This window comes from Stenella coeruleoalba (genome assembly GCF_951394435.1).
Source record: "Stenella coeruleoalba genome assembly, chromosome: 15".
Lineage (NCBI taxonomy): Eukaryota > Metazoa > Chordata > Mammalia > Artiodactyla > Delphinidae > Stenella > Stenella coeruleoalba.
Window position 1 is genome coordinate 25,189,504 of NC_137161.1, and position 213,052 is coordinate 25,402,555.

The 213,052-nt window shown below is 42.0% G+C and overlaps 5 protein-coding genes and 1 pseudogene across 11 annotated transcripts in view; 1 reads left to right on the forward strand and 5 right to left on the reverse strand.

The window, feature by feature from the left end:
• The window catches only part of NECAB3 (N-terminal EF-hand calcium binding protein 3), a 16,388-nt gene extending 5,420 nt beyond the window's left edge, over window positions 1–10,968 (forward strand). The window contains exons 6-13 of one of the 3 annotated variants that reach the window (XM_079944913.1): window positions 7,660–7,796; window positions 8,080–8,198; window positions 8,325–8,404; window positions 8,509–8,562; window positions 9,092–9,204; window positions 9,373–9,450; window positions 9,966–10,057; window positions 10,154–10,968. In XM_079944913.1, coding sequence (XP_079801039.1) covers window positions 7,660–7,796; window positions 8,080–8,198; window positions 8,325–8,404; window positions 8,509–8,562; window positions 9,092–9,204; window positions 9,373–9,450; window positions 9,966–10,057; window positions 10,154–10,182 — 702 coding nt within the window. In that variant the 3' untranslated portion in view covers window positions 10,183–10,968. Of the gene's footprint in view, window positions 1–7,659; window positions 7,797–8,079; window positions 8,199–8,324; window positions 8,405–8,508; window positions 8,563–9,091; window positions 9,205–9,372; window positions 9,451–9,815; window positions 9,874–9,965; window positions 10,058–10,153 lie in introns of those variants that run through there. The other 2 variants (XM_079944914.1, XM_079944915.1) reach the window with 2 other exon arrangements.
• Window positions 725–4,037, reverse strand: ACTL10 (actin like 10; the record flags this gene model as incomplete). Its single annotated transcript, XM_079944585.1, has 2 exons — window positions 725–2,232; window positions 4,030–4,037. The coding sequence occupies 2 exons, from the start codon at window positions 4,035–4,037 to the stop codon at window positions 978–980; spliced, it is 1,263 nt and encodes a 420-aa protein (XP_079800711.1). The 3' UTR covers window positions 725–977.
• On the reverse strand, window positions 4,773–6,157 carry LOC307197991 (uncharacterized protein C20orf144; the record flags this gene model as incomplete). The annotated part of the gene is made up of 2 exons (XM_079944586.1): window positions 5,780–6,157; window positions 4,773–5,159 (listed from the first exon to the last, which is right to left on the reverse strand). Exons 1-2 carry the CDS (start codon window positions 6,110–6,112, stop codon window positions 4,773–4,775), a joined length of 720 nt encoding a protein of 239 aa, XP_079800712.1. The 5' UTR covers window positions 6,113–6,157.
• A 4,705-nt stretch (window positions 10,969–15,673) lies between the features above and the next one.
• On the reverse strand, window positions 15,674–16,524 carry LOC307198036 (ATP synthase subunit O, mitochondrial-like; annotated as a pseudogene). The gene is made up of 2 exons: window positions 16,138–16,524; window positions 15,674–16,005 (listed from the first exon to the last, which is right to left on the reverse strand). The product of its transcript is annotated as an ATP synthase subunit O, mitochondrial-like (transcript).
• A 1,592-nt stretch (window positions 16,525–18,116) lies between these two features.
• On the reverse strand, window positions 18,117–188,381 carry CBFA2T2 (CBFA2/RUNX1 partner transcriptional co-repressor 2). Of its 4 annotated transcripts, none has more exons than XM_079945911.1 (11): window positions 188,199–188,381; window positions 66,778–66,921; window positions 63,119–63,333; window positions 43,212–43,301; window positions 39,092–39,273; window positions 37,937–38,190; window positions 34,989–35,074; window positions 33,874–34,069; window positions 30,941–31,009; window positions 27,867–28,057; window positions 18,117–23,319 (listed from the first exon to the last, which is right to left on the reverse strand). In XM_079945911.1, exons 1-11 carry the CDS (start codon window positions 188,230–188,232, stop codon window positions 23,020–23,022), a joined length of 1,761 nt encoding a protein of 586 aa, XP_079802037.1. In that variant the 5' UTR covers window positions 188,233–188,381; the 3' UTR covers window positions 18,117–23,019. The 4 variants fall into 4 exon arrangements, with proteins under 4 accessions (XP_079802037.1, XP_079802036.1, XP_079802035.1 ...); XM_079945910.1 differs by having other exon boundaries at window positions 27,867–28,054; window positions 63,092–63,333; XM_079945909.1 differs by having other exon boundaries at window positions 63,092–63,333.
• On the reverse strand, window positions 46,130–47,135 carry LOC307198175 (beta-2-microglobulin-like). The gene has a single exon (XM_079944916.1). It carries the CDS (start codon window positions 46,777–46,779, stop codon window positions 46,429–46,431), a length of 351 nt encoding a protein of 116 aa, XP_079801042.1. The 5' UTR covers window positions 46,780–47,135; the 3' UTR covers window positions 46,130–46,428.
• Window positions 188,382–213,052: the final 24,671 nt, after the last annotated feature.

Genomic DNA, 213,052 nt, shown 5'->3' on the forward strand with positions numbered 1-213,052 from the left:
TGTGACAATTAAACGAGAATGAAGGCAGGGATTTTTGTCTGTCTTGTTCTCTACTCTATTCCCAGCACCGAGACCTCTGCCTGGCACGCAGTAGCCACGTCACACCTGGAGCTGCTGCTGCTACTGCTTTTATTATTGACCAGACCTAACTGTTGTGGGGTATGAAGGCCAGCTCCCAGCAGGGATGGGCTGTGGGGGAGGGCACGCTCACACACATCCAGACGCTCGTACTGGTGTGTGGAGCTTGGTTGGGGGGCAGCCTAAGGACATGCGTGAGTAGGCAGGTGTGTGTGCACCCATGTGTTGGTGTCTGTGTATGGACACGTGCGCACAAGCATAAACAGTGCTCATGGCCCGGGCTCCAGGCCCTTGGATGGTATTTTAAAAACACCAAAAGGCACCCCTCCCTCTGTGTTCTTTTTAAGAAATGTCTCCACCTAAGGGGGTGAGGAAGGAACAGTGAGCAGGCCTGGGATTGTGCCTGACCTCACTTTGAGGCTCTCAGCAAGTTGATGATCATCTGAGGACAGGGCTTCCCCTTCTGGTTGCTTTCACATGGGATTTAGTAGTTTTTCAAACAGTTATCCCTTGGGGCCTGGCATGGGATGGGAATCCAAATGGTATATGATGAGGGGTTGGTATGTTATGATGACTTCCATATCTGTGGCCTGGACACAGGTGGGGGCATCGCCTTCCTTGTTGCCATGGAAACAGGGCCCTGGGGGTGGGCCCCTAGACTGGCATTCTCTGAACTGGCACTGGTTAGTGGGGATTCAAACTGCAGGTCAAAGTAAGGGCCCCAGGGGTCCTGACCACCTCCTCCTGGCCCAGAAAGGGGTAGAGGGTGACCCATCACCACACGACTCTGCCAGCTCCAATCACTGAGCCTTTTATCTGGCACTCAATGCCTCTGATAGAGCTGCAGCTCAGCCTGCCAGGTGTCTGCCTCTGCACCCCACCCCCCAGTCCAACATGAGTCAGTTGAACACTTCATGCACCAGCCTGGAGCCACATTCCTGGTACATGGCCCGGGTCATCCAGTGGCATTGGAAGGAACGCAATGAGGCCACCATGGAGCCACCTGTCCACACTGCTGTGCCACGCCCGGGTTTGGCCACCAGGCGAGGCTGCAGTGCCCCATAACCATGCCGCCGGCACTGGGCTTCCAGCTCCATCTCCAGGCGCTCAGTGAAGCCAGGGAAAAGCGTGGAGCCACCGGCCACCACCACGGTGTTGGCCAGCCGTGTCCGTAGTGTTGTGGGCATCCTCTGCAGTGCCCGGAAGGCCAGGGTGGGCAGTCCCGGCTCAGCCTGGCCTAGCAGACCCGGCTGGAAGATAGGTTCCGGGCAGCGGAAGCGCTCACTGCTGAGGCAGACAGAGCTCCCATTGCCTAAGTAGAAACTGACAGGACGGTGGCGGGCAGGGTTACGGAGGTCACCCTCGAAGTCCAGCGACACATAGCAGCAGCGCTTCTTGAGCTGTGTGATGACCTTGCGGGGCAGGGCATGCAGTCGTTGATCGGGGCAGGCTGCCACCAGCAGGTCCCGCAGGTAACGCGACAGAGTACTGCCTGCCACGTCCAGCCGGAAGGTGGCCTCGTGCCACGAGTGACCCGCATAGATGGGTGTGGCGTGGCACACGCCAGCGCCCGCCTCCAAGGCCAGCCCGCTGAACGCGCCGACAGAGCAGAGCGCCAGCAACGCGGTGCTGGCTATGTGGCACGCGGGCACTGCCAGGGCCTCGAACAGCAGCTCGGCCACCCTCTCGCGGCCCGCGGGCGGAGCCGACGGCGAGTCGCTCACCAGCACCGGCCACTGCTCTGGGCACACCCGCAGGCCGCCCACCAGCAGGCGCTCCCACAGCCCCTCCAGCGCCTCCCAGTCCACCACCACGCCGTGCTTGATGGGGTGCGCCCGCGCCACGCCGCCCGCCAGCTCACAGCCGGGCAGCACGGGCCAGTCCCAGCTGGGCACCAGGCTGGAGCTCTTCAGTACCAGGCGCGGCTGCTCCTCGCCCGCGAAGCCCGCCTTGGTGAAGCCCGAGCCCTGGTCCACCACCACCGCGACGCAGCCCAGCGAGGGCAGCCGGCGGACCCGGCGGCTCCCGGACAGCGACGCCACCTTCGGGCCGGCCACGCCCTTCAGCCCAAAGCTCCGCCCCCGGCGTGAAAACCCCGCCTCAGCTGGACTTGATGGTGGCCCGCCTTTCAGCTCTTGGCTCTGCTTCGTGGGCCTACGGCCCCGCCTTTCTGCGCTAGAGAACTATCGCTCTCATTACTTGGGCTCCGCCCTCTGGTCCTGAAGTCCCACTCTTCTGGCCGGAGTGGAGGTCTCTTTTCAGCTCTTGGCTCCGCCCCTGGGCCTGAGGCCCGACCTTTGGTTCGTCAGTCTCCGCCCTAACTGGGCTCTGGCTCAGTCCCTCTTGGTCCTCCTCTGGCTCAAGGCCCCACCCCCTCTCTGAGGACTCGCCTGGGTGGTGCGGCTCCGCCCCCTAAGTAAGCGCTTGCTGAGGTGCACGATGAGAGGGCCGCTTTAAGAGATTGAGAAGCCTCCAGGAGCAGCTCTGAGAATGAAGGGGTCTTGCGGCAATGTTTTCCAGACATATATCCCCCTTGGGGACCCAGGAGTCCACTTCTCAACTGGGCTTGACCCAAGTATTGTAGCTCCTGGTCGTGGAGTTTGGAGGGGGTGGTCAGAGAAGGAAGGAAAAGAACTTGGACTCATTGTGACCTCAGTTCTCAGCACCTGCCGCGCTTTCGCAGCCTCTACCCTGATGAAAACATCTCAGACCCATCCTCTCTCCTGGGACAGGGTCAAGGGCAGTGATTTTGACATCCAGGGGTCTGGCCTCAGCCGCTCAGCCCAACCAATTTGATTCCTTCCCCAAACCACTTCGGATTATCTGATGTGCTCTGGCCAAATGTGCGGCCCCTTCCCTCTCAACGCTGAAGAGAAAGCTCTTAATCATGGATCTCCAGCCACCCTGAAGATCTGTGTGCTTAGCCTTCAAGGGCCCAGGTAGCCCACAAAGGGATCCTACCTTCAGGGGCTTACAAACATGGACTTGAGTTTGAGACTCAGTTCTGAGGCTGACTCACTGTGCACTGAGCAAGTCCTAATCTCTCTCTGGGCTCAGTTACTTCCTCCGAAAGGCGGTCGTCCTCACACACAGGAAATAGTCCACGTCTTGTCTCTGCAGAGTCTCTTTATTCTCTTTAGGACCATTCTGGATGCAAGTTGAAGACCCATTCCGGTGAGCTTAAGCTAAAATACGGACTTTTATCACAAGGGTCTTGTATGTCTTATGGATACCAAGGCAAGGGTGAAATCAGGTTTTAGGAAAAGACTGGAATCAGGGCCTGTCGGCCTGTGGGGGACCCAAGATGTGTACTGGCTCTGCGTTCTGGTTATATTCTTCTCAAGACTGGCTTCAGCCTGTGCACATTCCTGTAGAAAACATAGTCTCCTACAGCTCCTAAATTACAGACCTAGGGAAGGGGCTGAGAGGACCAGCTTGGGCCAATTGCTTATGCCAGGAGGTGTGGCCACATTGAGGAACGTGGTTACCCTGATTGTAACCATGTGGATGGTAGGAAAGGGTCAGTTCTCACAAAGCAGCAGGGGAGATGCTATGGGTAGTACAGCCTCCAGCCTGATGCAGGTGATGTGGTGGTGACACTGACAAAAGTGTATCTTCAGCAGAAGCTGTGCCTGTGGTTTTAGTGAACTGGGACCTTCACCCCTGATGCATCTGCCCCCAAAGGGGGCATTCTGATGTTGGTCTCCAGTGGAATGCAGGCTGCAGGTTTGGCAGGGCTGGAGGGGATAGGGTCCGGAGCTGGGTTTGGGACCCAGGAGAGAGAGAAGCAGCTGGGTCCCGCCCACAGAAAGCATGCAGGGCCTCTTGTGGGTGAATTAGGGAGGTGAACCTCGAATTGAAGACCACAAGTGGCAATATGGCCAGAGCAGGGGTGAGGGTGGAAGTCACTAAGAAGCCCTAGAGGCGAAGACCAAGGCTGGGGGTCTGGACCTGTACATCCCAGTAATAAGTTTGGGCGTTTCCCTGTGCACAGCGGAGAACCAGTGTGAGCTTATGAGCGGGAGCGTGAACTGCCCTACAGACCAGTGGTTTGGAAGAAGCCTTTGGTTGCAGTGTGGGGAAGAGGATGGGACAGGGTAATTTGGGAGACAAGTCACTGAGGTGCCTTGAGGGTTACCAAGCAGAGTGGGTTAGGAGTGAGGGGTCAGAGGACCAGGGACCCCAGCCTCTCCTCCTGGGTGCTCTCACAGGCAGAACGTTGAGTCTATGGCCTCTGCTGGAAGCAGGCCCCTCCTCCTAGCGTGGCCAAGCCTGGGTTTGCCCAAGCTCTCTTCCATTGGGCCTGCAGAGCCGTCAGGATCTGACCCGGGCCTGGAGCTGGAGGGGAGAGGAGCAGCCTCCCTCCACTGTGGCACGGTGACACCCCCCCCCCCCCGCCCCGCCAGCCCGGAATAGGGGTTCTGACTCTTGGGTCACAAGAAAGGAGGAAGCAAAAACCGCCTTGGCTCCAGGCCATGGCTGTGGCTCTGCCTTCAATACGCCTGTTCTCCCCTGTCCCGCTCAGGGCCTCAGTTTCCCCCACCCCAACTCTACGCCCCGATGCCTCAGACAGGGAGGGCTACAGGCGCCAGGGTTGCTATGCGCTCTTTATTGGTATGGACTGGGGTCCGGAGGTCCGGGCCAGGCACTCAGTGCCGCGGGCGAGGGCAGCGGCGCCGCTTGCTCGGCTGCTCCTAGGCAGGGTAGGCGTAGCGGCCAGCCTTGCTCTCCGTCAGGAGACCGGCGACAAGCCGCCGCCAGCCCTGCGCGGCCTTGGCCCCGCCCCCCACGCCGGGCCCGCCCGCGGGCCCGCCCGCCACGCGGCGCTCCTCCTGCTGCAGCCGTGCGTCCAGCAGCCGCAGCAGCAGCTTGACTAGGATCGTCTTCGTTTCGCGCCCACGCGCGCTCTCGCGCCGCTCAGCGCCGTCGCCCGCACCTTGCAACGTGGGCGCCGCCGCCTGGGAGCCCAAGGGGGCGCCCGCCGCGTCCTCACCCGGCCGCCCGGGCCGCGCGCCGGGGCCCGCCGTCGCCTCGGCTAGCTGCTGCCGCTTATCCAGGCGGAAAAGCAGCACGATCTTGGTCTGGGGGTGGGGCAGGGGCGTGAGGGGAAAGAGCACCCCCCCCACCTTCCTATCGGGGACCCTCACCCACCCGGGTTCTATCTCCCAGGACCCTGCCCCCTCTACGTTTCCGGGACTCCTGCCATCCTCCCAGCCCGGGCAGGGGGAGGTGGGGGAGGCAGGCACCCTGCCCCCCTCGCCCGGGATCCTGCCTCGCCCCTGGAAACCCTCACCCCCGCCCCTCCCAGGCTGACCTCCTGAGACCTCACTCCGGTCACGTTTATGAAATACGCTGCCTGCCCTCCCAGCCTCGATGCTGAGACCCTCACCCACCCCGGCCCCGGTCCAGGGCCTCTGCCCACTTGAGGAGGGGGAATGGAAAGGGGGCATAAGGGAACTCCCTGTGCCCATAGCCCCAGTGGCACCAGCTAGGGCTGATTCGCCATGCCAGGACCTCCACCCATCTGTCCACCGTTGGGAGAATCCCCTCCTGCTCCCCCTCCTAGGCTCTCAAGTCTCATCCACCTGGTTTCTGGAATACCTGCTCTCCCTTCCGGGTTATTAGGACGCCATCCACACCCACGAGGGTTCCTGGGATCCTCATCCTCAGAAGGGGTTCTCTAACCCCTTCCATGCCCCACAAGGCCTAGAGTCTCAGCATCCCCTCCTGTCCACCTGTCCAGGTCCCCTGAACTCCATCTGCCCCTTGCCCCCCTGGGACTCACACTCGGCTTCTTCCACTTGAGGTGGTTGAAGAACTGCTGTTTCCGCCAGGCCTTGTCCATGTCAGGTGGCCTCTCCTTGCGGGCCTGCTTGGGCACTTTGGTCCTCTTCTGGGACCTGTTGTTTCCCATGGCAGGGCTGGTCACCACTGGGGGGGCCCGGCCCATGCTGCCTCTGCCCTGCCCTGCCCTCTCTCTGGCTGGGGGTCCCTGCCCAGGCTCTGTCCCAGAGAGGCCACATTGTGACCTCATGGGTCAACCTTACCAGCTCCGGGCTCCGAGCTGCTCCTCCCAGAACACACGGGCCAAGCTCGGCTCCATTTACTCTGTCTGTGACTTCTGGCCTTGGTTTCTCAGCTGTAAAACTGGGCTAATGACCATAAGTGAGGCGATGCTTGTAAGGTGCTTAGTGGTGAGGAGAGGAATTTCTGTGACCTGGGTTTGAATTCTGACTCTGCCGCTAACTAGTTGTGTGACCTTGGCCAAGGTAATCAACTTCTGTAGGCTTCAGTCTTTTCATATGCAAAATGGGGTCAATTATGTTTCCTGTAAATTATTACGAGGATTAAATGAAACTCTGCTTAGAAACAGGGCCTGACGCAGAATGGGTGCTTGTGTCAGCCAGGTTCTTTGGTTGTAAACAACAGAAACTGATCAGTCATCTTAAGCACCAGCAAGGGAATTTATTGGAAGGATTTCGGGAAGCTCAAAGAACGGCCAGGAAGTCTAGAGATCAGACTTGGAGAAACCCTGGCCTGTCTGAGAATGAGAGGTCCCAGCCCCACCTCTGTCCCTGCCCATCTGATGGCTGAATTGAGGCAGGTTATGGGCAGAAGACGAAGCCCTTGATGTAGGGTGCCTCTGGAGCCCCTTGTGGAGGGGCCACCACAGCTCCCCAGGACTCCCACCCTGTACTGTGTGTGTAGGTGGAGTGGGCACGTTTCTTGTTAGAATTATGTTTGACAATGAAAACAATGGCAGTTCTTTATTGAGAACTTATGTGCCAGGTACTAGGCTGAGCCCTAGGTAGGCGATAACTCACTGGAGCCTCTCAACAGCTCAGCGAGATGGCTATTACCATCCCTGTTTTATAGGTGAGGAAACTGAGGCACAAGGAGATGAAGGTAGCTGGGGAGTCTCTGAGCGTTCCAGGTGGGCAGCACAGGGCCTGGCACATGGTGGTCCTCCCTGTCTCTGCCTGCCTTGGCAAGGGCTGGGGGGAAATGGCAGTGTAGACGGGGATCAGTGCTGGTGTGTGTGTGTGAGGCCAGCGACCTGCTGTCTTGTATCTGCAGCTCCTAGTAAGAGGTGCTCAGTAAATGTTTGTTGCATGGATGAGTGAATGAATGAATGGATGAATGAATGAATACTAAGCCTGTGAGTTTGGGGCCAGCTGGTGAGTATGGCACCATATCACACTGTCATTTTGCCTCGTGGGTCAAAATTGCCCTGCCCCACCCGACCCAGCCCAGTCTAGCTGTGCCTGCGGCCTCACTGGCTGAAGGTGGGAGCCCCACCAGGGAGAGGGCCTTGAGGGCCAGACAATGGCAGATGCTCCTCTGTGAGCTGGCCTCATACCTCCCAGTAAGACAGGCCAGGCCCAGACAAGGAGGGGGTCCGGGGTCTGCTCCCCACCGAGTCCCAGTGCCTTTCTGCTTATGCCAGGTCTGCATGTCCTCTGCTCTTTAGGCTGCCACTGTTGCTCTGGTGAGCAGGGGGTGGGGCGCAGGGGGCAGCTCCCCATTCAGAAGTACATGCTTGGAGCCAGGAGATGCTGACCACGCCCCCTCTGCCCCCAGGAGTATGAGCGGGCCTCCAAGGTGGACCAGTTTGTGACACGCTTCCTATTGCGGGAGACGGTGAGCCAGCTCCAAGCCCTGCAGAGCTCGCTGGAGGGGGCGTCAGATACCCTGGAGGCCCAGGCCCACGGCCCACGGTGTGTGAGGAGCTCCGCCCACCTGCGGGTCCGGTTCATGAATGCCCCTTATCTCCATGTGTCAAGGCCCTCAGCTTTTATCATGTTCCATGTTCTAGCATCCTGGAGCCCAAATTCTTGTTCTTAGGCAGGGAGGCCAAGAGGGGTGAGCAGGGGTGGCTGGCTTTGAGGCTGGGCCTCAGTGTCCCGGGAAGCCTGTCTTACCCATCCAGGCCCGTGCTGGGGCCCCAGAGCTTGGCCCCGTGAGTCTGGGAGCAGTGGGCTGACCCTCCACTCCCCTCAGGTCAGATGAAGAGAGGGTGGAGGTGCAGAGCAGGCCCCGAGGCAGCCGGCGGGCAGGGCGCAGGGCCCTGCGGAGTGTCAGTCGGTCACCCACCTGGTCTCCTGGCTCCTCTGACACAGGTGGGTGTGCCTGCGGTGGGATGGGAGGGCACGGCATCCCCCAGGGCCCCAGTGTTTGCTCCTCCACTTTCCCTCAATTCATCCCAAGAAGCCCCCAGCCTGAGGGGGCCCGTGCCTGACCCCCAGGGCAGAGCTCAGAGGCTGAGATGCACTGGCGGCTCCAGATCAACCGTCTCCAGGAGCTCATCGACCAGCTGGAATGCAAGGTGAGTGGCCGTGTGGCCAGTGCCCCGTGCCTGTGGACCTTTTGGGAATCCACCCAAGCCAGGCACACGCCAGGGACCTGGCCCACGCTCTGCGTCCCTCACAGGCCCCCCGGCTGGAACCCCTGCACGAAGAGGAGTTTACCAAGGGGCCCAACTCGGTGAGTGTGTGAGAGGGGCAGGCAGCTGGGTGTGGGAGTTCGGGAGGAGATCATGAAGTGAGGAGGTTCACGGCCAGCTGCCCCCAGCCTCTGTCTTGTACATATGCCCCCTTCTCCAGGCTTGACCCAGCCCTTGTCCCCTGGGCCTGGCAGGCAGGTGCTGGGTTCTGGCCCTTTGCTCTGTGACCCTGCAGAACTCTGTCCTTCCATGGGCGTCAGTGTCCCTTGTCTACAGTTCTGAAAGCTGGGTCTGGAGCAGTGTGGGCAGAGGCTAACGCGGGCAGGAGGAAGGGGTGCCACACAGCAGGAGAGTGGGGCAGTGGCTGGATCGAGGCAGCAACCTTGGTGATGGGAAGAGGGGATGGAGTCAGGGAAGCTGGGGGCCAGGCTGGGGCAGGAGCCCGACCTCAGGGCTGGCTGGGTCTGGTGCAGGACAAGAAGGGTGGGGTCGTCCTGGAGGCCACAGCAGTCCCTCACCCCATGCCCTGCCCTACCGCACCCCAGCTGACCAGGCTGCCTCTCTTGCCAGCACATCCTCGTGGCCCAAAGGCAGGTGCAGGTGGCAGAGGAAGCCCTGCAGGACTTCCACCATGCCCTGTGCTGCTACGTGGACTTCACAGGGGCCCAGAGCCATTGCCTGCAGTGAGTCCTCAGCCGGGTGGTGGGCCGGCCAAGGTCGGGGTGGGGGGTGAGCACGAGGAATGCTGGGACTGAGCGTCCCGGGCCAGGGCTCTCGTTAGACACCCCTGGCTAGGTGGGCAGAGGTGGTGGCAGCCCAGGCCTGGCCTGGCCGTCTCTTTGGCCCTGCAGTGTGTCTGCCCAGAAGATGCTGGACAGTGCCTCCTTCACCCTGTACGAGTTCTGGCAGGATGAGGCCTCCTGGAGAAGGTATGAGTGGTGGTCTAACAGCTAATGTTTATTGAGTATGTGCCCTGGAGTGAGTCAAGCCTGGGTTCAAATCATCCTCTCCTATTCACTGGCTGTGTGACCTCAGGAGAGTTACCCCTCTGAGCCCCAGTGGCCTCCTTTTCAAAATGGGAGTGATCATAGTTCCATCCTCTTATCACCTAAATGAGATGACATGTAAAGAACTGAACACAGTGCCAGGTACAAGGTAGGTGCACAATGAATACACACCTTTACCACTGTGCCACACCCTATGGCATAGGGCCTATGCCACACGCCTTGTGTGTTATTTCATGTAATCCTCCCAGTATCCCAGTGAAGTGGACACTATTGTCCCCATTTCACAGAGGAGAAAACTGAGGCTCAGAGCCACTACGAGGAAGGATTCAGATCTGAAACCAGGCAGCAGGACTGGGTGGGAGTGGGGAGCTTTTAACCATGTGGTCCTGATCCTTGGGGACCAGCTCCAGCCTTGGTCCACCTGCGGCCCTCCCCAGGCACCAGCAGTCCGCCTGCAGTAAGGCCTTCCAGCGCATCCTCATTGACCACCTGCAGGCTCCAGACACCCTCACCACTGTGTTCTTCCCAGGTGGGCTTCAGCTCCAACCCTCTCCACAGCCTTGGGAACTGGGGGGAAGGGCAGTGGGCACCTGATGGCCTCTGACTCCCCACCTCTGACCCTCAGCATCCTGGTGGATTATGAATAATAACTGAGCCTGACCTGCATAAGCCAAGGACCCTGGAGCCCTGCCTGCCTCCTTCTGGAGCTTCTGGACTGGTCAGCTCAGCTCAAGACCAAGGACGCTGCCACCTCCTATACCTGGGGCCTGGCTCTCAGAGGCCTCCCCTCCCAGAGCCAGCTGGCGGAGAATCTCTCAGCCCGGGGATCAGAGACTGGGCTGCTTGCTGTGTATTTCTTTCTTTAACAGTGTATTTTATTGCTCATAGCTTTGGCCTCTGAGGCACTCTGGCATCTGTCTAGCTCAGGAGCCTGGATTCTGGTCCCCTCTGCCCCTGCCTTGCTGTGTGACCCAGGGCAGGTCCCTTCCCTCTCTGAGTGGGCCTTGGGCTGTCTGGCTACCTAGTGGGTGACTGCTTTCTTCTTGCTATCTCGGGGCCAGGCTTCTGCTCTTCCCCAACCAGCAGCAGAACCAGGGCTGATGCTCAGGGACTGTCCATACCCCCGAACCTCGACCCCCGAGGCTGGGCTGGACCAGTCTGCAGTCTGCAAGGACCTGGGTGTCCCCATCACCCTCCTGGGCTGGCAGGCTCCTGACTCTTTCAGCACCTGCGGCTGCACCAGAGCCCTCTGCAGGATCCTGGGTTGGTTTGCATGTCATTTGCATATCATTTGCATGCTCATGCCCACCCATACTAAGGGCACTATGGGAAGCCCCAAGGTGACCTTGCTAAGTAGCAATAATTTGGCTCCAGAGTCACCTGCTGCCCCCAGATACCTCTGAACCCCAGCCCAGGACCCCAGCCCAGAGGCAATAAAGGCAGTAGTCACCTCTGGCATCGTGTCCTCTCTCTCCCTTGGCAAGAAGGCCAGGCCCCCATTCCTGCTGATAGTGGGAACTTAATCACGGCCAATCCAGGTTTCCTCAATTCAGGACCCTCTCACCCCACAAACCCTGGTTCTAGGGTCGTTCCTGGGAAAGGAGAATGGACATGGGCTCTGCCTTAATCCATCCCAAATCCTGGGGGTTCTAGCTTCACCCCCCCTTCGTTTGGCAACAGGGTGTGGCATGGAGCTGGGGACAGGCCACAGAGCCCTCTCAGGGTCCCAAATAGCATGGCCGATCCCTGTGAGAAGACCTGTCCCCAGACAGAACCTCCCCCGCCCTTCCAGGCTGGATTTGTCACCACCCCTACCACCTGACAGAGCCATAGGGCAGTTCCAGGAGAACAATGGCTGAGTCGGTGCTGCCAGCTACTGGTGGAGCCTCCTGTGAGCCATCCTGGCGGAAGGGACTTGGGGCATGGAGGGAGGTGACCAACACGGAGGGAGGCGAGAGGTGGCTACACAGGATGCGGGCTCTAAAGGGGAGGCACGTGGCACAAGAGCAGAGGCTGGCCTCTGACCTCGTCTGGAGGGTGTTGGGGTCAGGAGTTTTTAGGCAGAAGAAATGCACAGGTTCAGGCTCTGAGCGGGAGGAGAGCTTGCCTCAGAACTGAAGGAAGCCCAGAGGCGGGCTGAGGCCAAGGCGGGGAGGCAGCAGGGCCTCAAAGGCACTTGGTCTTGAGGAAGCTGTGGTAGGTTTTAAGGGGTGACTGGCCCGTGGGCTGAGTGACATTTCCCCAATGTGCTTGACTGCCCTGGTGGCGCCAGGTCGTGGCTGGGCCCTGAGGCTTGGCCAGGAAGGCAGCTCAGGGTAGATGTCCTAGTTTGGGAGGTTTCTCCCCAGTGACCCCTGTAGGAGTTCAGACTTGGCAGGGACAGACAGGGCTGCTCCCACTGGCCTAGCCACCCAGGCCAGAGAACCAGCACGGGGGTCCCTGGGGGCTCCTCGGCCAGCATTGCACCAGGCTGCACCCCACTTCCTAGACTCCCGGCAGTTCCTAGAAAGTGCTGCCGGCACCTGAGTTTCTCAGGTCTGGGCAGCTGGAGGAGGTGTCAGTATGTCTTTGCTAGAGAAGAAGGCCATCCAGGAGGAAATAATCCTGCTTTCTGTCCTGTGTTCTAATTCCTTCCGTTCTGTTTCCTTTATGAAAACAGTACCAACAGCAAACCCTCAAAACTAAAAAACTTCCCGTTGCCTTCTTTGAACAAAGATGCTGAAATTCTTAAGCTCAAGCTGACACATCTTTGTTTTTTTTGCGGTACGCGGGCCTCTCACTGTTGTGGCCTCTCCCGTTGTGGAGCACAGGCTCCGGACGCGCGGGCTCAGCGGCCATGGCTCACGGGCCCAGCCGCTCCACGGCATGTGGGATCTTCCCAGACCGGGGCACGAACCCATGTCCCCTGCATCGGCAGGTGGACTCTCAACCACTGCCGCCACCAGGGAAGCCCAAGCTGACACCTCTTAAGTGGGTGCCACCCTTTGCCTGTCTCATCTCACCCTGCAAGGGTGTTCTGAAAGTTAACAGTTTTTTGTTTTTTGTTTTTTTTTAAGATGGGCTGCATCTTCCCTTCCTTGCTGAAAGCTTGGAGGTGCCAGGGAGGGTCCTGCATGTGGAGGGGAGAGTGTCAGTCCTACAGGGTTGGGGAAGGCCTCTTGGAGATGGTGATGTTGGGTTTGAGCTGTGAAAGAATAGTGTAGCAGTCTCCAGACAGATGTGAGGGGCAGACAAGCAGGGAGAATGTTGCAGACAAAGGGAGCAGAAGGAGGAACTGCAGAGTCTAAGGGATTGGAGGTGAGTGGGGAGGCCAGGCCAGAGGGAGTTCGAATGATGTCTTGCAGGTAATGGGGAGGCGGGGGGTTGCCAGACAGGGGAGTGCTGTGGGCAGGTGTGGAGCTGGACTGCAGACAGGAGCCTGGAGTTACAGCTACAGGGAGAACAAAGTTCTGAGCTGGGGCTATGGGGGTACTGAGGGCCCCAGGTCTTTAGGTGTGTCTACCTATCTCTCGCAAGCCCACATTCATTTCCATGCTGATATCCCCCCAGGCTCCCAGGTCTTGGTCACCATCATCTCTGGCCTGAAAGACTATGGCAGCCTCTTCACTGGGCTTCCCTTCTGTACTCCACCCCGCGACAGTCCATTCCCCATAAAGGAACAGAAAGAAGGGGTTTTCAAAACATCACGTGGTGACCATACTCCTCTGGCTAAGACCCTTCAATGGCACCCCCCTACCTTTAGCACCAAGGTCAAGTTTGATTTCTTGACTTGGCATTCAAGGCCCTTAGCAATCAATACCCACTCACATTATGTGCAGCCTCATCCCCCTAAAACAATCCAGCTGAGCTGGGCTATTTGCAACCTCAGTCCCTAGGTTTGCAACACCCCTTTAGAACTTTGTTCCCTCGCATCCCCTACCCCATCCACTCTAGAATTGCCTCCTTAGGACTTCCCTGGTGGCACAGTGGTTAAGAATCTGCCTGCCAATGCTGGGGACATGGGTTCGAGCCCTGGTCAGGGAAGATCCCACGTGCCGCGGGGCAACTAAGCCCGTGTGCCGTAACTACTGAGCCTGCACTCTAGAACCTGCGAGCCACAACTACTGACCATGTGCCTAGAGCCCATGCTCCTCAACAAGAGAAGCCACCGCAGTGAGAAGCCTGCGCACTGCAACTAAGAGTAGCCCCTGCTCGCCACAACTAGAGGAAGCCCGCATGCAGCAATGAAGATCCGACGCAGCCAAAAATAAATAAATCCAAAAAAAAAAAAAAAACAAGAAAACAACCACTGGGCACCTGCTTTGTGGCAGGTGCCGGGGATGGCAAAATGTCCAGGGCTGGTGACAGCACCCAGGTCAAGGACAGGCAGAGTACTGAAGCTGGGAGATCCTGACTCCTTCTGCCAGCTGCCACCTCTACCCCTTCACCCATTCCCTGCACCTGCCTCCTCGCCTTCCTCCCACCTGTGCTGGTGACTCACCTGCATACATCAAAACCTGTCCTAGGGACTGGGTCAGTGCCAGGCCAGGCGCTGGAGAGACAGCAACAGTCTAGGTGGCTGCCACTGCCCTCCAGCTCTCAGAGAGAAATATGCACACCAAATCCCCTTAACACAGACCCTGATGGGTCGAAACAAAAGGCCTTCAAGAAGTTATTCTCAGGAATTCCCTGGCGGTCTGGTGGTTAGGACTCTGCGCTCCCACTGCAGGGGGCATGGGTTCGGTCCCTGGTCGGGGAGCTAAGGTCCCTCATACCACGCCGTGTGGCCAAAAAAAAAAAAAAGTTAAAACAAATACTACTTGAGGAAGGCATCAGGTTCCCAGCGGGATGCTGGGACAAAGGTGAGTCCTCAAGGACATCACATATTGGCAGAGAGAAAGAAAAGCAGGTTGTGACAGCAGCCTCTGTTTACAGGGGCTTCCTGGGTGCTAAGCCCTATGCTAAGGGTGACTCCCAGATGATCACATTTCACCTCAGAACAGCCCAGTGGTGTAGGCACCATTAGCACCCCCAATTTACACATGAAGAACCAGAAGCTCAGCAAGCAAGTGCTTGCTCTGAATCACACAACTGGATCTACTGCTGTCTGGTACCAAGAGCTACTTGCCGTCAAACGTGAACATCGCTGAGTAAAATTTCAGGCATCCTCTGGTAATGGAAACGCTGGAGGACGGTGGCAGCTTTAACAAAGGAGGGAGTGAGGCCAAGCCCTGGGGCTGCAGGATGGCAGACAGGGCAGCAAGAAGAGCCATGGAAGCACAGCACGAGGTGGAGGGTGGATCTGATGTGGGCTTTTCAGAGCTCAGCCCTTGGAAGGTAGGTGGTGCGGGTGCTGAGTACTCATCATTTCTGCAACTCCCTAGGAGGCACCCAGAGAAAGTCAGTTGAATTCATGGGGCAGATAGGCAGCCTCAGAAAAGGCTGGTGCAAAGGGGAAGGCAAAAGGTGCTGGGGTGTGCACTCTGGATGGGAATCTGGCTTGTGGATGGAGGCAGCAGAGGTAGCAGGTCTGATTCTGTCCACAAGAGGGCGCCTGGCACCAGGCAATGAAGCCGCCCTGGAGAATGGGGGGTGGTTTGTTGCTGGTTCCCCGATGGTCTTGGGAGAGTGGATGTGGAGGACGGGATACATCCAACTCACTACCTTGAAATTCCAGCAGCAGAAACAAGCACAGACGGGCAGGATGAGTTCAGATCGATGCATGTATCATTCTGAGACTGTATCATCTCAGGCCAATTATTTCCCTTTATACTGAGTCAGTAAGTTTTTTGACTGCCTTCTTGGTAAAATTTGAAAGGGCTCTTCCCTCGAAAACTGCCTTCCAAAAGGAACAACTCTTTTTTTTTTCCATCTCCTTCTCATACAGTAATGCTTCACTCATTTTGATTCATCTAATCTGCCATTCAATAGTGCACTATTTCAATGATTGTAATTTCCAGAATTCTATCTTCAAATCTGCCTTAGTCTCTTACTTTTTGCTAATTTTTTTCCAGCACTTTTAGAGGTTTCATAGTTATTTTATATTCTGTGTCTGATAATAACAGTATTGAAGTCCCAGGGGTCTAAATCAAATTTTTTTTCCTGTTCGGGAAGCATTTTATTATTGCTCCAAGTTTAAGAATTTTCACTGACAGAAAAGCAACACTTAGAAAATCTGCATTGCTTTGCTCAGCTTCTGAACCTTGGTTTTTGAAGACGTATTTCTCTCCAGTACGGACAATCATTCCACCCATGATTAATGGCTCAATCTTAACTTCCAGTTTCAACACTTGGCCTTTACTTAGAAAGCTCTTCAGGGCCGTTTTTAATTCAGCAAGAGTGGCTTCATCTAAAGGAAGTACAGTGGTGACTGCAAGGTATTTCTCCACTCTGGACACTCATCATAGTAGAAAAGTCAGAACTATGGCTCCAGGGGTATTGTTCAAGCGACCATTTTCAGCAAGCAAATTGATCCAACCGGATGTGAGGGGAGAAAACCTTTTTTTTTTTTGGCTGTGCCGTGTACGGCTTTGGAGATCTGAGTTCCCCGACCAGGGATCGAACCCAGTTCCTTGGCAGTGAAAGCGTGGAGTTCTAACCACTGAACCGCCAGGGAAGTCCTGAGAAAACCTCTCTTTTGCTGTCATGTCATTTAGGCTTTTCACCTCAATGTAACACTTTACATAGGGATTCATAATGGAAGCAGCCATTTCAGGTTCCTTCAAGATTTGCGCTACTCTCAACAATTCTTTTGCTACTTGCTCCAGTTTATTCTGTTTAGATGCAACAGAATAAAGAGCTGTGGCATAGCGACCTTTGATACCATATATCTGAACACAGGTTTGATGGTGGCCTCACAGGCTTGATGAATGGCCTGAGCACAGATCTGCTGAAGCATCGCACCTGCCGGGAGAGCCTGGGCACTGCTGGGGCAGCCTCTTCTCCTGGGCGGCTGTGGGTCAAACCTGAGTTGATGAGAGCTGTGTTAATTTTTTGTTCCTGCTGACTGTTGCTCATAGTGGCTCATTTGCTTGGACATGAACTTTAGCAACTATCTTGGACAATTTATACTTGGTTGATATGTAATAATATGATTATAATATTTTTCTCTGGAGGATTTGCATTTTTGCTTCTGCCAGATACCAGGAGATACGAGCCTGGAATCATCTTAATTTCTCAGTCCAGGGATTCTTTGACCTCTGGAGTAATGAGAATCTGAACCTCAGCTCCAGGAGACAGCAGACATAAAGTACTCTCTGGTCAGGTTTTCTCTTTCTTCCAGCAGGGCCAGAGAGATGTTCTCTGCTCAGTTCCCTTTGCAGACAGGTCAATTTTCCCTGCTTGCCTTTTCACTGAGGCCAAAAAGCCAGTGCCCTGGCTTTATGGAGAGGTCCCCGTTTTGTTTCTCTATTTTGTACAGGCTCAAAGCTTAGTGCCACAGGTCCCCCTAGAGGCAGTTAATCCCTCCAGCTCTTGACTTCTTGGAATTTCTTTTGCCCCCAAACAGCAGTTTTCCTCTACTGTACCCAACTACCTTTGTGGTTTCAGCTTACTCTTTTTTTTGTCCCTTGGGGATTTCCTAAACTTTCTCATCTGTGACCTCAGCAAAAAAAGTCAATTCATTAGAATTTATCTGGCATCCAGGTGTTTTATGATAATGGCAAAATTTTCAGCCTATTTATATAGCAAATTTAACATGGTATTTTACTATATTATCCCAAGTCCCTGGGATCATTTTTCCAGGGCTAAGGCAGACTGTGGATTGTTGACTTGTCTACCAAATGTGCTTTTGTGCTAGACTGACAGTCACGAGGCTTGAGATCCTGTAATTGCTGAGTGGTGGACTGCAGCACTGGGCAGCTGTTGAGAAAAACTGGCAGTCGGCACCATCTGCACGAAACAGCTAAACCCACACCTTGCCTTCTAGGGCCAAGGCCAAGGTCATCCTCCTCCCTACCCTAAGATCTAGTAACCAACCCTTCCCTTTGCATTTTGGGGGCCTGTGAAGCAGATGGTGCCAACAAGCCTCTGACGCAAGGCTGCTCAGAAGTAGTTCTAGGGCCAGAGATGGGCATTCGGGTGACAGGAGTGAGGCTGGGGCCAGGTCCTTGGGAAGTGAGGCCTCAGGTCACTGGTTAGGAAACTGGACTGATAACCCAAGACTTCATATGTACAGGTACACACAGGTGTGCCTGCAGCAACCTGTGTTACGTCACAGCCGGTCAGACCACCTCAGAGCCATGCAAGTACTACTTAGGTCCTGTCGGAGGAACAGCAAGCTGGGGGGCTTTCAGGGAAAGCAGTTTGAACACAGGTTTCAAGGATCCAAGAAATGTTCAGTTCTAGAAATCCCACTTTGGAAAATTATCCCAAAGAAATAAATCATGCTAAGGAAGATGTTCACTTCAGTATGTTAGGGAAAATTTGAAAGCAATCCAACTGCCCAACAGGAGGTGAACAGTTAAATTATGGCCTTGAGAGAATTCCCTGGCCGTCCAGTGGTTAGGACTCCGGGATTTCACTGCTGAGGGCCCGGGTTCAATCCCTGGTTGGGGAACTAAGATCCCACAAGCTGCATGGCACAGCAAAACAAACAACAGAAAATTATGGCCTTGATTAAATCACACAATCATTAAGCAAATAAATGAGAAGGCAACAGTGAGCTTATGATTTAGCCTCAGTATAAAAAGGAAATGAATGAATATTCCCAAGTCCAGGTATGTTAAAAACGTTTAAGGAAATAACATAAGAGTTATTAGAAAAAAGTACCTACAGATCCACTACTCTGTTTTTCAAACTTTCTGTGGTTGTATTTTCCTCATTAAAAGATCACTTAATGGTGAAGAGCTAACAAGGATTTGGGAGTTATCTGTAGCTGTTGTTGGCACTTGGCTTCCCAGAGGTCCAGAAGCTGGAACCGCCTTCTTAGCAGTACCTCCTGCGTTCATTCCGCTGGGTGCTCTCAAGCCATAGCAAGAACCAGTGGAGCCCCACCCCATCTCTGAAGATCGAGGAACAAGGCAGAGGGGACGCAGAAGCCTGCCGGCAGGACGTCTTACAGAACTACACGCACCACCTTCCCTCCTAGTCCCATTCCAGCTTGAGTCAGAAAAGGAATATAGCCTTTTTATTGACTACTTTAAGTAGAACAAACTAAATACATATTTAACAGTTTTGGTTCATTTATACAGTACATTAAATAAGTTATGCACAGAGTTAAGTAACAAAAGTTCCTATCAGAGTAGAATGACAAAGCACAGAAAAACCGAATCTACCGCATCCCGTGGGTGGTTTCACATTCATCATCCCCCTTAGAAAACCACGCTTGGAAGCTTAGTTTTTGATTTATTTACATTATTGGCTTTCTTTTATGGACGGAGCTTTTGTAGCCTCATCAGGAACTTCGAAAGCCTCTTAGCCAAACGGCACTTTCAGCCATTCGCCTAATGCTTATTGCTGCTTCTCTCTTGCCAACTCCAATGCCGGGACGGCGCTGTCCCTGCCAGCTGCCAGCTGCGCATGTCCTATTTGGTATAAGGATCAATGAGTGTACACTGGGCAGCTGTGGGTCTAACCAGATGGGGTAGCAGGGGAAGCTCCACCTCTGGGGCTGTGGAGGCAAAGGGTGGATGCAAGGTCCGCCCTCAGGCCTCAACCTTCTCCTGGCTCACGATGGAAAAGGTCGCCTGCACCATCATCTTTGGAATTGAGCATGTCAATGCACGTGGGCAAAGAGGCAGGTAGTCAACATTTTGGTTTCACAATAACTACAGAGTTGGAAGGGCCCTATTCAACAGCTCACCCTGTACAACACCCCACTCCACCCCAGGCAGGACTCCTTCCTGACAGCTGGCCAGCTGGCCCATGCTGGAACAGTCCAGGTCTCTCTAGCTTTTCTTACATTTGGTTCAAACCTGCCACCACCTAGTTCTTTGTAAATAGCTTAAAAAAAAAAAAAAAAACTAAGAAACTTGGCTTGGTCTATTGACCTGGGAGCCTGGAAACCAGTGCTGAAGAAAGCCTCCAAGATGAGTTCTATTTTAAATGATTTACTCAATCCATAATCCCATCTACAATTTCCAAGACAAACAGCCACCTGGTCATCATTTATGCTTTCATCCCGAAGAACTCACGACCACACAATTCCAATTGTGTTGTTGAAACTTCAAGCCCACTTGCTATCTTCTGGAACTACCCATAACAAGGTCTACCCTTTGCAAGCAGGTGACAGCACTGGGGATCAATCTGACTTTGGGACAAGGCTGTACAAAGTAAAGTGTAGATTTGCTGTCTAGAAGCTGAAGATGCTCATGTTGACACCAAGAAGTGAGGAGCTCCTGGTGGACCAACTGGCCCAGATGTACAAAGGTCATCCACACTGCAGAGGGCCCAGTGCAGCCGATGCCAGGCATGGACCCATGCTGCGGAGATGGGTCTTGTTTCCAGTCTTAGATCCACTGAGAGACATACCTGACTCGGCACTGTCTAAGAGAAGATGCACTTGCTGTGACCTCAGGGTCGCATGGCTGTGCCTGAGCAGATCTGCTTGAGCCCCATCGCGGGGGCTGCAAGGATGCTCCCAAGTGGGGTGCTCACAGCTCAGGAGGAGGGCTGCCTATTCCTGAGCAGGTAGAACTAACCTGAGTCTGTTCTCACCACTGGATGGAGTCAGGCCTGGTGCAGGCAGTGTGGGCCCAAAGGATGATTGAAATTCTGGGGATCCAGCCCTCAAGCTTCCCTCAGAACATTTAAAGACAGCTCCCATGTTGGCCACTTCTGGTCTTCTCTGGCTCCTGCAACCTCTCCTCACCGGGGAGAGGACAATGATGTCCCATCACGTGTCACATCTGCTTTTGGTTTCCAGGATAATATTGAAGAGCCTATGACTACCCTGACAATACCTTCAGTACCACCACTATGTCTTTTTTTGTCCCCTCAAACTATAAAGGTTGATCCTCTAAGCAGTCTATTATTTTAAATCTAATTAAATGAAAGGGGGAAGCCTGAATCTGCACCCTCAACCTGGCAGCTGGAGTGGTTATCAGCAGACACAGGAAACCAAGTGGGGAACCTGGACTCACCCCTGCCCTCCAGTCCCCTCACCCCATCCCAAAATAGTGTCCCTTCTCCTCCTAACCAGAGAGCTGGAGAATTTCAGAAGAGCGGGAGGTGGAGAAAGGGACTGTTTACATTTAAATAGGAAGTCTTGGACAGATGCCCTAGCAACCTATGTGTGAAACTGACCAAAATTAATACAGCAAAAGGCCTGAGATCTGAACTGTAGTGTGGAACACTGCCTTTCAGCTTGGCCTCTGGGTAGCACATGAGCAAAGCCGTTTAGAATAGCATTACAAAACTTCTGAAAATTAAGCTGTCACTGGAACCACACTCCACAAAAGTCAGCTAGGACCTACCTGCACACGAATCCTACACCTTACCTGTAGAGCTTGACATCGAGCCCTGACGAACAGTATTCGGTTGGTTTTGGCTCTTTATTCCAACCCGAAAAAACCTGAGCTACCCTGGCTAGTCCTGTGGCCACTGAAGGCTTAAAGAACATGCCTAGGTGTTCATCCAACTTGCCAATGAAAAAGGGAGCTGAGGACAGACCCAGCGGACACCACGAGACACCCTCTTGCTGCAACAGGTTTACAGGCTCAGCAACCTCCTCTCAGGGGACATCCTATGTCTCAGGGAAATGTAGGCAACTCCTGTCTGGGGTTCTGATTTCATCTCTGTTAGTCAGGACACCCCAACTGCTACAGCTTAAGGAGTTCCACAATAAAGTAACTATTCTGTTATTCTTTCTCTGGGGATGTCTTACTTTATGTAGCAGAAATCCAGGTATTCTAAAGGTGCCTTGTTCTGAGTTTCTTTTAAGACAGAAAATCCTTGGGTAAGGTAAATTAGGGACTTAAAGTTCTTAAAGTAAGATACACCTATATGTAAGGACAACGTTACCTATGCTGATACCTTACTGAGAGCTTTCAATTCACTCTGGCCAATGCACAGAAATTGGCCATCTAAAGCTGAGCTTTCCAGGGCCAGCGGGACCTTGCCGCAAGAGGGCGCTGAAGGCTTGGAGGTGGAGTGGGGGAGGGTCAAAGTCCTTGGGCTCCCAATAAAACTTGAATGACAGGGAAGAACGTGTGTGGCAGTTCCTAACGTTTTAAAGGGACTATAGGTGATGTCATGTTCGGAGAGCTAGGTAAGCAGCTGGAAAACTCCCTGAAGACAGGAAGAAAAATTGGTCAGGCTCTCTCAAATGGTTGTCACAATTCACAGAACTTTTCTTAGCTCAAAGAGAGCAGGTACCAACAAAACAAGAGAAGGGAAACAGATTGTATGCCCAATAATAAATTGATATAGGACATAATGACAAGGTTTGAAGAATTCCTTCAGGTCCAAAAGGGTTGCTCAGAAGTGACCAGGCCTTGATTGGTGAGGCAAGTCGTAGCCACACCACATCGCATCCTGTGGGTCAACTACGGCTTCAGAGGTGCCAAATAGAGACCACGGGAAGAGAAGATCCACGCAGGGACCTGGACATGCGTGGTCTGAGATAAAAGGACACAGAACAAGACAACTGTGCAAAGAGCCAAGTGGTGACAAAACGTTCTGCATTTCCAATAGATGATCCATTCAATAATGTGATATTAGTTTGGCAAACATGCTCAGAGGGAACAGACTATCCACAATTGAGTCTCATTCTCCCTCAGACCAATCCATGCGCTGAAAACTATTTTCTGCATAAGCAAAATCAAATAAGAGAAAAAAAAAAATGGGTCCCAAACTAAAATAGCCAGCCAGGTTAGAAAATCTTGTCCAAAATGATCTGTGATGCTTGGTGAAGTTTTATTTTTTATTATGGGTGCTTTTTACTGAAATGGTGACTTCTTTCCTGTGGTTTCTGAGAATCTTAAGTCTGAACAGCAGGGTCGAGGAGGGAGTCCTGAGTGCTGCTTTTGGCCTGCCCAAGTCCCCACGGGACCAATCAGTGGCACCTGCTGAGGGTGGGCTCAAGGAGCTGTTAGGGGCAAGGGGAACTCCCTTTGGGAGAGAGGCCTCCTCCCGGCTTGCTATCAGTCTCCAGGCCTCTGCCATGGGAGGACGATGGAGTAGGGGACAGCACATGGGGTGAGCTGCCTCCAGCCTGGCAGGGTTCATTCGACAGTCTGCTGCCTCACGAGGCAGGGAGGGGAGCTGGCGGGCTACACAGAAAAGTGGCCGGCCATCCCAGCTTCAGCTGGGAGAGGAACAAACCAGGAAGCCATGGAGGAGGCAGCTCCAGCCAGCTGCCTGTGTGCACATGACTTCCCCCAAGGACACAGACGGGGAACTGGGGCAAGTGTGTGGAGAGGCTGGGGAGCAGTGTTTGCCGGGGCTTGAAGTCTTCCTGCCTCCACTTCTCTTGATGATGACCCGACAGCTACTTGCACTGGTTCAAGCAGCCAACCTCCTGTGCAGAGTCTGTCGTGCTGTGAGGTCATCAGGGGGAAGCGAGTCTGGGGCTCAGAGTCCGCTGGTGTCGATGGCTGTCACAGAGGCAGGTGTTGAGGAGCGCGAGGTGGTTGCCGAGGTCTTGTCCAGGGCTGGACTTGGCACACTGCAGTCGGCGGACCGGGCTGAGGAGCCCCTCCCTCCAGGAAGCAGTGGCCGGCTCTGGCTGTGAGGACTCTGGCCGTGCAGGTTCTGGCCACAGAGGCGGTGGTGGCGCTCCCAATCCTTATGCTGGCAGAAAGAGCCGCAGTATCGTGCGATATTGCAGCCACTGCAGGTCTCACTGGCTTTGCGGCCACAGTTCCAGCAGTTCTGCAAGACACAGGCATCCGTTAGCTGCTAGGGTCCTGGGGGGCAGGCTTGTCATAACTTGTCACCTGCACTGTAAAACAGCAGGTGGGGCTGTATGGGGAGAGAGTGGACTTTGGAGCCACGCGCACCTGTGCTTGCCCTGCCTCTACTGTTATCTGTGTTCTGAGTTTCCTTCATCTGTACGACAGGAAAACTACCTATCCTGGGCTGATGGGACAGTGAGATGAGGGGTATGTGAAGACATTGTAGGGCAGCTGGAAGTCCTGCTAAAGGCATCAATTCATTGTTTTGACTCACATTTTAATCCTCAACGGCCAAACCAAATTCTGTCCCAGGGTTCCCCCATTATAGCTATCTATTCCAAGACCACACAGGTGCTTAGACAGTTTTCTTCCTTGCCCTTCCCAATGAAGAAATGACCTTTGTTGTGTTCACTGACAACACCTGATCTTTAAAAAAGTCACCTGCCAGAGGACCTGGGTGAGTGACCAGGAGGGTGGGAAGCTGTGCTACTCTCTCTGTGCTCATTCTCCTTTCAGTGATGCATCTCCATCAGAGGTGGGCTGAGGATCATGGGAATCTTTCTGGCTTGTCTGTAGGAGCCCCCTGCAATACCTTAGAACCTAAGGCCCTGAGGTCTACATCAGGGAGTTTTCCTACTATTCTTTGCACTTTCCTAGAGGAAAGCTCCCAGCACCTGCCCCTTGGTACTTTCCTCCCTGTAGGCTCCTGTGAGGACTTCACTAGTGACACATGAGTGTTCTGCACTTGAGGTCTCCATGACCCACTTATAAGAGAAAAGCCTTATGGCATTGGTCAGGTGAAGCTATCAGGAAAACAAGGCTTTCTTCTTAGGTGTCAGGAAGGACTTGATCAGTCAGCCAGCTGCCCTCTCCCCTGCAAGTTCTCCAGAATGGCAGAAGCCAATCACGAGGCCTGGCCTGACACTCAGAGAAGACAGATACTGTTCCCAATGAAATCAGAACACTTGCGCAAGTGCAAAACAACTGATAAGGGCCAAGAAGGACCTGAGGCCACCTTGCCCACCTCTTGCATTGTACAGGTGGGACACTGAGGGCCAGCAGGCAGGGACTTGTCTGAGGTTATAAAATGATCACGTGGTTATGCAAAGCCTGGAACCCAGACCGCCTGGCTCCACTATACCCAATGTACAAGTTTAGTTTCAAAAAGCCTTAGAAAGGGACTGCAGATTCCCTTCTAACACAACAGGCTTCTCAGGAAATACACTCTAAGGACTGCCCCAACCTTGCCAACACCAACACTGGAGGACCAAGACGGGACAGAAGTAATTCTGAGGATCATTAAAGATCCCCAAGCAAACTGCATTCCAGAGAATTTCATACTTTGGAGCCTAATAGGCTGACTCCAAACAATGCTTTGGTAGAACATTATTGCTTGTGGGGAAGAACTCAGTTGCCTTCATGGGGCTGCTGTGGAAACATTGGCCTCTACTCCCTCTGTCCAAGTCTGCAAGAACATCTCAAACTGGGGCACAGTATTAAACCAATGGTGCTTTCACCTTGGCCACCGTTACATTTAAAATATTTATTACATGATTGATGGGATACAATAAAACAAGATTAACAGCCTCCCACAGAGGTGGGATCATAGAAATGCAGGAACAATGTGGTTAGGGTCAGAGAAGCCAGGGTGAAAAGGACACTTTACATTCCCTGTCTCTGTGGCTTTTCCCTGATTTCACCAAAAGCCTTTTTGCCAAGAAACATGACAAAACATTATTGTGGTAGTCACCCTTCAAAACATTATTGTGGTAGTCACCCTTCAAATCAGCATTTGTCAAAGCTGGAGCAATGCATGTGGCCAAAAAGGGCTTTGTAATTAATGGGTAAGGTTATGAACCTTCTGAGTTACTGGCCAAGGAAGTCGAGAGATGGGATTCCAGAATTTCCTTTGTCAAGCATGGGCCATCAGTCTATGCCAGTTATTACTCAAAGTGGCCCAGGGAACACCTGTATCAGAATGACCCGGGGCTTGTCAAAATCCTTGGGACCCATCCCAGAGCTCCCTGACCTTATTTCAAACCTGGCCTAAAGGAGAAATGATTCCTATCTTATGGTCAACTGCTAGCCCATTATGTTCGCCAGGAAATCCAGGTTGGGGACAGAAGGGGACCTCTCACTTCATCCCTCTACCTGAGGCATTCCAGGGGAGATGCTTCAGTCTGGCCTCAAAGGAGGCAGCTGTTCTGCAAGAGCAAGAGCTGCCACAGCTTACACACCTATGTCGTAAACAACATAACAAAATCCCTTCTGTCTAAACAGCGCATTGCAGTTTAAAAACACTTCCACAGGGGCTTCCCTGGTGGCGCAGTGGTTGAGAATCCGCCTGCCAGTGCAGGGGACACAGGTTCGATCCCTGGACCAGGAAGATCCCACATGTCGCAGAGCAACTGGGCCCGTGCACCACAACTACTGAGCCTGTGCTCTGGAGCCCATGAGCCACAACTACTGAGCCCGCGTGCCGCAACTACTATAGCCTGCGTGCCTACAGCCTGTGCTCCGCAACGAGAGAAGCCACCGCAATGAGAAGCCCATGCACTGCAACAAAGAGTAGCCCCCGCTCGCCGCAACTAGAGAAAGCGCACGCAGCAACGAAGACCCAACACAGCCAAAAATAAATAAATAAAATAAATAAATTGATTAAAAAAAAAAACAAAACCACTTCCACAACCATGATCTAATTATATCTTCCTAAAAAGTGTAAGACCAGCAGGACAGGGGCTGCTACACACCCACTATACAGAGAAGGAGACTGACTCCTGAAGGGTATGCTGCCAGTGTGAGGGGAACTGGGTGGGACTAGCACTTAGGGCTCCTGGGCTCCTTCCGCTATACCAAACCACCTCTCACAGGATGGATGAAAAACTCCAGGGATACCTCTAGATGTCAAGTAGAACTTTCTGAATGAAATGGAAGGAAATCAGCTCTCCTGGTCCAACACAAAATTACTCAGAGCTTAGGTCCTGCTATCCTGCCCCTGTTTTGGAAGGAAGTTTGCTGGGATGGATGCTGGTGTGTGCCTCACCTGTAAGCCTCTTTGTGCACTGCTTAAAATTCTAGCTCCTTTAAAGCACAATGCTATAAATGGAGAGCTGGGATTCAAACCATGCAATCCAGATCCAGAACTCATACTCTTAGCCAAAATGTTACATTCTTTCTTCGGAGAAACACATAGTTAAAGATAAACATAGATATAAAAGTAGATAAATATGGACAAATATAGGTATTGATACGGATGGCTATAGATAAGGAATTAAATACACAACAGAAAAAAGTAGGAGGGGAGAAGGAAAAGGGGAGAGTTAAAGGAAATATTTTCTCACAATTCAGTTGCGAGTGCTACAATAAGGACTTTTTCCACATCCTCTGTGAATGGCAACATGATATTTAGGCATTTTCATCTTCACATTGCCATGCTTAACACTGTAACACTGAAAAAGATCATTTAAAGAGGATGAGAAAATAAAATTTCTGTCATTTAAAAAACAAACCGGGCTTCCCTGGTGGCGCAGTGGTTGAGAGTCCGCCTGCCGATGCAGGGGACATGGGTTCGTGCCCCGGTCCGGGAAGATCCCATATGCCGCGGAGCAGCTGCACCCGTGAGCCACGGCCGCTGAGCCTGCGCGTCAGGAGCCTGTGCTCCACAACGGGAGAGGCCACAACAGTGAGAGGCCCACGTACCGCAAAAAAAACAAAACAAAACAAAAAAAACAAACCAACAAAAAAATCTCAGTTCTTTATAACTTCAAGAGAATATCCCAAAGACTAGATGGGCTCTATCTACTTACAGAAACAGGCTTGTTTCAGGACTTAAAGTTTGTCTTAAAGCTGAAAAGTGACTAAAATGAAAGTTACAGAAAAAGCTCATTACATTCGAAAGGACTGTTATGTTTTTGTCACATGCCTTTTCTTTTCAGTTTGCTGTCCTCATTATGGTACAAGAGTGTCCTGTATAGAAGCATCACCACATCCTGGGGCCGTAGGCAGTCAGGCAGGCCTGCCCGATCTGTCACTTCAATCCATGAAAGGACTATCCTTTCTGTAAACAGATCTGATGCTACAGGACCCTGCATCTCCTTTCTACTCTGGCTTCAGCGATGTGGGATTACGTCAAATTCCCTGAGCCCCAGTCTCCTCATTTGTAAAACTGGACTCCAACAACACCCACACCTCACAGGGTCACTGTGAGGACCACAAAGATCACATACACACTTCGCTCTGTACCTGGCACACAGCAGGCCCACTCAGGCAGTGGTGGTCCTCGTGGTCACGCAAGTCCGCAAACTGTCTTTAGGGTGAGTTTTCAAAACTTAAACCAATATAATGAGCCAATATACAAGAATATAATAATTGAGAAACAAACCTCTCTGGTACTGAATAAAAATCATAATCATCTAGCTCAAGAGCGGACTGTTGGCCCTTACTACCCAGCACTTGAGAGGGAAGCAGTGGGCTTGGTCACTCCAGCCGCCCCAGCCCCAGCCCGCAGCCCAATAGTGCTCTGACCTCCGTCGACTCTTCTTGCTCATTTATGACGAGAAAGGCGTCCTCTGCGGCCTGCCGTTTGACATCCGCTATTGTCTGCTCCATCCGAGCTCTCTCGGTAGCAATCACTTCAAAGGCTTTTTGCTCTGCCTCAGCAACGGCTTTCTGTACTTCTGACATGGCCTGAATTTTCACCTTATTCACAGCTTCTTCTAGAAGAAAGTGACAGTAAAATCAACTGGCCGAGAAATCTTTCCCCTCCCACTCCACATCATTTCTAAGAAGGGACAGAGGTGAAATCTGACGACTTTTCTAAAAATACACAGGGTTGAACTTATGACAGCATTCACTTTTATTCTTATCCTCACTTGTCCATTCATGCTAGGGGCTGGGGAGACCTCGGTGACTAGGATGTATCTATATTCTCACAACTGTGATCAAGTATAAAGGTGGCTGAGGTGCCAAGATACATATCAGTATAAGAGACAACAGTTTCAAGGGGAAAAGTGGTCAGCTCTATAAGTGGCAGAGGAGGATCAGGAATATGTGTCTTGGTTGAGATGGTAGGTGGAAATGAATTTTTAGAAAGTCTTGCATTCCCCGCTAAGGAATTTGCCCTTTCTTCTAAAGCAAATGTGAAACCCTAAAGGGTTCTATGCACGGAGAAAAGACTGAAGACAGAGATACCAACTGAGAGGTTGGGGCAATAATCTGGCTGATAAAAAGAGACTCTGAATTTAGGCAGAAGCAAGTGGCACAGAAAAGGCGATGAGATAGAATGAGCTGGTACATCTAAGGGTCTGGAGGTGGAGGTAAAGGCGAAGAATGGAACTGCTATGCAATGAAACAGACAGTAAGCAAAATGCTGATGTGAAGGCAAGTGAGAATGTTGAGGTGCATCCAGGTACAAATGACCAGGAGGCAGTTAGGTATGTGAGACTGAACTCAGTAGAGAAATGTTGCCTGAAGATACAGTTCTGGGCTGCTAGGTGCCCTGGGCCTCCAAAGCCCTGTCCAGTTGCCATCACCCCACTTGATTCCTGATCAGTTCCTCCCAGCACCACTGCCCTGCTTGGTTTCATAGGATGTACACTCCAAATGACATATGCTATGCATTTGAGCTTCAGTCCTAAGTCCCAGTGTGAATGACCTCCCTTCTGAGTCCACAAAACTGGACAACTCAGAAGCCTCAGGAAACTCCCTTACTGCTTGGCTCTTGCACATGGCCTAGGCTCAAAAGAGGTCTAGACACAGTGTTGCCATCCTAGAACTTTCCATCATATCGCTCCAGCCAAGAAAAGCAAGTTTTCACCCTAAAGGTCAAGGATGATGCTGAGCTGATCAGACACTGACTCCACTACTTTACTCTTGGTGTCCACGCAGGTCCACTGTGGCCCACCACAGCTACCTTTCATAGACCTCTTTTAATTTCCCAGGTAGCTGTTGAGTGTCTCTTATTGAGCCAACATAAAAATGCTCCTAAGTGTATTTTACCTTCTCAGTTTAAAGATGAATCAGTAAGAATCATAGTTTGGAAATCTACCTTGCTGAAGGTCATCTAAGGTCACAGATGGCACTGTCACAGAACAAGCACTCAAATTTAGCTGGCCCACGCCAAAGGTAGGCTCTTAACCATAGTTAACCAAAGGTTACCTCTCAAGTAGAAAATCACTAGTTATCCAAGAGATCTTGCGCATGGTAATTTTTCACTCTACCTTTACAATTACTAACTTCGTTTCCCACAATTCTACTTCTTGGTAGTATAATATACACATCCCCATTTCCAACTGCAGAGATTTTTCCGAGGCGCTATGCAGTTTTCCAAATTATTTTTAATGGTAAGATAATATTCTGTTGTGGTGCCACACTCTAAAATTCATATAACCATTCATGGATACGTGGGCATTTCCCGGGCTGCCTCTCCCTTGCTCCAAGAATACACTAAAAACAGTGTCTTTTTACATACTGCTGCTTTTTTAACAATTTGCATGCCTAAATCTGGATCATTCCCTTTTATTATTATTTTTTAAATTTATTTTTATTTGTTTGGCCGTGCCGTGTGGCATGCAGGATCTTAGTTCCCCAACCCAGGATCAAACCCGTGCCCCCGCTGCAGCAGAAGCTTAATTTAACCACTGGACCACGAAGGAAGTCCCTGGATCATTCCCTTTTAAGATTCAAAAGCATGCCAGTGAAAAATGATTTCAAAATTTCCATGTGTTCATGGTTGGTAACACTTAATAATTTCATATATAAATCTCTGATGAATTATTTAGTGTCATTAACAGGGTCCTCTAAAATTTTGTCAGTAATTAGGTGTTAAAGACTTTGGGGGATAATTGGTCAGGGTTGCATTACCTTGTACTTTCCTGATTGTCAGTGAGAATAAACATTTTGCAATATGGTTAATTTGTTTTTCTCATGAGGTGTGTGTTCCTATCTTTTGTCCATCTGTTTATATTATGGTCTTGATATCAACTGGTATTAACTTTTTTGTAGAAATAAATTTTATCTTAGGAAGAAAACCAAAAACTGTATATTGGACTACAAAAATTTCACTGAGAAAGGGAGGCAAGAAGGAAAAGAAGGCTAGTATTGGATAAGGTAATATCAGGGATATGAGGTTAGTGTAATCCCCTGTCTTAACAAGCAGTTCCTACCCTCCCTTATTCTTGTAGAAAATGACACCTACCAAGAACAGTCGTGATGCAGCTAAAGACAGTGAAGATGAAAGGAAGAGCAGAATAAATCAAATGTGGGAGCGTGAGAACACAGTGACGGGAACAGGCAGAAACGAATTAAGCTATACACCCAGAAGCAGGGCATATAAATAGGGAAGGAAGAGTCGGTTACTTAACACCTCCCAGTAGAAGGGGGTGATAAGGACTTGGATGGATTGTAGGGAGTCATTCCAAATTCTTAATCAGCAAGTAACATGACAGGCAGTCCAGAAGGTGGGACAAGCTGAAGGGGGAGAGGCAGGAGCCTAGAGCTTTTGAAGAGGAAGTTGTGAGAAAACCACCTTTCCCCCAAATATGTGCTCTACACTCATATAAATTAGTGAGTACATGTGACCTATAAGCAGACAGACATACCAGTTTTTTTCCAAAACTCCACAGGTACATATCCTGTTCCTGGCCTACTGCTGAATTCCCGCTGAGAATCTACAGAAGAGAGAGAAACAATGTAGGGTCAGAAGCTGTCTATAATTGACATGTTTTACTGTTGTGAAAAACTTATCAGATCTCTCATTCACCATGTAGAAAGATTCAAACATATACATTCATTTACTGGAAAAAATGTTCTGACAAGGAATAAAATCAGATTATAAACAGTACACTTAATTTTTAGATGCTCAACATTGCTAATCATCAGAGAAATGCAAACCAAAACCAGAATATCACCTCAAACCTGTCAGAATGGCTGTCATCAAAAAGACTATAAATAACAAACATTGGTGAGGGTGTGGAGAAAAGGAAGCCCTCGTACACTGTTGGAGGGAATGTAAATTGGTGCAAACATTGTAGGAAACAGTATGGCAGTTCCTCGATAAACTAAAAACAGAGCTACCATATGATCCAGCTATTCTACACCTGGGTATATATCTGAAGAAAACGAATACTCTAAATTGAAAAGATACATGCACCCCAATGTTCATAGCAGCAGTATTTACAATAGCCAAGATATGGAAGTAAACTAAGTGTCCATCAACATACAAATGGATAAAGATGTGGTACATACACACACAGGAATACTACTCAACCATAAAAAAGGATGAAATTTTGCCATTTGCAACAATGTGGACGGACCTGGATGGTACTGTGCTTAGTGAAATAAGTCAAAGAAAGACAAATGCTGTATGTTATCACTTATATGTGGAATCTAAAAAATAAAACAAACTAGTCAATATAACCAAAAAGAAACAGACTCACAGATATAAAGAACAAACTAATGGTTACCAGTAGGGATAGGGAAGGCGGGGAGGGGCAAAATAGGAGTAGGGGATTAAAAAGTACAAACTATTATGTATAAAGTAAATAAACTACAAGGATGTATTATCCAACACAGGGAATACAGCCAATATTTTATAATAACTATAAATGGAGGGCTTCCCTGGTGGTGCAGTGGTTGAGAGTCCGCCTGCTGATGCAGGGGACACGGATTCATGCCCCGGTCTGGGAAGATCCCACATGCCGCGGAGCGGCTAGGCCCGTGAGCCATGGCCGCTGAGCCTGCGTGTCCGGAGCCTGTGCTCCGCAACGGGAGAGGCCACAACAGTGAGAGGCCCGTGTAATGCAAGAAAAAACAAACAAAAACACAAGTAGTTTTTGGAGTGGTTTTGGTCCACACTGAGTAGCTCACTTGTTTAGGATATTATGATTTCCTTCTACAATGCATGCAACAAATGTACTAAAAGAGAAATAAACAACGAAATAAAAATACTAAATATGTATAATACGCATAAATAAAGACACTGAAAGATACTGTTTAAGTCAGACAGATTGACAGTGCCCTGAGAAACCGGAGAGGAGGAAACCCTAGGATCCATGAAGAGGTAAACCTGTAGTGACAATATAATTTATCATCCCAATTGTCCTCATTTTCGAGAGTAAGAGAGGTGCTGGTAATAGTTATGACAGGACGATAGTCATAGTCACCCTAGCTAAACCCTCAATGCAAAGCAATGTTTCTAAACAACACCAGCAAGACCTGTAGTCCTGGTTGGAGAAGAGTCGATTCAGGACCACGCTCACGCTGCACTCTACACCCTCTCACTTGCAGAGCTTCGATGCAAGGTTCGTGATTTGGGTGGTGAACTTCGGGTAAGTTTCTGTGAGCTGTGACAGGGAGTATTTGTGAAGGTTCAGATGGTGAGAGATACCTGAGAATTAGCTTGAGATTCCTTTTAAAAGAATTGTACTACAAGTATTTGACGTCCTGCTGTGCTGGATATTCCACACAATGTTGCTAATCTATGGTTGGCTCAAGAGGCACCTCTGTGGGTAGGGTGGGGGAGAGGAATCCCTTAGTTACCAATGTCTCTGCCTCAATTTTTTTGGTAGTCTTTTTGAGACTAATGGCTGTCTTCTGTGGAACATGCTAGGCTTGCCATAAGAGGAGTCATTCTCCCTGGGGAAAACTGGGAGCTTGAAGTGGGTGGGTGGGGAAAGAATCTGATCACAGATGGCCCCTCATTTAGCCATGCCTTTGGATAGGGTGCCTTTTCAGTTACTAGGTCAATGTGAGGGAACATTTTTGGGGGAATAGCTGTGGTGTCCTGGATGTATCCTGGATTGAGAGCTCAACAATTGTTCATATCTCTGCTGCTTCAGGGTGGGAAAAGGCAGGAAGGCACAATCCAGCTTGGTACAGTAAAACTTTTCATTTTTTTGTCCAGGCAGAGGTTAATAAATGGTAATTTTCTAGATAGGGAATGGGGAAAAGGGGATGGAAGCTGAGGTGAAGCTTTTTAGGGCTACTGTGAGGAATGAATGTGATGTACATGAGAGCCCCAAGCACATTCAGCCAGGCTGAATTTAACATCCAAACATTCTTTGATAATCACTCAGCACTTATATACAGTATAGAGTTGAAAACGGAATAAAATGACAAACATTCTCATTCTATGTGGGGAAGACAGTATTTCTTGAACATGCCAAATACTGAGTCCTTGACATATTTTTTATAATTACCAAGGTCTTTCTAATTCCACAATATAGTACCATCTTCCTTTTAAAGTAAAATATTAAAAGTCTCAAAATAAAAAATAACAACAACAAAAAAGATATATAAAAAGCCTCCCTTGGGCTTCCCTGGTGGCGCAGTGGTTGAGTCTGCCTGCCGATGCAGGGGACACAGGTTCGTGCCCCGGTCCGGGAAGATCCCACATGCTGCGGAGCAGCTGGGCCCGTGAGCCAGGGCCGCTGAGCCTGCGCGTCCGGAGCGCTCCGCAACGTGAGAGGCCTGCGTACCGCAAAAAAAAAAAAAAAAAAGCCTCCCTTGTCAACTGAAGTGATTCTCCCCTTACCATTGCTGAGAGAATCTGCGCTCCCAGGACTGTGCTGCCTGGAGACCAACTCACTCCCTGTTTTCCTCATCTCTGTGTTTTCATTGTATCGTCTTTTCCAGTAGTTGAGTTCTTCACGATCTGATTCCTGACAGCGCCTCAGGACTGCCATGGAGCGCCTTGTTTTCTCTACCATTTCCATAATGCAGTTCAGGGCCTGAGCCAGGCAAGAAGTCAGGCAGAGTCATGGGATGAGGACATTCATACAATCAACATTGAAAATCAAGGACAGGTAAACAAAATATAAAGAATAAAGGTTTAAGAAGCTTACAGATTTAGCAATATCAAGTTTATATTTGAAAACCTTTCTTATTATTTCTCTTTAAATATATACACACAATTTTTAAGATTTCAAAATAATACTTTTTGGATTCTTCATGGTTGAAGCAGCCAGTTTCATCACAATATGGTTCTTTAAAGAGTGTGGTGAAAACACATTATATCTCTGCCTAAAGCAGAAGATTTATATAAGAATGCAATCAGAGAATTACATTCAGAGACAACATCACTCAGGAAGGAAAAGCTACTCTATGTATATTTCAAGCAGGTATTACATCTTCTCTTCCTTTTTTAGTGAGAGGGAAAACTCTCTTTTCCAATGGGGCAGAGTTTACATTCTGTGCCAGTATACTAATTCTCATTTGTATTTGGAGAAGCTCCATTTATTTAACACTCCATTTATTATACCAGGCCCTGTGATAAGCACCTTGCATATCATTACAACCCCCCATGAATTCAAATAATATAGCATTATTTTTTTTTTAAGATATAAAATTTAAGGCTAAAAATGGTGAAAGAACCTGCCCATCACAGAGGTAGAAGTGGCAAAGCTGGGACCTAAAACTCATAAGCCTATGTTTCTAACCATTATACTACATGGCTTCACTTGGTTATGACCTCAAGTGGGAGTTACTCTTAGCTCTCTAGCTGGGGCAGTAGTAGATAAATCAGCTTTTATTGCAAAGACACTGTAGCTCTGGTTAGTTCACTTCAAGCATATACACTCTTACTCTCAGTAACATTAAGAATTAAAAGTAACAAGTAGTTAGGAAAACTATACACTGTAAGATTCTTACATGATCAAGATGTTTCCATTCATCCGCCCATTCCCTTTCTGTCAAACGATGGTCTACCAACTCATCTTGATAGCCTCCATTTAGACCTATTAGAAATTAGATTAAATTTGAAGATAGAGGGAAGAATACAGTAAACAGAATTCTACCAAGTAAATACACATACATTCATACCAACTATGAGCACACTATTAAGGCCAATGACTCACAATGATCTAAAGCCACAAAATGACATAAAACCAACAAGAAATCACTACTCATAATGTATTAAAAAACTCCTACAAACCAATTACGAACGACAAATAGCCCAAAAGAAAAACAGGTAAGAGAAATAAATAAATAGGTATGCCCCTGACAAAAAAGTACAGATGATCCATAAACATATAAAAAGACATTCAAACGTATACGTAGTCACACAGGGTAAATAAAATCTTTACTAACGTGGTTCCACATCTATATATTGGAAAATATTAAATTGTCAATCATACTAAATGTTGGCAAGGTTGTGGCACAATGCAAGTGCGTAACCACCACAAACAGAGCTGGTGCTGTACAAGCACTTGGAAACAACTTAGTATTAACCAAAGTATAATTTTTTGCATGTTTTTTGATATACATTACTGAAATTTGCATGAATGCAATGACTGTGTGAATCAAGGATATACTGAATTATCCACTACTTTGAAAATCTTGTCACACATGGCAACACTGCTCATAGTATCTGAACTGTCAATGTAACACACCTGTTATCAGTCTGAATTTATAGCTGTTGTATTCATAGTGATTCTGTATTTGTGCAACCATCTGCTTATTTCATCATATCTTCCTGTGTAGTCATGCCTGAGCACTAATACATTGTAAAATACTTTCTTATGTATTATACTTTAGAATATTGATCCTAAAATTATGGGACTAAGGTAGGCTATAGTATCCATAAATTTCATTTTAGGAGAGTAAATTGGGGGAGTGTTACAGTTTATTTGTTTAAAAGTTGGGGGTGGGAAATGATTTGGTAAGAACTACTGTACTAGGACATACATTTTCAAAAGAGGACTGGGGAGAATTAAGGAATCTATAACCAGCCTGGAAAACAAATGATTGACTGTAAAATAAACCTTCAAGGTAGAGGATTAAACGTCTTTCAAGTAGAACACTTCAAGATGAAAAAACCTTTTTCTAAAATTGTTAGAAATACAAGGAAAATCTGACCAAAATGCAGTTCTAGCTAGTTTTTAGCATACTTCTCTCTTAGAAGGTAACGAATTCAACTGGCAAAAAATGTGTATGAATATAGAAGAAATCAATAGGAAGGTGAATTTTTAACATAAGAACCATACAGAACAGCTGCTAAGGGAGCCATCATAGCATACTGGGAATGTACCCAAGCTCTCAGCATCAGAGAACTGGGGTCAGAATCTTGTCTCTGCCACTTTCTAGCTATGTGATTCTGGCCATAGTTCTGTCATCATGTATAAAAAGGCATAAACTCCATGGAATCCTATGTGTGAGGATTAAAAGAGATAATGTACATATACCACAATCTAAGTACTTAAGACTCAGTAAATGTTGGCAGCTGAGAACACCACTGCTGTCATGGCCCACACCATTCAGCTACTACTGCATGAAGCCAGGGCCCTACTGTGGTCCGAGCCTCTGAAAGATGCTAGTGAGTCTAAGTCAGAAGAGGGGACAGGCAAATGTTTTGCAACTTTCAACTCCACAGGGCAACCCACAAATGGAAATGCAGGGCCAATACTGGAAACTAGCAGCCCTTTGGTTCTCTGCTCGGACATATCTCAGCAGTTAAACTACAAAGAACCTTCTACAGTAAACTTATTTGAGTTTTTTGACAAGGAGCTTTGTTCAAAACTGATCTCGGGTGAGGTCTGCTAGGGGCCTTTTTGTTTTTCCTTAAATTTAATGGTTGCTGAGGATGCATATGCCAGGCAGTCCAAATGTGACAATTACCCAGCACAGGAGGTGGTGTTCTCTCCATTTTATTTTTTTTTATAAATTTTTTGGGTTTTTTTTGGCTGCATTGGGTCTTCATTTCTGTGTGCTGGCTTTCTCTAGTTGTGGTGAGCAGAGACTACTCTTTGTTGTGGCGCACACACTTCTCATCGCAGTGGCTTCTCTTGTTGTGGAGCATGGGCTCTAGGTGCACAGGCTTCAGTACTTGCGGTGCATGGGCTCAGTAGCTGTGGCATGCAGGCTCAGTAGTTGTGGCACATGGCTTAGTTGCTCCGCGGCATGTGGGATCTTCCCAGCCCAGGGATCGAACCCGTGTCCCCTGCATTGGCAGGTGGATTCTCAACCACTGTGCCACCAGGGAAGTCCTTCTCCATTTTAGATATGTGTAATCTGAGGCACAGAGAGCCTAAGCAACTTGCATAAGATCACACAGCTAGTTAGAATGCAGAGCCAAGATTTAAATTTAGGTATGCCTTACCTCTAACCTAAATGTCTCTGCACTTTCACCTCTTAAGACCACATGTTTTACATCTTTCTTACTTAATTTTAAAAACATTTTATTCTGAAATAAACTCAGACTTACAGAAATGTTGCAAGAATAAAGAATTCTCACACAACCTTCACCCAGGTTTCCTAAACGTGAATATTTTTACCTCTTTCGCTTTGTCATTCTCTATTTTTCTTCTGAACCATATCAGAATAAGTAATATCCCTTTATTCTTAAATGCTTCATTGTTTATTTCCAAAAATATGTTTAGCCTACTTCTATCATATAATGATAATAGCAACAAGGTATGAGTTGAGATCAATTTCAAATGAGAATACTATAACTCTAACATTCTTTTTTATGTATAATACTGTTTTAGCTTATCAGTGGAAAAAAGCAATGATGATAGTATTTTGCTTTATCACTGAGTAGGAAAGAAACCCATGGATTCAATCTGAATTTAAATCAGTACCATGCTGCTTATGCCACTTACTAAGATTGTGGTGTCTATCACGAACTTCTCGATGTTCTAGCATCTTGTTGGGTTCACGATATAGGTGGGAAGTTGCAATATCTTCTAAGGTATAGTGCTGAAGAGGTGGAGGAGTAGGATGGAACTGGCCCCCAGGATTCATGAGGGGCACAGTAAGGGCAGGACTGTGCCGGGGAGCAGGGCTAATGGTACACACTCTCTTGGCAGGAGGCTCAGGAGGAACTGTCTCTCTTTCAAAACTGCTCTCTTCCCGCCTGTAGAAGAATGGGAAGTACATGTCTGAGCCTGTCCACAAGTGTTCATGCAAACATTGCCCGAGCACCTACTTTGTGCTATGTATTGTGCTATGCACTTTCACAAACAGGAAGATGATAAGAAAAGGTTTGAGATGAGGCATGAACTGAAATGTCTTCAGGGGGCAGGCAGATAATGGAAATTACTGATTTATCCCAGCATGAAAAGAGAGGTCAAATCTATCCATAACCAAGCAGAAACATCTCAACCTCATGAAGCAAAGGAGAAAGTAAGATGACAGCATTTTCTTATGTGATAGGACTATGGAGGATTATGGGTTCAACTATATTTAGAAATGTTTCAAGGTCAAATTTGCTACTGTGGAAGTCAGTATTGGAAAGAAACAATTCTCTACACGGGAGAAAAAAGGCTCACATAATTAATATGCTTGTGAAGTGGTAGGGTTTTTAGTCATTTGCTTCAATTGTAACAAATTTTCCACTGTTATTAAAATGTTGCTTCCTTCACAAACCATAGAAAATAGCAGTATACTCATACATAAATTTCGAGGATAAATTATATTGATATAATTTCAATCTTCAAAGTAAAGCTGATTCACTAACTGTTATACTTTTACAAGACTTCACGTATCAGAAAAAAATGTCTTGAACAGATTATATTTCTCATGGTTCTGGAGCAGTGGACCCACAGAATGCTCAAAAGTAGAATTTATCAGCGGGGGTATACAGAGTCACCTAAAGAGTTGAGAAGCATATTGCTGCCTGATGCTGGGACAAAGCAAAACTAAGAGTCCGTCCCTACATATCACCACAGTAAGCAAGTTCTTTTTCTTTCACAAGTAAAGGGAAAGCTCAGAGTGGTTCCAGAAAAGCAAGGACGACAAAGCTCTTCTCTGCTCACCTCTCTGGACTGGGCCTCTTTCCATTTCCATGCACCTCCATGAGCAGCTCAGAAGAGTCAGCAGGGGATGCAATACTTGTGTTGAGCAGAAGGTGTTCATGCTGAGCCAGGTACTGGGATGGTGTCTGCTTGGCGGCCCGAGCACAGTGCAGCAGTTCTCGCTGCAGCAGAGGCAGGTTCGCCTTGAAAAGAAGAGGCAGGGGCTGGAAAGCAGTTTTTCCCAGTGTTGGGCCCTATACGCAGGGCTCAGCACCTCAAAAGGCTTTCACAAACAAGATGACACAAAACAAAAGCCCTTCACTCTTTGTCATTCTAATTTTCATATGCCCCCCTCTGAATAAAGTGACATCCATTACACTGAACTTGAATTACTGTTAACTTGTCTCTTGTCCCCACAAGATGTAAATCCCCTTAAGGAAGAAACTGTGCTTTATTACCTTTGAGGCCTAGTACAGAGTCAAAGCTCAATAAAGCTTTGTTGAACATAATTATTTAAAAACTTAAACACTTTTGAAGACTTCAGTTAGTTAGCGAATTAGTAATGCCTACATGGGAGTAGGAGGAATTCAGTCTTTCCTTTATCATTTTAAGTCCAGGTTTCTCTCTTGTGAATCTAAGCCATTTCTGATAGCACTACTCAACCTTGCCTTCCTGTTCTCTATTACAGCTGCCACGGAATTCCGGAAACAGTGACTATTCTGGCTTAGTTGGAACATGGGGTTTTGAAAAAAGTAACAGGAGTGATGGAAATGAAGGCAACAAACCTTAGACTAGTCTAGGATCTGAGTATACACAGGTAACCCATGGGCAGAATCTAATATTTCTTATTGTGGTGCTCCATTGAACATGTTTCCTTATTTTGTAGAAGGATAATTATTTATGTACTGATTATTTTTCTTTCTCCTCAAACTTAAACCTCTAACAGGACAAATCATACAAAAAACCCTGTGCATCTTTAAACTTAACTGTTAAGTCCTTCATATTTAAAATATACTTTCCCCATATTTATTTTATTAAAAAAATTATTATATTTCCCCCCAAATTTAAAAACAACTCAGACTGAGCCCATAGTAAGTCTTTATCCCAAGGGAAAGAGATGAAAAAGTAAAAGGAGAGTTTAATACATGCAAGTAGTTATCCCTTTACCAACAGTTAATTTAGCAGGCACCATAATTAGTGACTGTTTTAAAGCAGAAATAAATTGACAAAAACCCAAATGCTAGCCAAAAGGCTGCCAGAACAACCTACCTCATGCTGTTTTCCAAAATAACAAAAGTTAAGAATAGAGAATTTGATGATATAAAACACTTTTAAGTCTGTTCTATAACCTCAATCTTGTAGCAACTGTAAAAACTTAATTGAAAAAAAAATCATGTCAGATCTTTACATTTGTGACATGTGCCCTCTGATGAATTTTTAAATATGCTAATCATTTCCTATTAACACAAATTTCCCAAATCTCTCTGATTCTGGAGTCTTGGGGGAAATAATTATCTACTGGCTCTGATACACAGAAAAGAGACCAAGATAGAACACACAGCTGTTTCAAGGCTGAAAAAGGCACCACAGACTGCTCTGAGAGGCCAAGGTGTCAATGCCATCAGAACAGAGCCCAACACAGGCTGTGCACTGAGACCTATGCATTTTCCTGCGTGTCTATAACGCTCTAATTTTAAAAGTTTTAAAAAACCAGAATCAGTACTTCAGCTAAGATGACCCACCTTTTTGATGCATTACATTTTCTTAGGAAATAAAGGTAAAGTAAAAGAAGGTAAAAGGGGCATATTTATTTTGTCAAGACAAAACTGAAGATATTACGTGAGTACTCATATAAAAGAGAGAAAACAAATTTCTACAAATACTGTACTGACAAAAGTCAAAATACAGGGACTTCCCTGGTAGCACAGTGGTTAAGAATCCGCCTGCCAACACAGGGGACACGGGTTCAAGCCCTGGGCTGGGAAGATCCCACATGCCGCGGAGCAACTAAGTCCGTGTGCCACAACTACTGAGCCTGTGCTCTAGAGCCCACAAACTACAACTACTGAGCCCGCAAACTACAACTACTGAGCCCGCATGCCACAACTACTGAAGCCCGCGCACCTAGAGCCCGTGCCCCGCAACAAGAGAAGCCACAGCAATGAGAAGCCCCCGCACCACAACGAAGAGTAGCCCCCGCTCGCTGAAACCAGAGAAAGCCCACGAGTGGCAACAAAGACCCAACGCAGCCAAAAATAAATAAATTAATAAATTTTTTTAAAAAGTCAAAATACAAAAAAGTTGAGCTCAGTTTTTTTTGTATAGTCTACTACTAATAAAAAGAATAGAATTCATTTGATAGGGAGGGATTGAGGATAACATTTTTAGCTTATTTGGGGTTCAAAGTTAGTGCTCCATATTACCAAATCGATTACAAATGTTCACCTCCAGGGCTTTGCAAAACAATGTGGTGGGCTGGATACCGGTCCCAAGTTTCCAGACTATGCCTGGTCTAGAATACACTGTTATCTGACTCTAGTCATTCATTGCCTTTGACCTATTTTATAGGACTGCAAGTTACACATAACCGGTTGCAAAGCAAAAAACTTGTTGTCTATGAACATGCATAAAATTACATGCATAGAGGTTCTAGAGACTTCCCTTGCCCACTGCGGAAGAAGCCAATTTTACTTTTGTTTGCATATTCTTATCAATAATCCTGACCTATAATGTCTGTTCTTTGGCTTCTCCCCTGAACAGGTTATAACACCTTACAGATTCCCTCATTAATAATGAATTAAATAAAATCTATGATACAGGTTCACTTTTTAAAATCTGTATGAGTCATAATGTTACATGTTTTTAAAAATTGTTTAATGGGAAAAATAGTAACTTTACAGTGGGAAAGCATGGTGGACACCACCTTTACCAACTGATCAAAGTCCACATCACCAATTTATGAGACAAATTAACATCTATGTCTCCTGATAGCATGCAGTAATACCACCTACCTGCTATTTCTGCCTAAAATGCATAACCTCATTCTCATCATGAAGAAGTATCAGAAAAATCCAAATTGAAACATATGATATAAAATAACTATTCTGTACTCTTCAAAACTGTCCAAATCATAAAAGACTGAGAAGCTGTTCCAGATTAAAATGGACCGAAGAGATATGACAACGTAATCCAACATGTGATCTTGAATTAGATACAGGACCAAAAAAAAAGACATTTTGTTAAAAAGGACATTTGTGGGACATCTGGTGAAATATGAATAAGGTCTATAGATAATAGTGTTATAAATATCAATGTTAATTTCTTGATTTGATAATTATACTAAAGTATCAGTATTTAGATGTATCATGTCTGCAGCTTACCCTGAAACATTTCTGAGGAAAAAATAAATGGAAAGAAAAGAGAATAATAATGCAGATGCGATAAAATATCAACATTTGGAGAATCTGAATTTTATTGTACCATCTTGAAACTTTTTTGTGAGCATGAAATTATTTCAAAATAAAAAGTTTTTTTTTAAAGGAGCATATTATATATAAATTTAACACTGGCTCACCTATCAGGTACGCATAATAATTTTAAACAGTGTCCCCAAAAGTTATGTTCCAGGGGACATTAATTCCAGAGGATGTAATTAGAACTAGACTAACTGGGGGGAGGAAAGAAGTAAACACTGCCTTCCCACATGCTCCTGTCCTAAGGGTTAGTCCTAACTTACAAAGGCCTCTGTTTTGAGAGCCTCCTCCTGTAACACACACTCTTCCCCCCCCGGCCACAACCAAAAGACTGTGTCCAGTTACTTCCTTTGCTAAGAGCCCAACCTCCATGCCATGCGTACCTCCATCCCACTCTACTCCTGTTCCCTGCCTCCCCACCTGCTCCTTCTGTGTGTCACCAACAGTGTCTGCATACAGACCACGACTCAAGGCTTTTGCAACTCTCATCTCATCAAGCATAAAGCTTATTCGCAAACCACTCACACTTCTGTAGCAGCCCCAAATATAATACAGATATAAAATGTGGCAAGCTGCCCTGATGTAGATCATAGAACAGGGATCAGTAACAGATCTTGAGGAAATGTTGAAGATAAATTACATTCCAGTAGTTATCTCGTAAAAATTACCTTGAGGAATGGAATAACAAAAGGACGAAGAGGAAAGTTTGTAGCCTCTTGGAGCTTGCAATGGAATTCTTCAATTGTTACTGTTGAGTTCTGAAAAGATAAATAGCACTGTTCAACTTCTAAAACTGGACAGTGATCTAACATAAATCTGATAGTGCTGAACCCTTTGAAATAATAAGGAAAAGAATAACTCCAAGAGCACTATTATGAACTCAAATCCCTCTCAAAGGTTAACCAAATTCTGTTTCCTTTATGAAAGAAATTCAGCCTCCTTGATTTTCTTCTCTACTACCCCAAATCTAACGAATTCCCTTCTATGCTCAGCAGCCTGGGCAGAATAGGGCATTGCCTTCCTCTCGTGAAGAGAGGCACTCAGGTTCCTTGTATTGCGGGGTTCATCACAAGTCACCTCAGGTACAGGTAACCAAGCTTACAGTGTTTCCAGCTGAACAGTTCCCAAATCAGTCCAGGATATCAACTTAATGACTCAGAGCCTCACGTCTTCAGAAGTTCATTTCTTCATTGGTTCTGCCTACCTCCTAACCATCAGTTCCCTAAATCTTCTAAATCGGAAGTTAACAACAAAAAAAGATGCCTTCCACCTTCCAGTGGTCTGTTTGCAAATCAGAGCACCTCCAAATGCGCAGACTTCCACTGGTTAGATTTTAGTATTCCCATGAAAGTTATCAGCACTTCCCCTGTATTTTTTCAGGTCTTTCTTTAAACTAAGATTCTCAGCTCTTTTGCTAAGAGGAATGTACCAATACAAATATTTTCTTCAAAGTTCACAAAATATTTTTATTTTTACTTCAATTCCCTAAAACACAGCAAAATAGTAAGTTCAAAACAAAACAAAATAAAACATCAATCTGAATTCTTGCTTGCCTGAAAGGACAATGATGACTTCTAGGATTTATTTTTATAAAATCATCAAGTGTTCAAAGATGTAACATGTACCACACAAATTATTCATCAGCAAAATATTGTTTCTTAACAAGAAGAAATGGAAAACATATAGGTCCTCAACACAAAACTGCATTAAAAATTGTAATACCATCATACATCAGAATGCTTAAGGTAGGAGGCAGATTTGTATGCATTGAAGAAAGGTGTCTATAATATACTAAGTGAAAAACCAGGAAACATGGCAGTATATTCCAACAATCTATTTTTGAAAATAACACACATACATTTATATAGTATTTTAAGTATCTGGAAGGACAATTACAACAGTAGTTATTTCTGGATGTGAAATTATGTTGGATTTTCCAAATGTATCATACAATATTGAGAAAAAACTAAAATATTTCCCTTTGGGAAAGAAGAGTGTATCAAATTGAACCATGTTAAATGAAAATGTTTGTACAGTTTACCACATTTCATACCAAAAATGTTCTTTTAAACCTTAGCTGAGTGCTTGTTTTAAGTAAATGACAGGTATACAATGCAACCAACTCTACCAGCAATCGGGAATAAAAATTAAGTGTAAGAGAATGCTATTCACTCCCTACTACAAATAATGCAATCAGGCCTCAAACAGTAAACACAAGCAGATTAAATCTATGGAAAGACTGAAGGAAATGACTAAGTTTTCTTATGGATGGACAAAGGAGGGAAAAGATTAACTTAAGTTAGAGAAACGGACTCAAGGCTATATATACTATAGATGCCAGGCAATCCTCTATCCGAGAGGCAAGATAGGCCATTGTTCTGTTATCCTTCCCTCTCATTCAGTTACTTAATAAATAAGAGCACAGTTGTTTCCTCATAGTCTAGTGGGAAAACTGAAAAGTAAGGCATTCATTACAGTATGATCACAGTACATGTGTGCAGGACACTACTGGCATGCAGACTTAGGGGGACAAGGAAGGCTTTACAGAAGGGCCAACTGAAGAAGTGAAAGTGCAGCCTTGAGAAAGATGCTTCTGAGGAAGACAGAATGTAAGAATGCAAAGTATGAGGGGAATCTAGTCCACTGGATCCTAAGGGCAACACTTATAGAGATCTTACAAGACAATGGGTATAGATAAGCCACCAGACTAAAATTTTTTTTATCTTTTAAGATTTTTTTTAATTTTATGATTTTTAATGTGAAATATAACATTCCTTTAAAATGTGCAGAATATATGTACATTTAACAAAAAATTACAAAGCAAAATCTCTTGTAACCACCATCCATGTCAAGAAATAAAACATCACTAGCACTCCATAAGCTCCTGTGCCCTCTACTAGTTAGATATTAAATATTCAGTTTATGTGCTTATTTAGGTTGATTTCTTTTTACACAGAACTGATACATTTCCTTTGCTCTTCCTTTCTTCTCACATTTTAGGCCTTCTCTCTGCCTGAAGTGCATCATTTAGAATCTCCTTTAGTAAGGATCTAAAAGGAACTGAAATCTGACTTTTTATCTAATGATGTTTACTTTGCTGTAATTTTTTAAAAGATATTTTTGTTGTGTATGGAATTCTAGGTAGGCAGTTGTTTTACTACATTCATGATTACTTGCTGCTATGTTCTGGATCCCACTGACATTGAGAAGTCAGCTGTTGTTCCTTTGAGAAGCTGAACACAATGTTTTACCATTGTTTTAATTAGTGAAACAAACAAAATAGGCACAACCAAGTCTCTCTCTAACAGATGTAAGAGGTAAATATGAATTTTATATGGCAAAATGTTTTATCCACTGTAATAAATTTCCATAATTCTGAAAATTATCTTTCAAAAATTTTCCAAAATTCTAAGAAAAATTACAAATTGGAAGTTTACTCTAAACATGCATACTATCTTATTATCCAGTTTTGTATGCAGAAGAGACTGAAGAATTCAGATTTGACTGAGATGCTGATGTTAAACCTGAAATTCTGTCTTCCCCACCTCTAGGTTGCCAGAACCCCCACTACAGCTACCTGCCAAGACAGGTCAAACGTGGAGACGTAGCGCCCTAGGTAGAATTATAAAGAAGATGATATTTGCGGTAACATCAATACAACTTCTGATTTATATGCATAAAGCATAAAAACATAAGCATTAAAAAGCAAGACAAGAATAATTGAATCACTTTGCTACACAGCAGAAGTTAACACAACATTATAAATCAACTACACTTCAACAAAATAAATTTAAAAAAAAGAAAATTAAAAAATAAAAAACAAGACAACAGAATTTGGAATTAGTCCAATCCAAATGAGGCATCTTCAAACCTCCATGATGCTGGTTAGTGGTCTCGATCCCACTTAACTATCTTGGGCTCTCTGAGAGTAACGTGCTTCATGTGGCAGCTATACTGATCCACTCCGTTGGGAGTGAACGCAGTGTGGACCAGAAGGTAGAAAGACCAGTCCTTGCTGAAAGACAGGTCTGATTGCTCCATTTCCATCTTCTCCCCATTCTTCAGCAAATCAATCTGGGGTGGATGGAACCCAGACATATAGCAGTTCAGGTAATTTGGTTTTCCATTCTCTGCGGGGTGTCGTGAGTAAACCTGAACCTTCGGAGGACGATGGACAGTGTTCAGGCCAGACAGCGAGAGCAGCCCGAGCAGGACCAAGGTCACAAAGGGAGCCATCGCTACAGGAGCAGCCCAGGTGGCGGCTCTTTTAAGATTTGAAATAATGATAATCACAGGAAGTTGCAAAAAACAGCAGATAGGTTCCTCTGTATCCTGCACCAAGGTTCCCCCAATGTTTATATTTTATGTAATTATAGTGCAATATCAAAACTAGGAAACTACTATGGTAATACGTGTGTATAGTTCTATGCCATTTTATGGCATGTGTACATTAACGTTATCACCACTGAAATCAAGACCAAGAAGTATAGAAACCCTACCTACCTTTATCCTCCCCGGTTTATAATAATAATTGTCTTAAATATTTCCTTTATATATACTGACAACCATAACAGACAAGGTTATAATTTTTGCTTCAACCATCAAACATAATTTAGACAACCCAAGAGAAGTAAAGTCCATTGTATTTACCTATATTTTTGCTTCAACCATCAAACATAATTTAGACAACCCAAGAGAAGTAAAGTCTATTGTATTTACCTATATTTTTACTCTTTCCATTTTTCCTTCACCTATCCTGATATTTTAAGATTCCTTCTTTTATCGTTCCTTTCTGTTTCAAGAAGCTCTTTTAGCTTTTTTTTTTTTTTTTTCTGGCCACACCCTGTGGCTTGTGGGATCTTAGTTTCCCAACCGGGGATTGAACCCGGGCCCTTGGCAGTGACAGCGTGGCACTGGACCGCCAGGGAATTCCCTAGCCATTATTTTAGTGTAGGACTGCTGAAGAAAAATTCCCTTAGCTTTACTTCATGTGAAAATATTTTGATCCTTCTACCCTTCATTCAAGAAGGATATGTTTTGATAGATACAAGATTCTGGGTTGACAATCTTTTCTCCCAGCACTTGACAAATATGCCACTTCCTTCTGGCATCCATGGTTACTGGATGCTTTCTCTGTTGCTTTCAAGATTTTTTGGGGATGGGATGGGATGTCTTTTTGTTGTTGTTTTTTTTTTGGCCACACCACAGGGCTTGTGGGATTCCAGTACCCTGACCAGGAATTGAACCTGGGCCCTCAGCAGTGAGAACTCGGAGTCCTAACCACTAGACAACAAGGGAATTCCTGGGATGGGATGTCTTCTTTGAGGTCTGCTCAGCCTTTTTGAATCTGTAGGCTTGGATCTTTTGTTAAATTTGGGAACTTCTCAGGCATTATTTCAGCCCCACATTCTTTCTCTCCTCCTACTGTGACTCAGATCTTTTGTTATACTCTTTTAAATCCCTGAGGTTCTGTTCATGTTTTTTTACTTATTTTCTGTATGTTGTTTAGATTGGGTAGTGGACTTCCCAATAAATAGACTGGGTAGTTTTCTATTGCTCCAGCTTCAAGTTCACTGATTCTTTCCTCTGTTCTCTACAGTCTATTGTTGAGTCCATCACTGAGTTGTTTTTCTGGGTTTTTAAAATTTTTTATTTATTTATTTGGCTGCATTGGGTCTTTGTTGCTGCGCGGGCTTTCTCTAGTCATTGTGAGTGGGGGTCACTCTTTGTTGTGGCACGCGGGCTTCTCCTTGCGGTGGCTTCTCTGCAGAGCATAGGCTTCAGGCACGCAGGCTCAGCAGTTGTGGCATGCGGGCTCAGTGGTTGTGGCACACCGGCTCTAGAGCACAGGCTCAGTAGGTGTGGCTCACAGGCTTCGTTGCTCCGTGGCATGTGGGATCTTCCAGGACCAGGGCTCGAGCCCGTGTCCCCTGCATTCGCAGGCAGATTCTTATCCATTGTGCCACCAGGGAAGTCCCCATCACTGAGTTTTTAATTTCATTATTATAATTGTCAGTTCTCAACTTGCCATTTAGTTCTTCTTTATATCTTCTATTTCCTTGCTGAGGCTTTGTATTTCTTCATTTGTGTTGGTAACTGCTCACTGAAGCATTTTTATGATGGCTGCTTCAAAACTCGTCACATATTTCAAACATCTGGGTCATCTTAACTGATGTTTGTTGGTTACCTTTTCTCATTCCACTTGAGATGGTCAGTTCTTGGCATGACAAGCGATTTTCTGCTGTATCCTGGATGTTTTGGGTTCTATGTTGTAAGACTCCAGATCTTATCTACGTCTTCTATTTTCGAGGCATCCTCTGATAGTGTGCCATTGGGAAGAGAAGAATCTTTGATGCTCTCAGGTGGGGTATAATCCCAGGCTCCCCACTCACCCTCTGTTGATTTGTAGAAGGAAAGAGGGGTTCCCTACTGCTGGGCAGGGGTGGGAGCTCAGGCTCCCCAGTAGGCCTTGTAGGGGAGGGGGAAGGGTGTATATTATTGTGGGTTTTTTCCTGAGGTGTTTGACTGCCACAGAGTGATTTTTGTCCAAAAGTTTTGTATCTTGTTTGGTTGCTCCTTTCCTAGTCCTTTGGCTAGAAGGAGGTGGGGTTTTTTTTGTGGGTTTTGGTTTGTTTGCTTTTGGTCTGTGCTCATTAGTATTTCCATAATACTGGCTTCTCCAGACCACAGTCCAGGATATATGATGACAGCACAAAGCCAAGGGAACTCACTGCTGTGTACTTGAGTCTCAAGGTCACTAGCCAATCTGCCTTCTTCTCTCCATCTTTCAGAGTCTTCTTACTTTTGTTTTATACATAACGTCCATTGTTTTTTTGTTGTATTTGTCAGGAGGAATAGGAAGAAGTATACCTTTCTGTTATGCCTCTGAACCAGACTTGATATGACTACATCATATTCCATTAAACTGAGGTACTGTCATTTACTCAGGCTTTTATAGAACATTTACGTGGTTCAATTTTTTTTTGACATTATAAATAATGTTACTGCACATTGTTTATTATTTTATCTTAAGATGAATGTCAAGGAGAGATACTGGTAGGTCAAAGGAACTGTCTAGTTTAAGGTATAAAACTACCTTCCAGAATGTGTATTCTCCAAATAAGTAGCCAGAGTACAAAACACTTACCTTTACCTTGCAGTGGAAACTGCCACGCTTGCTTCCTGGTACAGTTACAGACCACCAGCACCTTACCTCTTCTCTTACACACCAGAAATACCAAATGCACACAGGTGAACAAAACTCTTGCTACCTGTGTGGCCTTTTCTGACTTTGCTAACGAAGTCTCCTCCACATGGAATTACTGTTCCATTTACATATGCCTACCAAAATCTTAATGATTCCTTTCATAAATACAAGACCAAATAAGGGCTTCCCTGGTGGCACGGTGGTTAAGAATCCGCCTGCCAACACAGGGGACACGGGTTCGAGCCCTGGTCCAGGAAGATCCCACATGCTGCGGAGCAACTAAGCCCATGCACCATGACTACTGAGCCTGCACTCTAGAGCCCGCGAGCCACAACTACTAAAGCCCATATGCCACAAATACTGAAGCCTGAGCACCTATTGCCAGTGCTCCGAACAAGAGAAGCCATCACAATGAGAAGCCCTTGCACCAAAACGAAGAGTAGCCCCCACTAGCCACAACTAGAGAAAGCCCGTGCACAGCAACGAAGACCCAAAGCAGCCAAAATAAATAAATAAAAATAAATCTATAAAACAAAAAAGACCAAATAAGGCTTTCACGGATACAGAAATATAATAATCTAAAGGTGTTAATTCTCCTCCAAATTAGACAATGTTTTCAACATGATGGTAGAAAAAAAGAAAAAGAAAAAGGAAAAAGGAAAGAAAAGAAAAAAGAAAAAGAAAGGAAAGGAAAGAAAAGGAAAAATAACGGATCGGTAAGCTCAAATGCAATACAAATAAGGCAATCATTGTATCTATGAATAATGGCAGTTTTTTTTGCGGTATGCGGGCCTCTCACCTTTGTGGTCTCTCTCGTTGCGGAGCACAGGCTCCGGACACGCAGGCCCAGCAGCCATGGCTCACGGGCCCAGCCACTCCACAGCATGTGGGATCTTCCTGGACCGGGGCACGAACCCGCGTCCCCTGCATCAGCAGGCGGACCCTCAACCACTGCGCCACCAGGGAAGCCCATGGCAGTTTTATTTATGTTTCTCCAATCCTTATATATTTTAAAAAATATTTTATTTATTTATGTATTATTTATTTATTTTGGCTGTGCTGGGTCTTAGCTGGGGCACGTGGGATCTTCGTTGCAGCACGCAGGCTTCTTAGTTGGGCATGCGAGTTCTTAGTTGCAGCATGTGGACTCTTAGTTGCAGAATGTGAATTCTTAGTTGCTGCATGCACGCAGAATCTAGCTCCCTGACGAGGGATTGAACCTGGGCCCCCTGCATTGGAAGCATGGAGTCTTATCCACTGGACCACCAGGGAAGTCCCTCCAATCCTTATATCTTTTTTTTTTTTTTTTTTTTTTTTTTTGCAGTACGCGGGCCTCTCACTGTTGTGGCCTCTCCCGTTGCGGAGCACAGGCTCCGGACACGCAGGCCCAGCGGCCATGGCTCACGGGCCTAGCCGCTCCGCGGCATGTGGGTTCTTCCTGGACCGGGGCACGGACCCGTGTCCCCTGCAGCGGCAGGCAGACTCTCAACCACTGCGCCACCAGGGAAGCCCCAATCCTTATATCTTATTTGCTAGGCTATGATGTTCAGGATTACAGTGAAGAGAAAAGAGATCCTATCTGGTTCCTAATATCAGAGGGAAAGCTTTTGAAATTTCATCACTTAGCACAGGCTTGCTAAAGTGTGTTTTATACATACAACTGTCATCAGATTAAGGAAGTTCCTGCTATAATTGGTTTGCTGTTTGTTTTTTAACAATGAATGGATATCAAATTTAACAAACATTTCTCACCTTGTATTGTCTCCAAATATATTTATAGTTTCAATATCAATTGCTATAGACTATATGTTTTTCTAAGCCCTCAAAATTCCTATCTTGAAATCTCATTTCCAATGTGTTGATATTTGGAAGTGAGGCCTTTTGGAGGTGGCTAGGTCATGAGGACAGAGCCCTAGTGAATGGCATTAGTGCCCTTATAAAAAAGACACCAGGGAGCTCTCTTGCCCATTCTGCCCTGTGAGGAAACAGTGAGAAGATGGCCATCTATGAACCAGGAAGTGGGCTCTCATGAGACACCGAATCTGCTGACACCTTGATCTTGGACTTAGCAACCTTCAAAACTATGAGAGATGAATATTGGTTGTTTATAAACTACCTAGTCTATGGTATTCTATTCTAAGAGCCTAAAAGGACTAAGACGCTGATCTGAATGAAAATCTCAGTATGTGAGATTATAAATTGGTATAAAACTTGGGAAAACCATTTGACCTTATACACTAAATTTATATACATGTATACCCTATGAAATCACAATTCCATTGTTCAGTGCAGTGCTTACACACATGTACCATAAATAAAAATGTTCATTATTTGTAATGGCCCCTGTACAGAAAAGAGTTAATATAGCTGGTCTACAACTGCTAACCTTAGGAAAGCCTGCTTGCAAGGTAAAAAACTGTAACACATGCTACAACACGGATAAACCTTGACAACATTACACTAAGTGAAATGAGCCAGCTACAAAAAGACAAATACTATGTGATTTCACTAATAGGAGGTAACTGGAGTAGTCAAGTAGAATGGTGGCTGACAGAAGCTGGGGAAAGAAGGAAATGGGGAATTATTGTTTAATGGCACAGAGTTACAGTTTTGAAAGATGAAAAGTGTTCTGAAGGTAGATGGTGGTGATAGTTGCACAACAATGAATATACTTAATACCACTGAATTGTACACTTAAAAATGGTTACGATGGTAAATTTTGTGCTATATGTATTTTACCACCTCCTCATGATGACACAATTTCAAAAATTTGGAAAAAAAAAAAGAAACATTAACCCAAGCACAGCCATTTAAGAGAGATGATTGGCTACATCTACATATTCCTTCATAGTTAGAAAAAAATTCACTTTCTCTGTGTGTGTGTGTGCGCGCACGCGTGCGTGTGCGCATGCACGCATGCAAATGAGCTGTCATTTTTTTCTTCTACTCTTGAAATTAAGCAGACTCTACTTAATTTGCTGCTGGAATTGGCATTAACATTCTGATGGCTACTTTGCTTCCAATTATGCTCAAACTCATTTTGACATTTAAGGCCAATTTTATTAGTCTAGAGCCAGAAATACTTTTCCATAATACTCTAAAATTTGACCAATAAAGGGACCCCACTCCCACCCCAAACAAACAAAAAGTTTCCCTAATGGATGTGGGTACTGTTTTAACAAACTCTGATTGATGCTAAACACCACTTTTCCTTCTATGAGTCTGGAGTTTCATAGGTGCTATGCCAAGAGTGCCTATGTGCCCAGACCCCAGGAAAAACCTTGGGCATTGAGGGTTTAATGGGGTTCCTTGGGCAGAAACATCACACATAAGTTGCTGTATTTTCACTGCTGGGGGAAAAGTGAACTCTGTGTGACTGTTCATAGAGGAGAAAAAGGAAGCCTATATATGGATTCCTCCGGATCCCAACTGTGTTTCTCACCTTTTTGATCCAGTTGTGTATCTTTTTTTTTTTTTTCCCCTGCGGTACGCGGGCCTCTCACTGTTGTGGCCTCTCCCACCGCGGAGCACAGGCTCTGGACGCGCAGGCTCAGTGGCCATGGCTCACGGGCCCAGCCGCTCCGCAGCATGTGGGATCTTCCCGGATCGGGGCATGAACCCGTGTCCCCTGCATCGGCAGGTGAACTCCCAACCACTGCGCCACCAGGGAAGCCCCAGCTGTGTACCTTTATTATGCCTCTGTATTAAATCTTAGGGACTTCCCTGGTGGTCCAGTGGTAAAGAATCTGCCTTGCAATACAGGGGACGCAGGTTTGATCTCTCATCAGGAACTAAGATCCCACATGCTGCAGGATAACTAAGCCCGCGTGCCACAACTACTGAGCTCGTGCGCCTCATCTAGAGCCCGTGTGCCACAAACTACAGAGCTCACGTGCTCTGGAAGCTGCACGCCACAACTAGAGAAGAGAAAACCTGCACGCCACAACTAAAGAGAAGCCTGTGCACCACAATGAAGAGCCTGCATGCTGTAACGAAAGATCCTGCATGCCTCAACAAAGATCCTGTGGGCTGCAACTAAGACCTGATGCAGCCCCCCCCCCCCAAAAAAAACTTAGCTGTGAGCACAACTATATGCCAAGTCCGGACAATTCTAGCAAATCTCAAGACATGGGGGTGGTACTGGGGGACCCCTGATGCTGCCTCAAAATATAAACAACTCAAATGTCCATCAAAAAGTATAAACTGTGGTATATTCCTACAATGAAACATTATACAGCAATGACAATGAACCACCTACAGTTATACAAAACAACAGGGATAGAATCTCAAATGAGGAAAAAGTCATTTATTGCATTTTGCCTTGTATGAAAGTGGTTTCCTCTGTACAATACTGAATCATCTTTTAAAGCAGCAGTTCAGAAACATTTTAGTCTCATAATCCCTCTAATTAATATGGGTTACATCTATTGATAATCATTATATCCGAAATTAAAACTGAGAATTTAAACAATATTTATTATTAACTCATTTCAAAATAACTGTACTTATCTCAAAAATGTAGTATACAGATTTGGTGCAGCATGGCGTTGGCTGTGGTATTGAAGTTAAGCAAGATTCCACAAGTGATGCAATTTGTTGCCAGAAGTATGTTTTTCTTCAAAAAGGCAATAACTTCAAGCACTTGTGGTGGATACAGATTTTTGCTGCAACTCTGCAAACGCAGGCGAGACACTACCCTGGGACCAGCTGGCCTGTGGCCCTTGGGTGATGAGAGGGGAGTGCATTGCTGGGACACATAGGACATCTCCTACAGAGGACCACTCCTCTAAGGCTGAGAAACATAACTAACCTATCACATACATAAAAATACAAATAGCAATTTAGACAAAATGAGGCGGGGACTTCCCTGGTGGTCCAGTGGCTAAGACTCTGCGCTCTGGATGCAGGGGGCCAGGGTTCGATCCCTGGTCACAGAACTAGATCCCACATGCTGCAACTGAGAGTTTGCATGCCACAACTAAAGACCCTGCATGCTGCAACTAAAAAAAAAGATCCTGCATGCTTGCTGCAAGTAAAAGATCCTGCACATGGCACTGAAGATCCCATGTGCTGCAACTAAGACCTGGTGCAGACAAATAAATAAACATTAAAAAAATGAGGTGACAGAAGAATGTTTCAGACAAAGGAACAAGATAAAACCCCAGAAGAAGAACCAGTGATGTGGAGATAGGCAATCTACCCAAGAAAGAGTTGAGTAATCATCATAAAGATGATCACAGGACTTGGGAGGAAAATATATGCAGAGAGCAATAAACTAGCAGTTTTTAACAAAGAATTAGAAAATATAAAGAGCAACCAAACAGAAGAATATAATGACAGAAATGAAAAACACACTAGAAGGAATCAACAGTAGACTAAACGAGGCAGAATTATGGATCAGTGAGCTGAAACACAGAGTAGTGGAAATCACTGCCGTCAAAAAGAAAAAAGAATGAAAAGAAATGAAGACGGTGTAAGAGACCTCTGGAACAACATCAAGCGCACTAATGTTTGCATTATAGGGGACCCAGAAGGAGTAGAAAAAGAGAGAAAGGGCCTGAGAAAATGTGTGAAGAGATAATAGCTGAAAACTTCCCTAACCTGGGAAAGGAAATAGTCACCCAAGTCCAGGAGGTACAGAGTCCCATACAGCAGCAGTCTCCAACCTTTTTGGCACCATGGACTGGTTTCATGGAAGACAATTTTTCCACAGGGGGCGGGGTGGGGGATGGGATGGTTCAGGCATTAATGCGAGCGATGGGGAGTGGCAGATGAAGCTTAGCTCACTCTCCTGCCACTCACATCCTGCTGTGCGGTCCAGCTCCTAACAGGCCACGGACTGCTACTGGTCCATGGCCCAGGGGTTGGGGACCCCTGCCATACAAGACTAACCTGCAGAGAAACACACCAAAACACACTGTAATCGAAATGACAAAAATTAAAGATAAAGAGAGAATATTAAAAGCAATAAGGGAAAAGCAACAACACACAAAGGAACTCCTAATAAGGCTATCAGCTGATTTTTTTCAGCAGAAACTCTGCAGACCAGAAGGGAGTGGCACAATACACTTAAAGTGATGAAAGAGAAAAACCTACAACCAAGAATACTCTACCCAGCAAGGCTCTCATTCAGATTTGGTGGAGAAATCAAAAGCTTAACAGACAAGCAAAAGCTAAAAGAATTCAGCACCCTAAACCAGCTTTATGACAAATGCTAAGGGAACTTCCCTAGGCAGAAAAGAAAAGGCCACAATTAGAAACAAGAAAATTATGAAATGGAAAAGCTTACTGGTAAAGGCAAAAATACAAAAAAGGTAGGGAATCATCCATATACAAAGCTACTGGGGAGGTAGTTAAAAGACAAAAGAAGGGGCTTCCCTGGCGGCGCAGTGGTTGAGAGTCCACCTGCCGATGCAGGGGACACAGGTTCATGCCCCGGTCTGGGAAGATCCCACATGCCGCGGAGCAGCTGGGCCCGTGAGCCATGGCCGCTGGGCCTGTGTGTTCGGAGCCTGTGCTTTGCAGCGGGAGAGGCCACAACAGTGAGAGGCACGTGTACCAAAAAAAAAAAAAAGAAAAAAAGAAACACACAAAACTGACTTCCCTGGTGGCACATTAGTTAAGAATCTGCCTGCCAATGCACGGAACATGGGTTCAAGCCCTGGTCCGGAAGATCCCACATGCCGCAGAGCAACTAAACCCACGCGCCACAACTACTGAGCCTGTGCTCTAGAGCCTGCAAGCAACAACTACTGAGCCTGTGTGCCACAACTAATGAAGCCGCACGCCTAGAGCCTGTGCTCCGCAACAAGAGAAGCCACCACAATGAGGAGACCGCGCACTGTAACTAAGAGTAAGCCCTGCTCACCACAACTAGAGAAAGTCCACGCGCAGTAACAAAGACCCAACGCAGTCAAAAATAAATAAATAAAATAAATAAATTTTTAAAAACAAAAGAAACACACAGAACAATTAGATGTAAAATATAATATCAAAAACAATAATCATGAGGGGAGCAGAGTACAAATGCAGGGTATCTAAAACCCATTTGAAAGTAAGAGATCAGCAACTTAAAACAAGCATGTATATATATATATATATAGGCTGCTATACAAAAACCTGCTATACAAAAACATATATACAGGCTGCTATACAAAATCTATAATAAATATACATACGAAAAAGAAACAGGAATGCAAACACAACACTAAAGATAGTCATCAAATCACAGAAGAGGACAAAAGAAGGTGAAAAAAAGACCTACAAAAACAAATCCAAAACAATTAACAAAATGACAATAGGTACACGCATATCAATAATTACTCTAAATATAAATGGACTAAATGCTCCAACCACAAGACAGACTGCTGAATGGATACAAAAACAGGACCCATATATATACTGCCTACAAGAGACTCACTTCAGATTTCGAGACAAATACAGACTGAAAGTGAGGAGATGGGAAGAGGTATTCCATGCAAATGGAAATCAAAAGAAAGTTGGAGTAGCAATACTCATATCAGACAAAAGAGACTTTAAAATAAAGAATGTGGGGACTTCCTTGGTGTTGCAGTGGAAGACTCCGCGCTCACAATGCAGGAGGCCTGGGTTCGATCCCTGGTCAGGGAACTAGATCCCACATGCATGCCACAATGAAGAGTTTGCATGCCATAACTAAGAAGCCACCAAGCCGCAACTAAGGAACATGCCTGCTGCAACTAAGACCCAGTGCAACCAAATAAATAAAATAAACAAATAAATATTTTTTAGAAAAAGAAAGAAAGAAAAAGGCTATGACTGGAAATTCCCTAGTGGTCCAGTAATTAGGACTCCATGCTCTCACTGCCGAGGGCCTGGGTTCAATCCTTGGTCAAGGAACTAAGATCCCACAAGCTAAGGAGTGTGGCCAAAAAAAACCAACCAAACAAACATAATGATCAAAGGATCAATCCAAGAAGAAGATAGAACAATTAATTGTAAATACGTATGCACACAACATAGGAGCACCTCAATTATATGGCAAATGTTAACAGACATAAAAGGAGAAACTGATGGTAACACAATAATAGTGGGGAACTTTAATACCCCACTTACATCAATGGACAGATCATCCAGACAGAAACTCAGTAAGGAAACACAGGTCTTAAATGACACATTAGACCAGATGGACTTAATTGATATTTACAGGGCATTCCATCTGAAAGCAGCAGGATACAAATTTTTTGCACGTGTAAATGGAACATTCTCCAGGACAGATCACATGATGGGCAAGAAAGCAAGACTTGGTAAATTTAAGAAACCTGAAATCATATCAAGCCTCTTTTAAAACACAAACACATGGAGGCTAAACAACATGCTACTGAACAACCAATGGATCACTGAAGAAATCAAAGAGGAAATAAAAAAATACCTAGAGACAAATGAAAATGAAAACACAACAATCCAAAACCCATGGGACGCAGCAAAAGCAGTTCTAAGAGGGAAGTTTATAGTGATACTAGCTTACCTCAGGAAACATGAAAAATCTCAAATGAACAACCTAAACTTACACCTAAAGCAACTAGAGAAGAACAAACAAAACCCAAAGTTAGTAGAAGGAAAGAAATCATAAAGATCACAGCAGAAATAAATGAAGTAGAGACTAAAAGAAAAACAAAACAGAAAACATCAATGAAACTAAAAACTGGTTCTCTGAAAAGATAAACAAAATTGATAAACCTTTAGCCAGCCTCATCAAGAAAAAAAAGGGAGAGGGCCCAAATCAATAAAATCAGAAAAGGAGAAGTTACAACTGACACCACTGAAACACAAAGGATCTTAAGAGACTACTAGGAGCAGCTATATACCAATAAAATGGACAACCTAGAAGAAATGGACAAATTCTTAGAAATGTACAACCTGCCAAGACTGAACCAGGAAGAAACAGAAAATATGAACCAGCCAATTGCCAGTAATGAAATTAAATATGCAACCTGGGGTTTCCCCGGTGGCGCAGTGGTTAAAAATCTGCCTGCCAATGCAGGGGACATGGGCTCGATCCCTGGTCCGGTAAGATCCCACATGCCGCAGAGCAACCAAGCCAGTGAGCCACACCACAGAGTGTGTGCTCTAGAGCCTATGAGCCACAACTACTGAAGCCCGCATGCTCTAGGGATCGTGCTCCGCAACAAGGGAAGCCACCGCAATGAAAAGCCTGTGCACTGCAACAAAGAGTAGCCCCCACTTGCCACAACTAGAGAAAGCCCGCACGCAGCAACAAAGACCCAACACAACCAAAAATAAATAAAATTAAAAAAAAAAGAAATTAAATAAGCAACTTAAAAACTCCCAACAAACAAAAGTCCAAGACCAGATGGCTTCACAGGTGAATTATACCAAACATTTAAAGAAGCATTAATACCTATCCTTCTGAAACTATTCCAAAAAATGGCAGAGGGAGGAACACTTCCAAACTCATTCTATGAGGTCACAATCACCCTGATAAAGATATTACAAAAAAAAAGAAAATTACAGGCCAATACCACTGATGAACACAGATGCAAAAATCCTCAACAAAATACCAGCAAACAGAATCCAACAATACATTAAAAGGATTATACACCATGGTCACCACAAATTAATCAATGTTATACACCCATTAACAAACTGAAGAATAAAAACCATATGATCATCTCAACAGACGCAGAAAAAGCTTCTGATAAAATTCAACACCCATTTATGATAAAAACTCTTCAGAAAGTGGGCACAGAGAGAACATACTTAGCATAATAAAGGCCACATATGACAAACCAACACCTAACAGCATACTCAAGGGTGAAAAGCTGAAAGCATTTCCTCTAAGATCAGGAACAAGAAAAGGATTTCCACTCTTGCCATTTTTATTCAACATAGTTTTGGAAGTCCCAGCCACAGCAATCAGAGAAGAAAAAAAAATAAAAGGAATCCAATCTGGAAAAGTAAAAGTAAAACTGTCACTGTTTGCAGACGACATGATGCTACATACAGAAAATCCTAAGGATGCTACCAGAAAAATACTAGAGCTCATCAATGAATTCAATAAAGTTGCAGGATACAAAATTAATATACAGAAATCTGTTGCATTTCTATACACTAACAACAAAATATCAGAAAGAGAAATTAAGCAAACAATCCCATTTAACACTACATCAAAAAGAATAAAATACCTAGGAATAAATGTACCTAAGGAGGGAAAATACCTGTACCCCAAAACTACAAGACACCGATGATAGAAACTGAAGATGACAAACTGATGCAAAGATATACCTTGTTTTTGGATTAGAAGAATGAATATTGTTAAAATGACCATACTACCCAAGGAAATCTACAGATTCAATGCAATCCCTATCAAATCACCAATGGCATTTTTCACAGAACTGGAACAAAAAAATTTTTAATTTGTGTGGAAACACTAAAGATCCCAAATAGCCAAAACAATCTTGAGAAAAAACACTGCTGGAGGAATCACACTCTCTAACTTGACTATACTACAAAGCTACAGTAATCAAAAAAGTATGGTACTGGCACAAAAACAGACACACAGATCAATGGAAAAGGACAGAAAGCCCAGAAATAAACCCATGCCCTTATGGTCAATTAATCTACAACAAAGGAGGCAAGAATACACAACGCAGAAAAAACAGTCTCTTCAATAACTGGTGCTGGGAAAACTGGACAACTACATGTAAAAGAATGAAATTAGAACATTCTCTAACACCATATAGAAAAATAAACCCAAAATGGATTAAAGACCTAAATATAAGACTGGATACTGTAAAACTCCTAGAGGAAAACATAGGCAGAACACTCTTTGACATAAATCACAGCAATATATTTTTGGATCCATCTCCTAGAGTAAGGAAATAAAAAAATAAATAAACAAATGGGATCTAATTAATCTTAAAAGCTTTTGCTCAGCAAAGGAATCCATATACAAAATGAAAAGACAATCTACAGGCTGGGAGAAAATACTTGCAAACAATGCAACTGACAAGAGATTAATCTCCAAAATATACAAACAGCTCATATAGCTTAATATCAAAAAAACAAACAACCCAATTAAAAAAAAATAGGCAGAAGACCAAAATAGACATTTCTCCAAAGAAGATATACAGATGGCCAACAGGCACATGGAAAAATGCTCAACACTGCTAATTACTAGAGAAATGCAAATCAAAATTACAATGAGGTGCCATCTCATGCTGGTCAGAATGGCCATCATTAAGAAGTCTCCAAATAATAAATGCTGGAGAGGGTATGGAGAAAAAGGAAACCTTTTTCTTTTACATTCCCACTGTTGGTGGGAATAGAGTTGTCATATGCTCCTGAGCATATATCTGGACAAAGCTATATTTTGAAAAGATACGTGCACCCCTATGTTCACAGCAGCAGTATTTACAATAGCCAAGACATGGAAACAACCTAAATGTCTATCGACAGATAAATAGATAAAGAAGATGCAGCATATACACACAATGGAATATTACTAAGTCATAAAAAAGAATGAAATAATGCCATTTGCAACAACATGGATGGATCTAGAAAGAGATTATCATACTAAGTGAAGTAAGTCAGGCAGAGAAAGACAAATAGCATACAATATCACTGAAATTTTTTTCTTTTTTAGCTGTGTGGCGCAGCTTGCAGAATCTTAGTTCCCCAACCAGGGATTGAACCATGGCCCACAGCAGTGAAAGCACAGAGTCCTAACCACTGGACTGCCAGGGAATTCCAATTATCACTTAAATGTTGACTCTAAAAAAATGATATAAATGAGTTTGTTTACAAAACAGAAATAGACTCACGGGCATAGAAAACAAACTATGTTTACCAAAAGGGAAAGTGGGGAAGGAATAAATTAGGAATTTGAGATTAACAGATACACACTACTATGTATAAAATAGATACATAACAAGGACCTGCTGTATAGCACAGGGAACCATATTCAATACCTTGTAATAACCTATAATGGAAAAGAATCTGAAAAAGAATATAACTGAATCACTTTGCTGTACACCTGAAACTAACACAACGTTGTAAATTAACTATCCTTCAATTTTTAAAAATGGTTAAAAAATGTAGTAAGGAGAATGGCACTGTTTGTACAGTTTTACAAATCTCTCTGCTATCTAGCTTAATAAAAGAGAGCTGGATTCTCCTAATTTGCTTCTGCATTTAACCTGTTTCAACATCCTATGTCATGCAGCCTCTAGAAAATTCCACAATACAGTCATGAGAGAATAAGAGTCAAAAGGCAAGTAACATTTTAGTATTATTATGAAAATGTTTTTGACCTCCTGGACTTCCAAAAAGGGTCTCGAGAAATCCTAGGGGTCCCTAATTATACTTTGAGAACTGCCTGGTAAAAGTTTAGTACTGTGATTCATCTTTATCACATACAGAGGGTAATATGCAGGAGCACAGTGTGCTTTTAGTTGAGGTAAATCTTGAGGAATTCAATTTACAAACATTAAGAACTGGAAGCTTGTCCCTTATATACACTAAGAGTCAAACCTCTCCCAGCTGTCAATGTAAGAAGATCACTACCTTATATCATGGATTTGCCACTCAGTATGGAAAAAAAATTTGTTCCTTGAAAATCCTAAAGAAATTGTATTTGCACGAGGAGCTGAAGAATGTAATCCATTTGATACTATTTATTTAGACCACAAAACTTGTAATTTCACAAATTATTATCTTGAAAATTAAACCATTTGTCTTTTTTCTCTGGTTTGGAAACAATGCACCAGGCACTGAATATATTAAGGAACACAACTTAGTTGAACCTCAGTGGGCCTCTTGAAACTCACTTTTAAGAGAAATTTAAAGTTGTTTATCGGAATTAAATTGATACCGTAAGAAACAATACGGTAGAGCTTCCCTGGTGGTGCAGTGGTTGAGAGTCCACCTGCCGATGCAGGGGACACGGGTTCGTGCCCTGGTCCGGGAGGATCCCACATGCCGCAGAGCGGCTGGGCCCCGTGAGCCATGGCCGCTGAGCCTGCACGTCCGGAACCTGTGCTCCACAACGGGAGAGGCCACAACAGTGAGAGGCCCGTGTACCGCAAAAAAAAAAAAAAAAGGAAAAAAAAAGAAAAGAAACAATACGGTAAAACGTTATAGATTTTGCTTTTGTTTCTTTGATAAACATTATCCACAACTGAAATCCATGATTCAACATTATTATACAAGTTAAACTAATCTAGACTGTAGAATCTGCCACACTGCTACAAGTTAGGGAATGAGGAGAAGTATGTACAACCTCTCTGCTGGCTTCAGTTCTGAGCCATATACTCAAGCAGCTGTCAACAGTGATGTACTTACCACCAGTGCTAGAACAAGAGTCCGCACCTTCTCCCCAATCTCAGGTGAGATGTCATTGCCAAACTGTTGCAGAGTGGTGAGGAAACGTTTCAACTTGCTGAGCTGCCGGGCACCACAAGTGGCTGGCAACTGTTGATTTGTTAGTGCAGATGATGTGGAAGAGGCAGGACCATTGCTGAATCTCTGTGGTGGTGATGGGGCACCATTCAGGGTGGGAGGAGAATGGTTGATGCCGTTGCTCACTAAAAGAAAGACTTGGTTTAAGTGCAAAACATAAGGATCTCTGCTAATTTCTTCTTTTTTTGCATTTGCCTTCATTTAAATTTTGTAAATCACATGTTAAAAGAGTACACAAGACATGTTTTCAGCCCTCAGCAATGTTGCTTTATAGTGAGACAGGTTGCCAGGTAAAAAATGGTAACAGAATAACATAAAGTGTTAGAAGAGTATGAGTGCTACAAGAGCAAAGAGAAGGGACATCTAGATTCTACAGGTGCCAAGGGGAGGGATGGGTAGTTTTTAAGACTTCTTGCAATAGGCTGCATGAGAGAAGTCTGGTAGAATATGTATTTCCAATGACTGGACACTCATGCCCATCTTTTATGTGACACCTCCTTCCCAACCTCAGGTTCCCAAAGAATTTAAGCAGTCAATTTAAATATAGCATCTGGAGGCTTCCTTGGTTGCACAGTGGTTAAGAATCCGCCTGCCAATGCGGGGGACATGGGTTTAAGCCCTGGTCTGGGAAGATCCCACATGCCACAGAGCAACTAAGCCTGTGCGCCACAGCTACTGAGCCTGTGCTCTAGAGCCCACGAGCCACAACTACTAAGCCTGCATGCCACAGCTACTGAAGCCCGTGCACCTAGAGCCCATGCTTCACAATAAGAGAAGCCACTGCAATGAGAAGCCCACGCACTGCAATTAAGAGTAGCCCCTGCCCGCCACAACTAGAGAAAGCCCACACGCAGCAACAAAAATCCAATGCGGCCAAAAATAAATTAAATAAATAAATTTATATTAAAAAATATATATATAGCATTTAAACAAGATAATCAGAAAGTAGAGAGTTGTGTTAATGTGAGAAATGTTTTTTTCTAGGCTATAGGTTTAATGACCTGTTCCTGCAATGAGATATATATCTCTTTGACCACTCAGAATATTCATGTCCATTAAAATCAGTTTTTCTCTGCCTTGACAGTGCCAAATTCTTGGTCATTCAATATAGCATTTTCTAGATACCACATGGGACACTTCCATTCTATATTTCGGCTCAAATTATAATACATGTGATAAATTACGGTTTTCCTATTTGCCTGTTCTTTTTCCTTTTTTTAATAAATTTATGTATTTATTTTTATTTTTGTCTGCCTTGGGTCTTTGTTGCTGCATGTGGGGCTTTCTCTAGCTGCGGCAAGCTGGGGCTACTCTTTGTTGTGGTGTGCAGGCTTCTCACTGAGGTGGCTTCTCTTGTTGCAGGGCACGGGCTCTAAGCGCACGGGCTCAGTAGTTGTGGCGCACGGGCTTAGTTGCTCTGTGGCATGTGGGATCTTCCAGGACCAGGGATCGAACCTGTGTCCCCTGCATTGGCAGGTGGATTGTTAACCACTACAGCACCAGGGAAGTCCCTGCCCATTGTTCTTAACAGTCATTTCTTGTAGTTTTAATTTGGAACACAACTCTAGAGCTATGTTCTTGGAGGCAAAGCTCCTTCTTCCCTGATGAATGAAATAAAATTACCTAGTGCCTAAGTGTCAATAGATTTTTCATTTAATCATATCCAGGCTTGAAAATTTAAGAAAGTAAAACTAAGTCTAAAAACATATCACCTGTATTAAGAAGCATTATTTGACAGACTCCACTGCTCCTACTAGATTTAATAACTTTGTTCTGTGCTGCCCATGTACATGCTTCCATTATTTTACTTACCAAATTATACTTATTTCTTTTTGTATTATACTGCCTTGAAAGACTGTCTACTTCTTGATTAAACACACATCTGTGTATATCATAATTAGCTAAGCTGTTATGAACTGTGTATGCTGTATGTGTATGGCTCAATGCATAAAAGGTTAACAGGCTGAGAAAAAGAGGGTGTCTCTACTGTGTCTCCCAGTAAAGGATGCTAGAGCTACTGGAAAGGAAGGCTCAACACTCAACCTCAGCAATACAGAAAGCTGCAATGGTGTACCATTTCTTTGTGTTCACAGAAAGGTCCATTGCCATTGGAGAGCTGCCCTCTTTTGAAGCAACCTGTAAAAATAATACATTGCTATGCTTTTCGCCACCCTGACACTTACACGGGCTGTTTTACAATTTCAGTGAAAGTGTATGATCACATTTTCTGAAATAAAACATATTCATCCCTAAATAGTCAAATACGGGGGTCAAAAGGGTTGACTACACACACACACACACACACACACACACGCACACACACCCCAACTGTCTATATCTTGAAATCTGAATGACAGCCTGGGTTTAAATCTGTTTCACTTCAAGATAGTATCTTTATCTAAGGCTGTTTAACTTTGAGATAAAAAATACAATTTAAGAAAAAAGGGTATCAAACTTCATTTCATAAACTTTGGCTCAAATTGTTACAGCTGCCAGTTCCTCAATTTCAAATGTTTTGGGGCAATAAATAATTAAACCTTCTTTTTTAAATTGAGGTTTTAGGACTAAATTTGCGGAGTTACAGGGTTTGGGGAAATTCAGCTTTAGTAGATACTACCAAAAATTTTTCTCATAAACAATGTACGATTGTTCAAGTTGCTCCACACATACTCACCAAAACTTGATATTCTTTTTTATTCTGAACATTCTTGTGGGTGTATGTAGTACTATATTGGGTTTTAGTTTGCATTTCCTTGGTGACTAGCAAGGTTGAACAACTTTTATTTATTGTCTAATATATTTGTTATGGACTAAATTGTATCCCCCTCCCAAACTCCTATGTTGAAGTTGTGACCCCCAGTACCTCAGAATGTGACTATATTTGGAGATAGGGCCCTTAAAGGTTAAATGAGGCCATCTGCCTAAGTCCTAATCCAATATGACTGTTGTACTTATAAGAAGAGGAGGGAGCACCAAGGATGCACATGCACAAGGAAAGGCTATGAGAGGACAGAGCAAGAAGGCAGCTATCTGCAAGACAAGGAAAGAGGCTTCCAAAGAAACCAAACCTGCTGACATCTTGATCTTGGACTTCTAACCTCCAGAACTGTGAAAAAATTAATTCCTGTTGTTTAAGCCACCTAGTCTTTGGTATTTTGTTACAGCAGCCCTAGTAAACTAATAAAATAATCAATTTTTTTTGTAAAAAGCCTTACCATGACAGTCCTGGAGTATAGTTCATTCATTTTATGAAACTTACTTTGAATCCTATTAATCAATATAATAATTTAAATTCATTATTTTAGAGCCAAGGAAATTAAAATAGATACTTACAAGCCAAAAAGTATGAAAACAAAATATTTAGACTACTAAATTTCCAAATACCTAAATCAGCTATGTACTATTCTCAGAGGGAAAAAGCAACTTAGAAAAGAAACAACCAAGACACATGTGTGTGTGTTAACAGCCATTTAAAAAATGTTAAGTAGTATATATAGAAGGCTTAATGACATTCATTTAGATCCAAATGTCACGGTGAACCACAAACCCAAGTAATTAAGAGGTCTCACATGCTGTAGGAGTGAATGACACTGGCCTAGGTCCTCCGGGATTTATTGGTGGGAGGGGTGGCATGGTGGGAGGTGAGGATCTTGACTGTATCTTCACTTCCACAGGCGATCCAGGCATTGCTGGCACCCTTTTGTCAGCACCAACTGTAGAGAATAAAAGGAATGGAAATCAGAATTTTCTGTAAAAGAAAAGTAGTCACAACAATCTGAAATACCAACATATTTACCTAGAGGACTGAGAAGTGAAGAAGATGCTTTCTTAGTATAATAGGTTGAATGGTGGCCCCCCAAAATATGTCTACCTCTTAATTCCTTGAACTGTGAATGTTTCCTTATTTGGAAAAAATGTCCTTGCAGATATAATTAAGTTAAGGATTTTGAGGGGAGGAGATCACCCTGGATTATCTGGGTAGTTCCTAAATCCAGTATGAATGACGTCCTTATAAGAAGAGGAGAAAAGACAGACACACACACAGAGGGAAGTTTACTACGTGAAGACAGACATAGTCCCACAGAGAGAACGCATGTGACAATGGAGGCAGAGATTGGAATGTTGCCATCTACAAGCCAAGGAATGCCAAGGATTATCAGCAAACACCTGAAGCTAGGAGACAGGTATAGAATAGATTCTTCCTCTGAGGCCAAGAAGGAATCAACCCTGCTGATACCTTGATTTTGGATTTCTGACCTCTTGAACTGTGAGAGAATAGTGTTGTTTTAAGCCACCCAGTGTATAGTACTTTTACAGCAATCCTAGGAATCTAAGACAAGGCAGCAAGGTCAAGGGATGATGTGACATTAGAGTTAACAGTGAGGATAGTGGCTGAGAAAGGAAGAAACCAGGTTATAAATTCAGCTTATCTCAACGGCATTCTTTCTTGACTTCTTACAAATTAACTGAAGTAGTAGTGGTAAAAAAAAGCTAATGTGGGACTGTCCAGACAAGTAAGCATCAACTGCATGCCATGGAAATAGAATCAGTCAGTTGTATATAAATTACTATGAATGATGAAATACATATTTATACATATCAACTATTCTAAGTAAGAAAAATGAAGTGGAGTCAACATCTCTGATACCAGGCATGTGATTTACGATGTATATTGTCCAAAAAAAAAGAAAAGTAGAGCTGACCCTAAGCTAAGTACAGGCTACTTCATCTACGAGGACAATTCATAATAAGCAGCTGTTTGATAACACTTGATGGCAACAAATCCCAGAAAGTCAGATTAGGTAGATTAAACTTGATGTTAGAATTAGGTCTGAGCTAATATGAAGAAGACTTGATAATGAAGAGTAATGTTCTAATATCTTCAAAAACTTATTTTTTCCCATTAAAGGGAACTTGTTACCTACTTCGTTAATAATAGGGCCATGGCTACCATAATCACCTTTAAATTGAGCTATGTTCCTCTCAGTAATTCCAAACTTTTCCTTTAAGTACCCTGTGTTTATTCTCCAATAACTGCTGAATTCAATGTAAAGTACAAGAAATGGAGACCAAAGGTTCAAATGAGAATGTTAAATCAAAGTTTTCCTTCACTGAGATCATAGTTATAAACACAATACATATAAAAGGATTCATGACACTGGCAACAAGGCACATCTTGGCACATTCAAGGGCACTTTCTCAAGAGGAAAACATCCCCAAATATTACTTTTATGCCTTAGTTTGCAGTGGTCACATTTTGGGAAGAGATATAATGAATATATAAAGTCAATCAGGGTAGCAATGCCCCCAAGTTACAAATCCCCTGACAAAAATGTGTAGGTCTTTGAGAGCCATGTGAGCACACTCTGCCAGCCCTTCCCATCTCTGTCCAGGACATTTTCTTTGTAAAATGGACGGTCATCCTGTCTGATTAGTGAACTAATTAGGTATTGCGTTTGCCTTTTTCTTCTTGACAGTGTTTTCTCAATGCCCTTCAGAGAACAGTTGACACGTTTCCAGCTCTTCCATCTGGGGCCCAGCTTTCTGGAGGGCGGGGGGAGAAAAGAAGGAAGGAACTAACAGTTGTCTCGCCCTGTTATGTGTTGTGTATAGTGTGCAACAACCTAGGGGGAGCCTTTCTTCAGACCACCTGCCTTTACAGCAAGGGTGCCAAAGGCCGGAGGAGGGCTTATCAGTGAGATGTGTTTTAGCAGTCAGCACTTGGCAGAATGAAAAAGTCAAGAGCAGCCCAACTGCAGAACACTGAATTATATACCAACTGAAAGCTTAGAAACTGGGGAAAACCCAGACTCCAGAGTACGGTTTATATTAGGTTAAAACTACCTATCTCTTATTCACGTCACTACTCACAAACCTTCAACACTAGTATCATTCCTCACGTTTCAAGCAACAACCCTTGTCTAGTAGGAAAAGTATGGGTACAGAGACTGAGAGGTTTGGTGTGAATCGCCATTCTAATGACGATTTTATCACTGAATGATAAAATCTGTATGAATTTTATCTCATCACTTCACCTTTCCAGGCCTCATTTTGATGTATTAGAGATAATGCCTAGGCTAGTGATAGTTATAAAGAAGGTAATCAATAAAGAATAATGATGATTAGAAAACATGACGACTAGTGTCAAGTCCTGATTTTATCACTTAACTAGCCTTATGACTATGTGCAAGTTAACATTAACATTTGTTCCCCAAAGAAAATGTGTATACTATCAACAATCCATGTGACCTCAGAGATACTGTATGGAATGATCCAAGAATCTACAGTCGCAAAAGTACCAAGTACAATGTAAGATGATATTTTTGTTGGAAGCTGGGTGGCAAGAATGCACTTCATGATGTGAGAGCTCTATCCTGGTTTATAAACTGACAAATCCAGCAGTTGCTCAGACGGTAAATAAGGAGTACACTCCAAAGCAGGCATTTTAACCCTCTGCTTGGTGGCCAATACATTCCTTTATGCCATCACGTTTAAAGTGACTTCATTTCTGAATTTTTATAAAACTTAGGTTTTATAAAACATCTACCTGGATCCCTTGAAAGAACCAATGAAATTTTGAGCTCTTTTCAATTCCAGAGAAGCTTAAAGTTCAAAGAGAAGAAATTTTTTTTTTCTTAAGTGTGACTTCAGCCCATAAACACCACTGCTTGAATCAAAGAGACAAAGTATTCAGTCCTAGAAAATTAACCCTTAGTTTTATCAGAAAGGTTCAACTTGATCCTAAACATAGATTCTAAGGTTCAAAGTAACTGATAATTTAGTCACTCTATAACTGTGCTCTGGTTATTTTAAATATTTGGATATATACGGAAATAGACCGACCACATGATTCAACACCTAACAATGTAAAGCCAAACAACCTGAGCTAAAGAAGAGGGACAAACAGGGAAAAATATGTCTGGATAATTATTTTACCCCTTCATTGTGCAAGATGCTATGGATGTCATAAAAATAGAAAACTGATGAAAGAGAGAACAAAATAATAAAGTTTTCTGTGTGACGGCAGTGTGATTTTTCTTTCCACACAGGAATTTGAAGAATCAAACATGAAGCAAAAGAGAAGAATTATTCTGTAGCTTTAAGAGAAAGTAATACTAAACACAAACAAACATCCTAGGTAAGTGCTACTTGAGAAGAATCTTGTATGATAAACTGCCCACAAATGAGGGCATTTACAAATCATTATGAAATGCTTTTCCACTACAGTTCTTTAAAAATTACTTTGAGGTTGACAAAGGAACAATAAATAGAAGAAGTATAAAAATGAGAGAAGAAAAATGCAATTATGTGAGGGGAAGGGCTACCCACAAACAACTGTAAAGAAGGGGAACTCCCAGGGCTGCAAGTGCAAAGGATGTTTAGGTGAAAGAAGGTGAGCTTGATGTGAAGGATGCTCTATCACTTACTTGTGTGACTATGGTTTTCTTCATCTGTCTCTGAGGGTAATACTTACAACACAGGGTTATTGGGAAGGGAAATGTATGTAATATACGTAATAATGGCTGGTACAACGCAGTAGACACTCTTACATGTTTACTTGAATCAGATGAACAATCTACTAGAAGGAATCATTTTATTTGGCCATTGAGATGTTTATCTATGCTAAACTCTGGGTAGAAGAAGATATGGTCAAGTGCTCCTGATTATCATCTATGAGGAAAATAAGCTGAGTATAGACCTTTCAGATGCACAGTACAGAAATGCTGATCATTCTAAACAGGGTGTCCAAGAAAGCCATTACCATTTCTTTAAAACAAATCATATTCCTAACTAAGAAATAATCGTGATGGTTTAAAGAGAACTATTTTGGGGGGCAGAGGCTAACTAAGTAGATAACTCTCTTTTTTGTATGTATTATAAGTATACATTTATATGGTTCAAAAATCAATATATGAGATAAAAAGAAATACTCCCTGCTTCTATACCTACATACCCCACCTCATATGTAACCATTTTAATCTGTTTCTTGTGTATCCATCCATCCTTTCTCTGTACAAATGAGCAAACGCAAAAATAAATTCTTATCCCACCCCCATTTATACAAAGACAGCATAATTACATTAAACTAAGCATCCCTAAGAATGGCACCATGCCTTTTGCAATGCCTCAGGAAATGGGATCTTATTCCCCTGAATCTGGCCAGGCTCCCTGACTTGCTCTGGCCCATATAATGTGATGGAAGTGTAACAGTGCTGGTTCTACACCTGTCTCAGAATGCTAACCCTGCCATGAAAGCAAATCCAGACTAGTCTGCTGGAGGATGAGACCACATGGAGCAGAGATGAGTTATACCAGCTAAGGCCAGCTGATCCCAAACATGTAAGATCCTAACCTAATGAGTCTGATCTGTAGTTAACTGCTTGCAGACATATGAATCAATGAGCAAAAGCAAGAGCAGGAGAACTTCCCGACTCATAGATTCATAACCCAAAAAACCCCCAAAATTATTGTTTTAGGCCACTAAGTTTTAGCATGGTTTCTTATAGCAACAGACAACTGATCCATACCACACACAAACTATACTACTCCTTGGTTTTTTGTTTCTTTTGTTTTATAATTTTACAGTATGTCCTGAAATTCTTAATTCCACAACCTTTTTTTCTTTTTAACAAATGCATGATGGAGGTAAGGGATAAATTGGGAAACTGGGATTGACATATACACAGTACGATATATAAAATAGAGAACTAATAAGAACTTACTGTACAGCACAGGGAACTCTACTCAGTACTCTGTAATGACCTATATGGGAACAGAATCTAAAAAAGAGTGGATATATGTATAACTGATTCACTTTGCCGTACAGCAGAAACTAACACAACATTGTAAATCAACTATACTCCAATAAAAACTAATAAAAAAAATGCATGATAGTCCATTGTGGGGATGTACCACAGTTTATTTGAACAATACTCTACTGATGAATTGGATTATTTCCAATCATTTGTAGTTGAATTTTGAGGTGCTCTAGATGCCATGCTACTGACTGACCTGTGCCAGACTTTGGCAAAGAGATAAAGAAGACAGGGCCCTGAGTTACAGCAAAGACAGATACATTTAAATGTGTACAAAATACTAAGAAATTAAAGAAGTAGAAGCATGACTTACTCATGAAGGCCAGGGATGTCTCTACAGACCATTAAGTGGTTTACTGGGAAGGCTACATGGGCTTTCCAAGTAGCACATGACAAAAAGCATGAAGGGTATAGTTTGAATGGTGCCCCTAAAGTTGGGATCAGAACCAAGGGAAAAATCAGGAAAAAGATTTTCTTGACCACAATTTCTCTTTAACCACTGCCAAGAATAGGTAAATGTTCTAAATGTGTAACTGTCATATAAGAAGCATTTCCAAAAAAAAAAAAAGAAGCATTTCCAAAAATGACTATTTTAATCTGTTAAAGATAGTGGAAAGCACAGCAAAACTACTGTTGCACTTACAGGCTTATAAGTCTGGTTAAACTGATTATGGACATAGGACATGCTTAAGGATGAGCATTTCCCATCCTTGTAGCTCTGCCACAAACCTGACAATGCATCCAACTTTCTAACAACATCCAGCCTTCATATGCGGAGATGGCCAGGAATAATTGTTTACAATGGCACATAATTTATTATTCAACAAAAACTGAGGCATAAGGACTCAAGAAAAGATATTAACAGAAAATATTTCACAAGGGACCTTGAAGACATAGCCCAACTATAACAAAAATAATGCTTTACCATATACTACAATAGGGATTGAAAAAACAAATTTTCCCATTCCACATTGATAAATACATTGGAATTTTTTTAATATACAGCAGGTTCTTATTAGTCAGCAATTTTATACACACCAGTGTGTACATGTCAATCCCAATCGCCCAGTTGATCACACCACCACCATAACCCCCCCGTGGCATTCTCCCTTTGGTGTCCATACGTTTATTCTCTACATCTGTGTCTCAATTTCTGTCCTGCAAACCAGTTCATCTGTACCATTTTTCTAGGTTCCACATATATGCGATTATATACAATATTTGTTTTTCTCTTTCTGACTTACTTCACTCTGTATGACAGTCTCCAGATCCATCCAGGTTTCAACAAATGACCCAATTTCGTTCCTTTTTATGGCTGAGTAATATTCCATTGTATACATGTACCACAACTTATTTATCCATTCATCTGTCGATGGGCATTTAGGTTGCTTCCATGACCTGGCTATTGTAAATAGTGCTGCAATGAACATTCGGGTGCATGTGTCTTTTTGAATTATGGTTTTCTCTGGGTATATGCCCAGTGCTGGGATTGCTGGATCATATGGTAATTCTATTTTTAGTTTTCTCAGGAACCTCCATACTGTTCTCCATAGTGGCTGTATCAATTTACATTCCCACCAACAGTACAAGAGGGTTCCCTTTTCTCCACACCCTCTCCAGCATTTGCTGTTTGTAGATTTTCTGATGATGCCCATTCTAACTTGTGTGAGGTAATACCTCACTGTAGTTTTGATTTACATTTCTCTACTAATTAGTGATGCTGAGCAGCTTTTCATGTGCTTCTTGGCCATCTGTATGTCTTCTTTGGAGAAATGCCTATTGAGGCTGAGGTCTTCTGCCCTTTTTGGATTGGGTTGTTTGTTTTTTTAATACTGAGCTGCAGGAGCTATTTATATAGTTTGGAGATTAATCCTTTGTCCATTCATTCGTTTGCAAATATTTTCTCCCATTCTGCGGGTTGTCGTTTCACCTTGTTTATGGTTTCCTTTGCTGTGCAAAAGCTTTGAAGTTTCATTAGGTCCCGTTTGTTTAATTTTGTTTTTATTTCCATTACTCTAGGAGGTGGATCAAAAAAGATCTTGCTGTGATTTATGTCAAAGAGTGTTCTTCCTATGTTTTCCTCTAAGACTTTTATAGTGTCCGGTCTTACATTTAGGTCTCTAATCCATTTTGAGTTTATTTTTGGGTATGGTGTTAGGGAGTGTTCTAATTTCACTCTTTTACAGGTAGCTGTCCAGTTATCCCAGCACCACTTATTGAAGAGACTGTCTTTTCTCCATTGTATATCCTTACCTCCTTTATTATAGATTAGTTGACCACAGGTGTGTGGGTTTATCTCTGGGCTTTCTATCTTGTTCCATTGATCTATGTTTCTGTGCCAGTACCATATTGTCTGTATCACTGTAGTATAGTCTGAAACCAGGGAGTCTGATTCCACCACCTGCGTTTTTTTCCCTCAAGACTGCTTTGGCTATTCAGGGACTTTTGTGTCTCCATACAAATTTTAAGATTTTTTGTTCTAGTCCCATAAAAAAAGCCATTGGTAGTTTGATAGGGATTACACTGAATCTGTAGATTGCTTTATGTAGTATAGTCATTTTCACAGTATTGATACTTCTAATCCAAGAACATGGTATATCTCTCCATCTGTTCGTATCATCTTTAATTTCTTTCATCAGTGTCTTATAGTTTTCTGCATACAGGTCTTCTGTCTCCCTAGGTAGGTTTATTCCTAGGTATTTTATTCTTTTTGTTGCAGTAGTAAATGGGAGTGTTTCCTTAATTTCTCTTTCAGATTTTTCATCATTAGTATATAGGAATGCAACAGATTTCTGTGAATTAATTTTCTATCCTGCAACTTCACCAAACTCATTGATTAGCTCTAGTAGTTTTCTGGTGGAATCTTTAGGATTCTCTATGTATAGTATCATGTCATCTGCAAACAGTGACAGTTTTACTTCTTCTTTTCCAATTTGTATTCCTTTTATTTCTTTTCCTTCTCTGATTGCCGTGGCTAGTACTTCCAATACTATGTTGAATAATAGTGGTGAGAGTGGACATTTTTGTCTTGTTCCTGATCTTAGAGGAAATGCTTTCAGTTTTTCACAATTGAGAATGATGTTTGCTGTGGGTTTCCTGTATATGGCCTTTATTATGTTGAGGTAGGTTCCCTCTATGCCCACTTTCTGGAGAGTTTTTATCATAAATGGGTGTTGAATTTTGTCAAAAGCATTTTCTGCATCTATTGAGATGATCATATGGTTTTTATTCTTCAATTTGTTAATATGGTGTATCACATTGATTGATTTGCATATATTGAAGAATCCTGGTATACCTGGGATAAATCCCACTTGATCATGGTGTATGATCCTTTTAATGTGTTGTTGGATTCTGTTTGCTAGTATTTTGTTGAGAATTTTTGCATCTACATTTATCAGTGATATTGGTCTGTAATTTTCTTTTTTTGTAGTATCTTTGTCTGATTTTGGTATCAGGGTGATGGTGGCCTCAATGAGTTTGGGAGTGTTCCTTCCTCTGCAATTTTTTGGAGGAGTTTGAGAAGGATGGGTGTTAGCTCTTCTCTAAATGTTTGATACAATTCACATGTGAAGCCATCTGGTCCTGGACTTTTGTTTCTTGGAAGATTTTTAATCACAGTTTGAATTTCACTACTTGTGATTGGTCTGTTCATATTTTCTGTTTCTTCCTGGTTCAGTCTTGGAAGGTTATACCTTTCTAAGAATTTGTCCATTTCTTCCAGGTTGTCCATTTTATTGGCATAGAGTTGCTTGTAGTAGTCTCTTAGGATGCTTTGTATTCCTGCGGTGTCTGTTTTAACTGCTCCTTTTTCATTTCTAATTTTATTGATTAGAGTCCTCTCCCCCTTTTTCTTGATGAGTCAGGCTAATGGTTGGTCAATGTATCTTCTGAAAGAACCAGCTTTTAGTTTTATTGATCTTTGCTATTGTTTTCTTTGTTTCTATTTCATTTATTTCTGCTCTGATCTTTATGATTTCTTTACTTCTGCTAACTTTGGGTTTTGTTTGTTCTTCTTCCTCTAGTTCCTTTAGGTGTAAGGTTAGATTGTTTATTTGAGATTTTTCTTGTTTCTTGAGGTAGGCTTGTATAGTTATAAACTTCCCTCTTAGAACTGCTTTTGCTGCATCCCATAGGTTTTGGATCATCGTGTTTTCATTGTCATTTGTCTCTAGGTATTTTTTGATTTCCTCTTTGATTTCTTCAGTGATCTCTTGGGTATTTAGAACAGATTGTTTAGCCTCTGTGTGTTTGTGTTTTTTACGTTTTTTTACCTGTACTTCATTTCTAATCTCATAGCATTGTGGTCAGAAAAGATGCTGGATATGATTTCAATTTTCTTAAATTTACTGAGGCTTGATTTGTGACCCAATATGTGATGTATCCTGGGGAACGTTCCGTGTGCACTTGAGAAGAAAGTGTAATCTGCTGTTTTTGGATGGAATGTCCTATAAATATCAATTAAATCTATCTGGTCTATTGTGTCATTTAAAGCTTCTGTTTTCTTATTTATTTTCATTTTGGATGATCTGTCCATTGGTGTAAGTGAAGTGTTAAAATCCCCATTACTGTGTTACTGTCGATTTCCTCTTTTATAGCTGTTAGCAGTTGCCTTATGTATTGAGGTGCTCCTATGTGGGTGCATATATATTTATAATTGTTATATCTTCTTCTTGGATTGGTCCCTTGATCATTATGTAGTGTCCTTCCTTGTCTCTTGTAACATTCTTTATTTTAAAGTCTATTTTATCTGATATGAGTATTGCTACTCCAGCTTTCTTTTGATTTCCATTTGCATGGAATATCTTTTTCCATCCCCTCACTTTCAGTCTGTAAGTGTCCCTAGGTCTGAAAGTGGGTCTCTTGTAGACAGCATATATATGGGTCTTGTTTTTGTGTCCATTCAGCAAGCCTGTGTTTTTTATTTGGAGCATTTAATCCATTCATGTTTAAGGTAATTATCGATATGTATGTACCTATGAACATTTTCTTAATTGTTTTGCGTTTGTTTTTGTAGGTCCTTTTCTTCTCTTGTGTTTCCCACTTAGAGAAGTTCCTTTAGCATTTGTTGTAGAGCTGGTTTGGTGGTGCTGAATTCTCTTAGCTTATGCTTGTCTGTAAAGCTTTTGATTTCTCCATCGAATCTGAATGAGATCCTTGCCAGGTACAGTACTCTTGGTTGTAGGTTCTTCCCTTTCATACTTTAAGTATATCATGCCACTCCCTTCTGGCTTGTAGAGTTTCTGCTGAGAAATCAGCTGTTACCCTTCTGGGAGTTCCCTTGTATTTGTTATTTGTCGTTTTTCCCTTATTTGTCGTTTTTCAGTGATTTTTCTTTGTCTTTAATTTTTGTCAATTTGATTACTATGTGTCTCGGCGTGTTTCTCCTTGGGTTTATCCTGTATGGGACTCTCTGTGCTTCCTGGACTTGGGTGGCTATTTCCTTTCCCATGTTAGGGAAGTTTTCGACTATAATCTCTTCAAACATTTTCTCTGGTCCTTTCTCTCTCTCTTCTCCTTCTGGGACCCCTATAATGTGAATGTTGTTGCGTTTAATGTTGTCCCAGAGGTCTCTTAGGTTGTCTTCATTTCTTTTCATTCTGTTTTCTTTAGTCTGTTCCACAGCAGTGAATTCCCCCATTCTGTCATCCAGGTCACTTATCTGTTCTTCTGCCTCAGTTATTCTGCTATTGATTCCTTCTAGTGTAGTTTTCATTTTAGTTATTGTATTGTTCATCTCTGTTTGTTTGTTCTTTATTTCTTCTAGGACTTTGTTAAACATTTCTTGCATCTTCTCTATCTTTGCCTCCATTCTTTTTCCGAGGTCCTGGATCATCTTCACTATCATTCTTCTGAATTCTTTTTCTGGAACGTTGCCTATCTCCACTTCATTTAGCTGTTTTTCTGGGGTGTTATCTTGTTCCTTCATCTGGTACATAGCCCTCTGCCTTTTCACCTTGTCTATCTCTCTGTGAAAGTGGTTTTTGTTCCACAGGTTGTAGGATTGCAGTTCTTCTTGCTTCTGCTGTCTGCCCTCTGGTGGATGAGGCTATCTAAGAGGCTTGTGCAAGTTTCCTGATGGGAGGGAATGGTGGTGGGTAGAGCTGACTGTTGCTCTGGTGCGCAGAACTCAGTAAAACTTTAATCCTCTTGACTGCTGATGGGTGGGGTTGGGTTACCTTCCTGTTGGTTGTTTGGCCTGAGGCAACTCAACACTGGGGCCTACCTGGGGTCTTTTTTTTTTTTTTTAATTTTATTGTTTATTTATTTATTTAATTTTTGGCTGTGTAGTGTCTTCGTTTCTGTGCGAGGGCTTTCTCTACTTGAGGCAAGCGGGGCCCACTCTTCATCGCGGTGCACAGGTCTCTCACTATCGCGACCTCTCTTGTTGCGGAGCACAGGCTGCAGATGCATAGGCTCAGTAATTGTGGCCCACAGGCCCACCCGCTCCATGGCATGTGGGATCTTCCCAGACCAGGGCTCGAACCCGTGTCCCCTGCATTGGCAGGCAGACCCTCAACCACTGTGCCACCATGGAAGCCCTACCTGGGCTCTTTGGTGAGGTTAATGGCAGACTCTGGGAGGGCTCACACCAAGGAGTACTTCCCAGAACTTCTGCTGCCAGTGTCCTTGTCCCCACGGTTAGCCACAGCCACCCCCTGCCTCTGCAGGAGACCCTCTAACACTAGCAGGTAGGTCTGGTTCAGTCTCCCCAGGGGTCACAGCTCCTTCCCCTGGGTCCCGATGTGCACACTACTTTGTGTGTGCCCTCCAAGAGTGGAGTCTCTGTTTCCCCCAGTCCTGTCAAAGTCCTGCAATCAAATCCCACTAGCCTGCAAAGTCTGATTCTCTAGGAATTCCTCCTCCCGTTGCCAGACCCCCAGGTTGGGAAGCCTGACGTGGGGCTCAGAACCTTCACTCCAGTGGGTGGACTTCTGTGGTATAAGTGTTCTCCAGTCTGTGAGTCACCCACCCAGCAGTTATGGGATTTGATTTTACTGTGATTGTGCCCCTTCTACCGTCTCACTGTGGCTTCTCCTTTGTCTTTGGATGTGGGGTATCTTTCTTGGTGAGTTCCAGTGTCTTCCTGTCGATGATTGTCCAGCAGCTGGTTGTGATTCTGGTGTTCTCGCGAGAGGGAGTGAGACCACATGCTTCTACTCCGCCATCTTGGTTCAGGCCGCTACACTGGAAAATTAATTTAATACATTCCTACAGCTCAGGGATCAGCAAACTTTTTCTGCAAAGGGCAAGACAGTAAATATTTTTGGCATTTTGGGCCATATGGTCTCTGTCACAACTATTTCACTCTGCTGTGGTGGTACAGTAGACAATACACAAAGAACTGGGCTGTGTTCCAATAAAACTTTATATGCAAAAATTGGCAGTGGGCCATAGTTAACCAACCTCTGCTATGGTTGATTAAAAAACTGCAAAAATTCAACCATCTAATTCTTAGTTTACTTTTTTTTCTATGCCTATAAAACTTCTTTTTTTTTAACCCACATCCACTGAAGTGGTTCATCTGAATAATGTTTTTGTTTTCTTAAGACTGGTTATAAAGAGACTTCTACTTATTGACCTTGAAAGAAAATAACATATGGAAATTACTTTAAAACAGAAAAAAATTATTTAAAGACAGAACACTAACAACATAAGTCAGAGCTAAGGAGCTGCAAATAGGAGGCTAGTTACCTGATGTTCTTCCAAAAATCAGACAGACCTAAAAGGAGAACCTCAAAGATGACCAGCATACCTGTGAAGGATCACTGGCTTCATGATTATGCTTATCTCCTCCTTATTCATCTCTTTTCTGTATCTTCTACGGGTGCCATCTGACACCATACACAGAGATAACCCAGAATATATAAGTAACTCTAACAACTTGATAATAACAAACAACCCAATTTTAAGAATGCACAGAAAGATTTAAAGGGACAATTCCCAAAAGATATACAAATGACTGATAAGGACATAAAAAGATGCTCAACATGCTAGTCATCAAAGAAACACAAATTGTAACACATCAACAAAAAGGAACACAATACCAGGACTTCCCTGGTGGTCCAGTGGGTAAGAATCTGCGCTCCCAATGCAGGGGGCCCGGGATCTATCCCGGATCAGAACTAGATCCCACATGCATGCCGCAATTAAGAGTTCCCATGCCACAACTAAGAAGCCTGCATGCTGCACCTAAAAGATCCCACATGCTGCAACTAAGACCCAGGACCGCCAAAATAAATAAATCTTTAAAAAAAAAAAAAAAGAACACACTACCATCCAACAACATGGGTGAATACCAGAAGCATTAGGCTAAGTGAAAGATGCCAGGCACACAACAAAACTACATACTGTATTATCCTATTTACAAGAAACTTTAGATAAGACAAAATTAGTGACAAAAAGCAGATCAGTCCCTGGTACTGATGGGAAGAAACTGACTACAAAGGGGCACATTAGGGGGCATGATAAATCTTTTTATGGTGATGGAAATATTCTATATCTTGATTATAATGGTGCTAACACAACTACATACATTAGCTAAAACTTAAACTGTATATATTACATGCGTGAATTTTATTATATATAAATTATATCACAATAAAGCTGAAAAAATTAGCAAACCAAATCCATCAATGTATTTTTTTTAAAGAAATCACAATCAAGCTGAGTTTATTTAAGAATGTAAGGATAATATACTATTAGAAAATCCAATTATTCACCACATTAACAGATTTTTTAAAAACACCTTGAAAAGAATGAAATAATGCCATTTACAGCAACATGGATGGATCTGGAGATTGTCATACTAAGTGAAGTAAGCCAGACAAAGAAAGACAAATATCATATGATATTGTTTATATGTGGAATCTAAAAAAATGGTACAAATGATCTTATTTAGAAAACAGAAATACAGTCACAGACGTAGAAAACAAACGTAAGGTTATGGGGTCGGGGGAGGGATAAATTGGGAGACTGGGATTGATGTATACACACTACTATATATAAAACAGATAACTAATAAGAACCTACTGTATAGCACAGGGGACTCTACTTAATACTCTGTAATTACCTGTATGGGAAAAGAAGCTAAAAAAGAGTGGATATATATGTGTAACAGATTTACTTTGCTGTACAGCAGAAACTAACATACTATTGTAAATCAACTATACTCCAATAAAAATTAATTTTTAAAAATCCTCCCTCCCAAAACCCACCTTAAAATCACCTCTATAATTACAGAAAAGCATTCACTAAAACCCAATTCCACTCATGAGCATGAATAAAACTAGAAATAGAAGATCAATTCCTTAACTTGATACAGGGTCTCCTCTAAAAACCCATATACTTATTGGTGAAATATTGTAAGCAATGCCTTTCAACTCCAAAAGATAAAGATGTCTAGTATCTATGCTTCTATTCAATATTTACTCAAGGGTCAAGCCATAGCAGCAGGACAGTTAACCAACCATAATGGGTATAAGGATTGGAAAGAAAGAAATAAAATTATCCTTTTGTACACACAAGATGACTTTCTATATAGAGCCAAGAGACTCTACCACCCAATATTAGAATTAACATGCAGGTTCAGCAGGGTTGCTAGATAAAAGTCCAATATTTTAAAAATTAATTACATTCCTATATACCAGCAAATAAACAGTAATTTCAAAAACATACGAATATACAACAAAAAGTATAAACCACCTAGGAATAAACCTAACACAAGATATATAAAACCTTTATAAAGAACATAAGTAGACAGAAAGACATAGAAGGAGACAAATAGTTGGAAAGATCTATTGTGCTTATGGATGGGAAGACTTACTATTACTAATATTTTCTCTTCATTTTAATGTATAAATTCAATGCAATTCTTATTACATGCCAGCAAGACTTTTGGTGTAACCTGATGAGCAATTACTAAAATTTACATATAAGAGAAACATGTTAAATGTCCAGCAATAGAGAATAGACAACTGTGGCTAATTCAGAAATGAAACAGTCAATACTGTTAAAATAAGAGAACCAGAGCTCTATGTATCGAAAAGATAAATCTCAAAACAATGTAAAAATATTTGGTAAAAAGAGTATGTTGCCGGAAAAATATGGATAGTATGACATTTCCATAAAAACCATTTTAAAATTTATATATGATAAGGGATTGATTTACATACGATACATTTACATACATATATGTAGTAAAATATTTTTCAAAAGCAAGGGAATAATAAACATCAAATTCAGGATACTGACTAATGCAAAGGGAAGAAAAGGAATGGAATCAGGCAGAGTCACAAATTGTAGTTCTAACATTTCACTTCATTAAGAGATCTGAAGCAAATTATAAGACAAAACATTAAAATTTGACAAAGCTAAGGGTGGGTACATGAGTGTTTGTTATATTGTGCTTTTTTCTTACTTTGTAAACTTGAAATATTTCCTAAGAAAAGAAAGATCACTAGCTGCGATGGGGAAAATGGTGAGATCATAATGCAGGAAGAGACTACTTACAAGGTTATTATAGTGGGAGATGATTGTGGCCTGGGATAAGAGTAGCAATAGGAATGGAAAAATAGGGATAAATTTCAAAAATAATTAGAGTTACAATAAATAGGACTTGTTGATTGATTAGACAAATATCATATGATAGCACTTATATGTGGAATCTAAAATATGACACAAATGAACTTATTTACAAAACAGAAACAGACTCACAGACATAGAGAACAGACTTGTGGTTGCCAAGGGGGAAGGGATGAAGGGGAGGGATGGATTGGGAGTTTGGGATTAGCAGGTGCAAACTATTATATAGAGAACGGATAAACAACAAGGTCCTACTGTACAACACAGGGAACTATATTCAGTATCCTGTAATAAACCATAATGGAAAAGAATATGAAAAAATATATATGTGTAACTGAATCACTTTTCTGTACACCAGAAACTAACACACTGTATCTCAACTATACTTCAATAAAAAATAAATTTAAAAAAGGATAGTGACAGGACTTCCCTGGTAGTCCACTGGTTAAGAATCTGCCTTCCAATGCAGGGGACACGGGTTCAATCCCTGGTCGGGGAACTATTATCCCACACTCCGCGGGGCAACTTAGCCCACATGCCGCAACTACTGAGCCCGCGCCCACATGCCACAACTAGAGAGAAGCCTGCGTGCCACAACTAGAGAGAAGCCTGCGCGCCACAATGAAGAGCCAGCATGTCACTACTAAGACCTGAGGCAGCCAAATAAATAAATAAATATTTAAATGAAGAAAGAACAACTGAACTCAATACATATTTCTGAACTGAACTCAATACATATTTCTTTTTAAAAAAAAGGATAGTGACTATTTATACACTAAATATTTGTTCATACTTTGATAGTTTATTCAGATCCTCTTCTTCAAGCTACTAATCAGTTTCTTTGGATTAGTCATAAAGTCAAAGATTTATAACATGTTTACAAGCTCCTCACTCTCACTATTTCCCACATTCTGCAATTTGTCCATACTGTTTTCACAGAATATTCTGCTTTGCATTTCTCTGCTGATGTTTTCAGCTCCCAGTTCTGGAGAGCCAGGCTCAGTTACCCATGTCCACCTTCTATCTATCAAAGCCTTTTTAGGACAATACCATTCACAGGGAAAATATGAGTAAGACAACAAAGGAGGAAAGAAAAAAGAACATGGCAATAAAAGGTGTTATTTTCCTACACTGGAATATGAAAAAGAGTATAGCTGATTTTTATGGAACTGTTCTTTTTGGTATACTAGTTTGGCTGTCCTAACGAAGTATCATAGACTAGGTGGCTTAAATAACAGAGATTTATTTTCTCACAATTTTGCAAGCTAGAAGTCTGAGGTGTTGTCAGGGTTGGTTTCTTCTGGAGCCTTTCTTGTTGAATTGTAAGTAGCTTTCTTCTCCCTGTGTCTTCACATGGTCTTCCCCTCTGAAGATATCTGTGTCCGAATTCTCTTTGTATAAGAACATCAGTCATATTGGATTAGGGCCAACCCTAATGACCTCATTTGAACTTGATTACCTCCTTAAAGACCTTACCTCCAAATTCATTCACATTCTGAAGTACTGAGGGGTAGGACTTCAACATATACATTTTTAGGGGACATAATTCAGCCCTATAATAGTGAAGGTGGGAAGGGATGAAAAAAAATACTTAGGTTAAGGAGGTTGAGCAGCTTTTCCTGAACCGAATTTTAGTATTCTCTCATTCATTCATTTGAAAATAGTTGAATATCTACAAGGTATTCTACTGCTGAGGATAGAGCTCAAGGAATAATTTTGAGGTTTTTAGCCTGAGCAACTGGAAGGATGGCGTTGCTATTTACTAAGATGAGGGAAAATGTGAAAGAAAGATGGGGGGTGGGGGGTATAGTTTGAGATCAGAACTAAGTTTGAAATGCATAGTAGATATTCAAATGGGGATGCTGCATAGGCAGCTGGATATAAAAGTCTGAAATGAGGCCTGTGGTAGGAAAGTTGTCAACTGATGATACATAGATGCTATTTAAAGCCTGAAATTGGATATATTAGAGGAAGTGAGTATAGAGTAGAGGTTCAAGGAGTGCCTCTCACTGTTGTGGCCTCTCCCGTTGTGGAGCACAGGCTCCAGACGCGCAGGCTCAGCGGCCATGGCGCACGGGCCCAGCCGCTCCACGGCATGTGGGATCTTCCCGGACCGGGGCACGAACCCGTGTCCCCTGCATCGGCAGGCGGACTCTCAACCACTGCGCCACCAGGGAAGCCCAAGGAGTGATCTTTAAGTACTCTAATTTGGGGGATCACACAAGATAAAAAGAAACTAAAAAAGGAGACTGAAAACCAGCAGCACTACGTCAAGTCATTACATTATGCGTTATACCTTAAACTTATACAGAGCTGTATGTTGACTATATTTCAATAAAAATGAAAGGAATGACTTCCCTGGTGGTGCAGTGGTTAAGAATCTGCCTGCCAATGCAGGGGACACAGGTTCAAGCCCTGGACCGGGAAGATCCCACATGCCACGGAGCAACTAAGCCCGTGCCCCACAACTACTGAGCGTGCACTCTAGAGCCCATGAGCCACAACTACTGAGTCTGAGAGCCACAACTACTGAAGCCCACGCACCTAGAGCCCATGCTCCGCAACAAGAGAAGCCACTGCAATGAGAAGCCCACGCACCGCAATGAAGAATAGTCCCGCTCACCGCAACTAGACAAAGCCGCGTGCAGCAACGAAGACCCAACACAGCTAAAAATAAATAAATAAATAATTTTTTAAAAGAGAAAAAAAGAAAGAAAATGAGCAGCTAGGGAAATTGGAAACAACCAGAATCCAAGTAAAGAGTATAATCTTCCAAACTGTAGGCACTGTGAATTTCAAAATTAAATACAATTATTCATATAGGAATACATTCTAGCTGTTTAGGTTGTTATAGAGATTAGACCTATGATTAAGAAAATACCTCTCAATAAACAAGTGGAACCTTATCAAACTTACAAGCTTTTCCACAGCAAAAGAAACCATAAACAAAACAAAAAGACAACCTACAGAATGGGAAAAATATTTGCAAACAATGTGACTGACAAGGGATTAATTTCCAAAATATACAAACAGCTCATACAACTTGACAACAAAAAAACAAACAACCCAACAGAAAAATGGGCAGAAGACCTAAAGAGACATTCTCCAAAGAAGAAATACAGATGGCCAATAGGCACATGAAAAGATGCTCAACATTGCTAATTATTAGAGAAATGCAAATCAAAACTACGATGAGGTATCACCTCACACCAGTCAGAATGGCCATCATTAAGAAGTCTACAAATAACAAATGCTGGAGAGGGTGTGGAGAAAAGGGAACCCTCGCACACTGTTGGTGGGAATGTAAGTTGGTGCAGTCACTGTGGAGAACAGTATGGAGGTTCCTCAGAAAACTAAAAATAGAATTACCAAATAACCCAGCAATCCCACTCCTGGGCATATATCCAGACAAAACTATAATTCAAAAATACATGCACCCCTATGCCCATAGCAGCACTATTCACAATAGCCAAGACATGGAAACAACCTAAATGTCCACTGACAAATGAATGGATAAAGAAGATGTGGTACATATATACAATGGAATACTACTCAGCCATAAAAAAGAACCAAATAATGCCATTTGCTGCAACATGGATGCAACTACAGATTATCCTACTAAGTGAAGAAAGTCAGAAAGAGAAAGACAAATACCATATGATACCACTTACATGTGGAATCTGAAATATGACACAAATGAACCTATCTATGAAACAGAAACAGAATCAGGGACATAGAGAATAAGACTGGTGGTGCCAAGCGGGAAGGGGTTGGGAGAGGGTTGGATTGGGAATTTGAGATTAGCAGATGCAAACTTGTATAGAATGGATAAACAATAAGGTCCTACTGTATAGCACAGGAAACTACAGTCAGTATCCTGTGATAAACCATAATGGAAAAGAATAAGAAAAAGAATGTATATATATATATGTATAACTGAGTCACTTTGCTGTACAGCAGTAATTACCACAACACTGTAATTCAACTATACTTCAATAACAAAATAAATTTAAAAAAAGAAAATACATTGCAAAACCAAATATTTTAAAACTTTGGCTTTGTCAAAGCATCAACAAGCAAGATATAATTACAAAGAAGGTTAGAACAAATATATTATTTGTGGCAAAGGATACAAAAGCATTTTAGAGACTGCACACAACTCTCGCTCCAGAACTTAATTGGGACAAGTCAAGCACAATGACTAAAGGCTTTAGGACAGATAAAACAGTTAATATATAATCTTGCTTCCTCTCCCAATTTAAGACTATCTCTTAGTTGAAACAGAATATATAGTAAAGATGAAAAGGCTAGTTTGCAGCAAAAGATAAGAAGAAAAGGGCAGTCTGACAAATGGACCAAATTCCAAACCAGCTGGAGATTTAAGTCCTTGAAGAGTCGAAGGCAGACTATTGTAGAAGAAAGAAGTGGGCATGAAACTAGATGATTTGACTTTGAATCTTGATTGTTCTGCCAATTTATCAGCTTTGGGACCTTGCACAAGTCACTTCAGAGTCCTGCTTTCCTCATCTGTAACATGGGAGGAAGGGAGGTGTTGAAAGGCCAATAAAGTAACAGCTAAGAAAGTGCTCTGTTACACTATTCAAGTATCAGATATTATTAGAAATCTATCAGGAATGTATTAACAATCATTATACCACTATATGTTGAAAGTAAGTAAAGGGTCTCTTCCAATGCTAATGATTTTAATATTTAAAGATATGTTGTAATTGCCTGCCAACTTCAAAACTGTGTTGATAACCTTAATGCAAGTTAAAAGCAGCAGCAACACAGCTGACTTGATAATGTAAATAGGGAAAAGTGAAAAATGGATTGTTGCTCCCCAGCTCCAACAAATGTTTATTTGGAATAATATAGTTATCTATTCTAACTGCACACCATCTGTTTCAAGTCTCCACCAAGTTAATATTTCTCACATGAACAGAATGACTTAAAATTACATTTGATTAGGCCTTCCCTGGTGGCGCAGTGGTTGAGAGTCTGCCTGTCAATGCAGGGGACACGGGTTGTGCCCTGGTTCGGGAAGATCCCACATGCCGCGGAGCGGCTGAGCCCATGAGCTATGGCCACTGAGCCTGCGCGTCCGGAGCCTGTGCTCCGCAACGGGAGAGGCCACAACAGTGAGAGGCCCGCATACCGCAAAAAAAAAAAAAAAAAAAAAAAAAAAAAATTACATTTGATTAGCATCTTGCCTTGAGGTGAATGTTACCCCTACTACAATCTAAATCTCAACCTCTTAACATTGTGTGTCAATTACTGCCCTGCCCAAACACATGCAGCCAAAGTCAGGTAACTCGGAGAACTGAGACTGTCAGAGAACAAGCCAACTCCAGTCTTCTCAGTCACATAAAATCCTTCTTACATGTTTTTTTCTGGAGACAGGAAGAAATAATGAATTTCTCACGCAGCTAATTAATGGCTTTTCCAAGATTCAAACCCAGGTGTCTGTGGTTCCACCTGCTGATGCATCTGTGCTACAATTTCTCTGGGACACAGAATATTCTAGAACAATATACCAGTAAATCCTGACAGGTCAACTCTAAAATATATCACAATATATTACTTATCCCATCTCCACTGTTCTACTTTAGCTCAAGCCACGTCATCTCTCACCTCTACTACTGCAACTGCCTCCTAACCTTTTTCCTTCTGCTTTTGTCCCTTCCAATCCATTCTCCATGTAACAGCAAAGTGCTGATTTTTTTAGATCTTGTCACAGATCTATTTAAACTCTTCTAATGGCTTCCCACTGTTCTTACAATAAAATACAAACTCTACCTTGGCTTAAACGCAATGATCTACCCAGAAGTTCTCAAAGCATGTTCTGGAAACCCTTGGAGGTTCTAGAGGGTCAAAGCCATTATCATTATCATCATCATCATCATCATCATCATCATTATCATCATCATCACAGGTTATCTACTTTTTTTTTTTTTGCCTTTTTTATTCTTACTCCTTTATGAGTACACAGTGGCTTTTTCCAGTAACTACTTGATGAACGATACTATAAGAGACTTGATGCAGAAGCAGACATGAGAATCCAGTTATCTTCCATTAAGCCGGTCATTAAAGAGGCTTGCAAAACTATTGAACAGAGCCACTCTTCTATTGCTTTGAAAGATATTTTTCATAAAAATCTTGTTTATATTAACATGTAATGGGATTATTTTAAGGGAATATTTTAAACATCTATTCTAATTTCTGATGGGAGTGTGTATCTTCCATAAAAAAAAAAAATGTTCTTTGGGGATCCTTAACAATTTTTAGAGTGGAAAGAGATCCTGAAACCAAAGAATTCGAGAACTGCTGAGCTACCCCATGCCTGTTTGTCCAATTTCATGTCCTGTCCTGCCCTTGCTATGCATTAGTTAAGGTGACCTTCTTTCTACTTCTCAAGTGTCCTGAGAACTTCCACTTCAGTGCCTTAACTCAGGCTATTCCTTTGGCCTAGAATGGTTTCCCCCAAGTTGTTGAATGGCTTACTCCTTATCATTCAGATGTCAGCACAGATGTCCTAAGAGGGAGCTTCCCTAAGTTACTATTTACTCTCCCTACCAGATCATCCCATGACCATTATTTTCTTCATTGCACTTATTACCATTGCACCAATCAAGCAAGTATTTAGTCTGCTTGATTGATTCCATCTTTGGGGAAATAAAGGCCTTTTCTATTTCTTTACCATATCTCAAGTGCCTAGAGTAGGCAACACCAAATCACAATAATCAAAATTGACACAGCCCCCAAGCTTGGCTGGACTTGAATTATCTTGTCCTCTCACACCTCCCCATTTCCAGCGAGTCAGCCACAACCTTGTGACTTCTACCTCTTCACACCCATCTTCAACCCTCTCTCTACCATCAAGAGCCACTGCCTTAGATTAGTCTCTCATTTCTCTAACTGGACTCTCTCTGGGATTCAACCTATTCTCCACTTTCCTACCAGGTACCCATTTCATTAAGAATCCCCATTCTCTGTTGTATTTTGTTCCTCAGATTGGCCTTCGTGGTTCTCAGTCACTAAACTCTGATACTCACCAGCATTCATTCTCATGAACAGTTCTATATCCCTATCCCAATTAGGAGGTTCTCCTATAAGTCATGGTCATTCTGTCTCCATTTCCTCAAACTCCTTCCTCCTTCTCTAGATACATTAAAATCTTCCCCAATGGGCTTCCCTGGTGGCGCAGTGGTTGAGAGTCCGCCTGCTGAAGCAGGGGACATGGGTTCGTGCCCCGGTCCGGGAAGATCCCACATGCTGCGGAGTGGCTGGGCCCGTGAGCCATGGCCGCTGAGCCTGCACGTCCAGAGCCTGTGCTCCACAACTGGAGAGGCCACAACAGTGAGAGGCCCGCGTACCGCCAAAAAAAAAAAAAAAAAAACTTCCCCAATGCTTTTGTTCCCATTTGTTGGTCCTGTTTTCATCATCTGTCACCATGCCTAGGACACTACCAAGCAAGGAGTGGTTTCATAATAACTGTTAGTTGATGAAGGGTGGGGGACATAAAAGGTAATTATGCTATTTAGTTTTGTTGTATTAGTAGCACAAGTATAAGCAAGTTATGCTTACTCTAATTCTAGGCCAGAGACTGTCCTATTATTCTTGAAAATTCATACCAGTTTACTTGACACGAGGGAGATAAAGCAAGTATGAAGATAGAGCTACATAACCCATCAGTATCACTTTAAAAAAAATCACTCCTCAAAAATACAAGTACTATTAATGTAACATCACATATAGTGAAGACAGTGTAATGTTATATTAAGTCATGAAAACATTAATTGTGTTAACTATAAAGAAGCTGAATGTCTATGTTTTTAATTTGCTGGGAAATATCACAGACTAATGCAGACAACAAATCTTTCATTCATATAACTCTCTTCTCCATAGGCCTTTCCATCCCAAAGATGCTATGTTTCTCCAGATTCATCCTCCCCAAAATATACACAGCTGTTACTCTTTCAGAATGAAAAATATTAAATTTTAAAAGCTGTCAACTTTTGCTACTTTAATTATATTTTATTAAGTAATAATACTTGTCCAATGCAAAGACATATGTGCCCAGTCCCATCTTTCAAATAGTAAGGTAACCACCAAGTTAACTGTAACTTTAAAAGTTTTTTTCTAAATCACATTACCATGCTCAGTTAACTTGGATGTACAAATATTTTTCTTTTCTGTACATATTTATTCTACAAACTTTACAAAGCACTTTCCAATGCTAGGGCTCCACTTGGTTCCATGTCTCTTAATTTTTGAAAAATTGATTCATGTTCCCCCTGTCTAAAGACATCAGTTTCTGCCTTGGGGTAGACAACCACAAAAACTGCAGACCTAGGAGTACCAGGGATCAAAGATCAAGCTCTCTTCCAAGATGAGAAGCCCCTGGACAACCTCCCTGACTGGCTGACACCAAGCTTGTGTGAGGGAACTTTGAGCGCTTTATAAACAAGGAAACAGACTTTTCAGAAGGAACTATTCTATCAAAGAGCTAGAAAAGTAGCAGAGCCTCAGTTTGAATCCTGATCTGTATGAATCCAGAGACCTTGTTTTTTCTATCACTATCATATTCCTACATCAGCAAATATAGCACCTGCCATTGCTGGATAACTAAGAAGTAGTTCTTGGCAATGGTCACTAACTGGTAATAGTTCTGTCTTCTGGAGTCTTACCCACTGTTAAATATTTGAAGAAAACTATCTCATCGTGACTAATCAAAACTAGTGCTCGTGCAAACCCACTAAACCTTATATTCCTGCTGCACACAGAGAAGCCAAGAAAGAATGGAGCTCTATGTGTGTGATTCAATCTGGTTTCTAACAGTTCACTCATTAAACCCCCTTTCTGAGGAAACAAGGACTTTAAAACAATAACAAAAAAAAACTAGCTGAGAGTTTGATGATTTCTTTTAACTACTTTCTGGAAGCTGTCTGTGGGCAAGACAATGGGATTACAGACATTTTTTGAGTTTATGAGCAGATGTGCTCCTGAGTCATGTCAAAATATGCACTAAATTTTAATTATTAGAGAAAGCCTCTGGTGAATCCATGTGTAAGGCAACGATTCCTTCTAAACATTATACAACTTAGCACAAATTCACATGTTTTCTAAGTGTAGATTTTTGCATAGGATTTCATAATATACAGCTGTACTGCCCAATGTGGTGGCCATTAGCCACATGTAGCTAATGAGCGCTAGAAATGTGGCTGATCTAGACTAAGATGGGCTGTAAGTAAAACTATGCTTTGCAAGATTTAGTACTAGAAAAGCGATTGTAGGGAATTCCCTGGCGGTCCAGTGGTTAGACTCCATGCTTTCACCGCCGAGGGCCTCTGTTCAATCCCTGGTTGGGGGACTAAGATCCCACAAGCCATGTGGTGTGGCAAAAATAAATAAATTAAAAATTAAAAGTAAATGTAAAATATCTCAAGAGTTTTTATAATGACTGTATGTTAAAATGATCTTTTAGACATAGTATATTAACTTAAATATATCATTAAAAGTAATTTCATGTTTTTTTTTTTTAATAAAGCCACAAGAAAATTTTACATACATGCCCCCTATTATAGGCCTAGGTGGCTTGCATTATATTTCATTTGGACAGCTCTGATGTAGAAATATGACACAGTAATAGAAAAAACACAGTGTCTGGCTTCAGACAGATCTGTATTCAAACTGAGGCTCTGCTACTTTTCTAACTCTTTAATAATAGTAATAGTTCCTCCTGAAAAGTTTGTTTCCTTGTTTATAAACTGCAGTCAATACTGTCCAACAGCTAGGGTTGCTGTTGACAAGCAAATGAAATAAAAACAGAAAAATCGAGGAGGAACCAAGATGGCGGAGTAGAAGGACATGTGCTCACTCCCTCTTGCAAGAACACCAGAATCACAACTAGCTGCTGGACAATCATCGACAGGAAGACACTAGAACTCACCAAAAAAGATACCCCACATCCAAAGACAAAGGAGAAGCCACAGTGAGACGGTAGAAGGGGTGCAATCACAGTAAAATCAAATCCCATTAACTGCTGGGTGGGTGACTCACAGACTGGAAAACACTTATACCACAGAGGTCCACCCACTGGAGTGAAGGTTCTGAGCCCCACGTCAGGCTTCCCAACCTGGGGGTCCGGCAACGGGAGGAGGAATTCCTAGAGAATCAGACTTTGCAGGCTAGTGGGATTTGATTGCAGGACTTTGACAGGACTGGGGGAAACAGAGACTCCACTCTTGGAGGGCACACACAAAGTAGTGTGCACATCGGGACCCAGGGGAAGGAGCACTGACCCTAGGGGAGACTGAACCAGACCTACCTGCTAGTGTTGGAGGGTCTCCTGCAGAGGCAGGGTGTGGCTCTGTTTCACCCTGGGGACAAGGACACTGGCAGCAGAAGTCCTGGGAAGTACTCCTTGGCGTGAGTCCCCCCCTCCCCGAGTCTGTCATTTGCCCCACCAAAGAGCCCAGGTAGGCTCCAGTGTTGGGTTGCCTCGGGCCAAACAACCAACATGGAGGGAACCCAGCCGCACCCATCAACAGCCAAGTGGATTAAAGTTTTACTGAGCTCTGCCCACCAGAGCAACACCCAGCTCTACCCACCACCATTCTCTCCCATCAGGAAACTTGCACAAGCCTCTTAGATAGCCTCATCCATCAGAGGGCAGACAGCAGAAGCAAGAAGAACTACAATCCTGCAGCCTGTGGAACAAAAACCACATTCACAGAAAGATAAACAAGATGAAAAGGCAGAGGGCTATATACCAGATGAAGGAACAAGATTACACCCCAGAAAAACAACTAAATGAAGTGGAGATAGGCAATATTCCAGAAAAAGAATTCCAGAAAAAGAAGAATGATAGTGAAGGTGATCCAGGACCTCGGAAAAAGAATGGAGGCAAAGATCGAGAAGATGCAAGAAATGTTTAACAAAGACCTAGAAGAAATAAAGAACAAACAAACAGAGATGAATAATACAATAATTGAAATGAAAACTAAACTAGAAGGAATCAATAGCAGAATAACTGAGGCAGAAGAACAGATAAGTGACCTGGAAGACAGAATGGTGGAATTCACTGCTATGGAACAGAATAAAGAAAACAGAATGAAAAGAAATGAAGACAGCCTAAGAGACCTCTGGGACAACATTAAACGCAACAACATTCGCATTATAGGGGTCCCAGAAGGAGAAGAGAGAGAGAAAGGACCAGAGAAAATATTTGAAGAGATTATAGTCGAAAACTTCCCTAACATGGGAAAGGAAATAGCCACCCAAGTCCAGGAAGCGCAGAGAGTACCATACAGGATAAACCCAAGGAGAAACACACCAAGAAACATAGTAATCAAATTGACAAAAATTAAAGACAAAGAAAAATTACTGAAAGCAGCAAGGGAAAAACAACAAATAACGTACAAGGAAACTCCCATAAGGGTAACAGCTGATTTCTCAGCAGAAACTCTACAAGCCAGAAGAGAGTGGCAAGATATACTTAAAGTGATGAAAGGGAAGAACCTACAACCAAGAGTACTGTACCTGGCAAGGATCTCATTCAGATTCGATGGAGAAATCAAAAGCTTTACAGACAAGCATAAGCTAAGAGAACTCAGCACCACCAAACCAACTCTACAACAAATGCTAAAGGAACTTCTCTAAGTGGGAAAAACAAGAAAAGAAAAGGACCTACAAAAAAAACCCCAAAACAATTAAGAAAATGGTCACAGGAACATACATATTGACAATTACCTCAAACGTGAATAAATTAAATGCTCAAAAGACACAGGCTTGCTGAATGGATACAAAAACAAGACCCATACATATTCTCTCTACAAGAGACCCACCTGAGACCTAGGGACACATACAGACTGAGAGTGAAGGGATGGAAAAAGGTATTCCATGCAAATGGAAATCAAAAGAAAGCTGGAGTAGCAATACTCATATTAATAAAGCACACTTTAAAATAAAGAATGTTACAAGAGACAAGGAAGGACACTACATAATGATCAAGGGATCAATCCAAGAAGAAGATATAACAATTATAAATATATATGCACCCACACAGGAGCACCTCAATACATAAGGCAACTGCTAACAGCTATAAAAGAGGAAATTGACAGTAACACAATAATAGTGGGGGACTTTAACAACCTCACTTACACCAATGGACAGATCATCCAAAATGAAAATAAGTAAGGAAACAGAAGCTTTAAATAACACAATAGAACAGACAGATTTAATTGATATTTATAGGACATTCCATCCAAAAACAGCAGATTACACTTTCTTCTCAAGTGTGCACAGAACATTCTCCAGGACAGATCACATCTTGGGTCACAAATATAGCCTCAGTAAATTTAAGAAAATTGAAATCATATCCAGCATCTTTTCTGACCACAATGCTATGAGATTAGAAATGAATTACAGGTAAAAAAATGTAAAAAACACAAACACACAGAGGCTAAACGATACGTTACTAAATACCCAAGAGATCACTGAATAAATCAAAGAGGAAATCAAAAAATACCTAGAGACAAATGACAATGAAAACACGATGATCCAAAACCTATGGGATGCAGCAAAAGTAGTTCGAAGAGGGAAGTTTATAGCTACACAAGCCTACCTCAAGAAACAAGAAAAATCTCAAATAAACAATCTAACCTTACACCTAAAGGAACTAGAGGAAGAAGAACAAACAAAACCCAAAGTTAGCAGAAGTAAAGAAATCATAAAGATCAGAGCAGAAATAAATGAAATAGAAACAAAGAAAACAATAGCAAAGATCAATAAAACTAAAAGCTGGTTCTTTGAGAAGAAAAACAAAATTGATAAACCATTAGCCTGACTCATCAAGAAAAAGAGGGAGAGGACTGAAATCAATAAAATTAGAAATGAAAAAGGAGCAGTTACAACAGACACTGCAGAAATACAAAGCATCCTAAGAGACAACTACAAGCAACTCTATGCCAATAAAATGGACAACCTGGAAGAAACGGACAAATTCTTAGAAAGGTATAACCTTTCAAGACTGAACCAGGGGGGCTTCCCTGGTGGCACAGTGGTTGAGAGTCAGGCTGCGAATGCAGGGGACACGGGTTCGAGCCCTGGTCTGGGAGGATCCCACGTGCCGCAGAGCAACTAGGCCTGTGAGCCACAATTACGGAGCCTGCGCGTCTGGAGCCTGTGCTCCGCAACGAGAGGCCGCGATAGTGGGAAGCCTGCGCACCACGATGAGGAGTGGCCCCTGCTTGCCACAACTAGAGAACGCCCTCGCACAGAAACGAAGACCCAACACAGCCATAAATAAATAAAAATAAATAAATAAAAATTTAAAAAAAGACTGAACCAGGAAGAAACAGAAAATATGAACAGACCAATCACAAGTAATGAAATTGAAACTGTGATTAAAAATCTTCCAACAAACAAAAGTCCAGGACCAGATGGCTTCACAGGTGAATTGTATCAAACATTTAGAGAAGAGCTAACACTCATCCTTCTCAAACTCTTCCTACAAATTGCAGAGGAAGGAACACTCGCAAACTCATTCTATGAGGCCACCATCACCCTGATACTAAAACCAGACAAAGATACTACAAAAAAATGAAAATTACAGACCAATATCACTGATGAATATAGACGCAAACATCCTCAACAAAATACTAGCAAACAGAATCCAACAACACATTAAAAGGATCATACACCACGATCAAGTGGGATTTATCCCAGGGATGCAAGGATTCTTCAATATACACAAATCAATCAATGTGATACACCATATTAACAAATTGAAGAATAAAAACCAAATGATCAAAAAAAAAAAAAAAAACCAAATGATCATCTCAATAGATGCAGAAGAAGCTTTTGACAAAATTCAACACCATTTAAGATAAAAACTCTCCAGAAAGTGGGCATGGAGGGAACCTACCTCAATATAATAAAGGCCATATATGACAAACCCACAGCAAACATCATTCTCAATGGTAAAAAACTGAAAGCATTTCCTCTAAGATCAGGAAAAAGACAACAATGTCCACTCTCACCACTATTATTCAAAATAGTTTTGCAAGTTGTAGCCACAGCAATCAGAGAAGGAAAAGAAATAAAAGGAATACAAATTGGAAAAGAAGAAGTAAAACTGTCACTGTTTGCAGAAGACATGATACTATACATAGAGAATCCTAAAAATGCCACCAGAAAACTACTAGAGCTAATCAATGAATTTGGTGAAGTTGCAGGATACAAAATTAATGCACAGAAATCTCTTGCATTCCTATACACTAATGATGAAAAATCTGAAAGAGAAATTATGGATACACTCCCATTTACCATTGCAACAAAAAGAATAAAATACCTAGGAATTAACCTACCTAGGGAGACAAAAGACCTGTATGCAGAAAACTATAAGACACTTATGAAAGAAATTAAAGATGATATCAACACATGGAGAGATATATCATGCTCTTGGATTGGAAGAATCAATATTGTGAAAATGACTATACTACTCAAAGCAATCTACAGATTCAATGCAATCCCTATCAAATTACCAATGAAAATTTTTTATGGAACTAGAACAAATCATCTTAAAATTTCTATGGAGATATGAAAGACCCCAAATAGCCAAAGCAGTCTTGAGGGAAAAAAACGGAGCTGGAGGAGTCAGACTCCCTGACTTCAGACTATACTACAAAGCTACAGTAATCAGGACAATATGGTACTGGCACAAAAAAAGAAACAGATCAACGGAACAAGATAAAAGCCCAGAGAAAAATCCAGGCATCTATGGTCAACTAATCTATGACAAAGGAGGTAAGGATATACAATGGAGAAAAGACAGTCTCTTCAATAAGTGGTGCTGGGAAAACTGGACAACTACATGTAAAAGAATGGAATTAGAACACTCCCTAACACCATACACAAAAATAAACTCAAAATGGATTAGAGACCTAAATGTAAGACCCGGACACTATAAAACTCTTAGAGGAAAACACAGGAAGAACACTCTTTGACATAAATCACAGCAAGATCCTTTTGATCCACCTCCTAGAGTAATGGAAATGAAAACAAAAATAAACAAATGGGACCTAATGAAACTTCAAAGCTTTTGCACAGCAAAGGAAACCATAAACAAGACGAAAAGACAACCCTCAGAATGGGAGAAAAAATTTGCAAACGAATCAACGGCCAAAGGATTAATCTCCAAAATATATAAACAGCTCATGCAGCTCAATATTAAAGAAACAAACAACCCGATCCAATAATGGGCAGAAGACCTAAATAGACATTTCTCCAAAGAAAACATACAGATGGCCAAGAGGCACATGAAAAGCTGCTCAACATCACTAATTAGTAGAGAAATGCAAATCAAAACTACAGTGAGGTATCACCTCACACCAGTTAGAATGGGCATCATCAGAAAATCTACAAACAACAAATGCTGGAGAGGGTGTGGAGAAAAGGGAACCCTCTTGTACTGTTGGTGGGAATGTAAATTGATACAGCCACTATGGAGAACAGTATGGAGGTTCCTAAAAAAAGTAAAAATAGAATTACCATATGACCTAGCAATCCCACTACTGGGCATATACCCCGAGAAAACCATAATTCAAAAAGACACATGCACCCCAATGTTCACTGCAGCACTATTTACAATAGCCAGGTCATGGAAGCAACCTAAATGCCCATCGACAGATGAATGGATAAAGAAGTTGTGGTACATGTATACAATGGTATATTCCTCAGCCATAACAAGGAACGAAATTGAGTCATTTGTTGAGATGTGGATGGATCTAGAGACTGTCATACAGACTGAAGTAAGTCAGAAAGAGAAAAGCAAATATCGTATATTAACGCATGTATGTGGAACCTAGAAAAATGGTACAGATGAACTGGTTTGCAGGGCAGAAGTTGAGACACAGATGTAGAGAACAAACATATGGGCACCAAGCGGGGATAACCATCGTGGGGTGGGGATGGTGGTGTGCTGAATTGGGCGACTAGGATTGACATGTATACACTGATGTGTATAAAACTGATGACTAATAACCTGCAGTATAAAAAAACAAACAAACAAAAACAACTATTGATAAACTTTCTTTGGGTTATTTGTATTGAAATATGTTAATATAAATGTTTCAGACATTACATGAAATTTCTAAAAATCTTATATGTTCTGGTGTAATGTTATAAGTCATAATTCTAGTTATCACTTTAAAATGTATATCTCAGAAGTAACTAAAAACAAAAAGAAAAAAAAAGAAAAATCTAGCATAAACCCCATGCCACAGAGACAAATTTATTTCAAGAGAAATCTGGACAACAATGACCTCACAGTGTTTCGGCTGACCAGTTAAGGGTAGGACAGTGTTGGGAATTCCCTGGTTTGATCCCTGGTGTGGGGACTAGGATCTCACATGCCATGCAGTGGTGCAGCCACACACAAAAAAAACAATGGTAGGATGGTTTTGGTTTATTGTTCCCTTTCAGAAGGTAAGTTCAAAATAAAGAGAATTCATGTAAGTGATCATTTTCCGGGCTTACATCTTTGAAAACTGTAATAAGATGCATATGTAAACAAGATGCTTCATTATGATGCATTTGGCAGAAGTGGTATCAGACTAATAGCCTCACAACAGATAAAGACTAAATGAGGTGTTTCTTCAGCCTCCTTGTGCTCTTTGTGCCTGGGCATTCGATTCTAACCCTGGCTCTATATTAGATTCATTCATTTGTGCATCTCTCACAGCCCCAAACTGTCCTCTGTTCTTCTTCGCTATCTTTAAGTTTTCAGCTCTAATTAAAGCCATACATTTAGTATTTACACTCTTGAAGTTTTTATCAACCACAAACTTGCTTCTTATTTGTTTTTTTGTGTGTGTTTTTTTTTCCGCGGTACGCGGGCCTCTCACTGTTGTGGCCTCTCCCGTTGTGGAGCACAGGCTCCAGACGCGCAGGCTCAGTGGCCATGGCTCACGGGCCCAGCCGCTCCGCGGCATATGGGATCTTCCCAGACCGGGGCACGAACCCGTGTCCCCTGCATCGGCAGGTGGACTCTCCACCATTGCATCACCAGGGAAGCCCTCTTATTTGTTTTTATTAGAAATAGGCCTTCAGTTTAATCAAACACTTTTTTATGAGGGGAAGGGACCTATTTATAGAAATGGGGTTTTTTTTCCTCCTTTAAGTGCCTTAATGTTGAACCATACCTGCATTATGGAATCACTTGCTTGATTAGGGTGTACTGTATTACTCTTAAATACAGTTTTATTCTTTATAATAAACCAAGGAATAAAGAAAAAGATAATGCACTATAAGTCCTTCAAAGAGGCCAGAAATAAAGGAGCAAGAAAGAAATATGAACTGAATGGCAATGGTAATTTTTAAAAATATATGTATATTTGTTTATTCACAACTAAATTTCCATTGAAATTACTGACAATACTTCAAAATGTTCATTTTCTCTTCTATAACTTCATCATTTTAATTAACATAGGCAAAGCTAAAACACAGACCAAAAATGCATATTTTACATTAAAATACCAACAAGAGTTGTGTCTATATGTCTACACTGAATTATAAGTTTCAATCTTCCCTTTCAATGGGAAGACTGAATCATTCACTCTAAATTCCTAACTTCATCACTATCAAAATTTCTAATGTAATTTAAACTATGTGAATGAAACAATGTTTGAAACAAATAGTCCAGATGTGAGCATCTGCCTCTCATTTGCCTTGGGACAGAAATGTTGACTTAAGATTAATGGCTTTAAATGCCAAAACAGCCAAGACATAACAAGTTAAAATGAAATACATGTAAAATAATTCAACTTTTGGTCTTGGAAACATGTAAGATGTTTTCTATACAGGTCCACTTAAGAGAATGTAATTAAAACTAATTTCAATCAACAAAGGCAAGGAGTATTAATTACAGTTTACTAGTGAAGTTTAGATTTAGGTATAGACAATTCTATGAGAGTCTACTATATACTTTTAGGAAGCTAGCAATCAAGTACATAGCTTCCAAACTAAGATAATCCTGAATTTCTGTGTCCTAATTATGAACCTTCTAAGAAAAAGAAAAATTAAGAGTCAAAATACATACCTGTGGGGACAGGACTCTTTCCTGATTCAGAGCTGCTTTTCTATTTTTCCCTCTCTATGTGAGTCCCTATGTCAAAGTACTTTTGATTTTAGAAACTCTTGACCATGAAGGATCTTAAGATTTTATCTATTTTGAATTCATGCCCAATGTAAGAATCTGCTATAAGATATGAATGACTTTCATGAATCCAGTCTCTTCTTAAAACCTTCAGAGAAAGATATAATGAGTAGGTTCCATTACTTGGCAAAGAACCAACATCATTAGGAACCTTAGTTTACTCATCTTTAAAATAAGGGATAAAAATAATAATAATTAATTGCAATATTGATAGGATTACATGAGCATATACTGGCAGCCCTGTTGTACAATGTAAAGTGCCATCCCATTAATCAGTAGCTACCTTTTTAGGGAAGTGGGGCAAATAATCCAATAGAGACTGATATCCAAAGAAGGACAAAAGAATTAAATCTATATTTCAATAATTAACCATGAAGAGTAATCATGCTTTTCTTCTACTGTTAAGCTTTTCTTCTAAAGTTAACTTTCAATTTGCCACAGCCAAGGTTTTAATATCAATTTCTCCACATTTCCTCAGCCAGTCCCCCATCACTCTGACAAAAGCATAATAAAATGGGATAGTGAATTTTGGGAGAAAATACTGATGCATTTCCAGTTCAAACTGTAAGGCTATCTGGACTATCTGTATGCTTGTTACCTTCCATTAGTTCCAGTATCTGATTATTAATGTACTGGGAAGAAAAAGTACAGAAATAAACATATTTCAAAGTACCAACATTCAGTTAGTGGGGTTAAAAAATGATTTCTCTGCCAGAAAAACGTTATACCATTTGACTGTGTGACCTCACTCCTGGGAATTTGTTCTTAAGAAAATAACTCAAGGGAAAAAGAAATTTATGCCACAGAGGAATGGTTAATTAAATGGTGGAACTGCATGTCAATGTGAACTGTGAAGGCATTAAAAATTATAATTATGAAGATCATTCAACACTTGGGAAACGCATACAATACAAAACTGTTGGGAGGGGAGAGCCTCCTACAAAAATTATATATGCAGTATGATTACAATTATTTATAAAAAAAATTGATACACATGGTCACAGTATGTAAAGGAACATAAAAATGAAACAGAAGATATGGTGGAGCTAGCAGGTAAATGCCAATTTCCTTGAATTCTTTTGGAACATTGCTTATAAAATATTTTCATTTGCTCTCTCACTAGATCTTCTTTTCTACAGAAGAATTATAAGACACCCACTGGGCTGCCAAGCATTCCTAACATGTTAAGTCTTCCTTTACACACAAGCAGTATGATCTAGTTACAGTGACCTCATTTTTGAAACCAAAATTTTGACAAATAGGGTCAGGGAACAATGGGACAGATTATTTGAAATAGCATGACAGAAAAACCAAGATTGGAAAGTCAGAAGCCCTAGATCCCAGTCCTTCTACACCTGAGCAGCATAGATGGGTAAAAATATGTTCTTAGGGACTTCCCTGGCGATCCAGTGGTTAAGACTCCATGTTTCCACTGCAGGGGGCGGGGATTCGATCCCTGGTCGGGGAACTAAGATTCTGCATGCCGAGGGTTGCGGCTACAGAAAAAAAAAAAAAAGTTCTTAATTTAGACTGACTGCCCTAGGTTATAATTCCAGTAATTTGGTTGTATGACCAAAAGCATGTCAGTTAACCTGTCAAAACCGCATTGTGAGTTTACAGGATATCATTTTTTGGTATACAGTAAATGCTTAAACAAATAAACACACATAAAACAGTGGTTCACTGTCTATGTAAAATAGGCAATTAAGTCTGCCCCTCTTTCCAACCTGTTCTGTCATCAGGAAATGAAGTTAATAATCCTGTGCTAAACTACAAACCATTTTACAAAACATACCAACATCATCATCATCAATATCATCCACTATTGTTACTAACGCTACTACTCCTACCAAGAAGCCAGCTGAAGAAGCTGGCTACAGTTTACCTAATGGGCTGGGGAGAAATCTTCTAATGCAAAAACAACACTTAAACCCCAGTGATGCCGACCTCCCCCACCAAAAAAAAACAATGACAAAGACTAGAGTATACAATCAAGAAGAGAAAATAGAGAGCGAGTCCATAACTAAATGCATGGTACAGTTGGGATAAGAGGGGGTACAGGAAAGTGTTTACAGCATTTTGAGACAGTTGTCCTCTGGGGGTGGAAATGAATGCATGCTACAGTAGAACTCCCTGCAGAAAGAATACATCTGATGAAATGGTTTCAAAATGCATTGCTGATAGAGACTTGGTCACCACCTAAATCCCAACAAGGTAACTTAGGGCTTAAATATATCCAACCAACATCACTCTATGACTTATTATTTAAATTCAACAAATAATTCATTCTCAACTGTATATAATTTTATCCTTTTTAGAAACAAGGTGGGACTTCCATGGTGGTCCAGGGTCCAATGAAGGGGATGTGGGTTCAATCCCTGGTCAGGGAAATAAGATCCCACATGCCGCGGGGATCTGAGCCCGCAAGCTCTGGAGAAGCATGCCACAACTAGAGAAGCCTGCACGCCGCAACAAAGAAGAACCTGTGCGCCGCAATGAAGACCCAGCACAGCCGAAAATAAAAAAAGGAAACAAGGTGATTTTTTAAAATTTACTATGATTTACTAAATATAAAATACGAAGACATCATACTCAACTCAAAAAGAAAGAAGAAACACCCTAAAACCTCCTAAAACCAAATATTACATTCAAAATATTGGTTCATAAAAATAGTTACCTCTCCCCAAATAAGGTTTACAAAATTAGCTAAAGAACTTAAACTAGAAAAGCCATATAGGCAGTCTGTCCAAAGAAAATGAGACCCAGACAAGACTGTGGGACTTGGGCTCCAGCCCTGGGAAAAGCCCAATACCATGTGGCTACAACAACTTTACCGTAGTAACTAAACTGAAACAACTGATTTCTCAAATTAGTACAATAGTGTTCTTGTATAAAGGACTGGTAAATGGCAACACAATTTAATGGAAATATTGATATGTGATGAAAACAATACACATTCTGAGTATACTTCTCTATTGAAATAATGACAACACAGAAAAGGCCTTGATATAATGTAAAGGAAAAGAGCAGGATATATATTCATGGAAGTAATATATAAAAAGTATACCCAGGGCTTCCCTGGTAGCGCAGTGGTTGAGAGTCCGCCTGCCAATGCAGGGGACACGGGTTCGTGCCCCGGTCCAGGAATATCCCACATACTGCGGAGCGGCTAGGTCCGTGAGCCATGGCCGCTGAGCCTGCGCATCCGGAGCCTGTGCTCTGCAACGGGAGAGGCCCCAACAGTGAGAGGCCCGCGTACCGCAAACCAACAAACAAACAAACAAACAAAAAGTATACACAGGGGCTTCCCTGGTGGCGAAGTGGTTAAGAATCCGCCTGTCAATGCAGGGGACATGGGTTCGAGCCCTGGTCCGGGAAGATCCCACATGCCACAGAGCAACTAAGCCCGTGAGCCACAACTACTGAAGCCCACGTGCCACAACTACTGAAGCCCGTGCGTCTAGAGCCCGTTCTCCTCAACAACAGAAGCCACTGCAATGAGAAGCCTGAGCACCTCAATGAAGAGTAGCCCCTGCTCGCCGCAACTAGAGAAAGCTCACGCCCAGCAACGAAGACCCAACACAGCCCCAACACAGCCAAAAATAAATAAATTAAAGTTTTTAAAAAGTATACACAATTGTAGGCAAAAACTGGAAGAAAATGTGGAAAAAACCGAAGTTGTTTTTAGTAAAAGGTAGTGCTGCCATTCGTAAAGCAAGAAGTTACCATGATGATTCATCTTACCAATCATCGCTAAAAGGCTAGCATGACCCAAGCACTGGACTAAGTGCTTGGAATACAAAAATAAAGCTGTCTAGTGGCGGGGCAGGAATAAAGACAGACGTGGAGAATGGACTTGAGGACACGGGGAGGGGGAAGGGTAAGCAGGGACGAAGTGAGTGAGCAGCACTGACATATATACACTACCAAATGTAAAATGGATAGCTAGTGGGAAGGTGCTGCATAGCATAGGGAGATCAGCTCGGTGCTTTGTGACAACCTAGAGGGGTGCGATAGGGAGGATGGGAGGGAGGTTCAAGAGGGAGGGGTTACGGGGATATATGTACACATATAGCTGATTCACTTTGTTATACAGCAGAAATAACACATTGTAAAGCAATTACACTCCAATAAAGATATTAAAAAAAATAAATAAAGCTGCAATTCTAACCCTCAAGGAGTCCATGGTGTATCTGGGTGATGAGAGTTAAAGGAGGGAACCTCAAGTAGAGACGCCATGGGGACACACACAAAACTGAAGATTTAGCTGAATCTTATAAAAACAATCAAATCATATTGTACTATCAGCTTAAGATCCTGTTTTGGCTCACAGTTACCACTGACAATCAGCTAAAAATGAAGACTCCTGTCCACCAAATGAAGAGTATATCCACATACACTAATGCTTCTGCAACCAAATCCAGGGATGTCCACACAGATCACAAATTATAAGTGTCTCCTCTAGAGACTTCATTCAGTCTACCTGCCTAACATACATCGTAGTTCAATGGCTTGAAAATTTAAAGGCTAACTTTTCCTTCTGTGTTTGAGAACAGGGAACAGATGGCCCACACAGCATAAACTCTCCCAAGAACTAATTTTTACCAATCACATGTGGTTAAAACCCAGATTTATACCTACAGATTAGTAAGCAAAAGAAACCCTCATAGTGACTTGACAATTACTCAGTGTGACAGCTGTTTGTACCACTACCAAATGTGAGTTTTAAAACATAGGCTAACACCTCTGGTTCCTCTGGATTAAAACAAAACAAAAACCAAAATTAAAAAAACAAAGAACCTGAGATACAATACCAATCATAGTTAGTATAAAACAAGTCTTTGTAAAAAAGAATTTAGAAGGTGAATAATACTAAGAAACTACATAATGGACAAAGAAAACCATAGACAGATACCCACTCATTCCAATGTTCATGCTGTATACCTTGGCTTCAGGACATATTTTCATTAAAAAATAAAAGCAGGGCTTCCCTGGTGGCGCAGTGGTTAAGAATCCACCTGTCAATGCAAGGGACATGGGTTCAAGCCCCGGTTCCTGGTCCGGGAAGATCCCACATGCTGCGGAGCAACTAAGCCCTGCGCCACAACTACTGAGCCTGTGCTCTAGAGCCCACGAACCACAACTACTGAGCCCGTGTGCCACAACTACTGAGCCCGTGTGCCACAACTACTGAAGCCCACGCACCTAGAGCCCATGCTCCCAACAAGAGGGGCCGCCGCAACGAGAAGCCTGCGCACCACAACAAAGAGTAGCCCCCGCTCACCGCAACCAGAGAAAAGCCCGCGTGCAGCAATGAAGACCCAACGCAGCCAAAAATAAGAAAATAAAATAAAATAAATAACTTTATTAATGAATAAATAAACCCCCAAAACTGCAATGTTATGTGTACGCTGGAGATAAGTTCTACCCAAATGGCAAAAAATATCACTTCCTTGGGTGATATTTTTGATGCTTCTATCAGCTGCTGCATAATAAAGAACATCAACAAAACTTTTGTTGTGTTCACATCACAAGGCCCCAAATGCATAATTCGTTTATTTTTTCAGAAGAGGCCAGTCTCTGCCTCTTGTACAGTAAGCCCCTTGAAAGTTGGGGCCCATGACTGTCTCAATAACTGCTATATTCCCAGTGCCAACTCCAGTACACACTTGCTTCTTATTTAATTTTTGAAAATTTGTTTAAGTCAACTCTTAGGCATTTCTTAGTGGGTTATACAGAATGATCGAATTTTCCTAATAATGCGACTATTAAGTTAAAAAACAATCTGGATGGGAAATTAGAACCAGAACTTTTCAACTCTGATTTAAATCCAAATAAAACTACCAAATGTAAGGTAGATAGCTAGTGGGAAGCCGCCGCATAGCACAGGGAGATCAGCTCAGTGCTTTGTGACCACCTAGAGGGGTGGGATAAGGAGAGGGAAGAGATATGGGAACATATGTATATGTATAGCTGATTCACTTTGTTATAAAGCAGAAACTAACACACCATTGTAAAGCAATTATACTCAATTATAAAATAAAGATATTATAAAAAAAATCTTTATTTTAACATAAAGATGTTAAAAAAACTAAAAACAATAAATAAATCCAAATAAAAACAAAGTAAATGTTAGCTTTGCTTGTTAATGGGAGATAACCCAAAGCACTCTTCTATTTTAAAATAATTTGTTCCATGTCTTTATATTTTAAACACAGAAGAGATTATACTGTGCAATAGCATTCATTACTCTGCAACTTTCTGTTGCGACTACATAAAAAGTATATTCTCAATTTTGTAAAAGTTTTAGAAATTCAAGAATATCTCTGCATTAAAAAAAACAAAAAGACAAAAGGGACCGTCACTAAGAAGTTATTTACATGATATGTTAAGGATACAGAATAGTCAAAACCACCTCAAAAAAGAACGAGGTTAAAGGACAAACTACTCAAAGGCAAGTGGTTGTTAGTAAAGGTGCCAAACCAATTCAGTGGGGAAAGAAAAACCATTTTAAGAAATATCACTGGAACTTGATACCTGAGTAGAAAAAAACCAATCTCAATCCTATGTCAGTCCATCAAAAACCATGAGCTCAAAACGGATCATGGACTAACACCCAGGATCACAAAGTTCCTAGAAAATGAACGGGAGAATAACTTCATATCTTTATGGTAAGCAAAGAATCCTTGGGCAGGTCACAAAAAAAGTAGAAAAAAATTTTAAATTGATAAATTAGACTTTATGAAATCAAGGTTTTCTGTTCATCAAAAGACACCATTAAGATAATAGACGGGCCACACATAAGAAAAAATATTCAATGCTCATGTATCTAACAAGGGACTCACATCTAGAATGAACGTAGAATACTGACAAATCAACAATAAAAACACAAATAACCTACCTTTTGACAATGAGATTTGAACACATATTGTGCAAAAGGAATAGATTAACATATCTTCACAAAGGGAGACACTGCAATGTCCAATACAAACATGTGCCCAACATCATTAATCATCAAGGAAAGGCACATTAAAATCACAATGAGCGGCCTTCCCTGGGGGCGCAGTGGTTAAGAATCCGCCTGCCAATGCAGGGGACACAGGTCCGAGCCCTGGTCCAGGAAGATCCCACATGCCGCAGAGCAACTAAGACCATGAGCCACAACTACTAAGCCTGTGCTCTAGAGCCCATGAGCCACAACTACTGAGCCCATGTACCACAACTACTGAAACCTGCGCGCCTAGAGCCAGTGCTCTGCAACAAGAGAAGCCACCGCAATGAGAAGCCTGGACACTGCAATGAAACAGCCCCTACTTGCCGCAACTAGAGAAAGCCCACGGACAGCAACAGAGACCAAACACAGCCAAAAATAAATAAATAATTTTTTTAAAAATCACAGTGAGGTACCAACACAAACTCACTAAAATCGTTAAAATAAAAAAGGTTAAATGTTAAGGATATGGAGCACACGAAACTCATAAATTGCTGGTAGGAGTGTAAATGGTACAACTACTTTGGACTACTGGGGAACTATTTAGCAGTTTCCTATGAAGTTAAACATACATGTACTCAATGACTGAAAAATTCCACTCCAAGAGGAATTAAAACATATATTCACAAAAATTACATGCATGCTTATAGCAGCCAAAGACTGGAAACAACCCAAATGTCCATCAACAGGTGACTGTATAAACTGAGGTACATCCAAACAATGGAACACTGCAACATTAAAAACGAATGATCCATTGACTCATGCAATTATTGATACATGTATGAAACTCAAAACCAGAAAAACCAAACACAGAAGAATACACACTGTATGACTCCATTTACATGAAATGGTAATACAGAAGGAGAAATGAGATATTGGTTACAGGAGATAAGTAGTAATTTTCCGGTAAATTAAAATGTTGTAAACTTTAAGACTACGTTTACACAAGAGTAGACAGCTATTAAAAACTCAATGGAGGGGCTTCCCTGGTGGCACAGTCGTTAAGAATCCGCCTGCTGATGCAGGGGACACGGGTTCAAGCCCTGGTCAGGGAAGATCCCACATGCCGCGGAGCAACAAAGCCCGTGGGCCACAACTACTGAGCCTGCGCTCTAGAGCCCACGTGCCACAACTACTGAAGCCCACACGCTTTGAGCCCGCGTTCTGCAACAAGACAAGCCACAGCAATGAGAAGCCCACGCACCGCAATTAAGAGTAGCCCCCTGGGCTTCCCTGGTGGCGCAGTGGTTGAGAGTCCGCCTGCCGATGCAGGGGACACGGGTTCGTGCCCCGGTCTGGGAAGATCCCACATGCCGCGGAGCAACTAAGCCCGTGAGCCAAAACTACTGAGCCTGAGTGCTGCAACTACTGAAGCCCACGCATCTAGAGCTCGTGCTCTGCAACAAGAGAAGCCACTGCAATGAGAAGCCCGCGCACCGTGATGAAGAGCAGCCTCCGCTCACCACAGCTAGAGAAAGTGCGCATGCAGCAATGAAGACCCAACGCAGCCAAAAATAATAAATAAAATAAATAAAATTTTTTTAAAAAAGGGACTTCCCTGGTCGCCCAGTGGTTAAGGATCCACCTGCCAATGCAGGGGACATGGGTTTGATCCCTGGTCCAGGAAGATCTCACATGCCGCGGAGCAACTAAGCCCGTGCGGCACAACTACTGAGCCTGCGCCCTAGAGCCCATGAACCACAGCTACTGAGCATGCAAGCCTAGAGGCCATGCTCCACAACAAGAGAAACCACCGCAGTGAGAAACCCATGCACCGCAAAGAAGAGTAGTCCCTGCTCGCTGCAACTAGAGAAAGCCCACATGCAGCAAAGAAGACCCAACGCAGCCAAAAATAATTTTTTAAAAATCTCAATGGACTGAACACAGTATCTGCACGTTTTATTTTACATTAATTATATTTTTTAAAAGAATCAGCGAGAAAGGATTCCACTCCCTATTCCACTGCCCCCTCTAAGGACAGTTTCTGCATGCAGATGTTATGATATCCTCTTGGCATGTGGAAATCACCCACGGTACCTCTGTACATCAAGTCTCTGTACAACAGCTATAAAAGGGTCGTCTTTCAGATCTTCTGCTCAGTCAGTTTATGCCATCCTTGAGATTTCCTGCAGTATTTCACCCTGAAGAGTGAGCTTGATAATCAGACCAGCACTCTTGCATTCTGACTGACCAACATTCACTTCTAATCAATAACAGATGTGGGAATGGTGCCAAGGTGGGCCTTATGCCAAAGTAACAATTTTTCTCCTATTCAAGAGCAAATACCCTTCTTTAAGCTTCAAGTCATCCAAACAGAGCGAATGACATCTGTAAATACACTACAGTGCCATGTGTTTGGCCCCTCTGGATGACAGCTGTAGGCAATACAAGCAGAGAGTTGCTGTGCCAGCCTTTTGGGATGCTACAGAGAACAGTAACTCGACAACCTTGCAATATGGAGAGAGTGCTGAAAGCTCGAAGGGAAGGAAGTGCAAATGGGTGCACAGAGGTCCATTTAATAAAATCCCACTGATTATGGTTCTTTTTACAAATAAATAAGAGTTGTTTGGGCTTCCCTGGTGGTGCAGTGGTTAAGAATGCGCCTGCCAAGGCAGGGGACACGGGTTCGAGCCCTGGTCCGGGAAAATCTCACATGCCGCAGAGCAACTAAGCCTGAGCGCCACAACTACTGAGTCTGCGCTCTAGAGCCCGTGAGCCACAACTACAGAGACTGCATGCCACAACTACTGAAACTCGTGCGCTTACAGCCCATGCTCCGCAACAAGAGAAGCCACTGCAATGAGAAGCACGTGCAACGCAATGAGGAGCAGCCCCCACTCGCTGCAACTAGAGAAAAGCACGTACACAGCAACGAAGACCCAATGCAGCCAAAAACAAACAAACAAATAAATAAAAGTAAGAGTTGTTTATCTTGTTTCCATATTCAACTTAGGCCCCAGTTCTCTATTCTTAGACCTGACTTCTCAATTCTTTACCACTTTTCTGGGACCTATTCTTATTTATTTATTTATTTAAAATTTTATTTATTTCTCTTTATTTCTTTGGCTACGTCTGGTCTCAGTTGCAGCACGTGGGATCTTTGTTGGGGCATGCAGGATCTTCCGCTGTGGCGCTCAGGCTCTTCGTTGCTGCACATGTGCTCCAGGGCATGTGGGCTCTGTAGTTTGTGGCACGCAGGCTCTCTAGCTGACGCATGTGAGCTCAGTAGTTGTGGAGTGTGGGCTTAGCTGCCCCACGGCATGTGGGATCTTAGTTCCCCAATCAGGGGTCAAACCCATATCCCCTGCATTGGAAGGGGGATTCTTTACCACTGGACCACCAGGGAAGTCCCTGTGATCTATTTTCTTTTTTCTTTTTTTTTTTGCAGTATGCAGGCCCCTCACCGCTGTGGCCTCTCCCATCGCAGAGCACAGGCTCTGGACACGCAGGCCCAGCGGCCATGGCTCATGGGCCCAGCCGCTCCGCGGCATATGGGATCCTCCCAGGCATATGGGATCCTCCCAGACTGGGGCACGAACCAATGTCCCCTGCATCGGCAGGCAGACTCCCAACCACTGCGTCACCAGGGAAGCCCCTGGGATCTATTTTTAAAGAACTAATACTTCCAAGGAAACTAATACTCTAAGTAAATTCAATCACATAAATTGCCTTGAAAACATAACAAAATTTTAGAGATGTGGAAAATTTTGAATTAGATGTACAAACACCTAAATAGTCAGCTATAAAGTAAAAAAGTGGGGCGGGGGAGAGGCCATTTACTTTTGGTCTTATGTTGCTGTTTCTGCAACTGCTTGTATTATTCTTATATTAACTTGTGAAATTTTCATGTTATTTGTATCATGCAGCCATCTACTTTAGCAATGACTAAAAAGTGACCAATTGATAACAAAGGAAAATCAACTTAAAAGCCTTTCTTCAGATGCCCATGAACACTAAACACTTTTCTAAATCCATACTGGTAAGGAATCAGGTTTACAATTTCCCCAATATTTGAGTTCAGCAAGACTTTCTTGCCAGGAAGGATAATACAAGTCAGGAAGCAACTACAATAACAATATCTCCCATTACCCTCTCTTTTCATTTATTCATTTGTAAATGATAACATGTGCAAAGAATGGTGCTAAACACCTCTATAAATATTTTATTTACACAACACCAAAACGATAGGAAATACCATCATGATTACCACTTTTCTCAACCAGAAACTAAGGCTGTAAGGAAGTTACATTATGCCCAATGCCATATAGTTAAGAAGTAACCACTCAGGAGTTCCCTGGTAGCCTAGTGGTTAGGATTCCGGGCTTTCACTCCCATGGCCTGGGTTCAATCCTTGGGCAGGGAACTAAGGTCCTGTAAGCCACGTGGCGAGGTCCCCGGTCCCCCGCCCCCCGCCCATCACAAAAAAGAATAAGTGACAGCTCTGCTGGACTCCAGAGCCCATAACTATAGCAAAAAAGAAATCTAAATTGAATGATGCTGAAAGAATGAATTATAAAAAGACTCAATGAGGTTTGCACACTGCGACAAAGAATTTAATAAGATAAAAGAAATGAACATTGATGATAGCACAAAGACTTCATTTTCTTCTACAGTTCTTGCTTTCTTCACAAATATATGAAGGTAATTGTAGAGAATCTACAGCAGAAGTGGATCCTGGGGAAGTTAGAAGACTGAAAAGTAAAAGCTATTATGTAGGAACCCACTTATGTTCTCAACTGACAATCAAGAGACTTCTGATGAAGCAGGCTCACTCTGTCAAAAGAATGGACTTTTCATGATTTTGAAACTGTTGGCTCCACAGCAAGATCATCTTTTTCCTCCCAATACAGCTCCTCAAAGTTAACAATCCAATAAGTTCTTTCCTTCACTATTTTCCAAAAATTCAGGTACCTCTAGAAAAATGGACAACTACATTGTATAGGCACAAATATAAAGGGTCAACAGCCATCACTGCTCATTGAAATGACTGTTTTCAATGATACCCTAAAAACATAACCAGGTATTCTACTGTGTTTTCCAAGAGAGGATGAAGGACAGAACAGATCAAAACCAACTAGAAAATAAAATCTCTTCGGCAAACATTTCAGTGACGCAATCAGCACCTACTCAATTCATCTGTTAAGACAGCTCAATCTTATTTTGGCATTAAACTAAATTTGGTACAGGGAAGATGGAATAAACATGGCAATAAATGAACTGGGACAACTACCAACTATGGAATCTCATGGACAGCTTCCACCCAATACAGAATATAAGTCCTAGAGCAATATTCTAATAAGTTTTATATATTCTTATATATCCAAACTGTAAGTTTGGTTTTCCACTTTTTTTTTTAATTTTTTTTTAATTTTGCGGTACACGGGCCTCTCACTGTTGTGGCCTCTCCTGCTGCGGAGCACAGGCTCCGGACGTGCAGGCTCAGTGGCCATGGCTCACGGGCCCAGCCGCTCCGCGGCATGTGGGATCTTCCCGGACCGAGGCACGCACCCGTGTCCCCTGCATCGGCAGGCGGACTCTCAACCACTGCGCCACCAGGGAAGCCCCTGGTTTTCCACTTTGCTTTCACTAGTTCATCTGTGTAGATAATTCATTTTTTATAGCTGCATATTTTCCTGAAAAAAGTCCTCCAATTTATCTTAATTGTGTACTCAGTTTATCTGCAATTCACTAATCAAACTCTTCTAAAATAAGGGCATTCACTTCATTTTTCTTTAATATATGTATATTTAGAAATAAATAAAAGATCATTGTAGTAAGTGAAACAAAATATGCATGCAGTAAAATTATTCTCATGTTGCTTTCTCCTTCTAATCACTGACCTCCTTCTTCTCCTACCACAGTGACAAGTAATTCCTGATAGCAGCCTAGTTTGCAATCTTCTGCACTAATATAAACAAACACACACATACACATATATATAATACATAAATCTTTGAGTTTATAGAGTTGAGATTTTATAAACAAAATTGAAATCACCCAAAGCACATTATTCTAATTGCTTTTGTCATTTAATAGTATAATGTGAACATTCTTCCAGTTCAAAACACCTAGCTTTAACTCACTGTTTCATTTTTTTTTAAGTAGTTATATGTTTAATAGCAGACCATTCCCCAATGATTCAAGTTGCTTCCAGCTTTTAGTCACTGCAAAAATCATCTTTATACATACATCTCTTTGGGATTTTCATTTTTCTGAATCGTTTTGTCATATATTTGTCCATCATTCTATTGCTTTCCTCCCCCAATTATTAATTTGTAGCAGTTCTTTGTATAATAAAGATATTTACATTGTGTCTATCATATGCATTTCATATGCAATTCATTGCCAAACTATAAGTTTGGAATGGTTTAAGTCACATTTTTCCTCCAAACTCGGTGATTCTTCACCAAGTGTAAACAGGTATATGAATATGCTGTGGCAGAAGGCTACAGCTGCAGCTTGCAGATGTCGGGCTGTTAGCTCTGCGATCAGCAACCATGCTGTCTGCCTTGCTGGCTCCCTCCTGGCCAGTGCCTTAGCAGTCAGCACTATGGCTGTGCCCAGAGGACTGAGAGAGGTTCTTCCTCTTAGACAGTACCCTCTGTAATTAAGCAAAGAAAAAAGACCATATCTGGGAACTGACAGGCATAATAGAGGAATTTCTCTTCAAGAGTCTACATTCTTGGGCTTCCCTGGTGGCGCAGTGGTTAAGAGTCCGCCTGCCGATGCAGGGGACACGGGTTCGTGCCCCGGTCTGGGAAGATCCCACATGGCACGGAGCGGCTGGGCCCATGAGCCATGGCTGCTGAGCCTGCGCGTCCAGAGCCTGTGCTCCGCAACGGGAGAGGCCACAACAGTGAGAGGCCCGCATACCGCAAAAAAAAAAAAAAAAAAGAGTCTACATTCTTGCTTCTTAATGACCACGCCTGGAAAACAAAAACGTTGATATGATGATGATGTCTCAGTTTTCTCCTCCATAAAAATAAAAATACTACCACTTATTTTTTATTTCCTACACCTGGGGGGCTGTTATAGGGATAAAAAGCTTTGAAAATTAAAAGGACAATGCAAATATAAGTCTGTATTATAGTGGGGCTGAATCCAACCAACATAAATGGAAAATAGATGGGCATTTTGGCAGGGCAGATAACCATGCCTGCCATTAGAGCAAACTTCTAAGTTCCAATATCTACTTCTTATACATTAAGAGGAGAGATATCTCTGATAGAAATTAAACAGGCATAAAACCTATAAAACAGGCTGCCCCCTCTCCCTAAACTGCTCTGCCTTCCCTGTCTCAGGTACTTTGGAAACTCCTACTTTAAGGTCCAACTCAAACCTCACCTCTTCATTAGCCCTCACAGACACTCCTCAACTGCACCTTGACAGAATTAAACTCTCTCGTATCTGCACTCTCATGGCCCCTTATAAACACCGTCCCTTATAAGATGTCATTTGTCATACCGTACCACCCGTAATTTTTTTCTGTGCCTGTCTCTCTCCACTAGCCCATCCCTTGAGCTCTTCATTGTCATAACCACAGCACCTACCTAGCACATCTGATACACACTATAGACTGTAACTCTTTGCTAATTTCCGTTTACTAAAATGCAATATAGGGGAGTTCCCTGGTGGCCTAGTGGTTAGGATTCTGGGCTTTTACTGCCGTGGCCCGGGTTCAAACCCTGGTTGGGGAACTGAGATCTCATAAGCCACACACAGCAGCAAAACAAAAAGGCAGTACAGAAAGGTTCCTATACCTTTTCTACTAAGGCAGAACTTCCCAAGCTGTGTGGTGACAAGAAACACTGGAGAGGTATGAATGATTGTGAGTGTAATGAGATATTGATTTACTCAGCCTGGGATGGCCAATCAGAATTTATCAATTTCTCTGTGTGCTATGATGTGAAAAGGTTAGAAAGCACTATATAAACCTGTATAAAAGATTTCACTTTTAAAAATATTAAACTAATAGACCAGTAGGGTTAAACACTTCACAAACGGTAACATCAATTGAGGCATCAAGAAAAAATACAATGACTAGAATAATTGCTTCACATACTGTTCACTAGAAAATAAATGTTTCAGCACATTGGCATCAGGTAAAGGATTATATCCTGAAAGAGAAAAATAACACAGCCACCTCGGATAGCAGTCAGTCTGTGTAAACACCATATGGTGTGCTAATTTAATCAAAAAGAACCCTAGAATTTACTTTTTCATCCTGCAGATAAAAATGAAAATAAAGTTGCTAGAAATATTTTAGAAATTATTTTATCACCCCTAAATATCTAACAAAATACATACAGTACCCAAGCTTATTCACCCTTTTAAACCTCCCTTTGAAAGCACAAAACCCTTTATAGGCAACATTAAAAACAACTGATCAGCTCAGTCTTTTCATTTGTATTTTAAAACCAATCATTAGGGGACTTCCCTGGTGGCGCAGTGGTTAAGAATCTGCCTGTCAATGCAGGGGACACGAGTTGGATCCCTGGTCTGGGAAGATCCCACATGCCATGGAGCAACTAAGCCCGTGTGCCACACTACTGAGCCTGTGCTCTAGAGCCCACGAGCCACTGAAGCTCGCGCACCTAGAGCCCATGCTCCACAACAAGAGTAGCCACCACAATGAGAAGCCCACACACCGCAACGAAGAGTAGCCCCTGCTCACCGCAACTAGAGAAAGCCCGTGCGCAGCAATGAAGACCCAACTCAGCCATAAATAAATAAATTTATTTTTTTAAAAAATGTTAGCATGAAAACCAATCATTACTTTGCATCATCCTCCCACTCCCTGCCAAGTTCAAATTCTCTGGCCCTCTCTACTCCACCTACAACAAGCAATATTCAGACCTTCACCATCTCTTGCCTAGACTACAGTAAATATCAAAATGGTCTTCTTGACTCTAAGACTGCCCTCTTGAAATTCACCTTTTGCCCAGAAGCCTCCATCATCAAAAATGCCAAACAAGTCACACTTTCCTGCTTTAAAAAAAAAAATTTTTTTTAAGAACCTTAATCCTATTTTCTACAGCATAGGGTATGTTGTATAATCTAGACATTGACTACCTCTCCAGTCTTATTATACTCCACTTTTGACCTCATAGTTTACTGGGACTCTTCTCTTCACTTTTTCCAGGCTAACTTTTATTCATGCATGAAGAACTGATCTGAGTATCATCTCTTCGTGGCACACCTTTCCTGATTCACTATGCCAGGATAAAAGGCTCTCCTCCTATGTATGGGTTCTCTAATCAGATGATGAGAACAAGGTAAAAACCCAGGGGTTTTCCTTTTTTTTTTAGCTAAAAGTTTAGTGCAGGGCTAAGTGGCAACAACTAACTTGGTTCCACTTAGGATCCTTCTCCAAATTCCTTGGCTCTTGATCCTCCTTCTTTTTAATGTCTTTCATTGTATGCCACCTCAAGTCCCATTTGGATACAGATGAATGTCAAAGCAAAAGGACCTTGCAAATTGTTTTTAGAGGAAGAGTGTATTTTTGTTATTAAATTACTCTCCTACTATTTATGAATGTTCCACATGCACCAAGACCCATAGTTCTGAAAGCCTTACTCCAAATACTTTAGCCTCTCATTTGGTGATTCCTTGGTTATGCTCAAATAATGAACACAATATCACAGGTAGAGTCAAGACTATACCCTGTAAAGAACTATCAACCTCAGTCTTCATAATAAGTACTCAAAAGGTGAGAGGCACAATGTGCGACATAAAAGTGCTGAACCTTCTATATTCATTACATTCTTGCATTCTCAAAATCATCACCTTTTCAGTAAGGACCCTCCTTAACTATCCTTTTATATACCTGCCTCAACTTAACCTGGATCTTCTTAAAGTCTTTCCCTTTTTCCTCAGCACTTCTCATTTTTGTAACATATATATCAAACATTTTAAATATATTAAACACATTTATTTTAGACTACATATATATTACTTATTAAACATCTTTACTATCTGTTTCTCCCAGTAGAATTTAATCTCCCTGAGGGAAGGGTCTTTGTTTTATTCAAAGATGTAACTTCAGTGCCTAGAAGAGAGCTTGGGCACACAATGGGCACTTAATAAATATTTAAGTGAATGGATGAATAACAATGAGGACAAATGTGACTATTTGAAAGTACTCCTTTTCCTCCTGCAACATACAATCCATCAACAAATTTGGAAAACTCAACCTACCTCCAAATCATAACAAAATCATCTCCTCTCTATCTCTGATGCCATGAACATAATCCAAACTTATTTTTTACTTCTGGTTTTGTTGCTTTCAGTCACCGGCCATATAACTCCTTCTCTCGACTATAGGAATAGTGATCATTATAAAATATAAACCAGGGCTTCCCTGGTGGATCAGCGGTTAAGAATCCACCTGCCAATGCAGGGGACACGGGTTCAAGCCCTGGTCTGGGAAGATCTCACATGCCGCGGAGCAACTAAGCCCTTGTGCCACAACTACTGAGCCTGTGCTCTAGAGCCACAACTTCTGAGCCCACGTGCCATAATTACTGAAGCCCACGTGCTTAGAGCCTGTGCTCCGCAACAAGAGAAGACACCACAAGTAGGAGCCTGCACACCGCAACGAAGAGTAGCCCCCACTCACCGCAACTAGAGAAAGCCTGTGTGCAGCAACGAAGACCCAACACAGCCATAAACAAACAAACAAACAAATAAATAAATAAAATATAAATCAGATCACATTATGACCCCATCGATAACGCTTTCACTCTTAAGAATGAAATCCAAATTCCTCACCCTGGCTTACAAAGCTCTACAGGAGCTGTCTCCTACTCTTTAACTTCCTCTTTATCCTCTTCTCATCATCTATGACATCAATAACTATGCCTGCCATTTTTCTATTCTTTGAACATATCAAGAGTATTCCCACCATAAGACCTTCTTTGCAAGGCTCTTCTCTGTCTGAAATATTCTTCCATCTGATATCTAGTAGGCTACTTGTTTACTGTAATTCAGACAATGGCTCAGTTTACTTCTTCAGACAGCCCTAAACTGACCATTCATTACCATACCCTCTTTTTTTTGGTTTGTTATCAATTTCCCAGTACTCCATTTCTTTTATCCCAACTTAACAACATTTCTTAAAATATAATCACAACTTGCAAGAACTCCCTTGATACCCACCACCCAGATTCACTAATTTTTATCATTATCTATCTACCTACCCAACCACTCACTCAACCTACCTACCCACCTACTTTTTTGTCTAAACCATTTGAGAGTAAGCTAAAGACACCATATCCCCTTTCCCTTAAATATTTCAGTGTGTAATTGCTAAGAGCTAGGATATTCACTTCTATAACCACAGTACAATTGCCAAAACAATTAACATTAACACAATACCACTATATAAACTATAGACCTTATTCTAAAACTTATACAGAATAGCAAAACTGAGGGGTCTTCTAGGACCAAGACGAACTGGAGAGGTTAGTCACTTTATTACATAATGGAATACTACCCAGCCATAAAAACAAACTACTGACACATGCAACAACATGGATGAATCTCAAATGTATTATGCTAAGTGAAAGAAGTCAGACAGAAAGGCTACATACTGTATGATTCCATTTATATGACACTATGGAAAAGGCAAAACTATAGGGAGAGAAAACGGATAACTGTTTGCCAGGGGCTGGGATGAGGGGGGTAGGGTAAGGTGGATTGACTATAAAGGAGCACAAGGTAACTTTAGAGGGGTAATGAAAATGTTCTATACCTTGACTGTGGTGGTGGCTACATGACTGTTTGTCAGAATTCATAAAACTGTACAACGAAAAGGGTGAATTTTACTGTACATAAATTATACCTCAATTAATCTAATATTTAAAAGGTGGTTAAGGAGATAAAAGAAAATGATGAGAGAATAGTACCCAGGTTCTTTTTAAAAGCATATCTGTAAAAGAATTAAATAAAATTTCTAGAAGGGAAATGCCCAGTGCATATTTTGAAGAGCATATCAGACAGAATTTTAAAATGAAGGATGGACTTCCCAGTAGTTAAGACTCCACGCTTCCACTGCAGGGGCACGGGTTCAATCCCCGGTCAGGGAAGTTCTGCATGCCACGTGGTGTGGCTCAAAAAAAAAAAAAAGGAGTACTAGGAGATAGAGCTAAGGAAATCACCTAGAATGCAGTACAAAGACATAAAGTAAAAAACAGAAAAGAGGGGCTTCCTTGGTGACGCAGTGGTTAAGAATCCGCCTGCCAATGCAGGGGACACAGGCTCGATCCCTGGCCCGGGTAGATCCCACATGCCAAGGAGCAACTAAGCCCATGTGCCACAACTACTGAGCCTGCACTCTACAGCTCGCATGCCACAACTTCTGAAGCCCACGCGCCTAGAGCCCGTGCTCCGCAAGCCACTGCAATGAGAAGCCCACACACCACAACAAAGAGTAGCCCCCGCTCACCACAACCAGAGAAAGCCCAGGCACAGCAACAAAGACCCAACGCAGCCAAAAATTAAAAAAACACAAACAGAAAAGAAAGGATAGGAAACATGCAGAATAGTGTAAGAGGGTCCTACACATATCTAGGACAAATCTAGAAAGAGATAAAAGAGCAAATGAGACTGGTGAAAGGAGACACTATTCAAAGAGATCATAGACAAGAATTTTCCAGAACTGAAGACCTGTATCCTCAGATTAAAGGAGTACACTAAGTCCTGAGCACCAAATAAATCCACAACTTACCTCACCATAGTATAACTGCAGAATACCAAAGCCCAAGAAGAAAATCTTAAAAGCAAACAGAGAGAAAAAAAATAGAACCAACAAAGGAACAGAAACCAACTTGACTGGAAGCAGACTTCACATCTCCAGAAAAACAGAAATCACCATTCCCAAGTGCTGATGGAAAATAACTATTAGCCTTTACCATTTAAAACTCAGTTAACCATCATTCAAGTAAAGGTGAAAGAAAAATATTTTCAGACCAACGAAAGAGTTTACCACTAATAGACTGTTTCTCTAAGAACTATTAACAGAGGTACTTTGGCAGGAAGGAAAATTAACCTAGAAGGAAAAATTATAATAATGATGAAATATGAGCAGATAATTTGATAAATATGTTGGCAAACCTAAATTAATATTAGCTATAAGAATAATAACAGTAATTTTCTTTTGATTAGGGGTGAGTATAAAACACAAAGTGGAAATAAAATCCTAGACAGTTGTAGTATACTAAGAAGAGAAGTTATTGAATTTGAAGTGTTCTAAGATCTCTGTTTAAAAAGAAGAAAAGGGTTTGTGAATTATGTTTTAGACTTTAAGTATACATATTAAAATTTTAAGAATAACCATCAAAATAATGGAAATGTAACATCCAAACAGAAGTACAGAACACATTTTTCAGTCTCCAAGGAAAAGAGGAAAGAACAGAACTAAAAGGAAAATAAAAGACCCTAAAATTATACTAATAAGTCCAAATATGATAGTAATCCATTGAATATAAACAGATCAAAGTTACCAAGTAAAAGAATATTTTTAGATTGAGTTCGAACAAAACTCTGCGTATTTGATATTCACTAGACTCACGTTAAAACCATAACAATACTGGGACTTCGCTGGTGGTCCAGTGGTTAAGACTCCATGCTAACAATGCAGGGGGCCCAGGTTCGACCCCTGGTCAGGGACCTAGATCCTGCATGCCGCAACTAAAATGATCCCACAAGGCTGCAACTTAAGATCCCACACGCCACAACGAAGATCCTGCGTGCTGCAACCAAGACCCAGCGCAGCCAAATAAATAAATATTTAAATATTGAAAAAAGAATTTTAAAAACCATAAAAATACTGAATGGTTAAGAAAAAACGATGAAAAGGGCAAATGAGTTAGCAATATTCATAATAGAGAAAATAGGCTTTAATTCAAAAAGCACTATTGAGGACCAAAAAGTCCTTATCTAAATGATAAAGGATGGTTCATTAGGAAAATATAATAATCCTGGACAAAGTATGTACCCAACAACACAGGTTCAGAGACAAAATCTGACAGAATTACAAAGAGAAATGGAAAACACACAATCATAGTGGGAAGTTTTAACACATCTTTCCTAAAAAGTAATAAAATTGGAAAATTACTATAGCTAGAGCATACTTGAGCAACACAATCAACAAGTTTAACATATGTGGAAATGTTCATTAGGCAGTGAGATGAGATGATTCTGGAGTTCAAAAGACAAATATGATTTAAAGATATAAATTTGGGAGTCAACAGCATATAGATAGATATGAGTAAAGCCACCGGAAGATGAGATTGCAGAATGCAGTTAAAGGATATTAAGCAATCACCCTCAAAAGAGCAGAAAATATGGAGCGTGGAATATCCTCTAACGTCTATCCTCACACTCGCCCACTATTTTCATTTATCCAATTAAGTATATATATTGTCTTTGCAAAATGTAAGAAAACAGAATAAAATGGTACATTAAAAAGAAACAAAATGGTACATTAAAAGGACCTTCAGAAATGTGTACTTAAGTAATTAAAACTGACTTCCCAAACCAAAATTCCCAAGACAAATCACAGCTTCTCCTGCCCCTCTTCCAGACATATTTTTTGAAAATTTTTGACTGCGTTGGGTCTTCGTTGCTGTGCGAGGGCTTTCTCTAGTTGTGGTGAGTGGGGCTACTGTTGTGATGTGCGGGCTTCTCATTTCAGTGGCTTCCCTTATTGCAGAGCACGGGCTCTAGGTGCGGGGGCTTCAGGAGTTGTGGCTCACGGGCTCTGCAGTGCAGGCTCAGTAGTTGTGGCGCATGGGCTTGGTTGCTCCGCAGCATGTGGGATCTTCCCGGACCAGGGATCGAAGCCATGTCGCCGGCATTGGCAGGAGGATTCTCAACCACTGTGCCACCACGGAAGCCCCTAGACATACTTTCAAAAAATTAAGTTTTAGAGATTGTTCCCTTGGCTGGAAAGACAGGGAAACACTTTAATTCTATTCAGTTTGCAAAATAAACAGATCAATTGCACCAAGTCTGCCATCCTCTTCCTACTTTAGACATTACTGAAGAGCAGGGCCAGGACAGGAGTAAAGAAAGTGAGGTGCCAGTTCCCAAAATTTAAGTGCAGGGCCAACCCTAGGAGTGAGTGCCTCAAATTTTTCACCTAGGTATCTCAGCTGCCTCGCCCCAGTCCGAGCCCTGTAAAGAATCTCTACCATAAATGTGATTTGGGCAATAAAAGCACACATGGCCATTTGCCATGATGCTTCTCTACTTGGGGCAACCAAAGAACACTGCTTTTGAAATCACAGCTCTCATTCAAAAACAAAGCTACTGTCAGCTTTATCATGGTACTGGTGTTGGGAATGGCATAGCACAACTTATATCATTAAAAGGGATGAAGAGAAAATTTGTCGCACACTAGATTGCAAATTCCTTTTCCTATGATAGAGTAAAAGAAGAATCATATTTCTCTTCAGACAGGCCACTGAAGGAAAACCCTGTTCTTCATGAATGCCAAGAAGAAAAACTAAGAATACACGCGCGCACTTCAAGACAATAATATCTGCAGCAATATCATGCTTACAATCAGTCCTAACTTTTACTAGCACCACAATTTGCAGTCAGAAGACTTAGTTTCAAATCTCAACTCTCCTTTCCTGAGGTCTCTAATCTTCCATTTCTCCACTGCTTAAATGAGGGACAAACTTAAAAGCTCTCCAAAGACTCTTCAAAAATGACAAATCCTAAACCGTTCTAAATGTAATCACACAGCTTTACCTGGAGGCTTGCCTCCAAAGGAGCTGTCAGGTAAAATGTTGGCTGCCAGGGGCTCTAGGAACTTTTAAAACTCCAAATTCCAAAAGAGAAAGGAAAAGGAAGAAAGGCAAAAGGACATTTCTCCAACAGAAATGGCCTTACGTTCTGGAATTATTTATGACATAAGCACCACAAAGCTAAATTTGAAATACTGAAATTGTTACTTTATATATCAGAATTATTAAATAACTTAATTTGAAATATTGTGAATTCAAGATTTTACTTTAAGACTGGGTTGGCACAGCTAGATACTCAACAGTCAATATCTTAGTCAATTACCTCCCCCTTGATTTTTCTGAGCTATTTACTTGTAAAGGCTACCAGAACCAGATTCTGTTTACTGATAGGGGTAGTGACTTTGTCAAGGTAACAGTTTTGATTTAGTGTTTTATATCTGGTAACCTGTTTGAGATTTAATCTTGATTTAGTCCAATAACCAAAATAGAACACTTAATTTGTTTACTGATGAAGGAAGAAAAGTCTAGGACACCAACCTCCCCCACTGTGGTATTTACTGGAGTACATAAACTGGAACAACCATTTGTGCAAACACAGAGGGGCAAACAACAAAATAATGCAAAACCAGAGGACTTAACTAATTCTAAATGCATGCAGTTTTCCCACAAAACATATAATCACTTAAAACTAGGCCCCTTTACTAACATAATGCCTGCCCTGATTAAATTTAATAAACCAAACAGCAGATGACCAGAACGTTTGTGTCCCCACCCCCACCCCCACCCTAGGGGCCTACTGGGCCATGGTTTGCTTGAATGTTATGGGTGTGGTAGGAAATATTTAAAGCAATGACTAAAATTTTCCATAAAAGCCCATCCAAAGTCTAAAAGCTTTACTACTCAAAAAGAGATTTATCTCTAGACATTTAAAAAATGTACTATTCCATTTATGACACTCTGGTTTTTTACACTTAATATTTAGGTAGGAGGTGGTAAAGGCGGAGAAAGAGGGTATAATTAGTTTTGCTTGTAAAACGTTCATCACAGTTGCAGTACCAACTGGGGGTCTAATAGATTTCAGGGTATCACACTTTGAGTAACAGAGGTGGGGGCTGTGGTGGAAATCAATAAATGGCTACTACTTCTTTGCACAGACCCATATGGAAGTAATCAAGCGCAAGGGTGGCAGCTGGGGCCAGTAACAGTCACCTGCAGTTGAGGGACACGGAGGTTTCAGATGGGTTTTTAATGCTAATTTCCTACAGAAACAATGAGCTAGAAAGAGCAGAGTAACAGACGAGGCCAGATGAAGAGAGACCAGCCAGAACAATGGCTGCACCTGGTGTGGGAGCAGAGGGACAGAGCCGGCACGCGCCGGCCGGCAGCAGAGGGCACATCTGTCACCCTTCAAAGCGGCCCATCCCCCAGCTCTTCCAGCAGGGTAAGTAACACAAGGTCCCTAAACATTAACAGCTTGCCACACAGCAACAGGTTTGAGTTTTTAAGGCTGCTGCATTCTCTACACGCACCCTTCTCCCATGACTAAGAATTAGTTAAGGAAGCAGGGTTGGTTCCCTGTCAGTTTGAAGAGGGGCTTATTGAAAATGCAAGAGTCACATTTTAACTAAATCTTTAGTTACTGTGACTTTGATGTTAGGGGGACTGAAAAAATCACATGGAAAGATAAATCTTACTGAGTATTTATGCAGCGAGTATCATGCTTGTTACTTTCTAACTTAATTCTTAGAACCCACAATAACTGCTATTTTTACTCCCATTTTACAGGTGAGAAAATTGGGGATTAGTAGTGAAGGTTAAATTAGCTCATGATTACACAGCCTAATGCCAAAGCCTACACATAATCTTTTCACTGCCTTTCCTCCACCTGTCCTAACTACCATAACCACATGAAAATACATATTCTATTTACTTCAGAACTCCAGCCATGAGAAGCAACTGCAGATATATATATATATATATATATATATACACACACACATATATATATATATTCTATGCAGAACTGCAGTCCACCTTACCAGGCATCCCTAACAAGCTGCTCAGTATTGAATGACAACAGGATTTCTACTAGCTTTTGCTTTAAACAAAGCACAAAGAGTTGCTTTTGCAGGTTTTGGCATGCTTTAGAAAAGTAAATCCATATGCATTTTACGTTTCCCAGCATAAATATGACGCCACATAGGTCTTAAAAGTTAAACACTGTTCGGAAACCCCATCAACCAGTGAGAATATAAAAACCAGTTATAGTGGGTTGTTTTTCTGCAAGACACAGCCACCACTAATTCCTGTATTTATTGACTTGAACTTGGAGGGAAAATTAAACAACCCACACAGGCCATCTTAGTAGAAACCTTTTAAATTAGAGTTCCTGGTATAAATCATAAGTTTAAAAAAGGAGTAGGGGAGTATTATGTATCTAAATAATTCTCTCAGAAGCAAACAATTACTCTTGGATTTGAAAAGGCAGCAACAACAGCTAGGCATAATTGAAAACATAGTAGAAATTAACACCGTGTAGCTATGCATCTGACAAAGTCTGATTTAAGGGACTGGGATCTAATGGAAAGTGAACTTTTCCATCTACCCACTGTGCTTCTTCCAAAAAACAAGGTGTCTAAATCCTTCCTGTCCTAAAGTCTTCTCTTCTTGAAGGTTCTCTTGAGTGGCAGTAATTCCCAGGACTTATCCAATTCATGCATTCGTGTACATTTTACCTCCTGTAGAAGACTTTTTATCCCTTACCATCTTATCACACATAACGGGCAATGAAAAATTGTAAAATCAACGTCCTGGAAACTCAGGACACAATTTCAGTCCAAGCTCAGCTACCAACTAAGGTTAATAAACTCTGGGCCAGGCAGACTTTTTACCACTCTACTACCCTTCCCTCAACTTTGCTTATCTATAAAACAATGCAATTGACTAGATTATCCTTAAGATCCTTTTCAATCCTAACATTTTCAATAGGTTATCACTGGGGGCTTACAAGCACTCTTTCTTTATGTTCCAAAGATGCAATTTAAATGTCATTATCTTCATCTCTAGCCTACTGACATTACTGTATTATATACCTTCAATCCAACATGGCCCCTTGCTATGAAAAACCCATGGTTGGGTCACGCCTGGAAGCCAATTTAGGAGGTTTCCTCTTTTCATAGTAGGAAAGCTTTTTTTTTTTTGGCCGTGCCACTTGGCATTTGGGATCTTAGTTCCCAAACCAGGGATCAAACTCATGCCCCCTGCACTGAAAGCACAGAGTCTTAACCACTGCACCGCCAGGGAAGTCCCCACAGTAGGAAAGCTTCTTGAAGGCTTTAATGGTCTTCAGAAAGTACTACGATTATCTCCAGTATTCAAGTCAAAAATATTGATTATTGCCTTAGTAATAAGCAGCTATTCTCCTGAACTGTGTGGTCCTAGTAGGACTTCTAATAAACCACCTTTATTTGCAGTCAGGGTAACTCCACATATTAAAATGCATATTATTTATCATTCCTTATGCTTCTTGAAACTCTAGCAAAGTATTCCTAGTAAGGACATGCAGCAATATGCAAATCCCTTCACAGTATACCTGACACTTCAGCATTAAGTCTTCTTCTCCCCACTCAACCCAGGAGCATGTCTCCTAGAGTACAATGAAAAGTGCTTGCTCATTGAAAGAGTATCATGTAAATTCAATATAAATCCTATATCCTCTCAAATATTCAGACAAGTCTCCAAAGATTCTGAACACTGCACCTATCAAAAAAGAAACTCGAAATTGTTACTAAATCATTTAGTCAATTGGGTATAAGAAAATACTCATTTAAAAAGTCTCCCCCCAGGCTTCCCTGGTGGCGCAGTGGTTGAGAGTCCGCCTGCCGATGCAGGGGACATGGGTTCATGCCCCGGTCTGGGAAGAACCCACATGCCGCGGAGCGGCTAGGCCCGTGAGCCATGGCCACTGGGCCTGCCTGTCCGGAGCCTGTGCTCCGCAATGGGAGAGGCCACAACAGTGAGAGGCCCACGTACCACAAAAAAAAAAAAAAAAAAAAAAGTCTCCCCCCATCTCAAGAAACCTGACTGCAAAACTGAAGGAAGAAAATTAATAGTATTGTACTGTCCTCTTAAAATAATTACCCAACTGACATTAAGTGAAGACTGAAGAATTTTAAGGAGTAAAAGTACTTTTTAAAGTTCCTATTTGAATTGTAAAGGAAAAAAATACAATTTAAACAAAGTTCTGTTCTGTTATAATAAGGCAGGCTCATTTGCATTACAATACTTAGAACTGTTTCTAAATCATTTATAATCATAGTGAGACTTAATAAAGAGAGCATATAACATTTATAACAGATATAAATGATCTAGGAGGTACGTACAGTGAGAGGAAAGTATCCTGAAAACTACATAGATAAGACCCATTCTTAGCCTAAGAGTTTGAGGTTAAAAATGCAGGTTTAGGAGCCAATCACAGCAAAATAATGAACATCTAGAAAGTTCTGAAACTAACTTGTATGCCTTCTATGTGACAGACGAACTTCGCCAATAATGACATAAGCTTGCTTGAGATTAGAGAACTAGCAAATAATGGCTGTATAGTATGTATAATTCCCAAACCCGTGCTCTTCCCATAGCTGTCTGGATTTGGAATTCTGGAAAACATGAATGCAACATACAGAAATAGCAGAAGTCTAAATTATGCATCACAAACTAACAAGGACTATAGAACACAGTAGCTATGTGCACATGAATCTACTGCATCACACAACTACTCCAAACTCACAAGTCAGGTTTGTTGATGTTATTTATTTTGCATGTAGGAAGTAAACAGAAGAGAAGAGGATAGCAGTAAAATGTAATAAAGAAAAAAAAGAGCTAAATACATGCATACTAAAGGAGAAAATATTTCCCTCAAAACATCACAGAAAGACTTACTGTAGAAGATCTTAAAGAAATATTTGGGGGACTACTTTCCTAGCCATAGAATTCATATGTTACATCTGATTAAATTTTCCATTCAAAAAAGCATGGCATTCAAATATAAAGGTGGCAAATGAAAAATGATACAGAAATATGAACAAAATGAAGCATCAAAATAACAATGAGTAGCTAAAGACTGAACTCTCATCAAATATCAAAAAAACATTCTTATCATCATAATCTGAAATAAAAAGCTTTGAAAGCCAGAGGCTTGCCCACTTTAGCCCCCAAAACGAAATTAAAATGTACTTACCCCAAATGCCCAGATTATAACAATCCAGATTCTTAAAATATACCAAATTTATTTGAAACAGATATATAAGAGCTCCTCTTTTTCTCCTCCTAATCTTCAAAGCCCAATCTGAGACCAGCCTTCTTCCTTCTTTCATTAGCTGGACATGTGTCAGCTCTCTCACATCTGCGATTTCTCACTGACTAGAGCTGCCTGTCCCATTCCAGGGAAACACAGATGGATCCCAGATGGGAAGGTCCTGCCAAACAGACCAGCTCTTCACCTTGCCAGAATCCCCAGATACAGTCAGTCTCTCTGTCTCTCTCCTTTTCTCCCTCCCTCCTGCTTCCTCTCCCTCCACTACCCTTCCAACCCTCTCTGTTACCAGGGCTCTTTGCCAGCTGATGTCACTAAGTACACACCTCCTAGTGGCTCCTGGCCAATCTGACATTAACTTGTTAAATACGTGTAATTTGTTTATGGCTGACAATAACAGCAAGAATATTGTGCAAAACCTATCTGTGCAAGTCCCTAGTGGAATAACATGTACAGACACACACTGACACACGGACTCATATTTTTGGGAACATTCAAATGTTTAACAATTACTATTTAAAGTCCTACATATTCTCTGCTATTGTTTAATAGCTTCTGCTCTTTGAGCCAGTTTTAAAATCCTGCATATGAAAAATTCCTTCTTAAAATGAATTATTAAAAATGAACATGTAACTGGATGAAAAATATAAAGTTGCAAATTAATTTGGGGAGTATTAACAGAAATATATGTAAATGATTCACACAAGCTGCCTCTCAGATCCAGACTTGGTAGCACTGCAAAACTGGCACGTGATTAAAATTTAAGACAATGCAGGCAACATGGTTCTGATGCTGTAAAGATTATAAATGAAAGATGGAGACACAATCCAAAAAATTGTTTTAAAACAAGGCAAATATGAATGTGAGAAATAACATAATGTTTAATATTAAAGGAGCTGCTAATTCAAGTTTCAACAATGAAGAGCCAAAATATATATTTAGAACTATAACAATGAGAACCCAGAGAGAAGGACTAAACTGTTCAAGGTCAGAGTTTAATCACTTATCCCTCCAAATACTTAGCAGATAATAGCTGCTCAGTCAATTTCTGCTAAATGAAAACTGATCATTGAAAACTGACACTGTAGTATAGTTATACACTGTAGTATAGTTATACAAGATATTACCACTGAGGTAAGTTAGGTGAAAATTCCACTGGACCGCCTTTACATTTTTTTTTTTTTTGCAACTCCCTGAAAATCTACATTTTAACATAAAAAGTTAAAGGGCAGGGGGAGTGTTTGGCTGCTTCCTGGTCACATTATATTGATACATATCTGCATTAAAATCTCTATGAACACAAATTAGGAATGAAAGATCCTCCATGCACATAATCAAATAGGTGTGGCTATAATTCTCTAAGCCTTAATCTTCTATCATACTTGGGATATCTGGAATCTGTAAACAATTTTTCTGTCATGGCAATTTTTGGCAAATAAGAAGAAAGACTATTTCTGCCAAGGGCAACTTACTGACTAGGTTTCGGTTCTTTAGTTCATCCTAGTGGTAGTGCTAATAGTAGCAAGAGCAGCAGGCTTAGTGCTTACCATGCGTGCTAAGTGTCAGAGACTGTTCTAATTGTCTGAATCTTCACAAAGACCCTATATTATAGAGCCTTTAAGTATCATCATTATCTCAGTGTTATAGCTAAGGAAAGTAAGGCACAAAGAGTTATATAACTTGGTTACGTAAAGTGCCAGCACCAGGTACTCTGGGTTCACAGCCAGAGCACTATATTCTATTGTCTAGTAGAAAAATGAATCAAAAGATGCTACTGGCTGTCCTGGATCACTGGCTCTGGGAGAAGCCAGTCACCATGCCATAAAGACTTAAGCAGCCCCAAGATGTCCATATGGTGAAGGACTGAAATCTCTTGGCAATGCCTGCATCAACTTGTTCACATAACATCCAGCTAAACTACCTCGGAATTCTGACCTATACAAACTACAGGAGAGAATAAAATTTTATTATTATTTTAAAAAGGAAAAACAGATGGTTCTTTCACTTCTAGTACCCAGACTATGGGTCCTAAATACTTTTTCCCACTAAAAGGAAGCAGGGCTCTTTAGAAAAACAGCTGACTCCAGGTATAGGGCAGGAAATGTACAAAACTTGTCATATCAGAAATCAATTAAGCTATCTAAGTCTTTTGGAGTTGCGTCCAAAGGACTTAGGGGCCAACTTGAAGAGGACTGCACTAACTACAATGGGATAATTTAAGCATCAGTAAAAAATAATAACTGCAATGGACTGAAACACAGCATAATGTTTAAATTCATGACTTCATAATGGTACTTATAAAAAACTAACTGTTCACCTTTTAAAGGACACTAGGGAACCAATTCATTTTTCTGAAATTAGTGTATTAAGCATTTTACCTGCTTTCTTATGAGCTGTACCTCTAGGTAAACAAATACTTGGTGAAAACTGATCCCTATTGAAATAATCCAACTGAAATGAAAAACTTATATATACAAGCATACCTCATTTTATTGCACTTTGCAGATACTTTTTTTTTTTTTTTTACAAATTAAATGATTGTGGCAATCCTGCACTGTCAGGCGATGATTAGAATTTTTTAGCAATAAACTATTTTTAAATTTTTTAGCAATAAACTATTTTTAAATAAACTATTTTTAAATTTTAAATTTAGCAATAAACTATTTTTTAGGCATAATGCTACTGCACACTTAATAGACTACTGCATAGTGTAAATTTAACATTTATATGCAGTGAGAAACCAAAAAATTTGTGTGACTCGCTCTATTGCGATATTCACTTTATTGCAGTGGTCTGGAACCGAACCTGCAATTGTCTATGAGGTATGCTTGTACTTCATTTTGCAAATCCCTAATGAAAAAAATTAATCTAGGTAATGAATCAATTGCCACCAGTATGAGATGAGATATATATGGATATTAATGTGCCTCCCAATGGAAGTATACCACCACCTGCAAAGTATTCATGACAAAAAAAGTAAATCTGAATGCGATTAAGCCTCTAGATCTAACAACCGATTTATCGGACATTGAGGGGACACAGGAACATGTTAATGACAGCATGAGAGTGCAATTAGCAAAGTCCAGAATGAGAAGAAATCTATAGTGCAAACAACCCAGATTTATAGGAAAAAAGGTGAGACAGAGGAAGGGAGTTGGAGGAGAACCTATAAATTAAAAGAGAAATAAAAGACTTAAATGCATATGTGGACTTTATTTGGATTTTGATTTGAACAAACCAACTGTAAAAAATAACCTATGAGGGCTTCACTCGTGGTACAGTGGTTAAGAATCTGCCTGCCAATGCAAGGGACATGGGTTCGAGCCCTGGCCCGAGAAGATCCCACATGCCGCAGAGCAACTAAGCCCATGCGCCACAACTACTGAGCCTGCATGCCACAACTACTGAGCCCACGTGCCACAACTACTGAAGCCTGCGTGCCTAGAGCCCGTGCTCCGCAACAAGAGAAGCCACAACAATGAGAAGCCTGCACACCACAACGAAGAGTAGCCACCACTCGCTGCAACTAGAGAAAGCCTGCGCACAGCACCAAAGACCCAACACAGCCATAAATAAATAAATAAATAAATAAATTTATTTTTTAAAACCTATGAAATAACTGGGAAATCTTTAAGACTCACTAGATATTTAATTATATTAAGAAATTATTTTAAACTTTTTAAAGTGTAATATTTATAATTATGTTTTTAAGAAAAGTCCTTATCTGTTAAGAGATACATAGAAATTGTTATTGATAAGTTTATATGCTGTCTAGGATTTCCTTCAAGAGAAGTTGAGTTGGTGATTATTGTAGCATGGTGTTTACGTACATGAGGGTCCATTTTTTAGGTCTGTTTTACGTTTTCCATGATACAAAGTGAAAAAAAAAAAAGACAGCGATTTCTTTAAACACTGTGCCAAATTATGGGTGAAGTTGGCAGACTGACTGGGACAGTTTTTTAAAGTATCTCAGACAAAACAAATTAAAGTCTGACACGAGGTTTAATGTGGTACCAACATATTCATTTATCTCACTGACTACATCATGAGTTGATACACCATCAGTTTTTAAAAATAAAGGATGACAGTGCAATCTATCAGGAATAGTGAACACAGATGCTCAGCTGGTTGCTTTACAACAAAATTTATAAAGGGGTTGATTTTTAAATTTTATTTTATTTTAATGTCCTCCTATATAGGAAAATTAGAATATGCCCCTGGGTGTTAGATTAGAATTGGAGGTATCAATATGAACCCATAGTTATTATATTTCTTTTATTATACTATATTATATATTTTTATAGTAAAAACATATAGACATAGAAATACACACACAAACAAATTCATACGTATTCTTCCTGGCTGTTTGCTGAGAGGGTCTAGAAGCAATGACCACATCTTATATCCAGATCCTGATTTCTAAACCACATTTTCTACTAAAACCAGGGCTCCTTGGAGAAATGGATAGGGCAGGGAAAATACAAGATATGCAGGCAACACCTTGTACAAGAAAATAAAAGACTACTCAGAAATGATGGGGACAGGTCTTCCCTGGTGGCGCAGTGGTTGAGAGTCCGCCTGCCGATGCAGGGGACACGGGTTCATGCCCCGGTCCGGGAGGATCCCACATGCCGCGGAGCGGCTGGGCTCGTGAGCCATGGCCACTGAGCCTGCGCGTCCGGAGCCTGTGCTCCGCAACGGGAGAGGCCACAACAGTGAGAGGCCCGCGTACCGCAAAAGAAAAAAAAAAAAAAAAAGAAATGATGGGGACATGTCGAAAAGATATTGATGGCAGTTAGAAGGAGCTACCATGGTCAACTGTGAGACAATTTGAGCATCAAAATAAATGGGAATAATGGATTAAAGCATAGTATGTGGGGACTTCCCTAGTGGCACAATGGTTAAGAATCCGCCTGCCAATGCAGGCGACACGGGTTCGATTCCTGGTCCGGGAAGATCCCACATGCCGCGGAGCAACTAAGCCCGTGCGCCACAACTACTGAGCCTGCGCTCTAGAGCCCGCGAGCCACAACTATTGAGCCCAAGTGCCACAACTACTGAAGCCCAGGCACCTAGAGCCTGTGCTCTGCAATGAGAAGCCACACGATGAGAAGCCCGCTCACTGCAACTAGAGAAAGCCTGTGCACAGCAACGAAGACCCAATGCAGCCAAAAATAAATAAATAAATAATTTTTTTTAAAAAAAAGCATAATATGTGAAATAAAAATTGAATTTAAAAGATCAATCAATCAAGAAGAAAGCTATTCCTTCTAGTAGATGCCAACTTATAAATACAGAAAGGATGATGGAAGTAGAAAATCTCCATGGTAGACTAGTGAACAGAAAGTTGATGAAAAACAGGATATATACACATTGTCTCAAGTTATATCCTACAAGTTACTTATTGATCACAAAGAGGAAATAGTAATTTACAATGCAGCTACCTGGCAGACACTCTCTTTAACAAAATGAACAAGGTTAATATTTAACATCAATCACCAATATTAGGACAGACAACATACACCTCCCTAAATGAAGTATTTATTTACTCCTAGAGCATTCCCCAGCTCCAAATTCATAATCCAAATCTAATCATAAGGAAACATCAGACCACTAAGGGACATTCTGTACTCTTCAAAACTGCCAAGGTCAAGAAAGACTGAAAAGATGGAAAGAGAGAAAGAAAGAGAGGGGGAGGGAGGGAAGGTGAGAAAAGGGAGAAAGTTTAAAAAAAAAAGTGGGGAGGGGGAGGAAGGGAAGGTGAGAAAAGGGAGAAAGTTTAAAAAAAAGTGGGGAGGGGGAGGCAGCAGCCTTGAGGAACTGTTTCAGAATAAGAAAAGATTAACAAGACATGACAAGTATAGTGTGTGATCCTGGACTGGACTGGATTGGATTGGGGTACAGGAGCTTAAAGGGCATTACTGAGATAATTGATAACATTTGAATATAGTCTGTGAACTGCATCAATATTAAATTTCCTGATTTTGATAATGTGGCTATGTAAGAAAATGAATGTTTTTCAGAAATATACATTTAAGTATTCAAGGGCAAAAGGGGCATTCTTCCACTTACTCTCAGAGTGGTTTAAAAAAATTATATGCACATAATACACACACAATGATAAAACAATGGGGCAAAATGTAAACAATTGGTGAACAAGTGTTCCTTTTATGATTCTTGCAACTTAAGTTTTCTATTATATCAAATAAGCACTTATCAAAAAGAAAAAAAGTCCCTATTCACAACAAAAAAGTTTGAAAACTCTGCTGTGGGTATTAGGTGAACATGTATAGCAGTCCGTGGACTTATAATGAAGATGCTCATGACAGTTTCTCTTTTGGTTTCTTACTCTGATGATCACAACTACTGCCATGGTGGTGCTGAACATTAAGTTATTTTATTTATTTTTTTAAAAGATTATTTATTTTTTTTAATTTCTATTTTTGGCTGCATTGAGTCTTAGTTGCGGCACGCGGGATCTTTCATTGCGGTGCACGGGCTTCTCTCTACTTGTGGCATGTGGGTTTTTCTCTTTTCTCTAGTTGTGGCGTGCAGGCTCCAGGGCACGTGGGCTCTGCAGTTGTGGTGCTCGGGTTCCAGAGCGCGTGTGGTCTCTGTAGTTTGCGGCACGCGGGCTTTCTAGTTGAGGTGCTCAAGCTTAGTTCCCCTTGGTATGTGGGATCTCAGTTCCCTGACCAGGGTTCAAACTCATATCCTCCGCATTGTAAGGAGGATTCTTTACCATTGGACCACCAGGGAAGTCCCGACATTAAGTTATTTTAAATTGTTATTTTTAGTCATGTAATAATGTTTATTTCATACCTACAATGGGCCACTGCTAAAAGACAAAGCATAAGAAACCTAACTACAAAGTAAATATATAATATAAAGTTGAGAAGCATATAAATGATTCTACAAATATACTTGAGATCCAGACCTCTGAGCTGGATTCATCAGATCAAATCTCTCATCCAGCACATAAAGATGACTCTAGACCTTCAAATGATGATGTCAAAAAAATAACAAAATTAGTAAGCATTGATGCTTACAGTCAACTTGCTTTTCATCATGGACAGTCTTTTTTTTTTTTACCACACCGTGAGGTTTTGGGGATTTTTAGTTCCCTGCCCAGGGATCAGCAGTGAAAGCGCAGTGTCCTAACCACTGGACAGCCAAGGAATTCCCCATCGTGGATAGTCTTTACTTGCATATTTGGAATCTTCTTGAACTTCTCATTTAAAAACAAAAACAGGGACTTCCCTGGTAGCACAGTGGTTAAGAATCCACCTGCCAACTCAGGGGACACAGGTTCAAGCCCTGGTCTGGGAAGACCCTACATGCTGCGGAGCAACTAAGCCCATGCGCCACAACTACTGAGCCTGCACTCTAGAGCCTGCAAGCCACAACTACTGAGCCCACGCACCTAGAGCCCGTGCTCCACAACAAGAGAAGCCACCGCAATGAGAAGCTTGGGCACCGCAATGAAGAGTAGCCCCCGCTCACCACAACTAGAGAAAGCCCGTGCGCAGAAACAAAGACCCAATGCAGCCAAAAATAAAAATAAATTAATTTTAAAAATAAAAAAAACAATATTATATTTCATTTCAAGCATCAGGTTATACTTTTTAAATTTAACACATTATAAAATATCGGTCTACAATTTACCCAAAAACCGAAACTATTTTATTTCATTTCATTTTATTTTATTTTTTGGCTGCGTGGCATGTGGGATCTTAGTTCCCCGACCAGGGATCGGACCCATGCCCCCTGCAGTGGAAGGGTGGACTCTTAACCACGGGACTGCCAGGAAAGTCCCCAAATATTTTTATTTTTAAATTAACATAAAGAATAATGTTTTACTTAAACAGAAATGTAAAATTAAAAGTACAGGGTTTCCCTGGTGGCGCAGTGGTTAAGAATCTGCCTGCCAATGCAGGTGACACGGGTTCATGCCCTGGTCCGGGAAGATACCACATGCCGTGGAGCAACTAAGCCCGTGCGCCACAACTACTGAGCCTGCACTCAAGAGCCCGCAAGCCACAACTACTGAGCCCGTGTGCCACAACTACTGAAGCCCAGTGCCCTAGAGCCCATGCTCTGCAACAAAAGAAGCAACCACAATGAGAAGCCTGCTCACCGCAACGAAGAGTAGCCCCCGCTAGCTGCAACTAGAGAAAGCCCACGCACAGCAACAAAGACCCAATGCAGCCAAAAATAAAAAATAAAAAAAATAAATTTATAAAACAAAAAAAGTACAAGTGTACTTGTTAAATTGGGGAAAGTAAAAACATATACTATTAAATAATAAGAAAATATAACAATCTTAAAGATTATATTTTGAATGAAAAAATATTTTAACACCAGTCTTTTTAAAAATCACCTCTTTAACATCTACCATACAAAAATGAAATCATCTAAAAAAAAAAAAACCTGCATTGGAAGGCAGATTCTTTACCACTGGACCACCAGGGAAGTTCCGACAACAAATGTTTAAGGTTTGAAATATAGAGCTGATCAGATTATGAAGTGTCCTCCTTTTTAGGTCATTTACAGCAAACATTTTAAAAGATACTAATTTTCTCTTACAATACTATAGAAAAAGCCTGGAGTAACTGTTCCAATTCAGCTACTAAGTATATTATCTAAATCATTAACCCTCTCCATCTGTCAAATCAGAGGATGGGACTAGGTGTATGAGGTCCCTTATATCTTTGTTTCTTATTTAAACTTCTTTTTGTTTCTATTTCTTTTTTTTTTTTTTTTTTTTTGCGGTATGCGGGCCTCTCACTGTTGTGGCCTCTCCCATCAGGCTCCAGACGCGCAGGCTCAGTGGCCATGGCTCACGGGCCCAGCCGCTATGGCTCACGGGCCCAGCCGCTCCGCGGCATGTGGGATCTTCCCAGACCGGGGCACGAACCCGTGTCCCCTGCATTGGCAGGCGGACTCTCAACCACTGCGCCACCAGGGAAGCCCTCTATTTCTTATTTAAACTGATCTTCCATGTAGTCTAGTAACATCATTAAGTTAAATCACCTGAAAATGAGAGGTTTGGAAGCTCTCCAGAAACAAGATAGTCTAACTTTCCAGTTTACAGTGACTACGTATAGATAGATTCCTGTTTTACTAGTTATTATAGACCATAATTTGCTGATTATTTGCTTTACATAGTTACCATTACAAAGCTTGGAAGAATTCTGTGTCAACTTAAAAAAAAACAGGGAAGCATTCAAATTCACAAGTGATCTTGAAAACAAAACAAACAATTCTCTTGATGTTTGAGTCATCAGCCCTCATGCTACACAAGTCAGACTGCAGCAGCTGTGTATCATCATTTAAAATCAAGAATTCAATTTAATTGTGATAGCAGATTTTTTAAAGTTCATGGATCAGAGGAACAGAAAATAAATGACGCAGGAATTTTCATTTGCTAGAATAAACCAACATATAACCCTATATTTTAAGGCATGAGGGATGATACCCAGGTATTCTACTCAAATCAGACTACCAACCGATTTCCTTCACTAAGAACACTTCAAATAAACTCTTCACTACATACCTAGAAAAGGATTCGTCCTTGAAGACTTATCTCAAGGGCTTTCCCTTTAGGAAAAATGATTCTCACAGCAAGCAGAGTTGAAAATGGATGCCTCATAGTGCTGTCTATGTAGCTTGACAGTACCTAATACCACACTAGTACTTAAGATTTTCACTGATTTGTTGACTCGAGTCTCTATTACTATTCTCTGAGGGCAAGGGGTATGTCTTGATCAACATAATGTTTATTTGTTAGATGAACTGAAATATGCTATTTGCTTCAAAAATAATTTAACAGGATTGAAGCACAGAGTATTAACTTTAAAAAGAAGGTAATCCGGGCTTCCCTGGTGGCGCAGTGGTTGAGAGTCCACCTGCCGATGCAGGGGACATGGGTTTGTGCCCTGGTCTGGGAAGATCCCACATGCCGCGGAGCGGCTAGGCCCATGAGCCATGGCCACTGAACCTGTGCGTCCGGAGCCTCTGCTCCGCAACGGGAGAGGCCACAAAAGTGAGAGGCCGGCGTACCGCAAAAAAAAAAAAAAAAAAAAAAAAAAAGAATGTAATCCAACCCTTTTGGGAGTTCCCTGGCGGTCCAGCAATTAGGACTGGGTGCTTTCACCACCTTGGGCCCCGGTTCAATCCCGGCAACTAAGATGCTGTTAGCCGTGTGGTGCGGCCAAAAAAAAAAAAAAAAAAATCCAATCCCTTCATTTAACTAAAATAGGACAAAGGGAGGATAAAGTCTGAAAAGTTGGATTAAATTCCTATTAAATATAATGTAGTCAAATCAAATTATGTTCTCTTCAAGAATTTTTATGGGAAAGCTACTGTGTTTTGAAATGGTAAGAACTTTTTATAATTTCAAGACTACTTTGCTAATAACTATTAAAAATTACTAGCTTAGACCTGGTTTTCCCAAACATTTTGACCATTTTTGCTATCCTTGCCCTGTCCTAAATAAGGTATCATTCATCCTAGGGGTATATACCTATTTGCAAGAAGGTGGAACATTACACTTGTCAAATTATTAGGTCCGCACCTCTATCTTGCAGCAGGCTTACATGAATAACAAAACTGAATGTCCAAATTCTTGTCAGGTTTTAAGTCAGGTATTTATTGAATTCCATTTTACAAATTTAAAAACAAAGGTGGTGGCTTTGATGTGCCTAAGATCGTAATATGAACCCTAACTAACAAAGCCAGTGCTCTATCTCCTGCTGGCACCAAGCTCTCAGAACACCTGAATTAAATAAGCTGAAAGCAACCATCTAAGTAAATGTCATCTGCAGAGATGTGCTATACTTGGGCCACTCCTTTGGAATGGGGGGAAAAAGCCAACATTTAAAAGTAAGAGTTTTATTGAGGTATAGTATACATACCATAAAATTCACCTGTTTTAAACATACAATTCAATGATTTGTAGTAAATTTATACAGTTGTACAACCATCACCACAATCCCATTTTAGAACATTTCAATTGTTCCCCAAAGATCCCTTCTGTCCCTTTACAGGAAATCCCATTTAACACCCACAGTACCAGGCAACCACTAATCTGCTCCTCCTGTCCCTATAAATTAACCATTCCTGGACATTTCACATAAATGGAAATCATAATATGGTCTTTTGTATCTGACTGTTGTAACTCAAGTACAATGCTTCTGAGGTTTATCCATGTATCAATATTCATTCCTTTTTACTGCTATTGATGGATGTACCACATTCTGTTTATTTACCAGCTGATGGACATTTGGATTGTTTCCAATTTTTGGTTGAGTAATGCTGCTGGGAACAAGTACAAGTTTAAAACAGTTGTTTTAAACAATTCTGCCCAGTTTTTTTTTAATTATTTATTTACTTATTTGGCTGTGTTGGGTCTACATTGCTGCACGCGGACCTTCTCTAGTTGCGGCGAGTAGGGGCTACTCTTCATTGCGGTGCACGGGCTTCTCATTGCAGTGGCTTCTCTTTGTTGCAGAGCACAGGCTCTAGGTGCTCGGGATTCAGTAGTTGTGGCACACGGGCTCAGTAGTTGTGGCACGTGGGCTCCAGAGCACAGGCTCAGTGGTTGTGGCACACGGGCTTAGTTGCTCCATGGCATGTGGGATCTTCCCAGACCAGGGCTTGAACCCATGCCACCTGCATTGGCAGGTGGATTCTTAACCACTGCGCCACCAGGGAAGTCCCTCTGCCCAGTTTTAACTGCAAAAATTTGGAGGGAAGGGATTTGCCAAGCTCCTTACTCCAACATTCAGAAGTTCTACCCTAAACAAGTTTCTTTTTTTTAAATGGTAATTTCTCTTGATTATTTTGAGAAGATTATGCTCTTAAAGAAGTTTGCCTGATTTTGATGTCATGTTTAGAAAGACTTAAAAAAAATACATCCATATATTCTTCATGTATTCAAATTTAAGGTTGAAAAGCCTAAAATATGAGTTTTATTAAGATAAGTATACCTATTGCTGAAGCCTGTCTATTATTACCTACAGGAAATTAAAGTCCAAAGACCATACAAGTATTTAAAGAGATCTAAACTCCCAGTTCTCAAGGTAAAAGCGAGCATACAGGTAAAGATTAAAACTCACAATGGTAAGAAAAAAAAAGAAACAAAAAAAACACACCTCACGACAGGGGTGAGAGTGGGGTTGGGATTCCCTGGCGGTGCAGTGGTTAGGGCTCTGCACGTCCACTGCAGGGTGCGGCATGGGTTTGATCCCTGGTTGGGGAACTGAGATCCCACGTGCAGTGCAGCGGGGCCAAAAGAAAAAACCTCATGGGGCTTCCCTGGCGGCGCAGTGGTTGAGACTCCGCCTGCCGATGCAGGGGACATGGGTTCGTGCCCCGGTCCGGGAAGATCCCACATGCCACGGAGTGGCTGGGCCCGTGAGCCATGGCCGCTGAGCCTGCGCGTCCGGAGCCTGTGCTCCGCAACGGGAGAGGCCACGACAGACAGAGGCCCGCGTACCGCAAAAAAAAAAAAAAAACTCACAATAAGTCTAGCACTTATACAACAAGCAGAATAATCCAGAGATGTTACATTCCTTATAAATTTCCCACTTTATATATTGGGATTATTTCTTCTTTTTACCCTTCAGGAAAGTGTTTCTGGTTTTATATCAGAAGTTAGTGAGAGGGGACTCCCCTGGTGGCACAGTGGTTAAGAATCTGCCTGCCAATGCAGGGAACACGGGTTCAAGCCCTGGTCCAGGAAGATCCCACATGCCGTGGAGCAACTAAGCCCGTGCGCCACAACTACTGAAGCACACGCGCCTAGAGCCTGTGCTCCGCAACAAGAGAAGCCACCGCAATGAGAAGCTTGCGCACCGCAATGAAGAGTAGCCCCCACTCGCCGTGACTAGAGAAAGCCCATCTGCAGCAACGAAGATCAAACACAGCCAAAAATAAATAAATTAATTTAAAAAAAGTTAGTGGGAAAATATTCACTTCAAAGAAATTTTTTACAACTAGTTTTGTTGGAATTCCTTCACTCAAATGTGGGAGTGACCATACAGCTTTTTACATACACCTAAATTAAATTTCTGCCAAGTAGTCTTTTATATTTCCTGTCTTTTGACAGCTGAGGGAACATGACACATAAGAAAAATTGAATCATTCAGTATTTCAGGCACACAATCAACACCTCAGTTGGAGACACAAAATATTACGGTTAATAATAGTTTCTACTTTTATAAAGTAACTATAGAATATAGAGATAAATATATAATTCATACATCCTGCTGGAAAACCCTACACATTCTTCAGTTCATGCCATTTATTCTTCCACATTTTCATATAAAATTTGACTTTTATCACACTCCCTGAAAACTCACTTAATAAGGTCTGGGATTTCACACTTTTAACAAATTCTGGCTCTGAAACAAAACTAAACAGAGAGACAATGTAAGCCTTATTTTCCTTTACTATTACAAGTGGTAAACTTTTTTTTTCATTAATTAATTTATTTATTTCGGGCTGTGTTGGGTGTTTGTGGCTGCATGTGGGCTTTTCTCTAGGGGTGGCGAGCAGGGGCTACTCTTCCTTGCGGTGCACGGGCTTCTCATCGTGTGGCTTCTCGTTGCAGAGCACAGGCTCTAGGTGCCTGGGCTTTAGTAGTTGTGGCACTCGGGCTCAGTAGTTGTGGCTCGCGGGCTCTAGAGCGCAGGCCCAGTAGTTGTGGCGCACAGGTTTTGTTGCTCCACGGCATGTGGAATCTTCCAGGACCAGGGCTCGAACCCATGTCCCCTGCATTGGCAGGCGGATTCTTAACCACTGTGCCACCAGAGAAGCCCACAAGTGGTAAACTTTTAATTGCAAAGAAAATACACTGAAACAGGTAGTGGTGAGCTAAAGTAGTTTTTCAGAGTAAACAAACAGAAATTCAAAATTCATATCAACCGAAAATTCCTTTTCCTTTAGTTTTTAGGGTATGGCTGCTAAGGCCAGGTTTTATAACCTTCACTATTTCTCGTAATTTTTTAAGTATAAAAAACGTCAAAATAGAAATGCTTGTTGTATTATGAAACCACAGCAAATATTCAGCACAAAGGAAAGAAAAAGTGTGTAAGTCACTAACAGACAAAATATGTTAGCCGCCCCATTAAAGTTTTATGTACGAGTAAATACCTCTTCCCTCAGATAAACAATTTAAGAGAGAGAAAATTTGGTCTTATTATTTCCCAATTATTATTAAGTGTCTACCACATGGTAGGCTTACACAGAAGACACAGACCTTTGTAGGACGTTTAACAAAACATCCTCCTACAGTAACGCTTTCATTATTTAAATTGGCACATGGCAGACTATGTTAACAGATTTATTTATTGACTAAGTCTAATCATATTTCCTCAGTTGGCATCAATTTGATATCTACTATTTACGTTTGCTTCAACACTAGGTATTTGTTCAAAAGTCTTGCATATTTAATTTCTACCATAGGATTTTGGGTTTAAATGAAATTTAGGATTTTTAATGGTAGATTACAAAAAGATAAAGAAATAACCCTAATGAGAGCTAAAAATCATTTGGTTTGTGAGTCCCCTTTATAAGCCAAAGAATTTGTTTTTACTGCAAGGAAATGGAACATTATGTAATTAAGTGTTCCACAGCAATGAATTAAGATCCAAAGTGACTTAACAGTATTTTTCGAAAATTAATCATGTCATCACCTTTTCTGGCACGTGGCTTTTTGCTTTATAGTTTTCATTTCATTCAAAACATAACTCAAGATATCAGTCTTTGTAACAAACACTGCTTCCCAAAGCTTAAATGCCTATAATTTCACAAAGATTTTGAATTACAAATATTTAAGCCGAACAAAAAAAATATAGAAATTGTGGATAACTTCATTGGGAGAAAGCAAACCATAAACTGAAATCTGCATGAGAGCAGAGACCACATGTCTACTTTGCTTCCTATTCTATTCATTTACTCATTCATTCACTCATTCATTCATTCAACAAATATTCACTGAACATCTACCATGTGCCTGACAATGTTCTAGGCAATGGAAACACATCGATAAACAAAAGAGACAAAAATCCCTGTTCCCTCTGGAACTTACATTCTAGGAAGAGAAAACAGACAATAAATAAAATAAGTAAAACATATAGTATGTTAGAAGGTGATAAGCTGGCAATGGGGAATGGGGAAGGGGATGCAGTTTTAAATAGGGTTGCCTGATTAGCCTCATTGAGAAGGGAAGAAATGAACCATAGGTGAACAAAAAGCAGTCTAGGTAAAGGTCCTGACATAAGATGGGGATTAGAGTATTCAAGGAACTGCAAGGGACTTCCCTTGTGGTCCAGTGGTTTAGACTCCGTGCTCCCAATGCAGGGGGCCCAGGTTCGACCCCTGGTCAGAGAACTAGATCCCCCATGCCACAACTAAGAGCCCACATGCTGCAACTAAAGATTCTGCATGCCATAACTAAAGATCTAGCAGGCTGCAACAAAGATCCCACATGCTTCAACTAAGACCCAGCGCAGCCAAATAAATAAATTAATTTTTTTTTTTTTTTTTTTTTTTTTTGCGGTACACAGGCCTCTCACTGCTGTGGCCTCTCCCGTTGCGGAGCACAGGCTTCGGGCGCGCAGGCTCAGCGGCCATGGCTCACAGGCCCAGCTGCTCCGCGGCATGTGGGATCTTCCCGGACCAGGGTATGAACCCGTGTCCCCTGCATCGGCAAGCGAACCCTCAACCACTGCGCCACCAGGGAAGCCCTAAATAAATATTTTTTAAAAAATAAAAATAGATTTAAATAAATTTAAAAATAAAAAAAGACTGCTGGGCGTCACACCCAGTTTTTAAAAAACAAAAGGAACTGCAAGAAGATCTGTGTGGCTGGAGCTGGGAAAGTAGTAGGATATGAGTTCAGAGGTCAAGGGGGAGTAGTAAGGTAGGGGTGTAGATCACAGAAAGCTTGAAAGCCTTTTTAAAATCTCTGGTTTTATTTTGAGTAAAATGGGAGTCATTAACAGGGTTCTAAGCAGAGAATTTACAAGACCTGACTAAATTGGATCACTCTGGCTGCTATGTTCAAAACAGATGGAGGGGCAAGAATGGAAGCAGGGAAAACAACTAGCATGTAACTCCAATAAGCCAGGTCAGAGGTACTGGTGGTTTGGACCAGAATGGGAGGAGTGGAGTTAAGATGTTATTTAGATTCTGTATATATTCTCAAGGTAAAGTAAACATTATCTCCTAACTGATTCAATGTTAAAAAAAAAAAAGTCAAGGAAAATTCGAAGGTTTTTGAGTAAAGGAAAGGCTAGGGAACAATATGAAAAAATAGACAAGTTGGACTTCATAAAAATTTAAGATTCTGTACATCATAAGACACTATCCACAGAGTAAAAAGGCAACTCACAGCATGGGAGAATGCAAATATGTGATACGGGATTAATATCCAGAATATATATATAGAACTCCTAACACTCAACAACAAAACAAACCACCCAATCCAAAAAAGGGCAAAGGACTTGAACTGATGTTTCTCCAAAGAGGATATACAAAATTCTCGTGCACTATTGGTAGGAATGTAAAATGGTACTGTGGAGACTGTAAAGGTTCCTCAAAAAATTAAAGAGAATTACCATATGATCCAGCAATTAATTCTACTTTGGGGTTATATACCCAAGAGAATTAAAAGCAGAGTCTTGAAGAGATATGTGTATCCCATGTTCATAGCAGCATTATTCACAATAGCTAAAAAACATGGAAGCAACCCAAGTGTCCACTGACAAATGAATGGATAAACAAAATGTGGTATACACATGCAATGGAATACTATTCAGCCTTAAAAAGGAAGAAAATTATGCAATATGCTATATGGAAGAATCTTAAGGACATTATGCTAAACGAAATAAGCCACTCACAAAAGGACAAATACTGTATGCTTACATTTATATGAGGAACTTAGAGTAGTTAAAATCATAGAGACAGAAAGTATAATTGTGGTTGCCAGGAGCTAGGGAGCAGACAGAATTGGGGGTTATTGTTTAAAAGGTATAGAGTTTCGGTTTACAAGATGAAAAGAGTAATGTGGATGGATGGTCGTGAACGCAGCACAACAATATGAATGTATGTAATACCACTGAACTTAAAATTGGTTAAGATGGTAAATTTTATGTTAAATGTATTTTAATACACACACACAAAAAGCCAGGAATAACTCCAAAGTTTTTGGTTAAAGGCCAGGGAAGATTGAAGGAAGACATGGTTTGAGAAGGAAGATCAGAAGTTCAGATTTAGACATTTTTTAGTTTGAGATATCTGTTAGGTATCCAAGTGAAGATGTCATGTAGGCAAGTGGACAAACCAATCAAGAGTTCTGGGAAGGGATCTGGGCTGGAGATATAAATCTGGGAGTTGTCAGCATAGTATTTAAAGCCATGAGTTCATGAAGGGAATAAGTATAGATAAAGACAAGAGATTCAAGGTCTGAACACTGGGCACTGGGTAGCCCACAAAGAGATCAGGAAAAAAAGAAAGAACCACCAAAGGAAACTGAGAAGAAACAACCTCCCGGTGAGATAGGAGGAAAACAACAGAGTGTGGTGGTACTCCAGAAACCAAATGAACAGTGTTTCAAGAAGAGTGATCAATTGGGTTAATTCCTCTAGTAAGATGAGAACTAAGAATTGACTACTGGATATCCTCACCTCCTAGGAAAGTCAGACATGTACTCATCACAATAAATATGTTTTCAAGGAATATACAATGCAAAATATTATATTTAATCATTATTTCAAATTCTCTTTTACTTCTGAAAATATACTGTTGAAAATGCATCAAACTAGATATGTACTAATGGAAGACGAACTCTGTCAAATTCATAATTCTTTTACAAAAAAAATTTGGTTCTAAACTTTCAGATTCTCACAATTAAAACTGGGAATTATCAGTGCTTTGACATTTGGTTACCTTAATACCAGCTGTCTTTTACTTGGTAACAGTGGAAACCTCCCAGTGCTGAACAAAGAAAAAGACCATGGTCCAAGGAACCAGTATCTCATCTGAAACTCACTTCCCTTTCTGAGCCTCCATTTTTTTCATCTATAAAATGAACCTTCGTATGTTCTTCCCTCTAAGAGTGCCCTACTCCTCTGATCAAATTCCAAAACACCTTCAGGTTCAGCCCCTGTTACCTTCTCCTTAGAGACGTCCTAGGTTCTCTAGTCCTTTCCCAGGTTCTCCCTCTTCTCTGAACTCCAGTAATCACTTACTTTTTTTTTTTTTATCACTTACTTTTATTATACACAGACTATTCATTTGGTCCTACATCACATACTGCCTTAAGTGTTCTCTTACCTATTTTGTTTACCTTAAGCACCCACACTGCACCAAAAAATCTTAAGAATATACTTGTTTTCCCATACAATATCTAATACAACAATGTATCCATAGAAATTAATGATTTAATGGGGCAAATTAAGAATTAGTAAGAAAAACTTCTTCTGTTAGTTCCTACAAAGATTGAAAGTATTGCTTTCTGTAAGATAGTCATGCTATAGATTGTTAGTTTATTTATTTATTTAGTGTTGGCCACACCTCACGGCATGTGGGATCTTAGCTCCCCAACCAGGGATCAAACCCACACCCCCTGCAGTGGAAGCGTGGAGTCTTAACCACTGGACCACCAGGGAAGTCCCATAGATAGTTTATTTTTTAAAGACATATAGGAGGGCTTCCCTGGTGGTGCAGTGGTTGAGAGTCCGCCTGCCGATGCAGGGGACACGGGTTCGTGCCCCGGTCCGGGAAGATCCCACATGCCGCGGAGCGGCTAGGCCCGTCAGTCATGGCCACTGAGCCTGCGCTCCGCAACGGGAGAGGCCACAACAGTGAGAGGCCCGCGTACCGCAAAAAAAAAAAACAAAAAAAACATATAGGATTAAAGACAAAACTCAAATGCATATATGTCTACAATTAGTTTTTTACATAGGATAATTGAGAGACTAATCATAAGTTTAAAAAATAAAGTCAAAGGGCAGCTTAAACTGAGGGTACAAAGAGTTCATATAACTCACAAAAATCTACAGAATATTAGGTAGCCAGGAAAAAATAAATCTAGTTCTTGACAGGTTTTAAGATCACTTCTAGCAGACATACCAATGAGTACTGGTTCTGACTGACCACTGATTTAGTTAATTAACTGATCATACTATGCTCTGTGAAGAGCAAGACAATGTACTGGGCTAGATGCTGTAAATCATACGGGCCCCTAGCCCACCTGCCTAAACTCTCCCAAGGAGCTTGTTAATATGCATGTTCCCAGGCCCATACCAAATCCAATGAATCAGAATGGGAAGGAAGAGGTCAGGAATCCAAACTTTAACAAGTTCTCAAGATGATTCTTCTGTACACTAAATTTGAGAAAATCATGGCACTGAGAGATGCAAAGATAATTAAGTCCAAGTCCCTGCCTTCAATATGACAATATAGTAGGGAATAAACATATACACAGCACCAGATATAATAATCTGAGATATAATGTAAAAATTATCAAAAATGACAGGAAAAGTCTCTTCCCACTAAACAAAGAACAAGAAATGCTTCATGGAGAATATAGATGGGTTCTAAGTTCAGATGAGTAGGGAGAAATGCACCTATAACCGAGGGAAATGGAAAGAACTAATAAGACAAGCTGAAAAAAAGGGGTTTCATGCAGTGAATATATCGAAGTGGTTGGGCATAAACCTAGACTGGAACTTATAGGCCATACTGTCTACCACGGTCAAGCCACTGCTTGAGCAATGGGCAGGAGCAGGAACTCATCTTCAGCCTTAGGAAGGCCTAGACCTAAGGTAACTGAGCCCTGCTTCTCTTCTTTCCTTGCTCAGCTATCAGTGAAGTCCTTTTCATGTACCTGCAGTATAATATAAGAATGATGACGACCAGTCAGTCTCCAGCCAACGGAGATGGAGCAGGTGTTTGGATTTCCATTCACATTCCACACCAAAATCATGAGCCTAACTTTGCCCTAAACGGTTTCTAATCCCTTGACCTCTCAACAACCACGTCTCTGCCACCTTTAGTATCCTCGGTGCTGGACCTCATTCCTGACTTCAACCCATCACCTAAATCCAAAATATTTGCCACTAAAGAGCTACCTAATCAAAGTTCTTTGTGGTACCATGGGGAAGGCTAGGTGTCAACCGGTGACCAGTTCCAGAACCCAGATCTCCTGGCTGCCAACAAATTACTCTTTCCAGTGTCCCACAGTGCATCTTAAGCTCTAGCTCACAGCAGTGTTCAAATTGCTTTATTCACTTATTAGAGCCAAAGGCATTAAGCTAATACCTCCTACTTGCACAACTCTAGGGGTTTCTTTTTACATTATATTCTATGTGAATAGCACCCCCTAGAGCACAACTCTAGGATACAATGTGAATGGTGATCAGGAGTTAACTGGTCAGCCTTATACCAGTTAGGTGTTTCAACAGGTATTCTGCATATCAAGATTTTGTTTATTAACACAGGAAACACTACGGAAAGGTCTAACGGCTTAGAATGACTACTGTGGATATTTAACATGACAAAAGTAACCTGTATCATCTTCTGGTTTTGAAGTCCCTTATTTTAAAATTAAAATGTTCAATAGCCCAAGAAATCTTTTTCTGATAAGCATAATCTTACCACAGAACTTCTTAATGGAACCTGCAAAGTCTTAAGCTGTTTTTCAAATAGCATGTGTTATAGGGGCTGTTTCTCCATGCACACTAATCAGTTATCATTTTTAACCTGTATCTATATACACATATATGTTATCCTTGAAGAAGTACGGAACAGTCTACTTCAGCTGAAACAATGTGATTTTTTTAAATGTTTACGAAGTGGCACAAAGAGAAAAATGGTTTAGTTATCCAAACTTCCATTCTGATGCATGAATGACCCTGTTTGATGATCAAAATTAAAAAAGAAAAAAGTTATTTCTTTTAAAGCTACCTTTAATCAGATAAAAATATTTCTACTATTTCCATTATACCATATAAAATTCAATTTATTTCCCCCTGAAACTTTAACCACATACCGCCCCCCCCAAAAATCAATAAACTTTACAAAGTATTTTTGTTGCATTGCTCTTAAATTAACCATATAATCAACTAATTATTTTAGCACCTATGATACATCTGTGCAAGGCATTTTGAGGAATACAAAGCTGCTCAAAAGAGTGCCAGTCCTTAAGTTTAGTAAGAAGTCAACTCAACAGGGATGTAAAAAAGACTCCACGCTCCCAATGCAGGGGGCCTGGGTTCAATCCCTGGTCAGGGAACTAGATCCCGCATGCCGCAATGAAGATCCTGCATGTGACAACGAAGATCCCATGTGCTGCAACTAAGACCTGGTGCAGCCAAATAAATAAATAAGAAAAAAAAAAAAAGAACAGAGGGAAATGAATAACTAAATCAGACTTAACTGACCCTGAAACATGAGGAAGGATTCAGAGGACCTGAAAAGCAATGAGGGTACCCCAAGATGGGAAAACAACATCAACAACAGTACAGAAAGAGAACAAGCAAGCAAGAAGTCATTCACTCAGTGCTCACATTAGTGCCAGGCTAAATATTTACTGACTACCCACATTGTGTTCCAGGCACACAGCTAGGATTACTATGCTCTTTTAATCCTCGAACATACCATGAGGACCTTGTGTTAATTCTCTTCCTACAGACAATCACATAGTACATAAGGACCCTGCACAAGATTACATGGATATTAAGTGGCAATGCAGGGATTCAAACCAAATCTCTCAGTCTCAGCTCTGATGCTCACTCCCCCCATCTATCATTTTAGGTGGGAAATGGACTGGAATAAGTCAGACTGGTGAACACAGATGTCAATTATTAGCAGTATGGGAAAGATCCCAGTGTGGAGGGATAAAGTAAGTTAGGACTTTATGTAAGTGATACCTATGGCCTTGAACAGAATGAAACCAGTGTTTTCTGAGGATAAGTTTTCACAGCCACAAGCAAGATAGGTGTTGAGAGAAGAATGTCTGGTATTAGGGCAACTTGCCACTAAGTGATTTTTTTTTAAGATTATTTATTTATTTTATATTTTATTTTTGCTGCGTTAGGTGTTTGTTGCTGCGCGCGGGGTTCCTCTAGTTGTGGCGAGCGAGGGCTACTCTTCATTGTGGTGCGCAGTGGCTTCTCTTGCTGTGGAGCACGGGCTCTAGGCGCACAGGCTTCAGTAGTTGTGGCACACAGCCTCAGTAGTTGTGGCCCGTGGGCTCTAGAGCGCAGGATCAGTATTTGTGGCGCATGAGCTGAGTTGCTTCACGGCATGTGGGATCTTCCCGGACCAAAGCTCGAACCCGTGTCCCCTGCATTGGCAGGCAGATTCTTAACCACTGCGCCACTAGGGAAGTCCAAGTGATTTAAAAAGAGTAAAAGATATATGATAATGGCTAGAATGAAAAAGATAACAAGAGAGAACAGGACAGACTCTGAGATAGTGACAACATAGAAAATGTTGGTAATAAGTAAAGAAGTAAAATAAGTGATACTTGGAAAGATGTCTTTAGTTGCAGATGGTGTAGACAATCCAATGAAATCTACAATTAAGATAAGTGAATTTATTTAGCAAAGTTGTAGGATGCAAGATCAATATACAAAAATCAATTATTTCTGCATAGTAGCAATAAGCAATCAAAAGTTGAAATTAAAAAAAAATTACAATGTTCTCAAAAATTGTGAAAAAAGAGATAAATCTGACAAGACCTATACTTCAAAACTTCAAAATATTGCTAAGAAAAACTAACGAAGACCTAAATTAAGAGAGATATACTGTGTTCACATATGGGAAGATTCAATATAGTTAAGATGTCAATTCTCCCCCCACACCCAAAAACAATTCAATGTAGTCCCAAGCAAAATCCCAGCTTGCTTTTTTTTGTAGAAACTGACACACTGGTTCTAAAATTTATTTGGAGGGGACTTCCCTGGCGGTCCAGTGGTTAAGACTCCACCTTCCAATGCAGGGGACATGGGTTCAATCCCTGGTTGGGGAACTAGGATCCCACATACTGCACAGTGCAGCCAAAAACAAAAAACCTAAAATTTATCTGGAAATGCAAAGGACCTAGAATAGCCATAACAACTTTGAAAAAGAAAAGTACAGTTGGAAGACTAACACTACCGGATTTTAAGTTATGGTAAATCAAATCATGTGGAAGAGGCATAAAGAGAAGCATATCAATAGAATACTGAGTCCAGAAATAGACCCACACAAATATGGACAACTGATTTTTGACAAAAATATACGGGCAATCCAGTGGAGAAAGAATAGTCTTTTAACAAACTGCTGCTGGAACAACTACATATTCATTGCAAAAAAACTGAACTTTGAATGTACACCTCACACCACATGACAAATGACCTAAAAATGGATAATAGACCTAAATGTAAAAACAAAAACTACACAACTGCTAGGAGAAAGCATAAAAGGAAATCTTTGCAACCTTGGGTTAGGCCAATATTTCTTAGATATGACAATAAAAGCACAGCACAGCCCATAAAAGAAATAAATTAATAAATTGTACTTCAAAAAAATTCTTAAGCTTCTACTCTTCAAAAAACACCACTAATAGAATAAAAAGACAAGCCACATACTGGGAGAAAATATCTGCAAACCATATATCCGATAAAGGACTTACACCCAGAAGTATAAAGAACTCTGAAAACTCAATAATAAAAAAATAAACAACTCAATTTGCTTAATTGGGTAAAAGATTTAAACAGACATTTCCCCACAGAAGAAATGTGGATGGCAAATACTCTTGAAAATATTTTGGAAAAATAGTTTGGCAATTTCTTATAGTTATACATCTATCATCTGATCCAGCCATGCCACTCCTATATATTTACAAAGGTAGCCTTATTTATAATAGCAAAAAACTGGAAACAACTCAAACATCTATTAAGAGGTGAATAAATAAACAAATGTGATATAGCCATGCAAGGGAATACTACAACAATAAAAAGGAATAAACTACTGATACATACAACAATATCTTAAAATCGTTATGCTGAATGAAAGAAGCCTGACAAACGAAGAAAGAAAGGGAGGGAGGGAGGGAGGGTATATACTCAGTATGATTTCATTTATATAAAATATAAATATATATTTAAAATCCTAGAAAATGCAAACTAATCTACAAGCAGATTTGCTAAAAGCAAATTTGCTACAAGCAGACTTGCTTGGACGGAGGTACTAAAGGGGCACAAGAAAACTTTCGGGAGTGATTGACATGTTCTCTATCTTGACTGTGGTGATGGTTTCACAGGTATATCCATGTCAAAACTCACCAAACTGTACACTTTAAATATGTATAGTTGGGGGACTTCCCTGGTGGCGCAATAGTTAAGACTGTGTTCCCAATGCAGGGCGCCAGGGTTTAATCCCTGGTCAGGGAACTAGATCCCACATGCATGCCACAACTAAGAGTTCGCATGCCACAACAAAAGAGCCCACCTGCTGCAACTAAGACCTGGTGCAGGGTCTTCCCTGGTGGCACAGTGGTTAAGAATCCACCTGCCAATGCAGGGGACAAGGGTTTCAGCCCTGGTCCAGGAAGATCCCACACACCGTAGAGCAACTAAGCCTGGGCACCAAAACTACTGAGCCTGCACTTTAAAGCCCATGAGCCACAACTACTGGAGCCCGCGCGCCTAGAGACCATGCTCTGCAACAAGAAAAGCCACCACGATGAGAAGCACGTGCACCGCAACAAAGAGTAGCCCCGCTTGCTGCAACAAGAGAAGGCCCACGTGCAGCAAGGAAGACCCAACACAGCCAAAAATAAATAAATAAAATAAATTTATTAAAAAAAAAAAAGACCCAGAGCAACAAAATAAATAAAATTTTTTAATGTCAAAAAATTGCAATAAGGAGGGCAGACAGCAGAAGCAAGAAGAACTACAATCCTGCAGCCTGTGGAACAAAAATCACATTCACAGAAAGAGACAAGATGAAAAGGTAGAGGGCTATGTACCAGATGAAGGAACAAGATAAAACCCCAGAAAAACAACTAAATGAAGCGGAGATAGGCAACCTTCAAGAAAAAGAATTCAGAATAATGATAGTGAAGATGATCCAGGACCTCGAAAAAGAATGGAGGCAAAGATCAAGAGGATGCAAGAAACGTTTAACAAAGACCTAGAAGAATTAAAGAACAAACAAACAGAGATGAACAATACAATAACTGAAATGAAAACTACACTAGAAGGAATCAATAGCAGAATAACTGAGGCAGAAGAACAGATAAGTGACCTGGAAGACAGAATGGTGGAATTCACTGCTCTGGAACAGACTAAAGAAAACAGAATGAAAAGAAATGAAGACAGTCTAAGAGACCTCTGGGACAACATTAAACGCAACAACATTCACATTATAGGGGTCCCAGAAGGAGAAGAGAGAGAGAAAGGACCAGGGAAAATATTTGAAAAGATTATAGTCGAAAACTTCCCTAACATGGGAAAGGAAATAGCCACCCAAGTCCAGGAAGCACAGAGAGTAAGTACCACGCAGGATAAACCCAAGGAGAAACACACCGAGACACAAAGTAATCAAATTGACAAAAATTAAAGACAAAGAAAAATTACTGAAAGCAGCAAGGGAAAAAAAACAAATAACATACAAGGAAACTCCCATAAGGGTAACAGTTGATTTCTCAGCAGAAACTCTACAAGCCAGAAGGGAGTGCCATGATATACTTAAAAGTGATGAAAGGGAAGAACCTACAACCAAGAGTACTCTACCCAGCAAGGATCTCATTCAGATTCAATGGAGAAATCAAAAGCTCTACAGACAAGCAAAAGCTAAGAGGATTCAGCACCACCAAACCAGCTCTACAACAAATGCTAAAGGAACTTCCCTAAGTGGGAAACACAAGAGAAGAAAAGGACCTACAAAAACAAACCCAAAACAATTAAGAAAACTGTAATAGGAACATACATATCGATAATTACCTTAAACGTGAATAGATTAAATGCTCCAAACAAAAGACACAGGCTCCCTGAATGGATACAAAAACAAGACCCATATATATGCTGTCTACAAGAGACCCACTTCAGACCTAGGGACACTTACAGACTGAAGTGAGGGGATGGAAAAAGATATTCCATGCAAATGGAAATCAAAAGAAAGCTGGAGTAGCAATACTCATATCAGATAAAATAGACTTTAAAATAAAGAATGTTACAAGAGACAAGGAAGGACACTACATATTTATCAAGGGATCAATCGAAGAAGAAGATATAGCAATTATAAATATATATGCACCCAACATAGGAGCACCTCAATACATAAGGCAACTGCCAACAGCTATAAAAGAGGAAATCGACAGTAACACAATAATAGTGGGGGACTTTAACACCTCACTTACACCACTGGACAGATCATCCAAAATGAAAATAAATAAAGAACAGAAGCTGTAAATGATACAACAGACCAGACAGATTTAATTGATATTTATAGGACATTCCATCCAAAAACAGAAGATTACACTTTCTTCTCAAGTGTGCACGGAACATTCTCCAGGATAGATCACATCTTGGGTCACAAATATAGCCCCAGTAAATTTAAGAAAATTGAAATCATATCCAGCATCTTTTCTCACCACAACACTCTGAGATTAGAAATGAATTACAGGGAAAAAAACATAAAAAACACAAACACACGGAGTCTAAACAAAACGATACTAAATACCCAAGAGATCACTGAAGAAATCAAAGAGGAAATCAAAAAATACCTAGAGACAAATGACAATGAAAACACGATGATCCAAAACCTATGGGATGCAGCAAAAGCAGTTCTAAGAGGGAAGTTTATAACTATACAAGCCTACCTCAAGAAACAAGAAAAATCTCAAATAAACAATCTAACCTTACACCTAAAGGAACTAGAGGAAGAAGAACAAACAAAACCCAAAGTTAGCAGAAGTAAAGAAATCATAAAGATCAGAGCAGAAATAAATGAAATAGAAACAAAGAAAACAATAGCAAAGATCAATAAAACTAAAAGTTGGTTCTTTGAGAAGAAAAAAATTGATAAACCATTAGCCTGACTCATCAAGAAAAAGAGGGAGAGGACTGAAATCAATAAAATTAGAAATGAAAAAGGAGCAGTTACAGCAGATACCGCAGAAATACAAAGCATCCTAAGAGACTACTACAAGCAACTCTATGCCAATAAAATGGACAACCTGGAAGAAATGGACAAATTCTTAGAAAGATATAACCTTCCAAGACTGAACCAGGAAGAAACAGAAAATACGAACAGACTAATCACAAGTAATGAAATTGAAACTGTGATTAAAAATCTTCCAACAAACAAAAGTCCAGCACCAGATGGCTTCACATGTGCATTGTATCAAACATTTAGAGAAGAGCTAACACCCATCCTTCTCAAACTCTTCCAAAAAACTGCAATGGAAGGAACACTCCCAAACTCATTCTATGAGGCCACCATCACCCTGATACCAAAACCAGACAAAGATAATACTACAAAAAAAGAAAATTACAGACCAATAGCACTGATGAATATAAATGCAAAAGTCCTCAACAAAATACTAGCAAACAGAATCCAACAACACATTAAAAGGATCATATACCATGATCAAGTGGGATTATCCCAAGGATGCAAGGATTCTTCAATATACGCAAATCAATCAATGTGATACACCATATTAACAAATTGAAGAACAAAAACCATATGATCATCTCAATAGATGCAGAAAAAGCTTTTGACAAAATTCAACACCGATTTATGATAAAAACTCTCCATTGGCTTCCCTGGTGGCGCAGTAGTTGAGAGTACGCCTACCGATGCAGGGGATGTGTGTTCGTGTCCGGTCCGGGAAGATCCCACAGGCCGCGGAGCGGCTGGGCCCGTGAGCCGTGGCCGCTAAGCCTGCGCGTCCGGAGCCTGTGCTCCACAACGGGAGAGGTCACAGCAGTGAGAGGGCTGTGTACCACAAAAAAAAAAAAAAACTCTCCAGAAAGTGGGTAAAGAGGGAATCTACCTCAACATAATAAAGGCCATATATGACAAACCCACAGCAAACATCATTCTCAATGGTAAAAAACTGAAAGCATTTTCTCTAAGATCAGGAACAAGACAAGGATGTCACTCTCACCGCTATTATTCAACATAGTTTTGGAAGTCCTAGCATCGGCAATCAGAGAAGAAAAAGAAACAAAAGGAATACAAATTGTAAAAGAAGAAGTAAAACTGTCACTGTTTGCAGATGACATGATAGTATACATAGAGAATCCTAAAAATGCCACCAGAAAACAACTACAGCTAATCAATGAATTTGGTAAAGTTGCAGGATACAAAATTAATGCACAGAAATCTCTTGCATTCCTATACACTAATGATGAAAAATCTGAAACAGAAATTAAGGAAACACTCCCATTTACCATTGCAACAAAAAGAATAAAATACCTAGGAATAAACCTACCTAGGGAGATAAAAGACCTGTATGCAGAAAACTATAAGACACTTATGAAAGAAATTAAAGATGATACCAACAGATGGAGAGATATACCGTGTTCTTGGATTCGAAGAATCAATATTGTGAAAATGACTCTACTACCCAATGCAATCTACAGATTTAATGCAATCCCTATCAAATTACCAATGGCATTTTTTAGGGAACCTAACAAAAAATCTTAAAATTTGTATGGAGACACAGAAGACCCCAAATAGGCAAAGCAGTCTTGAGGGAAAAAAACGGAGAGGGAGGAATCAGACTCCCTGACTCCAGACTATACTATAAAGCTACAGTAATCAAGACAATGTGGTACCGGCACAAAAGCAGAAACATAGATCAACGGAACAAGATAGAAAGTCCAGAGATAAGCCCCCACACCTATGGTCAACTAATCTATGACAAAGGAGGCAAGGCTATACAATGGAGAAAAGACAGTCTCTTCAATAAGTGGTGCTGGGAAAACTGGACAACTACATGTAAAAGAATGAAATTAGAACACTCCCTAACATCATACACAAAAATAAACTCAAAATGGATTAGAGACCTAAATGTAAGACCAGACACTATAAAAGTCTTAGAGGAAAACATAAGAAGAACACTCCTTGACATAAACCACAGCAAGATCTTTTTTGATCCACCTCCTAGAGTAATGGAAATGAAAACAAAATTAAACAAATGGGACCTAATGAAACTTCACAGCTTTTGCAAAGCAAAGGAAACCATAAACAAGACGAAAAGACAACCCTCAGAATCGGAGAAAATATTTGCAAATGAATCAACAGACAAAGGATTAATCTCCAAAATATATAAACAGCTCATGCAGGTCAATATTAAAAAAACAAAAAACCCGATCCAAAAATGGGCAGAAGACCTAAATAGACATTTCTCCAAGGAAGACATACAGATGGCCAAGAAGCACATGAAAAGCTGCTCAACATCACTAATTAGTAGAGAAATGCAAATCAAAACTACAGTGAGGTATCACCTCACACCAGTTAGAATGGGCATCATCAGAAAATCAAACAACAAATCAAACTACAAACAACAAATGCTGGAGAGGGTGTGGAGAAAAGGGAATCCTCTTGCACTGTTGGTGGGAATGTAAATTGATACAGCCACTATGGAGAACAGTATGGAGGTTCCTGAAAAAACTAAAAATAGAACTATCATTCGACCCAGCAATCCCACTACTGGGTATATACCCCGAGAAAACCATAATTCAAAAAGACACATGCACCCGAATGTTCATTGCAGCACTATTTACAATAGCCAGGTCATGGAAGCAACCTAAATGCCCATCGACAGATGAATGGATAAAGAAGTTGTGGTACATATATAAATGAATATTTACTCAGCCATAAAAAGGAACGAAATTGGGCCATTTGTTGAGACGTGGATGGATCTGGAGACTGTCATACAGAGTGAAGTAAGTCAGAAAGAGGAAAACAAATTTCGTATATTAACGCATGTATGTGGAACCTAGAAAAATGGTACAGATGAATTGGTTTGCAGGGCAGAAGTTGAGACACAGATGTAGAGAATAAACATATGGACACCAAGGAGGGAAAGCTGCAGGGGGGGGGATGAATTGGGCGATTGGGATTGACATGTATACACTGATGTGTGTAAAACTGATGACTAATTAAGAACGTGCTGTATTAAAAAATACATAAAATAAAATTTAAAAATTAAATAATACTAAGCTTTCTTTGGGTTATTTGTATGGAAATATGTTAATATAAATGTTTCAGACATTACATGAAATTCCTAAAAATCTTATATGTTCTGGTATAATGTTATAAGTCATAATTCTATTTATTACTTTAAAAGGTATATCTTAGAAATAACTAAATTTTCTTGTCAATTGCATTATTATGAACTTTCATCAAATCTTTACCGTGGTCATTTTTAAGTCTTTTGTCATTTATAGACAGTTCTGGGTGTACTCTGATGCTTTTGCAAAAATGTTCCTATAGAAGGGTTTCATCTTCAAGGAATTCATGGAAAAGACTCTGACAAGCACAGGTTTCTGGTAACTGACTATACTGCTGAACTGAATGAATAAGCATTTTCAGAACTCTAATGGAAAACTGATGAATTCATAAAAGTGCTAACAAAAGATCAAGATGAAAAAAAATTAATTACATGGGACTGAGTGAACTGATGAGGATGATTATAATTTTTGTGACTTTCTGTTTGAATAAAAAAAGGAGTAAAAAAATTGCAATAAAACTTTAAAAAAATAATAAAAAATAAAAATAAATATGTATAGTTGACTGTGTGTCCATTATACCTTAATTTCTTAAAAAGTAAAAGAACAAAACAAGGTATATGTAAGGAAAAAAGTGATAAAAGTTTAAGAAGAAAGAGTCAGGCAGAAGCACTGTTTGTTCAGGAGTGAGTGAGTAGATGATTCCAAGCAGTTAGAAAAAGCTGGATATGAGAAGACAGTGAAACAAGCCAAACATCATCTGTAGGCAGTGAGAAACATGGATCTGAAACACAAAGAGGAATCATTCCTTGAGAAACAACAGAAGACAAAGCACAAGGCACAATAAGGTGCTGGGTTACCTCAATACCTCATTAATCTATAACACACTATTTATGGTGCATTCCCCTTGGCCTGTCAGCTTTTCAAAATGCAAAGTCAGACTGCTCTCCTGGCTTATTTCACTGATAAATACAACTGAAACAAGAGACCCAGACAAAGCCCACATCCTCTCATAGGTCCTGTCCAGATAATCAAACTTGGCTCAGCTTGCTTTGAATGGTATTTCTGAAAAGAATCTAACACACCTTGTATAATTCATCTTAATAAGCATTCAAGGAGACACAGAGTTTAGCAAAAAATATCTGAAATTGACTTATATTTCTAAACTGCTTAAAGCAAGGAGGAAAAGCTCACCTAAAATATATCTCGTGTTAGAAATGTAACAAAAATGTCATGATCTAAATAGCCCAGTGAAAAGAACTAATAGACTGCTTACATTGCTATCTGGATCAGGGCTCCAGTCCACACCTCCATGCTCCACCCTTCTGTAGTAAATTCAAATGCCACCTTCTCAATAAAACCCTCCTAAGTCCACTCCACTGCACTCCCTTGATAGAATTAATTATACTTTTCTGCCCTCAACTATACTTGAACAACAGCACTTAGTTTCTTAAGCTATTAGAGGTTAAGTACTGTCCTACTCAGCAGCGTTCTATACACAGCAGGTGCTAAAACAGGGGAAAGAGAAGTCTGATGGCATAAGGCCAAAGGTGACAAGACCTAAAGAGGCCTGGAGACCAAACCCAAGGCTCACCAGAGTTCTTTCTGGTTTCCCTTAATTAAGTGTGGTAATTGCAGCTTACTGGGGCTGAGGGGATAGATAAATGGAAGTTTACTATATTATTCTGTCTACTTTGTGTATGTTCAAAATTCTGCACAATAAATTGTTAAAAATAATAATAAAGGGTAGGTGAAGATATGATCAAACCCCCTTTTTGCTCTTACTTTTCTACCTTTGAACTTTTCTTTCCTTTTCCCTTTAAACTTGATCTTTGCCAGCTTCCCCCCTCTGTTGTCAACAGGTCCACTGGGTCATTAGCCATTTAACAAATGGTGGTTTGGAGGATAAAAGACAGACACTTTGCACAGGCAGTGGAATTCCAAATGCTAGACTCTTGGCTCCACGATGTCTGATTCAGAAGAACTGCTGGGAGCTATTAGTTTAGCTTGCCCACCCAGGCATATGAAGACTCCTAGAGTTCCTTGTACACCACTCGCATATGCCTCTCATTTATGCCTACACAGTTTTGTGATTGTGTGCTTTCACTTAGCACAGGAACAGAACAGACCCAGTGTGACCACAGAAATTATTAGAAAGGTCCAAAGATGAGGAATCCAGAATGAAACAGTTCCAATGTGGAACTGCAACAGACTGAAATTTTTTCCTAGTGGGGCAATAATCCAACAAAAATGCATTTTTCAAAATCCCCAGACACAAGATCAGGAGGTTATACAATAAAAGTATGTGCAGTATGTGAGATACATTTTGGCCTAAATTAGAGCATTTGTCATTTTGTACGCATATCTTGCGCTTTCCCACCTCTGAGCTTTTGCTAACATTCTCCCCTATACTAGGAACTATGGCCTAGGTCATACGTGACTCTCTATTTTCATTAAAAAAAATTTTTTTAATATGATTGCTTTCTTCTTTCTTGATACAAAGATACTGGGAGTAATCTTATGCCTAGTTTTCTTCTTTTACTTTTTCTTAACTCACAAAGAGAACAAAGTAAACAGGAGAAATGGGAAGATGCCCTACAGTAATAAAACTAGAGTTGAAAGAGGAATGGAAGGTTACTAAAAAGTACATGAATGTGAGAGAAACGTCATAATGTGAAAATAACTAGGCCGAAGGCAGTGCAAACTCCAGTGGGAAAAAGAAAAGATTAAAACACTTCCGCCCACCAGCCAACTGGTGGCACCATGAGCCCAAGTATGGATATACCTTGGTATTGGATGGAACAGACTTAGGTTAGTTCTTGGGCAAATTCCCCAAGAGTGGACATGTTAAGGAAGACTGAACATAGTTATACACACAAACCTGGCAAAAAGGTGTAAGAGTTGCTTAAGAAGCTACTTATAAGTCATAAGGTCCTAATTCTACACACAAGAATTGGGAGCACAAATATAACTTACACTTCAGTCAAAGGTTGACAATAAAGTCCTCATCTGGGAGCCTTTGATTCAAAGCAGAGGGAAAAGCAGCCAGCCGAACAAATCAAGCCAATCAAAAAAGTCTGGATTCCACTCATAATCTGCTCTTTGAAAGCTATCCTTCAAGGCCTGATTCAGATGACATTTTCCACATTCAACCTCTACTGATCATCTCTTTTATTCCATTCATATGTCTTCATCTTAACCTGTCTCAGTTACTTAAGTGCACAGGCCGTACGCCTCTCAAAAGGTATCAAGCTTCTTAAGATATGAAAAACTTGTCTTCCGAAGAACTCCTAGCTCTCTGCCTTTCATGAAAAATATAAATATATTTTGTTTGGTTTTTAAAATCTGGATAAATCACAATATCCCAAACTCAGAAGAATAAAATTGAAATGACCAGAAAACACACACTAATAAAACATGTACAAATTACATGAGGTATATATAATAATTGTATCTAGAAGATAAAAGAGAACAATTTTAGTAAGGCTCCTGGATTTAGCAAACTTTACCAAATATACATACAAGCTAGCTCAACATGATCCCACAAGTCTTGTAATATAGCTGAGGACTTGAACAAAAAAGCAGCTTCCTGTCAACTGATCCTATAAAATTAGGAAACACTGGAATGATCACACACTCAGATAATGACAAGTGTGGAGATCTGCTTTATTCAATTGTGGAGATGTGCATCATTCAAAAGCACACCTGCACTCACCTGAGTATGTAGCTTTGTGGCCCAACTCTTACCCTAAATATTGCAATGCAAGCTAGATGAGTAAGATGGGAGAACTTTCTAAGCCCTCCAACCACAAAGAAGCAGACTGAGCTAAATTCTTCTCAAAACTGTATTCAGAGAACAGTCCTCCTTCACATGGAAATATAGCTTTAAGATGTATACTTCCTTTAGTACACTAAATTTGAAATTTTTATTTGACCTTATAGAAAAAAGGCAGGAGTATCCACAATAATCTATCAATATCCTGTAAGAAGCTAATTTATAACTCTGAATTTGGTTTGTTGACAATTTAAAACTTTTAGCTTTGCCATAAAGTAAATTTATTCATCAAATAGATGTTCTGGTTTCATTAAAAGCTATCTTTGGGAGTTCCATCGTGGCCTAGTGGTTAGGATTCGGCGCCGTCACTGCCATGTCCTGGGTTCAATCCCTGGTCAGGGAACTGAGATCCTGCAAGCTGTGTGGCACAGCCAAAATATATGTATACATATATATATATAAAGTTATCCTTGGGGCAATGACTAGAAATTCTCCAAAGAATATATACGAATGGACAATAAACACGAGGGACTTCCCTGGTGATGCAGTGGTTAAGACTCCGTGCTCCTAACAATGCAGGGAGCCCAGGTTCGATCCCTGGTCAGGGAACTAGATCGCACATGCATGCCGCAACTAAGAGGTCGCATGCCACAACTAAGAGGTTGCAAGACGCAACTAAGAAGCCCTCGAGCTGCAACTAGCCTGCGTGATGCAACTAAGGAGACCGCCTGCCGCAACTAAGACCCAGTGCAACCAAATAAATAAATAGTTTAAAAAATAAGTAAATAAATAAACACGTGAAAGGATGTTCAACATCATTAGTCATTAGGGAAATACAAGTCAAACCACAATGTGACACCACTTCCAACCCACTAGATGGCTATAATAAAAAAAAAAGATAATAACAAGTATTGGGGAGGATGTGGAGAAACTGGAATCCAAATCTACTGCTAATGGGAATGTAAGATAGTTAGCCACTGTTCCAAAGTGATCTGGCAGTTCCTCAAAAAGTTAAACATAATTACCATATAACGCAGCAATTTCACTCCTAGGTAGATACCCAAGAGAACAGAAAATGTATGTCCATATAAAAACTTATATACAATGTTTATAGCAGCATTATTCTTAACAGCCAGAAAGTTGAAACAAGCCAAATATCCACCAACTGATAAATATTTAAGTAAAAATGTGGCATACCAGATACTTGTTATTCTCTGTAGTTGTGTTCCATAAAGCTGCTGCAATCACTGAATGAGCAAATATTAAACCATTGCTACTAGGGGAAATAAATACAGGGTTAGGTTCCTTCAAGCCTCTGGTCATATTTCCATCAATGGATCAATATATAGCCTTGCTTTACGTGTTTCAGTTTAAAGACATCTTATTCAATATATACTGCTGACTCATTAACACTGAACTCATTGCCAAGAGCAATATTAATTCATGCCTGAACAAAGCTTATTTAACATATATTCTCCTTAAGGCACATCACAGTCTTCTTATCTTAGGAACACTAGACAGCGCTTCAGTGCTATACTTGGGGGCCATTTTAAACAGTAAAATCACCAACAAAAAGCAGAAAGCAGAAAAATATGAAAATGTGGCACTATACAGACCACGAAAAGAACCTGTCTGCAGTATGACAGCTGAAGCAAGAAGGCAGAGAGTTACCTTGTACAACTTCAGATGGGAATGTGAGTGCTGGGCAACGCAAAATTTTCACTACTCTGCTCATGTCCACAAAAGATCACCTCGTATTGTTTTGGGGATACATAAATTTTAGCAAGTAGGCAGTTTCACACATACAGAAATCTGTGAATAATGAGGACTGACTCTGTATCATACAGTGAATATTATTCAGTCATAAAAAGGAATGAAGCGCTGATATATACTACAACATGGATAAACCTCAAAAACATCGTGCTAAGTGAAAGAAGTCACAAAAGGCTTATTACAAAGTCACAAAATATTGTATTTTTCCCAATTTTAAATACTGACAAGTAATTCAGAAAAGAGTTACAATGAAAGCCAAATAAAGAATATTTCTAATACTTTATATGAAATGTCCAGACAGGCAAATCCAGTGACAGAAAATAGATTAGGGGATGGGAAAGGGGAAAATGCAGAGTGATTGTTAATGGGTATGGGGTTTCTTCTGAGGATGATGAAAATGTCCTGGTATACAGTGGCACTGGTTGCACAACTCTGTATGTATACTAAAATTCATTAAATTGTACACTTTAAAAGAGTATAGTATGTGAATTATATCTCTGAATTATACCTATTATAAAGCTGTTTACAAAAAAAACCCATTATTTTCTACATTAGTTTCTGACTTACACACAGCAGTCATACTTATGACTTTCTTTTCAAATTAATACAAAAAAAATTGTGCCTTATACTATCACCTGGGTGTAACTTAACCAGTTCACTTCTAGCAAAGCAAGCATAAAGTCAGCCCTCCTCTAAGTGCACAATTCTCTCCTATTAAGACAGAGCCTTATTTTTTTAAGTGTGTAATGGAACATTTAGATAAGAAAAAGAAAAAAAAACACTTAAAATGAATTTGCAACAAAATTTTTTAATTTGAAAATGAGAACATTTGCAAGTTTGTAGCATAACCATCTAAACAAGTTCCAGAAGAAACAACAACAACAACAAAGGGAGAGAAATATTATCAATCACTCAAAAACCCAGTCTGAAAACCCTTTAGATGCCAAAGCCGAACCCATGTAGATGGTTATGTAATCAACAGAGTGAGGAACCCACCTCTCTGTTCAAATCCTGATTCTGAATTCCAGCAAGCTTTCAAGGATCCAAAAGTCACAGTATTATGAAAAAGGGAACAAAAGAAGGAACTTTTAAAAAGTCATCTAAAGGTCACCTAGCCTACCTAGGTTCCACATCCTTCTTTCCTACCCAACCAAGAATTCAGCCCACATAACTCATGGCAGGACAGTTTTGATTTTCTTAATAAAAGATCTTACTTGAGGTTTATTAGGAAACATTCCAATTTTCATTAAATGCCAACCATGTGCCAGGCACAGAATTACACATAATTCTCTGAATCAAAAAAGTTAAAAATACCTGTACAGGGGCTTCCCTAGTGTCGCAGTGGTTGAGAATCTGCCTGCCAATGCAGGAGACTCGGGTTCAAGTCCTGGTCCGGGAAGATCCCACATACCGCGGAGCAACTAAGCCCGTGTGCCACAAACACTGAGCCTGAGCTCTAGAGCCCGTGTGCCACAACTACTGAAGACCACGCACCTAGAGCCCCTGCTCTGCAATAAGAGAAGCCACTGCAATGAGAAGTCCATGCACTGCAACGAAGAGTAGCCCCAGCTCGCCACAACTAGAGAAAGCCCACACGCAGCAACAGACCCAACACAGACAAATAAATAAATAAATAAATAAATAAAGTTGGGCTTCCCTGGTGATGCAGTGGTTAAGAATCCGCCTGCCAATGCAGGGGACACGGGTTTCAGCCCTGGTCTGAGAAGATCCCACATGCCATGGAGCAACTAAGCCCAAGCACCACAACTGCTGAGCCTGCACTCTAGAGCCCGCGAGCCACAACTACTGAGGCCCATGTGCCTAGAGCCTGTGTTTCCGCAATAAGAGAAGCCACCGCAGTGAGAAGCCCACACACCGCAACGAAGAGTAGCCCCCGTTCGCTGCAACTGGAGAAGGCCCATGCGCAGTAGTGAAGACCCAATGCAGCCAAATAAATAAATAAGTAAATAAATTTATTTAAAAAAACCTTAAATTATCTTTCTCAGTGCCAACCCAAAAAATATATAAGCAGTCAAATGTACACTTTTGTTTACTTTTGCTGATGCTGTTGTACTGACCAAAGGCAACACCTGTGCACAGGTAAAACCTGTGCTTAAATGTACGTGACTGGAGAGAGCCATAGCTGAGGAAAAGCAATCAATTAGCTCTTCTCCAAAGTCTCACCAGCTGTGTTTCCCTGATGACACAGAATCTGTCTACCTGCTCCCACAGATGGCACAGCCGCAGTTAAAGTAAAACACCTGGTTCTATACATCTATTCCATGCAGCTGGTTAGAACAATCCTAGCTGCAGATCAGGCAAGCCCAGATCAGCATTTTCATCTAATTGCCCAAATTAAGACTGTCATTCAACTATAGGATGTTAAAATATGCCTTTCATCTCCAAAACACAAATACAGCAATGTTAAAGAAGTTACAATAATAATGCCAAAGAACTGTTAAAAAGTGTGACAGGGGCTTCCCTGGTGGCGCAGTGGTTGATAATCTGCCTGCTAATGCAGGGGACACAGGTTCGAGCCCTGGTCTGGGAGGATCCCACGTGCCGCGGAGCAACTAGGCCCGTGAGCCACAACTACTGAGCCTGCACATCTGGAGCCTGTGCTCCGCAACAGGAGAGGCTGCGACAGTGAGAGGCCCGAGCACCGCGATGAAGAGTGGTCCCCGCTTGCCACAACTAGAGAAAGCCCTCACACCAAAACTAAGACCCAACACAGCAAAAATTAATTAATAAACTCCTACCCCAACATCTTCTAAAAAAAAAAAGTGTGACAAAGCTAGATTACAAATTTGGTTATCAATAACCACTTCCCAAACTACTTAATTTAGAACATTTAGGGACTTCCCTGGTGGCGCAGTGGTGAAGAATCTGCCTGCCAATGCAGGGGACATGGGTTCAAGCCCTGGTCCGGGAAGATCCCACTTGCCGCAGAGCAATTAAGCCCATGCTCCACAACTACTGAGCTTGAGCTCTAGAGCCCACACGCTACCACTACTGAGCCCGTGAGCCACAACTACTGAAGCCTGCACGCCTAGAGCCCGTACTCCGCAACAAGAGAAGCCACGGCAATGACAAGCCCACACACTGCAACAAAGAGCAGCCCCTGGTCACCACAACTAGGGAAAGCCTGCGTGCAGCAACAAAGACCCAACACAGCCAAAATTTTATTTATTTATTTATTTATTTATAATTTTTAAGAAAGAACATTTATAGGAAGATAATCCTAGTAAAATGAGTTCATCATCTCCCAGCAGTCATCAGTGCTTTATATTAAGAATGGTAGTGTCAATAATAGTAAATGTACTGAATGATGGATAATGCCAAATAAACAGCATGTGAAAAATGAGAATTTCTTCCTAGTTTTATGCTTAAGAAACTTTACAATTTAGAGATTTTTTTTTATTTTTCCCACAGGACCTTAAATTAACTTAACCTCTACTTAAATCCCCAAAGGAATTTTCTCCCCATTAAGGAAGATTCACTGATATTGGTAAACTAAAAACAGTGATTATTTCCTGAACAAATAAATAAAAACACTCATGAGGTGATAAATGATTTTATGTCACAGTCCTGAGTTTGTTTGAATGTTCCAAGTTATACTTTTTAGAATATTTTGATAACTTATGGACAAAATGGTATGAAATAGTGAAAATTAGGGATGTCCCAGGAATAGAGCGAACTACAGATATGAGAGCTTGGTTACGCAAAGACAACATAGCATTACCTGGTATATAAAATAAAAGGCAATCAAAGTAAAGATGTATTCCTTGAGCAAAAAGTAAAGTCAAACATCAGTCCCTCCTCCTCCCTACCTTAGTCAATTAATAACTAATCTCTCTCCTAGTACTTTCTCAGACATTATCATTTATCACTTTTACCACAAAGTGTCCTATATCAAAATAATTTTTCCTCCCTGTAACGCTTTCTCCATTTAGATTTAGACGATCTTTGTCAGGTTTAGACACTCGGAAGCAGTGTTTCTGAAAGTAGTCTTTAGACCACCTAAAAGAGAATTACTTAGGAGGCTTGGTGAAAACGCAGACGCCTGACCCGACCCCAAACTCCAGAATTTAAGTTTCTGGGAGGTGAAGTCCCAGAAGCTGCATTTAACAAGCCTCCCAGATGTTCTGGATGCACACCGAAGTGTACACGGCATATAGTCATTTTTCCCTTCTTAATCATTATCTTAATAAGCCTATGTTTACCAGTTATTTGGTATTAATTCACCTTCATTACTCTGGAATTCTGAGATACATACAAATTCATTTCCTGTTTGGTTTGTCCTGTTTCCAGGAAGAGCCTACTTCATTATCTCCCCAATATGTCTACCTAGTCTACTGACTGGCCCAGAGAAGGTCTTATGCAAATATTAACAAAATGGGAATTTAGTGAGTACATCATTAAAAGTTAGATATTAAAAGCAAAATGCTGCAGCAACATGGATGGACCTAGAGATTATCACACTAAGTGAAGTAAGTCAGACAGAGAAAGACAAATATATGATACCACTTATATGCGGAATCTAAAATATGATACAAATGAGCTTATTTACAAAACAGAAACAGACTCACAGACATAGAAGACAAACTTATGGTTACCAAAGGGGAAAGGGGGTGGGAGTAGGATAAATTAGGAGTTTGGGATAGGCAGATACAAACTACTATACATAAAATAGATAAAAAAACAAGGTCCTACTGTTAGCACAGGGAACTATATTCAATATCTTGTAATAAACTATAATGGAAGAGAATATGAAAAAGAATATATATATAACCGAATCGCTTTACTGTACACAAGAACTAACACTGTAAATCACCTATGCTTCAATTTTTTTAAAAACCAATAAATAAATAAATAAAAGCAAAATGCATAATCTGTCTTATGTAATAGTTTACACTGGTGGAAATTATCACCAAAATACCTTATGGTATTAATGAGCTGAAAACTGGCAAGACTTCTATGACCTAGGCCTGGAGTTTGATCCACCTGAAGCTTTTCTTCTCTATGTCATCAATAGCGGAAAGGACCTATTTTCACTTCCAGCACAGTTCTGTCTAGTTACAGGTTCATCAATTCCTTTTTCTTTTTTTTTCTTTTTTGTCCATTAATTCCTTTTTCTACCATCAGACACATGGAGAGACATCATCTCCTACAACTATAGGTAACAGGTGCGTCTGCAAAAGCCGATTGCTCCAAAATGGACGACCTTGCACTTTCTGAGAACAGGTAAAGGATTTGAATGATTCCTGGCAACCTCATGAAGCAGTTGATCATATATCTGCCTTTTTTAAAGAGCATTTGGAAAGTTCTCTGAAATGAAATGTGTGATCCCTTTAAAGGCATCTCACTACTAACACTGAACAAATCAATATTGAATGTTGCAGTCGTTCATTAAACCTGTTCCAAGGTACTTAAAATAACAGAAGAGATAAATGTCTTTGCTCTTATTTAAAGCAAAGATCTGACAGAATGGTTTTGAGGACTTCTCATCTGACTGGAAATTACAAAGCCTCTGCAAAATATTATGATTCCATTTATAAAAAACATTATATATTTGCGTATTACAGATGTCTGTAAAGGTATTCCAAAAAGTCTGGAAACACACACAAACTTTCAGTGATGAGGTGAAATGGAATTTTTACTTTTTACTGTAGTTTGCTATAAATTTTTTATGAGAATGTCTTATATTACTTTTGTAAAATATCTTTCAAAAATTATAGTGTTGAAGCAGAATACTATACAATAAACTATCATAGATTCAGCATAGCAGAGAAATGGAATATGGTAGCTAACAGAGTTAGCCTGTATGGTTCTGTGGAGTTAGGACTTGGGTTCAGGTCTTGTTTCTACTATCTAACCAGAGAGACATGCCCTGAGTGTCAATTCATTATCCATGCAGCCTCTGCTTCCTCAGCTGTAAAATGGGAGATAGCAATAGTACAATTCATAGCCTATTGTGAGCACTGAATAAAATAATCTATGTGAAATCCCCATGTAAACCATTATTTTTCAAATTAGGTACATATTACAAATATGCTATAAAATATAATGTGAAACACTGTGGTTAAAGCTTTCTTTCTTCAGATAATTCACAATGTACTTAATAGTCATATAGAGCTTCTAAGGTCACTATGGCAATGATCATTTTACACAAGAATAACAGACAATAGAAACTATGGTAGACTAGATTAAATCTATACAAAGTCTACTAAATTTCAGTCACAGATCTTTCAAAGAAGTACCCAAGAAACTTCTCAATAAATTCCTAATATTTGGGGACATCCCTGGTGGCGCAGTGGTTAAGAATCCGCCTGCCAATGCAGGGGACACGGATTCGAGTCCTGGTCCGGGAAGATCCCACATGCCGCGGAGCAACTAAGCCCGTGTGCCACAACTACTGAGCCTGCACTCTAGAGCTCGCGAGCCACAACTACTGAGCCTGCGTGCTAGAGCCGTGAACCACAACTACTGAAGTCCACCTGTCTAGAGCCGGTGCTCCGCAACAAGAGAAGCCACCGCAATGAGAAGCCCGCGCACAGCAATGAAGAGTAGCCCCCACTCGCCGCAACTAGAGAAAGCCCGCGAGCAGTAGCGAAGACCCAGCATAGCCAAAACATAAATACATGAATTTAAAAAAAAACTTTTTTAAATTCCTAATATTATACTTCCTTATCAAATAGCTCTCACAAAAACAGAAGGATGCATAATCTAAATTCCAAATAATGAGCTTTATAAGTATTCATATGATAAAGAGAATTTATATGTTCCCTCTACATCACTCCAAAGGCCATGTTAGGTCCAACCTCTATTTTCATTCACCAAGTTATTTATTTTTTACTTTTTTGGCCATGCCATGCGACTTGCAGGATCTTAGTTTACCAACCAGGGATTGAACCTGGGCCCTGGCAGTGAAAGCGCAGAGTCCTAACCACTGGACTGCCAGGGAATTCACCCACTATTTTATTTATTTATTTATTTATTTATTTATTTATTTATTTATTTATTTAAATTTATTTGGCTGCATAGGGTCTTAGTTGCAGCATGCGGCCTTCTCTCTAGTTGTGGCGTTCAGGCTCCACAGCGCGCAGGCTCAGTAGTTGCTGCGTGCGGGCTCAGTAGTTGCGGTGTGCAGGCTCAGTAGTCCCACAGCATGTGGGATCTTAGTTCCCCAACCAGGGATCGAACCTGCATGCCCTGCATTGGAAGGCGGATTCTTAACCATTAGACCACCAGGGATGTCCCACCCACCATGTTATTTATATATCCTACTGTCTACTCAACATCTCTAGTTGGATATTTAATAGATATCTCATATACAAAATGTCCCATATCAAATTCTTGGTTCTCCATCCCAACCCAAACCTACCTGGTGACTTCTACCCTCTCCCCAGTCTTTCTCAAATCAGTAAATTAGCAATTTAAGTCAATAATCTTGGAGTCATCCTTGACACACAAACTTCCCCCTGCCAAAAGCCAATCCACTGGGGCAAATCCTATCCGCTGCATCTTCAAAACATCCTGAATCCAACTATTCCTCCTTACCTCCACCATTAATATTTGATCCAAACCACCAACCTCCCTCTTTGGCCCACACCAATAATTTCTTTTTTTTTCTTACTTTTATTTATAATAGTTTCTGAATTCACATTCCTGCTTCCACCCTTGCCCCACCAGTGTTTTCTCCAAGAGCAGAGTAACCTCTTTAAAAAGTAAAGGAGATAGGGACTTCCCCCCAATGCAGGGGGCCCGGGTTCGATCCCTGGTCAGGGAACTAGATCCCACATGCATGCCACAATAAAGATCCCAGGTGCCACAACTAAGACCTGGCGCAGCCAAATAAAAAAACAAAACGAAAGGTAAAGGAGATAATGTCACTCCCTCTGCTCAAAACCCTCCAATGGTCTCCCACATCATTTAGAAAATCCAAAATCCTTTCCTTGACTCTTAAAATCCCACATGCTCTGGCCCTGTTTACCTTCTGAGATTCTACCATTATTGCCCTTACTCACAATGTCTTCAGTTTTACTAGCCTCCTTGCTGTTTTATGAATGTATCAAGCATGTTCCCACCTCAGGGCTCTGACGCTTGCTATTCCCTTTGCCTGGACTGTTCCTCTCCCAGATATCCACATGGCTAGCTTATCTTCTTCAGGTCTTTGCTCAAATATCACTTGATCAGAGAAGTCTTTCTTAACTACTGCGTCTAACAGCACTCCCTACCACCCTCCTCTCTCTGTCCAACATACCTGCTTAACACTTTATCACCACCTGAATATATTAAACATGTGTGTATATAATATATTTTTCATCACATTAAATTTCAAACTCTATGAGAGGAGACTTCCTTTTGTTCACTACTGTATCCCTGATACCTATACAAAGTAGAGGGACTCAGCAAAATGTTAAGACTGGTGAGGATGTAAAAATAAATGAAATTCACACAGATTGCTGATACAAGTATAAATAGTACAACATCTCTGGAAAATCTTTTGGCAGTATACACACTCAATGACCTTCTAATTACACTCCTAGGTATATACCCAACAAAAAGTATGTATACCCAAAGACACAGAAGAATGTTCTTTGAAGCATTATTCCTAACAGCCAAAAACTGGAAACAAGCTTTTGTTCAACTGGGCAACTGGGCTCGTGAGCCACAACTACTGAGCCTGTGCGTCTGGAGCCTGTGCTCCGCGACGAGAGAGGCCGCGACAGTGAGAGGCCCGCGCACCGCGATGAAAAGGGGCCCCCGCTCGCCGCAACTAGAGAGAAAGCCCTGGCACAGAAACGAAGACCCAACACAGCCATAAATAAATAAATAAATAAAAGTTGTTGGAAAGAAAAACAGACTTGGTTCAAGACAGGCATCATCTTCTTTATGAAGCCTTTTTTGAAATACATACATACATACATGCACATGCATTAGGTCAGATGCCTATCCTTGATGGTTCTTTTTTTTTTTTTTTTCCTTGATGGTTCTTATCATGCTATTATTACTGCTTACCATTCGGTACTCAAACATCAATCTGCTCCTCCCTCCACCACTGAACGACTTTTAAATTTCTCCAGCGCCTTAGAATTCTCTTTATATTCCCCAGAATCCAGTACTAAGGGCTCAATAAATATTTGTAAAAGTAAATGAGTATTTGAAATCAAAAGTATCTTAGAAAATCAATGACTTTTAGTCACTGTAATGATAATTCATTAATAGTCCACCTTCTAGTATAATTAGCTGTTTGTCTTCTTTCCAGTAGAATACAAATATTAGGTCCCTCAAAAAAATGATTCATTGAACTCAATTACCAAAGTAAAGAGAACAAAGAGACCCAAGTGGAAATGGCAAGTAAACTAAAACAATACACCAAAAAAAGGAACATTCATGTAAAAATAATCAGGAACTGATTTTAGGATTTCAAATTACTATTTAAAAACTATGGTTTTAATGGAAACTCTCCTTATTTACCAAATCACTCCTCAGAATCCAACAGCCACAAAATTAGCATGTACTATTTAGAGACCTATAGAAAGCTCACAGCAAGCCAAGTGTTGATGTCCACAGCTACAGCTATGTGCTCAGTGGCTGTGAGGCATGTTTGGCATCCCATCTCCTTCCCAAGAAATTCACTGCCTCCATCGATTGAACCAGAATCTTTGCTTCACTATTTCCCAGTACAACTCTCCCCAACAGCATCAATTACAAGGGGAAAAGATGGACAATCATTGTCCAAACTTAATTAAAATCCAGTTGTCAAAGCTTTCATTACAAGAGCAATCAACAAAGTTTTAGGACAAAGAAGGAAAGACAAGCTGGAAGATATCTGAGGACTGGGACTGAATCTAAACCACCTTGGCAGCCCCACAGCAGTTAGCACCATCCCTGTACCTAACAGCATCACAATACAGTTGTTAAATGAACAGCTTCACTGAGACTAGGAAGGGGATTTTTACTTTATCTGTATTGTTTAAGTTTCTAAAATATATTCATGCATTACAAAATCACTCATGTAATAACAAATAGTGTCCAGAACATGCTTTTACAGTCCCTCAATTGATTCTCATCTTGTCAGGTGATTACCTGTCAGGTAGACAGAGACGGTATGGCTATCCCCATTTCACAGATGATAAGACACTCAAAATCCAAATATGAATTGTCCAAAGCTGCACTGCTTCTGAGCTGAAGGTAGAAGGAAACACTGGGAAGCACCCATGTCTTCACTTGCTACACTTCTAACTAAAGAGAAACAGAATGTCCCCTCACATATCCAACTCTCAAAAACCCACACCCCTGCATTCTAGCTGTGTGACAGTGAGCAAACCACCTGACTTCTGAACCTTATATGAAATAAGAGGATGAGAATACTACTACCTACCTCACTTGATTGCTGTAAAACTTAGATAATGTGTGAAAATTGTTCTGAAATATAGTTGGTTGATATTATTTCTGTTAATGATATATAAATAAGAAATGACCAGGACTTCCCTGGTGGTGCAGTGGTTAAGAATCTGCCTGCCAATGCAGGGGACACAGGTTCGAGCCCTGGTCCAGGAAGATTCCACATGCTGCGGAGCAACTAAGCCCACAACTAAGCGCCACAACTACTGAGCCTGCGCTCTAGAGCCCACGAGCCACAACTACTGATCCCGTGCACCTAGAGCCCATGCTCCACAACAAGAGAAGCTACTGCAATGAGATGTCCGCGCACCACAACAAAGAGTAGCCCCTGCTCACTAGAGAAAGCCCACCCGCAGCAACGAAGACCAAATGCAGCCAAAAATAAATTAATTTAAAAAAAAATGAACATGCTGACTCTAATAGAAGACAAACTGTGTGAGACTCTACATTATAAAACAGAGAATATGTGTTTCATAAGTAGCAACTAGACAACCAAAATTGATTTCACCCAGATATACTGTTTCCTTAACACCTAATTCTAAAACAAAACAAAATGAAACATCCAACAAGCAAATGGAACTCTCATACATTACTGTTTAGAAATGCAAAATGGTAGGGTGCAGCCATTCTGAAAAACACTCTGAGGGTTTCTTATAAACTTAAACATGAAATTACCATAGAACCCAGCAATCCCACTCCTCTTTACCCAAGAGAAATAAAGACATATGTCCACAAAAGACCTGTGCATAAATATTTAGAGTTTCATTCAAAATCATCAAACAGGAAAGGAAACAACCCAAATGTCCACTAACTGGTAGACAGATTTTTAAAAAATCATGGTAAAGAGCTTCCCTGGTGGTGCAGTGGTTAGGAATCCACCTGCCAATGCAGGGGACATGGGTGCGAGCCCTGGTCCAGGAAGATCCCGTATGCCGTGGAGCAACTAAGCCCATGAGTCACAACTACCGAGCCTGCGCTCTAGAGCCCATGTGCCACAACTACTGAAGCCCGCGTGCCTACAGCCCGTGCTCCGCAACAAGAGAAGCTACTACAATAAGAAGCCCGTGCACCGCAACGAAGACCCAACGCAGCCAAAATAAAATAAATTTAATTAATTAATTTTTTAAAAATATCATGGTACATCCACAAAGTGAAATGCTACTCAGCAATAAAAGGTTACTACAGATACAACATGAACAATTCTCAAAACAATTAGAGTAAGTGAAAGATATCAGATACAAAGGCTATATATTGTATGGTGTCATTTACATGACATGGAACAGAGAGAGAGAGAGAGAGAGAGAGAGAAACCACTAGAGGAACAAAAACCAGTATACTAGTCACCAGGGGCTGCTAAATGAGGGGAAAGGAGCACGAGGGATCTTTTGGGAAAGAGAAAGAAAAAAGAAACTACTCCATTTACACATCTGGGGAAAAAAAGGAATACTTAATTATCACAATATTTATGCTCAATTTGGTTCAGTATTCGCTTAAGAAATTTTATCTAAACCACCTAACAACTGCTAGGTTAAACCTCTCTGTGGAGGTCTTACAGGGATGCCATGCTTTCAAAGAAACCATTCTTTTTTTTCAGTCAGTATTGGGAGAAGCTCATTGGTAACATCAAAAGACGGGGTACTTCTCTTTTCTAAGGAATCAGTATTATTTTGACAGTGCTCACTCTGGTAGTCACCATTATTTGACTTTCATTCATCATCCCCTACTTCATTCCTCCTGTTCTCCCTGTTCCAAAACCCCCAAAAGGGAAACCTATAGTTCTCACCTACAAATAAATGAGAAATAAGCAACACTCAAATTCCTTCTCTGGAGTTTGAAAGGCAAACCACTAAGTAGCAAATCACTCTGCCTTTTTCACAAGAAAAAAAAAAAAGGAAAATTTTCACTATGTGCCAAAACCAGCAAACCAACAGCTGCAAATTACTACAACCATATAAAATTTAAAAACTATTCACCCAGGGTAAGGAAGACACTCCATGGCTGAGAGTCAATCAAATGCGCTTCCAAAAGGTGAACAGAAATACTGAGATTTATTGGGAATTCCCTGGCAGTCCAGTGGTTAGGACTCAGCGCTTTCACTGCCGTGGCCCAGGTTCAATCCCTTGTCAAAGAACTAAAGTACCGCAAGGCACCGAATGGCCTAAAAAAAAAAGTATACATCAAATTTCTGTAGGTTGAATTACATCTTAAATCATTGAGGAGCTACCCCAAAGTAACTTCTATACACAATACATTGACCATATACCCTCAGACTAAAAACAAACAAAAAAACCTGTAATCAAAGAGGTTTACAAACTGAACTTCACGGTAACATGGGTTAGCAATCTTGGAGCTATATATTTATATTTATATTCTAGGTTTGGGCAAATAAGTAAAATATATTGTGGATTATGTGAGTCAGGCTTACAATCCCTAGGTAAGAGAAAGGACTTAAAAATATGGAAAGGATAAAGGCTAAACGAAGTTTGTGGTATTGGAGGTATTAGTCTGAACACACAGTTCTGAAACCAAGTACCCTTATCAAGATTATGATTAATCTATCCAAAACTTTATTCCCTTTCTTGTCCCCTCTGACCTCAATCCTGTGCTAACTGAACACTAATCAACCATAGTCAGATGAGTAAAACTGCTATTGTTGATAAAAGCATTAACGAACTAAAACTGCTGTTATAAACATTATCATTAACATACAAACTCAGGTTGTTCCTCCAGCACAAGTTGAGCTAACAGACCCCCGAGCCATGGATCACTTTGCCTGGAGAATCGTAAACCAGAGACGTTCTGACTCCCAAAACTACAATTAAGAAATGTCACAGGGCTTCCCTGGTGGCGCAGTGGTTAGAGTCCACCTGCCAATGCAGGGGACGCGGGTTCGTGCCCCGGTCCGGGAAGATCCCACACGCCATGGAGAAGCTGGGCCCGTGAGCCATGGCCACTGAGCCTGCGCGTCCGGAGCCTGTGCTCCGCAACGGGAGAGGCCACAACAGTGAGAAGCCCACGTACCGCAAAAAAATAAAAATAAAAAAGAAATGTCACAGAAATGTCACAAAACGAACATTAGTCCCAGCCTCTTTGTTCTTCCCCTTTAAAAGAAAAAACCCTAACTCAAAGACCAGGTGGGTTTGGATCCGACTCCCTTGCTTGGCGCCCTGTAATAAATCCTTACTTTGCTGCAAACTACCACTGTCAGAGTTTGTCTTTCTGCACCATGGACACAGGAGCCCTTTGCTCAGTTTCAGTTTTTATTACATGTAGATAAAAATAGAAATTTAGATATATGCATGTGTATATATGTATGTGTACATATATACATAGATTTTTTAGCTCTGCCCATTAAAAGGATCTGGAAGCAATAACATCCCATAGCAATGAGCACATACAACAACCACATCTCGATTTCTAAATAATTTTCTCCACTAACAGGAATTAGGAGAGAAATATCTTGGAGAAATGGCTGATTCCAATGCTCAGGTAGGAGGATAAGCCTGGAATATCTCTTTTGCGCCAAAAAGTAAGGAAGTAGTCCAAGAATGTTGGGAACTTGTCAAAAGCTAGCTTGAAGGGGTTCCCACTGCCAAATCTGGGACAATGTGAAAAACACAATAAATAATGATGGTAACAGATTATAACCTGCTACATAAAATAAGAATCCACATTGAGTTGGCAAAAAGGTTCATTCAGTTTTTTCCGTAAGATGGGTCTAGTAGCACTTAGCTGTCTTTAACTTCATTCCAAACAATTTGTTAGACTGTATGTGACAGCTGTCATATCAGTATGTATTTAAAAAAAACTTATCAAAGTTGGTGAATTTTTGTGTAGCCATTTTAATATTGAAGGTGGAAGAAAAAAGCAACATTTTTGGCATATTATGCTGTATTATTTCAAGAAAGGTAAAAATGCAACCGAAATGCAAAAAATGATTTGTGCAATGTATGGCGAAGGTGCTGCGACTGATCGAATGCGTCAAAAGTGGTTTGCAAAGTTTCGTACTGGAGATTTCTCGCTGGAGGATGCTCCACGGTCGGGTAGGCCAGATGAAGTTGATAGCGATCAAATCGAGACATTAATTGAAAACAATCAATGTTATATGACGCGGGAGACAGCTGACATACCCAAATATCCATATCAAGCATTGAAAATCATTTCCACCAGCTTGGTTATGTTCATCACTTTGATGTGTGGGTTCCAGATAAGTTAAATGAAAAAAACCTTGACCTTATTTCTGCATGCGATTCTCTACTGAAACGTAATGAAAACGTTCCGTTTTTAAAACAAAATTGTGACAGGCAATGAAAAGTGGATAGAGTACAATAATGTGGAACGGAAGAGACCGTGGGGCAAGCAAAATGAACCACCACCAACCACACCAAAGGCCAGTCTTCATCCAAAGAAGGTGATGTTGTGTATATAGTGGGATTGGAAGGGAGTTCTCCGTTATGAGCTCCTTCTCAAAAACCAAATGATTAATTCCAACAAGTACTGCTCCCAATTAGAAAAACTGAAACCGTAACTCAACAACAAGCGTCCAGAATGAGTCAACAGAAAACACATAATCTTCCATCGAGATAATGCAAGACTGCATGTTTCTTTGATGGCCAGGCAAAAACTGTTACAGCTTGGCTGGGAAGTTCTGATTCATCCGCTGTATTCACCAGACATTGCACCATCAGATTTCCATTTCTTTTGATCTTTACAAAATTCTCTTAATGGGGGCTTCCCTGGTGGCGCAGTGGTTGAGAGTCCGCCTGCCGATGCAGGGGACACGGGTTCGTGCCCCGGTCCGGGAAGATCCCACATGCCGCAGAGCGTCTGGGCCCGTGAGCCACGGCCGCTAAGCCTGCGCGTCCGGAGCCTGTGCGCCGCAAGGGGAGAGGCCACAACAGTGAGAGGCCCGCGTGCCACAAAATAAATAAATAAATAAAGTTCTTAGTGAAAATGCAAAATGTATCTTTTATTTTTACTTAAAAACCGAAGGCAATTTTTGGCCAACCCAATACATACAAATAAGGATTAGAAAATGCTCTGCAGTAGAATATTAACTAAAAAGCAAAGAATAACTCATAGAAAATCACAGCACAACTATCAGAGTAATAACTGACTCAGGCAAACATCATCAATAAATGCTACCACCAATGGATAAAAGTTTGATGAAGGGACTTCCCTGGCGGCGCAGTGGTTAAGAGGTTAAGAATTCTCCTGCCAATGCAGCGGACACGGGTTCGAGCCTTGGTCCGGGAAGATCCCACATGCCGCGGAGCAACTAAGCTCGTGAGCCATAACTCCTGAGCCTGCATGCCACAACTACTGAAGCCTGTGCGCCTAGAGCCCGTTCTCCACAACAAGAGAAGCCACTGCAGTGAGAAGCCCAGACACTGCAACAAAGAGTAGACCCCGCTCGCCACAACGAAGACCCAACACAGCCAAAAATAAAATATAAATACATAAATAAAATTTTTTAAAAAGAACATTATTGGAACAAATGGCAAAATTTGAATAAAGTCCGTATATTAGATAATAATATTGTATCAAATCTGTATTTCCTGATTTTGGTAAGTATATTGCTGTGGTTACGTAAGAGAATGTCCTAGTTTATTGGAAATATACATTACCTTATTTATGGTAAAGAAGTATCACAAAAAAAAAAAAGAAGTATCACATTTGTAACTTACTCTAAAATACAGTTCCAAAAAATAATATGCATGTATAAAAAGAATATAGAAAATATAGTAAAATGCTGACATTTGGGGAATCAAGGTGAATGGCATACAGGAATTTTAATAACATTCTTGCAACTTTTTCCTAAGTTTGAAATTATGTCAAAATACAAAGTTTGGAAAAAAAAAGAAAAAGGAGTAAAAAAAAAAAAAGTGGTTTTTGAAATAATGTGATCACCACCCTTGAATATGTTTGTGTTTTTCTAACACAGTATGGTGTAATATATTTAAGAAGAGATGACAGGATAGTTTAAACCACTGAGGCAGACCAACCCATCAAGGGAAAATTAAGGAGGAGCTTATGAAAACTATAGCTCCTGAGTTCCCAGCAGCTCCAGGCAGCTATTGGATGAATGCCAGGGGTGCTAAGACCATCATCACCTCGTCCCCTACCTCTCCTTCACCACTCAGAACTTGCCTCTCCTAAGCCACCTCTACCTTTAATCTCGGCCATAAAGAGAACTTGCTTCTGCCTGCCTCCTCCCTGTGAAGCTGACTCCACGTCTCAAGAGGGAAACAAAATGAATCACACTTTCTCAATATTAAGGACAAAAAAATCCTGCCATATTTTTGGTGGATAAAAGTCCACTAGTGGACTTCCCTGGTGGCACAGTGGTTAAGAATCCGCCTGCCAATGCAGGGGACACGGGTTCGATCCCTGGTCCAGGAAGATCCCACATGCCGCGGAGCAACTAAGCCCATGCGCCACAACTGACCTTGCACTCTGGAGCCTGTGAGCCACAACTACTGAGCCCACGTGCTGCAACTACTGAAGCTCACATGCCTAGAGCCCATGCTCTGCAACAGGAGAAGCCACTGCAGTGAGAAGCCCACACACTGCAACCAAGAGTAGCCCCCGCTCGCCGCAACTAGAGAAAGCCTGCGCGCAGCAACAAAGACCCAAGGCAGCCAAAAAAGAAAAAAAATCACTAGTATTTTTGCTTTTACGGGGGGTTGGGGAGGGGGAGAGGTTGGATAGTGGTAAGCAGACAGTAAACTAGCTAAAAACTATATGTGAATTAGAGGAATTGGTGATTTTGATTAGTGTAGCTCTAGGGATATAAGGTAAAAATGAATAAATCTGTGCTATTTCAATGTCTGTTCTCATGTGGCTTTGAAAAATTAAAAGCAGGCAGGACCTCTGCATGAAGATGGCTAAGTTAACAAAGGAATAAGGGAAACATCTGTAGGAGAGGAAAAGGTCAAAGTAGTGTGTCAAGGGAGCTGTGCTATGCCTGGTATTAACATTTCACTTGAGTTGGTCGAGAGGTCAGATTACATATTTGTTGCCATCAGCTAATTTAATTGAAAGGTCTAGCCAACTCCAAAGCTATCAATTCAGACAGAAGGTTACCTAGCTCTGAGTTACTCTGAATTTTACTTTGATTTCTGCATTTAATTACAGCAATACAAAATAGAGGGGTAGAATCACATTTTAAAGAGCCACATTCCAAAGTAAAGGTTCACTGCATAGTCCATATACTATATTTGATGATCCATATTTGACAGCTCCTCACAGGGCCACGTAAAATTAGCATGGACATTTCTTGGGCTTTTGATGTTCATTGCCATCATCTGCTTCACTGCTAAAATCAGGAAACATATGGAATGAATTGGTAAAACATGCTGAGAGTTTCTGCTGCCTTTTTGTTTTTTGTTTTTAATTCATCACTAAGGCCAATTCAGGATACCTCTAAACAAGACCAAGATCTAATACAGCAATCTTTAAATCATATCCATCCACAGAATATTTTAGATGTTAGGGAAAGAAAGTTGTTGAAGAAAACTGATGGGAAATCAAGTATATTCAGGGAGCACTGGTATCCTCGGGAACACATGTCTAAAAACCTCTAGCTTACCTGGTAAAAACAAGGAGCCACATTTCTTCGTTTGTAAAACAGAGATACTAACTCCCTCTCAAGGATGTTCTAAGAATTACATGAGATAACATACATGAAAAGTGCCCAGCAGAAAATCTAGCAAAAACTTTTTTTTAAAGAATTAAACTGGACTTAAAGTCAGATTCAGTTGACATATCTGCTACAGACTCATTTTACAAGTTTAATTTATGATACCCCAGCTCCTATAATTTCAGATAGCCTCAAGGCCTTTGAGGGGCCAGAGAGAGAAACCAGAGACAGAAGCAAAAGCTACTTAACCAGCCATAATAAAACCCAGAGACAGGCTGTACTAGCTCATATTGCACATGGGGCCAGTCAATACAGTGCTAGTAGGCCCTAATCCTACTCAAGCAGAAACTATAACTAGGGCAGAGATTCTCTCTCAGCCTTCAAACTTACAGCGATTTTAAGTAAATCTTTACAACTGAGTGATCATTTTCTATAATGAGGTTCAAAACAATACTCTAAAACTAAGGATTGGGCTTCCCTGGTAGCGCAGTGGTTAAGAATCCGCCTGCCAATGCAGGGGACACAGGTTTGAGCCCTGGTCTGGGAAGATCCCACATGCCGCGGAGCAACTAAGCCCCTGTGCCGCAACTACTGAGCCTGCGCTCTAGAGCCTGTGAGCCACAACTACTGAGCCTGCGTGCCACAACTACTGAAGCCCACACACCTAGAGCCCGTGCTCCACAACGAAGAGTAGCCTCCACTCGCCACAACCAGAGAAAGCCTGCGTGCACAGCAACGAAGACCCAACGCAGCCAAAAAAAAAAAAAAATTTTAAATTAATAAAATAATTTAAAAAAACCTAAGGATTGAAGCTAAAACTGGCAGGTGAGAAATCTTACTTCCCCACCTCTTTCCTCCTGCTTTCCTTACCCCGGAGGAAGTATGAACTTAGTGAATTAATTCATCTTTATCCTAGTGCTACATTCAGTATACTATCATATAAACCACCCTTCCTGGGACTTCCTTGGTGGTCCAGTGGTTAAGAATCTGCCATCCAATGCAGGGGACATGGGTTCAATCCCTGGTTAGGGAACTAATATCCCACATGCAGCGGGGCAACTAAGCCCACGCGCCGCAACTACTGAGCCCATGCACTCTAGAGCCTGCGCACCACAACTAGAGAGAAGCCTGCACGCAGCAACGAAAGATCCTGTGCGCTGCAACTAAGACCTGACGCAGCCAAATAAATAAATAAAAATCCATCCTAAAAACTAATAAATGTCCCTTAAAGGAAAACCCTAATAATTAAAAACAAATAAATAAATAAACCACTCTTCCTGTCTAAAAGCTTTCAGCAGCTACCTTAATGTTAATAACTCTGGCTCTGCAGTCACAAAAGATCTAGATTTTAATCTGGGCTTGGTCATTTATTAGCTCTATGACATCTGAGTCAATTTCCTAATCTATATAATTTGTAAAATAAGGATATATAATCTAACTAAAAGAGCAAAGGATTAAAAGGCAAAAGGTGAGTATAAGTTTGGCATGGTATCTGTCCCAAAATAAACATTCAATATTAGTTATTATTACTATTATTATTAGGCAGGAGTTATCCTCATTTACAGATTAAACAAACAAACAACTGAGTCTCAGAGGTTGAATAACTTCCCAGTAGAACGGGGCCTCAAACTCAAAGTCTGCCTCCAAATTCTGCTTTTTCCATTATGCCAAACAACCTACCTCATGTACATCCCTGCCTTTTTAAACAGGCTACTAACTCCAATTTAACTAGTCTTGATTGTGTGGTCACAGATTATGGGTGTTTTTAATCTTATTCCATTTTTTTTCATATCCAATAGTTTGGGAGGAAAATGACTGAATGCATCAATGTGGCACAGCAGGTAATGACCACAGGAAAGGATGAGACCCTCTCATTGGGGGTAGTATCCTTACCTGGGGTAGCCTCTCTCCTCTCCAAGTGCATTTGTTGCTTTAAATCTGCTATGAGTTGGGCTCGGTTAAGTACCCTGAGACTAGTGACAGTACCTCTAAGCCTGAGGAACAAAGTAAAGACACACTTTCCAAACCTAGAAGGAGCAATCATGCACGTAGAGAGAACCACCTTTAGAACAGCAATCTTCAATCAAGGGACACAGCTAGTCAGAGACAACATCCATAGGAAGGGAGCAGGGTAATTCAATTCCATAACCTCAGGTGGGAAGGAAACTAGTTGATGTAGTCTAAGTAAGTCAGCTTCCCAGGGTGGGAAAGGACGGAGAGTAGACCTAGAGGAACAAATAGAAGGCATCTAATTCAACCTCAGAGAAGTCTTTCTGGTGCACTTTCTCATCTCTTCTTTCATTCTAATGGGTAAGTGCCAGATAAAGAGAGAGTTACTGAACATGACAGTTCTCACCCCTTTTGAATAGTGATGCTTATCTACCGTAAAATATTTGTGAGCTTTTCATTAATGAGTATGGTCACTTATCATTCCACTTGTAACTGTTCAGAATTCTTTGTAGGTTCAAGGATTTACATACCTTTCTCCACATTTATGGACTTCGCACTTACCTTGCTAGGCAAAATAAAACCACAAAAATGTAGATACTATTATAACCCTCAAGGAGCTTATATTTAGGGGTTTACATTCTTAGATAACTTAAGAAGGCAGAATGAGTGCCACCAGAGACGAAAGAGCTGTTGTGCTTTGAAAATGAAAAGTTCTAGAACAGGCTTCCTTGCCGTCACAACCGCTAGGAACAACTCCAGCCCGAAATCACTTATCTATTAACAAGGTATACAAGCTTCAGTCAGGTTCCCTGCAGGTCCAGATCTGGAGAACTACTCACCAAGCCCTCAAGAGCCTCCCAGTTTCCACTCTATACCCTCAGCCAATAAGGTTCAAGCCTCATCCTTCTGGAAAAATCCCTTCTCCTTCTTAGGCCTGGTTCAAATGTCACCTCCTTACCTGAACCTTACTTGGACCCTTGAAGAACACTTAGTTGTGCCTACTCTACATTCCCAAAAGCCTTTGAAAACTTAAAGCACTTTATCATTACCCATGTACTTGTGCAGGACCCCTACTAAATTGTGAGATTCCAAGTCGTCTTTGTATCCTCAGCCACTAACAGCACCCAAACTAGTGTGTCAAGCCCAGTGTAAGTACTTTACATATATTAAGATATACATTATACCAATATGTACATATTATCAATCTTCACAATAAAACTGCAAATGAGATGATAGGAACTCTCATCATTTCGATTTTACAGATGAGGAAAATAAAGTGCACAGAAAGGATAGGCAGTGCTGAAGGTCTCAAAGCTAGTAAGGATTGGACCCCAAGATTTCAACCTAGGCACAACTCCAGAACTGAATTTCAACAGACATCATGGGTTGAGGGGAAGGTCTGACTACAAGATCAACGGTCTCCACCATAGGGGGCATTGTTACCATTCACACACTTGGGTGTAGAAAGACAATACTGTAACTTCTACTTATATATGTTTTAGCTCATCCTTTTGTAAAATGTCTATTTTTGCACATTATAAAATATACATAATACAGCCTACACTGTAATTTAAAACAAACATTCACATAAATGTGTGTGCATACTCAACCATATTTACTGATATAAAGAACACTAAAAACATCTGAGGCCCTACTCTAGACTATTTCCCCAAGGGACTCTGAGCTCCTGCATTCTCTCTACCTAGTTTCAGTTAAAAACATCAGCCAATCAAGACTATAGGTAAGCTTCCAGAGGCAAGAGTCTGCTCTTACTCATCTATGGAAGCTCTACATCAGCACAGGGCCTGGTGCTTAGCAGATGGTCAATGCTGAATCTAACTGTATCATGAGAACGTCATTTTTAAAAATGCTCTCAACATTTTAATGCAACTTACTATTACTTCCAAATTAAAAGAAAAAGCATACTGAGTACATTGCTTAGGAATATAATAAAGAATTCTCTTAGGAACACTATAAATAAACGAATAAACAAACCTTAGTTACATAACAGAACCAAAAAATTGGACTTTAGGGTTTATTTTAAACTGAAAACTGCATAAAAGAGATTTGGGCATAAAAAATTTAACTTCAGATAAAAGGTCCTTTCAGTATACAGAGATAGTGTACCTTTGTCAGACCTAAGGGTCACCTCTGTCTGCCTCTCTTTAGTTATAAGCTCCAAGAGGAATGGATCAAACCATTAAAAACAGCAACTGCAAACTTGACCATGAAGAAGCATTAGCTGGGTGCACCTACTTTGCATTTCTTCAATCCAATATTTAAGGGCCATCAAACAAAGAAGAGAGGCTGTGTAAAGCCTCCCCTTTATGTGTGGAAGCTCCTGTTCCTCAGTTTCATCCTCTGCAAAATGGGCATATGCAAATACTTAACTCTTAATTACATTACCAGAGTTAAATGAGAGAAAACATGCAAAATGGTTTTATCTGTTTCCTCATTTAAGGTCTCTCTCCCCTCCCCCCAACTAAACTCAAAGCTTGAGTTTGGTCTATCTAGTTTGATGCTATATTCCCAGGGCCAAAATGGTACTTTTTACTTAATAGATGATTTAATAAATATTAAATGAATAGAATGCAAAATGCCTGCTGCTCAAAAAATATTGGCTATTATGACTATTGTAACAAAAAACAATTAAAATTTTAATGTTATTATTAAGAGACCCACCCCTCTTCCAAGGATCTCACAATTCTAGGCGGAACAGTAGATAAATGCTGAAAAGGAGAAATGTGGGTAAGAAAAACAATTGGATCATAAAGCAGGACTAATCTAAGACAAAATTAAAATCTCGAACACACACACAACCAGAGCCCAATTTCGAGTTTTTTCGAGTGAGGTTCACCCTGGTTAAGGTTTATCAGCGACTACAATAATGACAGTTTTCACGCTTGTGTATGTGCCAGAGTCCGTGTCAAGCCTCCTAACGGGCCTCACAAAACCCAGAACCAGGGTGGGGAGGGGTTGGAGATGCTCTTCACACCCTCATTTTGCAGAAGAGGTAACTGAGGCTCGGAGAGACCCAAGGTCACAGTCTGTAAGTAGAAGAGCCGGACGGTGAACCAAGGCAGTCAGACCCCTGAGCCTGCACTCAAAAGGCCCCTCAAAGGGGCCATCCTCGCCTCCTCCACCATCCGCCACACATCCGTCGAAATTGGGCGTGTGGAATATTTCTCCAGGGCCGGACTTAGTGGCCCCGGCACAGGGAGAACAAAACAATTCTTGTCCGCGGGCAAGTTAGATGGACACCGGCCCGGCCGGGGCTCCGAGGCCGCGGTCCCGACAGACTCGCGCACGCCATGAGCTCCGAGCCCTCGAGCGCTGCAGGAAGAGCTCTGGCGGCCGCAGGAGCCCGGGAAGGCCCGGCCCGCCGCGTGACCTTGGATCCGCCGCCTTTCTTGGGGCCTCAGTTTACCACCCTGGCCTCGTGCCGGGTGCCTCTCGGGAGCTCGCGCCTGTGGAGCCGCAGGCCTTTACACGCCCCCCTCAGCCGCCCGCCTTCCCGCCCCGCTTACGCTGGAAGGCGGCCGCTCCGGGGACGCCCACCATCGCCAAGCGCCGCCGCCCCGCACCTCCTCCTCCACCCGCGGCCCGGGTCCCTCGCGGGCGCCGCTGCGGGAACCTGTAGCAGCCAAGCTCGCCGACCCCAACGCCGCCGCTGCTGCCGCCGTCACCACCGCCGCCGTTAGGCCGCGCGCCGCCCCGCCCCCAGTTGGCCCCGCCCCTCCCGCTGGGCACGCCCCCGCCGCGCGCTCTCGCCCTCCAGACAAACGCACGCGGAAGCCCGGCCCCAAGATCGGTTCCTACTAAACCCCGCCCCCTGACCTGCCCCGCCCCTTCCGCGCGAACCTACTACCCTATCCCGGCGCATCCTGCTTCTCAGTCCTGCTCCTCTGCGTCACGCGCACCCATCACGTGCACGGCCCACTCTTCATACACAGGGATTCCAACTGTGGCCAGGGCAGCTGCCTGGGCCCAGAGGTCCTAGGGGGCGGGGCCTAGCGGGCAGGGCACAATGCTCTACCGGAGTCGTCCAGGTTAAGATCTGGTCGCCTTTGCGCGTGTCTTTGGGCAAGTCACTTCCACTTTCTGGCCTACAGTTTTCCAAATGTCTAAAATGTCATGCTCATAATATTAATAGCTGTTAGCTATTAATATTATTGAGCTAATTTTATACACTCCATCCAGTTAATCCTCACAATGAGGGTGAGAAATATTATTCTCCCTTTTCTACACATGCGGAAAGGGCTTTCCCACCAACCACATTGCCCACTGGTTACTGTTAGCAAATAGCGGAGATGGGATTGGAAGCTAGGAACTTCTGACTTCAGACCCAGTACTTTGAGCTACTCTGAACTATCCTGCCTCCCAAAGTCTCAAAAACAGGCATGAAAATTAAAACAAGAACTTAAAATTTCTAAACTCTTCTATATACAAAGATACCATAAAGTTTTTTTAATAAGATTGACACTAGCTGTAGGGTTTTTTAAATATATTAATTAATTAATTTTGGCTGCGTTGGGTTTTCGTTGCTGCACGGGGGCTTTCTCTAGTTGTATTGAGCGGGGTCTACTCTTCATTGTGGTGCGCGGGCTTCTAGTTGTGGTGGCTTCTCTTGTTGCGGAGCATGGGCTCTAGGTGCGTGGGCTTCAATAGTTGTGGCATGCGAGCTCAGTAGTTGTAGCTTGTGGGCTCTAGAGCACAGGCTCAGTAGTTGTGGCTCAGGGGCTTAGTTGCTCCGCGGCATGTGGGATCTTCCCGGACCAGGAACCAGGGCTTGAACCCATGTCCCCTGCATTGGCAGGCAGATTCTTAACCACTGCGCCACCAGTGAAGTCCCAAAGTTTTTTTTTGTTTTTGTTTTTGTTTTTGTTTTTGCGGTACGCGGGCCTCTCACTGTTGTGGCTTCTCCCGTTGCGGAGCACAGGCTCCGGACGCGCAGGCTCAGCGGCCATGGCTCACGGGCCTAGCCGCTCAGCGGCATGTGGGATCTTCCCGGACCTGGGCACGAACCCGTGTCCCCTGCATCGGCAGGCGGACTCTCAACCACTGCGCCACCGGGGAAGCCCCCAAAGTTTTTTTTTTAAACTTTATTTGTCTTTTCTAAGCAAAAGACTGGGATAAAATAGTTGCAACATATTTAACAAAAAATCAGTATTCAAAATAAATGAAGAACTCTGTAAAACCAGTAAGAAAAATAAGATAATTTAATAGAAAAACAGACAAAGAGAATGAATAGACAATACACAGAAAATCTGAATAGCTAATAAACATTTTTAAAAGATGCTCAGGGGCTTCCCTGCTGGCGCAGTGGTTGAGAATCCACCTGCCAATTCAGGGGACACGGGTTCGATCACTGGTCCGGGAAGATCCCACATGCCGCAACTAAGCCCGTGCGCCACAACTACTGAGCCTGCGTGCCGCAACTACTGAAGCCCTCGCGTCTAGAGCCTGTGCTCCACAACAAGAGAAGCCACCGCGATGAGAAGCCCGCGCACCGCAACGAAGAGTAACCCCGGCTCACTGCAAGTAGAGAAAGCCTGGGCGAAGCAACGAAGACCCAACGCAGCCAAAAAAAACCCTTATGTTTAAGTACTTCCTTAATTAGGCCATGGCCTACAGGATCTTAGTTCCCTGACCAGGGATCAAACCCGTGCCCCCTGCAGGGGAAGGATGGAGTCTTATCCAATGGAGTCTTATCCACTGGACTGACAGGGAAGTCCCCTTTTCTTTGGGGGTGGTGGGGGGGATTTCTTTAAAGCCTAATATATGAACATCTAAATTAACTAATTTTATTAATTAAAAAAAAAAACTTATATTCACACAAAAACCTGTACATGGCTGTTTATAGCAACTTTATTCAAAATTACCAAAAACTGGGGCTTCCCTGATGGCTCAGTGGTTGAGAGTCCGCCTGCCGATATGCAGGGGACACGGCTTCGTGCCCCGGTCCAGGAGGATCCCACATATCGCAATGCCGCTGGGCCCGTGGGCCATGGCCGCTGAGCCTGCGCTTCCGGAGCCTGTGCTCCGCGGCAGGAGGGTCCCCAGTGGTGAGAGGCCCGCGTACCGCAAAAAAAAAAAAAAAAAAAAATTACCAAAAACTGGAAATAATCTAAATGTCCCTCATCTAGTGAATGGATAAACAAACTGTGGTACATTCATCATACAAACATTATTCAGCAATAAAAGGGGACACATTTCTGACAGGCATAACAAAGCAAATGATTTTCAAAGAAGCCAGACCCAAAAGGCTACATATTCTATTATCTTCTTTATAGAATATTTTTTTAATGCAAATTACAGGAACAGAAAACAGATCAGTGGTTGCCAGATCTTATGGTGGGGTAAAGGATGAATTTAAAAGAGCAAGGGGAGGGCTTCCCTGGTGGCGCAGTGGTTGAGAGTCCTCCTGCCGATGCAGGGGACACGGGTTCGTGCCCCGGTCGGGGAAGATCCCACGTGTCTCGGAGCGGCTGGGCCCGTGAGCCATGGCTGCTGAGCCTGTGCTCCGCAACGGGAGAGGCCACAGCAGTGAGAGGCCCGCGTACTGCAAAAAAAAAAAAAAAAAAAAAAAAGAGCAAGGGGAAATTCTAGAGTTGATGAAACTTTTACATCTTCATTGTCATGATAGTTACATGATTGTATGCATTTGTCAAAACTCACAGAACTGTACATTTAAAAAAATGAAAGTTATTTTATGTAATTTTTAAAAGTGAATTTAAGTGAAAAAATTGAAGCATAAGGTACATATATAGCAAAATGCACAAATCTCAAGCATATAGCTTGATGACTTGTTTCAGGCTTAACACCCTGTAACTACCACTCATATCAAGATAAAGCCAATTTTCTACCACCCTAGAAGGCTCTGTAGTGTCCCTTTTCAATTAATACTCCACCCAGAGGTCACCACTATTCTGACTTCTATCACTATAGCTATATAATTGTTTTTTGTTTAACAACTTTATTGAGGTATGATTCATATACCATACATTCACCCCTTTAAAGTGTACAGTTCAAAACGTATGGACGCCAAGGAGGGAAAGTGGCGGGGGGGGGGGGGATGGGATGAATTGGGCGATTGGGATTGACATATATACACTAATATGTATAAAATAGATAACTAATAAGAACCTGCTGTATAAAATAATAAATTAAATAAAATTCAAATATTCAAAATAAAGTGTACAGTTCAGTAGTTTTAGTATATTCACAGAGTTGTGCAACCATCACCAGAACCTGACTTTAGAACATTTTCATAATCCCAAAGAAAACCCCCCATACTTAATAGCAGTCACTCCCCATCCTGCACTCTCCAGCGCTCATGATTACTCTTTTAAAAATCAACTTTCTGGGAATTCCCTGGTTAGGACTCTGTGCTTCCATTGCAGGGGGCACAGGTTTAATCCCTGGTCGGGAAACTAAGATCCCGCATGCCACACAGCACAGCCAAAAAAAAAAAAAAAAAAAAAATCAACTTTCTGAGTCGTACTATATGTACAATGAACCACATCAATTTCTTTTATCACCCCTCTATGATTCCTCCTGTTCCTTTGCAATCCATCTTTCCATCTGCACCTGGGTCCAGGGAACTGTTGGTCTGCTTTCTGTCATCATGCATTAGTTTACATTTTCTAGAATTGCATGTCAATGGACTCATGCAGTATGTACTCTCCTGCCTGGCTTCTTTCACTCAGCATTATGATTTCAAGATTCATCTATGTTGCATCTATTAGTAGTTTGCCTTCCTTTTTATTGCCAGGCATTCCATTGTTTGAGATATACTACATTCTACTGTTTTCGAAAACAAAACTTTCTTACTGAAGACCTGGGCAGGTCTGGCTTCAAACATATAGATTTCTTAAGTTTGTTGGGTTTTCAGATATAGAGATAGTAAATCAGTCTCCAAAAGTTCACCACCTTTTCTATTTCTTTATCATTCTTGCTTAGTTCATGGTGGAGTGTGTATGTGTGTTGAGGTGGAGAAGAGAGGCCCTCTCGGAAAAGATCAGAGCCACCAAGCATCAGCATCCTTCAGTTACCTAAGGCCTACAGGGTCAAGGACACTAACATTTAAGAGGCAGAGACAGGGCCAGGTGACTTAGACACTGAATTTGAGCTCAGTTTGCAGCAGCTCCATTTTCCAGCCAAGAGAACTGAGGCTCAGAGAGGTTAAGAGACTTACCATAATGTTTGCCTGAGTCAGAAACTTAGTTTCAAGTGACTGAATTGAATTCTGATGTTCTTATCACAACTTTCTAAAGGATTCATAGACGCAGTAGACCTAAGGCAATTGCTGGGGGCCCTGGCTGTTTCTTGTCCAAACCAAGTGGATTGTTTTTCTTTAACTAGTGACAAGGAGGATGAAGATGGGTGGCAGGGAGAAGTGCTCGATGCCTGCCATCTGCCCTGGCCATGCCCTTCCTCTAATGTAGGATAAACACAAGGCCTGGCCAGATGACAGTCAGTGAGGGGAAGCAATTTAAAGGTATATGATCCTTGTTGGGTAAACAGGAGCCTGAAATGGTCATGGCACTTTAGAAAGCCTGTCTGTGCACCAGAGAAATATTTGGCACGGCTGGGACTTTTCTAATAAGCAAGGCTTTTTCTCCATAGGAGGCTGAAGAGCCCAAGAGCTCCCAGAAGGAGAGATGAACAAGTCGAGTTATATTATTTAAAATTCATTACTGTTTATGATTGAGAGGATTGTGAGGAAACTCATGGTGAGGAATTTGTATACTACATAACAAGATCAGGAAGAAAAGGAAAACCACTCAGTTCCTTTTTTTTTTCTTTAAATTTATTTACTGATAGACCTAGAGTCTGTCATACAGAGTGAAGTAAGTCAGAAAGAGAGAGACAAATACCGTATGCTAACACATATATATGGAATTTAAGAAAAAAAAATGTCATAAAGACCTAGGAGTAAGACAGGAATAAAGACACAGACCTACTAGAGAATGGACTTGAGGATATGGGGAGGGGGAAGGGTGAGCTGTGACAAAGCGCGAGAGAGGCATGGACATATATACACTACCAAACGTGAGGTAGATAGCTAGTGGGAAGCAGCCGCATAGCACAGGGAGATCAGCTTGGTGCTTTGTGACCGCCTGGAGAGGTGGGATAGGGAGGGTGGGAGGGAGGGAGACGCAAGAGGGAAGAGATATGGGAACATATGTATATGTATAACTGATTCACTTTGTTATAAAGCAGAAACTAACACACCATTGTAAAGCAATTATACCCCAATAAAGATGTAAAAAAAATTATTTATTAATTTATATTTTTGGCTGCGCACGGGCTTTCTCTAGTTATAGTGAGCGGGGGTTACTCTTCGTTTCGGTGCACGGGCTTCTCATTGCGGTGTCTTCTCTTGTTGTGGAACGCGGGCTCTAGGCACACGGGCTTCAGTAGTTGTGGCACACAGGCCCAGTAGTTGTGGCTCACAGGCTCTAGAGCGCAGGCTCAGTAGTTGTCGCGCACAGGCTTAGTTGCTCTGCGGCATGTGGGATCTTTCCAGACCAGGGCTCGAATCTGTGTCCCCTGCATTGGCAGGCGGATTCTTAACCACTGTGCCACCAGGGAGGTCCCACCACTCAGTTCTTAACACTGAGAAATAAATTGTTCTCACCATTTCACTGCATATCCTTCTCAACTTTTTTCTATTCATGGGTATATTTACATAATTGAGACCATACTGTTAATACATTTCTGTATCCAGCCTTTTTTCACTATTATTTTTTCTATCAGTATTTTTTCATGTCACTAAAAATTATTCATAAACATCACTTTAATGGTGTCATTATACTTTTGGTAGAATCTAATGTGAATTGTCATTAGGGCTGCTTCTTTCTTTTTACTTTTTCTATTACAAATTATGCCTTATTGAACACCACTGTGCATTAGTCTTTCCTCTTTTCTGATTCTTTTTTGTTTGTTTGTTTGTTTGCAGTACGCGAGCCTCTCACTGTTGTGGCTTCTCCCGTTGCGGAGCACAGGCTCTGGACGCGCAGGCTCAGCGGCCATGGCTCACAGGCCCAGCCACTCCACGGCATGTGGGATCTTCCCGGACCGGGGCACGAACCCGTGTCCCCTGCATCGGCAGGCAGACTCTCAACCACTGCGCCACCAGGGAAGCCCGTCTGATTCTTAAAGTAGGTTTTTCAGAGTGGATTTATTGGATCAAATAATAGCAACATTTTCAGTTTTACCAAATCATTTTTTCTACCAGTAGTGGTTGAGCATGCTCATCTCCTAACGATGGGTATTACAATTATTTTACATTTCCAAATTTGTAGATGAAAATACGGTAGATTGCTAATGGCCAATATCCCTCCCTGATGGGTAAGTAAATTTACGAGACTCAGAAGTGCCCAACAGGAGAAGTGAATGCCACCCCAAAGCAGCGCACTTCATGCCCTGCAGGCAATGAGACGGAGGCTTGCTGCTCTCAACTCCCGCAACCAACCACCGTCCCATTGACTTCACTAGTAAATACCCCTGAGTCCACGCCTTCCTCCTCATACTCACTTCCCTGTCCAAGGTGAGGTTCTCATCACCTCTTTATTTATTTTGGTCTCTTCTTAGACATTTTATTATGAAATATGTCATAAGTGCAAAAATGCACAGTGCATATTGCTACGTTCTCCTAATTAGCTTCCCTGCCTCTAAGTTCTCCCTTCACTAGCTGTCCTTTGAGTCGGAAGATCTGACCACAGGTTACCTCTTATTTAGTTTCCCTGCCCACTCTCCAGCATCCTTCATATCCTCACTGGTTCCTCACTGCCTTACAGAAACTATTCAAACTCATCATGGTATTCAACACTGCGCACATTCTAAACTTGCCTGTCATGCCTTCCCCTCCAGCCACACAGAAATACTTTATAAGATCTGCCTTGAGTGCTTCCTATGTACCAGGTACTAGTGCAAAGCTCAAAGCATAACTACCAGGGACTTCCCTGGTGGTGCAGTGAATAAGACTCCATGCTCCCAATGCAGGGGACCCTGGTTCCATCCCAGTTCAGGGAACTAGATCCCACATGCATGCCGCAACTAAGAGTTCTCATGCCCCAACTAAGGAGCCCACATGCTGCAACTAAGGAGCCTGCCTGCCGCAACTAAGACCCAGTACAACCAAATAAATAAATAAATATTATTTTAAAAAGCATCGCTAACAGTTCTGCTAGGTTGAATGCTATCACATTATCCCTTTTAACAGATGAGAACACTGAGGTTCAACAGGGTTGAGTGATTTGTTCCTGTACACAGCGTGGGAGTCACTGATTCCAGAACCCCTGTTTTTATCTCAGGTCGCCACACTTGGTCTTCTCCAGACAACACTCTGTCCTCCAGGCTTTTGGGCAAATTGATCCCCGGGACTTCTTTAGGCCTAGAGATGAATAAGCCTCAAAGTCCTGTCTAACTGTTGTCATGTTTCTCTACTTCCATTTCTCCAGGTACCCTGGTCCCTCCAGACAATACAGATCTGTGTACTGAATACAGACCCCATAAGATCCCCTGGAGCACAGTTTTAAAACCTCCATACAGGCTGTGAGTTCTTTAGGGACAGGGATCTTTTCTTGTTTATGGCTGGTCTTTGGTCCCAGGAGAGTGTGTGATAAGAAAATGCCTCTCAGGAGAGTTCAGCCAGGCCCAGACAGAACTATCCTCCTTTTCGGCATGTGCTGGTCTACTTGCTCACTTAGTAGTGTGACAAACATTTGATAGCATAGATGGTGGACTAGGATACAGATTGTGCCACTGCCTACCTAAAACCCTCATGAATTCTAGTGGTGGAAGTCTAAGTGGTACAACCACTCAGGAAAATAGTACCTGCTAAAGCTAAGCGTATGCCTGTTCAATGACCCAGCATTTCCACACCTAGGTAGATGCTGGAGAGGAATGCTTACGTGTATGCATGAAAAGCCATGTACACAGTTGTTTATAGGAGCATTATTACAAAAGCCCAAACCAGTAAGTTCTCAAGTGTCTGTCAACAGAAGGATAAGTTGTGATATGTTCACACAATGGAATACTACATAGCAAGGACAATGAATAAAATATTGCTATAAAGACAACACAGATGAATCTCACTTAAAGTTAAGTGAAAGGGACTTCCCTGGTGGCGCAGTGGTTAAGAATCCACCTGACAATGCAGGAGACACGGGTTCGAGCCCTGGTCCGCGAAGATCCTACATGCCACAGAGCGACTAAGCCTGAGTGCCACAACTACTGAGCCTGTGCTCTAGAGCCCGCAAGCCACAACTACTGAGCCTGCGTGCCACAACTACTGAAACCCACATGCCTAGAGCCCGTGCTCTGCAATGAGGAGCCCGCGCACCGCAATGAAGAGTAGTCCCCACTCGCAGCAACTAGAGGAAGCCCGAGCACAACGAAGACCCAACTCAGCCAAAAAAAAAAAAAAAAAATGTGGAGTGAAAGAAGCCAGACACAAAAGAGTATATACTGTGTGATTCCATTTATACATAAAATCCCAAGAATAAGTAAAACTTATCTATGCTGTTAGAAGTCAGGAGAGTGGTGACCTGTGGGGTGGGGGAAGGGCAGTGACTGGGCTGGCACTGCAGGTGGGCTTCTGGGGGTAGTGATATTCTGATTCTCAATCTGGGTGCTCACAGTCACGTGGGTGTGCTCAGCTTGAGAAAATTCACCTTTATGATTTATTTGTGCTCTATATGTTCTTCCTCAATTAAAAATTAAAAACAAAAATTAAAAACAAACACTTCTCTGGTGGTCCAGTGGTTAAGACTGCGCTTCCACTGCAGGGGGCATGAGTTCAATCCTTGGTCTAGTCAGGGAACTAAGATCCCACATGCCGCATGCAGTGTGGCCAAAAAAAAAAAAAAAAAAATTAAAACAAACATCTCCAAGACTCATCCATGTGCTTAAAATAAAATTCAAACTTCCAACCAGACCTGTAAAGTCCTATATCATGTGGCCCCCTCCCTCTCACTGCTTCTCTTCTCTTTCAGCTGGTTGGGGGTGGGGTGAGTGACCTGAGTTGGGAGGGCTGGCCTGCTGCTTGGAGACCCTGGGAAGGGATGTCCAGCCTGAGGCAAGGGAAGGCAAATAAAATGTTTCAAGTATGCCCTAGAGGGCTCTGATTTGCTTTTTTTTCCCCTTTAAACAATTGGCCACTAGCCATACTAAAAGTGAAGAGAAATCTAGAGATTTAGAGCCTCCTCTGAGAATGTGTAAAAGATTTGTCTATTGAAAGCTGCCCACTCACAGAGCAGAGGATCTCAGACATCCTGCCTAGGCAACGGAATCCCCTGGGGCACTCAGAATTTAGTATCCTGTCCGAGGAGGTAGGGAGAGATAAATTGGGGGTTTGGGATTAACAGATACACACTACCACATATAAAATAGATAAACAAAAAGGATTTACTGTATAGCACTGGGAACTATATTCAATACCTTGTAATAAAATGCAATGGAAAAGAATTGGAAAAAAGGATATAGATATATACATATATATGTATAACCAAATCACTTTGCTGTACACCTGAAACTAACACAATATTGTAAATCAACTATTCTTATTTTTTTGGCCGCTCTGCATGGCTTGCAGGATCTCAGTTCCCCGACCAGGGATTGAACCTGGGCCATGGCAGTGAAAGCCTGGAATCCTAAACACTAGACCACCAGGCAAACCCCCTCAACTTTTTTTTTGGTTGTGTTGGATCTTCGCTGCTGCACACGGGCTTTCTCTCATTGCGGCGAGCAGGGGCTACTCTTCGTTGTGGTGTGTGGGCTTCTCATTGTGGTGGCCTCTCTTGTTGCGGAGCATGGGCTCTAGGCGCGCGGGCTTCAGTAATTGTGGCTCGCGGGCTTTAGAGCGCAGGCTCAGTAGTTGTGACGCTTGGGCTTAGCTGCTCCGAGGCATGTGGGATTTTTCCAGACCAGGGCTCTAACCTGTGTCCCCTGCATTGGCAGGCGGATTCTTAACCATTGCACCACAAGGGAAGTCCCTCCCTCAACTATTGTTCAGGAAAAAAAAACAAACAAACTTGATCTCTTACAGCTCCCTGTCAATTCTGATTGTAGGTTGGGGAGTGGTGCAAGAGACACACTTTTAGACTTACTGATTTGGGGCAAGTCATTCCCTCTGAGCCTCATTTTCCCATCTGCAAAGTCAGAGCTAACAGTATCTACCTTAAGGGCTATGGCTCTTAGATGAGGTAACCATATTATAGGTGCTTAGCATGGTTCCTAGCACAGAGCCTTTGCTCCCTTCTTTCCTTCACTGAACACCTACTATGTGCCAAGCACTGTCCTGAGCACTGGGGATACAGCAGTGAAGAAGACAGACAAAATTCCTGCCCCATGAAGCTGCCATTCTTATGAGGGGATGCTGACAATGGCTGGACAGTGAGCAAGTAAATAAATAATTACCATGATAGGTACTCTAAGAAGAAGAAAAGAAGTCAAAGGCGGGGTGGGGGGGAGGTGTGTGGTAGTGTGAGTGCTGTTATATAGAAGGTAACAAAGAAAGTGTTCTTCAAATAGGGTATTTATATTCATTTATATTCCTGAGACCTGAGAAGGTAAGAGAGCTGCCAGAAGCTCCTGGTGGAGGGTAGCAGGAGCAAAGGCCCTGAGGGAGGAGTGTGCATGGCACAGAAGAGACATTAGTATACGGCTGGGCAAGCGGACTAGGGCCAGACAAATGGGCCCCCAGTAGGCCACAGTAAGGAATTAGACTTTGTTTTGAGTGAATTTCAGAGCCACTAGACGGTTTTATACAGACAAATGATTTGATCTTCATGCCTCTGGGGTGATGGGTATACTGGGGAAAGCAAAGGTAGAAGCCGCCACAGAGAGACAGCGGTAGCTCAGACCAGGGTGCTGCCAAGCGGTGGGGATGGTGAGAAGGGGTTGGATTCAAGGTATATTTTGAAGGTAGAGCCAACAGGATTTGCTGACAGCTCCTTTGTAGGGCACAGGAAAGAAAAGGGTCAAGGTTGATTTGAAGCTTTGGGGGTTGGAGAGCTGGAAGAATGGGGCAGCCATCCCCTAAGATGGAGACAGCTGTGGGATGAACAGACACATCCTGGAGACAAAAGTGAGTTCTGGTTTAGGGATGTTAATTTGGGGATGCCAATAGACAGTTACATGGAGATATACATTTCTTACTATGGTTGTTAGTTAAACTCCAGGGGTGACATGGGACCACAGCGGATATACCTAGTTTGAAATAGTCTGAAAGTGACCTATTTATGCCATTCAGTCTCTGATACAGCTGAGCCTTGGCATTGAGAAGTTGCTAATCTTCCCCTCCCCCCGCACTCCGGGCCTCCCATCTGTCGCACCTTCCCCAGGTGTCAGCTGTGCTGGAAACTGCACATCCGAGGCTCAGATGTGTTGTGTGACCTTAAACTGCCTCTGGGAGATGGTGAGGACAGAAACTCCCTGTGCCTCCCCTCCCTCATTCACATCCGGGCCCATGAACGCTCCTGCTGGTGGCTGGGACAGAGCTGGGTGCAGCTGTTTGCTTTACCACACAGACAATTTGTGCCCACCCTCTCGGTGCTCCAGGGCACAGCACCACACCTGTTCTCCACCCTCTAGCCCAGGTGCAGAGAACAAAAGAACACCCATTCACTAAGGTCATTACCTTGATGGGGAGGGGAGAAGTGCTGCAGAAGGGAGAGCCCTACCCGGGAAAGGGAGAAAAGCTCAGGCGAATTAGAGGGTTTGAATCAGCACAGTCTAATACAACTTCCATCACTAACGGGGATGTTTGATATCTGTGCTGCTCAGGACAACAGCCACCAGAACATGTGGCTAGTGAGACTGAGGAACTAAAGTTCCAATTTAATTTAATTATAATTAATTTTAAATAGCCACGCACGACTAGTGGCTACCTTATGGGACAGCACAGGTTTAACAGTTGGCTCTGGAGGACATGAGGATGCTACTCTATTTAAGTAATAAGAAGCTGTCATCTGTTGAGCACATACTGTGTGCCAGGTACACAGCATGCGTGCCCTTATTCACTCCCCGAAACCACTCAGTAGGAAAGAGGTTATTGTACCCATTTTACAGATGTGGAAACTACGGATCTGAGTGGCCAAAGTCCCAGAATGAGGAAGTGCTGAAGGCTAAAAGGGAACACCCAAAGTCACCTTTCAAAACCCCTCGCAAACGAAATAAACCCGAGAACCCTGCTGGCCTTGCAGCCGTCTAGCCTCTGCAAATGAATGGGGTGTGCAAATTGCTAAAGGAATGCAAATCAGCCTACGATTTGGGGCACAAAAGCTCAGACTCTCTGGTCACATCCTGATTCTTTCTGGGCTGCGGGTGGGGGTGTGGGGAGGATGAGTGACAAGGAGGGACCTGGGAGGAGGGAGTGTTGGGTGGGGGTGGGGTGGGCCAGCTGGTGTCGGGACACAGGACATCAGCTGGCTGGCGGGCCGGCATGCTCAGACAATGGGCAGGGGGCCTGGTCAGAACCCTCCTCCCCGCTCCCCACCAGCTGCCAGTGGGCACATTTTCTGTCTCAGAAGAGGCCTGTGGGGAGGAGGAGAGCCTGGGAGGCCGGTGGAGGATGCTGGGGAGGTCTATCTCCAGTGACCTAGGGTGGGTGGAGGCGGGGTGGAGGACAGGGAAGGTTAGGAGCTTCTATGGGGGTCTCCTGGGTGCCAGACTTTATGCTGTGGGATTAGCATACGTCCTTCCATTTGCTCCTCCCAAAGTCCCCTTGGTAGTAATAATAATGATTATTATTAACAATAGCAACCCACTGGCTCACGCTGAGCCCTCCTGGCTGGAGTTGAAGGCATTATCTCAGTTAATCCTCAAGTCTGCCTTGGGAACCAAGGACTTTCATTATTGCCCTTTTCCAAAGGAGGAGAGGGAGGCTCAGAGTGGTTAAGTGACTTGCCCAACCTCACAGATTTAACCAAAAGACGTCCCTTCTTCACTTCCATCTCTCACCCTTACTTTCTACTTAAAACTTTATTTTGGAGTTCTGCATATTATAGCCCTTGACCGCTTGCTGTTTTGTACTGTTTATGAAGTGTTTACATCTTTTAACTGTTGAAAAGGCCAAAGACTGTTGCTGTGACACCTGAGACATATTAAGTTTATAAATTCTAGCATCCCTAAGGTTTTTGGAAACACATCCGTGCTTATTGTTAACATATTGTTTACAGCTGCTACAACAGCAGGCAAGCTATGTTTTACTATCTATCCACTTATACAAGAAATTTGCCCACCCCTATCCTACTCTTAACCCTGGAGATGACTCCAGAGGGAGGCTGGGTACCCGAACTCCAGTCTCCTGAGGGTCTTTATCCCTCTGGCACCCCCTTGACCCACACTTCTGCCAGCAGGAGTGTGATATGGTGTTCATACATTCATTTCACAAGTAAGTCTGGAGCACCTACTGTGTGCCAGGCACTTGTCCTGGCATGAGGTACAAAGCAGATGTGGTCCTTATCTGCAGACGTCAATCACCCAGCTCGTCTCTAAATACAAATAGTACGGAGTGCTGTGGACAGGGTGCATGAAAGTTGAAGAGCATTTGACAGGTGAGCCAAGTTAATCTGGCCTTCAGGGGGAGCTTCCTGGAGGAGGTGACAGTAACACCTGAGGCTGAAAATTAGTATTGATAGATTCCAGATGTTAGGATATCCCCTTTTAAGCTCATCCCTGTCTCCCCTTCATTTCAATTCCTTTCCCTCTCCTAGGACCCTGGATCTTGACTCAGTTGAGACCCCTGTCATAGGGAGAAAGACACAGTTAGAGAAAGGAGAAGGACTCCTCTTTCCATTGTGAGTTGAAGCATTGAGTGAGAGGCAACATGCTGGAAGAGGTAGATGGATAAATGGGCAGTCACTCTTTTAAAAATTATTATATGATAACTTGGTGTAATAATTGAAACAATTTATTAATTCTGCAGTTGATTCATGTATAAATATTCAACAAATATTTATTGAGCATCTACTGTGTGTCAGGCACTGTTCTAGGCCCTGGGGATGCTACAGTGAACCAGACAGATAAAAATCCCCACCTTCGTGGATCTTCTTACATTCTATTACAGGGGGCAGTAAGTAATGTATTTGATTTGTTAAGTCGTGATCACTGCCATGGAGAAAAACAAAACAGGAGCAGGTGGCGGACAGACAATTTGAAATAAGGAGGTGAAGGAAGGCTCCCCCTGAGCAGGTGACAGTTTGAGCAAAGGGCTGAGCAGTCTGTATTGGTATCTGGGGGAAATATTCATTACTGGAACACTAAGCATGAAATTTGAATCAGTGGCATTCTCAAGTCATGAAATTCTAAGTAATAGAAGTCTGGGGCCATGGAATGCTAATCAGTACTTCTCTGGTGCCATAAAATTCTAATCAATAGAATTCTCTGGTCGTGAAATTCTAACTAATAGAACTCTGAAGCCATGAAATTCTAATCAGTTGGGAAATTTTCCTGCAAAAGCAGCTGGGGAGGGGGAGTGGCAAAAATCTTAGTGATTAATGGGAGTTAACCAAGTGAAGGGAGGAAGAATGCCCAGGAGAGCGGGACTCGTAGCATGTACAAGTGTCCTGTGGCAGGAAAGTGGAGAGGTTGGGATCTGGAATCTGCCCCTCACCCAGCCATTCAACTGGTAAGCCAATCTATTGCAAAAGGATCCATTTCTCCACCTTTGAGTCATAACACCAGTTTCATCAGCAGAGAGGCTGGTTAAAAATTACAAGCCCAGAAGTACACCTGGGCTGAGCCAGGCCCCAATTGCAGGTCTACCTCCAGTCAATCCTGTAGCCTGTAGCCTTCTCCCTACTGCATTGAATGAGAGGACTCTGGAGTGACTGTATCTGGCTTCGGTCCTGCCTCTTCCCCTTGTGAGTATTAGCCACAATACGGTATCAAGACTCCTTCTTCTCTGCACCCCCCACATTTATTATTCATTGCTCCATCCAATATTATTATTAATAATAGCAGTAGCCACTGACCGGGCCAGGCATGAAACCAAGTGACCTATAATCACTGTTACTCAAAGTGTGGGTAGTGTTAGTCTCTAAACTGTTAGTTACAGCAAAATAAGTAAGAAATGAAGAATGTCTAGAAACTTTATTTTTTTCTTGCGGTACGCGGGCCTCTCTCACTGTTGTGGCCTCTCCCATTGCAGAGCACAGGCTCCGGACGCGCAGGCTCAGCGGCCACGGCTCACGGGCCCAGCCGCTCCGTGGCATGTGGGATCTTCCTGGACTGGGGCACGAACCCGTGTCCCCTGCATTGGCAGGCGGACTCCCAACCACTGCGCCACCAGGGAAGACCGGGAGGCCGGTTCTTAACCACTGTGCTACCAGGGAAGTCCCAGAATGTCTAGAAAATTACACGGCAATTCGACATTGCTATGACATCCAAACGTGTTTATTTTTCGAATAATTCATTTTCATTGTATTTTACCTAATGTCAGTTGATGGATGGATTGGAAACAGTAAACTGGTCCCTTATCACAGACAGGAGAAGCTCTGCTGTGCCCACATTATCCCTTTAAAACTCACACTTGTGCAGCTGGTACTTTTTTTTTTTTTTCTTGGCTGTGCCATACAGCTTGCGGGGATCTTAGCTCCCCGACCAGGGGTCGAACCCGTGCCCCCTGCAGTGGAAGCTCGGAGCCCTAACCACTGGGCTACCAAGGAATTCCCAGCTGGTACTTTTATTATTTCCATTTTATAGTTGAAGAACTGTGGCTCAGAGAAGTGGTATGCACACACTGCCTAAAGCCACACAGCAAGTGGTGGGGAGGGGATTCCAGGAAAGCCAAACTCTTGGGAATACCTCCCTGCTCCCTCACTGGCTCCACCTCTCTGCCCCCACTGCTGTCTGGGTTCAACAGCTTCACCATAACCTGTTCACTGCAACCTGCTGGGTACCCACCTCTTTCACTCCCTGAATCCTGAGTGATGGCAGCACAAAGACCTGCCCTGGTGACATTCCCGCTGCTCTACCCTTCGCTGGCTTCCCTCCCCAACAATTAGATCAGCGCTAGACAATAGAAGTCTCTGGGATGATGGGATGGTCTAGATATGCACAGTAGCCACATGTGGCTATGGAGCACTTGAAATGTGGCTAATGCGACAGAGGAACTGAATTGTTAATTTTATTTCATTATGCATAACTACATGTAGTTAATTGTTACTGTGTTGGAGAGTGCAGATCTAGAGAGAAGAAATCCAAACCTCACACAGAGTTCAAGGCCTTCAGTGTGGGGTCAGGAACTTGCTGACTGACCTCTGGTGTAACAGTCACAGAGTGAGGGCTTTGGAGTCTGACAGATCCCGATGGAAGTCTATGTCCATTAGCTATGTGGTTATGTGGCATTGGGCATTTATTTAACCTCTCTATGCCTCTAAGTCCTCATCTGTGAAATGGGACGAAGAAGAGTTGCTACCTCTAGGCTTAATTAGATTCCACTTACAGTCCTTAGCATACTGCTTCCCTCTACAGCAAACTACCAAACTGTGTGGCTCCATGCTTCTTTGGTCCTGTTCTCCTCTGTCTTTTCTTCCCCTCTGCATTTGGGCAAAATGAGGCTCTGAGAGGGTTTAACTTTCCCAAGGAAGCGTCAGGCAGCATAAGGTTTAGGTCACCAGTTCTCCTTCCTCTAGACTTCATCACCTGGCAGCTATGTGACCTTCGGCAAGTTCTCTACCTCTCTGAGCTTAGTTTTCACTTTTTCAAAGCAGAAACAGATCAGTCTTACCTCACAGCATTCTTGAGAGAATTAAATGATTAAATAAGACAATGTGTGCTTAGCACACTGATAACCTCTCAAGGTCAGCTATTATTGTTGTTCTCTCCTTATTTTAATTAGTTAAACTATAATAATAATTATTCATAATTATTCCAGCCCAGGGCTCTTTCCCCTGCTTTTAAAGAATAGTTCGTGGCCTAAAGCCTGGTTCTAAGACATAAACTGGCCTTCATTCCTCTCTGGAGTGTGAGCTGATTACAGAAGGAGGAGGTGATAAAGAGGCAGGGGACAGGAGCAGAAGCTGGGAGCCTGGAGGTGGGGATGTCCCAGGGCCACCTCTTGGTGTGTGTGCATGGTGGGGGGTGGGGGCAGACTTGGCTCTTTCTGGGCCACCCTCGGGCTCCTGGTCCTGAGCAAGAGCCTACCTGGCTTGGGGCTGGCTGGGCCTGGGAGGAGGCTTTGGGGGTCAAGAAGACCAAGATGAAGGTCACACAGCTGCAGAAGCATCTGTAACCTGGAAACGTGCCACCGAGGCTCAGAGCTGGCCTAGAAATCATGGCCCTGTGGGTCCCCCACATGCCCGAGCACCTTCGGCAGGTCCAACCTCCAAGTCGAAGCCCCTCCCTGCATTCTCCCAGGGCTGGGAGGAAGGAAGGGCCACAAGAGGGGACAGCAGGAAAGATGGTCTGAGGAGCCCCTCCATTCCCTGGGAGACAGAGGGTGCCAAGAATGTGCACTGGCTTAGAGTCCTGATGTTCTGGGTTCTGGGTTCTGGGTTCTAGCCTGATGGCTAGAGTCCTTGATGTTCTGGGTTTGAATCCTGAGTCTTCCACTTAGATGGGGCAGTTGAGACTTCACAGCCATATAGACCAGATACTATTATTAGCTATGTGACTTCAGGCAAATCCCCTGACTTACCTGAGACTCCTTTTCCGAATCAGTGAGCAGGAAGTATACCAACTCATGGGGGTTGTGAGGATTCGGAGTTTAGTGTGGTGCCTGGCACATGGCTAGTGCTCATTAAATATTAGTTACTGGGGCTTCCCTGGTGGCGCAGTGGTTGGGAGTCCGCCTGCTGATGCAGGGGACACGGATTCATGCCCCGGTCCGGGAAGATCCCACATGCCGCGGAGCGGCTGGGCCCGTGAGCCATGGCCGCTGAGCCTGTGCGTCTGGAGCCTGTGCTCCACAACGGAAGAGGCCACAACAGTGAGAGGCCCGCATACCGCAAAAATATATATATATATATTAGTTACTGTTATCATGGAGGTACTCAGACTTTCTGATCTACAGGGCCCTATTTCACTGAACTCTTGGGATCAGAATAAAGTCACATGCAAGGCAGGGAACTGCAGGGGCTGAGAGTTTCAGCTCTGGGGTCAGATCCCAGCTCTGCCATGTGTGACTATCAGCAAGTCCCTGGACCCTCTGCGCCTCCACTTCCTTTTCTGTACAATGGGGAGGACTTTAAAGTTTGAAAGTGCCTGGCCCTCAGTAGAGGGCTACTGAGTCTCCATTTCCTTCACACAGATTCTGTTCCCTGACTTTTTCAGGGTGACATACTGACTTTCTGGCCAAATTCCTTTCTTTGCACAAGCATCTGCACAACTGTTACTTCCTTAATTCTGGAAATGGGGTTACTACTCCACCATTTTCCTGGATGACAGAATTGGATCCCAGAGAGGTGAAGTGATTTCTTCAATGCCGCACTGACCTGCCCTCCTTCCTTTAAATTTGGAATTTTTTTTTTTTTTTTTTGGCTGCTCTGTGGGGCTTGCAGGATCTTAGTTCCCTGACCAGGGATTGAACCTGGTCCCTGGCAGTGAGAGCACAGAGTCCTAACCACTGGACCGCCAGGGAATTCCTGGAAATGTTTTCTTTCTCTCTTCCTTCCTCTCTCCTTCCCTCCCTCCCTCCCGTCCTTCCTCCCTCCCTTTCTTTCCCTCTCTCCCTTTCTTTCTTCCTTTCTCCCTTCCTTTCTCTCTCTCTTTCTCTTTCTTTCTTTCTTTCTTTATTTTCATACAGAATAGCATACAAGATTATTTGCATTAAAAAAAAAAAAAAAGCCCAGGGACTTCCTTGGCGTCCAATGGTTAAGAATCTGTGCTTCCACTGCAGGGGTTGCAGGTTCCATCCCTGGTCAGGGAACTAGGATCCTGCACGCCATGCGGGGCGGCCAAAAAAAAAAGAAAATCCCACTTCACACACCATTAGGATGGCTGTTATCAAAAGACAGAGAATAACAAGGGCTGGTAAGGACGTAGAATTGAAACCTTTGTGCACTCACTGCTGGTGGGAATGGAAAATGATGCAGCTGTTATGGAAAATGGCATGGTAATTTCTTGAAAAGTTAAACATAAAATTACCAACGATACAGCAATTTCACTTCTGGGTATATACTCAAAGGAACTAAAAGCATGATCTCAAACAGATATTTGTACACCCACATTCATAGCAGCATTGTTCAGTATAGTGAAAAGGTGGAAGCAAGCTAAGTGTCCACTGATGGATGAATGGATAAACAAAATGTGATCTATACATACAACAGAATATTATGCAGCCTTAAAAAGGAAGGAAATTCTGGCACATGCTACAACATGGATGAATCTTGAAGACATTATGCTGAATGAAATAAAACCAGTCACAAAAAGACAAATATGGTATATCACTTATATAAGGTACACAAAATAGTCAAATTCACAGAGGCAGAAAGTAGAATGGTGGTTGCCAGGGACTGGGGGGAGGGGACAATCAATGGGGAGTTATTATTTAATAGGTGGGGTTTCAGTTTGGAAAGATGAAAAAGTTCTGGAGATAGATGGTGGCAATGTTGCATAACAATGTGGATGAACTTAAAGCCACAGATCTGCACACTTGAAAATGGTTAAATTGGTAAATTTCATATTATGTATATTATACTAGAATTTTGTTAAAAAGAATAAGCTTGTGGAAAAAAAAAAGGGACTTTCCTGACAGTCCAGTGGTTAAGACTCTGTGCTTCCACTGCAGGGGACACGGGCTCAATCCCCGGTCAGGGAACTAAGATCACGTATGCTGTGCCATGCAGCCAAAAAAAAAAAAAAAAAAAGAATAAGCTTCTGGCCAATAGACAAAAAAAATTTTTTAAGCAATTTTAGGAAAAATCACTGGATTACCTATTTCCCCAACTAATCAAATACTACCATTTTAATCATGTTTCTTTAAATCTTTGTTTTCCTTTTTGACAGAAGTGATAAAATATTATAGTTTACATTTAAACCCTCTGTTTACTCCTCTATCCCACTACCCTTCTTGCCTCCTCAAAGGGAAGTTTGGTTTTCATAAACGCCTTGAATTTTGGGTTTCCATAAACACCGGGCATGTTTTTATATTTGTACTTGTTTTTATATGAGTCTGTCCTAAAATCATACACAATATTATTTATGGGGGTTTTTGGTTCTTTTGGTCATGCCACGGGCTTGTAGGATCTTAGTTCCCTGATCAGGAATCGAACCCAGGCCCTCAGCAGTGAAAGCTCAGAATTCTAACCAGGGAAGCGCCAGGGAATTCCCTATTTGTGGGGTTTTAAAATGTACATAATCCATCATATTTTTCCCCGCATCTTCCTGCAATTTGAATTTTCAAATAGCCTTATGTTTTCAAGATCCATCCATTTCTAGTTCATTCCCTTTACCTGCTGTAAAGTTTTCTGTCTTATGGAGACCACATTTTATTTGTCTATTGTCAACTCATCCAGAAAGACCACCAGGAAAAACTGTTGATTAAGCGAAGCTGAGTTTATGAAATCTGCTCTAGCAAGGGGGAATATTATCTTCAGGAAATCTTAGGGGGGTGATCAGGGAAAAATATTTATAGGGTTGGGGGGTTGTCTGGGCTCAAGTATGAATCTTGTTTTTTGGCCCGGAGGCATGCGGGATCTCATTTCTCCAACCAGGGATCAAACCTGCGCCCCCTGCAGTGGAAGCACGGAGTCTTAACGACTAGACCGCCAGGGAAGTCCCCTCAAGTGTGAATCTTTTAAGGTGGAAACCAAACTGAAATTGGGCAAAGTTTGTGGCACAACAGTTTAGAGTTGGTGGACACCTAAGAGGCTCTGGAAACTTTGAGAAGAGAGCTGCCGTCTGATAAGAGAGGTATTTGCCAAGATGAGCAAACTGTTTGCCCAAACAAATTGGTTTGCAAGAATTTCCTGAGGCAAATAGCAGTTATTTACCAGTTTACATTCTTATCTTTCCAGGCAAGAATTTCCTGGAACAAGTCATATTGACATACGGGAGTCTCAGTTCTCAGACTCAGTAGTTGAGTAACAGTGAGGAAGATGGTCTAGGTTCTTATATTTATCCAGTCCCCTACTGGTGGGCATTTAGGTTATTGACAATGTTCAGCTATTACACACAGTGCTGCAATGACATCTTAAGCATACGGGTGAGAGTTTCTCTGGAGTGCGCACCTAGAGGAGGAATTGCTAGGTAGCGAGATATGAGCGTTTGCAATTTTCCTAGAGTCTGTATTCTTTCTAGCCCACCTCCCTGACTCCAAAAGAGGAAAATCTCCCTCCAAGGCCACCAGAGCAGAAGACAGGAACTGCCAGGGCTTTGCCCACACTGGCTGCCTGCCCACCTGCCCGCCCTCCCTTGTTCTGGCAGATTAACAGTGACCTGTGACCCTGACAGACTGGCCGCACTCCCGGCCAATTTCAGCCTGTCGAAAAGGAGTCCCCAGGGGCAGTCAGGGCTCAGGGATATGTTGGCCAGATGGGCCTGGGGTGTCTTGGGTTGGTTTATCCCAGGAGGCAGAGCAGGTGGGTAGCCCTCAGCACCCCACCCCCATTTCCCCCATCATGCATCACTGGGTTGGAGCTGGAGCCAGATGGTGGGGATGGGGCAGCCTTGCAGCTTCTGGCCTGACAAAGGATCCTCTATACTACACCCCCGCCCTGACCAGCTTGGCGAGTCTAGTCTCTGGCTGCCCAGTCACTCTCAGCCTTGGCCTGCCTGGCCCGGGGTAGCCTTTCTGCCGAAACTGTCCCTTCCCCCATGCTATTTGTTGAGGAAGTTTCCCAAGCAATGTTCCTGGAGAGCCTTGAACTTGGAAACCCACTTAGCATCCACCTGAGGGTGGGCAGATATGACCGAGGCAGGTATTGCTCTGTGGTTATAACAGGTCACAGATTCAAATGCACTAATAAGATCAAGTGCAATGGACCCTGTAGGCATTGTGGCAAACTGGTGCCTGGCACTCAGGGAACCCTCAACCGATGGTCCCTCTGATTACTACAGACGGGGAAACCGAAGCCTATAGGGGAGGGTGCTTGCTGAAGAGTCTCATGGTTAGGAGAATAGGCTTGGGAGTCTACCTGAATTAATCCCAGATCTGTTACTGAGAGTGGGTCCTTGGGCAGATCACCTAAGCTCTCATTCCTCATCTGAAATGGGGCTAATTAAATCTTTATCATAGAGAACAGCCCTGAGGGAGAGGGAAGATAGTACAAGCAAAGCATCTGGTACAGAGTTAGCCCTCAATACATTTGAGCTAAATCTCATTATTGTCCTGGAATCTAGAAAGAGGTTGCAGGTGCTGCTAGAGACGAGAAAACCTCAGGGTGGGGGCAGGAGGACCCTAGGGCATCTGAAGGTGATTGATTCATGCCCAGAGTCCTCCCCAAAGACTCCCCCAATTACAACTGTGTATCCTTTTTTTTTTTTTTTTTTGTGATACGCGGGCCTCTCACTGTTGTGGCCTCTCCGTTGCAGAGCACAGGCTCCAGACACGCAGGCTCAGCGGCCATGGCTCACGGGCCCAGCTGCTCCGCGGCATATGGGATCTTCCCGGACTGGGGCACAAACCCGTGTCCCCTGCATCGGCAGGTGGACTCTCAACCACTGCGCCACCAGGGAAGCCCAACTGTGTATCCTTTTTCTGGGCCACGACTCAGTTTTCTTATCTGTAAAATGGGTTAGATGACAGCAGCTACCTCCTAGAATGCTGTGAGGATTAAGTAAGCTATTGCCTGGAGAGTTTATGAGCTATACTCAATAAGTATTAATTATTTGGGGGAGGTAAGGAGTCACCCCTGACTCCTCATCCAGGCTGGGCTTCAGAGGGTCCCCAAGTCAGATCTGTCTTGGAGCATAGCTGAGGGGAGGAAAGGAGTAAGTGTGCTCTGGGTGGTCAAGAGCCCTGGGTTTCCTCCTGGGTGCTGCCTCTATTTTGCTGGGTGACTCTAGGCCTCTGGGGAATGGATGTTTTGGCCTCTGCTGTTTCTCATGAATCTGTGGTTCCAGGATACTCTCTGATGTGGGTAAGAGCAGGATGGGGGGAAGGTGGTGGGGAGGGAGGTTAGCAGAGCTGAGCCACAGGGCTGCAGCCAGGCCAGCCCTCCTGCGGGGCTGCCTTCTGGAATCCATCTCCCCACACAGGGTCTGGGCATGTTTCAACTGGCTCCTTGATGCCAATGAAGTCTATTAATATCAAAGTAATGAGGTAATTACTGTGATTTGGAAAAATTACTAGTGAACGCTTTTGAGGGAATTTCAGACCAGAGAGGAGGGTGAATGAAACATCTGTGAGGAAAGGAAGGAAGGGTTATTCTGGATACAGCATGAGGGTGGGTGAGCTCTGAGCCCAGGTGGCCCCCCTCCACAGCTTGGGACTCTTCCTGGAGTGAATGATTCAGAGGAGCAAGGGGAAAGCTCTGTGTGTGTCTGTGTTGGGGAGGGGGGTGGGAGAGGAACTGGGGGGTGGGATTTTCAGGCCCTCATATTACCCTAGCAGATACCTGGGTGAAGAACAAACCCTGGAACCAGAGGTCAATCCCCTTTTCATACCCCAACCTGTAGCCTCTGACCCTCATTGAATGATCTCTACCCCAAGTCACCCCATTTCTGAGGCCACCTGCTGGGAGAAGGGTTAGGTGGGGGACTCCTGAACCAGAGAGACTGAGAAGAGCTCAGGAGCAAAGGTTGTCAAAGGGTGATGATGATGCTTGGACCACAGCATCATCATCACCTGGGAACCTGCTAATAATGCAAATTAAGCTATTGCTGACCCACCTTATCAACCCTGGATTTATTAATGGCTGAATGGGGCCCAGCAATCAGTGTGTTTTTTAAAAATATTTGTTTATTTATTTGGCTGCGTTGGGTCTTAGTTGTGGCACGTGGGATCTCTGTTGCGGTGCTCGGGCTTCTCTCTAACTGTGGCGAGCAGGCTCAGTAGTTGTGGCGCACGAGCTTAGTTGCCCCGCTGCACGTGAGATCTTAGCTCCCCGGCCAGAGATCGAACCCGCGTCCCCTGAATTGGAAGGCAGATTCTTAACCACTGGACTACCAGGGAAGTCCCAGCAATCTGTGTTTTAACAAACCCCTATTAGAGGCCTGAAATGATAGGCAGAGCCAGACCTAGGAATGGAGGGTGGAGACTGCTGTGAGAGGCTTTGAGGAGGTTGAATCCATAGGAATCGATGCCAGAGTGGATGTGGAAGACAGCATGGTAGTAGGAGTCATAGTAATAATAACAGCAGCAGCAGCAGCAACAGTAACTGAACATGTATTGTGCACATACTCTGTCTGACACTGTGTTTCTAAGTATCATCTTCATTTAACCCTCACAAAACCCCTAATAGGTAGGTACTATTATAATCCCAAC

What these genes read in the sequence shown, in the direction of transcription:
- LOC307198175 (XM_079944916.1), bottom strand. Translation starts at nt 46,779, where the DNA reads ATGGCTCCCTTTGTGACCTTGGTCCTGCTCGGGCTGCTCTCGCTGTCT.
- CBFA2T2 (XM_079945909.1), bottom strand. Translation starts at nt 188,232, where the DNA reads ATGGTGGGCGTCCCCGGAGCGGCCGCCTTCCAGC. An exon ending in TTGTTATTCCATTCCTCAAG is followed by an intron (nt 39,274 to 43,211) that starts GTAATTTTTACG and finishes CTTCTTTTCAAG; the next exon opens with GCGAACCTGCCTCTGCTGCA. An exon ending in AAGAGGCCCAGTCCAGAGAG is followed by an intron (nt 38,191 to 39,091) that starts GTGAGCAGAGAA and finishes ATTCTTCTACAG; the next exon opens with GCGGGAAGAGAGCAGTTTTG.